The sequence below is a fragment of the Doryrhamphus excisus genome, chromosome 8, assembly GCF_030265055.1.
Source record: "Doryrhamphus excisus isolate RoL2022-K1 chromosome 8, RoL_Dexc_1.0, whole genome shotgun sequence".
Classification (NCBI taxonomy): domain Eukaryota; kingdom Metazoa; phylum Chordata; class Actinopteri; order Syngnathiformes; family Syngnathidae; genus Doryrhamphus; species Doryrhamphus excisus.
Genome location: NC_080473.1, coordinates 12,431,623 through 12,709,214, shown reverse-complemented (window position 1 = coordinate 12,709,214; position 277,592 = coordinate 12,431,623). Strand labels below are relative to the sequence as shown.

Here is a 277,592-nt window from a genome sequence, read left to right as displayed (position 1 = left end):
AAAGCATTATTATGAATGGATGTATTTATTTACTATGTATTATATGTATATGCATGTACAGTCAAGGGAGGCTTCACCTGTCATAATTTTAAATATGATAATGATATTAGTCCTTTGAACTTTGATGACATTGCCCAAAATAAACAATGCTGAATTTGCACATTTCCTGACAAAATACAGGACAGAAACCTAAGATGAAGCTGTAGTGCTTGCCAGTTTCTGTTTGTCAGCATGTTGCCAATAATACGATACCTCGAGATATGAAATTAATTTGTTCCGGAGGGGATTTTAGTATTAATTTTTACTCTATAAATGATGTAACTTGTTCCAGCCCAACAGTCATTGAAATTATACATACTGTCACCGCTTGTTCTGTAATGACAACATAATCTTTTACATGGTCACAAATGTTAAAAGCAATGAGAAAATAATACATGAAAAAATGAATATGAATGAAAAATAACACTTTACCTTTCAACGTGTGCTTGATGGCGGAGGAGGAGAACAGAATTTGACAGACGGCAGAAATCATACGTTTCATAAGTTTACATAACTTAACTTTTTTTTTTAATTGGCTTCACTTTTTTAGCACCGTGGTTATTTTCCCACAAAATTCACAAGACAATGAAGGAGAGCTTTCGGTACGCTATTTCAGAGCAACACTGAAGATTCCGGGAGATAGACAAACATTTTTTATAACTTTCTATAACTTGTGTAATATCTTTAATGTACGCGTGACAACAATATTCTGGATAATTGAACCAAAAAAAAACAGTACTTGCTACATCTTGAAAAGGTGGGGTGTGCTTGAGCGCGACGGTGCTTGTCACTGCCGTCCTTCCATAGACAACAACATCCAGTTATCATCAATGTACGTATGTGTGTATTCAACGTATGTATTGTACTGTAACTATTTATGTTTCACTTTTATATATATAAGACTAGAGCTGTCTAATTTTTGGAAATCCAAGCAAATACAGCTGGAATGGTTGCAGATTCTGGAAGAGCTAGATAGCTTTCTGTATGGGTTATTGTGTAGCTGCTGTATAGGAGTCCACAACTCAATACAAAGGGACGGAAAATGAACATAATAGATCCCCTTTAAATAATAAAGGCCAGCATCAACAAGTGGTGTGAAGTGAATAATGTTATTAGATTAGAGTAAATATAATCTGGACGCAACATGAAGTAAGCTCATCATGTGGTTAGACTGTGTCCCAATATTTTTGTCCAATGTGAGCATGCATGCTGTAGGTGGATACCCTATTTTTTTATGTTCATATGTTCCTTGTCTAGTGTTTCCTCTTGTTGCACTTTAAGACTTGTTTTAACTTCTGCCATGAACTCGCCAACTTGCAATTTCTGCTGACAAAGCAAAAAGCCCACCTATTACACAGCAATTGGTAAATTAATCATGCAGCACCTTTAAGGAATTAAAGCCACTTAGGGGATTGTATCATTTATTAATAGAGAGAGGAAATGAATTGAAATGAAACGTTGGTAGAGTACCCTGGAGGGATCCATTCACGCTTGCACCCCAAGATTACATGCATGAATCACACTAAACATGCATTTATTTGTCACATTGAACTTAATAGTGTCGATATTTAAATGTGAAACAACAAACTGCCGTCATGCTGACACTGGAATCTGTGAGTAACTATGTGACGCATGATGTACTATATATCTAAACTACACTACTTTTCACTGTCAGAATGCTTACTAATAAAGCTGATGATGTACGGTAGTGTGAAAAAGGGTTTTTCAATATTTTAAGCCTGAAATTGACATGGATTGATAAGAAGTTGCTATCTCTATTGTTTATTATGCAGCTATATTTGTACTGTGTATGAGTGTGTAAGTGATCCTTCAGACTTTATTATTACATTATTTTTGATGAGCTGTGCAAGTTTGGTGGTTCATGCAAACATGGCAAAAAGAGAAATATTAATTAATTCATTCATTCATTCATTTTCTACCACTTATCCGAGGGTCGCAGGGGGTGCTGGAGCCTATCCCAGCTGTCTTCGGGCTAGAGGCAGGGTACACGCATGTTTTTGGAATGTTGGAAAAAACCCACGCATGCATGGGGAGAACATGCAAACTTCACACAGAGATGGCCGAGGGTGGAATTGAACTCGGGTCTCCTAACTGTGAGGCCTGCGTGCTAACCACTCGTAAGCCGTGTAGCCCCCGATGAGAACTTGCTATCTGTATTGTTTATTATTCAGCTATATTTGTACTGTGTATGTGTGTTCAGACTTTTATTATAACATTATTTTTAATGAGTTGTGTGAATTTGTTGATTCATGCAAACATGGCAAAAAGGGAAATAATCTACCAAAAAAAAAAAAAAACACCGTCAGTGATTGATGACTGATACACAATCGTGTGTTTTAGTAGCACAATTAAAATGTTTAGCCTGAGAGTTCATTTTCATTTCGCTTTCATCAAAATAATGAGATTGCCAATTTTGTCTATTTTATTTGTGCATTTATTTTGCATTTTGTTAGCGTGTGTATGTGTTGAGATTAAAATATGTTCTAAGGGGACAACACATATCAGTCATAATAGAAGATAGAAAAACAGTGTTGTTGTCACTCGGGAAGGAGACCGACAACCTTCATGATTATTTACCATCACATCTTCGATGGCAAAGCAATGTCCAGTGTCCACCAGAGGCATGGTGTATATTGACATATTGGGACTTATATATCTATTACAAAATAGTAATGTTGATGCTTTAATTTTATTTGAACATGCATCAAGTTACAATGGAATACATCAAGTACTACTAATTGTAATACTAAGTAATTTTATGGACCAAGTGTGGACTGGACAGGCCAAAAGTTGTCCAGTCAAAGCTTTTTTAGCTCGAATACTTTTGTGTTTTTGCCACGTTTGCTTGTTTTATCTTCTTTTTTGTTGTGCCCCAGATGCCTGATCCCCTGCTTACCTCTTCATCCTTCCATCCTCAGGTTTGATGTCAGATGAAGAGGGATTAGCTCTGAATGATGCTGCAATGTGTACAGATGGGCAACAGTTTTAAAGGAAAGACATCAATGCACTCACCAACGACAACAGTACTCATAAAAGGTCCAGAAAGAAGACTGGTGTGAAATATTATCTTAACAAAAACAGCAAAGCTTGTTTCATTGACTTTGTCATTGCATCCTATTAGTATTGCATTGCCATTGGGGCTCCCTTATATTTCTACTACCTATTCTTAGGGGGTGATTATTTTCTGCTAAACAAAGAAACATTAAAATTATGTAAAAAGAGTAATTGTGTGCTTTTTTAAAACTCATTAAGATTCATGATGGGCAACAGCTGCTACGGCATAATCCAAGCAGATGCGGGGTTCATATATCACTTGAAAAAAGGCTTCCAGGTAGAATACCACAGTGCTCTTCCAGAACACTCCTCGACATTTTTGAACTGCATCTGCGGGATTAAAAGATACGCCAACCAGCTCCTGAGGGAATAACATTTTGAGTACCGAGCAGCATTACCGCGGAAAATATAATGACTGTGATAAGAACGAGTGGCATCTAAGCGTCTACATATTGCTTAAAAATATTGTATACATATACAATGCTGCTCTATAAGATGTTGTCCATGATTGGTGTTTGGGGGAGGATGAGGGGGGGTTGCAGGAAAATGCTCATGGTGCCGCTTGAGTAGCCACGCAGAGGAAGAAGAAGATGATCTCCTATTGTTAAGCCTTGGTGGGCTGCTGGAGGGCTGGCTCCATCTGCACTAGAAGACAAGGCGATGTTCCCCTGTAGGACACACGTATCTGTGTCTCACAGCGTGTGTAATGATGCTTGAAATTCATCCAAGGTGGGCTTCATGCGCTACATGTGAACGTGTGGTAGAAGACAGGCTAAGGTCTTTGTCTTAATCATGTGGAATGCAGTGGACAATGGAAATCAAATAATAATAATTCCTAAGCATACACTTATATACATATTTTAATCCAAATGAAGTGTGCATGCATGTACTGTATGTTTGGGCACCAATATCCGCTATTTAATTCCTATCTGGGCGTCCCCCCCAGAACAGTAACAGTACAGAGCTTGAAAGATCCCTGTGTGCGTGCACAAACCCCTGCAGTGATGCATGTCAAAACAATGTACGCTCCTGCCACAACACAATTCTCAAATTTTGTGCTGGAGAAAGACCGAATATGTCATGCTGTGTTATATTGCACAACAAAAGCATGATCATTTCCTACATTGACTGTTATATATCAGATTAAGAAGACAAATTCACCCAAAAAAAAACCTTTGTAAAGTAATTTAGATTAGAGAAGTTGCCATGAAGACATTGACAAATATAAAGAAAAGCATTTCTCGACACACACCTCAGCATAAGTCATACAAATCACACACAAATACAACATGCGAACACACTAATCGCTTCACGCACAAATAAGATCCTGACAGAGCTGATAAGACTTAACTGGCTTAGCTCCTTATTGTCAAACATACAGCAAAGTCACAGAATGTGAAATTAAATCCTTTATCTGCCACTTCAACAACATGAACACACACTTGGTTCATGCCAAGGCCTTTTATGCTATCATTAACAGGCAATGTATTTTATTAAGATGAATTGTTCCAAAAATGGTAGGGATGTCTGATTCTATCGGTCACCGATGGTTATCAGCCTAAAAAAAATCAGTATTGGGATTTTCCCTTTATGAGAAGCAATATAGAGCACGTAGCATTAGCATTGCATTTGCAGAGATTGCAACAAAATGCAGTTAACATGATGTTGCTGTGTTGTTTTCATTAAGTGGCTTTCTACAAAGAAATTTAAGGCAGAGTTTCATCCCGCTTACACCACATAAAGCCTTACGAAGAAAACTGGGACGCCAAGTATTTTTTGCGTGCGTGCAGAAAAAAAAACTCAGCTCATAGAGGTAAGGCAGGTATTACATTGGCAAAAATAGTGCCTCTAACTAAAAATACATTTAATCTTTCAATAAATCATGGCACAAGAAACAGAAATGTATTCTTATATAAAATAAAAATACATGAATTATCTACTCAGATTTGGGTGGAGGAGCCAAAACAACTGTACTCATTTAAGATTATTGTTACTTTACAATACTGCTTCTCAAATAGTTGGACGGGACCTACTAACATGTACTCATTATAGTACTCAATATTCTATTTGACTCCTGAATACGTTTGTATGAGCTCCATTTTGTTGCTTTTCCCTGCTTTCAGTTTCAAATTCAGTCTGTAAAGTACAGATAAATTAATAAATATTATCACTTTCTCTAGTACAGGGGTCTTAAACTCACGGCCCGCGGGCCAAATGCGGCCCGTGGGACGCTAGTTTGAGGCCCCCCATCTTGTTTAATTTGTTTAATTTGTTTTTTGATTTGCTTATTTATTTTTCCATCTTATTTTGTGTCAAAAAATAAAAATTAACATTAAACATTTATTTAATAATTTAATAATAAATAAAAATTAATTTGTTAATTTGTTTCACTTGTTTCATTTGTTTTTTGATTTGCTTATTTATTTTTCCATCTTATTTTGTGTCGAAAAATAAAAATTAACATTAAACATTTATTTAATAATTTATTAATAAATACAAAATTATTTATAATAATTTATAATAATTTATTATAATTTAATGTTTTATCAGACCTTTTGCAAAGAACCAAAGCACTGAAAAAGTGGAGGGTATAGCAGAAGCATTGAAGACTATTATATTCTATATATATTTATGAATAGTTAATATAATTAATATTTATTAATATTTTTATTATATTTTTATTTTTTTTTTCTTTTATATATATATATATTTTTTTTTATTTTTTATTTTTTATTTTTTATTTTTTATTTTTTATTTTTCATTTTTCATTTTTCATTTTTCATTTTTCATTTTTTATTTTTTATTTTTTATTTTTTATTTTTTATTTTTTATTTTTATTTTTTTCCTGATGCGGCCCAGCCTCACCCAGACCCTAGCTCCAGTGGCCCCCAGGTAAATTGAGTTTGAGACTCGGGGTGACGTTAAAAAATAAATGAGAAACACTGCTCAATAAAAATGTATGTGATGTTATTCATATCGGTATCGGTTAATGTCGGAATTTGAGTTTCACATTATCGGACATCCCTAAAAAATGGTAGTTGCCAATTCTGTAAAAAATATGCTGCAACAAAGGTATTGTTATTGCTTTCTCCCTTATTCAAAGAATAGTCATGTTTGGTTAAATACGATTGCATCAAAGTTGGTCTATACAGTATGCATCCAGTGATTGATTGGTGACTAGACCAGGGTATCCCCCAGCAGTCACTTTGAACTCCAGCTCAAGTAAATGAATAAATGGATGACTGATGTTGCTGTTGTAAAAAGTGGCCATCAATTGCTGAAGATTGAATTGTGATAAAATGGCCTCTTTTAATCACCACGGGACACGTCATTTAAACTCTAATGCCTGCCATTCTGCATGGAAGACAGTCATGAGCAAGACGGATGAAGAGATTGCACGTGTGACCTTTCAGGTTGGGTTCTAGCATGAGCTCATGCTATTATCATGATCCAAAATATGCTTAATATGCATGTTTCAAAAGGTGTAAATAACCGTCCCAGTGTCCTTCATTTAAATACATTCATTTTGTCTGCATGTCAGACAGATATTAAAGTTAATGTGGATGGATTTATGTGCTCGTTTACTATATATGTGTGTGTGTGTGTGCTCGTCCCTACAGAGGAAATAGGCCTCAAAAATGTCATGTGGCCTCTATTGGCCTATTAATCCTCACACTTAACTGGTTTTACTCTGCAGACATTTTTAGCATGTCACATGACATGCGAGCCTGGCACATTTTCTTTTTGTATGAAAAAAAGTAATAATAAATTAATTTTGTATTTGTATGGCAGTGAGGGACGTCTGTGTAGAGTTTGATGACGGTTCGAATTTCACTCTGTCACAGTTTTGTGGTTTGATACCATCTACTATTAGTCAAAATTATGCGTATGGAAGCAAATTTAACTTTTTTTTGCCTAAATTCAGTATTTTCAAGCATAAAAATTGCTTATTTATTGTTGTTAATTGCTTCCAGACTCAACTGAAGTAGGATTTCTTATTTATAAATTGAATATTTTCGTAATTATGGCATTGAAAACATGTTTACGATCTTCTAATTATGGTTTTAACATGATTGGAGCTCTTTAGACATGACATGATACTCATATAGTCACCTTTCGGGGAAAGGTAGTTCATAAGTGGTATGTTTGCATGATTCAACAAAGGGAGTGGAAATTGGTTTGATTTTGTGATGACTCTTGAAAAAAGAGGATACAGAGGAAATCCAGGTCATTGTCCATGATGTAGAACTTACATAGAACTTAAATTCCTACTAAAAACAATAATAATTTATTGTTTTTATTGAGACCTACTAAAGACCTGAAAATTAATTACAGATGAAGTGGAAGACTAGGACTTTTTGAATATTAAATTGTGATGACCAGAAGTGAAGAACAATTTTAATTATTCAAAAAGAAAACACTCATTATCCATTTTTTTCTTTGCATAGAAACAGGCCAGCGACCTAATTTGTATTCAGTTTAAAAGAAATGCAACACTGTTTTTTTGCTCCCATTTTTCACAAGCTGAACTCAAAGATCTAAAACACAAGGCCTATTTCTCTCAAATATTGTTAAAATTGCTAATATTTTATTCCGGTTATGATAGGGTTATTTGACTGCATGTAAACGTAGCCAAAAAGTACAGGTCATCCACCAGAACTGTTGATTTTTGATGTTAATTTCTTGACGATAAGCCGTTTCATAGTTTGGCTTACTAACAACAGACCCAAGATGGTCTAAGACTATTACCTGGACAGCTTCTGCAGCAATTGCTTTACATAACCAAAGCAATTCTGCACAGACTGTCGGAAACTATCTCAGGGAATCTCATCTGCATGCCCATCTTCCTTATCGGGGTCGCGGCCTGACTCCAATTTTTCATCTTAACTAACCTGAGTGGAGAGGCGTTCTCTTCACGGCTGAATCAGGGCAAAAGGTAGACAATGTGTAGGACAGAGGTCTCAAACATGTGGCCCGCGGGCCAAATGTGGCCCGCAGGATACTAGTTTGAGGCCCCCGCCTTGATATGAAAGTTGAATGTTAGTGCGGCCCGCGCAAGTTTGATATGGATGCTGTATGGTATCATGTACCCAGAAAAAAATATTACGTTTGATTAATGTTCATGTTAAAGGTTAAATAACTGTTAATAGTTATCCTCTCTATCCGTGTGGAAGTGGTACGTTTTTGGCTATTTAAGTTTAAAGGAAATAACTTGAAGGCTACCGTTTAGGTCGCTAGCTCTCTAGTTTGCGAGTTAGCATGTGTCTCAAGACCCTGCAGTTGCGCAATATGTTGTAAATAAAAAGAGTATAAATGTGACTATAGTCGTGTTTTGTCATGTCTACAGGGCTCTAATAATGCTTTGTTCATTTTAATCTGAAAAAAAATAATTTGTCTACCCACCAACTATATGTGCTTTCTTAAGTTTGTATTATTTGCCGTTTTATTATTATTATTGTATTTATTTATTTATTACTGATTGATTGATTTTCTTTATTCTTGATTTGTTTATTTATTTTTCATCTTATTTTGTGTAGAAAAATAAAAAGTAAGATATTTGAGAACAGTGGAATGTTTTATCAGAGCTTTTCTTGTAGAAAATTGGAACCAAAGCAAAGTTTTTTCAAAATTTTTGTTTTTAATAAATGCGTTTTTTTTTTTTTTTTTGGAAAACCTGATGCGGCCCAGTCTCACCCAGACCCGAGCTCCAGTGGCCCCCAGGTAAATTGAGTTTGAGACCCCTGGTGTAGGACGTATCTAGTGACTCATGATGGTTTTATGGTATGGGCAGGAATATGTTACGGACAACAAATACAGGGGCCTTTTATTGATGGTGTTTGAAGACAAGAGCTCGAGGCCCATTCTTGTGTCATTCACCCACGACCATCACCCCCCCTTTGCCCGATCGGGGGTTCATAGTCTTTTGTGATTCAGTGCTGCATAAATAAACTTGATTTGACTTGACTCATGTTGCAAAGATCTGTAGACAATTTCTAGTAAAAGTACATTTTTTGGGGTGGCCTTTTATTGTGTCCACCTTTGCAATAATCATGCTGTTTAATCGGTATCTTGAGAAGTGTTCACTAACACAATTTTAGACAGATTTGTGACCAATATTTGAGAGAAATATGGCTTTTCTGAACATGGAAAAAGTTCAAGACAAAAATGATACATTTATATTTATATAGTTCCCTTGAACCAATTGGAGTTGCCTCGCTTGTTTTGTTTTGTTTGTGTTCCTTTTGCCAAAATAAGGGATCAAACTGGTGATACGCTTCCCAAAACCTTGCCGTTCCCACAATTGGGTCACTGCTTAAACCAACAAGGAACTACAAACTCCACTAATATAAAGTAGATGATATTCCCACGTTCTTTAATTTTGAAAGTGTAAGTGAATGCTGACTTCATCTCCAAGAGGAGATGAGCCGTGTCTGAAGCAGCAGGGTACCTCAGGAGGAATACCCTTTGGGAAAACTAGTTGGAAAATCACAAGAACAGACCTGTGACAGCTCCTTGATCTCAACAGTTTCATGCAATGTTTACACAAACAACAGTGTGTTCTCTGAGGTGCTAATCTAACTATACCTGCAGAAATGCAGCGTACCGCTTTATCATAATAGATTCAGTCCTTCCTTTAGGATGTCTATATTGTACTTGCACATACAACAGAAACTATAAAGTTAAATAAATTCATTTCATTTTATAGAGTAAAGTATGGCTAATATGTCGGAAAAACTTCACAGCTCAAACGGTCAACATTTGTGATGTCACAAGTGATGTCATTTGTTTTGCTATTTTGTGACACATATCCCAAATTGAAGGTTTTCGAAGAGGAGAAACGGAGGATGACAACCAAGCTGTCCTCCATGATGGACATAAACTCCCCCCACTCCCCCCCCCCAAGGAGCTCTATTAGTGACAGGATGATACATCCAAAGTGTGTGAAGGAGCGCTATTGCAGGTATTTTTTTTTCTTCCTGCAGCTGTCACTTCATAACTAACAGCGCTTCAAATATCCTGTACAATAACCATACAATTAACCGTGCAATAACTGTGCAATAAACTTGATCAACACTGTAAAGCTGTAAATAATGTAACTTTATGATTTGTATCCCCTTGATTTTGTCCTTTACTATCTGCTGTTTTGGGATTTTGTAATGTACCCTCCATGTGTGTGTGTGTGTGGGGGGGGGGGGGGGGTGGTCTTCAGTGACTTGAGCCTCCTCCCAAATTCCAAAGACATGCATGTTTGGTTAATTGGTCATTCTCTATAGATGTTGTGACAACTTGACCATGGAATTGAGATTTTCTATTTTATTTCTATTTATTTTATATCATCTATTTATTTCATATCAAAATCCAAATAAATTGGACTCCAAGGTATTTTGGTGACGAAAGTATTGCTGTGAACTGATGGACCAAATGTGTCATGGCATAGCCAATTAACCCATGCAATTTATATGTATACTGCATATACTGCATAGCCCCTTTGAGAATTATTAACATAGTACACTAGCATCCTAAAATTACATTAAAGCCATAAAGATTCTATTTGAAGGATAATTTACATTTATTCAGATTATTGAAATGATAATAAGATGAGCTACAGTCAAAGTGTATCTAATATCTCTGCAGAGTGGAATAAGGGTGATAACTTCTAATTACCCTCATCTTTTATAAGACAATACGTCTTATTTGTCTTTAATAGTTTTAATAAATGGTTCCATGGTACGAATTTATATTACATTGTATTTACTTTAAAGACACGCCGTGTACGCCAAATGTAGATACATAAAGGTATTTGTGATTAGAATGCATTTGTTCGCCTAACAATGAGTCAAATGCTAATGCTTGTTTTTATTGGCTCCAGCATCCTGTTACTGCTTAATGGCTGAAAGAATGACTTTGTTCAATTTTGTTCTGAATGAAGTTCCACCATTTTTCATCAGCTAATTAAGCCACTAAATAAAAGTGTCAATACCAGCAGTCAATACCAGTGTATTTGTTGCAGTTTGACTCACTGAACAGGACCCACACCCACTGACATTCAGGTCATGTGTGTTACATTTCACGTTATCAAAGTTCTTTTTCTTCACTGTCGAGGTCTTGAAGTATAGAATTATGGGATACCTCTCAGGAGAATTCATATCTGGATGCACTTCTATGGATTCAAAAGGCTGAAGACTGGTATGTTCCATTGAGATACAAATGTGTCTGTGAGGATGGGGATCTAATACAAATCATGATACAAACTCCCATCATACGCATAGACATGTCTACATTTAACCAAAAGCCACTACTAAATCAGTAGGGGTGATTAAACATGAATTTGCACACATTTATGTCCTCTTCTATTGATATCTTCTTTTCATCAGTCAGAATATTCCAGGCTCATTCCTGTACATTTCCTAGCCAATTCCTCTTGCTAACGAGGGAAAAGTATGAACAATCCAACCCTCTGCAAGTTGTTGCCTTAAAATACAGTAGTTGTGTTCGTTAGTTACAACAAAGGCTCGTTCACAATACTTTGCTTGATGGGGGTATTTAAATTCATATAATATTATATATGTAGTTATGGATTTTGCCAATTAAATACAGTTGAAAAGCTGCACGGTGATCGAATGGTTAGCGCGCAGGCCTCACAGCTTGGAGACCCGAGTTCTATTCTACCCTCGGCCATTTCTGTGTGGAGTTTGCAAGTTCTCCCCGTGCTCCCCGGGTACTCCGGTTTCCTCCCACATTCCAAAAACATGCTCAGTTAATTGGCGACTCCAAATTGTCCATAGGTATGAATGTGAGTGTGAATGGTTGTTTGTCTATATGTGCCCTGTGATTGGCTGGCCACCAGTCCAGGGTGTACCCCGCCTCTCGCCAGAAGACAGCTGGGATAGGCTCCAGCACCCCCGGGACTCTCATGAGGATAAGCGGCAGAAAATGAATGAATGAATGAAAGGAGTTGAATTCTCATAACAGTTCCTAGAAAGTCATGCATTGTGTGTAAGTGGGACAAGAACCAAATTCCATCCATCCATCCATCCATCCATCCATTTTCCTCCGCTTATCCGGGTCCGGGTCGCGAAGGCAGGCAGTCTTAGTAGGGAAGCCCAGACTTCTCGGTCCCCAGCCACCTCCTCCAGCTCCACCGGGAGGACCCCAAGGCGTTCCCAGGCCAGCTGTGAGACATAATCCCTCCAGCGTGTCCTAGGTCTGCCCCGGGGCCTTTTCCCGGCTGGGCATGCCCGATACACCTCACCAGGGAGGAGTCCGGGAGGCATCCGGACTAGATGCCCGAGCCACCTCAACTGGCTCCTCTCTATGTGAAGAACCAAATTCCTTGTCCAGAAATCCACATATTTAAGACCACCTTCATTGCTGGGAGGTCTGATATATTTCATCTACAGGAAGTAGACATGGAACAAAATGGGTTTGGTTTGGTTCCCTTTTGCAGTTTGGTGATGCAAGATGTTGGAGTGTGTCACGTTTGTGAGAGGTCCGAAGTCACTGATGTTGTATCGAGTTCATTCCAAGTGTGTTTGATCGGCTTGAAGTCAGGGTTCTGTATATATTTTTTTCCGCAGTAAACTCATGCAAGTATTCTTTTACGGGCCTTTCTTGTGCACAGTTGGACGTATACAATTGTATGATAATTATGGCTAATACTTTTCCATCCCTGTAGTGAATTTTTAACATGTCTACATCCCTATCAGTTCTTTTTGACACATCCCTTCCTTCTTCCTCCCGTATGGTTCCCATCTGTCTCCTTAGCGTCCATTGCTCATCCTCCTTGACCTCCTCCCAGTGAATCACCGTTCCACTTCATCCTCAGTGTCTTCCATCCACCGCCCCTTGACTGATCTGCCATCTCCCACTAGTACTCTCTTCTCTCATCATCTCTGGCTTTTTTAATTTCCCTGACAGAAAGCCCCAGTGTCGGCCCATTTAGTCACAGACTTTTAATTAGGAGATTAGGCAGATTAGCAAGTTCACTCTCTTTCCTGCAAATGCGTACGCAATTGTGAATGATGTCTTTGCAAATGCCATTTTCTGGTTTCAAATATGTTTGGTTTCATGTGAGCAAACATGATCATGAATATGTATAGCCAGGCATTAATTATAGCGAGACATTAAGTACTATGTGGGCGCTTGAGAAAGTTAGACAATTATCAGGGGTTCGTTTTTGAAATAGTTGTTATTGTTTTGTGAATATCATTTTTTTTTAGATTCTGCTGCTATGGCAGATTCTGCCGTAGTTCTCCATTGAATGTACCCTGCGAAGAGCTGCCTGCATGAAAAGTGAGATGACCATCACCCCAAAGTCAAAGGCATCCAGTCACATCCGAATAAGGAAATCAAACATATGAGTAGTCCAGTAGGAGCAGCATAGTCAATACCTGGAATGTCAGTTGGCTCCACACCCGACAATGTCCGCGGGCCTATACCCAGTCTTCAATCACTCCCACATTTGCGTGGTGGGGGTCATCGAAAAAGGCCAGAAAGTTATGAAATTTCTCCATTGAGCCACGAAGCATGTAACTAATATTTTCCACTTTCAGGTTATTTAGCACATCCGTTACCCAGTGAGAAATTGTGGGTGGGCCAAAGTGTTGAAAAGGCGATTATCCTATGCCCTCCAACAATGCCGTCAAAGGCTCTGGGGTGATAGGTGTAGGCATTGCATCCACCAGCCTACACCTATCACATTTCGGGTGTACATCTGGTAATGGTAATGGTTTTATTTCATTTGAACATGCATCAGATTACAATTGAGTGCATCCCATAATCAGTTCACAGTTCCACATGTCCAAAAGGAGTAGGAAGAAGCAAAGCTGATTAAATCCTACCCCTCCATCTGGTACTTTTACAATCAGTAACTGATACATTTGTTCACTTCCTGCTTTCCTAATATAGTTTAAGTTATTTATTTGTTATTTATTTTAATTTTATCCTAACATAATTAAAATTTAAATGTATTTATTTATTTATTTAAATTTATTTAATACATTTGTTCACTTCCTGCTTTCCATAATACAGTTTAAGTGTTGTTTTTTTTTTAGTTTTTTTTTTTTAATCTGGGTATATCTTTGCCAGTCTGACTAATGATTGTATTTAATCATGAAACACTGACATGATTTCACGTGATTCCCGAGATGAGACGACACAAAGCACTTTGACACTATTAGCACTTCTAACTACTGATGATGCAGCATCGGGAGCAACCGGTGATACGAATAATTGAGCATCAATATAACAGATTGACGAGCACAAGAAGAAACCACTTCTTCCTGTTATTGTAACTTCTTCAAGTGGAGACTTCATGCAAAATCCTTTAATTATGTAAAAAGTGCAGTGAGGAGAGAAATGATTCATGGAATGTAGTGTATAACCGGTGTGTGGGAGGATTCTTCGGACAGTAAAAGCTGTTATAACCTCTACATTTAAATGTAAATGAGTGCTAATGCAAACCCAAGTCAGAGCCCCATGTGTCTCGAATGCGGAGCTGCGGATATTCAATTGAATTTCTCCGACTGAAAAGAAGATGTGACTGTGAGACGTTGAGTCACGCCGGCATCAAGCAGAACAGGGAATATATGAAAAGAAGGTTTCAATAAAGCCGATACGAGTGATTGCAAAATGGTTTCCAGGGGGGGCTTTTATTTCAACCTGTACCCTGGGAGGTTATCAAAGCTGAAAAGACAGCCCACTTTGCCCCATGCAGTCTGATTCAAAAGATAATGCAGCAACTGTGAATATGTGATCAAATCAGATTCGGATTGTATATGAAGTGTTGTGCCTCCGCCGCCATCATCTCGGTAAAGTGTATAACATCCACAGCTTGACAACAAACTTCCCTACAGACTGCAAGTGTTCAATTGACAATTTAATATACCCAATGAGATCAAATACAAGAGCTGGAGCTGCAGTTCTGCTTTTATAAACATCACTGGGTGGCACAGAAGTGGAGACCAAATTATAAAACTGGATTTATTTGAACACTTGACTAAATAATATATGAAATGTCTTTGAATGTGTTGAAAGGGATACAATTGTCAAGTCATTTTTGGTAGTATTTATTCATTTAGTTATTATAGAGCAGCCATTGCCAAATGTATTACTGGCTATATTAGGGTTATATATTAGGGTTTTTTTATTTTTTGTGTGACAACATTTTTGTAAAAGTAGTACTTATTTTCCCATCCATCCATCCATTTTCATATCCTCACTAGGGAATATGATCTCAGGGAAAAAATAAATTTGAAACACTTATATGCTAGGACAACGTTAAAAAGCCATAGCATTTCAGTATGTGGAATCAAACTATGGAATGGATTGAGTAAGACCCTCAAACAATGCACAACGATGAGCCAATTCAAGAAACAATACAAGCAGTTGATGTTTGCTAAATACAAGGATGAAGAGTCTTGAACCAGTCATGATGTGCTATATATATCACTATATTGACACTTACTATGGTACACATTATGTCATTGGATGCTCATATCACCTTGTAATCACCTAATAATCACCTCATGAGGTGCATTATTAAAAAAAACAACAACCAAAAACACAAAAAAAACCTTAAACTGTATTATGGAAAGCAGGAAGTGAACAAATGTAACAGTTACTGATTGTAAAAGTACCAGATGGAGGGGTAGGATTTAATAAGCTTTGCTTCTTCCTACTCCTTTTGGACATGTGGAACTGTGAACTGATTATGGGATGCACTCAATTGTAATCTGATGCATGTTCAAATGAAATAAAACCATTACCATTGGGTCGCGGATATGCTGGAGCCTATCCCAGCTGACTTTGGGCAATAGGAGGGGTACACCCTGGACTGGTCGCCAGCCAATCACAGGGCACATATAGGCAAACAACCATTCACATTCATACATATGGACAATTTGAAGTAGCCAGGTCTTCCCGATCTCCTGACTATGTGGCCTACATGCTAACCACTCGAACCCTAATACTCATGTTTTTAATAGATATTTTTGTATTTTATTTTACCTACTACAGGGTGCTCGAGGAGACAGAGGTGGCTGCAGAGGGTACGTGTGTCACATGTCATCCGTAGTCCAACGGAAGTTCCTCCTGCAATCAAAGTGCTACATAGTGTCTGCATGCTACCATATCCTTGTCCTTGGAACCGGGGCTTCAGCCAACACACAAAAAGTCATAACACGTTTATTTGCAGCACTGCAACATGCAAATGATTAAGGCTAAGGATCTGACGGATATCCGGGCAAAACAAAACATCCTTCACTGACTGAAGAGTTGTGAAGGAGTGCTCTGCTGCAGAGACCTTACCGAAAGGGAAACAAAAGAGGAAATGTGTGACATCTACCCATCCATTTTCTGTACCGCTTATCCTCACGAGGGTCGCGGACATGCTGGGGCCTATCCCAGCTGTCTTTGGGCGAGAGGCGGGGTACGCCAGCCAATCACAGGGAACTGTGTGACAAAATCAAGAAAATCCAAATGTCAGCTACAACAACAACAACCAGAAAATCCAATGAAAAACAATGAGAACCAGAACGTTTTCATCACTTTCTAAAAAAAAAAACATGTCCTGGTAAAACAGCATAAGTGGTAAGACAATGTTATTACAAATGCAGTAAATATACACATATACGTTTCTGCAGGATATGTAGAGCGAAACTATACTATACAGTAGTATTACAGTTCCGTTTAGTAACTTGATAGGACAAATATGTCTTCTTGCCCACTATTATTGTATCTGACCCACTTCCGCGTGAAGATGAAGTTTGTCTGCTTGCTAATATGCCCCAAGAAACCAATAAAAGAGCTATTAGCAAAAGTGGATAGACCTTCTTTACACAAGCACGCAAATTAAGTCAAATTCCTCAGGGTCGTTTTTTTTTTTCCTTGCATCATCTTCCAGGCTTTACTTTGACATAGTCTCTCATTTAGAGGCAGAAAGTGTGACTCAGACTAACACGTATTTAATACAGTGACAGTGATTTAGTGAAGGCTTTTCAGAGAGACCTTTCAGAGAGGAAGGCGGTGTAATTAATCTTTGGTCTAAACTTTGGTCAAAAAGTCTCCCTGTGTCTTTGCCGTCAAAAAATTCTGCATTGGGTTCGCTGTATCTTTTGTCAGTCGATGTCTTTCATCGTCTGTGGAACATGGACACGGCAATGACGGACGATAGGACGCTGTGATATGACGGGAGAGAAAGTAATGCAGAGACGCCAAACTCTTTACTTAAGTGGCCCCCACCAACTAACTGAAACTGTGTTCCTCATCACCGAAATCGAACAAATTCTAACAATCCCTTTAATGGTAATGGTAATAGTAATGGTTTTATTTCATTTGAACATGCATCAGATTACAATTGAGTGCATCCCATAATCAGTTCACAGTTCCACATGTCCAAAAGGAGTAGGAAGAAGCAAAGCTTATTAAATCCTACCCCTCCATCTGGTACTTTTACAATCAGTAACTGTTACATTTGTTCACTTCCTGCTTTCCATAATACCGTTTTTTTGTTTTTTTGTTTTTTTTAAATAATACATTTTAATAATAATACATTTTATTTGTATAGCGCTTTTCAAGATACTCAAAGACACTTTACAAAAGAATGAAGTTGAATAGAGCAAGTAAACAGAATAAAAGACACACCAAAATACAACATTCATTGGTTAGTACACAGTTAAAAAAGCGGGGGCGGGGCACAGCAGTCAGATATAGAAGGTTAGACATTAAAAACAGATTTAAAGAGGTGGGTTTTGAGTTGTTTTTTGAAGGTGGGAAGGTCAGGGCAAGCACGGAGTGAATGGGGCAAAGAGTTCCAGAGAGTGGGGGCAGCGATGGAGAAGGCTCTGTCTCCCCAGGTTCGGAGCTTGGTCTTACAGGGGAGTGCCAGGAGGTTGGAGTCTGAGGAGCGAAGGGGACGCGGGGGATTATGTGGATGGAGGAGGTCTGTGAGATATGGGGGGGTCAGATCGTGGAGGGCTTTGTAGGTGATGAGAAGAATTTTGAAGTGAATGCGTTGGGGGACGGGAAGCCAGTGGAGGTTTTGGAGGACAGGGGTAATGTGTTCACGGGAGCGGGTGGAGGTGAGGAGGCGGGCAGCGGAGTTCTGAATATATTGTAGTTTGTTGAGGGTTTTGGATGGTGTACCGTAGAGAATGCTGTTGCAGTAGTCGATTCTGGAGGTGATGAATGCATGGATTAGGGATTCAGCGGCAGAGAATGTAAGTGATGGACGGAGTCGGGCTATGTTCTTAAGATGAAAGAATGCAGTCCGGGTTAACTGTTTGATGTGGGGTTCAAATGAAAGGGTGGGGTCTAGGAGGATACCAAGGTTGCGGATGAGCGGGGATGGAGTGAGGGTGGCGCTGTCAAATTGAAGATGGAAATTATGGGTGGGCGCCGTGGTGTTTTTGGGACCGATGATGATAATATCTGTTTTGTCACTATTAAGTTTGAGAAAATTTTGTTCCATCCAAGTTTTGATATCAGCTAAGCAGTTGGTGAGGGTGGAGTAGATGTTGGAGTTGATGGAGGTGGTAGAAATGTATAGTTGAATATCATCAGCGTAGCTGTGGAAATTGAGGCCATGTCGACGGATGATATTGCCAAGTGGAAGGATGTAGAGGATGAAGAGAAGAGGACCAAGCACCGAACCTTGGGGAACACCTTGAGGTAAAGGGGCTATGGAGGAGGAGCAGCTATTTATGTGCACAAACTGTTGACGGTTGGTGAGGTATGATTGGAGCCAAGACAGAGCAGAATCGGTGATATTGAGGCTGGTTTTGAGGCGGGACAGGAGGATAGAGTGGCTAATGGTGTCAAAGGCTGCGGTGAGGTCTAGGAGGATGAGGATGGTAAGATGGCCGGAATCGGAGGAGAGAAGAAGATCATTGGTGATTTTAAGAAGAGCTGTTTCAGTGCTGTGTTTGGGACGGAAACCGGACTGGAAGGATTCAAACAGGCTGTTGGAGTTGAGGTGAGATTGAAGTTGAGCAGCTATGACACGTTCAAGGATTTTGGACACAAAGGGGAGGTTGGATATGGGACGGAAATTGGAGAGGTTATTGGGATCGAGACCAGACTTTTTGAGTGTGGGGGTGATTGCCGCCAGCTTGAGAGACTGTGGGACGGATCCAGTGATAAGGGAGGAGTTAATGATACTTGTGATCAGCGGGGAGATGATGTGGAGGCAGGGTTTGATGAATGAAGAAGGGATAGGATCCAGGGAGCATGTTGGAGTCTTCATACCGGTTAGTATTTTAGTGAGTTGCACGGGTGAGATAGGTGTAAATTTGGAGAGTCGTTGGGTGGTAAATAATGTACCTCGTACTGAAGTACGAGGTGATATGACCATACAATGACATAATGGGTACCATAGTAACTGTCAATATAGTGATATATATATAGCACATATAGTGATATATATAGCACATCATGACTGGTTCAAGACTCTTCATCCTTGTATTTAATGTTATGTTATTTTACATGATATATCACATCTATCACATCCCAAGATCATTTTGAAATGTTCAAAATTTGTGGCACAATTAATTTCCCTTAACTAGTCATGAATACAACAAACTCAATGCAACTTATGTGCAAAAACTGTAGGCGGTGAATGGATTAAACACCTACTGAAGCAATTCGGTCAAGGTAAACCTCATTATTATTTATTATTTATTGGGTAAAACGCGAATAAAGGTGATAATAGGGATGCTATTTCATCTCTGGGAGCTCTAATACTATCAGAAAACATATTTAGAATGTCATAAATAGGTTTTAAATGCTCTAACTTATTCCGTAAAGTTAAAATTATTAAAGCTAATTATAAAAATATAAAGTCCAAAGACTATTTACCAATGAAATTCTACAAGAAAATAGGATGGTGCAGTGAAGTAGTGTCAGGACGGTAAGAGGTTTATCAAGTGACATACTGTCGTAAGAATGTGAAGACTTTCATTTCTCAAGAAGGTCAGTGTTTTGTTTTGTTTTGATTATTTTATAAAGCCTTCATTTTTATCAAAGAATATGTCAGACATTTAGAAGTGCATTTTCCTGCACTTGCTGAAATGCAAAAATTAACATATACAGTTCAGTTGTGTGTTGGTAAGGATGACTGTATTTGGGGTGAAAGATCCAGACCAAATCTGGAGTTGAAGAAAAGCCATGGAGAATAAAACTAAAACTAATATTGACCCTCATATTTTGACGTTTGGATCATATTATTATCATATTTAACTTATATTGAATTATATGAATTGTGTTGATTACAATTAATAACCTACAACAGTCATTATATGACTAGGCTACATAGTGGGTGTGAATGTAATCGTCCCAGGCCCTGGTCTACTTCTTCTTCTTCTTCCAATCCTGGTTGTGTGGATCAGTGCACTGACACTCAGCAAGCGTGCTATGTTTGAAATGGGTTGTAGACCCAAGCACGGTACGATTGACCGAGTATGAGTCGTTTTGGAAAAAAAAAGACTGCTGCAGTGCAGACCAAAGTGAGTGGAGCAGAGTGGAAAAGTCACAAAAATAAAATCTGATATCATCTTATCACTATGTTTGAACTCTGAGCCAATAACCTAACCAACACTAATTAGCTTTCTTATTGGGAGAAAAAGATAAAAATCTATTTTACAGGTTTATTGTTTTGATTACTTTGTTCCATATGCTTTCCAATCTCTCATATTTTTCAGTCAAATAATATAATATAACATAATGTCCGGTGTTTATACCGCACTCACTTAATTTAGAGAAAAAAATGATTTGCATATTTTATTAAATGGAATGACATGGCATATTGTTGCATGCACCAATCAATGAGGACTAGGCAGCTCTTACAGGAGCAAATTATGAGCTATAAAAAAACTCATGACAAGCTTGTCAACTCATTGGAAATTGCAAGATGTCATTAATCAATATAAAAGTCTGATCATGTAGCGTAATTAATTATTGTCCAGTATATGTTTCTTTGTATGAGGCCAAGTTGAGAACAATAGCTGTTTCAGTATGTAATAAATGACATTTGCAATGCGTGAAACCTCCAACAAGGACTTGTATGACTTAAATGTAGCAGGCCAACACACAGAGTGGTGTTTGTTGAAATGTAATAAAAAAAAAAAGATGAAGTGAAATAATGGATGCGACAGGTATGAGAGTCAGCTCAGAAATTTCATGGGACCAAATCTAATCAACAATGTCACCTCTGCTGTGAGGAGCTGCTTGCACAAACTCAAGTCAGTTGAACTCAACATTGTAATGATGAGATGTGCGGAAACAATACCCAGAAGCCTAATTCTGGTGATAGTCGAATAAAGTGTTTAAAAATCTCCAAATCAGTGAGGAATTATTAATGAAAGCGATATGTTCCAGGTGGTTGATGGCGGTGTAATGATTGCAATGGACAATGATTAGCCTGGACAAAAACCGAGTCATTACATCTTTGAATTGAGATGGTCTGAAATTAAAAAAAAAACCTCAATGAAGTAGAATTTAATGGCAAGTACGGTATTCATTGCAACACTACCAGAAATACCTCAAGGTTAACATTAGCCTTCATATTAGCCTTGAGGTATGAATGTGAGTGTGAATGGTTGTTTGCCTATATGTGCCCTGTGATTGGCTGGCGACCAGTCCAGGGTGTACCCGCCTCTCCTCCTGGATTTTCTGGTTGTTGTTGTTGTCTTGATTTTGTCACACAGTTCCCTGTGATTGGCTGGCGTACCCCGCCTCTCTCCCAAAGACAGCTGGGATAAGCTCCAGCACCTCCCTCAACCCTTGTGAGGATAAGCGGTAGAAAATGAATGAATGAATGAATGTTGTTGTTGATCTGTTGTGATTGTGGATTGATAGATTGTGCTACAAAAAACAACTTTATGAATAAAGTTTTCAGAATGGAAATCTGACTCTAATCACTGACAAGACAATCCCGATTTTATATTAAATACATGAGAAATAATTACGTCCGTTAGCATTTTGAAAATAATGCTGTATAAGGCGGCGGTCAAGTGGTTAGCGCGCAGACCTCACAGCTAGGAGGACCAGGGTTCAATTCCACCCCCGGCCATCTCTGTGTGGAGTTTGCATGTTCTCCCCGTGCATGCGTGGGTTTTCTCCGGGTACTCCGGTTTCCTCCCACATTCCAAAAACATGCTAGGTTAATTGGCGACTCCAAATTGTGCATAGGTATGAATGTGAGTGTGAATGGTTGTTTGTCTCTTTGTGCCCTGTGATTGGCTGGCCACCAGTCCACGGTGTACCCCACCAAAATGAATGAATGAAAATAATTAAATTTTTCATGCTATTTTTGTGTTCCAAAACAATTCTACATTGCTCGAAAAGAAACACATTATCATCAGTAACTCTCAGTCAATCACACTTTTGGGGTATCAAACCATCCAGTTAGGAAGCAATCACCATCGTAAATCAAATTCCCCTGCTGTTGTGCAAATGAGAGACAACAGGTGGAAGGCAGAAACAATTAGCAAAACAACCGCTATTAAATAATGAGGTGGCAGCTACAGACCATTTCCCTCTCCACATCCTTTTCTGGTTGACTTCTGGCTAATTTAGCATTTTCTGCCCTCACGACTACCATGAGGCAATATTTGGCAGACGTTACTCATGTTAGTGCAGCTCCCCCAGGATAGCAATCACAATGTGACATGGGCAGAAGGTTTGTTATGTCTTCCAGAAGATACCAGGAAACAGAACACTACACTCTGACCTATAGACTATCAACCATTCACACATGGACATTGGGTCAAAATTCATAGACCTTAATTACTGTGAGTATATGTCACTATATAGATGCATGGTAGCTTTGTGTAAGTACACTCTGGTTGAATATGCATTAGATGGGGTTAACAGTCAATAGTTGTGTAATTGTCTTTGTGTGCACTCATTGTTTTATGTTGCTTGTTAGCTTGTAAATAAACAGTAAGTAGTAAGCAGCGGTACAACACAGTAATTGCTACAGTTGCTGGACAGAAGGCAACAATGTGCAGAGTAAAATATAAGAGCGATGATAAGAATGAAAGAATTAGTAGTTATTTTTTTCAGTTTAAGTTCCGCACCTTCACTTATCACGGTTTTTCAAAGATACAGTAAGTTTATTAATGAATCATGTAGTTTTGTGGTTGAATGTGGTGTATTATTTGCAAAAAAATATGCCTATTTCAGCAAATTGTATATATTTTTTTGCCCAAATTAACAATTTTCAAACATAAAAATTGCTAAATAAATTAAAATAAAAACAATGCATTTGACATTGGTCACTAGGTGTCGGTAATTGTTTGGTCAGACAAGGACCAGACTTAATTGCTGGAAAAACAGGCACCACAAGCACAATAAAAATAATATAATAATAATAGTAATCATCATAATAACAGGGACTACTATTGCGGCCTTACTGCACGGCAAGCTAACTCAACTCGGAAACTCGACTTCCAGCCCCCATTTGCTGCAACACACAAGCACTTTGTATTTATATTAAGTTAAATTGCTTATTATAGTTACTATATTAAGTAATGTAAATGTAAATGTAAATGTAAATGTAAATGTAAATGTAAATGTAAATAATAATAATAATAATAATAATAATAATAATAATAATAATAATAATAATAATAATAATAATAATAATAATAATAATAATAATAATAATAATAATAATAATAATGTATTCAAAAATATTCAATTCATAAAAAGGAATCCGACTACTATCATAATTATGAATGTGAGTGTGAATGGTTGTTTGTCTATATGTGCCCTGTGATTGGCTGGCGACCAGTCCAGGGTGTACCCCGCCTCTCCACCAAAGTCTGCTGGGATAGGCTCCAGCATAATAATAGTCAAATTCATTCATTCTGCACAGCATAAAAATATCTTTTATACATTTGACTTCCTGCAGTGCAGCTGACTTTTCCGCTCTATGGAAGGACAGCAATGACAAGCACCTTGCAGGAGGGTACTCCAGCACCTCTGACATTTGAATGTACTGTATTATATTGTCCGATTAGTCACTCTTACATTAAAGACACAGGCTGTGGAAAGTGATCGTGTATAATAAATGTCTACTATATGGTAGGTTGAGAAGACAACAGAAGAAAAAGATAAGTAAGAAAGTCTACCATGACAATAAGTGAGAAAATCTTTTCTTTTCCATTCTGCAAAACAAAAAGTCCCTATCACTCTCAAAAAGTTTTGACTATATCTAACACTATTTCCTGCTTCTCATCATTACTATTTTTTCCCAAATCTCCTAAACCTTGCCTGCCCCCCCACCCCCCCTCTCTACCTCTAATCTCACTCTCACAGTGTTTCTGGCAAACTCTCCATCCCATCTCTACTCTTAACCTTGCTCCTCCATGATGTTTTTAGATTTTTAATGAGCCTATATTTAGCGGGATAGGAGAAATGTTTCGAAAGCATTTTTACCTTGAGCAGCATTTCACCTGTCACCTTGGACATTTTCCCCCATCTGCTCTATGCAAGTGTTTGATGCATTAGCAGAACTACAATGAGCCGGATTTGCTGGTTTTAAAAAAAACACAATTTTTCCATTAGGCACCTCCACATTTAGATGTGATTTTGTACATGTGGAGAGAATATGCTAGTATCCATAACAACAATTTTACTCATCATATTTCAAAAGGCAGCCAAATACTGCATTGGGCACTGTGGTATACCTCGCCAGTGTATGATATTTCTTTGACTTTGGACATGTAAAAGTACTATAATCACAAAAGTAAGTACAGCCCTCACATTACATATATCTTCCCTAGGGACAATACTGTAGAAATAAAACATTAGCATGACTTAGAGGAGGCAGTATAGATTTATTGTTGTCACAAAATACGTCAGCTAGCCTCGCATTCCAGCCTAGCCTCGAACAAAGGTCTGCAGAATGCGAGTCAAGAGCACTCTACCACTGACATGCTTGACTGTAAGCAAAACACATGTTGGTACTATCTTGTGTTGCCACATATTTAGACAACAATGCTTCTCTGAGTTTATCTCCAAGACCTCTAACATGTGATGTCCCTCCTTCCTGATCCTATCCATCCTGGTCACTCCCATTGAGAACCACAGGATCTGCTAACTCCATTCCTGCTTCCTGTGGCATTGTCTCTAGAACAGGAGTGGGCAAATATTTTGACTTGTGGGCCGCTTTGAGTTAACAAAATTGTCCGGGGGGGGGGGCATTTATTTCCATAGGTATGAATGTGAGTGTGAATGGTTGTTTGTCTATATGTGCCCTGTGATTGGCTGGCGACCAGTCCAGGGTGTACCCCGCCTCTCATCCAAAGACAGCTGGGATAGGCTCCAGCACCCCCGCTGCATGTGGCCCCCGGGGCCGTACTTTGCCCACCACTGCTCTAGCCCAAACAACATCATGACTGATTCAGGAGACAATCAATTAAAATACAGTTTCCAACCACTTGGTGGCAGCAAAGTGCCAGTCAGTTGTTTAACAAGCCCTAATAAACAGAAGAAGCCAGATGAAGTTATGAAAAACACTTAAAAATCTTTCATGTCGAATCTGCAGCTGGCAACAGAATTTTAATGCTATTTTTAAACGACTTAACCAGCTGCATCACAAACAAACACCGCCATTTTACTCAAGGACACATGCTGCATTATTGTTGTCATGACGGCCAGGGCGAGTTGGCTGCATTCCACTCATTCTCCGATGCCACCAGTGACATTTATCATTCCTCAGCTCGTGGGGGGGGGGGGGGGGGCGATCACATTAATTAAATGACTAGTTTTTCTTCATTATGTGCATGAATTTACTGTTGAGCGAGTTTTATTCATATAAAAAAATCAGCTGTCCTTCTGGGACCTCCTATGAAGAAGAATAAAAGTCTGTTGGATAATTTCCTTAAATCAGAACAATGTCAATAATAAAACAATATTAAAACTTAATCACATGGATCTTCCTACACATATGAAATTGTGGTGACCACTTCCAAAACATATTGTACAGCATTCCTCATTATGTGTTTTATTCACTTTGTCTGCAACGTTTGAAGCCTCTTGCTGAGAAATGTTCTCTGAAAAGTCTCTGCAGAATTGTTTTCTGCAAAATTATTCACCACTGTCTTTATACATTATATAAACGCCCTTGTTAATTGCAAGCTCCTGCCAGCTGCTTTTAATTAGCAGAGGTAAAAACACCCTGGCTTGTCATAATAGGATGAGACTGGAGGAAAAAAGTGTACATTGGTATTGAACCCTATAGCGCATGCAAGGAGAAAGAAGAAAGATAAATAGGAGAGAAGCTGGTGGAAATGAAATTTGTGTGTAATATTTATTTTTGATATGAATTAAATGTTCACTACGAGTTGATGTTTGCTAAATACAAGGATGAAGAGTCTTGAACCAGCCATGATGTGCTATATATATCACTATATTGACACTTACTATGGTACCCATTATGTCATTGTATGGTCATATCACCTTGTACTTCGGTACAGTACAAAAAAATCAAAAATTTAAAAATTTAAAAATTTAAAAATTTAAAAATTTAAAAATTTAAAAATTTAAAAATTTAAAAATTTAAAAATTTAAAAATTTAAAAATTTAAAAATTTAAAAATTTAATTATTAGGAAAGCAGGAAGTGTACAAATGTAACAGTTACTGATTGTAAAAGTACCAGATGGAGGGGTAGGATTTAATAAGCTTTGCTTCTTCCTGCTCCTTTTGGACATGTGGAACTGTGAACTGATTATGGGATGCACTCCATTGTAATCTGATGCATGTTCAAATGAAATAAAACCATTACCATTACCACTACAAAGGGATTAAAATAATTAACTGATCAACCTTCTGAAAGGTTGATGGTTAATAAAAAACATATTACTTATTTTTATAAGTAATATATATAAGTAATATATAATATATAAGTAATATTACATATCACAACCATCATTGTTCATATTACTGTGCTGGCTAAAGTCAGTGTTTGAGACCCGCTCCCATTTGCTGATGGGGGATGCGGTTTCAGAGGCACCAAAGAGCTTGTGCCTTCATGCAGGATGATGCCGCGCCTCATGCAATCTGTGTTTGGTGATACTGTTGATGCATTCAGTGGAGCAGGAAGAGATGGAGCAGCTTTGCCTGCCATTCCTTTGGATGCAATTGACCTTTCTTGGAATAGATAATCACTTTTGGATTAGATCTTGGTAAGTTTTGTTGCATGAAACACTCCATCTTTACAAATCGGAGGTCAAGCAAGGCATAGTTGATCCATTTTTATGTGGAATCAAACTATGGAATGGATTGAGTAAGACCCTCAAACAATGCACAACGATGAGCCAATTCAAGAAACAATACAAGCAGTTGATGTTTGCTAAATACAAGGATGAAGAGTCTTGAACCAGTCATGATGTGCTATATATATCACTATATTGACACTTACTATGATACACATTATGTCATTGGATGGTCATATCACCTCGTACTTCGGTACGAGGTACATTATTTAAAAAAAATTAAAAATTTAAAAAAATTAAAAAATTAAAAAATTAAAAAATTAAAAAATTAAAAAATTAAAAAATTAAAAAATTAAAAAATTAAAAAATTAAAAAAATTAAAAAATTAAAAAATTAAAAAAATAAAAAATTAAAAAATTAAAAAATTAAAAAAATTAGAAAATTAAAAAATTGAAAATTTTTACATTTTTAAATGTTAAAATTTTAAAAATAAAATAAAATAAAATAACAAATAATTTTTTTTTTTTAAAAACCTTAAACTGTATTATGGAAAGCAGGAAGTGAACTAATGTAACAGATACTGATTGTAAAAGTACCAGATGGAGGGGTGTAGAACTGTGAACTGATTATGGGATGCACTCAATTGTAATCTGATGCATGTTCAAATGAAATAAGGTTGCAGCAAGTTGGAGCATATTCCAGCTAATTTGAGGTAAATAGTTGACTATACTCTAGACTGGTGTCAGGGCACATATCAGGCCCCCCGATCATCATATGTGTTTACAGAAAAATGGTTGGATCTGACTGTGAAAATCATTCTAAGGTCTTCTAGTGGACACACTAATGAGACTGACTCTTTGCTAAGATGGTCAGTTTATTGGCTAATGAATCCAAAAGAGGGTAGTTCAAGTCCAGGTGGGAAGTATTAGTCTCGCTCACTGCTAGAGTCATCAAAAATGTTTCCATCCCATGAGTAAATAACTAATTGGGGTTGGGGTTAATGTTTGTTATAATAAGGTAGGACTACTTGAGACAACTTAGACTGCTTCACCATTTAACCAAACGTATGCTTCTTTTAATACTGCCGTTATTATTGTTGTTAGTATTATTAATATTTGCTTTATATAATATGTGTACCTCATGCTAGCAAACAGTCAATTTATGGGTGATTTTTGCCTTCTATTTTCTACTTTCTATGGGAGGCAAATTATGAGGCTGCAGCAACCTGATTGTTTTGCCTACAAGGCTTTTGGAATCAATACTTTGTTTTGCTGACACAATAACTGTTTTTATACTTTTATATTGATTTTGGAAATAAGACAGACAGACTATTATTTGAGATAATGTCCTAAAAACAAAGAAAAACATGTCCTATAATAATTTTAAATTGTTTTAAACTGAAATGAACTGTCATGAGGGCGGCACGGCGGTCGAGTGGTTAGCGCGCAGACCAGGGTTCGATTCCACCCTCGGCCATCTCTGTGTGGAGTTTGCATGTTCTCCCCGTGCATGCGTGGGTTTTCTCCGTGTACTCTGTTTTCCTCCCACATTCCAAAAACATGCTAGGTTAATTGGCGACTCCAAATTGTCCATAGATATGAATTTGAGTGTGAATGGTTGTTTGTCTATATGTGCCCTGTGATTGGATGGCCACCAGTCCAGGGTGTAGCAGTCATCTGGGATAGGCTCCAGCATACCCACGACACAAGTGAGGATAAGCGGTAGAAAATGAAAAAAATAAAGAAAGGAAGTGTCAAAATATTAAGAATCTTCATCATCTTTATGAGACCCGAGTTCGATTCCACCCTCGGCCATCTCTGTGTGGAGTTTGTATGTTCTCCCTGTGCATGCGTGGGTTTTCTCCATGTACTCCGGTTTCCTCCCACATTCCAACATGCTAGGTTAATTGACGACTCCAAATTGTCCATAGGTATGAATGTGAGTGTGAATGGTTGTTTGACTATACGTATGTGCCCTGTGATTGGCTGGTGACCAGTCCATGGTGTGCCCCGCCTCTCGCCCGAAGATAGCTGGGATAGGCTCCAGCACCCCGCGACCCTCGTGAAGAAAAAGCGGTAGAAAATGTCGACTGGGATAGGCTCCAGCTCACCTCTGACCCCGAGCAGGATAAATGGTAGAAAATAAATGAATGAGTGTACTAGTGCAGTATTGTGTTCTATGCAGAGCTGCTATGTGTTATATTAATTTAAAATGACAACGTGTTTTTATGCTAACATAAACATGGAATTCAGTTCTCGCTTTACTCGAACAACAAGATCCCACTGAACATTTGTCAAAAACCCGCATTGACCCAGAAGAAAAAGTCTTGACCCAGTAATGGAAAGTATTTGCACCAAAGATAGGGACTGACATGCACACACAAGTGAGGTACAATGGCAGGAAACACACAGGCTGTGGAATGGAATGGTTGATGCATAACAAGCGTGAAGGGACCAAACTGCTGAGGTGGGGAACACAACAAACACGCACACAGACACACACACACTGTGTTTTTTTCCAGCTGGTAAAACAGTTACAAAGCGTTGTAAGGGGATTGGTAGATTAATTTTTTAAAGAGAGCATGCTGACAGGATACCATTCTTTTATCACCTTCACATATGAAAGTATCATCACATCCGTTGCATCTCCCAGCGTGACAGTTTTTCAATACAAATTGACTTTCTTCACACGTTTGATGACTCAGTCATTGTTTATGGGTCACAGATCCGACATGTTCATTCTTTCATTTTCTACCGCTTTTCCTGGAGCCTATCCCAGCTGTCTTAAGGCGAGAGGCGGGGTACACCCTGGACTGGTTGCCAGCCAATCACAGGGCACATATAGACAAACAACCATTCACACTCACATTCATACCTATGGACAATTTGGAGTCGCCAATTAACCTAGCATGTTTTTAGAATGCTAACCACTAGACAACTGTGCAGCCCGTCGGATATGTTTATTATGTAAAAAAATAAATAAACATTTTTAAACGCTACATTATATTACCCAACTCACCCCTTTTTGCTTACTTATAGGATTGATTCCATTGTAAGAAAGGAACACTGCACGAGCAATGATTGAACATACCAAAAATGAACCATATCAGGAAGTCCGCCCCTCTGTGACATCACAAAGGGCCAGTTTTTTATTAACCCAGCATTTTGAGCCATCCCAAATTTCTTTCAGGGCTCACTTCCAAATGCGCAAACCTCATTATCTGAAACTTTGGCATCGTTTGAAACCAGAATACAACATTCTAACTACATTTATATGTCAGAAAAGTGGAAAAATATCTATTTTCTATAGTAATTTAATCTCTGCCTTTTTTATTAGCTATCTCTAGAACATAAGACAGTGGTATTGTCTGCAAATAGTCCTAGTTTTGGGTCTTTTGTGACTTTAATGAATTAATGATCACAATTTTGTGGTTGTTTATGGTCTATTATTAGTTTTCGTGTTCTTGGTCTAAATTAAATATTTTCATGCATAAAAATGGAACAGAAATACAAAAAAGACATTCATTAAACGTGATAACCATGAAACATTGTTTTATATACAACATGTTTTATATAATGCACACTTTCCTGATTAATTATTTTGTTTGTAATTCACTCCTCATTGTCATCTGGGGTAAAAAAAAAAAGGTTGTTGTTCCTTGTTATTTAAAGCATTTAGCATAAAAATAAATTTTGCATTATGCATTTAGTTTTATTTTATTTTGGAATTTAGGGCCAAAAAAACTTGTTTAAATAAAAAATATAACTAAGACAAACTTATTTGAAGGCAAAGAATTCCTCAAGGGTGGTCCAAGGCCACCCAAGCGGAATATGATGAGTAAATTATTTTCCATTGAATACAAAATGTTCAATTGAATTGAAAGTTTTAGGTGATGAATACAGATAGCATTCACCCAAATGATAAGAAAACACAAACAGATAATAAACTAATGATAAATTATTACTAATGCAAACTACACAAGCAGCCTTTTTGCACATGCTGATTTTTTTTTTAAAGTTTTTAGCTCACTGTGCTGATATAAATCTAATCTTTCATATAATTAAATTATACTCAATAGCACTCATTACGATGCAGGCATGACCTACTTTTCTCTCCTCTGCTTAATTCTCCTAAGTCACATGTCTCATTTGCATGTTTTTCATAACCTCCTTTCCTGTTGGCTTAAAGGTGATCAAGGGTCATAAAGGACACAGCTGTGCACGCACACACACACACACACACACAACCAGGAAAGGGATGGTTTCCTTTAATAATATATCACTGCACAGCTGGTTGTGTATGTGTGTGTGTGTGTGTGAGGATGTTAACAAGTGTTGAGGATACTGGAACACCCTGTAGGTTCCTCAGGTCATGGGATACAGTAGAATTGTACAAAGAGTAAGGTAATAATTCACTGGATCATATTCCTAAACATTTTTCCTCCTGAAGTTTGCATTAATTTGAATTGAATTTTGTATTTTGCATTTTAACTTTTATGTTTCACTCTGTATTCATCACTATTGAACAAGAAGTTTCATTGTTTGAATGATGGTGAGAGAATTCTGACTTTTATTATTATTACTTTTATTATTATTATTATTATTATTATTTTGGAATGCAATTATTATTTTTTATGATTTAGATTTTTTATTTAAAAAAATATATCCTTATGTGCTATTTTTCTATCTATTATTACAATATAGACTATGTCAAATATGACATATCTCCTGTGGTGTAAAACACATATGTGTTGTATATAGCATTTTTTTATTTAGAAAAATCTGATACTGATATCAACTGATATCGCATTTTTATATTGATATGGGGTCGATAATTATCGGTACCGATATTTATCAGACAGACATCCCCATTGCCACAAAATATACAAAATAAATTGTAGGAATACTGATGCATGATATCATGGTCAGGACTGATGTATCGGAACACCAAAATATGGGCAGGTCGGAGCAGATGATACTAAGCAGGGGACGTAATGGTGCTGGTGAAAGGGTGCTAAATGCTATAAGAAAGTTAATAACAAGCATTGTGGAGAAAGCAGAGGACAGGAGAATGTTAGTGTAATACTGTAAAGATAAGAGATAAGATAAGATATGCCTTTATTAGTCCCACCACAAGAAAAGTACAGTAGCACAAATGTACTGCAATACTGTACTTGTGTGATGTGATAGACATGAGGAAATTGCTTGTGTGTTTTTTAGGTTGGCAGAAAGACAGGAAATATTTACCGGAAAGAAAAAAAAAATGACAATATTCCCAAAAGTCTTTTGGCTGTCACAACAGCTGATGAGAGTGAAGCCGTAAGAAGAACACAGACAGATAAGCTGAGATGCATGAGAAAATAAGTCCAAAAGGAATGCAATGTGATTTGTACAACGAGCCAAGGCACACAAAGTGTGTGTTTGTTAACTCCTTGTCAGCCTTCGCTAAGCAAGTGAGAGCGGCCAACGCTGAGGGAGGCAATTACTGGGAGGGAGTGAAAGATCGAAAGTGACACTAGGGAAGAGCAGAGGGTTTGAAAGTATAGAGCGGGGGTCCTCAATTACATTTGTCCATGGGGCAGAATTTTACTCTGCAGACATTGTGTGAGCTAGAGAGTATCGTTAAAAATAATATTAATATGGTAATGGTAATGGTTTTATTTCATTTGAACATGCATCAGATTACAATTGAGTGCATCCCATAATCAGTTCACAGTTCCACATGTCCAAAAGGAGTAGGAAGAAGCAAAGCTTATTAAATCCTACCCCTCCATCTGGTACTTTTACAATCAGTAACTGTTACATTTGTTCACCTCCTGCTTTCCTAATATAGTTTTAAATTTTTAAATTTTTAAATTTTTAAATTTTTAAATTTTTAAATTTTTAAATTTTTAAATTTTTAAATTTTTAAATTTTTACATTTTTACATTTTTACATTTTTACATTTTTACATTTTTACATTTTTACATTTTTACATTTTTACATTTTACAATCAGTAACTGTTACATTTGTTCACTTCCTGCTTTCCATAATACAGTTTAAGGTTTTTTTTTTTTTTTAATAATGGGTACCATAGTAAGTGTCAATATAGTGATATATATAGCACATCATGACTGGTTCAAGACTCTTCATCCTTGTATTTAGCAAACATCAACTGCTTGTATTGTTTCTTGAATTGGCTCATCGTTGTGCATTGTTTGAGGGTCTTACTCAATCCATTCCATAGTTTGATTCCACATACTGAAATGCTATGGCTTTTTAACGTAGTCCTAGCATATACGTGTTTCAAATGTACTTCTTCCCTGAGATCATATTTCTCCTCTCTTGTAGAGAAGTATTGGATGACATTTTTAGCTAATTGGTTGTTTTTAGCCTTATGTTTTATTTTAGCTGTTTGAAAATTAACTATATCAGCAAGTTGAAGTTTTTGTGATTTTAGAAATAATAAATTACAATTTTTTTAATTTTATATTATATATATAATATTATTTGGTGTTCTGTTGAATTGCACGACTTATCTCTTCAAGGCTCCAATGAACTGGTAACAGCTTTTGAAGTGCACTACATACGGCCATTCCATGTACTCCATCCTTTCCCCTTTTGTATGTGTTTATTTTTAAGACAACCCCTTTTCCCTCTTTTTCATGGCAAGTATGTGCCTTTGTCTCATTTTGCATGTGTGCCAAGAAGCTGCTCAATGGCTGCTCCGCTGCAATACTTGAGCCCTTCAGGGTTAATGTCTTAGAGAGAGGGAGCCACTGCAGGAGTTGCATAAAAGGATATTTAAAAAGAGTAGCTGCAATAGAAAGAGCTAAAGAGGGGGACAGGACATCATGCTCTGGAGATGAATAAAGTGGTGAGTCGCTTTTCAGGAGGCTGAGGCAAGACATTTAGCAAGGTTATACGCGATGAAAAATACTAAAAACATTTGAAAAACAGTATTTCTGTTTTAGGTTGAATTAAAATTCAATGAGCGGATGTAAAATGCATATTTTATAGTTAAATAAAGTCAAATACTGTCATGCAATGTAAAAAAACTGTGATGACAAAACAGGAAATGGAAGAGAAAGATGAAAATGCTGCAATAACATAGCCAATAACGAAGACACAGACATTAAAAGAGCTGTTTATTAGTTCAGCTTCAAACTGACATGAAGCAGTGTGATGGGGTCAAAAGGGCAGCGGCAGACCTGAGAGGGAACCAAAGAAAACAGCTGGCATGGTCATGTGGATGCATGCCACAGTCGTACGATGTTATTGGACCCCTCCACTCTAACTCAAATCTCCTGTGGATGTAGCATAATGTTCAACACAGCAGTGCTTTATCACTTGCCAGTAGAGTACAAGAACAGCATTAAGTGTTTTCCAAAGCAATGCATACTACTATACAGCTACCTGGATTGCTAACTGATGCTAAATGTGCACTTGCTTATCACTATGGTCATGTTTCAGAAGCCCAAACCACACAGACTTAATTGGTTGCATACCGACTGTAATGAGTGAATTTCTATGCATTACTTAAAAATCCAATATTTTCATAATTCAAGTATAGAAACTTGTTTATGCCAATCTAAATGCAGTATTCCCCGTGCATGCGTGGGTTTTCTCCGGGTACTCCGGTTTCCTCCCACATTCCAAAAACATGCTAGGTTAATTGGCCACTCCAAATTGTCCATAGGTATGAATGCGAGTGTGAATGGTTGTTTGTCTATATGTGCCCTGTGATTGGCTGGCGACCAGTCCAGGGTGTACCCCGCCTCTCGCCCGAAGACAGCTGGGATAGGCTCCAGCACCCCCCGCGACCCTCGTGAGAAAAAGCGGTAGAAAATGAATGAATGAATGAATAAATGCAGTATTTAACATTATTAGAGCCCTCAAGACATCCATCCATCCATTTTCTACCGCTTATCCTCACGAGGGTTGGGGGTGTCTTCGGGCGAGAGGCGGGGTACACCATGGACTGGTGGCCAGCCAATCGCAGGGCACATATAGTCAAACAACCATTCACACTCACATTCATACCTATGGACAATTTGGAGTGGCCAATTAACCTAGCATGTTTTTGGAATGTGGGAGGAAACCGGAGTACCCGGAGAAAACCCACGCATGCACGGGGAGAACATGCAAACTCCACACAGACATGCCCGAACCCAGGTCTCTTAGCTGTGTGGCCCGCACACAAACCACTCGTCCACCGTCCAATAATAAAAATAACACCTCATAATCATCTTTATACTCATATTACTCAATATTGCAGATACAATAACAGTGTTGGACATGTGTAGAGTACACATGTTGCTATTATGATGATTATTATAGTTGTATTATTACTGTACCTGTTGTGAGATAATTCAAATCTGCAATAAAAGCTTAGAGCGAAGTTTATCTTGCGTCTCACCGCTTCTGTCAATCGAGCATCAATACTGACACCTATTGACCAGTGCAAAATACTACATATCATCAGAATATAAATGAGTCTTAATAATGTTTACTTCATTTAGACTTCTTATGCTTGAAAATTATACATTTAGGAAAAATATATGTACAGTATAGAAACAGTATATATATATAAAAAAAAAACATTTACTTTTGCAGTATACCATTGTCGCCTGCTATGGCTTCCAAGTTATGTACCAAAAGTAATTTTTTAATGTACGGTATTTATGGAAGCACATTTATAACCAGAAAAAGTCATAATATGAAACATCGGAAAGCAAAAGAGCACCTGTCGTTATGATTGCGACCATCGTTCAAAACACAGTTATCATCAGGAAAGAATCATTCTGTTTCAATCTGCATGCTGCAGTAGAAGCCCATCAACATGTCTGGCAGGTACGTACCTGCCCTCCGGCTGAAAACACATTAAACTGCAGCGCCAGTGAAACAGTCTTTGTATTGCAGAGTAAACTATTTGCCTCTGACAATGACAAGGTAGAGATGGAAGATATTTTATATGTCATCCATGGGACAGCAAAATTACAATGTCAGTTTCAATTTCACCAGTATGACAGGCATAATTAATCTTATCCTTACAGACAATTTCCCCCACCAAAAAGCAGATATCTGGGCTGAGGCTAAAAAGTCAGAATCCCTCTGGCTGCTTGTATTGGACTTTGCTCTTGTGTTCCTCTGTAGAGATTAAATGTATACACTATATTCAATTTGGGGTAGATTATAGCAAGACTGCTTAGTAGGGGGGTAACGTTTTTTTTTTTTTGGTATGGTACATTTGGCTAAAAACTACTTAGAGACAGGAAGTGTGCATTTGGTGTTCGGATTTTCGTGGCCGAATTGAAAATTTTGCTTCCAAGTGGGAGAAGTCGGATATCGGTCACGGCAGCATAAGAACAAAACAAATCATATCACTTCCAAATTTGGATAAACATCAAGATATGGCGTATATAAACCAGATATCTGGCAAACTGAAGCGGCCAATAAGGAAAACAATTGCCGGAGTTGCCGGCAATTAAGTTAATGTAAAATACCACACCCATAGTCACCTTGACACTTGTATTACCCATTATAATAGACAAAATGACAGTAACTAAGGCATTTAAGACATAAATAAGACGTGTGTGTTGCTATAAATGTGTTCTTTAGGGGAGCCGAGTGGCAGCTGGACAGGAAGTGATATCAGGGGTTCTGCGATTTGGTGTGGATGACTGCAACAAGAGTAGCCCATGTTTTTTTTTTTTTGGGGGGGGGGGGGTTATTCTGAATTGTATTGTCTTTTGTGAGCCTGAAGACAGCTGGGATAGGCTCCAGCATGCCCACGACCCTCATGAGGATAAGCAGTATAGAAATTGGATGGATGGATGAATGGATGGATGGACGAATGGGTGGATTGATGGATGGACGGACGGATGGACGGATGGATGGATGGAGGGACGGACGGACGGGTGGATTGATGGATGGACGGACGGATGGACGGAGGGATGGATGGAGGGACGGACGGACTGACGAACGGATGGATGGATGGATGGACGGACGGATGGGTGGATGGACGGATGGATGGATTGATGGACGGATGGATGGAGAGACGGACGGATGGATGGATGAGAGACGGATGGACAGACGGATGGATGGACAGATGGATGCATGGATGGATGGATGGACGGACGGGCGGATGGACGATTGGACAGATGGATGGATGGATGGATGGATGGATGGACGGACAGATGGATGGATGGATGGATGGATGGATGGATGGACGGATGGATGGAGGGACGGACTGACGAACGAATGGATGGACGGATGGACGGATGGGTGGATGGATGGATGGATGGGTGGGTGGATGGACAGACAGATGGACAGATGGATAGACGGATGGATGGATGGATGGATGGACGGGTGGATTGATGGACGGACGGACGGATGGACGGACGGACAAATGGATGGACAGACGGATGGACGGATGGACAAACGGACGGACGGATGGACAGATGGATGGATGGACGGAGGGACGGACAGATGGATGGATGAATGGATGAATGGAGGGACAGACGGACAGACAGACGGATGGATGGACGGACGGATGAATGGATGGATGGACGGAGGTTGCACACACTTTAACATTAAAAGCAGACAATGCAACAATGCAATAGCACTAGTATAACATTGTCAAATGCTGTCCAATAGAGTATGTTGCATAGTGTTTAAATGCGGTTCTTGGCCACCAACTAGACGTTAAATCCCTTGGGAAATTTGACTTTCCATTCAGCTGAGATACCAAACAAGCCAAACTCCCTCAGCCACCAGTGTACTCAAATTCACTTTTTTACCCCAGGCCTAAAGCTAAAATGACAGCTTAGCTGAAAGCTTCTTCTCACGGCTCAGTGACTTGTTCACTACAAAAGACAGAAACAATGTCTGCATTGCTGCTAATACCTTACCAAAACAGATGTTGACCTTTTGCATCTGACCCTCACTTGGGAATAAAACTTCCCATGCACCATCCGCTGAAAATGGTTCCTCTTATATCCAGGGCGGGCCACATCTTGCCATGAGACATCTGATCGATGTCAATAAATCAGCACTAGTAAGAGGTGTGAAGTGAAGGTGTTGAAACAGTCACTGATGGCGCAGTGGTTGACGCACCTTACTTCAGTACAGACAGTGTGGGCTTAGTTCCTTATCAGTGATGGTCGACTGTCTATACCAGGGGTCTCAAACTCAATTTACCTGGGGGTCACTGGAGCTAGGGTCTGGGCAAGGTTGGGCCGCATCAGGTTTTCAAAAAAAAAAAAAACACATTTATTAAAAATAGAAAAATCTGCACAAAATAAGATGAAAAATAAATAAACAAATCAAGAATAAAGAAAATCAATCAATCAGTAATGAATAAATATAATAATAATAATAAAACGGCAAATAATAAAAACTTAAGAAACCACATATAGTTGGTGGGTAGACAAATTATTTTTTTCAGATTAAAATGAACAAAGCATTATTAGAGCCCTGTAGACATGACAAAACACGACTATAGTCACATTTATCCTCTTTTTATTTACAACATATTGCGCAACTGCAGGGTCTTGAGACACATGCTAACTCGCAAACTAGAGAGCTAGCGACCTAAATGGTAGCCTTCAAGTTATTTCCTTTAAACTTAAATAGCCAAAAACTTACCACTTCCACACGGATAGGGAGGATAACTATTAACAGTTATTTAACCTTTAACATGAACATTAATCAAACGTAATAATTTTTTCTGGGTACATGATACCATACAGCATCCATATCAAACTTGCACGGGCCGCACTAACATTAAACTTTCATATCAAAGCGGGGGCCTAAAACGGGGCCCGCGGGCCACGTGTTTGAGACCCCTGGTCTATACCGTACCAGGAGTGTCCATTGTGAAAATGCAATAATAACAGCAACATGGAAAAATCTGTAACAATAAAGTTAATAACTAAGAAAAAAGGTGTTGCAATTTTACGCCAATAACGTAAAGTTGGCTGTGATAGGCTCCAGCTTGCCTGGTGAATTTAAAAGAAATAGAATGTTTGGTCAGTGTGTGACACGGATGAACAAACAGTCATTGATGCCTGAAGAAGCTTGTCTATTCTATTCTATCTATTGATTAGAGCATCAAAAATGAGGGATTTTAGGATTAATAACTCCCCACACAGCTCGCCTCTGTAAATAACATACATACCATTTACTCAGTCACTTCTGTCACATTGATAATAACTGTAATCAAGCTCCCTGCAGTCGTGTGTGTGTGTGTGTGCGGTCATGTAGTACTGTGTGGTATTTGCCCGCAGACATTTTTTTTCCACAGATGATGGCGAAGCAAGGGATCCATACATTATAGAAAATAAGGGTCATGGCCAGTTGGAGCCTATCCCAGCTATTTTGGGGCAAAAGGCAAACGACACTCTGGATTGGTGGATTGGATAAATATGTTTCCCACTTCTATAAAATCTGATCTTTAAATTAATTCATACAAAACTATTGCTGTTGCAAAAGTGAAATATTCAATAATTCTTACATGATTAAATTGACTAAAGTAAGTCAAAAACTGTGTGGAAGTGGTTGGATGCTATAATGAAATATTTATGAATATTATATCACATATATTGCAATGCTCCATCCTAACTCCCACACAGTGAGTTTTAATAAAAAAACAGAAGATTATTAATACATTTTTTGTATACATGGCCACTCTCACACACTTCTATGTGCCCAGCGCGGCTTCTGAAAATGGGATTTCTGTGTTCGGGGTATTAGATGATTGAGTCTGCTTTACTGCTGACTGGATTAAATATGCAGGAATCACCTTGAAATACAAAGAACATGGTTAATGCATTAGTGTGCGTGTGTGCCAAACATATGACAAATTCTATGTTTAGCAGGCAAGAACGGGTATAGAACACAAACTCTCAAGACTAATGTTATTCTTTTCGGATCTCACTTAGCTCCGTTTTTAGTTTTTGATATAAATATTTCTCAGATCGTGATCGTGATTATCCATCATCATGGGGTGACGCTTTGAAAAGTTTTGGATTGGTGAGGCATTTGGGGGCGAGCACTTCTGTCCGGCAGCGGATATAAAGCCCCCGTCCCAACCAAGTGTGGGCAACATTTTGCGATGAGTACCGCCTCAGTAAGGATTTGGGATCATGTAGACACTATGTAGCACTTTTAGTGTTCGATTAATTTTCGTTGTGTGCTGGGCTGCGTCGGGCTATGGATGGCGTGCCCATTCCTTGGTGAGTGGACGTCACTCTTGGTACTTCCCTAGTTTGGCTGTCCAATGAACTCGCGTTGCTTGCATGATGACTGATTTCAGCTGTGGTGCCAAGCTGCCGGACGAGTGCCAGCATTTTGTCTCCTCTCTGGGCCCAGATGAGGTAGTTGGCTGCATCTGAGGTTCAGAAGGCAGCGGATGAGGCTGGAGGGGCCCAGCAGCTTCAGTAAATAATGTGAGAGGACTAGAAATAAATGCATTAATTAATTCATTAATTTTCTTCCGCTTTTTCCCGAGGGTCGCGGGGGTGCTGGCACCTATCCCAGCTGACTTTGAGCGAGAGGCGGGGTACACCCTGGACTGGTGGCCAGCCAATCACAGGGCACATATAGCCAAACAACCATTCACACTCACATTCATACCTATGGACAATTTGGAGTCGCTAATTAACCTAGCATGTTTTTGGAATGTGGGAGGAAACCGGAGTCCCCGGAGAAAACCCATGCATGCACTTGCTAACCACTTGTCCACCGTCCAGCCGGAATAACTGCATTGTGAAATACAAAACAAACATATTGGTAAAACAAGCATATTGGCTTTTTTAGTTTTCATTTTTAAAAGTAGCGCACACAAGAAAAAAACCTTTGTGATCCCTAATATAGCCAGTAGTACATTTAAACATTACAACCGCCAACGCTTTAGTTTCTGGATGGCCTTCTATACCTTCCAGCACTACATATCACATTTGATAAGGAAAGGAACCGGAGCAGATCAAGTCTACCACACACAGCAAACAGAAAGCATCCAGTTGCGAGTACAACGACGAGATTGGCAATTTAGCAAGCCATAGCAAAGCTCTTCACCAAACTAAATTCAAGGAGAACACCCCAGCGTATGAGCAAGTCTGCAACAGGCTGACGAATGTTCTTGGCATGTGCATAGTGATGAATTGCAGGCCCATAAGTGTAGTGGGGAGGTGTCCAATCACCCATCATACAAGTCGGCGTGTAGGACTAAAGTGTCCGCTTTTTCCTGATTATGGAATCGACACAGCAGATCTTTTAAATGACCAAAATCAGTACGACAGTGAAAATAAAAACTAATTTAAGATTTTGGTGGAGGATTTTCCCAACAGGGTTGCAAAAACCAGAGATGGCTGGACCTCACCAGGCAAACATAGCCATCTGGGTAACAGACACTTTATTGATTGTGATAAACAATGCTATTTTTGGTGTGCTAACTCACAGAACTGTGATTGATGAGTCTGTTTTATTCATTTTACATTGTCTGAAGCAGAGGAAAAGCAAAAAGTTTAGCATATAATTTTGCTCAGGAATGTGTTTTTACTGTTTTTCGATGTGTTAATTTAAAAAAATTTCATTTTTTTAATACCGTACAATACAGTACAATCTTTTGCCACAATAATTGTCATCATTTTTAATAGAAGTACCTCAAAATGAGGTGTTATCTTAGAAATACTTAGATGAGATTCAAATAGATTAATTTGACCAAGAAATTACAGATTATAATTAATTAATCTCTCATTTTTTTAACACTATTCGTTGTGTGTTGGCGTTAAATTGGCTATTTGTTGTTGCCATAATCGTACTGTCTAACTAGCATCTTCCTATGCCACACCTGTGAAGTATAACATGAAGAAAACTGGGATAGGCTCTAGCATGCCCACGACCCTTGTGAGGGTAAGTGTTATAGAAAATAGATGGATGGATGATTTAGTATATCAGATGAAAATGAGAAACGGGGGCGTAGGGGTGGGTGTATGGTTAAGATATGACAGTCTGGATATAAACAGGTGCAGATGCAAGTTAAGGGCAATCATTTATTATTTAAGACCTATGGGGATGTTGGCAACACGGTAAAGGGCAAAGTGACAGTGGTACAGATACAGTATACCTGCCTCAAATGGCTCAAATATAAAATATATTTGAAAGATATGGATGCAGGTATGGGAAGGGAAATTCAAGGCCGATTTTTTTAGCTGTACAAATAAAATAACTCTCAATCACACTTTAAAAATTACTATTTTTTTGCATAGTATATTGTATTTTATCATAGTATAGCAGGCTACTTGCAAAAAAACAAATTACAGTGGAACCTTCATTTGTCATTTATATGCATTAACAATTGTTTTTTTTTTCCAATCCAGACGTCCTTATATGGGCATGCCCAGATACCAGTAGGCAGTACTGTACTTACTCAGAATGATTTACCTTTATGATTACTGAATCCCTAAACACTTCTGAAACCTACTTATATTAACACACTCTAACACTTCTACTTCTATGAAACCCTCCATTATATCACATACTAATTATGTTGAAATATTCTCTTTAAATCTCACACTAATATTGTTATAATGAAGTTATGTTAAATTCTATTTATGAGAGCCCCTCTGCTGTCAAATCTATAACTGCATTATGCTAACTCAATTGGTGCATGCAACATCAGTAAAAGTAAGTAACAATGTATCAGTGTCCTAACTGTGTTTATTTTGTGGAAGTAATCAGACAAAATTAGCTCAGTAGCTTGTCCGAAGTCCTCTGGAGCGCTTTATAAATTAAACAGACCGTTTGGGCAAGAAGCTGGTGCGGACAGAGGTGTAGAATCTGGAAGATCTACAAAGCTTTCTGTGCTGGTTATTGTGGGTAGCTGCTCTATAGCAGTCCACAACTCACACAACAACACAAAGGGCCGAAAATTAGCATAAGGCCTCTTTAAGAACACAGTTGGACTCACAAAGTGAACAACACGACAAGATGCGCTTCATATTGTAAACTCACTGGAAAATGTCTGCAAACCAAGGCAAAATTATGGCAGAAAACAACACACTAACCAAGGTTCCGCTGTATCTCTTCTAATACAGTACACAGCCGATTAGACCTGACTTGGACTCTATAACGGTGTGTGTATTGGCAAAGTAAATAAATACTTCAGGTTGTGTAAACATGATCGGTATTGACAACCCATCGTTGTGAAGGAGCAATCCATATTGTTTTGTTCATTTGTTCTGCACAAAGTAATATAACATCACAACTTGTAATTGGTTATGGATAACAAGATGGCATCGGATTACAGTTGCTACAGTAAATATTATGAGCTTTCTGCAGCAATACTGCTTACTTTTTTGATGTGCAAAATACAGCTATTTGCTTTCATTGCAATCAGACAGATGCATAAATCCATTATTATTATCACTAGTTGTACTATCAAGATTTACTGTTTTGTTTCTAGTTTCTGCGTCAATTTGTTAAACAGCTGGATTACCAAAAAAGTGTTGATTTTGAATAAACGGTCACTTCACTTTTTGCTATTTGAGTCATTATGGCGGTTTTCTGGACGTCTATGCCTGTACATTTTGGAAAACTGTTTAGATCCTTTCTGAGCGACTATAGGTCATGAAAAACGTGTCAATGGTTGGATGTTATTTGGAGTAAAGTCTTTGTACTGTTGAGTCGTGGCTGTTTAAGCGTGCTTTGGGATGTTGGTATGTCCAACATGACTTCTTACTTTGTTATTCTTCTCCACCCTGTTTACAGTTTACAATAAATACATTTGAGGCAAAATAGTTAGTGTGGGAGCATGCTATGTTTCAAGCGACATCCATTTCTTGTGTCTCTGTAGTGATATTCACTTTATTTTTGAGGAAAATATTGTAAATAAAGAATAATATGCGTGTAAAGATGACTATAGGGGTGTTATTTCATTTCTGTGGTGCTCTAATAATGGTAAAAATCATATTTAGAAAGTCATAAACAGATTTGTATGCTCTAACTATGAAACTATTTAATTCTGGGCACAATTAACCAAGATAAACAAGGGATGACTGTATTGTGTTCTAAATATCTTATAATTATGTATTAAATAAACAATGGCAGAATTCCTCATAATTAATGAAATGTGTGTATCAGCACAGTCATTTCTGCCACTGTTCGGTCACGGTACACATTCATTTATTCAGAAAAAGGAAATGAACTCGTGATCCTTTAAAAAAAAACAACTTCTGTGTTTGTGTTCTGATTTTCCTCATTAATATTTCGCAGTATCTTTTTTTTCATACTTGTTTTCAAAATCACACTTGGTTGTTTTCAACAAGGCATTAATAGATTATGCTTTAAAACCTTGAAGTGAACTTTGAATGCCATTGTTTTTCCAGTTGCAGTCATCTTTGACTCGGAGGAGAACACACTCTTGTACCAGTTTTGGATAAACAACAATAGATTGTCAACTGACTCACTCAGATCTTACACAAAAACTAATGACCCCAATATTACATCTGTGAGTCAGGCCCTCTATTCCATAAATGGAACAACATGTCACCATGTTTTGCCATGATTTATGGTCATTATTTCATTTGAAAAATGCAAACTCACTAAATATATTACATGTTTGACTTCAATTTATGAATAATAGGAGCTGTGTAGTTTGTATACATGATTATTATTAGGCAATTATTCCAGTTTAATTTTGCATTGTACCAAATAATGTGCTCTCAGTTAATCGAAAATGCTTGATTTGAAACTTTGTGTTGGAAATACTATGCAGCAGCCACCAGCAAAGAGACCAGCTGAGCTAAATAATAACAAATAATGAATGATAATAACAAGGGCGGCATGGCGGCCTAGTGGTTAGTGCGCAGACCTCACAGCTAGGAGCATAATTCCACCCTCGGCCATCTCTGTGTGGAGTTTGCATGTTACCATGGAGTTACCAATTGCCATGGAGTTTGCAGGGTACTCCGGTTTCCTCCCACATTCCAAAAACATGCTAGGTTAATTGGCGACTCCAAATTGTCCATAGGTATGAATGTGAGTGTGAATGGTTGTTTGTCTATATGTGCCCTGTGATTGGCTGCCGACCAGGCCTCTCACCCGAAGACAGCTGGGATAGGCTCCAGCACCCCCGCGACCTTTGTGAGGAAAAAGCGGTAAAAAATGAATGAATGAATGATAACAAAAGTATAACCTGTCATGCTTAATTTAGGCAAAAGGTAAAATCAATATGCTTATTTTTTTGACCAATAAAAGCCTATATTGTCTCCCAAATCTGTCTTAGTGAGCATTCATAATTCATCCAAGTTCAGTCATTCATTCATTTTCTACCGCTTATCTTCGCGAGGGTCGCGGGGGAGCAGGAACCTATCCCAGCTGTCTTCGGGCATTCACACTCACATTCATACCTATGGACAATTTTGCAGTTGCCAATTAACCTAGCATGTTTTTGGAATGTGGGACAAAAACCCACACATGCACGAGGAGAACATGCAAACGCCACACAGAGATGGCCGAGAATTGAACTCGGGTCTCCTAGCTGTGAGGCCAGCGCTCTAACCACTCGTCCGTCATGCAGCCTTATCCAAGTCACAACTGTGGCATATCATGATGCGGCTTAAACAACATGTATATTACTCAGGTGGCTTAGGTTAGCCACAATAAAAGGCCACAGTTGCAGTTATATCGCGCAGTTAGTATATCAACTGCACATTTTTGACTAAATATTTTATATGAGTATATATGAGTATGACTATATATGAGTTTTGACGATTGCTTGCATTAGTAAACATTTGACAAATGATTTCTTAGTTGAGTCAGTGTTGTCTTGCTTTCGGGCCTGGACTAAAAAACACACTTCACACATGTGATATGTTTTTATTTGTATGATTTGTATGACAAACATACTTCAATAATACTACATTTGACATTACAGAGGAGGCTTTAGAAATATATAATCTTGGACACACGCATAGTCATGTTCACAGGAAACGAGAGAAAACCATCTCAGTCTTAATTGAAAGATGTAATCTTGCAAATGGAAGCTATGAAACATTCAGTGTGTGTGTGTGTGTGTGTGTGTGTGTTGCTCTCTGTTTAATCCTCAAGAGACTCACTCACTCATACTTGTGTCTGCATGGATACAAAAAAAAAATACTCTGATGACCTCCGCTTCCATCCTTTCATCCCTCTTCCTCAAATTCCCATAAGACACTCCCTCTTTACCGCCCATCCATGCATCCACTTCATCAGTTTGAGTCCTGACTTTTCTGATCACAGCCCCTCATAAACATCTTCATTCTTCTCTCCAGTGGGTCAAACCTTACTCTCTTTTATCCATCTCTCCATTGACGTACTCCACACTCGTCTACTCAATCACTAGAAATTCCACTCCTCCCACACGTGCTCCTTAATAGTTATCATGTCTCGCAGACCTTCCTTGTGTTGTTTTATCATTTATCCTACCATCTTTAATTCCAGTGGGTCACACACATGTCATCTTTCATACCTAAAGCATTTTAGCAGATAGTAATATCTTATTTTTAGGTGACTATGACATCATTGTAGTGCAAGTAACTAGAATCAATCAACAATTAATGAATACCTGAACTACCAAGAGTGGTGAAATACGCAGCTAGAATTATGCAACAAAGCAAGAAAAAGCGTTGAGGTAAACATTTCACCAAATATTACTGGAAGTTTTTGTATTTTTTCTATATGTATGCAAGTGCAAATTAGAGAATATTCATTCATTTTCTACCACTTTTCCTCACGAAAAGCCTATCCCAGGCGCCTATCCCAGCTGTCTTCGGGCAAGAGGCGGGGTACACCCTGGACTGGTCGCCAGCCAATCACAGGGCACATATAGACAAACAACCATTCACACTCACATTCATACCTATGGACAATTTGGAGTCACCAATTAACCTAGCATGTTTTTGGAATGTGGGAGGAAACCGGAGTACCCAGATGCACAGAGATGGCCGAGGGTGGAATTGAACCCTGGTCTCCTAGCTGTGAGGTCTGCGCGCTAACCACTCGACTGCCGTGCCGCCCAATTAGAGAATATACAAAATAAATTAAATCCTGATCATGAAATCATGATCTTTTGAGTGGCACTGATACTAACTGTAATTGCACCCTGTAAAATAATTAACTGTGGAAGTCATTACTGATGGGAACACCGTTTCTCCCACACAGATAATTGATGAAGAACAGCGACTCCAACAATGATGGTTACCTTTCGTGTCCTCCTCCGTCACGTGTGTTTAGCATGGGAAGCATTTTGAACACCTTCGGTTTTTGCTTATATAAACACTCCAGCTGCAACGCAAGAAACTAGGCTATAGATGGGAGTAAATTACTCCACATGACTAAAACAGTGAGTTAATTATGTATTGATTAAAAAAAATTTATGAGGTATCCAAACATCACCACTGTTATTACTGATATGAATAAAAAATGAATGTGGTGTCCAACCATCACCACTGTTATTACTGATATGAATAAAAAATGAATGTGGTGTCCAACCATCACCACTGTTATTACTGATATGAATAAAAAATGAATGTGGTGTCCAACCATCACCATTGTTATTACTGATATGAATAAGAAATTTAATGTGGTGTCCAACCATCACCATTGTTATTACTGATATGAATAAGAAAATGAATGTGGTGTCCAACCATCACCATTGTTATTACTGATATGAATTTAAAAAATGAATGTGGTGTCCAACCATCACCATTGTTATTACTGATATAAATAAAAAATGAATGTGGTGTCCAACCATCACCATTGTTATTACTGATATGAATACAAAAATTTAATGTGGTGTCCAACATCACCATTGTTATTACTAATATGAATAAGAAAATGAATGTGGTGTCCAACCATCACCATTGTTATTACTGATATGAATAAAAAATGAATGAGGTGTCCAACCATCACCATTGTTATTACTGATATAAATAAAAAATGAATGTGGTGTCCAACCATCACCATTGTTATTACTGATATGAATACAAAAATTAATGTAGTGTCCAACATCACCATTGTTATTACTAATATGAATAAAAAAATGAATGTGGTGTCCAACCATCACCATTGTTATTACTGATATGAATAAAAAATGAATGAGGTGTCAAATCCTCACCATTGTTATTATGATATGAATAAAAAAATGAATGTGGTTTTCCAACCATCGCCATTGTTATTACTGATATGAATTTAAAAAAATGAATGAGGTGTCCAACCATCGCCATTGTTATTACTGATATTAATCTTTTCTGAGTGAAAGGTTTTCTTTGGTACTATTTTTCCGAAATTGTACAGTTCTCATTTTATTAGGACTGTCAAATGATAAAAACATTAATTACATGAATCACTTGTAAAATGAATCCTCGTTAATCACATTAGCAACTATGTCTGAAATATGCAGATTTTTACCGGTTTGTATTATAATGCAATGTTATAATGCAAAATGTGATTTAGCACGAATGTACTTTACTATATGAATTATTATTATACAATACATATGTATCTCTGTCATGTTTCAATTTAATAGGAAAGGCCAAAAGGAGCTAACGTGTGTGTTAAACGATTTGTATGCTATCTGCCCTTACTCATATCGCTCTTTGTGGTCAAATTGCATTATGGTTTGTTGAGGCTTATGTTGGAGATTGGTGTCATAACCTCTTCAGCAGCGTGTGTTTCACATTGACAACATTCAAGGGGATGATTGAGGCAGGCTGTTCAGACATCCAATTGTTTCTTAATACACTTTCAGGTGTTATTTGAAATAGCAACCTGAATATTCTTATATCTGAAATGACACGAGGGACTCCATCTATGAGCCCATGCATCAAGATGGTATGGTATCTATTTTTATATACCAGCAAGGTGCCGAAATGTACGCACTAGAAAATGCTAATGAAAAGTAATGTAACATTATAATGAGATGCCTATCCACATTCATGAGGGTTAAATTGTCAGTCCATCTTTATGGGGGATTCAGAATTACAATTGGCACTCTGACTGATATGGTTCACAATGAAAATTAATTTGACACCCCTGCCCTTGTGAGTTCTCCAATGCAGCACACAAGTGCCAAGAGACAAGTCGGCTTGAGGGAAAGAAGAATTGTGATGGTCGTGCAGGTCTGCCCAGGGCATTCACAATCAGGAGTGGTGGTCTATGTCATTTTTTTTCATTGTGTATTTTTTTTAGGTGACACCAACATTTTTCATTCTTCTGATAGTTTGTTAGAGCTGTGGTTCCCAAAGTGGGGTACGTCAAGTGATTCAGATACTATTAAGAAGGGGGTAGTGGTTCTTTTGGAGTAAAGGCATCATGGAAAGACTCTAGTCAGATAATGGACACGTGATACTCAACAAGCAGGATGAAAATTGGACATATAAGACAATACGAGGACTTGAATTATTATTGACATAGTACTTTAGCAATCTCATAGCTGTTGCAGTTATGTTACTTAATGTGTTGGCGTTGCTCTCTTTTCTTATACCTGTGTGGTGTCTTAACAGTTGCTCTCCATGGCCAACTGTTGTTCGAAACCCTGCTATAGCAAATATTTGTATCATTATTTTTTTGTTGTTGTACTGGCAAAAACAAATTCTGACCGATCAAGTGAAGGTCCAGGTACCTAATGCACAACCCACCAGTGTTAAAATGTAATAAAAAATAATTTTAAAAAATAGTAAAAAAAAAAAAAATAATAACAAATAATAAAACATAATATAATATATATAATAAAAAAAAATAAATAATACAAAATAATAATAAATAATAATCATAATAAATAAAAATAATATATAATATATATAATAAAAAAAATAATAAAAAAAATAAATTATAATAACAAATAATAAAAAATTATATATAATAATATAATATATATAATACAAAAATAAATAATAAAAATAATAAAAAATAATAATTTAATCATGAGGCTTATGGTGATGGTTGTATTGAAAAAAATCCAGTTTGAATGTACTTTTTTTACTTGAAGCTCATAACTCTAAAACAACAGTTTTCATATACATACAATATAAAGCATATGTAGGGAAAGGGCAGAAATATAATCTTCAAAGGCAATAACGGAGGGGGAAGATTATTATTTTTTTTTGTACTGGCAAAAACAAATTCTGACCAATCAAGTGAAGGTCCAGGTACCTAATGCACAACCCACCAGTGTTAAAACGTAATAAAAAAAAATAATAAAAAAATAAATTATAATAACAAATAATAAAAAATTATATATAATAATATAATATATATAATACAAAAATAAATAATAAAAATAATAAAAAATAATAATTTAATCATGAGGCTTATGGTGATGGTTGTATTGAAAAAAATCCAGTTTGAATGTACTTTTTTTACATGAAGCTCATAACTCTAAAACAACAGTTTTCATATACATACAATATAAAGAATATGTAGGGAAAGTGCAGAAATATAATCTTCAAAGGCAATAACGGATGGGGAAGATTTTCAGCAGCTAAAAAGAATATGGACTAAATATGAATGGTCCACAAAAGAAGACGGAAAATTTTGATATTAATATTCCTTTGTGAGAAAAAGCAGAGATGGTGAACACTGTGTGACTGAAGGATGAAGAGGGCTTAAAGCTCAAAGTCGGGCGAGGAAACAATGAAGAAGAGCACTGATAGAGCAAATGGCGTGGAAGGAGCGGGGGCTGCGACAGGCTAAGACGATCTCAGAATGGGGGCTCATCTTCCGCTCAGCTGTGTGTCTTGGCCGGCTGTGAAAAGCCACTCTCTTCCTGTCAACACAGGAAGCTCACTGGGCGCAATTGTACTTGAGTGAGAGGGAGCGACATGGGCACAGAGAGCCAAGGACAGCGCTTTGAATAATTTAGTCAAATTATCGATGAATTTAAGATTCCGGTTTGTTGTTGACAGTCACATGGCTTTCTGCTGTGGTGTGTCCACATCGTCAAGTCCAATAAGAGGCACAGTCTTGTACAGCGGCGATATTTACTCAAGCTTGCTGTTTCACACTCAGTCCATTGTCCTGTTATTGGTCACACGTGGTTCTCAGGCCAAGACGAGATGGTCTTTGAATCGTCTACAGTGTTCTTGCTTTCAAGGAGTAGTGTCTTTCAAGCCTTTGTGAGCAAAACCTTCAGTTTTATGTCACTTGGCATTAACACACTAAGACACTAACTCCTTATTTCTAAAATCACAAATACTTCAACTTGCTGATATAGTTAATCTTCAAACAGCTAAAATAATGCATAAGGCTAAAAATAACCAATTAGCTAAAAATGTCATCCAATACTTCTCTACAAGAGAGGAGAAATATGATCTCAGGGAAGAACTACATTTGAAACACTTATATGCTAGGACTATGTTAAAAAAATTACATTTTTACATTTTTACATTTCTCAATTTCTCAATTTCTAAATTTTAATATATATATTTTAAATTTTTAAATTTTTAAATTTTTAAATTTTTAAATTTTTAAATTTTTAAATTTTTAAATTTTTAAATTTTTAAATTTTTAAATTTTTATTTTTATTTTATTTTATTATTTTTTTTTTTATTATTTTTAAAATGTAAACTATATTAGGAAAGCAGGAAGTGAACAAATGTCTTCCTACTCCTTTTGGACATGTGGAACTGTGAACTGATTATGTGATGCATTCAATTGTAATCTGATGCATGTTCAAATGAAATAAAACCATTACCATTACCATTACCACTACTTGATATTATCCAGTGTGTATCAAATATCTGTGAACAGCTGTTGGTGCACTGTTTCATGTGGAATCATCATCATCACCATTCCTGAATCATTTAAAATAGATTTTATCAGCGCACATTGGACATTATCATACAATAGGCTACATGTCTGATTTTTTTAAATGGTATAAAAAGGTAGAAAATTATGAGAAAAGTAAAATTTCCATACAAAATTCATTGATGTAATTTAGCAAATTTCCAAGTCTCTCTTCTTTCTTAAAGTCATTTTAAACTTCACAAAAGATCTTAAGGGTTATGTAACAAAAAAGAAACTTATAGACCCCCGAAATGTCAGAGGCACTGAGCATGAAGAGCAGTGTCTGTCAAGACACGGGACGATCCTTGGCCCAAATGAAGGTTCTTACCGCTGCCGAGTGCATTCCACTAACCATCAGATGGCATTTGAGAGAGAAGGTGGAAGAAAGTTTTATTCTCTGTTGAGAAAAAAAAATGTCACCTTGACATTCCTGGTGGCTTTCAGCATTACTGGCATGACAAAGAGATTCATCGTCAATGGAGCTTCGGGTCATGCAGGAGTGTCAAACGGCAGACGGCTAAGTAGAGATGTTGCATGGGGCATCATTCAAGACTGACCCAGCGCCTCTTGTGTTTTAATGACTGGCTGTTCAACAGGACAACACTGCGGTTCATCATGTCCGCCTTCACTTCTTGAGACCATCCTTACCTAAATCCAACTGACAACATTTAGGGATGAGTGGCAAGGTAGGTTTCCAAAAGCGGATGCTCTATTTGAAGCCATCTTTCCAATATTCCCACTAGCCGCTTGGAAACACTGGCATCAAACATGCGGAGAACCAATTTTTAAGGTGCATTCATTTTCTACCACTTTTCCTCACTAGGGTCGCGGGGGTGCTGGAGCCTATCCCAGCTGTCTTTGGGCGAGAGGCGGGGTACACCAATCAGCCAATCACAGGGCACATAGAGACAATACAAATGTGGTGCCAAGCTGACGGACGAGTGCCAGCATTTTGTTTCCTCTCCGGGCCCAGATGAGGTAGTTGGCTGCATCTGAGGTTCAGAAGGCAGCGGATGAGGCTTGAGGGGCCCAGCAGTTTCAGTAAATAATGGGAGAGGACTAGAAATAAATGCATTAATTAATTCATTCATTTTCTTCCTCTTTTTCCTCACGAGGATCACAGGGGTGCTGGCGCCTACCCCAGCTGTCTTCGAGCGAGAGGCAGGGTACACCCTGGACTGGTGGCCAGCCAATCACAGGGCACATAGAGACAAACAACCATTCACACTCACATTCATACCTATGGACAATTTGGAGTCGCTAATTAACCTAGCATGTTTTTGGAATGTGGGAGGAAACCGGAGTACTTGAAGACACGGGGAGAACATGCAAACTCCACACAGAGATGGCCGAGGGTGGAATTGAACCCTGGTCTCCTAGCTGTGAGGTCTGTGCGCTAACCACTCAACCATCGTGCAGCCCAAATTTTTTAGGTGATTAATTAAATATTGCTTTTTGAAGCGATATTTAGAACCTCCTTAAGATTTAACAAGGCAAGATATAAGTTGTTGGAATTTTTCAAAATGTTGTTCAGTAGCGTAATAAGAACATTATTGGGGGGAAAAGGATGAAAAGGAACAGCCTTTAAGCCCGAGAGCAACGTTGCAACCCGAATGAGATGTAAAGCAGGAGGGAGGAGGTGATGGAGTGGATTCATTAAATATAGGTGTGCAGTGAACACTCCTCACTAGTGAGGCTCAGAGATTGGAGGGGAATCTCAGTCATTTCTTTTCAGTCTTTCATTCCATCACCTTTGGCTCACTATCATTTCCTTTATGCTGTGACTAATCATATAGTCTTCGCCGTATGGAAAGTGTCCTCTCGTCTGTCATACAATCATTTCTCAACATGATGTTCTCATATATGACAAAAATACATGTGAAATAGATGTTATCTGATGACTAAGCGGCTACATTCAATAGTAACACTTGAATTGTTGCACGGACGCTATAAACATATACAGTACTGAAGCCCTTTCAAGCAATTGCTATATTTGTTTTGTCACATTAATTGCATTGCATAGGCTGCACGGCGGACGAGTGGTTAGCGCACAGGCTTCACAGCTAGGAGACCCGAGTTCAATTCCACTCTCAGCCATATCTGTGTGGAGATGCTAGGTTAATTGGCGACTCCACTCCTCCACTCCATCACCTCCTCCCTCCTGCTTTACATCTCATTTGGGTTGCAAGGTTGCTCTCGGGCTTAAAGGCTGTTCCTTTTTATCCTTGTTTCCACAATAATGTTCTTATTACGCTACTGAACAACATTTTGAAAAATTCCAACAACTTATATCTTGCCTTGTTAAATCTTAAGGAGGTTCTAAATATCGCTTCAAAAAGCGATATTTAATTAATCGCCTAAAAAAATTGGGGCTGCACGGTGGACGAGTGGTTAGCGTGCAGAGACCAGGGTTCAATTCCACCCTCAGCCATCTCTGTGTGGAGTTTGCATGCTCTCCCCGTGCATGCGTGGGTTTTCTCCGGGTACTCCGGTTTCCTCCCACATTCCAAAAACATGTTAGGTTAATTGGCGACTCCAAATTGTCCATAGGTATGAATGTGAGTGTGAATGGTTGTTTGTCTATATGTGCCCTGTGATTGGCTGGCGACCAGTCCAGGGTGTACCCTTGTAAGGATAAGCGGTAGAAAATGAATGAATGAATTGCATTGGATGTTAAAAAAAAACAACAACCTTCAGTCGAACAGCTAAACCCCACCAATTGCTGTTTAGACGTTGTCCCTGCAAGGATAATGAATGAGGTTATGGATACGATTGGTCCCAGCCTTGTTCTTTTCATAAACAGCTGCTTCAGCCTGGGTGTTTTGCCCACCGCACACCACTCCTCAAAAAGCTTAACCCATTCATTTCACATGTGTGAAAAACTGAGTTGTGAAGGTGCTTTTAGTCCTTACAGATGATTTTGATACTGTGAACCACTCCGTCCTCCTCCCCAGCCCTGGACACTGCGTTGGCCTATGCAACTTGGACCTTAAATGGTTCATGTTACATGTCTTTCGCAGGACTTTTCCAGTCATGATCAATGATTTTTTTTTTCCTCTACAGTCGCTCCCCTCTCCTCTGGCGTGCCCCAGGGTTCAATCCTTGGGCCTAACTTATTTTCACTCAACATGCTGCCATTAGGACCAATCGTCACCAAACACATGTCATTTTTTTTATGTTGATGATGTACAAGAACGCACCAGGCCCCCCCCCACCCCCACCCCTCTTTTTACTCCTGTTGTGAAGAACCTTTATGTGATTTTTTTTTCCTTCATCATTGCAGTCATCAGCTCGAGACTCGAATGCCCTTTATACTGGAGTAAATCAGTCCCTCCTCTGTAGGCTCCAGTTGGTGCAGAATGCAGCTGCTCGACTCCTCACTAATGCTCCAAAAACACGCCCAGATCCCTGCAGTTCTCCTTTTTCTCCACTGGCTCAAGATATATTCTAGATTCCATTTTAAAGTCCTCCTGTTTGTGTTCAAGACCATTAATGGTCTTGCTCTAGCATACTTGGCTGAACTTGTAACTGTCCGTCACGACTCCAGGGCTCTGGACTCTAACTGAACACACAGCATTAGTCCCTCGTCTGCTGCCTTTGCCCCCAAGCTGACTCCCCACCCGAGTTTTTAAATCTCATTCATGTTATAACATAATAATAAAATTGTAAAGTATGATATGACACTGTGCAAAAAAAGGGTGGAAATTTGACTTCTGACTACTGTTTCTTATGGACACAACCACCCCCATTCATTTCCATTGGTTGTATTCCCAAAAGGGAATCACCCAACTGACCTCCATTAAGCGTGACAATCTCCTCCCTTGAATGGATGGTGTGCTCATCATGTACTTTGACAGCGAGCTCGGAAAGAAAACATTTGGTGAGTGCTTCTCGTGTCCCTCGGTGTGAAACATCTTAGCCTTATAATGAACTTCAATGTTCTAATCAAATAAAGTGAAGCAGTCGGACATATAGTGATGAGTCGAACCCGGGTGTAACATCAACGGAGACCGACATCACATGCTACTTCATTACTGTAGTACACTTAAAGTGGATGGTACATTGATACTTTTGGATGTTTTACACTGCAAATATTTATGGAGTTGCAATGATTTGAAAGTTGCAGTACTTCCCCCTCTGAGTGTTCTCTGTCAGTGCATTCATTGATTGTGCCGTGTGAAATTCTAATTGTGTGTTACAGTAACAAGGCTGCGAATGTGTCAGTGTGGTGTTGGCGGCCATGTACCCGTGCACGCATACACTCACAAGCGTGTACGTGAATCCACGCAGCATTCATCCACACGCTACTCCCTGTCACCCTCCATTATCGGCATGATCATTTATTAAATGTGGCTTCCGCCAGAACGAGTGAGACTAAGAAAGAGTGAGCTCAGGGGAAGGAGGGAATGCTTTCTTAATTAAACGGGGAAAGAAAAAAGAGAAGCAACGTCGCCACAGGCTCAGCTCCTTTGAAGAAAAAAAACATTTATCTCATTCACCGCATTCCCATGCTCCTCCTCATCTCTCTCGCTCGGAGTTTGCACAGCTCCTGATGTCTCATTTACTTGTTTCAGGAAACAGGAGAATGAACACAAGCGCATTCAGTCGTTCAGCAAGCAATGCAGGTTAGACTTTTTTTTTGCAATGCAATGCAGCAGCAAGACTTGGCTGCATCGCTTCAATTTCCCAGCACACAAGCGATTACTTTCTCACTGAGTGTTTCCGTTTATAAAAAATATCTCAAACTAAAGCAACACTTGGCGGTACGAGCTATAAAGCAGGGGTCTCAAACTCAATTTACCTGGAGCAATTTACTGGAGCTAGGGTCTGGGCGAGGCTGGGTTCAAAAAACAACAACAAAAAAACGCATTTATTAAAAACAGAAAAATTAATCAACTTTGCTTTGGTTCCGATTTTCTACAAGAAAAGCTTTGATAAAACATTCCACTGTTCTCAAATATCTTAATTTTTATTTTTCTACACAAAATAAGATCAAGAATAAAAAAAATCAATCAATCAGTAATAAATAAATATAATAATAAAATGGCAAATAATTAAAAATTAAGAAACCACATATAGTTGGTGGGTAGACAAATTATTTTTTTTCAGATTAAAATGAACAAAGCATTATTAGAGCCCTGTAGACATGACAAAGCACGACTATAGTCACATTTATACTCTTTTTATTTACAACATATTGTGCAACTGCAGGGTCTTGAGACACATGCTAACTCGCAAACTGGAGAGCTAGCGACCTAAACGGTAGCCTCCAAGTTATTTCCTTTAAACTTAAAAAGCCAAAAACTTACCGCTTCCACACGGATAGGGAGGATAACTATTAACAGTTATTTAACCTTTAACATGAACATTAATCAAACGTAATAATTTTTTCTGGGTACATTTGCGCGGGCCGCACTAACATTAAACTTTCATACCAAGGCGGGGGCCTCGAACTAGTGTCCTGCGGGCCACATTCGGCCCGCGGGCCGCATGTTTGAGACCCCTGCTATAAAGGATGGATTAGAGTCAAAACCACACATGGAACAATTTGCATTGAATCGCCTCTCAAAGCACTGCAGGATAGCAGGACAAAATGAGGAGAAAAGTGCTACCTGTGTTTACTACACGTATTATCTTTTTCTACAAATTATTTTCAAGTTTCCGCTGTCTGAGGATGACGGTAACCTGGCCAAAGGGCACTTCACTTAAAGTTAATTAATGCCCTTAACGAGACCACACCATGTAAAAAAAAAAACACAAATGCACATGATTTCATTTACACAATCATGGCCACATAAGTTTACAAGGCCTACTTTCCATTGAACTTTTGAACTTTTCCACTGAATCAAGAATGAATCATTATGAACTCGATTTTTTTTTTTTTGTGGCCGCAGATTAAAATACAATTTAAAAGTGAATTGCAAAAATGTCACTTTGACTCCTCCTGATGTGCCGTAGCCTATTTCCAGAATATGCCTTCAGGCCAAATAATCTTTCTTTTCTGTTAAACATTTTCTGCCTTTATTCAAGGCCTTACCTTCTATTCACTCACTCAATGCAGAAGTAATCATTGGTGTTGCATGCAATGATTGATATGTAGACTGACCAATGCAGGGTTCAGTGGTGGAGCCACATATTTTTCATTCAGGTGGCCAAGGTGAGACTATTACTCCCATGGAGGGTGGGGGGGGGGGGGGGGGGGTGGGGAAGGGGGGGGGGGGGGGTTGATAACTGAAATGTCGAGATGCCCAGTGGGGTGGCTGGAGAGAGGCCAAGGGTGGCCGACCACCAATGGCAGAGTGAGACATTGCCTACAAATAGTGATATGTTATGATTGTTGTGTTATGGGGGAAATAATGATTATGTTTTTTTTATTATATTTATTTGGGCAAATACACAATCAAAATACAACTCTCCATTATTTACATTTGTATTCAACTATCTGATCACAAGCCCAAAAGGAGTAGGCTGAAGCAAAAGCTTATAAATGCCTACCCCTTTTTGCAAGATATAATCATGTTCATGCCACTGTCTTGTTTTCCCCTGTTATTATCATTGTAATATTATTATTGTTATTATCATTATCATTATTATTGTTATTGTTATCATCTTTATCATTATTACCATCATTATAATAATCATTAATATTACCTTTTTTATCATTATAGTTAACAATTTTTGATTTTTTTTAATTATTTAATTTTACAGACTTCATTGCTTCTCGTAGAGTGCTGTATCATTCCATCTCTCTGAAATCCGCAGTATTTGTGCTTTTATTGTCAATTTATTAGCCCACTTTTTGTGACATTTACATATCATTATCTGGATTGCATGTGTCTAATCTTGTGCATTAAAAAAACAAGAACTTGAGACTGTGTCTGAACAGGTGACCAACCCAAACATCAGTATCTTCTTGTTAAACCCTACCTGAGGTTTTTAGACGTGTTTATTAGTTTGTGTGTGTCTAGTCTTGTGCATTAAAAATCAAGGTTTTACCGATGACCGGCTCCAGGCCCCAGTCTTCACTTGCTGTGCCTAATCTGGGTTGTTTGTTTGCATTGTATTTTATTGTATTGTATTGTAATGGTTGTTGTATTTTGAGGTATGTATATAATATAATATATAATGTGAGCTCTTGAGCTTTTCTGTTTCACTCATTGAAAATTGAATTTAAAATTTAAAATTTAAAATTTAAAATTTAAAATTTAAAATTTAAAATTTAAAATTTAAAATTTAAAATTTAAAATTTAAAATTTAAAATTTAAAATTGAGAGCCACATCCCCACTGCTGCGTTCAAACTATGATAAACAATGCGGAATTTTGGTTTCATATTTGAGTATTTTAAGTCACCACCTGATAAGTCAGGGAATTTAATCAGGGTTATTGATCCTATGCTGATTTTTCCAAGTGAAAATGTTATTAATTCAAAAGAAAACATTCTTTGTATTTTTCATTTCCACTGGATTTCACTGGTTACAACAAGCTGATGGTTCTTAGTCAGGGAAAGACTACTCGTCAAATACTGTTAAATACAAAATGTGCTGAAATTTGTATCATCTGAAGTAACGTATGGGCACGAGCTGACAGAATCAGATCCACGCAAATTGTGTCAGACTCACAAACAATTTTTTCTCAGTGATAACTGCTATTAACACAGCAGGTACCGAATTTGACGGAACTGGGCAAAGATTACTGCTTAATCGTCACTTCGGTTACTTTTTCAAACTGTGCAGGTTACCTTTTTGTCTACGAGTGTGGTAGTAGTCGTGAAACAAGAGCATGTTTTTTGCTTAATTGACGATTAAATTAAAAAACAACTAAGGAGAACATGTTAAAGTCATCTGGGATAACCCCACAATGCCTCAAGAAGTCCACTGACTTCTCCAAACCCACTTAACACCCTTAAAAAAATGTAATCTTCCAGCAAGACATCTGGCCCATTTGTCTTTTCAGAAAATGCTCCCCAGAGCCGGGCCTGGAATTTTTGCCAGGGCAAAAGTGTCATTAGAGAAGCCGCTCTTGTCACATGGTTGCCCCTCACCAACTGCTCATCACCGATCCTTGCCAACAGGGGAGACATCAGATGTGGAAGGGCCAAAGGCGCCAAGATGGATTGTCCTATTAATTCCGAAGCAAACTTCAGAGGAAGACTGAGTCCTCAGCCGTGATGCAAATGGGGGCTGCTACCATCCAACTCTCGGGAAGCCAGGGTTTGAACAGAAAAGCATTTGTCTCGTGACAGCCCCAGCTGTGGTGTGCTGGGGTGGCAACATCAGTGCCAGCAGGATCAATAAACCAATCCACCGAGCCGGAACCACCCTCAGTCTTAATCTGGAGAATCAGTAAGAAATGGGAGCTCACTCAACAATATTTAACATTACAAACAGTACTTATTTAAGTCCGTTTAATATCTGCGCCATTTGTAGCTCATGTATGGATATTATGGTCAACACTTTGGAAAGTTCCTTCCATAAACATAATGTCAGCTTTATCCATTCTAAAATACGCGTGTTTGGGATTGTCCTGCTCCTTTATAATTCCATCCATTCTGTGGATTTGATCATTTATTTATGAGGATAAATCGCTGAATCATTCACACATATACGCCCACACACAGTGTTGTGGAAAAAGGTCAGTAAAGATTAGCCAATTCTCCCGCTGCTCAGTGTCAGCTCTAAATTTGAGGGATTGAGAAGCCGAGAGGACTCGGATGTGAGAAACGATGAAGAATGGACAACTGTGGAGATATGCAGACATTTGTAAGAAAATAAAAAAGGTGAAAAAGTGAAAAAGTGGAGTAAAGGAATGAAATATAGAAATAGAAATAATGAGAAGAGGGTGGCGATGGGCGGATCTGAAGATGTGAGGAAGTGGACCACTGACTGATGGTTGGCATTTAGCTCGCTGATACCTCTAATTAAGTACAGTCGAGTATGATTGCACTTGTACTTATTCGGCAGCAAGGTGAAATGCTTTACTGTATATAGTGACAGAATATAATCTTCTCACTTTTCATACTTGAGCTTTGATGATAATGTGACATCACCTTTTCTGTTTTACTCATTGAAAATTGAATTTTAAATTTTAAATTTTAAATTTTAAATTTTAAATTTTAAATTTTAAATTTTAAATTTTAAATTTTAAATTTTAAATTTTAAATTTTAAATTTTAAATTTTATTATTTTATTTTATTTTATTTTATTTTATTATTATGTCTCCACTTTAAATGTAAGTTTCTTCTTTAATTGATTTAAAGTAAAGTAAAGTAAAGTAAAGTAAGGTACTTACTTTTACTTTAAGTAAAGTAAAGTGCGTTATAAATTACAATTATTTTATTTTATTTTATTTTATTATTATGACTCCATTTTAATTGTAAGTTTCTTCTTTAATTGATTTGGCTCTATTGACCCATGGTGCCGTTGTATAGAATGATACAACTGAGTGGAAAAATTATAACAGTGGTAAACTGAAACTGAAAATAACGTTATTTTTGCGTGTGCAGAGAAAGGATGATTGTGTATTTTAAAAAAAACACACGTGGAGAACATACAAACTCCACACAGTCTGGAGTTCTGGAGCAACAGAAACTAATTTGACTATAAATAAGTTAATGAAAGGACAATAACTAGACAGATTTAGCACTGGTATATGTTTTACACATAATGTGTAAGACTTGTCAAGGTCCATGCCTGAGCAAGCACACCTTTATGTCCTTCCTTATGACAAGCGGATGCTTGCAAGCTATTCATTTTCCTTTCAGCTAGTAACAATAGGTAGCACGGCAAAACGTGTACCTTTTTTTATTGTCAATCATCTGCTCAAAACATTACGCTCATTACTCGAGGTTGTCAGTGCTTGGCTCATTAAAACAAAGTAACTATGATTATATTTTGTCTTGACAGTCTTTCCTCTCTTCGACAACAAAGTGAAAGAGAAAGGTGTGCTCCGAAGTGGAAATGTTGAAAAGAAAGCAGGGAATGGAGGGACTCATTAAAAAGGTGGTACTATTAGGTTTTCATTGAGTGTTACACATACTTAACAGTACCTGCAGGAGGAGGCCTAGGAATATCAGTGTGTACCTACTGAACCCTGAATGCATCTCAAGTTGTCTTTAACAAACTTCTTGTAAGTGAGTCAGTGTGGTGAACGGAATGACCCCCGCAGGCGAATAATGACTGAAGTTGGCTTGTCGCCAAAATGATTCAATGCCAGTCTGGGTCCCTGTTGGATAATGATTACACGCCTATCCGACAACACCTTGACTACTCAGGCTGGGTTCTAGCGATGCACATGCGGTTCTGACTGACTTGATGAATTGTAGACAGCAGCATCTCCACAGAGAAGCAGATGGCTGTCCAACAGCGCTGATAAACTGACGCTAATGGGCGCACACCCCTTACATAAAAGACGTCACAATACAAGGTATGTTTATTCTCACTCCAAGAAATAGGAATAGGAATAGGAATAGGAATAGGAATAGGAATAAAATAGAATAGAAAGAATAGGGGGTGGCACGGTGGTTGTGTGGTTAGCGCGCAGACCTCACAGCTAGGAGACCAGGGTTTAATTCCACCCTCGGGCATCTCTGTGTGGAGTTTGAATGTTCTCCCCGTGCATGCGTGGGTTTTCTCCGGGTACTCCGGTTTCCTCCCACATTCCAAAAACATGCTAGGTTAATTAGCGACTCCAAATTGTCCATAGGTATGAACGTGAGTGTGAATGGTTGTTTGTCTATATGTGCCCTGTGATTGGCTGGCCACCAGTCCAGGGTGTACCCCGCCTCTCCCCCAAAGACAGCTGGGATAGGCTCCAGCACCCCCTGCGACCCTCGTGAGGAAAAGCGGTAGAAAATGAATGAATGAATAGGAAATAAGATAAGAAAGATAAGAAAATACTCCCTGTTCTGTTTTTGGTATCGTTGGCTTCTCAGTAAGCCTACAAGGTTGAGAGTCCAACATCTGTGAGTTCAAATGTGTGTTAATGATAAGCTAATGGTTCTGGAGGGAGACAAGCACGGAGGCTAATGTAGATGTCACAAACCTATGCCTGAATCCATCTTTCTGTCTATGTCAGCCCTCTTTAATGTTCTAATGATCAACAATCATAGACGTTGCAACAATCTGGCAACGTGTGGCTTAAGAAGGGCCTGATCGGAATTGCTCCCAGGTGCATTCATGCAGGTTGGCGATGCCGGTAGGACCAGCAGTGGACTGCAACACATAACAGACAAGCAGCAGCAGAGCAGCTCCAGCAGAAGATAACAATTACCTCGCATTACTTTACCTTAACACTGCATGAAGTCAGCCATGGCATGTACGACAAGATGAAAAGTGAAAGTGAAAAAATGTTCTCCTGCAGGCTACTGGGAAGCGACTTAACAGAGTGAAATTAATGTTTATATGCTCCACCCCCATGGAAAGACAGCACAGAGAAACGATGGAGGATACATACAAGAATGTATTCATGTGGACTGATTTTGCGTAAGACCGCATATAGACATGTGCTATTTTCTGCTACATTTATGATATCTGATGTGGAAGAGAACCTTTCACTGCTGTTTGATTGCCTTGTTTTCAACTCTTTCATATCTTTATATTATATGGACACATATAGACAAACAACCATTCACACTCACATGACAAAGAGATTCATCGTCTATGGAGCTTCGGGTCGTGCAGGAGCGTCAAACGGCAGACGGCTAAGTAGAGATGTTGCATGGGTGATCATTCAAGACTGACCCGCCACCTCTTGTGTTTTAATGACTGGCTGTTCAACAGGGCAACACTGCGGTTCATCATGTCTGCCTTCACTTCTTGAGACCATCCTGACCTAAATCCAACTGACAACATTTAGGGATGAGTGGCAAGAGGAGTTCCCAAAATCAGATGCTCTCCTTGAAGCCATCTTTCCAACATTCCCACTAGCCGCTTGGAAACACTGGCATCAAACATGCAGAGAACCAATTTTTAAGGTTCATTCATATCCTCACAAGGGTCGCGGGCGTGCTGGAGCCTATCCCAGCTGTCTTCGGGCAAGATGCGGGATACAGCCTGGACTGGTCGCCAGCCAATCACAGGGCACATATAGACAAACAACCATTCACACTCACATTCATACCTATGGACAATTTGGAGTCACCAATTAACCTAGCATGTTTTTGGAATGTGGGAGGACACCGGAGTCCCCGGAGAAAACCCACCCACGCGCGGTGAGAACACGCAAACCCCACACAGAGATGGCCGAGCATGGAATTGAACTCAGGTCTCCTAGCTGTGTGGCCCGTGCGCTAAGCACTTGTCCACACTCAAAACAATTGGAGCAAATTATTTCAACAGCTCTCCCCGTACCCGGGGAGACCTCACAACTAGGAGACCAGGGTTCAATTCCACCCTCTGCCATCTCTGTGTGGAGTTTGCATTTTGATTTAATTCATAGCGGAGCGACGGCATTTTGGATCATGAACAACGTATTTTTATGCTTGTATCATGTAATTATTTTTTCAATAGCATCACTACCACTCCAGCATCTCACAAATGTACACCCCTCACATGTTATTATCTTCTGGAGGCACTAAACTATATAAATGATACATTTTGGGTAAAATGAGTTTTTACATATGTTCAAATAAAATGTAATAATATTATAGTCATCTCACATATGGCAGAGCGTGTGAAGTGGCTGAAGATGAAGCTGGATAAGATCATACAGTAGTTTGCCTGGTCCACATTGATACACAATGTAAAGAAGGCTGTCAAATAAATTAATAAACTAATAAATAAATGCAGCATAGAGATTATGCACATGTTGTGTTGATGTCACTGAGAATCTGTTCTCTGGGCATTATTTCCATGACATAAACCGTGACTATATTTGAATATGTGAGCCATTTTAATTATCTAGCCTTTTGTTACAGATAGCTGTGCATATTATGTTGCATCACCATGAAATTATATATTATCATTTGTTGCTAATGTGACTATTCACCTTTCACAGAAGCAAGGTTAATCATCCTTGCAGTTAGAGAAAACAAAGCGTTTTTTTCGCTGCCGCACTGTGGGACAGCATCACTTTATGTCAACATTGAAGCGCTTACCTTAGGGTATTTACATTTCATACCGCACATATGCTCTTGAAATAATGATGCAGGGGCTAACGCTTCACTCACTAATTACAGTTTCAAGGGACCATTTGTACATGTCTGTACACAACATCTGAAAATAATTGCACCCTTCATTGTAGCCTCCTTATTTAAAAAAAACAAACATCAATACTATTGTTAATATTAAGTTATTTTACATACAGTATAAATTCATATTTTCAACCAAAAATGCTTATATGAGTAATATGAGTATAATTCTAGAAAGCAGAATTCTATTTTGCTACTTTTCAGAAAATGTCCAAAGCTATTCATACTCTTCTTCAGTGCAGTTTGTTTTGTTAATTAGAACGATCTGTATTATGACTGTATTTACACTAATTCTTAAAGGGGACCTACCTACTATACGTACAATCCCTTTAAACTGAGTTGTGGACTCCTATAGAGCAGTTACGCACGCTAACTAGCACAGAAAGTGTTCTAGTACTTCCAGAATCTGCACCTATTCAGCTGTATTTCTTTGGTTTTCATAGTTCCTGTGAAAAAAGGTGTGTTATAATGTATTCCACCCATGCCCCGCCTCCACACACACCCACTCCGCTGTGGTTGGTCACACTGCTGAGTCTATAGAAACACTTCCGGTTTGTCCCGCTAACTGTTGCTGATAATAAATGGTGATTTCGCCCACTGCCAAGTGCATATAAAGACTTCCGGTTTGTGCCGCCAACTTTATAGGAGATGATAAACAGCGATTTATCGTTACCTTTTCCAACAGCCATGTGTTGGATCCCAAATCCGATCCGGAGGTGGAGACTGTACAGTCCGGAGTTTCTCAAGAAAAGAGGTAACTAGCATTTTAGCGTTAGATTTTCTATAGTATCTGTAACGTGTGCCCTGGGGACTAACAGTGTATAAAAAAAACTTTGGTAGAGCCACTAATTGTGGTGGGAAAAGGCTATTAGCAACCCTGCTTTCTCTTTGCTATAATGCTACACACACAAAAGAAAGTCCACCCCTCTGTGACATCACAAAGGAACGGTTTTACCACGCCTTTTCAAACGGAGCGTTTTGAGCTATCTCGAACTTTTTTCAGGGCTTACTTCAAAATGCTTAAACCTCTTTATCTGAAACTTTGGCATCGTTTAACACGAGAATAAAACATTCTAACTACGTTTATTGGTCAGAAAAGTGGATAAAGCATGATAGGTCCCCTTTAAGATTTTAACTCTAAATTTGGCTAGTGAATGAATAATTCTGCACTTAATTGTATACATTCCTGCTGTAGCGCTATGTTAGGAAGAAAGCAGGTGCTCATGAATATTCAGCTTTAGGGAGATGATCCAAGCGGCAGCTTTGCTACCCCATAAAAATTTGCACATGCGTGGATGGGAAGCAATGATAGGCAGTAAGGTTCATGGTGGGTAAGGGACTGACTCCGTTTTTTTTTTTTTAAACCTAATACAGGTTAATGCAAACAAAAAAAAATTAATAATTCATGTTAATTAAAAAAAACAATTCTAATACTTACATTTGTATATTTATTTTTTATTAACTGAAAAATTCTCCTTTTATTTCCTTATTTTTTACATGTTAACAAAATGTTATATGTCCAAAACAGTTCATCCTGTTTCTCAATACCATTCATCCTGCTAAGGGCTGCAGGGAGTTGGCGCTAATCCCAGCTGACTTTGGTCAAAAGGCGGGGTAGACCCTGAACTGATCGCCAGTCAATCACAAACAACCATCACCCAGTGAAGGCTGAACCCAGACTGCTTATACTTCAGGTGAGTCAACCACAAGATTCCAGTGGTTCTTCAACATTCTCCAGTGATGTATCCCCTGTGGAATGATTTTCTCAGCCAGTTCTAGAAGCATCCGTGCAGTCCAGCCAGCCAATGAAGAAACCAACCCAAAATCACCAGAGCTGAGCAACTGCTGCCACGTGTAATAAATGCACTTTTCACCATCTGCCATTGACTCACATTGATTCTTACCTTACTTAGAGTAATGCAATGAGTCCCGAGGTGCAACCTCACACGTTACACCATCAATTGATTTGTATCCACTAATGTGCTTTTTGTCTATTCCAGGTACCTGATAGCCTTTGGGTTTGCAAGGGGGTTGGGGGTGTGAAAAACTGATAAAAAATACACATTAACAAAAGGAAAAAAGAAGGGGGGCATAAGAGGGTAAAAATAGACGTAGTGTACCAGGAATAAGAGAACTGATGTCATTTCACTTGGCGCAGTACATCAAGTCGGAGGCTTTAAGGTGACAAAAGAGATGACAAGAAGAGAGAGGGTCGCTGGACACACTCATATTACCTAAATGATGGATTAGAAGAAACACGGGAAAAGGCTATGGGGAGGGATGGGGATACAGTTAAGCGAACAAGTCACAGGGCAGATGGCTCAAGTGGAGGATGAGGCATAGATGCAACGGAGAGGGGTGTAGAAAGAGGGTGGGGAAGATGGAGGACATTTAGATTGATGAGTCATCACGCAGACGGGAAAGAGATGCTAGAATGCAAAGATGGATGAGCAACTTCAGATGAAAGTAGAGGGTATGAGGGTTATTTTTGTCACCTTTCAAGCGGGAGAGGTAACCGGTTGGAGAGTTGCGAATCTATTTTCTTAGGATGTGAGTATATTTACGCTCTTTTAGGCAGAGCCGCTCAACAGAGACGCTGTAACATGTGATTTTCTTTTGCTTTTTTTTGCTTAATTGGACTACTTTATTATTTACTGTCGGCTGCGATTGGGCCCTTAGTAACCAATTTAGTTCAAAGTGTGTACCTGTTTTTATTGCAATAACAAATACACACCTTTCAGAATTTGACATAGACTACAATATCCTTAAAAGAATGCACACTGACATGGGAGTAGCACATAGCTACACCAAGAAGAATCTAAATGAAAGGTAACGCTTTTGACTTGACTCTCACAATCAATTTTCACTCAATATGGTTTGAGCCGCAGCACAAAGCAAACATCGGCATGTCAATTACCGCATGCCTGTAGACTGTGCTGACGGGTCTTTAATACTGCGGTGCTATATTGACTGTGAACTAAGGAATCATCTTGGGTCAATGTGGTTCTGCAGCAAGACAGAATTCAGGGGGAAACTTGGGCAACATGGAAACAGATATACATACCAGTGGAGTGCAGTCAGAGCCAGGGAGCCCTTCTCTTCTGGTAAGGCCTGGTCAGGCCCCATTACCAGAAGCACTGACCCACCTTTCAAACAGAAATTGTTGTATTTGTATTGTATTATGAAATTAGATTAATTTATCCCCAAAAGTCAATCAGACATCAGGCTTATATGACATCATCCATATTGATTCAATATGACAAAATATATACTACAATAATTTTTCATGTTTTTCCTACAATGAGATGACATTTTTTAACATGGGTTTAAATTTGGTAATGGTAATGGTTTTATTTCATTTGAACATGCATCAGACTACAATTGAGTGCATCCCATAATCAGTTCACAGTTCCACATGTCCAAAAGGAGTAGGAAGAAGCAAAGCTTATTAAATCCTACCCCTCCATCTTGTACTTTTACAAACAGTAACCGTTACATTTGTTCACTTCCTGCTTTCCGTAATACAGTTTAAGGGGTTTTTTTTTTTTTATTAAATTTTAAATTTTAAATTTTAAATTTTAAATTTTAAATTTTAAATTTTAAATTTTAAATTTTAAATTTTAAATTTTAAATTTTTAATTTTTAATTTTTAATTTTTAATTTTTAATTTTTAATTTTTAATTTTTAATTTTTAATTTAAATTTCTTTATTTTTAATATATGATATGACCATTCAATGACATAATGGGTACCATAGTAAGTGTCAATATAGTGATATATATAGCACATCATGACTGGTTCAAGACTCTTCATCCTTGTATTTAGCAAACATCAACTGCTTGTATTGTTTCTTGAATTGGCTCATCGTTGTGCATTGTTTGAGGGTCTTACTCACTCCATTCCATAGTTTGATTCCACATTCTGAAATGCTATGGCTTTTTAACGTAATCCTAGCATATAAGTGTTTCAAATTTGGCACCGGACTTAAAAACTTTGAAGTGATATCCCCCAATGGAAACTCCAAAAACACTTGTTCCTTAATAATGGCTGCTGGCATAAATAAAACTATTTTGCCCAAACATTTTAGAATTCAATGCATTAATAATGTGCCTCTGGGTCGTGATCCATTTGCAGCATTTGAGAAGCTATGAAAAATTGTCACCGTCCCATGAATAGAGATGCAGCTCTTGTATCCAAACAAACAGAATGAATGATAAATGCATGCTAAAAACCTGTGCTTGCTGGTTGATGGGTTCTATGTAGCTAAAGTGCTGTACGCCCATTCACCGTGACACTAACAAAACAACCATGGAGGCCGAATAAGCAGCTTATTCAGCTTCAGGAGACGTTTTTCAGTATATTTCAGTACTTGTGGACAAATGCTCTTGAAGGCGAGACATGGATCTGTATTAAATTAACTTCCTGTTTAGCATCTGATATACACACATACTGATCCATATACAAATAACATAAGTAAGGTTGACTTGGTATGGATTCCACATTGCAGCTCTTGAGTGCAGTCTTTTATTGAAATGATGCTCAAGCACCAGCAAAAACGAGGGAACAACGCTATAGAGGTAGGGTTACGGCAAAGGGGTAAGGTTGAGCTTGGGAAGCGGCACGGAATGAACAAGGAGATATATAACAAACTATCTCTTGGGGGCTGAGGTCAGGAGCTGTAGGAGACGGGAAACCAATACTGGAGTCAGGGGTTGACCAAGAACAATGAACCTGTCTTTCCCAGCATGCACTAGATGCGCCAAATAAAAGGGGAGGCTGATGATGAGAAACGGGGGTGTCCCATGGTACCGCCCCAAATCGGAACAAACAGGATGCACAGTAACAGTCCAGTGATTTGCTGGAGATACAGCGTACTAATTTCAGTGGAACCTCGGTTAGTGTTTTCTTCAGTTAATGTTGATTTTGTGTACATTCTCCAGTGCTGCACGGCGATCGAGTGGTTAGCGCGCAGACCTCACACCTAGGAGACCAGGGTTCAATTCCACCCTGGGCCATCTCTGTGTGGAGTCTGCATGTTCTCCCCGTGCATGCGTGGGTTTTCTCTGGGTACTCCGGTTTCCTCCCACATTCCAAAAACATGCTAGGTTAATTAGCGACTCCAAATTGTCCATAGGTATGAATGTGAGTGTAAATGGTTGTTTGTCTATATGTGCCCTGTGATTGGCTGGCGACCAGTCCAGGGTGTACCTTGCCTCTCGCCCGAAGACAACTGGGATAGGCTCCAGCAACCCCCGCGACCCTCGTGAGGAAAAGCGGTAGAAAATGAATGAATGAATGTTAGCATCCTATTAGCTCATCACTACATGGAAACAGGAACCATAAGTCATTTTAACACTAAACACGTTAATATATTTTTACAATTATACGTAGTTTTACATGCATAAAACACTTTTAAATGACACATGATAGGGATGAATTAACATTTAAGGTTACCGTTACCTTCATTGAAGATGTGAGTGCTCTTAAACTGAATCGTGTTTCTCAACTTTTTTATCAAATGTTGGCTCCATTTTGGGTTATTGAGGTGAGAAACACTGTTGAATTCAAGAAATACTTAATGTCAAAACAAGAAGGTGGCATCCATGTTCATCTCATTGCCACATTGTGTCTTTGGGAACAGAGAGTAAAATATGTGTAAATTAGCGCGTGTTCAACATTCCATGCAAGTCCGTAGCCTGCGTTATGCGGCACGTACAATACGGTGCCATCTTTGGAATCTTTATAATGAGACTCCACTAATTAGCACACAGACGTCCACTGGCTGGGAAATACCCACAGACTCTGATTCCAGTGACACTGTGAAGAGCAGTGGGGTGCCAGAACTCTTCTACATCCTGTGTTCTGCCTGCAGCACAGCTGGATTTCAGCACCATGGACAGTTTCTGTAAGTCTGGAAGTTGAAGAGGGCAGGGTTGCATCAGTGCTTCCCACTGACAAGTCAATCAAATATTCCTGTGTCAGAAGTCATAAGCCTTTACTAAGATGACAATGCTCACTTTTGACTGACAAATCTACAGATGTATTAATTTAATAATATTTTTGTATTATTATTTTTGCTGTGTTTTGCGGTGGTTCACCTTGCTGAGAACTGATTCTCACATTGGGTTGGCTACATCAAAGGGCCGACAGTTTTGACTATGGTGCACTGCAGTTCCACACCACTGAAACATATGAAATTAATACTATTATTATTTTCAAATATTTTCCTTATTACTGTGATTGGCTGGCTACCAGTCTAGGGTGTACCCCGCCTTACGCCCGAAGACAGCTGGGATAGGCTCCAGCACCCCCCGCGACCCTCGTGAGGAAAAAGCGGTAGAAAATGAATGAATGAATTTTCCTTATTATTCAGCCTGATCTGATTAGATTGTGCAGTAAATAGGTGGGTTATATTGCACTGCATATTTCAGTTGTGCTAAAATGTCCCGAACCAGCACCATGAACGGGGACACTGCAGATATACTCATATTTCTCATTTCCACGACATTTACATCACATTGCATGCTTGCACTCCCTTCCACGTATTGCCATTTCCTGTAGCCAGATGTTTGAGCTGGTCCCGTTGGAATAGCGATGCAGCTGCAGTCGGACGTGCAGCGAAACCTGCCGCGGTTCTATTGGGACACACTGAGCTTGGTTTGGATCGGGAGTGCACCAATGCGTCAGGATGAAATGAGTTTGACGCAAGAGGAATCCCCTGTTATTAAGACTCAAATGACTGATTTCACAGCGTGGTGCTTTTTTCTCGTGTTCCTTTTCACGCAATGACAATAAAGAACGAATGGAAAAAAATGAAAAGAGTAATTCGCTAAGTATGAGGTGCGTAAAGGTGACGAACGCAATCCACGCCTTTCTATATGAACACTGAATTCACAGTGAAAGTGCGTGTGTGGTGTGGATGGATGGATGGAAGGGTGTGTGGGAGACAGGAAGAGAGAGAGCGAGGAAGAGGGGGGTGGGGGGTGGGGGGAGTAGGAGGTGGGCGCGCATGTCCAGTTCCTCCATGCAGTCTGCTCTCAAAGCTCGCCAATCTTGCAACGACTTTCCCCACTCCTTCTTCTTCCCGCCTCTGCCCTTCCATGCGCACCGGACACGCATCTCTCTCTCCACAGCGGACGGTGCATGCAGGGGGGCAAGAACTACAAGAAGTCCACCATGGAATAGGAATACCACCTTGGACTATATACACTGTACACGGGAGGGAAAGATTTATCCTCTCTTTTTTTTCTAACGTCTTTTCCCCCTCTTCGTCCCTCTCAATGTCTCTCAACACTTTCTGAAGGGACCCAAGTAAAGAAAAATGAGGATTAATATTTTCTCTTGGCACTTTCTGGGCTTGTGTTCCGTCCTCTGGGGGTTGGCGACAGGAGCGTTCCCCAGCTCAGTACAGATCGGTGAGTTGGGGAGCTTTTTACGCACAAATGTCAATATTATACAAGCGCGCATGAACGGTTCTTTTTAATTAACTCACTCCCTCCATATCATTTTCACATGCGTGCTAAGTGTTTAATTGTGTGGGTGTTTGTTTAATAAGGTTTCCCTTCTTCAGCCTTGATGTGTTTAGACACTGCAGCATCCTTCCTCGCTCTCCCTCCCTTTCTCTGCATCCTTCCTCCCTTACCGTGTGCCTCCCCTCTTGAAAGAAAGACAAACCCTCGATTCCTTACAAAGTACAAACAAGTGATAAAGTTTGCCAAATGTGGCTGGTCCTTGCAAATAACATCCTTCCTCCTCAGTGGCGCGCACACGCACGCAGTGAAGTGTGCGATAATGAATGCACTGCATCACTCCTAGTGGGGGGCAGTTGGGAGGTCCTATAATGAGATTCAGCTCCTTGACTCTGTCTGCCTACAGATGCCATAAACTTAATGTGCTAAATATTTTTTTTTTCCTGTCTGGCATCCGCGAGCACATAGACATATTTGTACTGCTTTGTGAGCAGCAGGCACATATATGGATATGGAATATGCATTATGGTATTGAATGTGCTCACACAGTCAGTAGGTCTGGGAACTGATCCTTTACAATCACTAACATTAGATGGCTTATGCTGCTTCTTATGATGTGTTTTTATGCATGTGGAATATTCGCCCACACGAGTTCACATGTGGCGCTGCTGCTGGGAGTGAAGTGTCATGTTCACATGACCTTTTTGTTTGCTTCTCTGCTATAGTTCACGTAAGGAGACGTTTACATACATCAAACATGACTTTTATTTGAGGTCTGTAGCGGTACCGCTAAGGTCAACATCCAATTTTGTTCATTCATTCATTTATTCATTCAGGGAGCTGGAGTCTATCCCAGCTGACTGAGAGGCAATGTACACCCAAGAGTGGTTGCCAGTCAATCACAGGGCAATTGTAGACAAACAACCATTCACACTAACACCTGTACTTTTGGAGTGTAAAAGATAAGCGTTTTAACTGTGGTAAAATATAAAAAAAACAACATTAAACACTATCCCGGGCTACATGGTGTTCGAGTGGTTAGTGCACAGGCCTCACAGCTAGGAGATCTGAGTTCAATTCCACCCTCGGCCATCTCTGTGTGGAGTTTGCACGTTCTCCCCGTGCATGTGTGGGTTTTCTCCAGTTTCCTTCCACATTCCAAAAACATGCTAGGTTAATTGGCGACTCCAAATTGTCCATAGGTATGAATGTGAGTGTGAATGGTTGTTTGTCTATATGTGCCCTGTGATTGGCTGGCGACCAGTCCACGGTGTACCCTGCCTCTCGCCTGAAGACAGCTGGGATAGGCTCTAGCATGACCCGCGACCCTCGTGAGGATAAGCAGTAAAAAATGAATAAATGAATAAACTATCTCTTAACTTAGTGGACAAGAGGAGAAACATCCACTCTAAACATCTCTCATCTTCTTTCCTCACATTCTTCATCTTTTGATTGAAGTGAGTGTGACCCATCTTTTTTTTAATAGAATTCATAAAAAACCTGCAGAAACCAAATAAAAAGGACAATATAAGTGCACCCTCACGTGTGTGTCTATTGTGTCTGTGATATTCCGAGGATTTGTGTGATATCATACATGTCCAATGTGTCACAAAAAAATCAAAAAATGATATGCCTGTGAATATTGTCATTCATCCAGGTTATTATATTCTACGTGCATTCACTCCATCACAACAGGATTGTTCAGGTTGTGTTTTGCCTCTCATCTGAGCAGGCTTCATCAGTTGGTTCACACACCAGTCAGACTAGATAGGACAACTGTAGTCTGAGTGCCTGCTGCAAGATTCGATCTATTTATCCGCTAAAAGAGGAGGCAGGTCCAGACAGGAGTCGTTTGGGTGGTATCACAGATTGGACTTTTTTGTTTTGGTTTATCTCTGTTTCTGCCTTATGTCCTGTTCTGTGATTTTATTTTACAACACATGTTTCCTGTCTGGTGCCAAATGCATTATCTTATTCTTGTTAGAGGGAGCTGCGGAGCGCACTTGTTTATGATTATGATTAGTAACTATTGTTGTTTTTATTTCCTGTGACCAAGCCTTTATTAGCCTTTGTTTTCAAAATATATATTGTTTTTTATTCTGCGACTTTCCTCCATTTTTGAGGGCCATGCATAAACACTTTTTTTGCACAAATTTCACAAATTTTGCAAGATCAGATAAGTGATGGATATTAAATTTCGAAGCATTTCAGTCTGGTCCGTAAGATGTGGGCGGGGCATGGCAACAAACTTTGATGTTTTGCTTCTGGAGTTGCTGTTCGAACAAAATAAATGTGAATAATTCGGCTCCACAAGGTCAGATCTTCATTATAATTGGTACATATGATTAAAACAACACGCAATGCTTCTAACAATAATTGGTGATGTATATGACGCCCTGAAAAATCCATATGTCACTTCCTCCATCAGTAGCAGTGCCTCCTTGTGGTGACAGGAAGTGACAACTAAACCTATTAATTTAGTGAATCTCTTTCATAATTATACAGCGCACATTAAACAGATTAAACAGATGATTGATGTTTCATTACACGTAGTGGGTGGAGCTTGGTGGAAAACCATTAACTATCACAGAGTCATCACTTCTCATCAAATCTTCAAAAACTTGAAGATTAACGGTTGGGATCTTTTCATGACTACATTTTGCTATTGGCATTGTCCGATCCTTAGAGGTCACCCTCTAATACATGACCGTGTGTAGCAGATTTGCCACCATGTCCTTGCATCCTGGGGTCACCCACAGAATGTGACATCCACAGTCAAAAACATCTATGTTAAATTAGAGACTAAATTGTCCATAGGTGTGAATGAACTAAGACTGACTAGTAACGTCTAAGTCTAAGGTGGACCTCATTTCATTTCCTGGCTCTACCTTCTGTTAATATTACACTTGTGTAAAATGTGTACAATCTCAACATTATTTATCTGAGACACATCAAAAGTGAAGAAAATGAACTATTCTAGCATGACTAAGACACACACTTTACCGTATAATATGTCCTCGCTCTCAAATTCTCTCTCACCGCTCCCATCTTTTGACCTTTACCGTTAAATCACTTTGTATCATAACAGTTAAAACCAAGAAACACAAGTGAAGTGATCTCGGGAGTAAGTAATATATATACAGGGTCAGGCAAAATGATCTGACACATTTGTAGGTTAAATAAAAGGCAAATAAAGGAAAGAAACAATTTTTATTTTTTTAAGTACATATAATGCCATTCTGTAACACTGATTGTAAAAGTACCAGATGGAGGGTACCACTTACTATGGTACCCATTATGTCATTGTATGGTCATATCACCTCGTACTTTGGTACGTGACAAAAAAAAAAAAAAAAAAGTAAATTAAAAAAAAAACTTCAATTATATCAGGAAAGCAGGAAGTGAACAAATGTAACAGTTACTGATTGTAAAAGTACCAGATGGAGGGGTAGGATTTAATAAGCTTTGCTTCTTCCTACTCCTTTTGGACATGTGGAACTGTGAACTGATTATGGGATGCACTCAATTGTAATCTGATGCATGTTCAAATGAAATAAAACCATTACCATTACCAAAAAGCAGTAGCTCTGAAGTTGGGAACCCATAAAAAATGGCGTTTCGAGCTGGTACGGGATCACGTCTGCCAAGATTGAAGTGCAAATGGAACGCTTGTTGTGCGATGAAAGCGCGATGCTCACCAATCCAATTCAGGGCAGCAAATGAAAAAGAAACAAAAACAATGGCATTATATGAAAAAAATGCCACTGCATGTACTTTTAACTTTACGTTATTTGCCTTTTATTTAACCTAAAGATGTCTCAGATAAGTCTGCCTGACATAGTGTATGATAGTAATATAGTAATATGGAAGGTATTAGGACGCATATCTTTGAACAAAAAACCCTGGTTTCTCCCCAAATCTTCCTTCTTCGCCCACTAAGGTCTTTTGGACAAAATCCTTTAAACTTAGTCGGAACAGTTTAGGACATTTAAAAAAAAATTCCAGCATAATGCGCACCAGTACACAAATAACTTGCATAGAACCACCCTGATCTCAAGCCAATCAAGCAGTTTTTGGATGGATTCTTGGCAGGAAAAAACAAAAATCCTCCACCAAGCTGTTATTGGCGAAATGATGGGGATCAATTTACAAATATTATTAATTTTCTCCTCTTTGGCTGTTATTTGAACCCTCAAAATTGAACACCCTCAAATTGAATCCTTACAACTATGAGGTCTGATCTATAACAAGACCGGTTTAAACATGTTTTTGTGCACATGTGTTTATTTAGTCTGCCACTTAATGTCATATTTTATTCATTTTCAATTCATTAGCATAGTTGTTAGCGTTATATTACAATGTCTGCGGCTTAGTTAATAAAAGAAGCCTCTCTGGGACTCCTTGTGAATTTGTAAAAGCTTTTCTTTGCATGGATCTGAGGTGATGCTCTGCTCTTCACAGTCATTGATACTTCAATTGCCTGTCTCCCAGATCAATTGTTGCTCTCTTTTTTTTTTTTTTTAACTTTGCCGTCTTCTCGGTTTTGCCTTATCTCTTATCCTGTTTTCATTTTTTCAGACGGGATATGAGAGTCTCATTTTAAAAGGCCAACTGACACTTTGTATCCACATTGTCATCTTTTCTTTTGTGCGTAGCCTATGTTCTTCTCGTATGCGCTTGACATTTTTGTGATCTAGCCTTCCTCTGTTTTCTCAATCTCATTATCTTTTTGACTGCTGACCTCCGTCCGGCTGGGTCTTCCCGCCCCTTACATGGCGCTCTGTTCGTCTGATTTCATCGTGCAACAGTGCGGCGCTGGCATTCCATGGATTTTCTTTCATGATTATGTGTGTGTGTGCAGAAAGATGAATAATACGTTCCTGACAAATGGTAATAAAGATTTTAGTTTTATTCTCTGTCTTTCCCTCCCTTTTTTGTATTTCACCCAACCTCCTCATCAATCTTTCTTTGCTCACATTCCGCTTCATGTCCCCGTGCCACCCCACCCAACCTTTTTTTTCCTTCTCTCCCTCACCTTTCCCTTTGTCTCTCTTCCTATAGGCGGGCTGTTCATTAGGAATACTGATCAGGAGTACACAGCGTTTCGACTAGCTATCTTCCTTCACAACACCAGCCCTAATGCCACGGAGGCTCCCTTTAACCTGGTCCCACATGTGGACAACATAGAGACGGCCAACAGCTTCGCAGTCACTAATGCATGTAAGTATTTCAGCGTCTTCACTTTTGGAACAATAGTGTTATTTTAATTTGCATTTTATAATTAATACAGATTGGATATTCAGTTGAGAAACATAATGTTTATACTTAACTTTTTCATGCTGTTTTTGGAGCATTTTTGTCCATGTGCAAGGCTGGATATGTTCATATTAATGCTTCATATGTGCTTCAGGGCTCTCAAATTGCTAATAATTTGATTTAAATGTACATTGGATTAAACGGCGCCAATCTTAACAGCACACAAAGGGTTTAAAGTGTAAAAGAATGGCTTGATGCAGCAAGTTTCGTATCTTAATTGCAGCAATTTAAGCAGTTTTGAAATCAGGCTCCGCAGACAATGCTGCTGTGTGTGAGTATATCACTTCCTGTTCCTGTTGGCTCTGTGTGTGAAGGGCAAGACGCTATCAGACTCCGGTTTGCTATTCAATAGCGGCTATGATTGGCATGCAGAGGCTTTTTTTCATTGATTGTGTTTGACAAATTCTGCCTGTTCAAGTACAAGTGACCAGTGTCGAGTGTGACAACAAAAAAAAGATTCACTTGCTGTTTTATTTCAGTGTGGTTAGCACACTTCTGTGTCACAGCCAGGTGGTTCTAAGGTGGTTTTAAGTCTTAACTTGGCCCCCTCATTGTGTAGTCTGCACGTTCTCCCTATGCTTGCTTTGGTTTTTTCTGGGTATTGATATTTCCTAGCAAAGCCAGATTAATTGTACGCTGTTAATTGTCCGTTGCTGTGAATGTGAGTGTGAGTGATGGTTTCTTTCCCCAGTGAAAACTAAGCACCCCAGCACTTTTATCCAACAGCAGCCGAGAGCAACAACAACATCTGCTACTGTATTAACAAAGTAATGTCAGCATTGTGGCAATATTTGTCATCAAAATATGAAAAAGATGTTTCAGCCGAGTGCAATACGTGTCATGCACAGGTTTCCCATGGTGACACAGAACTGGGGAAGTTTCATACGAACAACCTCATCAAGTATAGTTGAAGTGACATCACACGAGAAACTCCAATGGGATTTAAAGATATGCCAGTTAGTTATACCATTAGATATACCAGTAAAGAACCAGCCCTGCCGCTGGTGAATAATATTGGGTTTAAACGTGTAAATTGAACACCTCAAGGGGTCTCAAACTCAATTTACTTGGGGGCCACTGGTGCTCGGGTCTGGGTGAGACTGGGCCGCATCAGGTTTTCCAAAAAAAACAAAAAACAAACGCATTTATTAAAAACAAAAATGTTTTAAAAACTTTGCTTTGGTTCCAATTTTCTACAATAAAAGCTCTGATAAAACATTCCACTGTTCTCAAATATCTTACTTTTTATTTTTCTACACAAAATAAGATGAAAATTTAATAAACAAATCAAGAATAAAGAAAATCAATCAATCAGTAATAAATAAATAAATATAATAAAAAAACGGTAAATAATAAAAAACTTAAGAAACCACATATAGTTGGTGGGTAGACAAATTTTTTTTTCAGATTAAAATTGACAAAGCATTATTAGAGGCCTGTAGACATGACAAAACACAACTATAGTCACATTTATACTTTTTTTATTTACAACATATTGCGCAACTGCAGGGTCTTGAGACACATGCTAACTCGCAAACTGGAGAGCCAGCGACCTAAACGGTAGCCTTCAAGTTATTTCCTTTAAACTTAAATAGCCAAAAACTTACCACTTCCACACGGATAGGGAGGATAACTATTAACAGTTATTTAACCTTTATTTAAGATGAACATTAATCAAACGTAATAATTTTTTCTGGGTACATGATACCATACAGCATCCATATCAAACTTGCGCGGGCCGCACTAACATTAAACTTTCCTATCAAGGCGGGGGCCTCAAACTAGTGTCCTGCGGGCCACATTTGGCCCGCGGGCCGCGTGTTTGAGACCCCTGTTCTAAACGACTGAAAAGTGTTGAGGTGTTTCTCATTATGTGCTTGTCTGAGAAAGTTGACTGTTCTTGTTTGCTCTTTGCTGTGGGATGGTTGCAGTTGAAAATAATTGAAAGGAGAATGCGATATTTTGCCGAATTATAGAAAGTATCATTGAATTTACATTCAGATCCAGGTACTAAGGGAGCCAATTGCATACCAGTGTGTGCTTGTAAATATTGCATATGTTGTCTTATCTGCTCAACTTTGCCGACGACACCATTTCGTCTAAGAAACCAAGATGGATGTTTTTGTTTGTTAAGTACTATTGATAGTATAGGGTCTCACAGAAAGTCACACTTGATTCAAAACTCATTACAAAGATGCATATTTTCCCCATTCGGGTGTGAAAAAAATGCTTGAGCAATACGAAGGGAGCCACAAGAAAGAGGCTGAAGAGCCACATGCAGCTTTGGAGCCGTGGGTTGCTGACCACTGCTCTAGGATGAAGATGTCCTTTATTATGATTTGTAATTATTTAATTATCGTTGTCCAAAAATGTTTGCTCATTGCATAAATCTGTGAATTGGAAAGTACTTTAGTATTTTAGTTTTTTTTTTTTTTTACAAAGCCTTGTGCACCACCATTGAACTAGCCAGTACCAGTTCCTGCCCAAGCTTGCTTTCTAATTCTTCTCTTGTTCAAATCCTCTAGTGGCCATCCATTCATGTTGCACAATCAAATGTTGATCAAACCTGCAGAAATGTTCTATTCTGTTCAAAGATAGACACCAAAGCAGAAAAGCAAGCATTACTAGGTGAATTTCAGGGGAATCGCATATAATAAAATAACATGCACAAAGCTGCAGCCGTGTAAATGTGTCTTCCTGAGTTGTCTTAGACAGTGTTTTGCATCATTCAGCTCCATTGAATATGTGTGAAAGATGACAATGAATAAAAACATGTGAGGTCAGATCATTTAAATATAGTCACAGAAGAGGATGACAGTTGCAGAATATTAATAATGTGGTCTAATTTCTTTCTGGATCTATGATTCATGTATCACATTTTAAAGAACAAGGATTTTTATACTTTTATGATAACAATGTTGCAATCAATCTTGTAATCATAGTGGGTGGGAACTGTCGCTGAAGTGGAATGACTGTCAACTGACGTGAAATACCACTTATCTTATGAATTAGTGCTTAAGTCCAGGATTACAAATTAGAGGCATTCTTGTGTAGATATGTTGTGGGTAAAACCATAAAATGGTGAATGAGCTTTCACTTGTATAGCGCTTTTCTACCTTCAAGGTACTCAAGCGCCTTGACACAGTTATCACGTTTACCTACTGATGACACAGCTTCAGGAGAAACTGGGCATTCAGTATCTTGCTCAAGCATGCTTTGACTCGTTTAGGAGAGGATGGAGGATCCAACCTGAAAAACCCTCAGGTTGGGAGATGACCACCATGCAGCCCCATCCTGATGCTTACAACTTTACAGTGCAATCAGACATAGACAACAAGATGAATCATGTAATGGTAATGGGTTAGGGTTAGAGTAGGGGTAGGGTCAGAGTTAGGGTTAGGGTAGGGGTAGGGGTAGGGGTAGGGTTAGGGCTAGGGTTAGGGTTAGGGTTAGGGTTAGGGTTAGGGCTAGGGTTAGGGCTAGGGTTAGGGCTAGCGTTAGGGGGTTAGTGCTAGGGCTAGGGTTAGGGGGTTAGGGTTAGGTTAGGGTTAGGGTTAGGGTTAGGGCTAGGGTTAGGGTTAGGGGGTTAGGGTTAGTGCTAGGGCTAGGGCTAGGGTTAGGGTTAGGGTTAGGGTTAGGGTTAGGGTTAAGGTTAGGGGTAGGGTAGGGTTAGGGGTAGGGTTAGTGCTAGGGCTAGGGTTAGGGCGTTAGGGTTAGGGGGTTAGGGTTAGGGTTAGGGCTAGGGGGTTAGGGTAGGGTTAGGGGGTTAGGGTTAGTGCTAGGGCTAGGGCTAGGGGGTTAGGGTTAGGGTTGGGGTAGGGTTAGGGTTAGGGTTAGGGTAGGGGTAGGGTTAGGGTTAGGGTTAGGGTTAGTGCTAGGGCTAGGGCTAGGGTTAGGGGGTTAGGGTTAGGGTAGGGTTAGGGTAGGGTTAGGGTTAGGGTTAGGGTTAGGGTTAGGGTTAGGGTTAGGGTTAGGGTTAGTAATAGTAATGGTTTTATTTCATTTGAACATGCATCAGATTACAATTGAGTGCATCCCATAATCAGTTCACAGTTCCACATGTCCAAAAGGAGTAGGAAGAAGCAAAGCTTATTAAATCCTACCCCTCCATCTGGTATTTTTACAATCAGTAACATTTGTTCACTTCCTGCTTTCCTAATATAATTTAATTATTTTTTTTGTCACGTATCGAAGTATGAGGTGATATGACCATCCAATGACATAATGGGTACCATAGTAACTGTCACTATAGTGATATAGTGATATATATAGCACATCATGACTGGTTAGCAAACATCAACTGCTTGTATTGTTTCTTGAATTCTCTCATTGTTGTGCATTGTTGATGTAATTGTTTTCTTTTTTTAATAAGTTTGTATCCCAAGACTTAAATGTCCTCAAAATTGGGTGTGTTCTTCCACGCTATTCTCTCTTTCTAACACACACACACATACATACACACATACACACACACACTGTTGCTCCTGGTGGCCCATAAGGGGAGGAGCGTCTGAAAAATGAAACTCTTCTATATGAACCGCCTCGCACTGAAGCAAGCAAAATCCCTTCTCCCTCTTTCACCTCCAGTATTTGTTGTCTCTTTGCTACCAACTCTCTCTCTCTCTCCATTGTCCTCCTCTTTTTCCATCTCATTGCTTTCCTTCTTTTTCTACTCTTTTAGTTTCATCACGTGGTGCTGCTCCCTCAGCACGGGCGTGGTGAATGGATCTCTAAATTAATCCATGGCTCTTGCTCCGGGTGGCGAGCAATGCTACTGAATTAGAATAGGGAATTCTTTCACTGACCTTGACCAGGCCTTCTCTTTTCTGGTATGCAGGGAGCGTGAAGGGATCATAAAAAAATATGTTCTGCTTCTATTGTCACGCATTCATTCTGCATATTCCCTGCTGTTATCTTATCTCCATCTTTACTGTGCACATATTCATATACTGTATATACAGTGTAGGTTTTTGTCGTGTTTTATTTGACTGACATATTGTGTCTTAATTCTCATAGGTGCACTAGAATCTATTTAGCTTTTTGCTCCTTGTTAATTCCGGAAATAGTGTTGTGGTTGCATCCCATATTGAAATGTATAGGGTGTGTTCAAACCGCTCAGTAATCAAGTGAGAGCGTGACTGTGCATGAGCAGTGGAGGAAAGAATCAGTCTGGACAGAAAGCGATGAGGTGAATTAGGGATAGAGAAGCAACAGACGAAGAGGAGAGGATTTGTAACAAAGAGGTGCTTACGCATGATTTGTGCTACCAATGATGCAGTAAAGGTTGGTAAGAAGCAGTCCTTGTTATGTTTGGGTGTTCCTCCATTTGAGATGATTTGTGGTCTAATACTAAAGATCATGGTTCTCTGAAGCCACAGCAGTCGTATGTTGTGGTTTGGGTGGTTAACCATTGCAGTGATCCATAGTCTCATTTGTCTTCTTTTCAGCTGCGCCATTGAGAATCATTCAAATCAATACTGTTTATGTATTATCGACTGACAGATTACATTACAGGCTTGATTGACACTCAACTGATTATGTTTACAACGTAAACAACAGCAGTGGAAGTCTCAGGGAGGTGTCCGTATGCTCAAAAGACACAATTAGCATTTAGATATGATTACACTTTTAAATTGTGTAGCAATACATATAGTATAATCAGTATCACAGTCACAATAAATGTTTCCAACTTGTCAATCATTATTACTTTATTATGATTTCGTGCTTCTCGTGAAAACGGTCTGTTTTATTGTAGTCCTGCTACGGTTGGGCGACAACCCTGAGTACTTATAAGAACTTGCGATTTGTTTCACTAGCTGCCGAACACAAATCGATAGAAGTTGATAAACGGTATTCCGAATCCGATACAGAAGTAGAGACTGGACAGGTGAGGTTTCTCAAGAAATAAGGTTACTTCAAGACATCTCTCAATGGTAAGTAGCTATAGCATTTTAGCATTTCTACAACATCGGTTATGTCCAATGTGTTTTGCGGGACTACGAGTGTTTAAAAAACCCAGGTAGAAGCGGCTATTAGCAAACCCACTTCCTGTATGCACACTCTATAATGCTACACAGACAAGCGCTTTTGTCACAGTCGGATCACTGATAAACTGTGACTTACTGCTTGCTCTTCTGGCTCTTCCACATGACTAAGTCATGTTGGAAAGGCATCGGGCTTCAGCAAGTTTGTTGGCTAGTCCAGCTGCATAATGGCCCAAAAACACATTTCTTTTGCTGGTAGGGAATCAGGAACTCCACCCACTTGTAATTGTAAACAAATGTGGCTTTCCCATACGAGCCATTGCTAGCAACGTAAACAAAGAAGGAAAGCTTGGGGAAGTGCAGGGGGAAGCAGAGCTTGGAGGAGGGCAGACATCTTATCTGGATTACAGCCACGCCCATATAAGGAAGTCTGCTCCTCTGTGACATCACAAAGGGACAGTTTTACCACGCCTTCTGAAACGGACCATTTTGATCCATCTCGAACTTTTTTCAGGGCTCACTTCCAAATGCGCAAACCTCATTATCTGAAATTTTGGCATCATTTAAAACAAGAACACAACATTATAACTACATTTATAGGTCAGAAAAGTGGAAAAAGCATAATAGGTCCCTTTGACTTTGAAGGCATATTTGTGACATTACACTTCTGTCATTAAAGACTGGATTTTAACTTATTTAATGTTAGTTTATTTAATCTTAATGGTCGGCTAGCATCCTAGAGTGTGTGCGACTTTAGAGGTTCCATCGGAGACCAAATCCCTCCAATCAAATAGGCCTCTCCAAGCCTCACCAAAGAATAGTGGTGGCTGTTCTGTTATCATAATTAGCAAGCACACACAAACACACACACACACGCACGCATACACAAACAGATGAAGGTAATAGCTTCAACTGAACATTGTAAATTGACTTTAATTGCATCTTTATAATTTGGTGTGAGTCAGTCTGCCTGATTTAGATGCAATCTGTAAGTTCTTGGGTGGGAGCAATCACAGAGAGATAACCGACATAATGTTCCCGCAAAACAGCCTGTCACATTTATCCTCCGAACGAGTCGACACAATCTATATTTCATAACTATTGTTGGTGGTGTACACTATAATGTACAGTACAGGTCAGGATTTTTTTAACCTCTGGGAGGGAAGTTAACATTATGTGTACAGTGTATGTGTAATGTGAAAGACAGTTATATATAACAAATATGAGTAATTTGCCTATGATGTACAGCACATATTCGTTCTCCTCTTTTGAAAAGGTGGAAAAGAACGGGGATCTTTGCTTCACGCATTTGTATTGAGTAACAAACTGTTTTTGTGAAAACAGTCAGGGGACACTACCAATAAAACAGCTGATGTAGTATTGATGTAGTGAAACACTAACAGTGAGACATTGAACAATCCGCCATTGCTCTAATAAAATGATGCAGTGCATTGTTATTTTTACCAAAATATACACCATATACCCTTTGAAAAAATTACTTCATGGGTCATAAGTGTGTCGGCCTTAAAGATTCAAAAAGGTGGTGTCCTGGTAAAGTGGAAACTGTAATATTTGAGGAATGATAACACTGGTCTACAACAAAACTTCCAAAACAAAATACATGCATGTAGAGAAATTTCACAACTGTTGCAGAAACTGAGTATTTTAGTATTCTTTTTAGAAGCTACATTACAAGGCAGATAATTATAAGCAGCTGGTGACAAATCTCGTGAAGTCCTACAAAGCAATGGTTGCAATATGTCACTGAAGACACATTCCCATCTAGATTTGTTGCCATTGAACTGTGGAGAATGGGTAAACTAAATTTAGTCACTTTTATCTGAGAAGCAGATCGAGTCCAAAAATGTGTAGCCCAGTGTAACAGATTTGTGTTGTTACATCATTGACCATCAGGAATTTTGCCAATCATTCACAATCCTTATGTGAAACATGAATGCATATTTCTTTCCCTTTTCTGTGCATTATAACAGAAAACAAATTAATATGAGCTAGCTAACAATGCATATCATTGGGGCACACCTATTTTGACTATGGAGCCCTCAAAAAAAAAATTGTTTGATATACATGCTGTGATCATGCAAGAACACGTACATAACATTGCGTACTTACAGTATCTTCCTGTATTTTGATGATTCAAAACATCACTGAAACTGTCGGGCAAAGCATCCCAGTCGTCATTTTGAATTTCTGAATTAAAAAAAAAAAAAATTGCAATTTGCTGAGCCTGCGGAGAACTATTCATAGCATCCATGTCTATAAGTCAAGCTTTAACCGTTCCCATATATTGGCAATACAACATCCCGCCACGGTTCTTTTCAACTCAGCCCTCCCATTTAATGGGTCAGTCATCGTGCAGATGATTTGAGTCGCTCTGCAAAGCCTGCAGTACGATCATCTTTATTGCTGACGTTTTGTATGGTTATATGTCTTCTTAATGGCTACACAGGGGAAATAGAGTGAAATAATATCTGAAAACCTGGCAAGGCGAGGAGATTTATTTTGCGGCAAGACCGCTTTTATTCATGTTACTTACATACAGAAATGGCAAATATCAAACTGGTCAGGTTGTGAGGTTGGCCACTACTTATTTGTTTAATTCCTCATATTTACAGTTTTTTAAAGACTCCACTAGTTTCATTCAAACCTGCAGTTTAAGGGTTGAGTACCGGTTGTATGGTTAAAATATGATGTGCTATACATTGATTGTGTAGAAATTCTTGGCTTTGTTTCATGCAGCCAGTTCAGGATTGTTTTTTGTTTAATATCTACGTATATGTCAGTCTGAGTGAGAGTCGTTTTTTTCTCTATATGTGCCTTGTGTGAAACAATACAGGGTCGGGTCTCACCCCTAAATCACGTGCTTCCCACAACCATTAACGATCTGTCAATATTATATACATATATATATATGATTGATCGTAATGGTAATGGTAATGGTTTTATTTCATTTGAACATGCATCAGATTACAATTGAGTGCATCCCATAATCAGTTCACAGTTCCACATGTCCAAAAGGAGTAGGAAGAAGCAAAGCTTATTAAATCCTACCCCTCCATCTGGTACTTTTACAATCAGTAACTGTTACATTTGTTCACTTCCTGCTTTCCTAATATAGTTTACGTTTTTTTTTTTGTTTTTTTATCACATACCGAAGTATGAAGTGTTATGAGCATCCAATGACATAATGGGTACCATAGTAAGTGTCAATATAGTGATATATATAGCACATCATGACTGGTTCAAGACTCTTCATCCTTGTATTTAGCAAACATCAACTGCTTGTATTGTTTCTTGAATTGGCTCATCGTTGTGCATTGTTTGAGGGTCTTACTCAATCCATTCCATAGTTTGATTCCACATACTGAAATGCTATGGCTTTTTAACGTAGTCCTAGCATAGAAGTGTTTCAAATGTACTTCTTCCCTGAGATCATATTTCTCCTCTCTTGTAGAGAAGTATTGGATGACATTTTTAGGTAATTGGTTGTTTTTATCTTTATGTTTGAAGATGAACTATATCAGCAAGTTGAAGTATTTGTGATTTTAGAAATAAGGAGTTATTTTAATATAAATCATAATAACAGAGCAGCACGGTGGTGAGTGGTTATTGTTTATTGTTTCTTTTAAATTAAATAATCCCTCTGCTATTTTACAACTGACACTCGTGCAGACAAATTCCTCAATTTATGCCTTTTTTTAAATGAAATAATTATTTCAAATGTTGCCATGATTCACTCTTTAATAACACTACTGCGGACATTACTTACATGCGTCAACATTCATGAGCTGCTGTGCATGGCAATTTGGTGGATGAATGTATTTTGTGTGTGTGTGTGTGTGTGTGTGTATCTAGAATGTGGGTTTTGAATCTGATCCACAAGCAAACCTTTCCGAGAATCAATGAAGTGGGCATAAAATTTGTCAATTTCATATGATTTTAAAATTTACATTCTATTTTTAAAACTACATTAGAACCTATCACATGAGAAACTATGCTATAGAACATTTTCGGATTGCATGTCAGTACCTCTACCAAGCATCCGTTTCAAATGTTTCCCTTCCTTTTCATTTGCGGTAACAACTACATGCTTAATGGTGTTCTTGTGTGAGTGTTCACATACTGGCCGAGTGTTAAGTGTTCCCCGAAGAATCACTTTGTCAAATCATGTTATTGTAGCCTCAGCACAAATGAGCACCCAGAAAGTAATATTATTAGACGGAGGCTTCTTGAAGCTGCGCGTTTGCTGTTGTTTATCTGATTTCATTTAGTGGTCCAATAAAAAAAAAAAAAAGAGACGGCTTCTTAGTTTGACTCGACGCTTTCATTAGAAGATCTGCCGGCAGACAACACAGCAATCAGTTCACTGTCAGAAGGGTTTTAAAACCACAAAATCACTTTTGTAGTCCAAAATGTAAGACTAAAAGTAGATTTTCTTTCATTTATTTTGTTGTCAGTTATGATTTAAAATGGTCAGAATTGAAATGCAGAAATGTCTTGAAATTTGGACTCGAGCTCAAATTTGTGTGAGAAATAAGACTCAAAAATCTCTAAATCTCATTATTATCCATAGGAATATGTAAATAAAATGATCAACAAATGCCAGCTGAAAAGACGCAGTGAGGTCAACTGATATTGTTAGCCGCTAATGTTAGTTGCTAAGTGATCACCTGTCAATCACAGCTCAACTCATATATAGAGACTGCCAACAGCAGGCAAGCGACTTCCTCACTGTGTTTTATTGACAGTTTTATAGCAGCTACCTTATTTATACACTTAAAAGACATGTTAATGCTAAATGGAGACTCTGCTGGGATAGGCTCCAGCACATATTATGCTTCTTTGAAAGACTATACACTAAGAATGCTGCTAAACCGGACTGTTTTGAAATGATATCATATTATACGTATACTTTGCAGCCATCAGGACACCTCTGTCTCAGTTCATCATGTGAGTCATCTGATGACAGGTGTTTGTTTTTCCACAGGTAGGCGTTTGTTCAGGATAAGAAGCTTTACTTAGACGCTCGCTCTTGACGCTGTTCTCAGTGTGAATTCGCCCACTGGTGAACTACTAGGAATAATTTCTCTGGTGGCTGGGAAATGCAAAATACTTGAACATTTCAGAAAACAAATTAAGCAAAGTTGAAATAAATGAGGGCACGGCGGTCTAGTGGTTAGCGCGCAGACCTCACAGCTAGGAGGCCAGGGTTCAATTCCACCCTTGGCCATCCCTGTGTGGAGTTTGCATGTTCTCCCTGTGCATGTGTGGGTTTTCTCCAGGTACTCCGGTTTCCTCCCACATTCCAAAAACATGCTAGGTTAATTGGCGACTCCAAATTGTCCATAGGTATGAATGTGAGTGTGAATGGTTGTTTGTCTATATGTGCCCTGTGATTGGCTGGCCACCAGTCCAGGGTGTACCCCGCCTCACGCCTGAAGACAACTGGGATAGGCTCCAGCACCCCCGTGACCCTCGTGAGGAAAAGCGGTAGAAAATGAACATTTCAAGAAACACACATGTCTTTATAACCTTTATCATAACTGGAATATTATGCATGTAAACACTAATGACCCTTTTGAAAAACCTGAATATTACCCCTTGGGTCATGTATACGCCTATCAGGATATCCCCATCGAAAAGGAATATCGATTTATGTTCTGCGCATGTGCTATTTGAAAGTAATCTCGGTTCTCTAACAGGAAGTATTGAATTTGAAAACATGATGTCACGCAAAATTGCTCATTTTTGGAACGAGGAGGAAACTAACTAACATGTCATTCATGTGGTGAAATGTCGCCTTGCTGATGTCTTTTTGTATGCAAATAAAGCGGAAATGATATTCTCCGTACCTCGAGATGCTGTCCGTGCATCGCTGTTTTGATTGGGATATTTGATTGTGACAATTACCATGTATACAGGAATAACCCTGTTTGCTCAGGCATGTAAACGGATCATTCCAAATGTTTCAGAAACCGGAATATTGACCTTAACCGGAATATTGACAAGGAGTGTGCTGGAGCCTAACCCAGCTTATTTTGGCGGGGTACACCCTGGACTGGTGGCCAGCCAATCACATGGCACATATAGACAAACAACCATTCACACTCACATTCATACCTATGGACAATTTGGAGTCGCCAATTAACCTAGCATGTTTTTGGAATGTGAGAGGAAACCGGAGTACCCGGAGAAAACACACACAAAAATATGGAGAAAATGGAGAAAATGCAAACTCCACACAGAGATGCCCGAGATTCAAACCTGGATCTTCCCGATCCAGTGACCAACATGCTAACCACTCGGACTCGAACATACTGTATGTACATTTCTTCTGTCTGAGTTACATTCTCCAGTTAGGGTTTCATTAAAGGCATGAATAATTTATGCTGATGAAATGAATAATTTGCTGGCATAATTATCTTATTCTGGTGAAAATTGTTTGCCTCTCATCACGTCTCATGCCTACACTCAAAATGACAGATCTGTTTGTCAACATGCATGTTGTGATGCTAATGAAAGCAGCAACGGTGTTATGAGAAGACTCAGCGAGGACTCAGCCCAGAGACAGAAAGTCATGATTGATGGCGTGATGATTGATTTAACATCGATATCACATATTGTTCGGAAGTTTGTAAGATGAAGTTATAATGACCCAAAAGCTTTGTCGCAGATTTGAGGAAATGGTTCTGGTGCTTACAGCTGCTCTGAAACTCATATTAATAATGAAATTCTTGTTTGTCAGTCTGCATTTCCTTGAGGCAAGAAGAGAAGCAGAATGACAATGAGTCTTAATGCAGCTTTTTACAGACGCCGAAGCCTGAAGCTGCTTTAGGAAATCCTCCCACAACACTCAGTAAAGATCTGTCTGGTTCAACCCAGTCTTTCCACATGAAGAATAAGTATTACATTAGCTTGTTGCAGTCAGCTAGGGGACATCCAGCAACAACATTGGGGTCTGATAGCGGAAGTGATGACAACCAGGTCAGTAATGCTGCTGTCCTGTCACTATATGTTAGTATTTTTCTGTGCTCTAACTACAAAAGTATTTCATTTATTAATATTGAATCCTGGTTAGCGCACAGGCCTCACAACTAGGGTTTAATTCCACATTCGGCCATCTCTGTGTGGAGTTTGCATGTTCTCCCCGTGCGTGCGTGGGTTTTCTCCGGGTACTCCGGTTTCCTCCCACATTCCAAAAACATGCTAGGTTAATTAGCGACTCCAAATTGTCCATAGGTATGAATGTGAGTGTGAATGGTTGTTTGTCTATATGTGCCCTGTGATTGGCTGGCCACCAGTCCAGGGTGTACCCCGCCTCTCGCCTGAAGACAGCTGGGATAGGCTCCAGCATGCCTGCGACCCTCGTGAGGATAAGCGGTAGAAAATGGATGGATGGATGTCTTGAGGGCTCTAATAATGTTAAAAACTGCATTTAGATTTGCATAAACAAGTTTCTATGCTTGAATTATGAAAAACAGTCATGATGTGCTATATATATATATATACACACTATATGGACAGTTACTATGGTACACATAATGTCATTGTATGGTCACATCACCTCGTACTTCAGTACGGGACAAAAAAATTAAAAACTAAAAATAATAAAAAAACTGTATTATTAACTTAAACTGTATTATGGAAAGCAGGAAGTGAACAAATGTAACAGTTACTGTACAAGCAGTTGATGTTTGCTAACCAGTCATGATGTGCTATATATATCACCATATTGACAGTTACTATGGTACCCATTATGTCATTGGATGGTCATATCACCTCGGACTTCGATACGTGACAAAATTATATTAGGAAAGCAGGAAGTGAACAAATGTAACAGTTACTGATTGTAAAAGTACCAGATGGAGGGGTAGGATTTAATAAGCTTTGCTTCTTCCTACTCCTTTTGGACATGTGGAACTATGAACTGATTATGGGATGCACTCAATTGTTATCTGATGCATGTTCAAATGAAATAAAACCATTACCATTACCCTGATTCCTTTCTTCGGTATTTCATACATACAGACAAAAGGATCTCTCGGAAGGAACGGCAATTACCATAGTTTCCCAAGTAATGATGAATTCAGGTCGGCACCATACTATATCTTGGCTGTTTGTCTAAGCTCTGGTTGTAATGAAGAGTGAATAATATCATTACAGCATGCACCCACTGAGTAGTTGCTCCCTCCAGGTAATCTGACTTCATTTGTATAAAAAGCAGACTGGGTAACTCTGAGTCACACACTCTGACCCATCCCCCTTTTACACACACACATACACATACACACAGAGATGTTTTCCCTGTGTCTTTCTAGTAAGTTTCATTAAGAACTCTATTTTCCCATGAGGCGAGATGGCTGCAACATAAACAGAATAATGTCTTTTGCAAGATGCAGAAGCTTGAGACAAGATGACAGTGAATTTTTGGTGTTACATGATGCCTCAGTCTAAACACAGGTTTAGCGGAATGGAGCCATGTTCGCTGTAATTGCCTGCAACATCTTTTTGTTGTCCTTCACACTCTTGGAGCTTAGCAGCTCTTGTTTTGGTGTTCTGATCAAAGCATTTGCATTTACTGACTTTCTTCTTGTCGCTTTTATTCTTCTCACTTCGTCTTGATGCTCCGAGGCATAAAAGTTGCACGCGCATGTAATCGCAAATACACATGTTGCATATTTCAACATTTTACTGCTTCTTTAAAACTTCAATATTCTATTGTTACGACTGCAGACTCGCTGTTTTATAAAAACATATTTCCGGTCTATGGAGAACTCTTAATGCAGTTACATTGAAAAACGCTATGGCTGCCTTTGCTGTAAAACGCCTGCTCAGAAGCATCGGTTCAGCGCTTTGTGTATTTCTCAAGGACAATGCAGCATGAGCTTTGGCCTTGAAACAAACACTGTATTTCCCCACTCTCACTTGATGTATTTATTCATTGCATTAAAATGGAGCTTCAAAAAATCACAATCCAACAAGATTTCAGTTCATAGTATACACTTTGTGGCAACTGCATTAGGTACACCTGCAACAGTCAAGTCAAGATGAAGATTATGTGTTAATGTTAATGTTTCTCTGAGCGTTTCTTCATCATACTATAGCTGTGTGCTCGGGGAAGTGAATGTAGATTCGATAAAACACATTGAAATATAAGTTATACGTAGCATTCTGGCCACTAGACATCAGTAATGACACTAAACACATGATGTGACATGACGTTATATGACATTATCTTAACACTGCATGGAGTCAACCATCATCATGAAGTTCTCCTCTCATTCGGTGTGAAAGTGGTATTGGTTTTGGCTGCTTCTTACTTTGTCCTTCTCCCCCGCTGTATTTGAAACACTTTCTTAGTTTACAATAAGTACATTAGAGAGGCTAACTAGTTAGCTCGGTAGGTGGTCATCCCTGGACTGATCTTGTAGCCTGCGTAATGTGGTACAAACAAATAATAATAGGAGTGTAAAGGTGACTGTATGGGTGTTATTGTATGTTTAATAATGTTTAAAAAACATCTTTAAATAGTTTTAATTATTATTTCACTTACTGTGATCGGGTCTGGAACCAATTAACTGTGAAATACGGGTGTGTTTGTTTTATGTACAACCCAAAAATAAATAGCCACCCATTTGTATTGAATTCGCGTGTATGCAATGACAAATCGGTGACCCTCAGGAACGTTATTCTACAACAATGACAATTATTTTGACTGCAAAATGATCAGAGGAAAAAACATCATGGACTCTTCCAATAACACACACATATATAATCTCAAAAGCAACCCCCAAAACCCCAGTGTGTGTTTGCGTCCATGGATTTATGATGTGGATGAAAGTAAGGGCATTAGTTAATATTGATGAGTGGCACACTGAGGCTCACTTAGAGATGAGAAGCGTGACCTTTACCACACACACACACACACACACACACACACTCACAACCTACATGTAGTAAATATAGCATTGATGATAAGGAAAAGAGTTGACTTTAGAGTCTTGAACCAGTCATGATGTGCTATATATATTACTATATTGACACTTACTATGGTACCCATTATGTCATTGTATGGTCATATCACCTTGTACTTCGGTATGTGACAAGAAATTCGAAAAAAATGTAAAAAAATGTTTTTTTTTTACTATATTAGGAAAGCAGGAAGTGAACAAATGTAACAGTTACTGATTGTAAGAGTACCAGATGGAGGGGTAGGATTTAATAAGCTTTGCTTCTTCCTACTCCTTTTCTCCTTTTGGACAAGTGGAACTGTGAACTGATTATGGGATGCACTCAATTGTAATCTGATGCATGTTCAAATGAAATAAAACCATTACTTTATATTTTGTTGCGTCATAATTGTTTTCCATCACAATCGTAATAAAGTTCCCGTTGCATTGTTAGTAGATGCACATGCACACGCAAAACTGCAACGTGTGCTCATTGACAACATGACAACACAACCCCTCACAAGCCAGAGTCAGCCTTTAAGCAATGCATCCCTAATGGCCCATTGCTATTCTGCAGCGGTAATAGATTCTTTGGTAACCACCAGGTAATTCATCATACTTACAAACAGAGAGAGACGGAGCAGGAAGCAAAAAGCTATTAAATCTATCAGAGAAGGGCCGGTGCTCTTATGAAGAGAGGAATGCTTTCATGGAAAAAGAAAGACAACTATTAATTATGCACCCTTTAGTGATTATCACACGGGGCAGACATGCCCAGAGAGGCGATGTGAGTGTGTGTTCACCTAAGCACAAATACACACAGTCTTCTGTTGTGTATGCAAGGCAGAGAGGCAGCTGCTTAGTAGATGTATGTACGTGTTTGTGTGTTTGCTCATAGGTCAGTGTCCATTAGACAGCGTTGGTATTTATCTCTTTAAACTTGCTGGTTCACCTGTCTCTGTTTATGTAATGTACGTGTTTGTATAGGTGTGTGTGTGTGTATGTCATTCATGCTCTAACCTCTTCTCTGTGTGGAAGTGAAGTATGGCAAAGAGCAACACACACACACACACACACACACACATGCAATAATCAATTGGGCCCTTCAGACAGTGATTGATGGACAATCCTTTGCTTCTATTTTTGCCTCCTTATCATTAAGACTATCCTTGTATCATTAAACAAACCACATTGCAACCTTGCCTGGCCTTCCTGCCTGCCTGCCTGGCTTGAGGATATTTATGATTGTATGCATTCTGATACATTTTAATAATTGATGACGAGTGTGTTTTTGCCTTGGTGGAAGCCCAGTGGACTTCCCTCATCTTCCTTGAAGCAGCAAGTCAGGAAAAGGAGCACATGTTACCAATGGCTCCAGAGCACTTTTCGCTCTCTAATCATTCTGAAACATGTCAAGTCAAAACAAGATCAAAGATGCACATTTAAGTAGTGGCACCTCCCTTGAATATGTCTCGATGGGCTTCTACTTGAGCTTGATTTGTTTTTCCAGCAGGGCCAAAAAAAAATGTGACAAACATGAATAGAGACAAGCAGCTGGTGAGCAGAAAACTCTCCTAATTGTAGACAGTAATATTGTAGCAGTATTGCTCGTTGCATCTGACCAGATTCCGAGCCACGTTGCCTGCCAGAAAATCCATACAACTGTGGTAACACACACTAATTGGACGGATTATGTGAATTATTTTATTTATTTATATATTTATAGAGATGAACAAAAAAAAGATGTTCAATATTATAACTTCCCATTTATACAGGGAGCCCAGTTTTATATGGCCATTCATTCATTTTTTACCGCTTATCCTCACGAGGGTCACAAGGGGTGCTGGAGCCTATCCCAGCTGTCTTCAGGCGAGAGGTGAGGTACACCCTGGACTGGTGGCCAGCCAATCACAGGGCACATAAAGACAAACAACCATTCACACTCACATTCATACCGATGGACAATATGGAGTCGGCAATTAACCTAGCATGTTTTTGGAATGTGGGAGGAAACCGGAGTACCCGGAGAAAACCCACGCATGCACAGGGAGAACATGCAAACTCCACACAGAGATGTGTGGAGGTCTGCACGCTAACGGCCTTAGGATTTGTTATTTGCTATTTGCGGATGTCCTCGTCTTGATGTCCTCGTCAAGATGTGACCTTCAAGTTTTTACTTGGACGGTTTGCAGCACCTCCAAATAGTGAGGCCATGTGTCTCGAGCGCAGGGTCTGCACTAATGTGGTCGCTGTACCGGGCCATCTTGGTGTATAAAGAGCTGAACCAGAAGGAAAAACTCTTGAGACCTAGTATGTATGTTGGCACCAAAAGCATTGAGTAGTGCTGCAAGATTATGGCTATAAACAGCTGAAATTAGTTTTCCAAGAGTAGAGCAGCATAATTCAGCCTTTACTGTTCATAGCTGCAGCTTTTACAGTCTATTTACATCTGCTTCGAAGTTACCCATATCTGATTTTACATTTATTGGATAGCAGTTTATTGAATATCACAGTTGTCATGTGCACAGGCCTAAAATGAAGAGTCTTGAACCAGTCATGATGTGCTATATATATCACTATATTGACACTTACTATGGTACCCATTAGGTCATTGGATGGTCATATCACCTGGTACGTCGGTACGAGGTACATTATTAAAAAAAAAAAAAAAAAAAAACCTTAAACTGTATTATGGAAAGCAGGAAGTGAACAAATGTAACAGTTACTGATTGTAAAAGTACCAGATGGAGGGGTAGGATTTAATAAGCTTTGTGAACTGATTATGTGATGCACTCAATTGTAATCTGATGCATGTTCAAATGAAATAAAACCATTACCATAACCATTACTATAAAATGCATGGAAACAATAAGATTCAACAACAAACATAAAGCAATGTAAAAATAAAATTGTGTTCAGTTTATGTTTGTGCTGTAAAGGAGTGGTCATCTCTGAGCCGTATCTCCAACATCGCCTGTATCAGTCTCCGTTTAGAGAGGATTTAAGTTGGTAAATGAAAACTAGCTGAGCATCCACATCACCTCTTGGCAGTGTGGAAAGAGTTCAAAACAAGGTCAAATTTCATCCCATCTGGGGCCCTTTTAGTTAGAAGAGTCACCAGAGGCTGCTCACTAAATGGGATCACCAACTGCCTAGGGCAGCCCACTGCTGTTGTTTTTCATGCAGCGTCTAATTTCCTCCAACTGACACAGAGGTCACTGATTGGGGTACTGTTTGTAAAAAATTATTTATTTTTTTGAAATCATATTTTTATTTTTAGCTTGTCTGTTTCCGTACGTCTGGCAGCACATGCTCCTCATAATGATATTGTATTTCAAGTATCCCTCCATTAGCATTAATTATGGAATGTTGATTGGGCACCTGGGGGGGCACTCAACCCCACCGAAACCCTTCTCTGCAAGTAGTTATAAATAAGATTGCTGTGCTTCATTAGATGCACCTGCTAATGAGATCCAGTGCGTGTTCTATATCAACTATTCTGCCTTTACAACGGTCCAATGTTTTGATCGACACTTCTGGATGTGGAGTAAATTAACACTATTTAATTATTTCAAGGCTGCACGGGGGAAAAGTGTTTAGCGCACAGGCCTCACAGCTAGGAGACCCGAGTTCAATTCCATCCTCTGTAATCTCTGTGTGGAGTTTGCATGTTCTCCCCGTGCATGCCCGGGTATTCCGGTTTCCTCCCACATTCCAAAACCATGCTAGATTAATTAGCGACTCCAAATTGTCCATAGGTATGAATGTGAGTGTGAATGGTTGTTTGTCTATATGTGCCCTGTGATTGGCTGGCCACCAGTCCAGGGTGTACCGCCTCTCACCCGAAGACAGCTGGGCAAACAACAGTTTTTTGTTTTAAGCGGCAGATTGGCGTATTGCGTAACAATGTCTGTACAGGGGACAGGGGACTGTGGTTTGAATCCCAGTCAGAACAAATGCCAAGTATGACAATATTCAGAGAAAAATATTCCTAGAGTGACGTGGGTACCTAGATTGCAAAATAACCATTGAGGATTTTTTTTCCGCCCTTTACCTATACTTACGTGCCAACATGCTTCCAATTGAAGGAACGGGAAGATTCAAGAGACAAAAAAAATAAAATAAAAAAATCATCAACCAACCAACCATATATCCTCACGAGGGTCGCGGCCGTGCTGGAGCTTATCCCAGCTATCTTCGGACGCAAGTCCAGGGTACACCCTGGACTGGTGGCCAGCCAATCACAGGGCACATATAGACAAACAACCATTCACACTCACATTCATACCTATGGACAATTTGGAGTCGCCAATTAACCTAGCATGTTTTTGGAATGTGGGAGGAAACCGGAGTACCCGGAGAAAACCCACGCATGCACGGGGAGAACATGCAAACTCCACACAGAGATGGCCGAGGGTGGAATTGAACTCAGGTAACCTGCGCGCTAACCACCCAGTAAATCAGTACAGCCTTGGTTGGATTCATATAGTACTTCATACAGTACAGTATCTATGTAACAACAATGCTCTGTTATGTAGTTCCAAGTAAGCAGCTGAGCAAACATCATTGTCCAAGACACGCGCCCACTAAGCATTGGTGGATAAATGCAGTTTTTTCCTATGCATGTGAATTTAAGACGTTTAACTGATGATTATACAAAAATGGAACCAATTGGTCATTTATTTATAATTGCTCTTTAACCAAGCAAAACTGTTTTATCCATTTAATCCAATTAGGGATTTTCAGTAGAATACCCGCATACTAAAATATTCAATAGCCCTTGATAGCATATATCATTATCATTGCTTTTCAAACAAGAGCTGCACGGCGGTCATGTGGTTAGCGCACAGACCTCACATCTAGGAGACCAGGGTTCAATTCCACCCTCGGACATCTCTGTGTGAAGTTTGCATGTTTTCTCCGGGTACTCCGGTTTCCTCCCACATTCCAAAAACATGCTAGGTTAATTGGCGACTCCAAATTGTCCATAGGTATGAATGTGAGTGAGAAAGGTTGTTTGTCTATATGTGACCTGTGATTGGCTGGCGACCAGTCCAGGGTGTACCCCGCCTCTTGCCTGAAGACAGCTGGGATAGGCTCCAGCATGACTGCGACCCTCGTGAGAATAACGGTAGAAAATGGATGGATGGATGTCTTGAGGGCTCTAATAATGTTAAAAACTGCATTTAGATTGGCATAAACAAGTTTCTATGCTTGAATTATGAAAACCAGTCATTGTATGGTCATATCACCTCGTACTTCGGTACAGGACAAAAAATTACAAAATAAAAAAAAAAATAAAAAAAAAACCTTAAACTGTATTATGGAAAGCAGGAAGTGAACAAATGTAACAGTTTTGGCGACTCCAAATTGTCCATAGGTATGAATGTGAGTGTGAATGGTTGTTTGTCTATATGTGCCCTGTGATTGGCTGACCACCAGTCCAGTGTGTACCCCGCCTCTCGCCCGAAGACAACTGGGATAGGCTCCAGCAAGCCCTGCGACCCTTGTGAGGAAAAGTGGTAGAAAACGATTGAATGAATGCTTTTTAAACAATATGGGCCCTCATCTGCAAACTAGTCCCTAATGAAGGCCCAGGTACCAAATGCATCGCCGTCCACCATGAAAGGCAGTGATTAAACAATGTATGTTGTTAAAGTTGTATAGTACACAGTTAAATGAGGACAGCTGCAACCAAAAAATTGAATGCAGTACTCTACAGACTGCAATTTGTATAAAAGTGCCACTTTTATTGAATCACATCTATCTATGCAGCTACTCGGTGAAAAGCTTCTTATTGCCGTGTGATATTGTGTTGTGTTGTCTAACAGGGCTGATTGTGTTGCTGAGAAAGTGATAACAGAGTCTCTTTGGAAGATCATTAGGCTGACTGATGAGAGGTTGGAGATTATTACAGTGCCCTGCCATAGCCGTATTACAGAGATTCGGAATTACACACACAGTTAAATTCTCCCTCGCTCAAACACTCAATCACACACCTATTGACACACACAGTCTTGTTCCCTCGCCCATTCTCCCACAGGCTCGCTCTCTCGCACACATACTCCCGCACACATGGTCAAACATGCTTGAGGGGATGATGGAATGATAGTACAGATGGCTTACTAGAGTAATATTCTCCATATGGGAAGGTAATATCATCAGAACATTCATCTGGGGGAAGAGAGAGTGGCTGATTTGATCTGGAACGATGCTACACGATTTCACCAGACTATGGTCGTATAAGGACTGGATTGTATTGTAGTTGGGACTTGAACAAAGACAGAAAAAAATACACATGGAAACACAGTATTTGCACACCATTATGAATAATTTATAATATTATAACATTGTTGTAATATTATAACAAAAACATGCTAGGTTAATTAGCGACTCCAAATTGTCCATAGGTATGAATGTGAGTGTGAATGGTTGTTTGTCTATATGTGCCCTGTGATTGGCTGGCCACCAGTCCAGAGTTTACCCCGCCATATAAGCTGGGATAGGCTCCAGCACACTCCTTGTCAATATTCCGGTTAAGGTCAATATTCCGGTTTCTGAAACATTTGGAATGACCCGTTTACATGCCTGAGCAAACAGGTTATTCCTGTATACATGATAATTGTAAACAATCGGGATATCCCAATCAAAACAGCGATGCACGGAGAGCATCTCAAAGAACGTAATTTCCGCTTCCGTACCCCGACTCTCGCCCAAAGACAGCTGGGATAGGCTCCAGCACACACTACAAACCCTTGTGAGGATAAGTGAGGATAAGGATAAATTCCAAAAACATGCTAGGTTAATTGGCGACTCCAAATTGTCCATAGGTATGAATGTGAGTGTGAATGGTTGTTTGTTTATATGTGCCCTGTGATTGGCTGGCCACCAGTACAGGGTGTAGCCCGCTTCTCGCCCAAAAAGCTGGGATAGGCTCCAGCACCCCCGCGACCCTCGTGAGGAAAAGCGGTAGAAAATGAATGAATGAATGAATAACATTGTGGGATTTGAGGTGGTCCTGGGTTCAAATCTGTCTCTGACCTTTGTGTGGAGGTTGCATGTTCACCCCATGCTTGTGTGGATTGACTGGATTTAATGTGAGTTGTTGTTTGTTTATACATGCCCTGTTATTGACCGGTGATGGGTCCAGGGTATACTCTTATATTATAAGCTGGGATAGGCTCCAGCTCAGCCATGACCCTGAAATGACAAGCGTTGGAAAATTGATGATTGAATGACCAAATTTGAGTACCCCACTGGTAGGTTTTATGATCTGCATTTTCATGAAACAGTTCCATAATGTACATATGTGAATATACTGTAACTGAGATAGCTTAAACATTGACAAAAAAACGTTAAAACATTGGTCAGCCAATATTATATTATAATCGGTTTGAACAGAAACAACATATTTGAGCACAAAGTAGGAAACAATATGGAAACTAAGGAAAAACAAATACTATATCACATTGGCTGCAAGCCAAATTAATAATGAAGTGCTGAACAATATTGGTAAGAAAGCCAATATGGCGCATATTTATTACTATACTATGTTTGTATGCATTAGATTGCATGTGCAGAATGAGATATTCAATTCAATTTATTTGTATAGTGACAAATCACAACAGCAGTTATCAAATGAAGGTCACAGAGGAAAACAGAGAACCAACTGAAACCGCACATGAGCAAGCGCTCACTCGGCGACGGAGGCAAAGAAAAACTCCCTAAGGGGAAGAAACCCAGGCTCTGTGGGGGGCTAATACGGGTGAGATGTGATCTCTTCTTCTGGTTCCGGTTAAGACTCGTGCAGCGGTATTTTGGACTAAGTGAAGGGTTTTTAAAAAATGTCCTTGGGCAACCTATTAGCAGAAAGAAATAATCCAACCTGGAGGTCACAAAAGCATGAACAACTTTTTCTGTGTCTGGTAGTGGCAGGAATTTTCAGATTTTCTTTACGTTTCAATAAAATGGAAAAATGCTGTTCTTGTCACTTATCATATTTGGGAACGAAAGGAAATATTTCTGACACTATCCAATATCATATAGGGCAGTAATATCACTTGCAATCTTGTCTCTGATGTGCTGGGAAACAAGGATTGTGATTTCAGTTGTACCTGAGTTTGGTAATGGAAATGGTTTTATTTCATTTGAACATGCATCAGATTACAATTGAGTGCATCCCATAATCAGTTCACAGTTCCACATGTCCAAAAGGAGTAGGAAGAAGCAAAGCTTATTAAATCCTACCCCTCCATCTGGTACTTTTACAATCAGTAACTGTTACATTTGTTCACTTCCTGCTTTCCATAATACAGTTTAAGGGTTTTTTTTTTTCTTTGTATATAATGTACCTCGTACCGAGGTATTGTTTCTTGAATTGGCTCATCGTTGTGCATTGTTTGAGTTCCTTACTCAATCCATTCCATAGTTTGATTCCACATACTGAAATGCTATGGCTAGCATAACGTAGTCCTAGCATATAAGTGTTTCAAATGTACTTCTTCCCTGAGATCATATTTCTCCTCTCTTGTTGAGAAGTATTGGATGACATTTTTAGGTAATTGGTTGTTTTTAGCCTTATGCATTATTTTAGCTGTTTGAAGATGAACTATATCAGCAAGTTGAAGTATTTGTGATTTTAGAAATAAGAAGTTAGTATGTTCTCTGAATTATCCTTACTGGCCTTTTTGCAGTACATTTAGCGAGTTTAAAAGTAAAAACTGCACGTCTGGATTTTAGACGGCTGATTAGCTTGTTTAGATTTCACTGACAGTACAGCTGCGTGTCATCTGCATAGCAGGTTACGTTATTATTATCTAATGATATAAGCTGAGGGGGACATATAAAGGCTGAACAACACATGCCCTAGCACAGAACCCTGTGGAATGCCATGACTGATCTTCATGTGTCTGGACTCTTTACTGGACTTAATGCCAGGTGCGTGTTCTAATGTCTGTATTACAATTTGGTGATCAATTGTGTCGAATGCGACTAAGTCTAATGAAACTAATACTGAAAAGGCGTCCATGAGGAGGTTGTTTACCATTTTTAAAGTGCTCTTTGTGTACTGTGGTGCATCCAAAATCCTGACTGAAACATCTCAAATAGGTGGTTGTTTTGGAGGAAATTGTGTAACTGATTGGCAATTACTTTCTCTTCAACCTTGGAGAAAAATAGAAGGTTAAAGATTGTGGTCTGTTAGTAGTAGTTAGCTAAGACATGTGGATCAAGGTCAGGTTTTTCTAAGAAGCGGTTTAATTCCTGCCACTTTGAATGATTGGGGCACGGAGTCTGTCACAAGTGACATTGATTATTTTGAGACGAGCGGTGTTGACTGGTGGAATAGTATCTTTGAAGTTGATGGAGTAATCCATTTCACAAAACCAAACCAATGAATGTCCAAAGGTATTTAAGCAATAGGATTTAACCTCTTAATTTTTAATTACTATTTATTGTACGTATCATTATTTCACATATCTGTGTATTTGTGGATGCTTTTCATCTGCTTTTCCATCTGTGAGAAAAAAGATTAATTAACCACACATTAAGCTTGTTTTTGTTTATGTTTTTTTTTTACAATTGTACTGTGATTGGCTGGCGACCAGTCCAGGTTGTACCGCGCCACTCCCCCGAAGACAGCTGGGATAGGCTCCAGCATGCCCGTGACCCTCGTGAGGATAAGCAGCATAGAAAATGAATGAATGAATATTTTTTAATGAGTATTTTCTCCCTATCCTATCCTCTCCTCCTCACATATTATTACATGCAGCAATTTCTGTGCATGATTATCTGCCCTGTTTGGTTGTGGCTGTATACACGCAGAAAGCTTAGCCTCAAGAACCAAATGCAATGCGTCACAATCGAGCCAAGCCTTTCCAATGTGGCCTCTACCGCTCTGAATGTGCATGTGATCTGTTTATTTATAAACTATTTGATAAACGCACCGACATTTGCATGTAGCATGTATGGTATTACAGAGCTCATATAACAGATATATATCTGCCCTCATCATCATGTACTGTTTGTTGTCTGCATCAGAAAAACGATGAGCGTTTTTAGATTCAAGTAGATGTAAATGTTGTTGAATGTTCTCATGTAGGTATGACTAAATGTGTTTTTTTGCACTATTTTACTCAAATGGTGTTAATTTCATAAGCATTTTACCATATCCTAACACCAATAGAGGGCATGACCCAACTGACTTGTTGTGCTCTATGCAGTATGAAGCATTGGATGGATAGTTTTAGTTAGCACTGAATTGAATAGTAAAAAATAAAATAATACTTAAAAAAAAATGATAACAAATATGTGCCGGTGCCATTTCTCCATTCAGTCGTTTTTTTCTGCACAGCCGTCTCTTTCTATATCTCTCATTTTTCCACTGGCCTGAGCACAGCAATAAAAGACTGAGTGCCTTGTTCAAGGGAATCTCAAAAGTGATTGTTGTAAAGAGAAGTTTGAGCACTACTCATCACCATCCCCAAACCCACGCTCGCACTAGCTGTCCTCTGTAGTCACTGTCTGGGCTATTCTTGCTCTTATTATGCATTGTTACCCTTTCTAATCTTGCTTTGACATTTAAATGTGCTGTGCAAGTTAGTGCGCTAGTAAAATAACTAGACATGACAACTATGTAGCAGCTGGTTACGTATCTGATGAGTCTTACTCAAATGTTTTGACTGAAATTCATAGTTTTAGTACATTTAAAGTGTCTTTTAAAAATAGTGTAAATTCTGTGTGGATAAGGAATAATATATGTTTTTGTTGGGATGAGGTTGGAATCTGGGGGGTTAGAGGGGTGGGACTAGATAAGTTTTGATTCTTCCCACTCCCTTTCGAACATGTGTACATTTATATATGTATTTTTATTTGTATTGATTTTGGTTAGTTTGTTGTGCTTTGGATGTTTTTTATGTCAGAACTAAACTAAACTAAACTAAACTAAAGTAAACTAAACTCCGTCTCTTGCCCGAAGACAGCTGGGATAGGCTCCAGCACCCCCCACAACCCTCGTGAGGATAAGCGGTAGAAAATGAATGAATGATTTTGGTTAGTTTGTTGTGCTTTGGATGTTTTTTATGTCCGAACTAAAGTAAACTAAAGTAAACTAAAGTAAACTAAACTCTAGAAAATGAATGCATGAATAAACTAAACTAAACTAAACTAAACTAAACTAAACTAAACTAAACTAAACTAAACTAAACTAAACTAAACTAAACTAAACTAAACTAAACTAAACTAAACTAAACTAAACTAAACTAGGACTGCATGGCAGTCGTTAGCTCCCAGACCTCACAGCGAGGAGAGCTGGCGATCAGTCCAGGGTGTACCCCATCTCTCGCCCAAAGACAGCTGTGATAGGCTCCAGCACCCCCACAACCCTCGTGAGGATAAGCGGTAGAAAATGAATGCATGAATAAACTAAACTAAACTCCATCTCTCGTCCAAAGACAGCTGGGATAGGCTCCAACACCACCCACAACCCTTGTGAAGATAAGTGGTAGAAAATGAATGCATGACTAAACTAAACTAAACTAAACTAAACTAAAATAAAATAAAATAAAATAAAATAAAATAAAATAAAATGAAATAAAATAAAATAAAATGAAATAAAATGAAATAAAATAAAATAAAATAAAATAAAATAAAATAAAATAAACTCTGATGAATTAAATATGACCTTGAGAGTCTGAATGACAGATATATCACTCCAATTGGATATTTAATAGAATCATTGTTAGAATTTCACACATGATCCTGCAGTCCAGTGATTTATAAACTTGCATTCATCCATCCTTTCATCTTCTAGGCCACTTTTTCTCAATCGGGTCACGGGTATACTGGAGCCTATCCCAGATCTCTTCGGCAATTAACCTAGCATGTTTTTGGAATGTGGGAGGAAACCATAGTACCCGGAGAAAACCCACGCATGCACGGGGAGAACCCACTAAAATGCTTAGGTCCAATGTGTCGTCATTTGTTCCACATTGAGAGGTCAGATGAGGTAAAATTAGCTTTCTTCTCATCGGGAGCAAATCAGGGCTTATGTCAAAATTGCTTCTTGCAGCAATGAGAGCTGTTTTCAGTCAGTATTTGTGCAATCAAGATCAGAAAAAGTTGTATTTTTTTTCTTAATCACAGCTTACCCAGACTTATAGGATTCTACTTTGTATGGAACTGTGCCTATAACTGCATTAGTGGGGGAAAATTAATTGGAATGTGATTAATATTCATCAGCAGTGGTTGACTCTTCGCTTGGGGACAAGTACTGACTGTTCAATGTGCTACTGCCCTGCAGTGTGTGTGTGTGTGTATGCATGTGTGTGTGTGCATGCATGTGTGTGTGTGTCTCTTCCCATGAGAGCAGAAAATGTAACTATCCTCCCAGGAGTGGAGAAGTGTGGACAAACTTTGATGAATAAGGATGTGGGAGAGCTCTGATCCATCCCAGTAGTTTGACTGTAAAAGTCCAATATTCGTGACCAGCGTGTATATTGGTTGTGTGGCTATGAAGAGATAGCCATTAACTTTTCTCCAGTCCAAAATGTACAAAATATTGGAGGTGATGATATCATAACATAACCTCAAAATGTCAGTGATGTCAGGAAAGTCAACAGAAAAAGCCTCCCTTGTTATGATGAAAAATAAAGAAAAAATAATAACATGATGTGAATATTTCCTTATCAAATGTAGGACAGAAACCTAAGATGAGGATGCCGCAAATATCTCTTCTCGGCTTAGTGTGCAACCCGTCTATGAGTTGGATCATGGAACGTTCCAGTTTCTGTTTGTTAGGATATTACCAATAATACAATGAGGCAAAAAAATATAAATAGCACAAGTCACAAACCAGCGTTTCTCAAAGACCCTTTTATACCTTGTTTTTGTATTTTTGAGACACAAAGAGGTGATGATACAACTCCACGATAGAAGAGAGCATGTTTGGTGCAGTTTTAAGCTGAAAAAAAACGGCCACAAGGTGGCAGAAGTGAAATAAGAAGCCAGCATTTTTGACAGCTGGATGGCAGCAAGTCAAATGCTAAATATCTGTATGCTATGTTAAATTAATGAATTTACGCTTCACTTTTTGGACTTATGGAAATGGTTTTATTTCATTTGAACATGCATCAGATTACAATTGAGTGCATCCCATAATCAGTTCACAGTTCTACATGTCCAAAAGGAGTAGGAAGAAGCAAAGCTTATTAAATCCTACCCCTCCATCTGGTACTTTTACAATCAGTAACTGTTACATTTGTTCACTTCCTGCTTTCCTAATATGGTTTAAGTTTTTTTAATTGAAAAAAAATATAAATTTATTTTATTTCTGTCACGTACCGAAATACGAGGTGATATGAGCATCCAATGGCATAATGGGTACCATAGTAACTGTTACATTTGTTCACTTCCTGCTTTCCATGATGCAGTTTAAGGATTTTTTTTCTTTAATAATGTACCTCGTACCGAAGTAGGAGGTGATATGAGCATCCAATGACATAATGGGTACCATAGTAAGTGTCAATATAGTGATATATATAGCACATCATGACTGGTTCAAGACTCTTCATCCTTGTATTTAGCAAACATCAACTGCTTGTATTGTTTCTTGAATTGGCTCATCGTTGTGCTTGCGTTATGGCAAAAAGATGGAATTTTGGAATATTTGGGGATAATTGAACACACAGATGTGAGTATTAGTGGTCAAACTCCTAAGTCACAGCAGCATGTCTTTATTGTCTTCTGTTGAGCTGAATAGAATTTGAGTTAAATCAAAACAAGTCAAATTGAATTGACGCGAATAGAGGGACAAGTACAGGGTCGAAAGGTCAAGGGAGAGTACACATGCTGTGCCGTGGGACAACGACATGAAGAGACTGATGGAAGAATTAGGAATGGATGGGTGTGGGGTTGCCATCTCTTCTTTAAATTAATTAGCTGTTTAGTGCATTCAATCACTGCGGATCAAGTCAGCTGAAAAGGGTTTGCACACAAACGCCAGCGTTTGTATAAGTCTAACACTCATGTATGTACAGTGAACATTGTTGGACATAGTCATGATACGATTAGGAAAATCCACTATGAAATATTCTTCCATTTCAGGGTAGGACACAGGCAGAGATTTCGGTTGTGATGTATCAGTGCATCCTCTCTTATAACTGACCATTTTTTGACAAAACATGACCGATTTCCAGAGGAATCGGAAGAACTGACCTTGAGTCTCTGATTTACGTCTTTGATTTGCAGTGAGCCACTTTGTTTTTTCCATGAAAGGGGGACCAGCTGCACCACTACCTTTGGCAACGGACGCTAATCCAAGCCCTCAGTGCTGCATTCACATTTGAAATTAGCTGAAAGGCAGCCAAATTTGCAGAACCTCTTTTTTTTTGCTTGTTTGTAATATATATACACAAGAATATCACAAGAATCCACATACTGTGTAGTCTCTATGTGACACTGATACAGTGTCCACACACTGTGATGATGTAAGACTCGTAAAAAACATACTTTTCTTTTGCATTATGTTTATGTCATGCATAATTACAAAGCAGCCACTTAAAAAAAAAGGCCTGCAGACAAATGAAGATGTTAAAAAGGCTTAATAGCCCTGAGGCTATCGACTGTGTGGAGTTGACAAGATGAGAATACTTCAAGGTTTATGCGGGATGACAAAACTGCAAGCTAAATGAAAAGCATGTCACAGGAGAAGCCTGCTTTCCGAGTCTACCAAGTGAACGTGAAGGTGTGATAGTTCCCTTGGAGGAAGATCAAATCAGACTACCTGCATACTGTATGAGACCGGTGGGCGACTCGCTCTCCTCCGTCCCCATCTACCTGTCGGTGGTGATGAATGGTTTTGATATCAGCAAAGCGTGTGTATGTGTGCGCGTGTGATGAATGGCTCTTCTTATACAGGAGAGAGGCCCGTTGGACTTGAGCTACTGTTAGTGGTGCTTCAAGTTGACTAGGGTACCGGGGTAATAGCTTCTGTGTCATATAACCGTCCCTACTGAGTCGAGAGCAGAAATAATCCTTTCCGAGCTCAAACTGTCACGTAACGTAAAAACCTTTATTAGTTTACGGTCAATTATCCAATCCATTTTCTATGCCGCTTATCCTATCAGAGTTGTCTTCGGGCGAGAGGCGGGGTACACCCTGGACTGGTCGCCAGCCAATCGCAGGGCACATATTGACTTGTGTAATCACACAAATATATACAGTAATTAACTAGGGGTGTGTATTGGCAAGAATCTGTCGATACGATACGTATCACGATACTAGGCTCACGATACGATATATCACGATATATCACGATACTGTTAACAAGGCGATATTTTTTTTGTTATTCTTGTAGTTCCTGGAAAAACTGAATTACACCAGCAATATGCACTTAATAAACACATTTTTATTCGATTAGAACAATATGTTATGCTGTATCAAAAACTTTCCTCTGTACAAAAATCTTAAAGTGTAGCATTTGGATGAATAAAGCTTTAACATCCAGCTTTAAATGTACAAAAAAAAACCCATAAAAAACAAATAAATTAAAATATGTCTCAAGATCTTGCTCAAATGTTCACTTTCTATTAGCTTGAAAAAATGCAGAGTACATTTGTTCACTTCCTGCTTTCCATAATACAGTTTAAGGGTTTTTTTTTGTGTTTTTTTTTAATAATGCACCTCGTACCAAAGTACTAGTAATATGACCATCCAATGACATAATGGGTACCATAGTAAGTGTCAATATAGTGATATATATAGCACATCATGACTGGTTCAAGACTCTTCATCCTTGTATTTAGCAAACATCAACTGCTTGTATTGTTTCTTGAATTGGCTCATCGTTGTGCATTGTTTGAGGTCCTTACTCAATCCATTCCATAGTTTGATTCCACATACTGAAATGCTATGGCTTTAAGTATTTTTGTGGAACAAAGTAACTAACATCAGTAAAAAGTCATTTTAGGATGCTTGAAATAACCATTATTTAACAAAATAGTGATATCAATTTGAAAAACAAAATACCTGCAATATCACAGTACTACTTTTGTAGTATACAAAAGGGCGGACTCGTGAATGTCGTTCAACGTCTTTGCCTAATTGACTACGTAAGCGCTGCCACATAACGATCGGAGGTTTAAATTAAAATCCGAAATGAACCTTTGTCGTGTCTGCACTTGAATAAATACCATATACAGTCTATGATAAATGCCTAAAAATATCGATATCATACTTTTTAATATCGATACAGTATCGTGGAACGAAGTATCGTGATATATCGCGGAAACGATATTTTCTTACACCCCTATAATTAACTATGTTTAATTGTAAAAACTAAATTTAAAATGGTATGACTTCAGGGGCGTTTTAGTTTAGGAGTTCCACTGTGCACTGAGAGTCTCTCTCTCAAACATACACCATGTTTAAGTAAAAGTGGCTTGAGGGTACAGCAATATAGACCTACTTCCCCCCCCCATGTCTGTCTTTTGTACACAGACATCCAGTAATAATAGCTGTTACGGAAGATCAGGCATTCAGCCAACTTTGATTTTTACACAAAACCCAGTGAAGGAGTGATCGGAAACTCGTTTGTTTTTTTTACCGATTTGAGTTCTTATGAGTCATTCATTGAAGTAAACTGGGTACTCTATTCACTAAAAGGCATGCATACAAAGTGCATGCATACTGTACCTCATACACAGATGCCTTAGTTTTTCTGTTTATATCTCAGAAGGCAAAAAATTGTTATAGTAACGTTACCCCCCCCCCCTTTTCTGTGTCACTAACATCTGTACAGAACAGCGACGTAAGAACAAGGTAGAAAAATCCTGCCTTTAGCAGGCACTTTGCAAAAGGGCTTCTGACCATACTGATGAGGTAAATTTCCTGCAGCACAATCAATAGTGGGGCTCAAAGCGAGTGTGTGCATATGTGTGTGAATATGTTATTATACTGCTATGTCATGCAGTTATCATATTGTACACAGAGGCTGTTTTATCTTCTTTTTTCAGACATATTATTACAAGATTTATAGCAGGCATCTATGAGAACATATTTATAATAGCATTAACTTGAAAACATGTAATGGTAATGGTAATGGTAATAGTAATGGTTTTATTTCAGATTACAATTGAATGCATCACATAATCAGTTCACAGTTCCACATGTCCAAAAGGAGTAGGAAGAAGCAAAGCTTATTAAATCCTACCCCTCCATCTGGTACTTTTACAATCAGTAACTGTTATATTTGTTCACTTCCTGCTTTCCATAATACAGTTTAAGGGTTTTTTTTTTTTTAATAACGTACCTCGTACCAAAGTAGGAGGTGATATGAGCATCCAATGACATAATGGGTACCATAGTAAGTGTCAATATAGTGATATATATAGCACATCATGACTGGTTCAAGACTCTTCATCCTTGTATTTAGCAAACATCAACTGCTTGTATTGTTTCTTGAATTGGCTCATCGTTGTGCATTGTTTGAGTTCCTTACTCAATCCATTCCATAGTTTGATTCCACATTCTATGTTTTATTCTTTATATGCATTCATCCATGCATTCATTTATTTAAACCACTTACACCAGTCAATCACTGTGTAAATACAGACAAACAAATATTGGAAGAAGCCGGAGGAGTCTGTTTTGAAATGTTCCACTTGAAATAAACACTGGTATGTCCAAAAAATGGATCAGATGCATTGATGACTACTCAAAATGTATTTGTTGTCTAATCATTCAAACATGCCCCCCAATACATCATACCGTCAACTGTTTTAAATGGCTGGTATTCAAATGTCTCAATTAGAATAACAATAAAAGAAGTAGAGAATTGCTGTCATATCCATGTTGAAAACACTCTTGCATAATTAACTTGTTGCTCAGTAACAGTACCACTTTCAGTCAAGATCCATGCTCAGGCTTATTTGCATGCTTTGCTTGTTATTCCTATTCCATATTCATTGTCCACTAATTACGATATCTCCCACCAAGTAACTAGAAAAAAGTAAAGATTGCCTTGCTTATATGCTGTGCATCACAGCATGACACAGCAAAATATTAAAAGTTTAAAAGAATATTAAAAGTGAATGATGGATTTTTGTGAAAGGTGAAATCTATGTGTTATTTTTGAAAGCAACCATATTTTTATATAATATATAAGACAGAGAGCTGCACGGTGAGTGAGTGGTTAGCACGCAGGCCTCACAGCTCGGAGACCCAAGTTCAATTCCACTCTTGGCCATCTCTGTGTGGAGTTTGCATGTTCACCCCATGCATACGTGGGGTTTTTTTCCGGGTACTCCGGTTTCCTCCCACATTCCAAAAACATGCTAGGTTAATTGGCAAAGAGATCTGGGATAGGCTCCAGCATACCAGTGACCCGATTGAGGAAAAGTGGCCTAGAAGATGGATGGATGAATGCAAGTTTATAAATCGCTGGACTGAATTACATAATTAACTAACAATAATTCTATTAAATATCCAATTGGAGTGATATGTCTGTCATTCAACTCTCAAGGTCATATTTACTTCATCAGAGTTTAGTTTACTTTACTTTACTTTTACCAAAATTCATTCATTCATTCATTTTCTACCGCTTTTCCTCACAAGGGTCGCGGGGGGTGCTGGAGCCTATCCCAGCTGTCTTCGGGTGAGAGGCGGGGTACACCCTGGACTGGTGGCCAGCCAATCACAGGGCACATATAGACAAACAACCATTCACACTCACATTCATACCTATGGACAATTTGGAGTCGCCAATTAACCTAGCATGTTTTTGGAATGTGGGAGGAAACCGGAGTAACCGGAGAAAACCTGCACGGGGAGAACATGCAAACTCCACACAGAGCTGGCCGAGGGTGGAATCGAACCCTGGTCTCCTAGCTGTGAGGTCTGCGCGCTAACCACTCAACCGCCGTGCTGCCACTTTTACCAAAATCAATACAAATATAAAATAAAAATTGTCCATAGGTATGAATGTGAGTGTGAAGGGTTGTTTGTTTATATGTGCCCTGTGATTGGCTGGCGACCAGTCCAGGGTGTACCCCGCCAAAATAAGCTGGGATAGGCTCCAGCACACTCCTTGTCAATATTCCGGTTAAGGTCAATATTCCGGTTTCTGAAACATTTGGAATGACCAGTTTACATGCCTGAACAAACAGGTTATTCCTGTATACATGATAATTGTAAACAATCAGGATATCCCAATCAAAACAGCAATGCACGGACAGCATCTCGAAGAACGTCATTTCTTGCCCGAAGACAGCTGGGATAGGCTCCAGCACCCCCTGTGAACCCTTGTGAGGATAAGCGGTAGAATATGAATGAATGAATATAAGACCGCTTATCAAAACAATATACTGTTGAAATGCATGCAAATTGAACACATAAATGCTAAGTATTGTCTGATTACTTTACATGCTTTTGTTATGACGTAAAGCATTGACCAGTGTGGTCAGGTTCATGTTCAAACTACAAGAATAATGCATTTATCATACCTGCTGCAAAGTTCTGAATAAAGAAAAAGAGGAAAAGGTATTTAAAAAGTGATTCATTTGTCTTGCATTTGGAATAAAAGAGCTATAATATGACTTCATTCCTGCTGCTGGTGGGAGTGCACCTGCAGCAGTGGTTTGCAATGACGGGAGCTGGCATGAACACGTGCAGGGGGGGGCGGAAAGATGTAATCAAAGCAAACAATGAAGTAAACTGTGGCACTTCTACCCAAGAGCTCTTTTTTTTTTTTTTTCAGCTGTCCCTCACCTATGACCGAACACTCAGCTGTGCATTTTGGGCACTCACACCAAAATAGAGACCAATTCAGAGTAGTCTTTGAGGCAGAAATTGTGGAAGTGAGTGCTTGCTTGTGTGTTCACCATGCTGTGAGAGCATTTAAGAATTCATCTCCCGTCATTTTACTCCCATAATTGGCTTCCTGGGCGGCATTTTGCCCTTTTTCATTAGTCTGCCGCAGTGTGTGGTAAAGACAGTCCTACTTGTGGGTTTACTGCAATAGTGGCAGGTTGAGAAAGATTAAAAGTCACCTTGAACGCATCACTGTCCAATAAAGTACAGACCACTAGGGAGTGCTGCTGCTATCTACTAGCTACTCTACTCCATCCTGTGACCGGGATAAGTTTTGCTACTTGAAAGACTGTATTCTAGATTATAGTAATCCTTACAGACAACTTTAAGGGCTGCATATCACCAGGAGAAGCAGAGTTCCTTCTATGTCTTATCTACCTCGTCAGTGATTGCAGTGGTGACTACCTCACAAGAGTGAGCCCATGCGTGCTATGATACTGAGCCACAGTTGCCACTTTCATTTCACCCCCAAAATACACACTGCTCAGTGTCAGAGCTCCTTTTTAGACGTTTTCTCTGATTTACTTCTCTTTTTTGTCACTGAGAACCAGTGTCCATAGGTATGAATGTGAGTGTGAATGGTTGTTTGTCTATATGTGCCCTGTGATTGGCTGGCCACCAGTCCAGGGTGTACCCCGCCTCTCGTATGAAGACAGCTGGGATAGGCTCCAGCACCCACCACGACCCTCGTGAGGAAAAAATGACTGAATAAGGAATCCTACTTGACAGGAATTCACATATCACGGTTGGGTCTGAGACCAATTGACCGTGATAAACGAGGGATTAATGTATTTTTTTTTAATAAGAATTGGTTATGTACTGGCTGCACAGTGTTCGAGTGGTTAGCGTGCAGACCTCACAGCTAGGAGACCAGGGTTCAATTCCACCCTCGGCCATCTCTGTGTGGAGTTTGCATGTTCTCCCCGTGCATGCGTGGGTTTTCTCCGGGTACTCCGGTTTCCTCCCACATTCCAAAAACATGCTAGGTTAATTGGCGAAGAGATTTGGGATAGGCTCCAGCATACCGGTGATGGATGGATGAATGGAAGTTTACAATGTGAAATTCTAACAATAATTCTATTAAATATCCAATTGAAGTGATATGTCTGTCATTCAGACTCTCAAGGTCATATTTAATTCATCAGAATTTAGTTTAGTTTAGCTTAGTTCGAACATAAAAAACATCAAAAGCACAACAAACTAGTAGTTGTTAGTAGTAGTAGTAGTAGTCTTTAGTAGTTGTATTTACTACCACTACCCGAGGGGGAGAGGCTGCACGGTGGTCATGTGGTTAGCGTGCAGACCTCACAATGTGGAGTTTGCATGTTCTCCCCGTGCATGCGTGGGTTTTCTCCGGGTACTCCGGTTTCCTCCCACATTCCAAAAACATGCTAGGTTAATTAGCGACTCCAAATTGTCCATAGGTATGAATGTGAGTGTGAATGGTTGTTTGTCTATATGTGCCCTGTGATTGGCTGGCAACCACACTGGCTAATCTGCGGTCAAAAGACAAATTTGTCATTTGACAGTTTATTTTTGAGAGAATTTTCCACAACAAACTCTTATTCACTCATTATGACGGAAGTGCACCTCATGTATCATATAACTGCGTTCCAAAGGAGAAGATTAATTATGAAATCCATAAGGTGGCTGAACTCCCCTGCCTGATTATTGATTGCCTCCGTTCATCTTGTCTGCACAGTGCCGCTGATGCGTATGGGCGCTCGAGTGACTGTTTTTATAAATGAACATTGCAGCAGTTGCTCCATCAAAATTAGCAAACACAACCAAAGTAGGTGATATTTACAAAATGTAAGCTCGTACAACAAAGACAATGTTACAAGACATCAATGTTGAACAAAGCATTGGACTGATACAGTTTTATCATAATTATTCAACTTCCCACTTCAATTTGCTATCAAATGAATATGCAGGTATATGCTTAGTTTTTTTAAGCATGGCTTCAGGACAAATGTACGAAGGGATACGTGACTGTAAAAACATTCTAAGCTATAGAGAGCACAACGCACCTATTAAAACAATATACACACAATAAACATCTAAAAGCTCTCCACCACTCAAATCTCAAAGAGGCACATCCTTCTTCATCATTAAATAGTAAAAGACCACCGCTAGCAAGAAAGAGGCAATGGATTAATTCCGAAAATGGCCGTGCCCAACTTTTATAGCAAGTTACTCTCACAATAATTCTGTCAAGAGATAAAGTGTGTGGGTGCTGAGTGCCAGATGCTTTAGCATAATCATTTTTAAGCTTCTATTACATCATGGCAGGACTCTAACCGAGCACAATTCAACTTCAAATGTTTTGATTCATCTACTGTTTTTACTGATAGGTACTGTACGTACATACATAATGTATATATATTTTTGGGGGTGGGGGGGGGGGTGGGCTGGGATGGCATGGTGTGGAGTGGTGAATAACATGTGAGGGCGATTATGTGAGAGTTGTCAGTCCAATTGGGAATATTATTCATTCATTCATTCATTATCTGTGTCATACTAGGTTCGTGGGTGGTATGCTGGAGCCTATCCCAGCTGACTATGACCGAGATGCAGGGTACATCTGGACTGGTCGCCAGCCTATCTCAGCAATTTGGGAAATTTAATGCCATGCCTTCTTTGGATGTGGATGCTGAGGTTCTCATTGGGAGTGACCAGGATGGATAGGATCAGGAACGAGTACATCGGAGGGACATTACATGTTAGAAGCCTTGAAGATAAAGTCAGAGAGGCCAGACTGAGATGGTTGGGACATGTCCAGAGGAGAGATAGTGAATATATTGGTAGAAGGATGCTGCCAGGTAGGAGGCATAGAAGAAGACCAAAGAGGAGGTTTATGGATGTAGTGAAGGAGGACATGAGGGTAGTTGGTGTGAGAGAAACAGATGCAGAAGACAGGGTTGGATGGAGGAAATTAATTTGCTGTGGCGACCCCTTTTTTATGCATACAATGGCTAAATTAACTAAAAATACAAATATAAGGCATTTGGAGAATGCATTCAAAAACGTGATGCTATGTAGTATTCTACACTGGTCTCAAGGTGTCAGTAATGTTCAGGGTTTTTATTGGACGATGAAACAAACCTTCAATTTAAGCCTCAGTTTATCTCCTCTGTCTGCAAGAGTTTTTTTTAAGGCACCTCTATTTACCCAAAATCCATGTGGCAGATTTCTTGCAAATTGGAAATATAGATTTTAAAAACTAGCCTAAATAATTGATGATCTGTTTTTTGATGAAAACTGTATTTTTTGGTATGCCCCTGACTTGATTCATATGCCGTTTTCCAGACTACCGCTTACACACATGAAAGCTAATGTACCACACGTTCCTTTATGATTTACAGTGTGCGGCGGTTTAGTTTTGATACTCTTGGAATTGGTTTTGCTATTGTGGCATTTCAGATGAGAATAACCGTGCACTTTTGTCCCGTGATATAATAACACTGTAGAAATACAGTACAAAAAAATCCTTTCGTTTATTTATGAGTTTTTTCTGTTAAAGAAAAAACAAATAGTTCTTTAATTATAAGTACGTTCTATACAGGACGGATTTGGCTTCCTGGATGGACAAAGACAGAAATTAATTTCACTGCAGCGAGACAGCTGCAAAGAGGGAGATACTGTAAGTTCAATTGCAAGCTCATATAATGTTAAAGTCCATGGAAATTGATTGAAATTGAAATTAATTTGACCAATTAAGAAGCAAAAAAGACATGTGCAAGTAAAAAAAAAAAAAAAAAAAAGTAAGATCCCACGGGAAGCATTGTGTTACCTGTGGTGATACTATACCTGCATGCCAACTGATCCTGTCAAGTCTTTAAAGCTTACGAAGCAGGTTTTGTACTGGTTTTATTGCAATGACGCTACTGCCTGGCATATTGCAGCCTTGCAGTGATTTATTTACACAGATGCACTGCAACAAACCAGTGGAGATGTGTAACATGGGGAAAAAAAAACAGGTACCGTCTGACACATACTGAGATGTCACTACATTCCCTGCGACTGCGCATATTAAAGTGTTATCTCGATTCCCGCACAAGCAGTATTGGGTTTTGCATCAAGGCAAACATCGTTCCATTTTGGCTGTCTTGATAGGAACCCATGAGAAGGGTGAAAAATAGAATTTAAAACTGCATCTAGGCCAGTAGCTTCACCAAAGTTTCCATAAAATGTCATAAACTGGCTTGGGAGCAACGGTGCAGTGAGAGACACGTTTTTTTTTTTTTTTGGTTCAAAATGTTTTGCCTCCAAAGTGACAAATTCATCTAAGAGCGGAGATGTTTTTTTTTTTTTCCTTCTGCAAAGCTGTCAAAAATTGCAGTTGTATGCGGACCCTTGTTTGCCCACAGAGAACGTGAGGATGTCATTACTTTACTCCCAGCCAACAAGCACCAGCCTTCATGAAAATAAATGACAGGCATCTTCCCTGCACGTGTCAGCCACATATGAACATGCAGTTTGGCTTTTCAAATAATAAATGATTAATTGAGCCCAAAAAAATGCATATTTGAGCATATGTTACACATTCTTGGCCTAAATGGGGCATTTTAAGCATACTAATATAATAATACACTATAATACAAATACAGTTTACGGCAGTTGTTCTCAAATAGTGGGGCTTGGGAGGCAGGGAGGACTTTAAATATACTCCAGACCTGCCAACAAGTACACATTTATTTTACTCAACATACTTTTTTATGCTTCACAGCTCTAAATTTTGTTGCATTTTCCTGGTTTCGGTTTCACGTTCAGCCTGTACAGCACAGATAAATAAATATTATCAGTTTCCCAGTAGGATTTAAAATCAAGGGGCCTGAAAACATTGGGTAGATTCAAGTTTTGATATACTTCAAACGCTTTTTTCCAACAGAAAAATTACGATTTTTGACTGAAATATTGCACTACATGCAGTTCTTCTAAACTTCATTATACGATTATGTAACAAGATATTCAAGATCCACCCATTCATTTTCTATACCGCTTATCCTCACAGGGGTCACAGTCATGCTGGAGCCAATCCCAGCAATCATTTACACCACAGTGATATTCATATCAAAAAATAAATAGTTCAATGTTTGCTTGACACCAATTGACAATCTCAGTTCACTTCTCATTTAAAAGCAATTTATCGATGAATTTGTTAATAAAATTCATTCTTTCATTCATTTTCTACCGCTTATCTTCACAAGAGTCACAGGCATGCTGGAGCCTATCCCAACAACCATTCACACCACAGTCACATTCATATTAAAAAAAATAAATACTTCAATGTTTGCTTGAATCCAATTCACAATCTCACTTCACTCCTCATTTAAAAGCAAATTATCTATGAATTTGTTAATAAAATGTGATAATGAAATCCGTGGCCAATTGTGTCATAATATCATGAGTTCATATTCATATTTATATTGTGTATTAACTGTGTATTAACAAATGAATGTTGTATTTTTATGTATTTTAATGTATCTTTTACTCTGTTTACTTGCTTTTATTCAACTCCATTCTTCTGTAAAGTGTCTTTGAGTATTTTGAAAAGTGCTATACATATAAAATGTATTATTATTATTATTATTATATTCACATATATTCACGTATTTTCTTATATTACGTACACGTATTCCAGGTTGATAGCTGTATACAGCCGTCCCTCGCCACTTCTCGTTTTGAATTTCATGCTCTCACGTTGTTTCAAAATGTATTAATGAATAAATCATTGCAGTTTCATAGTTAACTACAGCTTTTTATTAGTCATATATAATCATATTTAAGAAATGTAACTTCAATTTGGCCCAAATGAAGAATTCAATCCAAAAAGATATGGTAAATATGCTAAAATACAAATATAAGGCATTGACAAAACTTACTGAAAGACCTTTTGTGATATGCAGAATTCTACACTGGCCACTAGGGGTCAGTAATGTTACATTGATGATCTGACAAGAGCCGCCGCAGTAAGTACGACACCAGAAGTAAAAAGGTCTTTGAGAACAAATCCATCCATTTTCTCTGCCACTTACCCTCACGAGGGTCGTGGGCATGCTGGAGCCTATCACAGCTGTCTTAGTACACCCTGGACTGGTCATGTTTGTTCAAGTCGTCATGGCTTTATATAATACAGCTTGTGAGTTATTACCGTGAACTCTAAGACATATAATACCTGGAAATATATGAAAAAGATATATCATATAAAAATACTGTATATAAAGTATAAAAAGTACTGAGAGGTTTTGAGGACACCATGAGTCAGCTTGTGCTGAATGATTCATGCCAAGTGTGTTTTATACGAGTTCTCTGAATTAAAGACATTTAGCTCCTGTCATAATCAAAGACTAAATCCGAGCCTTATCGCCCGCCGGGTGCAGAGGTCTCAGCTTTGTCTAATTGCCACAAGGCGACACGTCAAAGCCGCGTGTCCCTCACTGTTTACCTCCACTGAGGCTTAGAGCTGATAATGGAATTACTCTGAGTCCCAGGAGGGAGCGAAGCAGGCGCAGAAAGAGGACTAAAGAGGAGGCACGTGTGGAGCGAAAGAGCAAGTGCACATTAATGGCACGCGCCGAGAAAGAGGATGGATGGAACATCTGACAGAAGTGAGAGAAAAAGATAGAAGATGAAGTATACCCAGTGATAGCCGCTCGTTGCCAGAAGCAAAGTCTGCAGACTCACTGTTTACTCCAAAGTGATGTATCGTAAGGTGGCGAGTGAGTTATGATGCTGGATGCAGCTCAGGTTCAAGAAAAGTGACTTTACTCTGCGATTGTGTGTTTTATCAGAAAGTACAACACTAACTCATCTTCAAACATCAAACACTCCTCTGTTGAAGCATTTTGTGAAATCCGCACAGAGTACAAACTGAAGGAGAGGAGTACTTTGAAGTAAAATACCAGTGGACAGCAACGCTTTTTGCTATGTTCTGTGAGGTTTGAAAGGTTTCTGAAGATGTGAATTGTACTGTTGTAGTAGTAGAAAATGGAGTACCATGTTAAAGTAAGCCGTAAGCCAGTTGCGTTCATTCATTTTCACGAAGGTCGCGAGCATGCTGGAGCCTATCCCAGCTGTCTGGTGGCCAGCCAATCACAGGGCACATAAAGACAAACAACCATTCACACTCACATTCATACCTATGGACAATTTGGAGTCGCCAATTAACCTAGCATGTTTTTGGAATGTGGGAGGAAGACGGATAACCCGGAGAAAACCCAGAGATGGCCAAGGGTGGAATTGAACTCGGGTCTCCTAGCTGTGAGGCATGAGTGCTAACCACTCTAATGCCGTGCAGCCTGTTTGCAAAAATTCATTAATTCGTTTATTTTCTACCGCTTATCCTCACGAGGGTCGCAGGGGGTGCTGGAGCCTATCCCAGCTGTCTTCAGGCGAGAGGCGGGGTACACCCTGGACTGGTGGCCAGCCAATCACAGGGCACATATAGACAAACAACCATTCACACTCACATTCATATCTATGGACAATTTGGAGTCGCCAATTAACCTAGCATGTTTTTGGAATTTATCCTCACTTATCCTCACAAGGGTTCGCAGGGGGTGCTGGAGCCTATTCCAGCTGTCTTCGGGCGAGAGTCAGGGTACGGAAGCGGAAATGATGTTCTTCGAGATGCTGTCCCTGCATCGCTGTTTTGATTGGGATATCCCGATTCTTTACAATTATCATGTATACAGGAATAACCTTGTTTGCTCAGGCATGTAAACGGGTCATTCCAAATGTTTCAAAAACCGGAATATTGATCTTAACTGGAATATTGACAAGGAGTGTACTGGAGCCTATCCCAGTTTATTTTGGCGGGGTAAACTTTGTACTGGTCGCCAGCCAATCACAGGGCACATAAAGACAAACAACCATTCACACTCACATTCATACCTATGGACAATTTGGAGTCGCCAATTAACCTAGCATGTTTTTGGAATGTGGGAGGAAACCGGAGTACCCGGAGAAAACGGAGAGTGGAAATAAATTGTCATGTTCGACAGGACAGGACAGGACAGGAAAGATGACTTCCTGTCCTGCACTCTTATTTCAGAGTGCTGGAATGATTACTTCCTGTCCTGCACTCTTATATCAGAGTTCTGCACTTCCTGCTGGGGGTAAGAGGTGGCTGTTTTTTGGCCTAAAACGACCCTTGTGAGGATAAACCGCACAGAAGATGTATGGATCATTTTTGATACAGCCCATTTTACTTATATTGAAAATCAGTATTCTTGAAAGAATATTTCCATAATTTATGTCTTACTAATAGAAAATACGTACAAGTATGCCTTTAAGCAAGTCAGGGTTGACTACATCAAGGCATCCTTTTTTTTTTGCAGCGTCTGTTTTTAGGAAGGTTACAGTTAAATAACCCCAGCGGCTTAGAGCTTCAAATCCTTTAGATGCATCCATAAATGTGCAACATAATACACACACACACACACGGAAATACACACTAACTGCAGGGCTTACTTCAAATTTGAAAGTAATTTTCTTCTAAAACACAAATCAATATAGCGGAAATGGAACAGTTGTTGAATAAGTATCTGTCTGACAGTGTCAATAAAAAAGTGAGCATTATTATCTTTGCAAAGATTGTTTTTTTGAACAGTTGGATTTTTTTAGATTGCTAGTAGGTATGTAAGATTGTCATATGCATGGTCATATTCTACAGTGTGAATGAAATATATACCAGATAAAAGTGTGAGATTTGTTTTTTGCGTAAGTTCACAAATGCTGTGAAGTAAGTGTTGTAATCTACGCTCCCTAATGTGTTTCTTCTCGCTCTTTCTTTCTCCATCTGGAACCTTCCATCCTTCATCTCCACTCTCCTCCCTTCATTTCACCACAATCTTCACACATCACATCAGTCTGCTCTCAGTATTCAAGGGGAGTCTTCGCCATTTTCGGCCTTTACGACAAACGCTCAGTCAACACACTGACATCATTCTGTGGGGCCCTGCACATCAGCCTAGTGACACCCAGCTTCCCCACGGAAGGAGAGGCCCAGTTCACCTTGCAGCTGCGGCCGTCCATCAGAGGGGCTTTGCTGTCGCTGTTGGACCACTACGACTGGAATCGATTTGTCTTTCTCTACGATACTGACAGAGGTAAAAGGACAAGTTGCGTACACATAACATGCATACAAACGCAGTACTGTACACCATTAGACTGATTGTTATAGCGATGCTATAAAAGATAAAAATAGAAAGTCACAAGAATGAAAGAGCTAATCTACACCACCTGCAAGGCAAGATGTGGACTGGACTAATACCAAAATGTTAATGATCTGATATGATGGTTTCAGATTTGTAGCATTTATCATATTCCATCGATATTCGTCAGGAAGGGCATCCGGAATCCATCTATCACAGGGGTGGGCAAACTTTGTGACTCGCGGGCCGCTTTGAGTTAACAAAATTGTCTCGGGGGGGCAGAATATATATTTAATACACACTATTTTACGCTTATAATTCTGACAGTCTGCATTGAATTATTAGTCTAATTTTATCTGTAAAAGTGTCGTACTATCAGTTGTATGTTCTCATGTCACTTTTTTCAGGAGCGCTTTAAAGATCAGACCACAGTAAACTACGAAATTGATTTTACAGTTTTGTTTTTTCTGAATCAAACATCCGACTTGACTTATGTTGCCAGCTGTTGTATGTTAAAATTTGAAATATTTAGAAGCAGTTGATGTTTGCTAAATAATCACTAATAAATACAATAAATCACTATATTGACAGTTACTATGGTACCCATTATGTCATTGTATGGTCATATCACCTCGTACTTCGGTACGTGACAAAAAAAAATAAAAACCTTTAACCATATTAGGAAAGCAGGAAGTGAACAAATGTAACAGTTACTGATTGTAAAAGTACCAGATGGAGGGGTAGGATTTAATAAGCTTTGCTTCTTTCTACTCCTTTTGGACATGTGGAACTGTGAACTGATTATGTGATGCATTCAATTGTAATCTGATGCATGTTCAAATGAAATTAAACCATTACCATTACCATATTGCAGGCTAACCTGAAAATGTACAAACACATGCAAAATTTTGATGTACATTTTCAATGTTAACCCAAAAACATGCTAACCAGGGCGTACGCTAACCGAAGTTCCACATGTAGTTAGATATATCGATATTTTTGTCACACTTAAAACTGCACTTTCTCTCATTCACCATTACCATTACCATAGAAAGCAACTGGCGGGCCGGATTCAAACGCTTAGTGGGCCACATGTGGCCCCCGGGCCGTAGTTTGCCCACCCCTGATCTATCACATTTTTCAAAATAAATGAACACATTGGTGCTGTTTTGTTATTATCTTATTAAATAATATGCACATTTCAGCAAATTTTACATATTCTTGACCAAAATTAAGCATGAAAATTGTGAAATTAATGAAAATACAAGTATCAGGCATTCAGAAGATGCATTTAAAAACACGATATGTAGTATTGTACACTGGTCACTCAGTATCAGTAATGTCACTGTAGTGACGGGTGTATAGATTTGCAGAATAAGAGAACTCGTAAGTGTTGAACTGTTCATGCCATGTTTTGAGCAGATACCTGTAAGATATAGTACCCTGTGTACGTATTTATTGTATATGTTTTTTAGTTTTTTTTTTTACAACCTGACTGCTCACTCCCAAAAACGTAAATATACGTCTTTTACGTTTTTTTGCACAAGGGGCACAAAAAGGTGATGATGCAACTCCACAATAGAAGAGAACATGTTTGGTGACAGAAGTGCATTTTATAAGAACTCAGCCTGCATCTCTCTTATTGAAATACATTCAATAGCTTAGCATAGCAATAGCATAGCATAGCATAGCAACCAGGAAGTGATTGTTGTTTGTTGGAAGTGATGTTTTTGATTTTACAACTAAAATCGTTGCTGTGCCAATCAGTGACTATTGCATCAGTAATAAAATAGTATTACTATAGTACTGCCCATCACTATTAGTTCACTAGCAGGATTACTTTTAAAGTCACAATTCTGTGTAGTCTAATTGTCAGACCCCAATGCAGACAAGGACAAAAAAAGTAGTTTACCAAAATGTATTTTAAAAAGGCACGCTTACTCGGAGACAAGGTCATGAAAAACAAAATGAGACAGTGGCAAAAGGTCACTGAACAAAGTAAAAAAGGAAACAGTCCAAAGCCACACTAAGCTAAGCTGACAGCAAAAGTACTTACAGCGGGGAGCACAAGGGCGAGGAACAGGAGAAGAGCATAGAACGTGGATTAGTTGGCAAGACCGAGAAAACAGTTTGGTGTTTGACTGATCATGACATACCAAACAGATTTCCATGAAATTGTCTAGATAGTCGGTGCTTGTAGCAAGGAGGATTTCTTTATTTTATCATTTTGGTGAATAACTGCATAAGAGTGAGGATAAAACCTGTCTGATGGGATTGTTGTCCCACATAGAAGTCCATGAGATGTAGTCAGTCGGAACCCGAGGACACAGTATGGCGGTTCGAGCCAACTAACATAATTTAAATAATTTGTACGCTGGGGTGTAGGTTGTTTCAATAATGTCGAAAATTCTTCCTGCTGATAAATAGCTTGCATACCATTGATTTGGCCACCGTGTGCCCACAGTGGCATGTATGCCAAGTTTGCTGACCTCACGTAAAACGTAATGGATTCTTTCTTGGCACATATGCCACATCTCCACATAGCTGTGCAGACACAGTGTTTGTATATTTTGCACTCTGCGATATGTTCAATGCAATGCAATGCAAAAAAAATGCAAAAAAAATTCCAACTTTGTGTGAGATGATATACTGTGGCATGTTTAAGTCCATTAGGATCGGTCAGCTCAATGCAATCATAAGCTCAGAAAAAACTCACGATGAGCTTTCCAACCCACTGGAAATTGCTGGAGGTCATTACTCAATATGACAGCGTGATCTTACACAGAACACTAAAATCATCACACAGCACCTTAACACTTTCAAAGAATAAAGCTACTGTTTCCTTTCCAACACGCTGGATAAGCCGCAGTATAGCGACTTATACACTGCAATTTACGGTACGCACCTCCGCTCACTTCAACTGTCCAAGTAACATGCATGCAAGTTGTAGTTTTCTGTCACAGAATTCTGCAGCAACCCCCAACCACAGAGAGGGAATACAGAAATGTTTATAGTGTTATTGCCTACGTGTGTGTTCCTCCCTCTGGTCGGGGCTGTCTGGGTTAGTACCCCTGGTGACAAAACATAAAACTGGAGAGAGAGGAAGAACACAAGAGTCAGTCAAGTTGGTGAAGCAGCAAGAAAGAGAAGAGAAGCAGGAAGGACAGGTGTTACACAAGGGAGGAAGGAGACAAACAAGGTGGTAGGGAAGAGACATGACGGAAATGGCGGTTGGGCTGGAAATAGAAAGGGGGATTATAGGGAGGGGAAGAATGTGGGGAAACAAATAGGATCACAAGCATCTGGGGATATCCTGTGGCATGTATCAGGATCAGGAGGAGATGGAGAGAATGAGGAGAAAAGCGAGGAGAAGTGCAGTGATGGATGGAAGTGTAGACTTTTGGCCGTGCTCACTTGGCCAAGGCAGGGCCCCCTCATTATAGGCTCCCATTAGGCCCTGCTGCTGGTAATGTACTGGAAAATGGGCAGTTCCACTCTGATCTGTTTTACACTCACAACCGGCCAACACGCACAAAGTCACAAATGCTACACAACAAGTGTTATAACCAGAAATGTATGGTCGAAAGAGGACAAGGAGTGTGCTGGAGCCTACCGTATTTTGGCAGGGTACACCCAGGACTGGTCGCCAGCCAATCACAGGGCACATATAGACAAACAACCATTCACACTCACATTCAGTCTCCAATTAACCTAGCATGTTTTTGGAATGTGGGAGGAAACCGGAGTACCCGGAGAAAACCCACGCATGCACGTGGAGAACATGCAAACTCCATACAGAGATGGCCGAGGGTGGAATTGAACCCTGGTCTCCTAGCTGTCAGGTCTGCACGCTAACCACTCGACCGCCGTGCAGCCCTACTGATATTTTATGCTTATGTTTTTTTTTATTTTTTAGTTTTCTTGCTAAATTATATTTTCAGAATGTACCTCCAGCTAATAAAAAAATAGCTGCAGGCCGCACTTTGGACACCCCTCCTCTAGTACATGTTTTAGCCTCCGCCTATAAAGACAAGCCATTAGGATATTGCTTTGGTCAAGGAGTTGTGCTGATGAGTCTTCTGTAATTTAATGCACACACCCGCAAGGACTTTGCTGCATACCTGTCAACATTTGCATTAGACAATAAGGGTAATTTGATTGAAAATAAGCGAAATCTTGGAGGGCAGTGGTGCCGCACTTTGGCAACACTGTGTGCATCAAGCATAGATTAATCACCATTGTCACCAACAGGATGAAAGTTAAAATACTGGAAATTTACAGAAATGTTTCTAAACTGCAAAGGAAGGGCAAAATACGGGAATTACTGGTGAAAACGGGATACCCACACGTGCAGACATGGTGGTAATTGTTATGAAATAATAACAAATTATGCATTTATAAGCATAATTTCTCCATGGCGGCTACATTATCTGTTCATTCTTCTTTTTCTCTTGTCTAGGTTATGCAATCCTGCAGGCAATCATGGAGCGAGCAGGGCAAAACGGCTGGCAAGTAAGCAAACACACACACACACAATCGCCCCCCATGGACACAGGTCAACATAAACACACAATATCATAACGCATGTATACAAAAAAATGGTTTGTAGAACCACACGCTCACGTACACTTTTGTCGCAAAGTGAATGTAATCTGGTTTGTAATGTGCATGCACAACCTTGTCTGCTTACTCATCTGTAATGACAACAATTTCAACTCAGGTGAGTGCAATCTGCGTGGAGAGTTTCAACGAGGCTGGATACCGCCGACTCTTAGAAGACCTGGATCGACGTCAAGAGAGGAAGTTTGTCATTGACCTGGAGCTGGAGAGGCTGCAGAGCATGTTAGAACAGGTATTTGTAAAGCTTCCGTCACGCTAAGCACGGCTCAACAGAAGCACAAGCAGAACCAGTCAAAATTCTAATTTGAAATTCGAATACTTAGATTATGTTTCTTGCACATTTGACTCAAATGTAGTTGGAAATGAAAAGAATATTAAGAATACTTTTAGAATGCAGTCAGATTACAATATTTATTATTATAGAGCCATTTGATTGAAGTCTGGTCGGAAGGTACACCATATTTGGAATATGATCAGAATGCAGTCAGAATTTTAAGAATGTACTTAGAATATCCAGGAATAAACTGTGACCAAGGTACATATAATGGACTGTGGAGTCCAAATAATGCTTTTGAATATATTTTTCTGTTTACTTTTTATTATAATATTCAATCTGTTGAAGATTATGCTAATTTAGGACTTCAAATATTAAAGTACACTGTCCCTGTCCGAGGACAACTTTGCAAATCCATGTTATGACAATTGTATAACTGTCCTGCTATCTTTTGCCGAATGTTATTTAAAATGTATACAATAATGTATAGAATAGGAATTTTGATTGCTGAACATGACAAAAATATTATATTATATTATATTAGAATAATATATATAATAATAATATAATATATACAATAAAATCAATATAATATAATAAATATAAATATAATAATATTTATAATATAATAATAAATAATAATTATTATATATAAAATAATATATATATTATTATAATATTTTCATTGACTGAAACATAATATGATGAATACCAGATGAATTAAAAATTAATAATTCATATTTAAATTTTATAATTAGTTCTAAAAGGGAGTAAATTGCTTTCCAACTTGGTACCATAAACCACAATCAAAACAGCAGACAATTGCAATTTAACACCAGAACATGAGCAGTCTGACCAATTACTGCTGTCCGCTTTCCAGACAATTTATGGCAAAATGAATAAAACTGATTAGCATATTTTTTCTGTTAAATGAATTGAAAAAAAAAACGAGCCACAACAGCAACTGAACATCATAGGTTCATTTTTAAAAAGAATAAAGCCCACCTAAACCGCTTGCTTTATTTATAAATAAATTATAAAATTATATAACAGTTCCTCGTGATCGTGAAAAACACTGACCATCCACTCATTGGGGACACTTTGATAGACACAAAAGAACAGCCAATAATATTAACAATATTTAACGTAGCATCCATTCTGAACATATGCTACATGCGTTAAGCAAATACAACAACGCCGGCTTTGAAATGCATGTACCTACTAAATGCACACACCAGTACCCCAAATGCCAGGCAGGAAAACTGCTACTTAATTGGCCTCTGTGGTGAGCGAACAGACAGACGGAGATACACACAAACACATATTAGTGTTTACAACTGACACAAACTGGTGTCACAATGGGGCCTATAATGCCTATGTTGCCTAGCACCCCTGCTCAGAGACATACACTGCTCCATTTGTCTGGCCCTACCAGCTGCACTGTGTGTGTGTGTGTGTGTGTGTGTGTGTCTGTGTGTGTGTGTGTGTGTGTGTAGACCAGCATCTCTCAAATAGAGGGGCAGGCCCACCATCCTGTTTCACAGTAAACTGTCACAGGGGGCGTGAGAGGTAGGGAGGACTCCATTGTGTCCCATTTGGCTGGTCAGTTTGTAAAGTACAGACAAATCAGTCAAAAATATTTTTGTGGGAGCATGACAGATACGTATATATAAGATAATTAGGAAACACAGGTCTAGATGTTGCAATATGTGGGTAAAAAAAAAGCCTTATTATTCATGACACATCAATAAGTTGTATAGTTTTTGAGGATTTTAGGAAATTGACAGAAATTACAGTGCACTGTCACAGTTTACCCCTGAGCCACACCACTGAGACAATTATTTATGTTTATTTATGGTAATGGTAATTGTTTTATTTCATTTTTCATTTAATTTAATTTCATTATTATTATTTATTCTAAATTATTTAAATTATTTGTACAAATTACTGTTTATGTTGTACATTGTCCATATTTGATGTCATCTATTTATTCTCCACATTATTATTTATTATTTATTATTATACGGGAGTCAGGCAATGACATTTCGTTGGCAATTTCACTGCTGTATTATTGTTCATCATCATTTGAACATGCATCAGATTACAATTGAGTGCATCACATAATCAGTTCACAGTTCCACATGTCCAAAAAGGAGTAGGAAGAAGCAAAGCTTATTAAATCCTACCCCTCCATCTGGTACTTTTACAATCAGTAACTGTTACATTTGTTCACTTCCTGCTTTCCTAATATAGTTTAAGTTTTTTTTGTAGTTTTTCTTTTCCACATATTGAAATACAAGGTGATATGACCATCCAATGACATAATGGGTGCCATAGTAAGTGTCAATATAGTGATATATATAGCACATCATGACTGGTTCAAGACTCTTCATTCTTGTATTTAGCAAACATCAACTGCTTGTATTGTTTCTTGAATTGGCTCATCGTTGTGCATTGTTTGAGTTCCTTACTCAATCCATTCCATAGTTTGATTCCACATACTGAAATGCTATGGCTTTTTAACGTAGTCCTAGCATATAAGTGTTTCAAATGTACTTCTTCCCTGAGATCATATTCATTGGATGACATTTTTAGGTAATTGGTTATTTTTAGCCTTATGCATTATTTTAGCATGAATTGCTGTTCAAAGTATGTATGTAATTTGTTGTGTTTAAGTGGGAAATTCAACTGTCAATTACTGGCCTTGCAGGCACTGTCAGCACTCAAAGGAAAAACGTTTACGCTGGATTTACAACAAAATGGTTTAGGTGACACATTAATCCCATTTGACACATTTTCAACATGGGTCAAGCATAAAGAGAAAATAACCAGCACAGAACCGATTGTCCTCAGATCCCAATTAGGCTTCCCCTTTCAAATGTGGATGAAATCTGATATGAATTGAATTTTATTGTCCTAAAATGTTGTACTTTGTTGTATTTTAACATGTTTTGTCTGATTTTCCTTTCAGGCAGTCAGTGTGGGAAAACATGTAAAAGGCTACCATTACATCGTAGCAAACTTGGTAAGGCCTATTATAAAAAAATATATATATAATAATAATAATAAAATTATAATATATATATATATATATATATATATATATATGTATATATATATATATATATATATATATATATATATATATATATATATATATATATATATATATATATATGTATATACACCGTATTTTCCGTTATAAGTCACACTTTTTTTCATAGGTTGGCTGTTCCTGCGACTTATACTCCAGAGTGACTTATAAATGAAAAAACTGTTTATGTTACATAAACACTGGACACCTTTTCTGTTCATGTTTATTTTTGTGTAGCTGAATAACCATTGTGTTAGCATATCTTACACCTATTCAGCCTGTTCTCTATTCTGTTATTGTTAGAATTTGCCTTCCAAGAGGACGTAATGTCTGTTTTGGTCAAGTAGTTTGTAAAATAAAAGACCCGCAAAAAATGCGACTTATACTCCAGTGCGACTTATGTGTGTTTTTTTCTACCTAATTATGCATTTTGGCCTTGTGCAACTTATACTCCGGAGCGAAATAATATAAGAACTCTACTGACATAGCATTGCTACCTTCTTATCTTCTTATCACACTATATTATCTGATTATTCCATGAGTGCTATTCCATATTTTATTATGCGATTCACGTCAGTTCAGCATTGGGCTAAGAAGAGTCAATTCAGCAATGTTTCATCTTTAATCTCTCAGACGTTCCCACTGGGATGATGAGGAAAAGGCCTAGAAGATGAGGTCAAGTAGCAAAAGAGCTCTCGGAGCTTTTAGCAATTACTTTTCATCAGTTCAGGATCAGACTCGCGTGTTTTTTACCTTGTACTCTGGCTCCTTTCCCACTGAATCACTCTGCATGACCAGTGCAGCGCCGTACAGAATTAACACTCTGCATGAAGGTGCGGCGTATTAATTAGAGATAAGTAGCATCAGTAATCTGCTAAACTCTGTGAGTATGATTAGTTCGTAAAAGATTGCATGAATACCTTTTTTTTTTATTGTTCTTTTAAAGGGATTTAAGGACATTTCTCTGGAAAGGTTCATGCACGGTGGAGCCAATGTGACTGGTTTCCAGTTGGTTGACTTCAGCAAGCCTATAGTCATTAAACTGATGCAGCGTTGGAACAAACTGGATCAGAGGGAATACCCTGGATCGGAAAGCCCACCGAAGGTAAGACCTTTATTCTATAGCATTAAAAAAAAATGATTGGACACCTGCATCAGAAAATATGGATTGGCAGTTAGAACAATTTGTATTCATTGTCTATGAGAAGCGGCACGGCGGTCGAGTGGTTAGCGCACAGACCTCACAGCTAGGAGACCAGGGTTCAATTCCACCCTCGGCCATCTCTGTGTGGAGTTTGCATGTTCTCCCCGTGCATGCGTGGGTTTTCTCCGGGTACTCCGGTTTCCTCCCACATTCCAAAAACATGCTAGGTTAATTGGTGACTCCAAATTGTCCATAGGTATGAATGTGAGTGTGAATGGTTGTTTGTCTATATGTGCCCTGTGAGGAAAAGCGGTAGAAAATGAATGAATGAATGAATGTCTATGAGAACTGGTTATATTAGAGATCACTGCTGTCTCACCATCTCTTCCCCGGTTCCAAAGGTGTAAGATTGTAAGATTGATTAATTGATTAATTGATTAATTAAGGATTTGAGCCAATCCATGCTTTCAGTCAACACTCACATTGGATGTTATGTCATGCTGTTTTGAAACTCACAAAGACTCTTCAAAGATTGTCTGTTTGTCTGAAAGTTCTTATAATAATAATAATTATAATAATAATAATAATAATAATAATAATAATAATAATACAATTTATTTGTATAGCGCTTTTAAAAATACTCAAAGACACTTTAAAGTAGAATGGAGTTGAAGCTAGTAATAAAAGCAAGTAAACAGAGTAAAAGATAACTGGCGACCAGTCCAGGGTGTACCCCGCCTCTCGCCCGAAGACAGCTGGGATAGGCTCCAGCACCGTCCGCGACCCTCGTGAAGAAAAAGCGGTAGAAAATGAATGAAAGTTGGGACTCTGATATGTAACAGCAGTCATATTGCGCAATCCCTCATGTATTTACTCTACAAAAAGCACTGCTTTCTTTTGTTTAAGTCTTTGTTGTATTTTTTTTTTGTTGTTGCACACATTCATTGATCAAATCAAACAGCAGCCAGCTCTGGTTTTTATTTGCATACATTAACCGGAAATGTGTCTACTTATCCATATTATGTATGATGTAAAAATCCGCCATAATGGAGCTATTTGTTCCACTGCATCCTGACTGCATCCAGACAGTCTCCAAATAAACACACAAACACACACACACACACAAAACAAACTCTAATGAGATGACACTGCACATTTGACATTCAGTACATATTGATGATGATATCCTTTATTATTGGCGGGTCATTGTTCACCCGAGGACCGGTGTTAATTGGCTAATCAGCATTTTTAGATTCAGCAGATGAATCCTGATTAGCTGCATTCATTTTCCTCGACAATTTACACAACATTTAGTATCTTAATGGCGCAATCATTACACACGTTTGTGACTAATAGACACAGTCAACATTTGTAGAGATACACAAAATAAACACATTCTGTCTAGACCAGGGGTGCTCACACTTTTTTAGCCTGTGAGCTATTTTTAAAACGCTCAATCCCCAAAGAGCTAACTCCTATTATAAACATAGTGAATATATATGCTTATATGCTTTATATATACAGTAAACCTCGGATATATCGGATTCAATTGTTCCCACTGGTTTTGTCTGATATAAGCGAAATCCATAAAATGCTTATACCGGAAAATGTCCGTTTTACGCATATATCGGATTTATATCCGGTATATGCGTAAATCGGATTTTATCCGTTATAAAAAGGCACTTCCTTGACTATGTTTCCAATGTACCTGGACGCGCAGGCAACGCTGCAAACGCTGCAAATGACGTCGTATAGCGGCCTGTCACGATTCGGCGAATTGGAGCGCCACGATGCGGCCATCCGATATATGCGAGGGAAATTTAATGGAAATGCATTGGAACGGGACTGGAGATTTTGTCCGAAATAGGCGAAATCCGTTATAAAAAATCCGATATATGCAATGAATTTTTATTGGAAATGCATTACAGAAAAATTGGTTCTTTTTTATCTGTCCGTTGTGAGCGAATTTCCGATATATCCGAGTCCGATATATCTGAGGTTTACTGTATATATTTAATATATTTAGGAGTATTTATGCTCTTCCTTGAGCTACAACCTTATCGTTATCAACCTTATGATCCTCGGAGCAAAGTTATGGGGGTCTTTTGGGGTCACCTTTGACAAACAGGTCCTTGGTGAGGGACCAGACAAAGAGTTGCTCCACAGACCCCAAGTCAGACCAAGTTGTTTGGGTTACCAGCCATGCAGTCATGTCATCAGACTTGCAACCATATGTTTTGGACACTCTGGTGAAAAGAGGGCCAGAGCTGTCAACCCATCACTACCTAATGGGGAGTTGGCTCCGATGGTGGGGAAGGATGCCAGTCTGGCAGAAGAGGTTTCAATTCCCACCTCCGGGAGAGCTTCGACCAATGTTCTGAGGGAGGCGTCAGACATTGAGTCCTAATTGGGTTGTGTTCCGTGTCTCCATTGTCGAAGCAGCTGATCAGAGCTGTGGCCAATAGATGGCCGATTCCTGTCATGGCCATAATCCCATAACCCGTTGGTGGACACCAGTAGTAAGGGATGCGGTCAAGCTGAAGCAGGAGGCAGCGGACAGGTAAAAAATGGTTAAAAAAAGTTGGGCCTTGCAAGCTAATAGTGAATTTTGCTGGCTGGTGAAGTAAGCTTCATTATCAACGCAATTAAGACAGACACAATTAACAGAACAATTGGGTAACGTGTCCTTCAAATCCTCTGTGAGCCACTTAAAGTTGATTTAAATGAGCCACTTGAGCACGAATGCCAGAGGAGAGAGGTGCCGCGAAGTGACAACATTATTAGCTATTGCAGTCAGTTGTGAGAAATGGAATGTGATAATGTGCTATATGATTGGTCAGTTTAGATACGTTGTTCTGTTCCCATTCAGAGAAAACTGCAAGGAAATAATAACACAATTAATTATAATTACTGCATAACATTAGTGGTATTTATAAGGGTGTTAAGATCATATTTTAGGTCTCCCACATAGCTCTGTTGCTCCTGGTAGTGTGGGCTAGCTTTTTTGCAGAGGTGTAAAAAAATGCATAGTAATAGCTACATCCAGACTGGAAAATGATGTAATACATAAACAGACACTCAGACAGAATCACCTGACACCAAAACTATAGAAGAAGAAAGACCGCGTGTGCAGACTACAAGTCATTTTGGCTAACGATACAATACCATTTCAACCTTAAAACATTCCCCTGAGTCTATAGTCGACTTACCCTAAGGCCAGTCCTACCCTGCCTGGACCCACTTTTTTTCGGAAAACCAAGTTGATAATAATTTAGAGATACCACCATATGTCGTATCTCTAAACCAAATGTTGTTTGGTCTAGAGACAAAGGAAAAGACAGGAAGCAGAACTGGAGGTAGCAGAAATGGGAATGTGAGGTTCTCATTGGGAGTGACCAGGATGGATAGGATCAGGAAGGAGTACATCAGAGGCATGTTTAGAGGCCTTGAATGGAGGAGATTGATTTGCTGTGGGGACAACTGAAGGGAAAAGCCGAAAGAGAAAGAAAAAAGTATGTGGTAAACTAAAACTAAAGACCTATGTGTTCATGTTGCAAATAAGGATTGTGCATGATGGACAAAATTCCAAAAAAAGTGCAGTTTTCCTTTAAGCTTGGATTGTTTGATTGTATGAGAAATTGCATTTAAAGAAGTGGGGAAGATTCACGTGGCTGAATCTAATCTAGTCATTGCCAATGTTGATCCAAAATTAAAGAAAGAGTCAACCTCATCTTGGAGGGGAGGGGAAACTCGGACTGTCAAAGGTAGACACTTTCATGAACGTCTCAATTACGCTGGTATTTTACTATTCGTGGGTGGTCTCTGAACGTAACCCCACAGGAGTCTACTGTAATGGAAATTGTCCTTTTTACATAGAGAGTGGCTTTTGGGCTAACTGCTTTAAGGCATCAATCAAAATGTCTTTTTCTTCTAATTCTCTGCTGGTTGCCCTGAAATGAGTTCTGATGCGCCTGGAAATTCTCCTGCAATGTAATGAAAATGATCAATGACCTGACAAAGAAATATATGGGCGTCAACTTGAATCATTTGGATCGCATATGCTTGTGCAAGTTAAGGCTTTTGGTTTTTAGGGGTTTTATTCTCACGTAATTTCCCTCTGAAATCCTCTTTGCATGATCAAAACATAATTAGATTTAGGTCATGGTTATTGTATAAGGCAGATAATGTAATGTTATTATTTTTTATTTTACATTTTTATGATCTTATTTGAGAGGATAGATTAAAGAACACGCTCTATATGTTGCCAATGTCTAATTAAATTACGTTCCAAATGGTAGACTCTTTTCAGAATAGAATTAGCATCACTTATTGCAAGATATCATAATAGATTTGTACAAATTGTTTCTTACAGAAGATCATATTTATTTGGCTTTATTTTTAATATATTAATGTGGCTGCTGCAACAGCCAGCTGCAGTATTTGCTTGCCATTAAGTCAGTATTTTTCAAGTATTACCTTGCTATGATTTAATAAAAGTATTTGTGGGACTGGTGTGAAGCATGCGTGCAGCCACTATATGTACTACATGAGTGCACCACATATATGTTTTATAGAGATTAGGTTCCATGGGAAAAGTGGCATATACTTCCTTGGTTTTGTGCATGATTTATAAGGTTGTTCTCCATTGGTATGAATATTAAAGCAAAATGAATGTTTTGCTTTCCACAGTTCAAATCAAGTAGAACAACCATTTATCGCCATATTTGACAGTCGAGGTTAACGTGATCATTTTCAGGTGCACAAGTAATAAATAAGGTAACTGGACAATATGATCGAAAGTGTACTATTGTTTGCGTCAAAAAACTTTATGTGGACTTCCTCCATACATTTAACATGAGCGTGGAGTATGGGGATAACGGATGTCTGTTTTTTTAATTTGTAAAAAGAATAAAACATGTTATACAGTAATCCTTTGTAAATCGTGATTAATTGGTTCCAGGCCAGACCTACTACGATAAACTAATTTCCGCGAAGTAGGATTCCTTATCCTGTTTACGACCTTCTAAATACAGTTTTTAACATTATTAGAGCCCTCTAGACATAAAATTACATTTCTATAGTCACATTTACTCTCATATTACCAATACAGTAGACATAATCACAGCAAATCCGCCATCTTAGACATAAACTACCATGTAGTCACACGTTAGCATTGGAATTCATCAATGTAACATTACTGACACCTAGTGACCAGTGTAGAATATTAATTTAGTGACACCGTTTGAGGATAAAAATACATTTACTAATACTAATTACTTTACTAATAAGTAAATATCACATACGCCGTGAAAATTCACACAAGAGGTGCTGTCGGCGACTGCTAAAACTCAGCTAAACAGTCAAGCTTAGCCAGCTGACATCACCCATGTCACTTCCCAGGCTCCGCCTCTTAAAGGCACACACACACAAGTCACTGAAAGCGACAAGGGACGACTGTATATAAATTTCAAGACAAATCTTTGTTCTATTATTTGGTATTAGAACAAATATGCAGAATGTGAATAGAAAAGGCTGAAATGATAATACTATTTATCAAAAATGGTGGGCAACAAATGGTCCGTGGGCCACACTTTGGACGGTAAAAAAATTATCAATACTGGACTGGTAGTGTCAGGGAGCACTAGACATACACAACATAAACTTATGTATTTCGGTTTTCGATACATGCCACATAAATTGTTGTTTATTTTGCTTGTCACATATAAGTCACACACGGAAAAGCATCTTCTGTCACACGCAGGTGGAATAAAAAATAAGACTTAGTTGCACTCCCCCTTACAGTGTTCGTCATTAAAGCATGTCAGCTAGAGAGAAGTCTACCTGAAAGCCGCGGAGAGCATCCGCCGACTTCCTCAGCTCACTTCCCTATTACCTCCCATCGTTGTGCCTCCAGTTGTTTCTGCTGCAAAGTGAAGGCTGCCTGCTGTGTGTTTGAGTGCCCCCGCCTGTGTTTCTGCATGCGAGCTGGCTGGGGGGTGCTGCAGCTTCATGAGTGCAATGATGTTCCCTGCTGAGGCATGTGTTACTTTTAATGAAATTGTCAAATGACCTGTCAGGACCACCGACACGTTCCCAAAATGTCCATCTCCCTTTAAAGAGAATTCAATGGCATATTGACTGAACCGGTTTGTACTGCTCATAGCAGTAGTGATATAACATTAACTTGAATTAATGGTAATGTTTATATTGTGTATATTTATGTTTTAGTAACATTTGCTATCTACAGTGCTATTACTATTACTATTTATTCTAACAGACATGCAGGGTGTAATGTAGAGTCAGTGTCCACAATGAACTCTAATTAATTATTTGGCCTCTTTTTTTTTCACCCATTTCCAGTATACCTCATCTCTAACATATGATGGTGTGTTAGTGATGGCCGAGGCCTTCCGCACTCTCCGCCGTCAGAAAATCGATATCAGCCGACGCGGAAACGCTGGAGACTGCTTGGCCAATCCCGCTGCACCCTGGAACCAAGGAATAGATATGGAGCGAGCACTTAAACAGGTGATTATTTTTTAGGCTGCTGGGATAACTTTTAATATGTTTTATTTATTCAGGTAAAAAAAAACTTGCTTTTTGTCATGAATTGGTTCTAAAAACCAGATGAAACCCGAAACATACAAAAACTGATGTTACCAAAATCGATGTCTGTGTCATTTTAATGTGTTTTAATGTAATGATATAACCCAAACACGACCACGGACTACTACTTTGGCCATATGTTACAGTGTGCACTTAGTTTTCTGGCACCTTCGTTTACTTTAGTCTGACATTACCTTGTTTCTTTATTTGTTGTATCTTCTTTGCACTTTCCCAACGACCTTTTGTTACTTTCGTGTTTTGTTCTTTCTTTCCAAGACTTTGTATCCACTTTGTGTGCGTCTTTTGTATATTAATTACAGTGGTATATTAATTCAGTTTTTGTTATTCATTTTTATGTGTGAAACAAAATTATATAACTGAAATAATTTGCCTCATAATAATAATAATAATAATAATAATAATACATTTTATTTGTATAGTACTTTTCAAAATATTCAAAGACACTTTACAGAAAAATGGACTATATCTTTTACTCTGTTTACTTGCTTTTATTCAAAGCAAGTAAACAGAGTAAAAGATACGTTAAAATACAACATTCATTCGTCTATACACAGTTAAAACATGAGTAAAAGCGGGGCGGGGCTCATGGAAAACAATGTATGTATATCCAGTGAATTCTTTCCAGACACCCTCATTTTATATAAAAAAATTATTGCTGTAACTGAGTTAGTTGGCAAAGAACTACAGTCAACTGGTGATGACATCATAGAGAGTTAACAGCGCTGTTGAAGAATGACTTCAAGTGGGAGTTGAGAGAAGCTAATAGGCATGCCGTCTTTTTTTGGGCACTGAAGTACACATAATTATACGTGGACAAATGGGCATACTCATTTGAGTTTCCCGCAGGCTGTCTCTCCACCGATTTGTTGACATTTGTTTTTGTAAGTACTGTGTTTGATTTTACCAAAACACATGTACGTATTGTCGGAAGTTGCTGCTAGACGTCGGCAGCAACTCTTTATGGACTTTAAAACACGAGGACACCAGGGAACTACAGTATAGAAGAAGCTAGGCATCCTCCATCTGCCCACTACTGCACTGAAACTGCAGAGAAACGCCGCAGGCGGTGTAAGAGGAAGCAGAGGCTAACAGTCTAGTGTGACCGCTAACCCGTGGAAGCCGACATTTCAATCAATCACCCTGGCCAATGTTCGCTCCCTGGACTATAAAATGACAATGTATGCCTTTTGAGATCCACCCAGCGGATGGTGAGAGAATGTTGTGTTTATGTGTTCCTAGACTCGGCCATTGAGCTATGATAGCTAACATGCTATTTTAGGGACAGACATGCTATGGCTGAGGCAGACTAGTGGTGACCGGTTCTAATATTAATGTTACAAAAGGAGTGAGCCTCTATCATGTTATTATTGAATTAGTAGTTTTGTGATGGTATACGGATTTAATCAACATAAAAGTACAATTTGTGTATTTAAAACAATACTAGTGGGGATTGAGACCAGAAGCATCCGCTCCAAAGTCTAGAACACTAACCACTACACCACAGCAGTCTCTTACTCTTATGGCATATATATGACTTTGTATTGTGCTATGTAAAATATAGATATATTTTGTTATGTTTTTTTCTGATTCCAGGTGCGCATTCAGGGACTGACTGGCAATATACAGTTTGATCACTTTGGACGGAGAGTTAACTATACCATGGACGTGTTTGAACTGAAGAGCAATGGACCACGCAAGGTATGGTTTTTTTATGGTTATTTGATATTAATTAATTAATTTCACAAATATACAGTATTGTGTATAAGCCACTAGTTGGTGACACAGTTAAACAGTAAACATGACACAATTAGAAGCATTTCTATCAGTTTCCACCAAACTTTGTGGAGGGTTGTGGAAGAATTTGACGATACATTAATTATCATTAAACTACACAACAGGGTGTCTCAAACTCAATTCACCTGGGGGCTGCTGGAGGTGAATAGTCTGGGTGATGGTTGGCCACAAAAGTACTTCACAAAAAAAGGGGGTTTGAAGTATCAACAAAAAGTACAAATGATTAATTAATCCCAGTTCAGAACATTAATGGGTTCTTGCACAATATTGCATTATTATTAACTGGAAACCTAGTCTGATAAAGAGGAGTGCATGTGGTGGTGGGTGCAAGTGGATCGAAACATTGACAAAAGTAACACAGGAGGATAGGAAGTCAAAGAAAAGTTGATGCATCCACAAATAAAAGTTAAATGCAAAAACTGGCAAGGAAACAACACATAAGGTCAAAATAGAAAACCTCCATGTCTACAAGTTCCGGGGATTTTTTTTTTAAGTTATTTTTCCGCACAGGATGTCAGCAAAATCTCTCTCTTACCAGAAGCCTGATGAAAGTCCAACAGTACTTATATTAGTGATTTTTATGAACTAATAAGATAATAAATATTGAAGGACTGGCACTCACTGGCGCCCGCCTCAGTCAAAGAGACTGAATGACTGACAGGAAGATTCACTCTCTCAGTCCATTCCACTATTGAACCAATGTACTAAGGTGTACAGATGCACAGAGTGAACTCTCACTGTCATCTAGCCTGTTTGGTATAGAGAAAGAAGGAATCAAACATGTCAATAAATCAAGGTTGGCAAAACGTGCGGTTAATTGATTTATTGATTATAGTGACAGGGTTAATAATGACCCAGAATACTGATTGCCTCGCCGTATGACATTTTAATATGCATGACAAATATTAATATGTATTTTATGTTATCATTATATGTTTTTTTTTGTTGTTTTCATCAACCATCCTTTGACTGCATTTTACTGACCTTGAAAGGCTGTGAAAAGAAACGTTCATCATGATGAGTTAAGACTCTCGCTATTAATATTTTCTGACTGGATGAAATATACACAACTCTCACAACAAGGGAAAAGCACAATGTTCCTGGCAGCTCTGTTCAGATCCTTCAAAAGCAGTGTGCTTTACTGAAAGTTCTTGGCTCATTATTCTCAGTTCCAAGGGGACATTTTGTGGTTGGACTTTTTAACTTTCTGTTCTATGCATTCTTATTAGTTTTATTACTGTTTGTGTCTCTTGTCTTTATTGTAATTGTTTTCTGGATGAGTTGCACTATAAAGCACACTAACTGAGTGTTTTCTTCTTTGTCACTCCTCTCAGATTGGTTACTGGAACGACATCGATAAACTTGTCTTGGTGCAAAATGAAAACTCCCTGTCCAATGACAGCTCAGCAATGGAGAACCGGACCGTAATTGTGACGACCATCATGGTAATGTTCCCTACTTTGTACCTAAATAATAGTATCCAAAGTACAACTTATTTTATGAAATGAATTTTAACGGAATACCTGCTACACAAGTTTTAAGAGGAATCAAATGCAGTCACGATTAGCCCGGGGCTGAATTTTATTTCTTTTATGGGTCTAATAAGGAGCCATGTGGGGAAGTGTCCCGTGGCAAAATTTGATTCATGGCTCAGAGAAAAAAAAAAAAATCTAAAAAAATTTAAGTGAGCCCTCAGAGCATGGCCACAAGGGAGAGACACTTGATTATACTAATATCTCATTAGTAGGCAAATCTTAAAGTGACCTCACATCACCGTTTAGATGCGACCTCATGTTAGTCTCCTCTAATGTATTTCACATGCCAACACACTGCCAATGAAATAATCATCTAATATTTCCAAACTATCCAAGACAAGAGGAGGGCCGATTGAATATGTTTGTGCACATCATCTGCATGTAAGTGATTTCACATCACCCATCTGTGGCCCATTTATGATGGCCGTCCCGTTCCTTTAAATGCATTCTGTTCAATTTGGCAGACAAACTGACGCAAGGGAAAGCAATTCCAAAGACTCTTATCTCCGATACCCTGTTTGCGCTGTGAATCACAATACTAAAGTCCTTAATAGGAAGAAACTTTCATAAATATTTTGCACATGCATTCAGGTGTGCAATTATACTGAAATGTACACTAAACAAAAGTACTTGTACACTCTTTTTGCTCTGATTTTTCATGAACTGAAGTCAAAGTACACAACAGGACTATCTCTCACAAATATTGTCTGCGTTAGTAAATATTGACAATCCATAACTCATCACAGGTGTGGCATATCAAAATGCTTAGGAGTGTAACTGAGCGTCCAAAGCATCCCAAACATGCTGAATGGCTGACATGTAAAGAACTGGGATGTTTCCAGGAATTGCGTACAGATCCTTGCAACATGAGGCTGTGCATTATCATACTGCAACATGACGTGATGGTCATGGATGCATGCCACAAGAATGGGCCACAGGATCTCGTTGCGGTATCTCATCAGTAAAATGCGCCTCAGGCTGTCTAATCACCATGTTGACATCCCACACCTGTGCGGTGGATGAATTATGAATGCTTATTAATACAGCAATATTTGTGGGAGATGTGCTTTTTGTGTACATAGAAATGCTCTTTACTGTGTCATGTTTACTCTGATGTGTGTGTTATGATGATCCACTCTGGTACAACTAGGTTTTTTATGAAGCCAATGTTTACTAAAAGACCAAATATGTATGCAGAAAACTATTTTTTGTGAATATAAAGTGTGCAAACTAATATTGCTGAGTTACGATTGGCACTGTGAGGAATAGCACTTTTACACTATAATTACTATTATTGTAGTTGCTAAAAGGTGGAGTTTATACTGATGACAATAATCCTATGTATTATTGTTACCATGTGTTGTTGTGTTTTGCTATTCGGTTGTAAAAGAAATGCAGAAACAAAACAAGACATACGTATCAGAGCATCACTGTACACGCCTTTTTCGATGTCTTCCTTCCCATTTTCTGTCCCCTTGCTCTCCTCTCACTCCATCAACCCCACTGTTCCACTCCTCACACGCCTCCTTCATATCTCCCTGTGGATGGTGACCTCAGCAGACCTTGGCTAACATTAGCTCAGCCACCTCCTCCTCTTTGCAGCCTCTGATGAAGAAGAAGCCTCTGCTGCGACACTGAAGACACAGCAGCACAACGCACCTCACCCCCGAGTCCCTGGCCTTATGGAGAAAGACACACAAAGACTGATAGACCGAGTGTCTCTAAAGCTCTGCATTTTATGTGAATTCTTGCTTTGGCCATAGGAGGTCTATACTCTACTGAATGGCATTCTAGTTATACGTATATGGTCATTATAGTGTCGCTAGAACATATCTTGTCTTTTTTGTGGTGTACAGTCGTCCCTCGCAACATTGCGGTTCCATCATCTCTCCCTCACTCTTTTTTTTTTTTGTCGTGGTTGAATACGGACTGTTTTTTTAAGCATATTGAAGCAAATTGAAGCATAAAAATGGCTAAATGAAGTAAAGTCCAAATATAAGGCGTTAAGACCCCATTGAAATTGTGAATGTTGTATTCTACATTGGTCATAAGGTGTAATTATTATAGTAATTGTTAGGTGAGACACTTGATCCCCGCAACAACAGGCTTTTATTGTAGGTTTAAATGATCTCACAACAGGGACAATAATAATATGGTCCACTACATAACTAGTGATTGGACACTCACTACACAATACCATAGGTAAGCTTACATTTAAGTATTTTGATTTATATGGGTTAAGGTTTGTAGCTGTCTATACAAGACTCCACTGATTTTAATTAAAAATATCATTATACATGTGAAGGTCCATATCGCCCAACCCTAATAATAATCTTCATAATTATAACAGGTTGTTGTATACTGTTATACTGCTGCAGTCACAGCCTTCAACAAGCTCTCAACTTCACTTCCTGTCCTCCACACAGAGCACAGTTACTGTGACGCACACAAGCACAGGTCATATTTATATCTTAAATTGATCGTTTTCATTTATTATATCTATGGTAATGGTAATGGTTTTTATTTCGTTTGAACATGCATCAGATTACAATTGAGTGCATCCCATAATCAGTTCACAGTTCCACATGTCCAAAAGGAGTAGGAAGAAGCAAAGCTTATTAAATCCTACCCCTCCATCTGGTACTTTTACAATCAGTAACTGTTACATTTGTTCACTTCCTGCTTTCCATAATACAGTTTAAGGTTTTTTTTTTTTTTTAATAATGTACCTCGTACCAAAGTACGAGGTGATATGACCATCCAATGACATAATGGGTACCATAGTAGGTGTCAATATAGTGATATATATAGCACATCATGACTGGTTCAAGACTCTTCATCCTTGTATTTAGCAAACATCAACTGCTTGTATTGTTTCTTGAATTGGCTCATCGTTGTGCATTGTTTGAAGGTCTTACTCAATCCATTCCATAGTTTGATTCCACATACTGAAATGCTATGGCTTTTTAACGTAGTCCTAGCATATAAGTGTTTCAAATGTAGTTCTTCCCTGAGATCATATTTCTCCTCTCTTGTAGAGAAGTATTGGATGACATTTTTAGCTAATTGGTTATTTTTAGCCTTATGCATTATTTTTGCTGTTTGAAGATGAACTATATCAGCAAGTTGAAGTATTTGTGATTTTAGAAATAAGGAGCTAGTATGTTCTCTGTAGGCGGCATTATGAATTATCCTTACTGGCCTTTTTTGCAGTTCATTTAGCGAGTGAAGATTGCTTTTGTAGTTATTGTTATCTACTATTTAATGTCATTCAATGTCTAGAAAGCTCTAGTAAAAACAAACAAAATCCTACTCTGCAAAAATTCACATTTTACAGTCGGGTCTAGAACTTATTAACCACAATAAACGAGGGATTACTGTACTGTATATCTATAAAAAGGGGGTCAGTATTCTGCCCCGAATGTCCCCATAGAGGAGGTATGCATCCCAAGCGTAACAAATGCAATGGGTCCACGAATGTATGGTTGGAGTAGTGAGGTTATACTCCTTCATCGCTGAAGAATGTGAATGAAGTACACTAAACTACTGTTAACTTGATGGGAAGCCTCATGTTACCACACGACCAGTCGTCCATCATTTTTTGTAAATCTACTCACCCAGTGGAGGAACTGTGAAGGTCTCAACATGAAGCCGAGGCCAAAATTTTAATGTACTGTTTTGCCAGGTGAACAAGTGACACAGTCAGAATTTAACCTTGAATATTAGGATCGACATTTTAAAATCTCACTCCCACCTCCAATTATGTGAAGTGACCTCTCGAGCTCATAGCCAGCAGCCACTGATGCGACACAGACAGCAGCATTATCACTTATACACAACTGACGGACTCAAAGTGACATATGGGCCCATTTACACACTCAGCCGGCTGCCTCCATGTAGATCATTCATGCATGCATGCCTTTACGCCTCCGCACAATAAATATCACAAACACTACCTGGAAGAGTAAAGTGCACTAATGGTGATCGATTGTTAAGTCGAGTGGTGTTTCATTTTGTGCTTCGCATGCAGTTGCTGTTTGTATTACAAACGCCAACGACATGGCAATGTCTTATTTATGTTGTTTTCTGGCTTTGGTTTTATGGCTCGTAAAAATGCTGTGTTTGGGATTTTATGTGCTTAATATTTAAATATTTGACAACAACGTTTGATTAAACAAGGACATTCGGTTTTATTGTGCAATCCAAGTCAGATATACCAAAATGACTTTTTCTGTTGTGAACACAGCCTAAAGGCTCCGTCCCACTGCGCCATTTAATAATTCTGTCTGAAAAACAAAGGAATATGTTTTTGGACTTTTTCATATTTAGATGTTGACAGATGTTGCTAGAGGTTCCAAACTTTGAAATATGTTCCAAATTTCCGACATCAACTACCGGTGACATAGACGAGCGATGTCGCTGACTTCTGGTTCCTGTTCCTGTGTAGTGACAAGCTAATAGGATTCTAACAAGGATGTTTTGTCATTAAAAATACATTAAGAGCACAGCTGGACTCATGCAGGATATTTACAACGTGACAAGTTGCGCACCATATTGTACACTAACCAAAAAACATGCTAAACGGGGTGGACACTAACTGAGGTTCAACCATATTTACATGTTTCACCTGCTAAGTCGCTTGCGGGACTTAGTAAATTCCTTGCTCAGGTATGATAGTACTCCAAAATAAACAGGAGATAAAAATGATCCAAATATAAATTCAAAACATAAATTGTGAATTGTCTACAATTTACTGTACAACTATTGTGATGAGGCGACAAATTGGGTGTAATTCAGACATTTTTCCGCCGTTTCGTTTGTTACGTGGCGTTGACTATTCCGTCATCTGAGCTCAATGAAAATATTCATACTTAAGCAGATGACTTTCAGACATATTTAGGAGGTAGACTACAATTTAGGCTACACAAGTGAAAGATTTAGACTACAACTTATTTCAGGACGCAGACAGAATTGTTCAACAGCAGCATGGGTCAGACTCTAAAATAACATGTTACAAGTGTAAGAAGAAGTTAACCACATATGTTCTTTGCTCCAGGGTTTCGCGACAAAGTACACACGTGTAATATTCCTGAAATGTTCGGTTTAGGCTGCACGGTGGGCGAGTGGTTAGCCTGCAGGCCACACAGCTAGGAAACCAGAGTTCAATTCCACCCTCGTCCATGTCTGTGTGGAGTTTGCATGTTCTGGGTTTTCTCCGGGTACTCCGGTTTCCCCCCACATTCCAAAAACATGCTAGGTTAATTAGCGACTCCATATTGTCCATAGGTATGAATGTGAGTGTGAATGGTTGTTTGTCTATATGTGCCCTGTGATTGTGATTGGCGACCAGTCCAAGGTGTACCCCAAATCTTGCCCGAAGTCAGCTGGGATAGGCTCCAGCAACCCCGTGACCCTCATGAGGAAAAGCGGTACAAAATGAATGAATGAATGAATGAATGTTCGGTCTAGACTGCACGGCGGTCTAGTGGTTAGCACGCAGGACACACAGCTAGGAAACCAGAGTTCAATTCCACCCTCGGCCATGTCTGTGTGGAGTTTGCATGTTCTCCCCGTGCATGCGTGGGTTTTCTCCGCGTACTCCGGTTTCCTCCCACATTCCAAAAACATGCTAGGTTAATTAGCGACTCCGTATTGTCCATAGGTATGAATGTGAGTGTGAATGGTTGTTTGTCTATATGTGATTGGCTGGCGACCAGTCCAAGGTGTACCCCAAATCTTTCCCGAAGACAGCTGTGATAGGCTCCAGCACCACCGCGACCCTCGTGAGGATAAGCGGTAGAAAATGAATGAATGTTTTAATTGATTTCATTTTAAATTGCTTGACATTTACTAAGCTAAAATATGGACACAATTCTGCTACACGGTCGATTTTTTGCTCATAAAAAAAATTGACTAAATATTCATGACAACTAGCTCCTCTAACAATTAAAAATAGGACAATGCTAACGAGGTCCTCTGTTGGAGAAGCTAAGTTGGGTTGACTCGACCGAACGATAAAACGACACAGTAGCTAAATTGTTGAAGTGTTTTGCTCTTTGTCTGTCTAAATAGCTCAGAGACAATCACCGACTCACTGGGCCGATACACCAGCGAGCGGACGGTTATGTGCTGTAATTTGACTAATTGAGGAATGAATAGACTTATTATCCAGCTGACAGACTGAAATAGGCTGTGACCGTTTGGCTCGACCCTCCGGCCATGGCAGTGGACGGCTCGTAGCGTGATTAATGTCTACGTCGTTGGCTAACTCATTACGTGACAGTCTGGCTTTTTTGGAATAGTGTTGACTGAATGACTGGACGCTTAGTGTGCATCTGTGCGCCCTGACAAGCTCACACACGGCGGGTCTTGTCTGCCTCTTTGGGAACCAATTGGGAACCTTTTATGTCTTATCAGCCCAAACCATTTGCTCCTACAAAGCTCAGCACACCAACTTTTTTATTTTTTACTTCATATCCGTTTGGTCCATTTGTTCTTACACATTATGTTACTCCCCCCTTCGCCGTCTCGCCTTTATCGTACTTTGTCTTTATCTCAGTTTCACACTGTTTCAAATTCACATTCTGCCCATGTCCGTCTCTGTTTGGATTCTGATCTGCCCCTTCATCTTATAATCTCTCATTCTATATGAACGCATTCTATATGTCACGTTCTCTTCAGTAGATTTCCATTTATAGAGTTTGATAATTACTCTCATTTTTGACCCCTTTTGCCTCTTCCTACTTGGCCTTCCATGACTCTTGACATGATATTAGTACACCAACAAGCGTGATGCTGTTCTCTCAGCAGCAAGCGCACACACACGCAGCATCAGCGTTACCTTCACACTGAGACAAAGGCATCTGGGGCAAACTGATAAGAAACCTTCAGGAGAATTTAAAGTGAAACTGGCAGTGTTCCCATTCATGTGTGTGTGTGTGTGTGTGTTGCTGATTTGGCTGATCAAATTTCAAGCACTTAACCTTCCAACAGGATGAACTTGAGGGGCAATTTGAAAGTGATTGTGTTTTCCTTGTTAGCACTAATTGATCAAATCATGACATGAATGGTGAATAAATGATTAAAAATGAAGGCAATATGAAGTTATTGCTATGAAGCAGTGGTTATTTAATACTTGTTTTTTGTATACGTATATACATGCCTAATTATGTACTGTTGGATCAACACTTTTGAGTAGTACAAAAAATATTTTGAGTGCAGGCGCTCTTGTCATGCCAGTAATGCTGGATGCCATCGGGATCGTCAAGGTTAGATTTTTTTCTAATCAGATAACATTTCCTCCACCTTTCGATGTCACATTTTTGGTGTGCTTCTGCAAATTCCAAATGAGCAATTTTGTGGCATTGAAGGAAATGAGACCCAATCTCATCAGATCTTGTGACCGAAGTTATTTTGTATAAAATAGTTCTAGAAATAACGTTACTTTGTATTTCATTGTATATGAAACCAGTCAGTGTTCTTCCGTCTAATCACGGCATCATTATTAAGGAGTAGTCCCAAACTGATCCCGTGCCGTATTAATCCTGTTATGCTATTGGGCAGGGGTGCTCATTAAGTCGATCACGATCTACCGGTCGATCGCGGAGGTGGTACTGGTCGATCGCTGGTCGATCGCGGCGTGACATTAAAAAAATATCATCCTAGCATCAATGCCGTCACTTGATTGATATACAGGGCAGCCATTCAGATGACAACTGAATGTTGCCCTTCGGGCGACCAATCAAATCAAACAACGTCTCTAAGTGCAGCAGAACTTACAATGTCAGCCTATCATCCATCCCCGTTACTTGATTGACATACAAGACAACCAGTCAGATGACAACTGAATTTTGACCTTTAGGTCACCGCTCATGCGTAAACAACGATGCAAAGTGCTAAGCTAGTCGGCGAATTGCGTCAGATTTTAAGCCCTCGCTAAAGTTTATGGTCACTAAAATGAGTGAAGGAGCTGGACCAAGTAAAAAAGGCAAAAACATATCACTTCCATACGGAATGGGAGGTGGACTTTTTTTTTCACAATGTCTTTTTCGAAGTGCGTTTGCCTCATATGCCATTCTACCATCGCAGTACCAAAGAAAGGAAATGTGGAGCGGCATTTTCGGACTGTTCATGGAAGATAAGATACGATTTGAGAATAAATAGATGTTTTGCATTTTTGTAGTGGGTAGATCATTTTGACTCGGTCATTTTAAAAGTAGCTCGCATGCTGAAAAAGTGTGAGCACCCCTGCTATTGGGAGTATAACACGAGTATCGTTTTTTGGCAGTTCTCTGCCAAAACACTAGGGGCAGTGTTTTTCTGACAGTGATCAAACACAGCTTCCTTTTTAGTACTAGTAAACAATGGCAAAGTTCAACGCCACATCCAGATTGTTGTTGGAAATTGAACTTTTTCTTCTTGAAACACTTTTATTGGACATATTGAGTTTAGATATTTTTGTTTGTGTATGTCGAGCTCTGCCAGAGTTTATAGAGGGGGAGGAACCAGAAGACGTTGCTTATGCCATGACGCTGTCTCGTTTCTTGATATTTTTAAAGAGACCAAATGAAATGTATTCACAATTAAGAATGTTAATTTGAATCAAACAGCATATGAGTTACACATTTAAATGATCTCCACCTCCGGTTGGGAATTCTCCGGGTGACATTCCCGGTCATTGAACATCTTATGAGGACGGCAGTGTTGATCTAGAGGACGCACGTCTGCTGTTCATTAATTTCATGATTCATGTTGAGTCAGTGAAATGAGTGCCCTGGGACCTGCTAATGTTTCTGATAATGTCATTAGTGGCGAAACGTTTCTATAATTTTTCTGACACAATAGGGCAATATAGTTATTTGTTGGTAAAATTAAAGTAGATCAAACTGCAAAATATATTAAAATCATAAATTTAGATCGTACGCACACGTGGCAAAACATACTTTGCTTGGGCTTACTTCACACCTAAAGTCCAGCATGTTTGGCTAGTGTGAATGCACACACACACACACGTACACACTCACACAATGTAGCCGACTCATAGAATGACTGTCATGCAATCACAAGGAGACTTCAAATAATCCAAAAGTCAAACTGTTACTACATTTGCATGCGTAATAAAGGCACTTAATTCGAAATAATCCACAAAGTCAGGGAAATTGCGGTACTAGAGCAGTACTTCATCACATTTGAAGTAAATACTTAGGCATAAATCTGAATTTCCTTGCATTGTTTCAAAGCTGGGTTGCACAGTTGTCTGGTGGTTAGCGTACAGACCTCACAGCTAGGAGACCTGAGTTCAATCCCACCCTCTGTCATTTTTGTGTGGAGTTTGCATGTTCTCCCCGTGCATGCGTGAGTTTTCTCCGGGTACTCCGGTTTCCTCCCATATTCCAAAAAAAAAACATGCTAGGTTAATTAGCGACTCCAAATTGTCCATAGGTATGAATGTGAGTGTGAATGGTTGTTTGTCTATATGTGCCCTGTGATTGGTTGGCGACCAGTCCAGGGTGTACCCCGCCTCTCGCCTGAAGACAGCTGGGATAGGCTCCAGCACCCCCCACTACCTGCTATATAAAAAACTTGTTTGCTATTTTCAATTAAATGTACTGTAAATGCAAAAAAAATATCTAATGATTATTGAAAATTATTGGTACAACTTTGGCAAGATTAAACCAATTGGTGAATAGAATTCATAGTTATCCTATGCTCTGATGTGTTACCCACATAGTTGAGGCTCGTTGGAGCTTGATATCTTGATAAATCAGAGATTTGTCTTTGATTAAAAGGGGTTCAATAGCCTTTTAATAGGCTTGCTTCGGTTGGATTACAAGGGCAGCAGCCTCAGGCATAATACAATATCTCACCACTGATGATGGATGTGCCATCACTCACAAGCGTGTGTGTGGGTGTATGAGGGAGCGTGCTTGATTTCTAATGTTTAATGCGCACCTACCAAACCATTAAGCTCACTTGTTACTTTCATCTTTAGAAACCGTACACTGACAAAAGTCATTTTGCCTCTCACAACGCATCTTCAAAGCAACGTTCCCCCCCCTTGAGAAAATCTCTCCCTCTCAGCATCAGCATCAGTGTAGCACTGAGTCAGGTTCACATCCCAGTGGAGGCAGATCAAGACTTGAAATAAGTCAGTGACACTTCACATAGAAGCCATCCAGCTAGAAGAACTGATGTAATATTTCATTTTGCATGGATTTTCTCTTTTAAAATAATAATAAAAAATGTGTTTTTCTACTAAGAACAAATATGTGTTCATGTCATTCTATTATTTTACCTGTACTATGTATGTATTGTAGTAAGAATTGTGTATTTAATGTGTATCTAACATTTCTTTGATGTTTATGAGATTAATGCTTACTTCATCACTCGGAAATAAATACAATATGAGTCTATTTGTGTCTCATTTGTTCTATCACTCTTGTTTATCAGTTATTTTAAAGTCATCAGTGCAATAATCCTCCTCCAAACAGTGTCTTTCTCGCCTTATGCTGCTTTTGCAGGAGGGTCCCTATGTGATGCTGAAGAAGAACTGGGAGTTATATGAAGGCAATGACCAATATGAGGGGTACTGCGTGGATCTGGCCTCGGAGATCGCCAAACACATCGGAATCAAATACAAGATCTCCATCGTGCCTGATGGGAAATACGGCGCCAGAGATCCCGAGACGAAGATATGGAACGGGATGGTGGGAGAGTTGGTTTATGGGGTAAGGATGAATGAATCGTATTTATGTCATACAGTAGAATATGCAAGTATATCGACATGGCCATGAACATGATGTTCTCCTCTGTTTGTGAACGACAGAACCTGACCATTATTTGCTTTTGTTGACCACACATCCAGCAACATACTCGGCAAGGTTAACTGAATATAATAAAATGAATAATAATAATGAATTGGATTTATATTGTGCATTTCAAGATACCTGAATCACACCCATTATTCAGTGGTGGTAATTGGGTACTATGTATACTAATGGAAACAGCCTCTCCGAACACAACCAAACCCATGCCCAGCACGGTACAAATGGTGACGTACTGTGAGTACTACCTAAAAATATTGTCATTTTCATCACCTTTGAAGTAAATACTTTGGCATAAATCCGAATTTCCTTACATTGCTTCATAGCTTGGCTGCACGGCGGTCTAGTGGTTTGCGTGCAGACCTCACAGCTAGGACACCGTGTTTCAATTCCACCCTCGGCCATCTCTGTGTGGAGTTTGCATGTTCTCCCCGTGCATGCGTGGGTTTTCTCCGGGTACTCTGGTTTCCTCCTACATTCCAAAAACATGCTAGGTTAATTGGCGACTCCAAATTGTCCATAGGTATGAATGTGAGTGTGAATGGTTGTTTGTCTATATGTGCCCTGTGATTGGCTGGCGACCAGTCCAGGGTGTACCCCGCCTCTCGCCTGAAGACAGCTGGGATAGGCTCCAGCAACCCCGCAAACCCTCGTGAGGGAAAAGCGGTAGAAAATGAATGCATAAACATCCAGTGGAGGTGGCACTGGAGATCCCAGTGACTAGGATACAGGAAACGGGATTTGAATCGCCAACCCTCCATTGTCATTTTACGACCTGCTTTGCTCTGAGCCACTGCCGCACCAATAGAGGTGATAATTTAGAAGATAGCAACTGCACATGGGACCAGGACTGCTCCATGGTGCCAACTCAACAAAAGTATAGCAATCTCCACAAAGTCAGCCAAGTAGTTATTGCAGCTGCAGTGACATTGGCATTCCACTGGTACACTAAGTCCTCATGCCATCGTGACCCCACCTCAGGCTTACACAGTCAAACCCACTCCAGTATGCGGTACATCGACTTATTCGAAGCTCTGTGTGCACATTTCTCCAGCAATAACAGGGCTCGCTAATTCCTGAAGAATTCGGCAAGGCAACCAATTATGCTATTGACATCACATGTAGCCTAAGATTTCGCATTGCTTGCTTTGCAACATTTCGAAGACAATGTCAGTCAGCACTTTGAGGAGGTGTGAAATTGAAGAGATTTTTGCAGAGCAGCGTCAGACATTAATTGGCCTGCGGAATTGCTAATGGAGGAAAGGTGACACTGAGGATGCAGCGCTAAGCAGGCTTGATTTGTTTCAAGTGCTCAATGTCCTCGCTGATGAGGCCACAAAGGGGAAAACATATTTATTACAGCTTTTGTCTCTAATTCACTTTTTATCTTTATGTTTTTGTATGTTTCCGCATGTCTGTGCCACTTCCTGTCTTGTTTCTGATATTGCCCTCTTAGGGCTCCACTTGTGATTGCACATTTTTTCTCTCACTAATATTGCATCTTCACTGCTGATTTGATATATAATTGCTGTTTCATCATCTATTCAGCAAAAGTTCCTCATCATGCTCACCTTTTCTCCTGATTTTTTTTCCACTTATCGCCCTCTTTTTGCCGCTTGTCTACTTGCCCCTTCAGTTGTCCTTGCACTCATTCTCCTCTTAATTTCGTCTTTAGCAGAAAATGGAGACGGCAGATAAAGACACTTGTATGCATATTAAGAACATGATCTATTTTCTTTGCAGAAAGCAGAAATTGCAGTGGCCCCGCTTACCATCACTCTCGTCAGGGAAGAGGTGATCGACTTCTCCAAGCCCTTCATGTCTCTGGGAATCTCCATCATGATTAAGAAGCCTCAAAAGTCCAAACCAGGTGTCTTCTCTTTCCTGGACCCGCTGGCATATGAGATTTGGATGTGCATCGTGTTTGCTTACATCGGAGTCAGCGTGGTGCTGTTTTTGGTGAGTGGTACGGATAGGCATTAACCACTTAACCGCCGTGCAGAAATGTGGGGTCATATATTTCTCTTTCATTTCAATTTTCTGCTTTAGTTCAGAAGTACGCGTCCCCTCCTACCTTAAATCAAATCAAAAATAACGCTATCCCATCATGTTATGTCATCCTCCTTCGTTCATGTGACTTACATTTCCATTTCCTGCCACGTTCTTGTCAAAGATGAGGCAGACAATAACTAATGTTTCATGGAATTGTAGTTTTTCTTTATGATGCACTATTAACATTAAATACATTGATTTCCTGTGCTGTCTCAGGTCAGTCGCTTCAGTCCATATGAGTGGCATGCTGAGGAACCAGAGGAGGGCACCACAGAGCCGGGCCCCGCCGACCAACCTCCAAATGAGTTTGGCATCTTCAACTCTCTCTGGTTTTCACTGGGAGCCTTCATGCAGCAGGGCTGTGACATCTCACCACGGTGAGTGCATGACATGTGGTGTGTGAGGCAGAGCATACCGTGTGTGTGTGTGTGTGTGTGTGTGCGCGCGTGTCTAAGGGAAACACCCCTGGTTGCTCCACAGCATGCTCTTCTAAAAATACAAGTCTATTCTATTTTTGACAGAAGCCGCATCTGGCTGCACATAGACGTTGCAGTTTTGCAGGGAGTTGGACAAACTTCCTATAATCCTACCATCATCCTACCCTCAACAAAAATATAAAAAAAATATATGTTGTTTTTTGCTCCTGATCTTTCATGAGCTGAACTGAAAGATCTAAAACCCTTTTATCTGCACACAAAAGACCTATTTCCCTCAAAATGTTGTTCACAAACCTTTCTAAATCTGTGTTGCCGAGACAATCCATCCACCTCAAAAGGTGTGACATGTCAAGATGCCGATTAGACAGCATGATGAGCGGCTACTAAAAAAGGTCCAGTTTTACTATGTTTGGGGGTTTCTGACTACCTTTTGCTTCACACAGTGAAGGACACAAACAGGATATTGGCCTGGCACTGGGACACTGTTGTTGATAGTTGTGGACTATCCCAAACATGCTCAATGGGTCACATGTATGTAATGCAATGATAGTAAGGGAATTGTGTACAGGTGCTTTCAACGTGGGGTCAAAGTCAACTTTATTGTCAAATATGCTATACATGCTCGACATACAGCATACATTACATTTTTCAGCATACATAAATTTTACATGAAAAATAGGTGTGTGTGCGTGGGCATAGTCAGGGGCCCAGAGTCAATGGTGGGGGCCAGTGGGGGGAATTGGTGGTGGCAAAGCAGGGAGGGAGTTAAGCATCCTGACTGCCTGGTGGAAGAAACTGTCTTTGAGCCTGCTGACAACAAGCCTTGGGATCTCGTCAAATGAATTCAAAATGCCATCAATAAAATGCACCTGTGTTTCTTTGCCTGTAACACACTCCTGCCCGTGCCATAAAATCACGATCACCACAGGCCACTCAACCCACGTTAACGTCAGGAAAGTGAAACCCAAGAAGACAACACCTCAGGCACCAACGACTGTGACCTATTGCCTACTCAAGTCGGTTAAGATGACAAACTGCAATCAGGTCGAGACCCCGATGAGGAAATGCAAAAATTATTTGGTTATGTTTATTGCAGCAGCTGTCCACGTGTCTGATTGACACGCCTTAAGAGACGCAAATTATGGTAGAGAAATGAACATTCAATTCACATGCAATAGCTCTGGTAGACATTGTAATGCTGCCTGTATGCTTATTGTATGCTCACTCAACACTTGCAATATAGCTGGAATTGTACTGTGGGATAAAAATGCACATTTTGGAGTGTCCAAAATAATAATAATTATGCTCTCTAATCATCATCATGATACACCACAACTGTGAGTTGGATGGATTATCTTGCTGGCATGGATTTAGACAATTTTGTGAACAATATTTAAGAGAATAGGCCTTCATTTTAGATATTTGAGTTCAACTAATGAACGATGTTTAGTGTTTTTATCATTTCGATGAGTGGATTCTTTTAATCATGTTTAATTTTACTCAAAAGGCTGAAATGAATCCATGTTCCACAAGTAACCCTTTAACAAAAGAAGACTACCTGTGGTATACAGAAAAGAGTAAAATATGACCATATTACAGAGCTGGCAAAAATATGCCCATTTATTATGGAATCGCAGCAGAACAGCTAAAGGTTGTCTGTGGAGGTATGTGTTTCTGTCATGGTGTCGCACTGTTTACAATGTGAAGCACTTTTCTCCCATTCGCATTGCTCTTTCACACAGTGTGAAACTCCAATTTTTGCACACACACACACACAGTAAATGTGAAAAATAGAAGTATAAAGGAAACACGGAAATGCAGTTTCTCAACCTTGTCCATATGGGTGCACAAGGGTGGGAGATTTCACAGTTTTCTAGGTGTCCATAAATGTTTAACGAAGCAACGACGACGCAGAGTCCAGCTGTATTTTTAGAATATTTATATGAATATGGCATTCTATTATTGATAACCTCAGAATGCAGTTTATTCAAATATTCATGGACGTCATCCTCAAGACCTTTAGAGAGCAAAACTGAGGAGAGGAGGAGCAACAGGGAGAGCTTGACAACAGAACAAATGATAGAAAAGAGTGAGAGACAGAGGTAACTTAACTGGTAAACGCCTTGATAAATTACGGGTTCCACTTTGATTATCGTCTGCTTTTTCAAATAACTCTTTTAGACATATACTTACAACATGGGGCCGTGCTTTATAACGCTGTAAGATCATGTGATGGCCGAGGTTGAATGACAAGATCTCGTCCATGACATCAATAAAATGCACCTTTGTTTCTTTGTCTATGACATTTTTCTGCCATAATCCCACCGAGTGGGTAGCGCGCAGGCCTCACAGCTAGGAGACCCAAGTTCCACCCTCGGGTATCTATGTGTGGAGTTTGCATGTTCTCCCCGTGCGTAATATATACATATACATATATACATATATACACACATATATATACATATATACATATATATATACATATATACATATATATACATATACACATATGTACATATATATACATATACACATATGTACATATACATATATACATATATACACATATACATATATATACATATATATACATATACATATATACACATATATATACATATATACATATACATATATACATATATACATATACATATATACACATATATACATATATATACATAACACAAACGTTATGTATATATATGTTGTATACATATACACAAACAACCATTCACACTCACATTCATATATATATATATATATATATATATATATATATATGGAATATATATATATTTTCCATGGTTTTCATCCATTTCCTTCAGATTTTTGGTCAGTATTTTCACTTTCACTAATTCTGTTAGTGCTGAAATTGTCAGACATTTTTACTACGCTTATTTAGACTAGTCTGTTTTATTTACATACACACCCAGAACATTTAACAGATGAATAAAAGCTTTTTACTGGTGCGTGTAGTGCCTGGAGGCAGAAACCTCCCTCACTCAACATCTGCACTAAAACAAACCTTAAAAAACAAACTACTGCTGAAGGGCTGTCAGTCTGTGCACACTTGTTTACCTAAAGGACTTTCAGTTGTTCTTCGCTTTCACACCTGCTTAACAACGACATTTCACATTTGGAGAAAGAACAAAAGTTGTCTCCATTGTGAACCCCCTGATTGTTTGGGGTTTGTTGATATTTTTGCTCTCATCTTCCATTTCATTTGTTGGTCGTCCTTCACCAGCACCATCATCACATCATCTCCACGTACTTCCCACTTTGTGCAAATAACACTCATACCATTTGCATGCATCTGCTCTCTCATACTCACACATAAATAAAGTGCACCTGACAACAAAGACTACACTACACATAGTTCAGCTTCATATACGCACACATGCAGACAATAGCAGTTGGGTAGTTACACAACAATATAGACACAGAAGCCCTCGTGTGCGTGTGTGTGTCCTTGTGATAATGTGATAGTTAATGTCACGCTGGCGTTCATCACTAAAATTGCCCGGCCTTTTCACCTCCAATATAGCCGGACTGCAATAAAGACCAGTATTGCTGCTGTTATAAATGCCAAATTAAAATCTTACAAAGAGAAAGTGATGCCAGATTTGTGATGATTTGTTACTTCCTTTTTCATCCACTATCTTTTTTTATTCATTCATTCATTTCCTACCGCTTATCCTCACGAGGGTTGCAGGCGTGCTGGAGCCTATCCCAGCTGTCTTCGGGCGAGAGGCGGGGTACACCCTGGACTGGTCGCCAGCCAATCACAGGGCACATATAGACAAACAACCATTCACACTCACATTCATACCTATGGATAATTTGGAGTCGCCAATTAACCTAGCATGTTTTTGGAATTTATCCTTATCATCACTTATCCTCACAAGGGTTAGCAGGGGGTGCTGGAGCCTATCCCAACTGTCTTCGGGCGAGAGTCGGGGTACGGAAGCGGAAATGACGTTCTTCAAGATGCTCTCCGTGCATCGCCGTTTTGATTGGGATATCCCAATTGTTTACAATTATCATGTATACAGGAATAACCTGTTTGCATGTAAACGGGTCATTCCAAATGTTTCAGAAACAAGAATTAATTGGAGTTCCCAATTAACCTAGCATGTATTTGGAATGTGGGAGGAAAACCGGAGTACCCAGAGAAGCAAGTCAAGTTACTTTTTTAAAGGGAACCTATTATGGTAATTTTTCAGCCCTTGTGTTGAGTTGTGGACTCCTATGCAACAGCTACACACAATAACCAGCACAGAAAGCTTTGTAGTTCTTCCAGAATCTGCACCTATTCATCGTTATTTCTTTGGATTTCGTGCTTCCCACGAAAACAGTCTGTTTAAATGTATTCCACCCACGGCCCGCCTTCGGCAAGTTTGTCGGCTAGTCCAGCTGCATACTAGCCCATGTGCACGAAACAGTCCAGTGTGAAATGCCGTTGACAGAATAAAATGCATTTATTTTGCTGGTAGAGAATCAGGAACACCAACCACTTGTGCCTGATGGTGGCGTTTTTAGGAATTGTAAACAAATGTGGCTTTCCCTTACGAGGCATTGCTAGCAACATAAACAGAGAAGGAGAGCTTGGGGAAGAGTGGGGGCAGCGGAGCTTGGGGGAGCGCCGAGAGCTTATCTGGCTAACAGCCATGCCCATATAAGGAAGTCCACTCCTCTGTGGCATCACAAAAGGACGGTTTTACCACACCTTTTGAAACGGAGCGTATTGAGCCATCCCAAACTTGTTTCAGGGCTCACTTTCAAATGCGCAAACCTCAATATCTGAAACTTGGGCATTGTTTAACACATAAATTCAACATTTTAACTGCATTTATAGGTCTGAAATGTGGGAAAGCACAATAGGTCGCCTTTAAAGTTAGGTCTGCCAATGTTCACTAGAATGAGACGATTACATTATTGCTGCATTATTGGTATTAAAGGCATTACAGTGAGACTTAAAGAGTGTCAGGAAAATAATCCAATTGTATTTTTAATTCCTTGAGAGGCAACGATAAAACCAAAACAAGACTGTATGTTATATCATAAACTGGTTTGGATCGGTGTTAAATTGGCATTCTAGATTTTTTTACTCTTTTACAAAAATGAGATAAAAAGTAGGTCAAAGTGTGAAGTTCTCACGAACCTTGAAAAACATTACATAAAATCTGTCAAACAAAATATGTATCGACTGTCCACTAGCTTTCATGGTTGCTAAGCGACTGGAGCAAGGCTGCAACCAGCAAGGCTGCGCCGGAATGTCTCAATTCATCAACACTTTCATTTAGTATGACTATGTGATAAACTTTCCAAATTAAACTCAGTGTTGTGGGGCTGCATGATTCTGCAAAAAATGTAAATCACAGTTTAATTGCTTGGAATTGAGATTGTGAATCTCAGAAACTTTCAACCGTCTTTCTGACATTCTTCGTGTGAACTTTTTTTAAATGGAAATTAACAGAAATTCAAACACATGGCAAGCTCACACACTCCACAATACATTCATGCACATTATGAAGTCAAGTCAAAAGATAAGTACTTTTACTTAGTGCGATCACTTCCCCCGTGAGGTGATGAATGACAGCTAGTGGAGCAAACTCGCTCTGGTTCGTGAGGCTCCTTGGGGGCCAGGGAGAGTGAGGAGGAGGTGTACCATGTGACCTTGTGTAAAATGACAGTGTTTTTGTATTCCTTGTCCATTAAGTAGTGGGAAGAGGCTTCAGATAGTTTTGCATTTACTAGAGTATTGCCAATAACAATGAATGGCACAGAATATCAAATCATTTGATGAAAGAGAAAGTGGAAATTAATCAAGCTCACTGGGTAGGCTTTCTGCCAAAAAAGCACAAGATGAATAAACCTCCAGGCAAGGTACAAAAATCTATAGAAACATTGTCTGCAGAAATAAGTGTTTTACAGATGTGAAAATGAGAAACCTTTTATGCCCACTTAGCTAGTGAATTGTATGATATGGATTTTGCTGAAACAGTATATTGCTATCAGATTTTCTTCCACCATCTCCACTCAAATGTGGGGGACAGACACCCCTTAGTCACACAAAACACACATGACGTCTGCAACAACTTTCACTGCAGAAACGGTTCCACTCTAGCCAGGCAGCTGGCTCTAATTCCAAATGCAAAATAAATGAAGGAGGAAAATATACACACCTGATCAAAATTTTAAGACTAGTTGAAAAGTTTTTGCACCGTTGGATTGTTGGATTTTAAGGAGGTTCTAAGCAGAGCTTCAAAAAGAAGCCATGGGAGTGAGATAAAACATTCCCATTAGCCTCCTGGTAACAACAATAACAAAAATAATAATAATCTCAATAATGAGCTCCTCATTACTGATTCCTATTTTGAACATTTTACTTTTATATTTTGAGGATTCTATTTTCGTAGACAATGGGGCAACAGGGTGTGGCCAGCGCATTTTGCAATTTTCGTGAGCAGCGCAGTCAGGCGCAGTGTGGCGCACCCACCCCTCCGTCCCTTCCACCGGCGCAAGTGGCAAAGAGGGAGGAGAGAAGGCGTTAGAGGGTTTAACACAGCTGAGTGAAATATTTACCAATCAAATGAACGCCTCTCATTGCCTTCAAATGCGCAGGGCCCACTGGACTGCACATCAGAGGCCACAATGGATGCCATGCACCAGGTACGCCACTTTGTGGGACACACCATCTGTTCCTGACACATTAAACACAGCATCTGGCTAATCCAGGCATCTTGTTTGTTTTCCACCAGCATATAAATCGGTGAATAGGAGAACCTTTAAACATATATTCTCGTATCTCCTGCTCATCATCCTTGAGGAAAAATGGAAGGTTTAAAAAATACATACTACGGACAGATTTTTATATTAATATTAATTTTTAGTTGTTGTTAATTATTAATGGGTCACTTTCTTTGTTTGTAGTCTGTACTGCCTATTGGCTAATTTGCATACTAACAGTGATTGGAGGTTTACTAAGGGCCACAGAGATGAGCGATGAGTGGATGTGTCTTAGGCTTTTTCTGACGGAGTTTTCACTTCTAAAATGTTGATTTTTGGGGGGGAAAGCCATTAATTTAGGGGGGCGGTAACGACTAACAATTTTTTTTCACTGGTCTTACTAATTTTTATCAGTTCTATATCTGGATCCAGATCAAAACTGGATGCCATCTCCAGTGTCCTATGAACCTGACATCTCCACAGAGTTTTGTTGAGTAGTTTCTGTGCTATGTTGTGAATACACACATACAAACCGAGACAGAGCAGTATTTACGGCTGTATGCAGTATATCCCATGATGGCAGCCAATGATGCAGTATATGTACATTGCAGCCCATGCATCCATCACCCACTGGCATCCAAACAGGTCAAAGGGAGTACAGAAGAAGTTTTTCCAAGTTAGGAACATCTGCCATGACCATGAGATTATCCTATTTTATCCTCTCCTTTACCCAATCTCCACCCTTATTTGGCATGTCGGGAGAGATCAACATATTGAGGATGACATTTACCGTAGTGTTTTGGGTTTATTCTCCTTATATAATTATTTCATCTTTATCTTATGTTTGCTGTGTATTTTCACCACTTGTCTTTGTTGTAACCTTCATGAATGCCTCTTGGGAAACGGCGTATGACACTTGCTGTTTGAATGTATACACAGCGTGTGTGTGTGAGTGCCAAAATCACCGTGTGTTGTGTATTGAGCTGCCATGATTGGTATGCCGTGTGCATCCCTTGCTCTCTGCTGCAGTCTGAGTATTACACTCACTTCTATTTAGCTCTTATGCCTCCATCTTCCCTCTCTCTTTATCTATCTTTTCAGATCAAGCTCTTCTTCTTTCCTTTTTTACATTCTACTGCATCCAATCTCTCCATCGGATTTTCTTATCTTCAGTCATCAGATCTTTTCAAGGCTATATACCAATGCTGAGTCTAATCCTTGGCTTAATGTATGTACTTTCCATGACAAGGAGCATGTGAGTACTTATGGGACACAAGCAACCAGGCATGTAAATCCTGCCTGGTTGTATTTACATAAAAATGAAGTGCCTGTCAGGAGACATGAAAGCATGACTGACCCCTATTGTCAGGCTGACCTTGACAAGACATTTCCATCCACCCACTCGTCATTTTTAAATACTGACCTCTGAAATGTTAATATCCCTGATTGGCAAGGTCATCGTAGAAAAGGTGGGAGGCGGGCCTGATGGACAGTTGGATGTTCGGACTGGAATTGTTAACATACAAGGCAGAAAAGTGATGATGAGGAGGACCAAGAAGCGGTGCATGAGAGGTAAACTGATCGCAAGAGAGCATCTCAGAGGAATTGGATGTGTAATCTGAAATTACAGCTCTCTTCTGTGCACACTACTGGCTGGGGTTACATGTATAGCGAGTGTGTGCGCGCGTGTGTGTGTGCGTGTGTGTGTGTGAGATGTATTGAGTAAATGGCCCCGGGTGGCCTGCATACTTAATGATTGCAACAGATCCATCTAATGGAATGACTAACAAACTACAGTGGTGCATTGAAGCTTACCAACTTAGATTGGTCACAAGGTCACCAATTAAAATCCACTTGTAAAGACGGAATATATCACTGCAATGCACGTTTAATAGTTAACTGCAACTAGCTTGGCTTCATCTATCTGAGGGAAAGAATGTGTGCAAGTCCATTTACATAAAACTAAAATGCACTACTTTGGAACTAAGGGATAAAACACACTGTACAGAATACATACAATAAATACCGACTCGCCATCGATTCAAGCCTGGAGTTTGTTTTCCAGACAGTAGATGACAATAGCATAGAGTGTTTTTTCCATCCAATCCAATGGGAAAAGCACATCTTCAATGCAATTGTGGAAGGTCTGGGTACTTCCATTTAACTTTAATCCAAAATAGTGGACAAAAAACCAAAAAACTTCTTGGAAAACCAAGTTGTTTGGCACACTAGCCTGGAAGTGATGTCATTATTTTGAATAGCTGCTGTCATAAATTCGGCTCAACTTTGCTTTCTTGTCTCCTCATTTTCCTTATTGGTTTGAGAAGTTACTTGGTGACCCCTATAATATTAGCCAATGATTGTTGACATGTTTTGGCTCACTTCCCGTGCCGGAAATATATCTGGCAGTCATCTGCTGTGAACGGAGTATAGTGTGATCCAAAATGGATGTACTGGTTTTAGAAGAAAATGCAGATACCGTTTATAAATATAGCATTACAAAATATATATTTGTGATTGTATGGCTACATACTGTCAACGGGACATTGGTAATGGTAATGGTAATGGTAATGGTTTTATTTCATTTGAACATGCATCAGATTACAATTGAGTGCATCCCATAATCAGTTTACAGTTCCACATGTCCAAAAGGAGTAGGAAGAAGAGAGGTAGGGAGGACTCCATTGTGTCCCATTTGGCTGGTCAGTTTGTAAAGTACAGACAAATCAGTCAAAAATATTTTTGTGGGAGCATGACAGATACGTATATATAAGATAATTAGGAAACACAGGTCTAGATGTTGCAATATGTGGGTAAAAAAAAGCCTTATTATTCATGACACATCAATAAGTTGTATAGTTTTTGAGGATTTTAGGAAATTGACAGAAATTACAGAATTGCACTGTCACAGTTTACCCCTGAGCCACACCACTGAGACAATTATTTATGTTTATTTATGGTAATGGTAATTGTTTTATTTCATTTTTCATTTAATTTAATTTCATTATTATTATTTATTCTAAATTATTTAAATTATTTGTACAAATTACTGTTTACGCTGTACATTGTCCATATTTGATGTCATCTATTTATTCTCCACATTAGTATTTATTATTTATTATTATACGGGAGTCAGGCAACTACATTTTGTTGGCAATTTCACTGCTGTATTATTGTTCATCATCATTTGAACATGCATCAGATTATAATTGAGTGCATCCCATAATCAGTTCACAGTTCCACATGTCCAAAAAGGAGTAGGAAGAAGCAAAGCTTATTAAATCCTACCCCTCCATCTGGTACTTTTACAATCAGTAACTGTTACATTTGTTCACTTCCTGCTTTCCATAATACAGTTTAAGGTTTTTTTTGGTTGTTGTTTTTTTTTTTAAATAATGTACCTCGTATCGAAGTAGGAGGTGATATGAGCATCCAATGACATAATGGGTACCATAGTAAGTGTCAATATAGTGATATATATAGCACATCATGACTGGTTCAAGACTCTTCATCCTTGTATTTAGCAAACATCAACTGCTTGTATTGTTTCTTGAATTGGCTCATCGTTGTGCATTGTTTGAGGGTCTTACTCAATCCATTCCATAGTTTGATTCCACATACTGAAATGCTATGGCTTTTTAACGTAGTCCTAGCATATAAGTGTTTCAAATGTACTTCTTCCCTGAGATCATATTTCTCCTCTCTTGTAGAGAAGTATTGGATGACATTTTTAGCTAATTGGTTATTTTTAACCTTATGCATTATTTTAGCTGTTTGAAGATGAACTATATCAGCAAGTTGAAGTATTTGTGATTTTAGAAATAAGGAGTTAGTATATTCTCTGTAGGCGGCATTATGAATTATCCTTACTGACCTTTTTTGCAGTACATTTAGCGAGTGAAGATTGCTTTTGTAGTTATTACCCCATATTTCCACACAATAAGTAAGATATGGTAGAACCGGAGAGTAATAAAGAATGTGGAGTGATTTCTGAGTGAGAACAAATTTTGCTTTGTTCAATCCTGAAATATTTCTGGCCACCTTATGTTGTATCTTTGTAATATGAGGTTTCCAGCTCATTGAGGAACAAAAAGATGCGTCTTATTTTGTATGTTCTCCCCATGCATGCGTGGTTTTTTTGGAAAGCCAATATCGGCCAGACCATCTTGGTCCTCATATTAACATAAAAAAAAAAGTTTCATTTTTACCGTCGCTTACATAACACTTTTCTTTTGGATGAGGTCAAGGGTCAAGTGTATAGGTCATTTTGACTGTCCCTCTGTTTGAGTGTCAGTTTTATCATTTTTTCTGTTTATTGGATGTTGAGCATGACAGCATGAATATGTGTCACGGCCATGGGTGATTTTAATTGCTTTCAATACGCGCATAAAGCAGTCAATCTTTAGAAATACATTAACAACCGCATAACAGAATGCACCTTTTCATACACCGGGAAAAAGACCAAGCTCTCATGTGCCACATATATTTTAATAGTTCACGTCTGCAGGGTGAGAAAAAGCTCGACGTGCTGCATGCAAACAATGTTCCTCAGAAAAGTGTGTTTGTGTGCAACAATGTGTGCGTGTGAAGGGGGAAAAAAATGAACAGTGCGCCATTAATCTTTCACACACACACAGAATTGGGGAGGCAATCTGTTGGCTATCATAGATGATACATGACCCGCCACAGAATCGAGTCGCCTGTTGCATACCAACACCCACATTCTCACTGCCAGACGAATGTGTTCAAAGTCGCATCACATGACGAATCAAGGATGTCACTAAGTATGCTTATCCAGCAACACACACACACACACACACACTTATACACATGCATGCAAGTGTACTCTCCATCACTGCCTTATCTGAATGAAAGCTCACTCCATCGACCTCCAGAAGGTAAACACCATCTCCAACTTGGGGCAAGGCCAAATGCTGCTTAATAACCACCTCTTTTTTCATGTTCTTCTCCTCTGTTAGTACACACAAAATAAGTCAAGGACAACTAACCGCTTTCCTGAAGGACATTTTTATTTGATGCCTTCTATGATAGAAATGTTAAATGTCATATCAAAGTTCTAATCCTCCATTTGAGATGTGATTCAAAAGTTTCTTCTCTTTCAAGGACTTAATGTTGACAACAAGTAAAGAGCGAGGACAGGTTTAAAATGGAGGTGCAGGCTTCCTGCAGGTCGGTGGTGGCTGAGTCATCTTAGATGACTGTAAAATGACGGACAGCATCCCACATAGATTCCTGAAGGTTCATTCACAGCCTGCCAGAGACAGTATGGCTGTGTCAAGTCATTGTGGAAAAGGAAAACTCATGACAAATGCCTACCTGAGGCAAAGTAATACAGACTTTTGGGGGAAAATGTGCCGGAAGTTGCACTTAACAGAACTTAACAGACCCATGGACCGGCTCCTGTTCCCACAAATATCCCCCAGACATAAGATTGTCACTGTTTGATGTGTGTGGAATATATACCGGCCCAATTCTTCTCATTTATTTTTTGTGCCTGAAGGTTTCGGCACCGCCCACGGACCAGCAGAGGCCCGCAGCGCAGTCATTGGTGACCCCTAACTTCGAACATTGCCTGTACAGTTTTAAAAAAGGAATCGGTTCGACTCTAAAACCAATTATTTTTCCTGCTCTGACTTTCTACGGGGAAAACTGTTTTTTTTTTAAGTAGCTACAAATTGGCGACTGACCGACGACCAGGAACAAATTGTATTTGACCTTGAGGTTTTATTGAATGACACCCTCCACAAACTAATGAATTTAGACAATTAGGTGACTCGGCATTGAGTGCACGGCAAACATACACAGTAATATTAGCTGCACTAATTGAAATTTATAAATTTTCCAATTTTACTCCTACAATAGTTCCTCATAAAAACACAGTCTACTTTTAAACCTGAAACACAACTCCTGACATCACTTCCTGCCAGGTCCGGTAGGGAAGACATTCATTGAAACACACACAAGCATGAGCCTTATTTGTGTCTTAAAGGGCTTATTTTAGGCTGCACGGCGGACTAGTGGTTAGCACACAGACCTCACAGCTAGGAGACCCGAGTTCAATTCCACATTCGATCATCTCTGTGTGGAGTTTGAATGTTCTCCCCGTGCATGCGTGGGTTTTCTCCGGGTACTCCGGTTTCCTCCCACATTCCAAAAACATGCTAGGTTAATTGGCGACTCCAAATTGTCCATAGGTATGAATGTGAGTGTGAATGGCTGTTTGTCTACATGTGCCCTGTGATTGGCTGGCCACCAGTCCAAGGTGTACCCTGCCTCTCGCCCGAACACACCTGGGATAGGCTCCAGCCCCCCCGCGCGACCCTTGTGAGGATCAGCGGTAGAAAATTAATGAATTTTCCAATTTTTGGGTTCTTTGAACAGTCTAATATTTCCACTTGAGTCATTTAACTTGTCTACTAAATTATACACCTGTAATTAAATAAAAATGTACAAGTGGTGTTACAAATTTTGCCAACAAAAGTTATGGAAGTGTGAAATATGACTTTAATATTTCAATGACTTTCTGGCAATGTCAAACTATTTTTTCCAGGAGAGAATTACCGCTAATAGTCACATAAGTCATGTGATGAAAAGTGTTAATGGAATAGAAAGAAAAATCTGTGCATGTTTCCTTATCATTAGCCGTTATGTCCTTGTCTAAGCTAACTATTCACGTTCCTCGAAGCTGGCAAAGGCATCCATGGCATGCATATTTTACCGAGGTGTTTTGTGCACTCAACATTTCAAAAGGGGTTTAAAAGACTGCATTTCCAGGAAGGACTTCACATTTTCCCTTGTTGTTGCCTCAGCAAAAAAAAAAACAAGTTCATGCAAACAAAGAGAACTGCCACTTAAGTTGATGTGCTTGCTCTGTCGTTGGATAAAGAGAGCAGACACAGAGGAAGAGAAAAACGAGGCTGTGAGGGCTGGAGGAGGGCCCAAATTACAATCTGTTTCATGACGTCTTTGTTATTGTTGAACTGGTTGAAGGGATGAAAGCGTTTAACTTGGCAGTAATGCTATGCCCACAGTCATGCAAGGTGGTGAAAATGTTTTGCAAAACTGATAATAATTAAGCTTGTTTGTCTGTTTTTTTCCTCTGCTAATCCCACATCTCTCTTATTCTTATGTATTTTTTTTATCCCCTTAACCTTCACACATCCCTGGTCCTTCATTGTCGACTTGCAAATATACATCTCAAATCCGCTGTTTGATCTCTTCCTTCTGTTGCACCCATCCTTCTCTCACGCTTCCCACTCACTTCCTCTTGCTCCTCGCTCCTTTTCTCTCCCTCCTCCGCCTCCATCTGTCTTCTCTCCAGGTCTCTGTCTGGACGTATAGTAGGAGGTGTATGGTGGTTCTTTACCCTTATCATCATCTCATCCTACACAGCCAACCTTGCTGCCTTCCTCACTGTGGAGAGAATGGTTTCCCCCATTGAGAGCGCAGAGGACTTGGCCAAACAGACAGAAATCGCCTACGGGACACTGGACTCAGGTTCTACAAAGGAGTTCTTCAGGGTACGGCATTTGTGCTTTTCATTATTTACATTTGAATTGTGCTTAGAAATAGACATGAAACATTTTTTAAAAGTATACAAAACTGTGGTGAGAACACCAGCGATGTTTGGTTTATAGACAGTGCCACTGAGGAAAAGACAGGAAGCAGAACTGGAGGTAGAACGGAGTGACCAGGATGGATAGGATCAGGAAGGAGTACATCAGAGGGACATTACATGTTAGAAAAGGTTAGCGATCCCAGACTGAGATGGTTGGGATGTCCAGAGGAGAGATAGTGAATATATTGGTAGAAGGATGCTGCGTTTAGAGCTGCCAGGTAGGAGGACTAGAGGAAGACCAAAGAGGAAGTTTATGGATGTAGTGAAGGAGGACATGAGGGTAGTTGATGTGAGAGAGGCAGATGCAGAAAAAAGGTTGAATGGAAGCGATTGATTTTGGTTTTGATTTTGACAATAAATGGTTTCCCCCTCTAAATCAGACCTGCACTTGTCTGCTGCATAAATAGCATGACTTCATAGCAGCACCACAGCATATAACTTGCCAGTGAATTAAACAAAGAAGATAAGCACGACAGGGTACAGTGGTGCATGCTGATAATTGGGTTTGTACATGAACGAGAAACAGCTTTGAATCCCCCTTCCTGTCATACTCCATTTTTAATTGGGGGTCTTTGTTTTCTTCACATTCAATTTCTTACATGCAATTGTAAACAAGTTATCTTGCAGCATGTTTAACTCCACATGACATTAGCAAACCATAGTGGAACATGACAAATAGTGCCACTACAAACTGCAGCTTCGATATTTTTGGCATGTGAAAAAATAAACATAAAAACAAACTATTGACAGCAGTACACTCTATAGTCAAGGAACTTGGCTTCAAACTTGAACAGAACAGTCTGACATAAAGCAGACCAGAAGAATGTAAATGTACATGTAAACTGGTTTACATAAGGTGGTGAAGAATACAGGTGGTCCTCGGGTTACAAACTAGTTCCGTTCCTCGACTCTGATATGAGTTTTAGTGTATGTCCGAACTTTTCCGAACTTATCAACCCAAATTAAATAACTAATGCATTCAGAGAGCATTTGTAACCACATAAAGACTGAAACTGAAACTTTGGAAACCGAGGACCACCTACATACCCTCACCAAAATTTTCAGTGCAGAAAAGGCTTTTTTTCCCCCCAAATAGCACTAAAATGTGGGTAGCTTTGACTGTAGAGCTAAAGTATTAATGGTTTGGGGGGGGGGGGGGATAAACCACTGTGACCTAATTTACTGCAGGTCTTATCTATAAACCCATATCCGCCCTGATTTATGGAGGGAAATGTGGAGCCAGGAAAGTAGGTAAGAAGGCAGGCAGGAAACTAAAAAGCTTTATTTTTTTTTCAAACTGAGATTACAAAAACTGACCATACAAACTATGATAACAATGACGTTTATTGCCTCTGTTGCAATTGGCTTGCTACAGCTTTAATTGCTATTTGCGTTTTTCCATTAGCGCGAGGTACTATACACAATATGGATTATGGACGTGGATGAATATCAAGCAGATATGTCATTGCTGCTGCATTGTATTATTTGAAGAGAAATGACAAAACAAACACACGTTATTTGCTGTAGTATCGTATTGTACACCATCGACACTTTCCTGAAGGTGTCCATTTTCTCCTTTAATCTTCAATTTAAACATGTTTCGTAATTCTTAAGGTTAATTATTGTTATTATTATACTCCATTTGTGTTGTTTGTGCGTTTGGGCTGTTGTGGTCACAATGACAGGAACCTTTGCCAGCGACAAGGATCTGAAAGGTAATCTAACAAGATGACTAAACACACTCAGGTTAATCACTGAGATGAGACATAAGATCGTGTGTGTCTTAAGTAACTAAAGGTGAAGCATCTTTTAATAATGATTTATCACAATGATAAATCCAAATGTATTAATATACACACACAATACAAAACTGTGGTGAGACCAACGATATTATTTGAGACTGTTACTAGAGACTGTGCCACTGAGAAAAAGACAGGAAGCAGAACTGGAGGTAGCAGAGATGAGGATTTTGAGGTTCTCATTGGGAGTGACCAGGATGGATAGGATCAGGAACGAGTACATGGGAGGGACATTACATGTTAGAGGCCTTGGAGATAAAGGGCCTCTAACATGTAATGTCAGAGGGACATGTTAGAGGCCCTTTATCTCCAAGGCCTCTAACATGTAATGTTAGACCAACCATCTCAGTCTGGCCTCTCTGGGAGTGACCAGGATGGATAGGATCAGGAACATGTAATGTCCCTCTAATGTACTCGTTCCTGATCCTGGCCTCAGTCTGGCCTCTCTGGGAGTGACCAGGATGGATAGGATCAGGAACATGTAATGTCCCTCTAATGTACTCGTTCCTGATCCTATCCATCCTGGTCACTCCCAGAGAGGCCAGACTGAGATGGTTAGGACATGTCCAGAGGAGAGATAGTGAATATATTGGTAGAAGGATGCTACCAGGTAGGAGGCGTAGAGGAAGACCAAAGAGGAGGTTTATGGATGTAGTGAAGGAGGACATGAGGGTAGTTGATGTGAGAGAGACAGATGCAGAAGACAGGGCTGGATGGAGGAGATTGATTTGCTGTGGCGACCCATAGAAATGAAATCGTGGACCCCAAGATGTTTTCCTCGGCCCATATCAGGTACCAAATGTAGTCAAAATCGGTTGGGTAATTTTTGATACTGCTAAAAACATACAGATGTATAACATACGTACTCCATGATGTTCTGTGCTTTATCTTAGCAGAGGTGACAAATGACAAGTGAAGTTAAATGACTGAGATACTTGGCTTCACAAATTCACAACGTCCATCCTAAGATGGTGATAATAACATCTGTAGACATGAAGAACAACACCAAAAGTGCTGTGTCACACTCTAGAAATATTCATAAGTGCTTATATAGTCCAAATAACAGATTTAAAAGACACAAGTGTGTTGGGTGGCAGCTTGGATGAGTGGGGTAGTGGTAGTGGTGGTGGTGGTGGTGGTGGTGGTGGCGGCTATCAGAGCAGACAGTTTTTGCTTCTGTGAACAGCTCTGGCATCATCAACATAACGAGCAGGCTAAAATCTGTGGAGGGTGAAAAAGCAATTTACTCCCCCACAGCTGAGGGGGATTCACCACCACCATTAATTATCTGTGTGTCTGTTTGTGTGACTGTGTGTGTGCACAAGCGTACATAAGCGTACTCAGACGCCTATGGATGCATGTGTGTGTGTGTGTGTGTGTGTGTGTCATCTCCTCCTCTGAGCAGATTTGTGTGTCGATGTATAATTAAATGTGTTTTTCAAAGTGCGGATGCTTGAAGGTGAATTCCGGCATCCATTTACTCCCTCACTGGATCATTCATTGTTCAAGAATCTGGAAAGAGTCACTTCATATTGTCACACATCTTCCGTCCATCCGAGGTGCAGTATATTTGCACAGTCATCATTGCTGCATTTCCCTTACACACACACACACACACACACCAATAGGTGCATTAGGCTGTCATTCAAGAACTGCATCAAAAACGTTACAATAACCTGATATATATTTATAGTCATAATATTAGTGTTGACTTATTGTTCATAATTGTGTAGTCGTTCACTCATCTGACTTCTGTACCACGACTGGATCTAGAAATAAATAATTTTTAATGAAACTGTGCAAGTACAGTACTACTTATTTACAGTACTTGGGCACACAGTTGGTTAACAAATGCAATATAAATGTGACTCAGCTTGAGGATGAGGATGGCTGAAGTAGTGTGGGCGTTAAGTAGTTGTTAGTGTGAAGGTTGTGTCTATGATGGACTTTGGAGGGCACACAAAGTCATAAAAAGGGAATGAGAGAGAGAGAAAGGTGAGTGGAGGCTTTTGCCGGGCGCTCTTGGATATGAGCGACATTATTATGGGATAGGTGTCCGTCACGCGTACACTGCAGACACAAACACACACCTCATTGGGTGCTGCTCTCAGTAGCGGAGCCACGTGGGTAATAACTATCGAAGGGAGGATGAGATGCTTGTGTAGCAGGGCAGTTTGATTCCTCTGCTTGCTTTTATCACTCTTGAGTACAGTCGGCTTGCAAACAATCCATGACAACAATCCATACATGCAATGAATAGTAGGCACATAATGTAAACACGCACCGTCTAATGAGACACAACACAAGAACTGCATCATTACAGATGGTACAAATCAATAGCATATTTTACTGTAAGACTGAACTGCATTAAACATAAATAAAACAATCACAGGGCACATATAGACAAACAACCATTCACACTCACATTCATAACTATGGACAATTTGGAGTCGCCAATTAACCTAGCATGTTTTTGGAATGTGGGAGGAAACCGGAGTACCCGGAGAAAACCCACGCATGCACGGGGAGAACATGCAAACTCCATACAGAAATGGCCGAGGGTGGAATTGAACTCCGGTTTTCTAGCTGTGAGGCCTGCGCGCTAACCACTCGATGGCTGTGCAGCCTGATTCAATACATACATGGTCTTTATGTGTTCTTTTTATTTTTATGACATTTTGCCATGATTATCAATACAATATACAGTACGGTATTTATGATGCAATATTATAATATAATTATCTATCACTATTTCCTTTGTATTTTCCCAACAATATGACTTTATATCCTTAATATATATACTTAATATATACTTTATAATGTATGAAAAGATATACACTATATTTAATTGTAAGAAACACTATATTTTGCTATGGGGATGCTATACATCAGGGGTCTCAAACACGCGGACACTAGTTTGAGGCCACCGCCTTGATATGAAAGTTTAATGTTAGTGCGGCCCGCGCAAGTTTGATATGGATGCTGTATGGTATCATGTACCCAGAAAAAATTATTATGTTTGATTAATGTTCATGTTAAAGGTTAAATAACTGTTAATATGTAGTTATCCTCTCTATCCGTGTGGAAGTGGTAAGTTTTTGGCTATTTAAGTTTAAAGGAAATAACTTGAAGGCTACCGTGCAAACATGCAAACTCCACACAGAGATAGCCGAAGGTGGAATTGAACTCTGTCTCCTAGCTGTGAGGTCTGAGTGCTAACCACTAATCCGCCGTGCAGCCCCAGTGTATAACTTTCTTTATGTTAATTCTTACAGTTGCCTGTATCTTTTCATGGGTCCTTGAATATGCTATGCGCTTTATTGAAGAACCCCGATTTTAAAAGTTTGTCCAGGGTGTGGAGGGAGCAACCATCAATTTTCTGGGCGGTTGTGACAACCCTCTGGAGCGTCCTCTTCTCAGCCGCTGTACAGCTGGCATAGCACACACACACGATGTATGTCGGCACACTCTCTATAGAGTACTTGTAAAAATAAAAAAAATAAATAATAAAAGACAGCAGCAGTTTTTGAGGTAGATAGTTCTTCCAGGGTAAGAAGTTTACTTCTCAGGAAGTAAACTGCTGCCATAGTGTTCCTGCTTCGAGGTAAGATTCTCCTTGATCTGAACTCCCAGGGAGCAGAAGTTGGAAACACTCTTCACATAGTCCCCATCAATCATCTACGACTGAACGTCTGTCTAATATCCTTCTGCAAATGATGATCAGCTACTTTGTATTGACAGTATTAATGACCAGGATGTTGTCCTTACACCACCTGCTCAGTCGTACCACTTCTTCTCTGTATGCAGACTCATCTCCCCCATAGTGCAAACTTGATCACAGTGTCTGGAGTGGGCGGGTGTACAGTAATGGGTGTAGAGGGTGTAAAAGTAGGGGGCTCAGCATGCAGCCAATTAATCTCTCAAAATGCTACTAAATGCCAACTACAAGCCGTTGTCACTACTTGAACGTCTTCTACATCGGATCAGTAGATGAGATGGTTGCTCAAAAGCTTTTTTCATTCTCATTATTGTGTTGGCATGAAACAAAACCAGCATGATCACTGTTGAAACAACAGATAACGGACATGAAAAGACAGTGTCCAATCTGAACCTATGACCAGTGTCATGTATGGTAATGGTAATGGTTTTATTTCATTTGAACATGCATCAGATTACAATTGAGTGCATCCCATAATTAGTTCACAGTTCCACATGTCCAAAAGGAGTAGGAAGAAGCAAAGCTTATTAAATCCTACCCCTCCATCTGGTACTTTTACAATCAGTAACTGTTACATTTGTTCACTTCCTGCTTTCCATAATACAGTTTAAGGTTTTTTTTGTTTTTTGTTTTTTTTTAATAATGTACCTCGTACCAAAGTACGAGGTGATATGACCATCCAATGACATAATGGCTACCATAGTAACTGTCAATATAGTGATATATATAGCACATCATGACTGGTTCAAGACTCTTCATCCTTGTATTTAGCAAACATCAACTGCTTGTATTGTTTCTTGAATTGGCTCATCGTTGTGCATTGTTTGAGGGTCTTACTCAATCCATTCAATAGTTTGATTCCACATACTGAAATGCTATGGCTTTTTAACGTAGTCCTAGCATATAAGTGTTTCAAATGTAGTTCTTCCCTGAGATCATATTTCTCCTCTCTTGTAGAGAAGTATTGGATGACATTTTTAGGTAATTGGTTATTTTTAGCCTTATGCATTATTTTAGCTGTTTGAAGATGAACTATATCAGCAAGTTGAAGTATTTGTGATTTTAGAAAAAAGGAGTTAGTATGTTCTCTGTAGGCGTATTGAAACTATGTTTGAAACGAAATTGAAGCCAAATGGCGCCATTAGATTTTTAAATAGAGTAATGTATATTTTTCATTTCAAAATAAAGAACGTCTCTCTCACATTAGTTCTACTAAAGAGTTTTTTAGGAGAAATAAATGAGAAACATTTTCAGGCAAAACAGAAATTGAAATGAGGCTGAGATGAGAATGGGACTGTTTATTTTATCGTTTTCAAGATTTTGCATTTTTTTAATAATAATAATACTGTGAATGAAAATTAACTAGATCATTATGTGTTTTCTTGTCTCTCGCCTCCAAACAAGCAGGAAGAGAGTTCAGTCTGTGCATTGGCTTCATCACTTTGCCACGTTTGTCCCATAGAACAATGGCATGAACGGAGTGATCCTGATGACTAATAGAACAGAGGGAACCAGAGTTATTGTTTAGCCTTTAGCCTGTCCATCAGGCTAGCATTACAGCTATACTTTATTTTGCTTCGCCACAGCCTCCATCTCCCTCTAAAGCAGCTAGTGGTAGTATGCAGCTCCGCATTTCGCCATGTTCAGTCAACACAGTCTACACTGCTTGCTTGTTCCAGTAACATAAGGGGAAAAAAATAATTTTCACATTAATTCATTTCTGCTTATTGTTCTCTTGCCCTTCATTTTATTCAGAGGTCCAAAATAGCTGTATATGAGAAGATGTGGTCATACATGAAGTCGGCCGAGCCAACTGTCTTCACCAAAACCACGGCCGAGGGCGTAGCAAGGGTGCGCAAGTCCAAGGGGAAGTACGCCTTCCTCCTGGAGTCCACCATGAACGAGTACACGGAGCAGCGCAAGCCTTGCGACACCATGAAAGTCGGCGGGAACCTGGACTCCAAAGGATATGGAATTGCCACACCCAAAGGCTCACAGTTAAGGTAGGTGGAGTAGTGTAACAATAGGAAACAGTAACAATGGTGATACTGTGCTATTGCTGCGATATTCCACCTTCCCTGCTGTGCCTTTTATATACTACTACTGCCATTGCTGTCCGGTGGAAACCTCTCATCATCATAATTTGACCTAACTCGACCCTTTTAACACACACACTGATACCAGGGTACGCTAGGGATGAGTTTACAACGAGTATCCGTTACAGAGAGGCCTGGCGCCGGAGCGCACCTTCTCAAACCAGTGTGTGTGTGTGCACCACTGTGGAAGCCTGCATCCAGCCTTTGCTGATAGCGGGAGTCATTTCGTGATAAACTCCTCCCTGTGAAACATGTAAACCGCGGATGCCCAAAGTGCAGCGCGGGGGCCATTTGTGGACTGCGATTTTTATGGTAATGGTAATGGTTTTATTTCATTTGAACATGCATCAGATTACAATTGAGTGCATCCCATAATCAGTTCACAGTTCCACATGTCCAAAAGGAGTAGGAACTTAGGAATCGTAGGAATCTGGTACTTTTACAATCAGTAACTGTTACATTTGTTCACTTCCTGCTTTCCATAATACAGTTTAAGGTTTCTTTTTTTTTTTTTTTAAATAATGTACCTCGTACCGAAGTATTATTTGCCTGAGATCGGCACATTGTAGAAACAAAATATCAAATAAAACTGGATTTCTTGTTGATATTATACTATAGTATATACTATAGTTGATATTAAAAACTAAGTACATAATAAGCAATAAATATAGCAACTTCTGATCAGTCCATGTCAATTTCAGACTTAAGATAATGTACCGATTTAAGCCGTAAAATGTTCCATAAAATCATGCAGTACCAGTTTATACCCCGCCTATTCCGAGTACCGATACAAATACAAATGATTTAACAGGACGAACAGATACGGATATGTCATCCCTAGCGTACATCCTCATCAGTGTCTGTCACAAGTCATCACAGGCTGACTATTTTGTGCTTAAAAACATTACAAGTTTCCACCCAGCAGCAGCCTTATTAATATTTGAAAGTGTGTAGACTCTCATCACCCCTCCTCTTGATCACCTTGACTCTTCCTGTCTCAGTGCTTCTTTTTTCCCCTTTTTTACGTTTTCCATCATCCTGTCCTGTGTCACGTTCGGTTGGTCAAACATTATTTCCTTCCACAGGGCCTCCTCTCAGGTAACACTGTCCACGTGTCTGCTGTCCTGTCTCTTGTGACCCCCCCCCCCCCCCTTCATGCTTAGAGATTACAATGATGACAAAGTAGATATAATATGTGAAGTAACTATGAGGAGAGGCAAAATTTGCTGCCGCTACGTCCGCAACCAACAGGGGGAAATTATAGAAGAACAGATATGACTGACTAGAGGGGCACGAGTAATGGGGGACATGAGCTGATTGCAAAGTTGGCTTGGTTGCCAACTCTCCAAAGCCAGACGGCTTTATGAAGTTTATTGAGATTGACTTAATAAAATCAAGACCAATTTTTTTTTTTTCCCTCAGCAGACATTTGTTTGGCAATAAAAAGGTGACATATCCTTGCAATACTTTCACAAAGTGTCTGATGAGGGAAAGAGAGGAGTTCGGACAATTTGTCTTCTCTCTCTTTATCATACTTTTTGCCTCATGAAAAAACAAAGCAACATGCCTGTCCTATAATTCCCCCTTGTGTTTATGTCATATATCTGGGTTTTATCACTTCAAAAAGTGATTTTTTTATGAGGGTAAGGTGACAGCCAGTGAGTGGGAGGTCTATTCTCCCAGGACAATCTTGTTCTTGTCTCGAGCTTCTCTCAATCAGCTTAAACATGAACTGGCAACACGGCCGGGAGCTAGGAGCGTGCACGTGAGACTGCCTCTGCTCATGGTGTCATCTTAGTCACAAGGAATATATACTCTGATGATTATAGTCATATGCAAGTAGAGATGATGGTGATATTGATATGTGACTGTTATTGTATGACTCATTTTTGAACTTTGTCTTTTTCATCCATTGCTCTGTCATCCAATCATAGTTTGTAGATTAGATCACCCCAGAGAACACTGTCTTGATTCATATCTCTTAACTCTATTATGAGTTAGTTTCCCTTCCAAAATAAACATTAATTCTAGTAAAATACAGTAAACCTCGGATATATCGGATTCAGTTGTTCCCACTGGTTTTGTCCGATATAAGCGAAATCCGTTATATGCGTGAACCGGAAAATGTCAGTTTTACGCATATATCGGATTTATATCCGGTATATGCGTAAATCGGATTTGATCCGTTATAAAAAGGCACTTCCTTGACTATGTTTCCAATGTACCTGTAAGGTACGTAAGGTAATGAGAATTTAACTTTATTGGACTCTGAGCATAACAAATTGTTAATTAAGCTAGGCCCTGGCAACGCTGCAAATGACGTCGTATAGCGGCCTGTCACGATTCGGCCATCCGATATATGCGAGGGAAATTTAATGGAAATGCATTGGAACGGGACTGGAGATTTTGTCCGAAATGGGCGAAAACCGTTATAAAAAATCCGATATATGCAATGAATTTTTATTGGAAATGCATTACAGAAAAATCGGTTCTTTTTTATCTGTCCGTTGTGAGCGAATTTCCGATATATCCGAGTCCGATATATCCGAGGTTTACTGTAGTTCCATCATGCATTGTCAATTTGCATACATTTTTGCTTAAATCAACAATTTTCAGCAATAAATATGGCTAAATAAACTAAAATACAAATACAGTATAAGAAATTCTGGTCATTAGGTGTCAGTCATGTTACTGTAATGTTTAGAAATGACACCCATGTGACAGACTAGATGGCCAATCGGCTTTTATTGCAGTTATCTCACAACAAGCACATTAATCCCCAATAAAAACAGGCTACTGTTGCAGCCGTAAACCACTCCAGACTAAAACTTAACTCTGACCCCCAACATCGCTTTCTGTCCGCCCCCCACTCTGCTCTCCTAGCCCTGGAACACACTCATAGCAACACAAGTCTTATTTATCTGAAATGGCTTATTTTGTGTTGCTATATTGGCTAATGAAAGTATAATTATGACAATAAGGGGGGCTCTAATACAAAACAGGTTGTCAGTGCTCTAACTATGGAAATGCTCCATTTATAAATAAAGAATCATACTTAACGGAATTTCACTTCCTTACATTTATGATAGGAATTCATACTTTTCAATTTTATGTTAAAACACTAAAGGGAACTGAAAATATGAACGCTTTGGGCAGAAATGTTCGATATTTAGCCTTTTGTCCCTGACTTCTGTTTGGAGGTGAATCACCTCAGGGGTGTGAGGAAACTGGAGACATACACACAAGCATACACACACACACACTCACACACACACACACTTTTCCACTAGTAGGAAGGTAGTAAAGCAGCAGGAGGGGACAAGAGCTCCATCAGCAGGATGCAGACCTGTTCAGTACACCGTACCGCAGCAATCTGACAACACGGATAGAGTACATCAAGATAAGAGCACAAAAAGTTTTTTCTGTAAAATATATTTCGATTCGATAGAGAGTCAAAGAGATAAAGTGAGAGAGTGTTGTCTGAGGCGCTTTACATCTTTGTACCCTCCAACCGCTCTTAGTTCCCGTCCCTTTGCTCCCTTGTCCCAACCCACACCTTCCTCTGCCTGGTTCTGGTCCCCATCCAGCTCGTCTGTCTGTCCTTTCATCCTTTGCTCTGACCAAATATCTTATCTGTACCCCCCCATTCCCCCCCTCCTCCTTTTTTTTACCTTAAGAAATGCGGTCAACCTGGCCGTGCTAAAGCTCAACGAGCAGGGCCTCTTGGACAAATTGAAAAACAAGTGGTGGTATGACAAAGGAGAATGTGGCAGCGGGGGAGGGGATTCCAAGGTTAGCCCTCTCTGTCTGCCCACCCCCATCCTGAAGGAACAGGGGCCAATCACCGGCTGGGGAGCCCGCGATGGCCCCTGTCCTGGGAGAGTAATGCAAGCATCTGCCCTGGTGAAGAGTGTAGGCAAAGGGCAAAAGTGATGCCCTGAAACCTCCTGAGACGCCATGCGTCTTCTCACAGACACTCAGTGTTGCAGCTGTTGTCAACGATGTGCACCTTTTTTTTCCACTTAAAAAGGTTCAGAGCCTTTGACAAGGGTACAACGCTTAAGCATACTGAAAGATAAATATTGGAGCAAAAATATGATGGCACCAACACATAGTTGGCAGTACTACGGTGCTACATTTCTAAAAGAGAGACGCGTGGTGCGAAGGAGGATCTGTGCTGGAATGGATTCAAGAAGACCATTTGCAATTACTGGAAAGGCAGGAATGTTCGCCTCCTAGTGGCAAATCCAGGGGAATATGAAAGTGGAAGGCGCATTAAGCACTGGATTGGATATCACAATCTGTTAAAATGGCCTTCAAAACAGCTTTTTTAATTCAATGCGTTTCTTATTTATGTATCATTTTTCATCAGTGAAATAATGCACTTTAACTGAAAGACCATTTATAGCAGGGGTCTCAAACTCAATTTACTTGGGGGCCACTGGAGCTCGGGTCTGGGTGAGACCAAAAAAAAAAAAAACGCATTTATTAAAAACAATTTTTTTTTAAACGTCGCTTTGATTCCAATTTTCTACAAGAAAAGCTCTGATAAAACATTCCACTGTTCTCATATATCTTACTTTTTATTTTTCTACACAAAATAAGATGAAAAATAAATAAACAAATTAAGAATAAAGAAAATCAATAAATCAGTAATAAATAAATACATATAATAATAATAATAATAATAATAAAAGGGCAAATAATAAAAACTTAAGAAACCACATATAGTTGGTGGGTAGACAAATTATTTTTTTCAGATTAAAATTAACAAAACATTATTAGAGCCCTGTAGACATGACAAAACACGAATATAGTCACATTTAAACTCTTTTTATTTACAACATATTGCGCAACTGCAGGGTCTTGAGACACATGCTAACTCGCAAACTAGAGAGCTAGCGACCTAAACGGTAGCCTTCAAGTTATTTCCTTTAAACTTAAATAGCCAAAAGCTTACCACTTCCACACGGATAGGGAGGATAACTATTAACAGTTATTTAACCTTTAACATGAACATTAAACTTTCATATCAAGGCGGGGGCCTCAAACTAGTGTCCTGTGGGCCACATTTGGCCCGCGGGCCACGTGTTTGAGAGCCCTGATGTATAGCATCCCCATAGCAAAATATAGTCTTTCTTACAATTAAATATAGTGTATATCTTTTCATAGAATATAAAGTATATATTAAGTATATATATTAAGGATATAAAGTCATATTGTTGGGAAAATACAAAGGAAATAGTGATAGATAATTATATTATAATATTGCATTATAAATACCGTACTGTATATAGTATTGATAATCATGGCAAAATGTCATGAAAATAAAAAGAACACATAAAGACAAAAAATATATATAAATTGAATCAGGCTGCACGGCGGACGAGTGGTTAGCGCGCAGGCCTCACAGCTAGAAAACCGGAGTTCAATGCCACCCGTCTCTATGTGGAGTTTGCATGTTCTCCCCGTGCATGAGTGGGTTTTACTCCGGTTTCCTCCCACATTCCAAAAACATGCTAGGTTAATTGGCGACTCCAAATTGTCCATAGGTATGAATGTGAGTGTGAATGGTTGTTTGTCTATATGTGCCCTGTGATTGGCTGGCGACCAGTCCAGGGTGTACCCCGCCTCTCGCCCGAAGACAGCTGGGATAGGCTCCAGCATGGCCGTGACCCTAGTGAGGATAAGCGGTAAAAAATGAATGAATGAATGTATTGAATCATTAATATTGATATTATAAGATAAATAGTATATAGTTACAGTATAACCATAAAGAGATGTTATATTGTATTCCAATAATTAGTTTCCATTTATTTGACTAAGTGCTCTATAAAGAGTCAAAATCAACCTTCATTTTTTAAAACGTATTTCTACATATAGGAATGAAGTAACGATATACTACGAAAGGTGATCAGAGCCTAAGCTGAATGTTTCTGCCTTGACAGTATTTGCGTGTGCTTTGCTAAAGTAGCAGCGAGGGTAGTATGGTTGCGTTACATAAAGTGACAAAGGTGGGTCCCACTCATATGTCTGTAGCTCGCTTAGCTCCTTCTCCCCCGCCCCAGACCCTCTTCAACGAGCATACACACATGTACTCAGTGGGAGCCAGGCTAGGTCACTTGGTATATATATGAGATGAAAGTACTTTTTTTTCCACTATGTGACTGAGCTGTACTATGCATATGTGAAAGAATTTACTGTAATAACATAAAATAACATGACCTATGATGTTATTTATGTTATTTTTACACGCAAAGAACCCCGGTAAACCTTGCCGTTTTGAAACTGAGCGAAGCAGGCGTCTTAGACAAACTGAAAAACAAATGGTGGTATGACAAGGGAGAATGTGGACCCAAGGACTCTGGAAGTAAGGTCAGTCTCACGCTGCTGAAGCATAGAATGCTAGCCTGAAACTCTCATTCTCAACATGCTCCAGATTAATGCAACTATACTGTCCCACCAACACCTTTTCACGTTGCTTTGCTAATGAAAAATGATTGTGCATATTCTGATGGTGGATGATATTCGGCTAAAACTTAAGTCTCTTGTTCGGTTTCTGTAGCAATCTGTGGCAAGCAAACTCATTTAATTGCAGCTAGCATGAGAATACAATCCAATTACACATCGCTGATTGTCATCAGAATATCGTCACATTCATGTCTCATTTTCAAACCCTCATTTGAAAAGCCAAAACTCATTTTTGCAACAATGAAAAGTGTCGTTTGCCTCTTTCCAATGTAATTAACATGGACTTTTTAATTTTAGATATGAACACAATATATTTATCATTATAAAGTAATGCAAATACAGTGGTACCTCACAATTCAAACACCAAAAAAATTGCCTTAAAACTCACTCAACAACTCAGAGGTGGAGGTCACATGACACACAACGTCATAGCAGTGTATTATTTTTCTATACAGACCAATACAAAATGGAGGGTAGTGAAGCATACAAATGTATTCAAAAGTCAAATCGCATGCTTAATACGACAAATTCATATAGAGATACTCGATATTAACTTTTTATCGATATCGCCCAGTACTTCAATCCAATATCAACAGATAAAGAGCTCCCTAAAATTAATGTCAGATCACATCTTGTGTATATGAAAACAAATTATTTCAATTAATTTCAATTTAATTGTGAGTTGAATTTACTTGAGCTAATTAGTTCGACTAAATTAAAAGTGAGTTGAGATGACTTGAGTTCTATTGTTGATACAACAAAAATATTTGTTTATTTAACCTAATAAAGAAAGTTTTCGAAACAAAGCAATAAGTTGCAGAAACTTTGTTGTGAGTTGAAATTACTTAAAATAATTTGCTAGATTTAATCAAAATTTTAAGGCAGCGAGGTTACAAATTATTTTAAGTTGAGTCAACATGGATTTTTTTTACAGTGCAGTGTCCTGGAATTGATTATGTTTGAATTTTTCTGAGGTTCCACTGTAAATGCAATCCGACAAATACATTGCATACATTATTGTAGTTTTCTTTTTGCTTCCAATAGTAACTGTCTTGAAATTAATTAATTATCTACAAATAATCAATACTAGTATTCCCTAATATTTAAATGAATTAAATTACTTGCTTTTTACAATTGCTCACTTATTGTAAAAAAAATATTTCATGGTTAATGTAATGTCATGAGCAGGATGACATTTTTAGTTTGCTAAAGCATAACATATGCAAGCTGCTTTTGGATGTTTTGAGTCAGTAAAGTTGAGTGACATGCTAAAGTGAACTTCATTGACACAATAATGCTAGACTATATACAGTGTGTAGTAGTAGCGGTAGAAACGTCATTGTAGGTGTAGAATGTAGTTTATTTATATGTTTATATGTAGTTTAATGTGTTTATTATGGAGCAAATGACAAATGCATGCCATATCTATGACATATTCATTGACTGTTTATTGATTACAATTGAACGTTTCTAACCCGTTTACCCTTTTTTCCCTTCGTTCCCCCCACCCCCCCTTTAAACTTGCTCTCCATCTCTCTCTCTCTGATTCTTCTTTCTCTCGTCCTTTCATTTTTTCTTTCCTTCTCGTTCTTTCCTAATACCCATGAACAACATCCTCCATCCTCGACCCCCCGACCCTCTTTGCCTGCTCTCCACAGGACAAGTCGTCCCAAGCCCTGAGCCTGTCTAACGTGGCCGGGGTCTTCTACATCCTTGTGGGCGGCCTGGGCCTCGCCATGCTTGTGGCGCTGGTCGAGTTCTGTTACAAGTCGCGAGCCGAGGCCAAGCGTATGAAGGTGGACCTTAGCCCCCCCCACTGCCCCAGCCCCTCCCCCAGCACCCAGAATCTAGCCACTTATAGGGAGGGGTACAACGTGTACGGCTCCGAGGGGGTCAAGATCTAGGGGTAGGATTTAGAGGCTGCCGTCTAGGTGGGCTCATGATGGTGGTCATCGTAGTGGTGCTGTCCATGTTTTTGTTCATGCCAGAGGCTGTCATCGCAGAACCATGTTGTTCTTCATCTGCTCATGAATACATGCAGCCAAGCATTGTGGAACCAATCACCTTATTTTGGACCATTTTGGCTTATTTTGGCTTATGTGTATCATATTTAATGGCATTTTTAATTTTTTTTTTGGTTCTGCTAGATTTGGTTCCATCGTCTTTGGCTGGAATTGATGATGATGTTGCTGAAAATGATGATGACGGTGATGCTCATCGCTAATAACATGACAAGGCAACTGCATTGTACTCTTAATAATGAACAAAACTATGGCATAGGGATGCACAACTTCATTACTGCATGCTGGCAATTTTATGAAAAAAAAATCACTCTTATGTTTCAAGCATATATTGTAAATGAGTACTCGATTCAGTATATTCTTTACACGAATATCCTGCCATCAATGTTTTATACATGGCTTTCCTCTCATTAAAACATGTCAGCTTCCAGCTACAAATTAATTAGCTTCTGTGAGTATGGCAGCTTCCATTAGTTCTAACTTCTCACTCCAACATTTTCAGCACTGATCCGATAGAAGCCTGTAAGATGTCTTGCTGGCTATTTTTACATTGGAGCCACTGGGTTCACTTCACAAGCATCAGCAATTACAATAGAACCATGTCAAGTAAAAAAAAAAACAAAAAAAACAGGAAAGGTTTTTCTTTGAAATATGTCATGTACAACAAACCCACTAAAACACTGCTGTATGCCAGCCAGAAATAATAATATTGTACTTTTGAGACCATTTTATAACTTGTTGTGATGTAAACCGGCTGCCAAAATAACACCGTTTTTTAAATTGCTTTTCATTTCTAAATTGTCTTGTGTAAACATGCCAGAGGGGAAATGCATTCCCACTAGAAAATCAAATGTAAGCCAAATACTCACTCACAAGGTGTGGGGAATTTGCAGTAAAACAGCATTGTATACTGAAGTCATGGCACATCAACATACCCTAATGCTGTGGTGCAGTGTGAGTGCAGGCCAGCAGGGGACAGGAGAGGGAGGCAGATATCACCGCAGCGGTATCGTTCAAATGGCCACATATATACAGAAGTGCTTTTATAAATTCATAGCAGTGGTCGCTTAAAGCCAGCATCGTTTGTCTCATTTTATGCGTTCATAAAGTGGAGTTGTGCATCCCTCACATAATTCAGCCCTGACATCTTGAAAACAGCCCCGTTACTTAGCATCGCTGCTGGAAAAAACTGATAAACACTTCATGTAGTACAGCTATTTAATGATGTTTCTTAGTAGTAGAGTGGCTAGTGCAAGTTCTTGAATGTAAATGTATCAAATCATTAGTCCACCAATAGCGCTGTAGTTTTAATACACTTTGAGTGGACAGTACTCACACTACGCCAACACAAAGTTCTGTATGTGTGGCAAGCGGGAGTGCACCAATCATTCATTCATTCATGCTGGAACCTATCCCAGCTATCCCTATCCCAGTTTTCGGGCAATCGGCGAAGCACACCCTTGACTGGTTGCCAGCCAATCACAGGGAAGTGCACCAATCCACGTTGACCCTGAGATTTTGCTTCTATTATTTGTTATTATTATTATTATTAGTTCTATTATTTGTTGTTTTTCACTTTTCCTGGCATGGCTCAGGTGGTAAAAGTTGCCGTCTGCCAACCTGAAGGTTGAGGGTTCAATCCTCAGACCTCCTGTGATCATGTCGAAGTACCCTTGGGCAAGATACTGAACCTTTTGAGTACCCTGGAGGTGGAAAAACGCTATACAAGAAAGACCATTTTAGTGTTAGCGTTGATAAAAGTAAATATCCCATGTTGGAATATTTCTTTTTGGTATATTTAATATTTCTACCCACTGGTTTTGGAAGGTCTAATCTATGAAGGAGTTGCACGTGGAGGCTGACAATTCAGACTGCCTTCACTCAGTTCGCAAACATCATAAAGTAGCATGTACATATGAAGTGTCCGCCCCCCCTACTGTGAGCAGTATAGTGACTGACTCCCTCTCTATAAATCCCAATCCCTGAAAAATAATTTTCTCCTTCCTGTTTTCTTTTGTCTTTCTCAAATCCTCACTTTTACCAATTTTGGAATCACTTCAAGTACAAATCCTCCACAGAATTGCATGGACGCTAATGAAATGCAGATGTCTACAATGCAAATCCTTCTGTCTACTTGTCTGTATTGCCTTGCAGTTTTGCATTTATTGAATATGTTTGCTTTGCAGTGTGACACCCCTTTTATGAGACCCATCGTTTGGGGGGGTGCAGTCACACCAGGAATTCTGCTTGATAAATCTATCATTGGTACAAATCAGTTTTGTGTTATGTTATGCATTAAATATGTAAATATGATATAATAATAATTAATGCCAAAATTAATCAAATTCTAAAATTCAAATTTAAACTTTTGTTTTTGTGTGGCTTACGTTACTTAAAACTGTGATGCCCCTTTTCCACTGCACGGTACCTACTAATCTACTCTCTACTGGCACTACTGGCAAATCCAAGTACTACAGCCAAACCAAAATCGCAGTTTTCGTACGAGTCGGTTTTCGTCTCAACCTTTTGCCCAAATTGTACGTAGGTTTTTTTGGACAATATTGCATGTATGACAAAACATACATGCCAAACAAAAAAATAACCCACCATGGGGCCAATTTGATAAAAAAGATTCAAAACACTATTATATTTCATTGATTATTTTACATTGTTTTCTGCATGTACAAAAGCAATTATTGAGTAGAAATGAGGCTGCATGGTGGTTGAGTGGTTACCGCGGAGACATATGTTTGATTCCCTGCTCGGGCATATCTGTGTGGAGTTTGCATGTTCTCCCCGTGTTTTCTCCGGGTACTTCGGTTTCCATCGGTATGAATGTGAGTGTGAATGGTTGTTTGTCTATATGTGCCCTGTGATTGGCTAGCGACCAGTCCAGGGTGTACCCCGCCTCTCGCCCGAAGACAGCTGGGATAGGCTCCAGCATGCCCGCGACCCTTATTAGGATAAGCGCTCCAGAAAATGGATGGATGACTAGAAAAGATATTAATAATAAACATATACGGTACTGTTAGTTTCGCCTGTTGTGTTTTAGCTTTGGTACTGTTTCAAAGTGGGAACCCACCCACACCAAAACGGGGCAAGCAGAGTTGAGTTGAACTGGTGTGACTGCACTTTTTCCCAACTTTATACTAGCTTACATGTGTAATATATGTGGAGACCCATGCATGCCTATTGAAATGAATGTTTACGTGTTGTTGTGTCTTTGATACAGGATTTACTAAGTACCCACTAAATTTTTAACAACCTAGTTTTATCTTTCCTCATTTAGCTGTCATTCTCTGAAGCCATGCGAAACAAGGCCCGTCTTTCCATCACAGGAAGCGTGGGGGAGAATGGCCGTGTTCTAACGCCAGACTGCCCCAAAGCCGTGCACACTGGCCACGCCTCCCTCCGCCACCCCGGCCTTGCAGTGGTCTCTTCCGGACTGCCCTAAAAACCAAAAAAACCCAGCGTGCCTTAGTGACACACAAACGTGCAGACTTTCACTGAAGGATCACTCACATATCCATGACTTTATCCTCAGATGCCATACATTTTGACATTTTTTCTTGTTGCCTCTGATTTATTTTACTTGAGAAAGTGAAATAGAACACAAACTGAAAAAAAACCTTAATGGCTACAGATGGCTGCACCAACCCTTTTTTTTTTTTTTTGGTTATTTTTAGAAGATTGGAACTAATAAGAAAGCCAGCATGTATTCAAACTCTGAGCTTTATCATCTTTATCATGATGCTGAAGAAAAACTCCCAACCAACCCAGTCTTCATTGGACAGTCTCGGCCAGTAAAACCACACATCTCAGCAACGCCTTACAAAGACTGATCTGTTCATCTACGTTATCATCATGCCTGCAAAAGACTCTCTACCAGGTATATCCTCCCCCTTAGAAGACCAGAAAACTGTAAGCTTGAACTTTTGGACTGTGCAAACTTTGCCATGGACTCAAAATGAAGGACAAAGCTTTCTTACTCTTCACGTAGAATGAACAGACAAAACCTCCAACATACTGTATGTATGTGGCCAATGTGGGCCATAGAATCCACAAGGGGTTTGTATCGGAAACACATCAGTAGTCTTTCATCAATAGCTTCATCGTCTAGAAATGCTAATTAGGTGAGTATTACTTTTTGCTGCAAGAAAACACTAAGAGTTCAGCTGTATGTACAAAGATGATAGGGAAACGAATGGGAAATGGCAAATTAGTTCTCAAGACTCGACACTGGGACCTCATGGAGGGTTTGGAAATAACCAAAGCAAGTTCAACTTTTTCCCCAGATTGTTGACCCTGTTCTGTTGAGACCAATACACCGTTTTGGTCTACAGTCTCTTAGGGCACAGTCACATTAGACAATTTATACTGCGCACACGGCTCCAGAATACATCCAATTCCCCACCAGTTTATGATAAGCACCTCCTTGCACAATAGAAATAAACAGAAACACACAAAAAATCAGCTACAAAGTCAGGAAATTGTATTATGAAGGCATACATATACTGGAAGTAGCAGCCCAGTGTGAGTGTGCCCTCAGTTCAAGTCTGAAGCTAATTGGTTTTATTACATTAGACTTTTTCTTGCCAGAGGTGGATGAAAGACAGCTGATCTGTAAACTCGAAAACAGTTGCATAGGTAGGACACAAGAGCCATGCAGGTTAAAAATGAAGAAATAATCTTTGCACATTTGCAAACACTGCGTGTCCCAATGTAGTCGACCGGGTTGCAAACCATGACTCTATAATGTGAAAGCATAAGAACATGTATTCTACTGTACATCCAATTTCTCTCGGGTAATAAAGAGAGTTTAGCGTTATGAAAAACATCATATCAGATAGCTTGCTTTTTAAAAAAACAGTTGTAAATAACGTGTAGTAAAACTCACATTGTCTTTTTTAAAACATCCTAGATAATAATCCATTGCAATAACAAGTACAAACTAAAAATGCCACTACTTGTAATTATAAAAAATCTTTTTTTTTATAAAACAACATAAATATATATATATATACAAATGAATATATATACACATCTATAGAGATCTATAGAGAACATGGATCAGATTGTCAGAGGCCATGGCATACATTCTGTTGTATGGCTGTTTTTCATAACTTGACAATATTAATATGCCACAGTCTTTATGAGTCCCACTCAACACTGAATGTCCATTTAACACCGAGCATCCCCCCCCACCCCACCCCACGCCCGGCCCTCTCCTCTCCACACACACACACACACATATTGTTGCAGACACAGGGTCAATAATTTCATCCAGCACAGCAAAAGGGGTGCTTATGGTTTCATCTACTTTACCGTTATTTCCTCATGGCTCCGCATTGTTTCCAGATGATTTTACACTGAAGTGAAATGCCGGTCGGCGCACACGTCCCTGAAGAATGAAAGCTTCAGCTGCTTCAACTGTGGGATCAATGAGAGCACAGAGAAAATGAGCCACAGTGTTTGGAGCGTGTCACATTTGTTGCATCTCATGTTGCCTCAAAGCGAAGTCCACTAAACATGTCAACCCTAGACAAGATCACGTTGAAGGATTTATTGGCTGTGCAGATGTATTGATCCATATTTTCCCTGAAGCGCCAATGTTTATCTGCTGATATGTGAAATAAATGTGTATTAAAGGTGGTTCCATAGAGTCACACGATTGAACTCATTCTCACTGATAAACATTGTGTTTTCCCTATACCACAGGGGAAATAAAGTTTCATCCCAGGATGATTCAAATGTTTCTGTGTGGAAAACACACAAGTATCACCACCCACGGTATCATATTTTGTAGATAAAAACTAGGGTTTCCATAATTGAGGTTTGCATGGATGAATGGCTGTAACTGATGTCATGTTGTCTATTTCAGACTGCAAAGTGACTCAACAGCGCCTCCGCTGGTTGCAGCCAATTAGTACACTCATTTCCTTGAAGCTAAATAAATCAACACTCAATTTCATTTTTAGAAAGCAATATAATATAAAAAATATATAAAATATATAAAATTGTACACATTTTTTAATTTAGATTAAAAAAATCTAGATTTTTTAGATCATTTTTTAATCTAGATTTTTAGATTAAACAATGTATGAAAAAAATCCCTGAGCATTACATTAAGAATAATTAAAAATGTGTTATTTGGCACTACAAGTTCAGCATGTACATGGAGTACATCTCATCCTCTAGCTCACCTTTGAACTTTTATCCCCCCCCCACCCTTGTCACTGTGTCCACAGTCTTGCTGCATCATTGTGACACACAACACTTCTTTAAAAAAAGACACACTACCCCATTACCACAAAAAAGGAGCGTATACGTGAATTGAAATTATAAGGCAGCAAATGACAATCTGAGTTCCTTCTGCCGTTGTGCTCTTGTCCCTGCCTTTCATCAGTCAGACATTTTTTTCCAAATGGTTTCAAGGGTAACTTATATGTCACACTCAAAACTGTCAAACACGCAAATAAAATTCTAAAACATCATCGTGATGAGAGGGTTTGGAATAGAATTGTGCGTATGTGAGAAATATACTTTGACAATAGCGACTTGATTGATGTATCGATTGATTTCATGCCTCAATCACAAAAAACGTGACTGCTGGGCTTTTACACACATTTACACGTCTTCTGTTTCTGTCTTTACATGTGGTCCCTTGTTTTCTTGTAAACATTAAAGCTGAACATCTTCTCTTTGTGTGTGTTTATTTATCCTATAAACATAAACATAATACACAGTACAGATGTTACTGAGCTCTGTGGATTGACACTTGCAACAATGCACGGTTCTTTAATCTAGATATTCCTTATAAAAAGGAACACAGGTGAGTCAAAATGCACCTCATCACCTCATCCAGCAGCATGGTGTCAACCACTGAAGAAAAATTTATAATAAATGACAAGGAGCAGCTAAAACTGGGTGATATTAAAAACATAAACATCTCAATAATTACTATGTTGACTACATGACTTGTGTAGGCAGGTAAAGGTAGGAAATGAGCTGATTGGCTGACATGAAAGGCAGGTTGACAAGCGGATGGAATACTAATTGATAGATTTACACCATCTGCCAATTACTGTCATGAAGCTAAATCTATTTATACAATACACATACACTTTTCCCTTGTATTCTATGTGTCATTTGCTGATAAAATCTCCAATCCAATGCCTCGACCTTGTTACTTGAATCAGATGACTTTGCTGATTACTTTGAAGACAATGTTCACAGAAGGCCATGGAAGGAATGTTGCTGTCTTTCGAAAGTTATTCATATAGTTACATTTTTTTTGCTTGCCTGTGAAGGCGTCATTGTTAGTTTCAATGTCTCCAGTCACTCCACGACCCCTACCAGAAACATGATCGGTTTTGCAAATTTTATAGTAATTCCGGGTCAAATATTTGTATTTTGGTGACATTAGGATAAAGTTTGACATGAGCACTGAAATAAAATTGATACGTTATCATCCTAAATATCTTTTATTCAACTGTTTGTTTAACTCTGATGAATGCATACAATAAACAATAAAGCCTCATTTTCGGGTGAATCGCCACTCACAGTGCCAGGTTTTCACAGCTGGGGCCACGCAGGGATTAATTGGATTACCAACATAAATGACATCTTTACTCTTAATGTAACTCTTAAAGTACAAAGTAATCATTCAGTCTTACTTGTTGATATGATGCACACAGAGCAATGAACAACTTGCTGCGTTGTCTTTTTCCTCTTTCTCATTTGAGGCATTCAGGTACACTCGTAATTTTGAGTGCTAAACGCTAATTGTTTTTCATTTTAGATGAATCCATCTTTGCACTCTGCTTATGGTGGGTCACATTCAAATAGCACTGTTTTATGTGTTGTTTTTTGTATATATTGTATATAAGTTGTATATATTTGTGCCGTACATGTTTCTTCACATGTTTCATCATTATAAAACATGATACATGACCGGATATGAAGGTTACGTCTGGAACAAAAGTTTTTATGTACCATTTTAGGAAACATAGAAACATCGGAATGCTGGCGAATTATTAAAATATTTTAATAAGAATCACTTGGAAACCCACCAATATATTACATATATGAAGGATGGTTTTGACTATTATCATAAACAAGAAAGCAAAAAGAAAAAAAACAGAAAGGCAAAATTTTACGAACAACGGAAGTGACGTTGTTCTCCCGCATGTGCAGAATTTATAGTTTTTGGTGCTGCTCGTGTAGTGACCTCCTATTGGTCAACCACCACAACGCCTGGCCGTGACGTCATCCAAATCTTCCTGTTCACTTCCGGACATATGTGGTGTACCGCTTTCAAATCCAAAATGTAAACAGTGTGTTTACCGTTTTACTCAGCAACCTTATACTATAAACAGCTACCCCGTGGACACCGTTGTGGATTATCTCGGTTTTACTGTCAGCCAGACCACAATTGGAACCTGCTAGAGCACAATGCTAACATCAACAAGGTGTCAACTTCTGACAACAACTGACTTGTAGTCGTCCAGATGACAGACGTCGGTGACGAGATGGCTTCTGTTCGCTGGGCTTTTCGCTGCGGCTCATGGACACCGAGCAGGTCCGAATGGTTGTTTGCCGCTCGTTGTGTTCAGCAGGAGGAGAAAGACCGAGTTGGAAAGTTTGTGTTCGCAAAAGATGCTAAGTCAGCCATGGTGAGGGCGTGTGATTACTACTTGTGCTAGTGTAATCAATCAATGTCCACTGTCTTTTGAAATCGAACGCATTGATGTGACAGGCTGGTAGATTGCTACTGAGGAGATTCGTGTGTGAGAGGATGCACATTCCATGGGCACAGATCCGCCTGGAAAGATCATCCAAAGGGAAGCCATACTTGGCTGCACCACACACAGTGAGTGATGATCTGCTCCTACCTCAATTTGCATCATTATTTCTGGTACATGGTGACAAATACCACAAAAATACTGCTTCATACAGAGAAAACTTGTCACAGAACTACAAGCTACACTCACAATTATAAGCAATGCACACATCTCTGTTAATGAGTAGAATTGGCTTTAAGTTGTGGTACCAAATGGCCAGTTAGTATATCACATACTGTAACTGTATCTATAAACATGTAAGAGGTCATTTTATAAGACAAACTAAAAGATTGAGCTGAAGGAATTAGGCCTACATCCTCATTTTATAGTCACAGGTAACTTCTATTATTGTTAGAAATTAGCACAAGTAAAGAATGCTGTTCACATATCATTGTAACTATTTGTCCAGGTCAGCCCAGATTCGGGCGTGGACCCTCTGACCTGGAGCTTCAACATCTCCCACCAAGGGGACTATGCAGTGCTCGCCGCTGAGAAGGGGATGCAAGTTGGGGTGGATATCATGAAGACATCCATGCCTGGTAAAGAAGTCAGCAACACAAGTTGAATTTCTGTTTTGACACTGCTGTTAGGATAATATATAATAATATCACAATAATAATATCACAATAATGCACTATATTTCTTTAACATGTCATCACAATTGACGTTTGTGACATGTATATTCTCACAGGAAATTCATACCGTCTGTCAAACGTTTGCAGCGTTTCTTGAAATGCTGGCTTTTCAGCTGTATCAAAAAACTGCATTTGCTTTGCCATTGTTTACTGTGAATGTTCATGACATGTTCAGGACAATCTGAATTTTGATGAACAAGGGCCATGTACTGTATGACAACCTACCGGCCGCAGCCAGATCACCGAAGATGGGATGTGGATGGGTCTTCCAGCAAGACAGTGATCTACAACATAGTCAAAAAAACAAGATTTGCCCGTCTTTGGGTCTAAAACAAAAATAATAATAAAAAAAAAAGATTATCATGAAAAAGTTCAACTTTACAGAAAGTCAAATACACATACTGAACGTCTATGTGTTCTCCGATTTGGCCACTGGGTGTCGCTGTTGTCCCATCTAAGAAAAGGTAGCCTTCAAGGCTGAGTGTATTTGTATGCTCTTGCAGTAATCATCCACCCATTGATATACCGCTAGAGCCTTTTACAGTAATATTTTCTTTGTTTTTCCTTTGGCGGTTACCTGTGACACAAAGCTGCCTTTGTTTCTGTTTTCATTTGTCCCTTTCCAGCTCCTACCTCCACCCAAACCAGCCTCACTCCTTTTGTTGTCTTTAGGTAGCAGCAGCGTACCAGAATTCTTCCGCATCATGACTCGTCAGTTTACGCCATATGAGTGGAGCGTCATCCTTTCGGCCGGCTCCGAGTACCAACAGCTCGCCATGTTCTACCGCCACTGGGTAACCATGGCAACTATACAACCTTGTTATCACATTGCATTGCTGCATGGTCCTGCAGGGGGTGTTTGTGTGTGCGTTTGTGGGAAAGAAGCATAACATTGCCACTGTTCTCTTTCTCGATCACACACACACACACAGATGGAGAAGGACAGCACTGTCAGGGCTAAGTAAAGCTGTGACATTGAGAGGGTGGCTTAGAGACGTCAAGCTCTGATATCATCATCACACCTTTGACTAATGGCAGAACTCAATGGTTGCCATAGCAATTAGTCCTGTAATACTGTTATTGTGTCTCATTGGCTATGGAACAGATTGGTTGTGGTTCAGCACGCTCTTAGACACCTACAGTGTAACATAAACATATAGTATGTGCATTGGTCCACAACACAACATTCATTCAGCAAGCTCCTGTAAGATATGATATTTTTAGCCAACATCTTACCTCAACGTTTGTCTCTCTTCTCAAGGCCTTGAAAGAAAGTTTCATCAAAGCCATTGGCACAGGACTGGCTTTTAATCTGCAGAGAGCGGAGTTTCACCTGTCTTCTGAACTGCTCACAGAGACCTCTGTACTCCGCCAGACCAGAATGCACCTGGATGAAGAGGAAGAAGAGGACTGGGTGTTTGAAGTAAGCATGTGTGTGTTGTGGAGTAAAAATGCTTTGAGTATCTCTTTAGTGAGTACCTGCCTGTTTAGAGTGTTTAGAAAAGCTGAACCTTGTATAATGTCTCAGTGAAGTGGGCCTTGGATAACAAAAGTAGTATATAATTGTCAGTTGTGACCTTTTTTTAAACTAATTACTATTAATGAATTATGGCAAACATTGTTTTTAAATTGCCCACACCAATTGAACTACCAGAGCACACGCAGTATTGCCTGGAGTTGGTTATTTGCTTGGTACTTAATACTGTAATGACACAGACATTAACTACAAGGCTTGAATTATAAGCAGAAATCATCCCAAATTGACAACAGTTTAAACGGGAACTGCAACATTGTCCCATGTATGAGCTGCTATGGATACATTGAGGCTGATGTTAGTCCAGTTTTTGGGCTTTATTTAGCGTTTACCTGAAAACATGTTGCGGAAAAGACCGGAAGCAGAACTGGAGGCAGCAGAAATGAGGATGCTGAGGTCACATTGGGAGTGACCAGGATGGATAGGATCAGGAAGAAGTACATCAGAGGGACATTACATGTTAGAGGCCTTGGAGATAAAGTCAGAGAGGCCAGACTGAGATGGTTCGGACATGTCCAAAGGAGTATACTGGTAGAAGGATGCTGCGTTTAAGAAGACCAAAGAGGGGGTTTATGGATGTAGTGAATGAGAACATGAGGGTAGTTGGTGCGAGAGAGACAGGTTTGGATGGAGTCGGTTGATTTGCTGTGGCGACCCCTGAAGAGTAAGACCGAAAGAGAAAGAAGAAGACCTGAGAACACGTTGGAGTGAGGAGTTTTTTTTACTTTGCATCAGCTTGTGCTTGTTAGCAACCTTCTCAGTGATTTACCACCACTGAGAAGGTCATGTGTGTGTCCTGTCAGATATATTTCAAAAACAGAACCAGCAGGCCGCTTATTACAAGTACTTTCAACCTGGAGCAGAGAAAGGAATGAATAAGGGTAAAGACAGTGTCCACTGAGTGAATCCCGGGTGGTTTTACAGTAGAACACAGTCAAGAGTGAGAGCAAGGTCAAGAGCAAGCAAAGAGAACGAACAAACATTAGCGACGATTATTTATCCCCCATCTTTTTTGCTCACGTCTCTTTTTGACGTCGTCCTTCCAATATTGCCGTCATTTTTATTTTCTGCCCTCGCGCTGACTTCATCCTGCTCTCGATCCTCGCCTACATGCATGCTGGCAGAAGGTTTCAGCTAAAAGGTTACAAGTGGTCTAAAAAGAGCAGCGCATCTTTTTCCTCACATCCTACCCTGGAGAGGTAACCGAGGCCTAATGCAGTTCTAGTGTCAGGGTTTTCTCACAGGGGAGTGACAGCTCACTGGTATGGATCGATAATGGTATATAGTGTCTTTTTTTTTTTGAACCAGTGGTATAATACGCTATATATACATAAAAAAAATATTAGCAGGTGGTCACTGCAGTGATACAAGTAGTGAATATAGGATTATTTGGACTATTCAAAGGCTGGTTTCTTAATGCACTGTGATTAGACCTATGTGAATAGCAACCTCTGAAGATGAAATGAGCAAAATGGGATAAGACGCTTAAAGCAGCATGCACTGACAGGAGGAGAAATGAGCAGCTGTCAGATTAACGGTACGGCGGCCATACACACAAACAGGGACGAGATAAACTCAACACGTGGAGACACAATAAACAGCAAATTCACCAATGTATCATATGTTGAGGTTTAATGTAGTGATTGGTCAAGTTAGCCTATCAGGAAATGATGTAAACATTGAATACAATAAACTTAATACTGCGGCTTGTATCGGTCCACCAAATAAATGTTCTGTGTATGCAGGAGTGTTTATTGGACTTGGAGCATCACGTTGCCGTAGCACTTGGACCAATAAAGACACCACCCTCCATGGTTAGTGACCTGAAAAATAGAATTTCTGATTATTAGTTGCAACACCAAAGTCTTCCCATACATATTTAATGACTTTTTTTTCCCCAACAGCATTCTACCTCATCTCTTCCCACTCCCGTTGCGTTCACACAGCTGTCCTTTACTGACCTCATCGCCTCCGCCTCACCTTTGACTGAAGAAGACCCCGCCTACTGGGTGAGCTTCCAAATGAAGACCGAAGCACCCTTGAGACAGAGAGACGCAAAATAATGGTAATGGTTTTATTTCATTTGAACATGCATCACATTACAATTGAATGCATCACATAATCAGTTCACAGTTCCACATGTCCAAAAGGAGTAGGAAGAAGCAAAGCTTATTAAATCCTACCCCTCCATCTGGTACTTTTACAATCAGTAAACATTTGTTCACTTCCTGCTTTCCATAATGCTGTTTTTTATGTAATAAACTGTAATAATGTAGCAATAATGACCAAAATCACAGTGTTGTCTCAGATCCCGGTGTACTATATTCCCCATGGGCAGTGTACCGCATCACCGGTGACTTACCCCCACACTGAGGCGTTCCGGTTGGATTCTCGTGATGAGGAATGTAGTTCTGATTAGTCGGTGGGCCACAGCTTCCTGACAGACGTAACAAAATCTCGGCATTACTATCTCTCCCGTCGTATCACTGCATGCTAGCATTGCCTAGCTGTTGTTCTCTATGTGTTCCATAGTGTTGACATGCAGGGAAGAAGACCATTGCCTCGCAGGGGTCTTCATCGGCTGTGGAACACATACACAACTATGGAAAGGCCACAGCGCAATGTTCATTTCACTTATATCAGAATCATTGTGATGTTTTGTTCAAATTCCAACCTTTGGCCCTTATGAACCCCTTCTCATATTGCATTTATATACTGTACTTTTTATATCAGCTTTTGGCTCATATTCCCGTTCTCATCATTAATCTATTTTTGGCAGGGACATTCAGTTGGCCGTCTCCGTCAGCTTTAGATTTTCTCAGACTTTTGGAAAAAGTGATTAGATGGTGCGTTTCTAAGGGCAACCTCCTCTGCTGAATGATGTGCATTGCAAGGCTAATGCAAATAGCAAAACAACTTGACCTCCAAACCCTGCTCTCAAGAAAGCGTAGGATCGATTCATGTACCCCTGAAGGAAAAAAAATATAGTGTTTGAACTGCACCGACCTCACACACTGGAACCCTGACTTTGACCTGTTCTGTGTGCCACATCGCAACATTGTGTCGTGTTAGAAGGACATAGGATTCAAGGTGTTTATCATTCCAGGTTTTTTTGGTCGCCAGCCAATCACAGGGCACATATAGACAAACAACCATTCACACTCACATTCATACCTATGGACAATTTGGAGTCGCCAATTAACCTAGCATGTTTTTGGAATGTGGGAGGAAACCCATGCATGCACGGGGAGAACATGCAAACTCCAAACAACCAAACGGAGATTCGAACCCAGATCTTTCAGATCCAAGCGTTGCCATGGTAAATGTTCAGTTTTCTGCATCACTTCACTTATAGGAAGAGCAGCAAATGGTCAAAGAATTAGAAATGGTTCATCATTTTTTGCGGCTCAGCGCTTATGTGTGGTGAAGTATAAACAGCTCTTAAACTACTTCCTTAACCACAGCAAAGTTAGCCAAGTACATCTATTTCCCAGTTTTCCGGCTTTAAGCCACAAAATTCAAAGCGCGACATAAACCGAGGATTTACTTGTAGATGATTTGTTTTTCAGCTCAGCAAAATAAAACTCGGGTCTGTAGATAGAAAATAAGACATTTACTTATTATGTAAGTATCGGTCTATAAATATGTTAATGCACTCCTTTTTATTGCGATGAAAGAAATAGAGCTTGAAGACACATACTTGCAGTCATTGCCTCCAGCTGGCCTGAATTAGTTTGCCTCCTCACCATCTTAAATCTTACATGGAGGTCAGTCTGGAGTCACACATCTTTAGTAGACCCTGATTTAATAGCTTTTGGACACAATACCGCGTGAATCAGGAACGAGAGTCCGCCATCGGGCAATGTGGTTCAGGATTACAGAAAGAGACCTGTTACAGATATGACGCTTACTGATCAATGTTTGTGTCAAGTTTCTTATGAAGTAAATCCATAGAAACAAGCAACAGACATAGGTGTAAGAATTAGGGGTGCTCTGATCGGTATCACAGTTATAAAGCAACTTATCCTTCATCTTTACTTCAATTCCATTTAGTATCCTACAACCATTCAGTGGGTCCGTGTGCACTAAACCAGTGGCATACTCAACGAAACAGAACGCGGCCGTTAATCGAGATATTCATTTCAGCAGTGTTTACCCCACAAAGGCATCGTCTATTGATTTACTGCGGTGTCAACAGTAGATTTTGTTACACCGGTTTAGTCGGAAAACACATTCAAATGGTTTATTTCCTCATGGAAACGTGATACAACTTTTAAAAATACACCTTTGTCGTGCAATAAATTCCACATGGCAATTCTATGTTGCTCACCTTATTTAGGCTTTCATGTTTATTTTACACTCATCCTCAATGTTCCTTTATATCATTTTCCATCCTCAATAATGTTCCCATCATTACATAAATAGACCGCACTCCTAAATCTGCCCTCCAAACCTACTGTATGTGTACGTGCAGCCATCACTTTTGTTTATTTTTCCCCAGCTCCTGAACATGCTCGGTGCAGCGCAACTTGTGATTAGAAAGTAACCGCACATTTGGACCTTATTCTTACATATACAACAATTCTACTTATATCAGAAGTTAAATGTGTTTTTAATCGATGTATCCAATAATTCCATTATCCAGTGCCAAAATAAAAAATAGCAAGTAAAAAGTCTCCGGTGGGATTAAGCATATCTTCCCAGCGCCTCATCATCATTACATTTTTTTAGTAGTTAAGTTAGAAACAAGATGTTCTAAATCAAGCCAACCTGACCTCTATAACCTCGTGTATACAAACAAAGCAGACTGTAAGATAATAGCTTGAACAGAGCAGGGTTCATAAAGTCAGGACTGGAAGGGGTTTGCTGTGGAAGAGCTCATCAAACACTGGCGTGGATAGAATTATTCAGGTGTATCTGTAATATTGTAACCGTACATTGTGAATAAATGATTTGAATGGTAGACAGTGACATGTCATTAAGTGTGTAATGCATGTATGAATCATAAAAGGTGATGTTAGAGGTTACAAGACAACCTGCTTATATGCAGTGTACTGTTTGCACAAAATCCTACTAAATTCTTGTTCATTGGCTACACACACACACAATGCTTTACCCTCCCGGTGTCAATACGAGCTGATCCATTATTAAACAAGCACCACAGATACACACTTAAACATAAATATTGATTTGTACAGTGTCCCGAGAGTGTGGCAAGAGTGAAGCATTCAATTAAGCAAAGAGGGGAAACCGTAACTTCAAGGATTCAGTACGCTAAAAACAATAAACATGACAACATCCATCCATTTGCTTTAGCACTTCAGTCAGCTGGAGCCTATTCCAACTGACTGGAAACACCACCGACTGGTCAACGGTCAAACGGTCAATCACAGGACACGTGTAGTAGTGGTGTGTCGGTCATGAACGAATGGGTCAAAAGAACTAGTTCTTTTTTGTGAACGGAATGAACGAGGTCACCGCCTCTAAAATACCCGTTCAGTCTGTTCAGTTGCAAATGCTTTTTTTTTTTGATTGGCTGGAGAGTCAGTACACCATTCCTTTTGCAGAGCGGGGCGTGAGTGGGGTTTGCTGACTGAAAGACCGAGACTGAGACATTGACCGACAGATGAGTCGAAACGAATGTGAACATGAGTGAACGGACTGACTCAACACAGCTGGCCAGGTCTATGCCCAGGGGGAGATCACAGGCTACCGAAAAATTGACCGAAATGAACGGATCTTTTTACTGAATGAACCGGCATCATCTGGTTCACTGAAATGAACGGTTTTGCCCATCACTAACATTTACACACTTAATCCTCACTAGGGTCGCAAGGGTATGCTGGAGCCTATCCCAGCTGACTTCGGGCGACAGGCGGGGTACGCGCTGGATTGGTCGCTAGCCAATCACAGGACACATGTTCACATTCTTCAATCAATCAATGAATCTAACGATACATGATAATAATCCACCATGGTGTTATTAGTATTCAAAAATGGACGCTGAGGTCAACTTTGTTGACATAACGTTCCAATAATGTTGTCACCTAAGTCAACATACAACAAGATTACCACAATTGTTAGATAATATGATGTATGAATTATTGTAATATTAGCAAAATAACTATGATGGACAACATAATGTGCATAAATCAGCCTTTTATTGGTGCCTACAAAACAGCACCACCTGGAAACAAGTCAACTCCTCAGTAAGAAAAGTAGTCATTGGCTGCCCGAAAAGTTGCCAGACGCTAAATTACACAATTGTCTAATTTGCAGAATTAGCAATTTCCTGTTTGTGTACTCACTTATTAGCGTTAAATCCTCCAATTTCGGATCAACATTTCATCAAACGTAACAGTAAGGTCATAACCCATCCTGCTGGAGCCTATCCCAGCTGACTTCACCACTTGACAACATCAAGAGGCATCAAGTACTGTAAAACGCCTTGCTTTTATTTGGGTATTTAATCAATTTCACTATTGTTTTGTCTGTTGCTTCTAATCAGGAAGTTTATCCATTAGTTGGGAGCTCGTTTCTCACCGTATCAACGACAGGCAAAGGCTTGTAAAAACATGGACAGGATGACACAGTGTCTCCGTGTCGACGTTATGCAGCCTGCATACACACAAAGTACATTCCTCGCTCTCTTCCGACCACCAAAGGTTGAAAAATTATCAAAACAGCGATATATTCCCATCGTTTTCTTCTCAAGGCATGTGCTTGGATGTGCATAGATATGCACACACACACACACACACACACAAGCAAAGAGGTCGCTGCTGGATTGTTGTTGCAGCTGAAAGAAAGAAGACGAATACAGCGTGTTCGCAAAGGTCAAAAGTCAACCAGGCCAGAGGAATGTTTACTGCCGGAACATATTTAAATTTGAACTTTAAAGGCTTGTGTTGTACAAAGGATTTGAATCCTCAATTTTTTCACTTCAATCTGCAAATTATTTATTCATTTTTTTGTTGTTTCTTTGTTGTTAATTGGCTTTGCAATAATAATAATACTGACAGTCAAGGCCAGCAAAGCCTTCTCTGATGGCCTAAGCACTAGCAGACGCACTGACCTATGTGTACGACTTCCATTGAAATTCATTCATTCATTTTCTATAGCTTATCCTCACAAGGGTCGCGGGGGTGCTGGAGCCTATCCCAGCTGTCTTCGAGCGAGAGGCGGGGTACACCCTGGACTGGTGGCCAGCCAATCACAGGGCACATATAGACAAACAACCATTCACACTCACATTCATACCTATGGACAATTTGGAGTCGCTAATTAACCTAACATGTTTTTGGAATGTGGGAGGAAACCGGAGTACCCGGAGAAAACCCACGCATGCACGGGGAGAACATGCAAACTCCACACAGAGATAGCCGAGGGGGGAATTGAACTCGGATCTCCTAGCTGTGAGGTCTCCGCGCCAACCCCAAAGCTACCGAGCTAGTCTCGGTCTCAGACCAGTGCTTACAAGTGGTACTGTATAATTCCCTTATGTCCACTGGGCCGCCACCAGTTGGTGCCAGATAATGTGATTGGCACGTAGTGGCTCGCTGTGGCGCCAAATTAATGTTCACTCTGCATTTTGCCGTTATTCGGCTCCACAGCGAGCCACTACGCGCCAAAGATTATGTGATTGGCACCAACAGTGGACTCTTAGCATCATTGGCGCAACTTGCCTCGCGCCATTACATTCCAGTGGATTCCAATAGGTGGATTGTTTGTGACATTTGGTTCCACTTGGTGGACACTTCACGCCAAATGGCACGACAAAGATTTCAAATTTTTTTGAAATTTTCTTGCAGACAAACTCAATTTTACGGGCCACCACAAACCATTTGGGAGGCAGTTTGAGCCACTGCACGCCACTAGGCACCTTATTGGCGACACCAGGCGCCACAGCAAATTGCATTGGCACCAACTGGCACCAGCCCAGTGGATTATTAGCATTACTCTAGTGAGTTTTTACGTTTTTAGTACAACTCTCATGTCATAATGGTATAAATCATCGTTAATATTTAAAAAAATACACTCGATAACATGGTATGGAGTTAACGAGCGAGGTTTCTGCACATTGAGGATGAATATTGTAACAATCTGTCTGGACACTGCAAGGCCTTTGTCGAAGATTTCACCGTGTTAGCACAGTTTGTTCGGTTGTGAGGGAAAGCTAACTCACCTAAAGAGGCAAGCATCAGGGAGAAGTGGTTGGAGTGGCTCGGACCTTTAATTGGAGACTCTATATGTGAATGCCAGGGTGTATCCAGTCAGCCGGAATAGGCTCCAGCTCACCCGTGATCCCGACCAGAGAAGAAGATGAACTCCTGATTTGACAGTTAATGTCAATATTATGCACCGATACAAAAGTGAACACATCACATGCACACTGTTTGCACTAATAATACATTCAGTCCATAATTAATGCCCAATGATTTGATTACACAGCAATGTGATTCTTAATGAGAATCTAATGGGAGTGCTGTAATGAAGTTAAAGGATGTTCCAGGAAGTGAGAAGACATACACAAACACTGCTTCTTCACTGCTATGATTACACAAAACGATGGCGGGAGCCCATGTTTACTCCGGCTAACATTTACACAGCAAAGCAGAGACCAGCAGATGCAAAGTCGGAGCTCTCACACGTACTGTAACAAATCTGTCACAAAATACGTCTGCTGTAGATCACCCAGGACAGATTATGAAGTCAAACCCAAATGTTGTTGCCTGCTGTGTCTTTCTAGTAATCCTGCACTGGATAGTATTATATGCTGATCTGAGATTAATCAGGATTTTGCCATGTGAGACTTCTCGGAAACTGAAGTGATGGTTCACTATAGAGCAGGGGTCTCAAACATGCGGCGTGGCCCCCGCCTTGATATGAAAGTTTAATGTTAGTGCGGCCCGCGCAAGTTTGATATGGATGCTGTATGGTATCATGTACCCAGAAAAAATTATTACATTTAATTAATGTTCATGTTAAAGGTTAAATAACTGTTAATAGTTATCCTCCCTATCCGTGTGGAAGTGGTAAGTTTTTGGCTATTTAAGTTTAAAGGAAATAACTTGTAGGCTACCGTTTAGGTCGCTAGCTCTCTAGTTTGCGAGTTAGCATGTGTCTCAAGACCCTGCAGTTGTGCAATATGTTGTAAATAAAAAGAGTATAAATGTGACTATAGTCGTGTTTTGTCATGTCTACAGGGCTCTAATAATGCTTTGTTCATTTTAATCTGAAAAAAATAATTTGTCTACCCACCAACTATATGTGGTTTCTTGAGTTTTTATTATTTGCCGTTTTATTATTATTATTATTATTATATTTATTTATTACTGATTGATTGATTTTCTTTATTCTTGATTTGTTTATTTATTTTTCATCTTATTTTGTGCAGAAAAATACAAATTAAGATATTTGAGAACAGTGGAATGTTTTATCAGAGCTTTCATTGTAGAAAATCGGAACCAAAGCACTGAAAAAGTTTGTATATTTTTCTGTTTTTAGTAAATGCGTTTTTTTTTTGGGGGGGGGCCTGATGCGGCCCAGCCTTGCCCACACCCTAGCTCCAGTGGCCCGCAGGTAAATTGAGTTTGAGACCCCTCTATAGAGAGTAAAACTTTGACTGCATGCATTTAGATTTTCAAAGGAGTTGTGTAGCCCTTGGACACACGCAACTCTGCAAGGTTTCCCCCTTGGAGCTTTTAATATGCATGGATCAACTCTAATCCTCAATCCCACTCATCTTTTTTTCACCCTGGTGACCCTGATTGAAAATATCAAGGGGAGGCCATGCGGATTAGCGCTCGGCTCGTCTACAGTAACGGTTTGGGCCTTGGCGTTTTCACACTTTCACACCACAAGATAAAGAGTGGGCCTTTTCAAGTGGGGGCAATGTTGACAGAACCCCAAGCCGATGTTTTCCCAACCTTTACTGAGACAAGGCACATATTTTACATCGGAAAAATCTCACGGCGCACCAACAAACAAAAATGTTGGATGAATGGCAACTGGACACGCAGGTTAATGATGCAGTGGAAGGAAATAGGATGTCTTTGTTCTGCCTGTCACTGTACATTGCCGTCATATATTCATGAACAAAGATACGTTATTTCTAGTAAATAAAGAATCATTTACGGACCATTTCTTGAAATAGAAATGATATTCTTAAAATTCGAACATCATTTGGCCCGACAGTCTTGCAGTTCAGCACAACACCATAGCTCACTCTGCAAACTGAAAATAACCAGTGCCACCAAACGCATCGTCCCTTTGGAATTGTGTATTTTGTCCAGTTCTTCATTCGCAATGGTTACCGTGCTCAGTTTTTTGCCTAGAGGTCAAACAACTTAAAAAAATGGATTGTACATTGCACGATGGAAAAGTGGTTAGCATGTACGCCACACAGCTAGGAGACCCGGGTTCGATCCCCCACTCTGTATGGAGTTTGCATACATATTAGGTTAATTAGCGACTCCAAATTGTCCATAGGTATGAATGTGAGTGTGAATGGTTGTTTGTCTATATGTGCCCTGTGATTGGCTGTCTCCCAGCCAAACAGCTAGGAGACCCAGGTTCGATTCCCCACTCTGTGTGAAGTTTGCATACATATTAGGTTAATTGACGACTCCAAATTGTCCATAGGTATGAATGTGAGTGTGAATGGTTGTTTGTCTATATGTGCCCTGTGATTGGCTGTCCGGGTTCGAGTCCCCACTCTCTGTGAAGTTTGCATACATATTAGGGTTAATTGGCGACTCCAAATTGTCCATAGGTATGAATGTGAGTGTGAATGGTTGTTTGTCTATATGTGCCCTGTGATTGGCTGGCCACCAGTCCAGGGTGTACCCCGCCTATACCCCGTATACCCCGGTATAGAAAATGAATGAATGGGTGATTTTGAGCTGCTGCAGGACAATGGTCGGGAATTACTGTCCCAGGCAACATGAACGCAACACGGCCTTGTTGTGGGTGAATAAATAAATAAGACAATGGTCTGAGCGATAGGCGTGATAAATGAGAGGACATTGAGGAAGACTGATTTATGAGTGTGTGTGTGTGCGAGGAGACACGCCCTGACAGCATGAACATATGAACCCCAACAAAGATGGAGGATTTACCATATATACAGTATATCTTCGGCTTTTTTAACCTGCACCCATACTATTTTATTATCATATATTAACATAAAGGAAAGAGTAAACATTTTCACAAGTTCTTGTGCTTGACGTGAATTTATTTAAAAGTCAGGCGAGTCAACCGTAAAGACTAAATGATAGCATGAAAAGGAATATTTCAGTGCCATGTTAAGCCAGCAGGTCCGTAATAACACAATGTTGTATAAATCCTTCCAGTGTGGAGTCAAACAGAAAGACAAACACAGCCAGCATTCTTCAATGCTCACACATCACACTCAAGAGATCACAGAGTGTCTCCTTTACACATGCAGCCATGAACGAGCTCTGCATAATTCATGATCATGCAGAGTGGTTAGCCCCCCCACCCCCCCACCCCCCACCCACTACACACACACACACTAACACCGGGTCAAGATGTTTCAACTGTCGGCACCACCATTACTTAACTATTATGATGGACACCGTGTGTACACAACATGACCTTTGTCCGTCCATTCATACCTGTGTGTGCATGTGTGTGTGTGTTTATGTGTGTGTGTAATTAGATGTGCAATGTTATGCCACAACCCATAGACATTAGTGTAATCACAACGTATTAGCATACAAGGGATGGAGGGTAAAAACGAACAACGGTATCACACCGGGGGCCTGCGATACCAAACCACTTTAACTAATCCAGGGTCTCTGATTGGACAGTGGGCGGTGCTTATATCAGCTCTTATCCACAAATCAGGTCCTCCGTATCAGTTACCATGGTGATGTATCCTGCTACAGCATTTATAGAGCATAAAAAAAACAATTTACGACCTTTTATATACAGTTATTAGAGCCCTGTAGACATGAAATAACACCCCTATAGTCAGCTTTATACTTGTATTACCCAATATAATAGACTGTGTCATCAATGTAACAGTACTGACACTATGAGACCAGTGTAGAATACTACTGGTGGGGTAATAGTAATATCAAAACTGAATATTTATTTGAATAAAATTTAATACCAAATTACATACCAATATATAATATACTAATACCAATATACCATATATATATATATATATATATATATATATATATGGTGTTGGTAATACCATAGCAATATATCATTGATCTTTCTATTCATGAAATTCAGTTAAAAAATAGGCATATTTCATAGATGCGAGTGTGATTAATCATGATTAATTAGTTACAAATTTTAATCTTTTGACGGCGGTAATTTTTTCCCTTCGACTAAGAAGTGTTTGTTTAAGAAAAGTCTCCAGTTTCCTGAGCAAGCAGAAGTCTCAATGTACTCACTTCTTTGTGATGAAAAGTGTCAGCTTCCTCTCTAAAACTACTGCATCCTGGGTTGACATTCACAGTAGCGGTGTAGCTGTCCTCGTTTGTTTACGTTGCGGCGACTGTGACCCAGGTTGACACCTTCGGTAGTTTTGACAAAATCTGTTTGTTTTCCTCTCGGCTTCTTCCATCCACTGGGGGAAACTCTGTGGGGACAAGTTTGTTTTTACTGTCATCTGTAAGTATTTCCTGACACTTTACACGGCACAATTAAAGTTGCACAACACATACATAGGACTGACTTTCTCGAACGGCACGGTAACTGCTCTACTCCTTATTTCTAAAATCACAAATACTTCTACTTGCTGATATAGTTCATCTTAAATTTTTACATTTTTACATTTTTAAGTTTAAAAATGTTTAATGTGATTAATCATGATTAAGAAGTGTTTTTACATTTTTAAATTTGTAAATTTTTAAGTTTAAAAATGTTTAATGTGATTAATCATGATTAAGAAGTGTTTTTAAATTTGTAAATTTAAAAATGTTTTACATTAAAAAATTAAAAATCTAAAAATTTTAAAATGTAAAAATGTAAAAAACTTAAACTATATTAGGAAAGCAGGAAGTGAACAAATGTAACAGTTACTGATTGTAAAAGTACCAGATGGAGGGGTAGGATTTAATAAGCTTTGCTTCTTCCTACTCCTTTTGGACATGTGGAACTGTGAACTGATTATGGGATGCACTCAATTGTAATCTGATGCATGTTCAAATGAAATAAAACCATTACCATTTCGTACTGGGCTTCCTCTGATAGTCAAACCTCGTCCAAAGTAAATGTCAACGATGGCCTTCACGAGATCAAACAGGACAACCACAACCGTGTTTCTCCTTGTTAAACACACTCGGTGTTTTTATTTACATGATGTTAAGACAAATGTGCCCTTCATGTCAAGTCAAACAACGTTCATTGACCATTTTCCAGGTACACATCACCTTCTTAACACTCACAGGTCATGCTCAGCCTCGGTACTAAACATTGGGAGAATTAGCATACATTGTAATACAGTACATCCACACATCCATCAAACTAACGGAACCTGGATATGCTGCGGCATAAATGGGAATTCTAAAAAAAAAATAATAATAATAATAAAATGGAAATCTTTCAAAGGCATGAATTAATTAGGAATGAGATATTAATGAAATAGTGCTTTGGTGTTAGTACGGCATTCTGCTTAATTTAAATGGGAATACACTGACTCACTCCTGGTCATTTCAAGCATTATGTAGTTTTTTTTCAGGATTAATCCAAGAGATCTAACACATTTTAGCATTAATTAATCCATTAATAATATCCTTGATCAACTCCAATACAAATACAAAAGCCTGGCCTTCATTAATTGACGCTGATAACGATGATGATGTGCACAATGCAGGCTAGGTAGCTAAGAATAAAACCCGCAGAGGACCGCTATCCTTTCTAGTGTGTACCACCAAACATCTAACGACCAATCCGATCACGCCAAGACAACCCAGACTTGGACGTGCAGGCGTTGGACACAAGTTGTGTGGGCGCAGCAGTGTAGCGGCGTTTCTTTATTTATAGCCGAGATGCTGAAAGCAGGCGCTGCACAAGTTGAGTGGGATCGCTCCTTCTTCCAATGCACTTATTTGTTTATAGAAGACCACATTAAAGCTAAGCTAAGTCCATCATTCTTTTGTGTTAGAACCATTAGCCTATTAATTGTTATTAAACTCTATGAAGACATATTCCATGTTAAATATGCATATCTATGCTATGTGTTTATTCCAAGAGTGGACGAATTCTCATCATGATGCATCTTTTTTTTCTGCCAAGAGTGTACAACATTATAGTGATTAATCGAACAGATATGACAAAATGATCATAATAATGAAAATAAAGCAATAAAATAGTCTGCAATTTTACCTTTCATCTGCATTGACTAATGTATTCAATATCTTACATTGTCATTTTAAACACATAAGTAAATATGATATTACTATTTAACAATTCCACCTGTGAAGTAGTTAGAACTTTGATGATGAAAGTTGCAGACTCTAGTACAGTCCACCCTTGTTTCTTCAGTTTCTTGTTCGTTTGAATGCCTGGTACCGCTAAAAGGTACGCGATAACAAAAAGTGATCATAAGAGTTGAATTGTTTGGCATTATATTTGTGGAAACAAATGGACAGTAATCCATCATCCAAATAAACTGCTCCAAAAATCCTGTGCAATAAACGTGCAATAAACGTGCAATAAACCTGCGGCTTGATTTGTATTACTTTGATTTTGTACTTTGTGTGCTTTTGCTGCTGTTACACAGTGACTGTGATAAGTGAATTTCTGTGAAGTGGGAGTCCTTCTTTATGAATCAAATATTTTCATAGTTTGACCATAGAAAAAATGTTTATGATTTTCTACATACAGTTATTAGTTTTATTAGAGTCCTGTAGACATGAAAGAACACCCTTATAAAGTCATGTTTACAATTCAATTCCCCAATATTGTAGACATAATCAGAGGGAATAAGCCATGTATCACATAACTGCTCCAAAAATCCTGTGCAATAAACGTGCAATAAAACTGCGGCTTGATTTGTATTACCTCGATTTTGTACTTTTTCGCTCTTGTGTGCTTTTCATGCTGTAAATGTCTTATCTGATTTATCACAGTGACTGTGATAAGTGAATTTCTGTGAAGTGGGAGTCCTTTTTTATGAATCAAATATTTTCATAGTTTGACCATAGAAAACTGATTTTCTAAATAGTTATTAGTATTATTAGAGCCCTGTAAACATGAAAGAACACCCTTATAAAGTCATATTTACGATTCAATTCCTCAATATTGTCGACATAATAAGAGGGAGTAAGCCATGTATCACATAATTAAGTTACAATAAATGTATTCTGTATGTGTGGAGAACTGGTAGTCGGCTGAGTTTTACCTTGGAGTGGATTATAATTTCAAAATTATTATGATCATTATTATGTTATTATTGTACATGTTGTGAGATCATTCAATCCACAAAATTTTAACTTCAATGTAGCAAAGGACGACCGAAAATTTAGTTGTACCGGGCATTAAAATGAACAATAAACAAGGGTGGTGGAAATAATTCATATGTGCGATGGCCATACATTTAACAAATATGGCACGTTTGTGTAAATGCTGGTGTCTACAAGATAGCATCTTGTTTGAATGCTGAGTGACACAGACACACACACAAGAATGCTGGTGCGCATACATAAACTGACTCGATAGTAAACACGTTTATGACAATGGAACCTCCAAAGTCTTCCACCATCTGAAATCAAACCAAATTTGGGGAAAAAATATCAGTGAAATAACAACAGCTAGTGCAGTAAAAAAACAAAAATGTGTGTGAGTGACAAGAAGAAAAGCTAGCGCCACTCGTAGATTTACTTGAATAAATCTCTATCCGGTTCCATGAAACGGGAAATGGGACAGACTGGGTCAGTTTATTAGGCACAGTTAACCAATCTGTACCTAGCTTTTTACTATTTTGAAGTAAAAAAAAAAATGCTTCTTGTACCTTTCGGATGGAGATTTTGATGGATCAAACTGTTCTTATACACATCCGGAACCTTAGAACCTTAGAAGACTTTTTACATCTTGAATGCTACAAAATGACTCCAAACATTATTTGTATGGTTAATACAACTTTTATTATAGTGACCGCTTATTTCTAGTTCCATTATTTAACATAAGACATGTTTGTTCTATGTATGAACATCCTAACCATTGTGTTCAATCTTTGGAGGTTCCACCGTAAAAACTGAGTTAACTACATCGTTTTTTGGCACATTTTATGTAATTTGCTAAGCTTGGCATGAAGAAAGGATGGAAATAGAAAATACTCAGAGGAACCCCGAATTAAGTCCATGGCGATTTTATCTGTCCCAAAGTCTGGTGACACTCAAAATGAAACATTTGGATGTGTTGGTGTTGGAACAGTCCATTTAGAGTCGAAACTCTCTGTGATCCGCCTGTGAGAGAATCGGATGGGAATCTGATTTCCTAGAACGATGCAGAAAATGGACAATTAGCTAATCAATACATTTTTTTTGTTTACTATTGTCAATTACATGGAACTTCTCTAGAGATATTGGCAAACGATGATATCATTAGGTTCATCTTTCGACCACAAGTCAGTTGAAAGTGAATAGATAGCGCCTCTGTTGGTTGCAGTTAAGTACTGCGGTTCATCTAGCTTCAGATTCCATCCAATCACAGTCATTTTCAATACCTGTTAATCAATTAATAATCAATTATCTATCACATCTTTATAGTCAAACTGTATTGTGAGTTTCTTATGCAAGCTTCAAACATTATAATGATGTCACCCTCACAGATTCATGACCGTCTCCAATTATTTCAGCGTGTCTCGGTTATTGAGCTACACCAACATAATTGGAATGCCTGAGATTTCAAGTATGTAGCAGGAAAATGAAGAGAGAAGATTAAAATCAGAAATAGTACTGTAATATCGGGAAAAGAAAACATAAGTATGCATGTAGTACTGGTACATCTGGGTATAATCGATAAATGCAGTGTCAAATACTGGGAACCTATGAAGTGCACTTTTATTATTTTTTTGAAATAACAGACAGCACTACTACCTCGTCCCTCCCTTGCATGGGCTACGGTGGCGACTTTCGTTGCTAATGTGGCTCATTCACTGACAGATTCACAGGGAAGAAATAGAATATCTGAAAACAAGCGTTAAAAGACAAAATAAGATAAATGTGCTGCTTTTTTTTAATGAAATATTTGAAATAATCCTGTTTTGTGTCCTGATTTGAATGGTTAAAAAGGCACTGAGCTGAGAATCACACTTGTTATGAAATGGTTCTTAAACCTGTCCAACTGCTCCGCCGGGCAGGTGTTGTTGTAATGCACATTAATTTTGATGGAAAGCAGGACATGGGGAGGGGGGGGTACTGTCGCGGTTCTTCCTGTCCATACAGGCAGTTCAACAGAGCAACGTCATCCGATCTTGTAGAAGCGTCACAGCTTTTAAGGACGGTCTTTTGACACAAAGAGCTGCTGAAGAGAGCGTGTTCTCATGTGTGGGCCAGAAGAACCCTGCAAGAACTTAAAGCTATGTTCAGGTTTCTCTTGCTAATTCAATGAGTCCATCTGGGGAGTCACCTGCAGGCAATCCCAAACCTGTGATCCCAAGTTGTCGTTTGCATATCCGCAGATGTGTGTTATTGCTGTCCTGCTTGTTTCACGGCTTCGGTTGTTGGCTCCCGTATCCTCAGTAGCCACATTAGCTTGTTTTTGTGCGACACCTACAAACTAGTTTCTCTTAGAAACATGGTCCCGATGCTGTAGGACACTTTCCTCATAGAGGACGGGGGAGCGGAGCGAGAGCTGGTCAATGATGCATGGCTGTGGGACGTTCCTGCCTCCAGGAAATAACACGTTCCTGGAATCTCTTTGGGAAAATTCTCAGGGAGCTCCAGACGCGAACGAGGGACGAAGGAAAAGGATCGGTCATCTTTCAGCAACCTGATGGAGGAAATGGAGCATCATAATTTAGCACCGAACATTTCTTCATTTATGATGTCAGAGGATGCGTTTAGTGAAATTCTATCTTGGGTTTGGATAATTGGTTTTATGAAGTTGGTTTCATTATGCAACTTCGTACACTCTGGACTGGTGGCCAGCCAATCACAGGGCACATATAGACAAACAACCATTCACACTCACATTCATACCTATGGACAATTTGGAGTCGCTTATTAACCTAGCATGTTTTTGGAATGTGGGAGAAAACCGGAGTACCCGGAGAAAACCCACACATGCACGGGGAGAACATGCAAACTCCACACAGAGATGGCCGAGGGTGAACTTGAACCCTGGTCTCCTAGCTGTGAGGTCTGCGTGCTAACCACTCGACCGCCATGCCGCAAAGTTAATGATAATAATATTTTCTTTGTTTTACAGTCCATTTTTGTTTTAAAAAAGAAAATAAACTTACAGTTTCACTTCGACACTGAACATCCAGCAGCAACACAACATTTTGGCATGACTACTACTATGTGGCAAGAACAGGATAAACCTTGCTATTGTGTGCTATGTGAGTGTTATGTGAGTGCTGTAATCTGTGTAAATGTCTGATGAGATAAAGTACATAAATATACAGTACACAGAAAAGGGGTACAGAGCAGAAAAAGTATACATTCAATGCATACAGCCAAAAGCAGGGGTATCAAACATGCGGCCTAGTTTGAGGCCCCCGCCTTGATATGAAAGTTTAATGTCAGTGCGGCCCGCGCAAGTTTGATATGGATGCTGTATGGTATCATGTACCCAGAAAAAATTATTACGTTTGATTAATGTTCATGTTAAAGGTTAAATAACTGTTAATAGTTATCCTCCCTATCCGTGTGGAAGTGGTAAGTTTTTGGCTATTTAAGTTTAAAGGAAATAACTTGAAGGCTACCATTTAGGTCGCTAGCTCTCTAGTTTGCGAGTTAGCATGTGTCTCAAGACCCTGCAGTTGCGCAATATGTTGTAAATAAAAAGAGTATAAATGTGACTATAGTTGTGTTTTGTCATGTCTACGGGGCTCTAATAATGCTTTGTTCATTTTAATCTGAATTTTAATCCAACTATATGCGGTTTCTTAAGTTTTTATTATTATATTTATTTATTACTGATTGATTGATTTTCTTTATTCTTGATTTGTTTATTTATCTTTCATCTTATTTTGTGCAGAAAAAAAATATTAAGATATTTGAGAACAGTGGAATGTTTTATCAGAGCTTTTATTGTAGAAAATCGGAACCAAAGCACTGAAAAAGTTTGTATATTTTTCTGTTTTTAATAAATTTTTTTTTTTTTTTTTGAAAACCTGCGGCCCAGCCTTGCCCAGACCCTAGCTCCAGTGGCCCCCAGGTAAATTGAGTTTGAGACCCCTGGCCTAAAGCGTGACACTTACTGGTAAGTTGTAGGACTGACATTGATACACCTGGGATGGCTCCCCGATTCAAACTTGCTGGCCAGAGTCACGTTGTTCCCAAAGAGACAATATCGTGGCATTTTAACACCGACAACACCGGCCAGGACTGAACCTGTGTGGATGCCGATCCTCAGCTGCAGACAAAGACGGAAGACAACAAGTGTGTTTTATTAAGGTGAAACAGTGCCATGTGTATATCTCCTGACCAATGAATATTCTCCTGAATATTCTTAATTATTGAAGAATCAATTTGCGTTAACTCATTTCTGGGGTAATAGAAATAGTACCTGGTAGTACCTGCCTTTGCCAATGAAAACGTGTCAATGTCAGGTAGTCGTGTGAGTTCAATGCAGTATAAAAATGGCAAAAACAATAAAAAAAAAAAAAATCACCCAAAATAATGTGCAGCTTCCGAAAACATGTAATTTACAGCTCACTCAAGACATATTGAATATTTGTCATGAGGACCCACACATGCGGTGAGCAGATGTGCAGGACCGTGAAGCCCAGTAGATTCCTAATGAACTACTAGAAGAGCATCACATCACCTTGGTAACTCACGCAACTGTGTGCATGCCAACACACAGCAAGGTAGTCATGGCAACAGCAGGGGACGGGAGGGGTGGGGGGGGTAGTGAGGCGGAGAGAACAGAAAGAGAGAGAGAGAAACCAAGAGCCAGTATCGGTAGAGAAAACAGAAATATAGCGATCATTACATGGGTAGGACGCCAAAAGCACATCAATGAGGTTGATTTCCTGCTGTACTACATGTCGTACAGTAAATGTATCTGGATTCTGGACTATTATCATATTCTAAATATACATAGTACACACCTAATTTCAGTTTTTCAGATGCTTTAGTGAAATAAACACATGTGAATGCATACTAAAAAAGAGCAGGTTATACATGATTCAAAATGGTAATGGATTTATTTCATTTGAACATGCATCAGATTACAATTGAATGCATCCCATAATCAGTTCACAGTTCCACATATCCAAAAGGAGTAGGAAGAAGCAAAGCATATTAAATCCTACCCCTCCATCTGGTACTTTTACAATCAGTAACTGTTACATTTGTTCACTTCCTGCTTTCCATAATACAGTTTAAGTTTTTTTTTTTTTTTTTTTTCTTAAGCGTTTGATGCTGACGCTCTACTGAGAACCTACTGAAGGTCCAACAGTGCAAAATGTAAATTTTTGCAATTTTTCAACTGGTCTTTGATTTTATTGTATTCAGGCATGTAATAGGGCAGAAGGAAAGGAAATGGCAGTTACAATCAGTAACTGTTACATTTATTCACTTCCTGCTTTCCATAATACAGTTTAAGGTTTTTTTGTTTGTTTGTTTTTTGAAATAATGTACCTCATACCGAAGTACGAGGTGATATGACCATACAATGACATAGTATAAACATAGTATAAACATCAACTGCTTGTATTGTTTCTTGAATTGGCTCATCGTTGTGCATTGTTTGAGTTCCTTACTCAATCCATCCCATCCATTTGAATCCATCCCTGATGCCGATGCCTCAGCTATGCATCGACTCACAGCACACACATTGGCATCTAAAGTAGTAAACCGACGTTAAAACTCAATGTGTAAATTCCCTGCTAGTTATATTTCTCTGCGAGTCTGGATCTCAACCTCTCCCAACACTCACCCTTTTTTTTTTTTTCTCCCTCTCAGCTCTCATGCTAGTTTGCATAACTGTGCAACACCGGCTAGCGTTGAGTGCACTCAGTGAACAGCATTTATCAAGTGTCAATTATGGCCATAACGCTCCTTTGGACCAACAGGAAGGGAATTGCACAGGCAAGGGCGTAGCAAACACGTACTATAAGCTGTGAGGCAATAAGCACGACAGGTGAAGAATGGGAAGAGAGTGACATGTACGATGAGGAAAAGACCGAGACGGAAAATGGAAGAGCAAGCGTGCCGGCCAAAAGCGCTTGGCAAGGCTCTTCTATTTTGAGACAAATGGAAAGCACAGAGAACCTCTGTGTTGTCTGTTAATCAGCAATTATGGCCGTGCTTCTCTCGCACACACATATTGTTTCTGTGTAATCCTTTTCATGTATTTTGTATACATGGGTTAAAACCAGAGAGCATAACAATCACAAGTAGATATACTCCATATTGTCTTTCTTATTATGATATCTGCTATTGTCTAGCACTTCATTACGACGACCGACTGGCAGCAGCTCTTATCTTAAACTAATGCCGTGTAATGAACACATTGTGCTTTCTTCTGCGTTTTCGCAAATTAACAGTGAATATGACAAATATTGCAATATGTAATACAAGTTAACAACAAAGTGCCGAGTGTTACTTCCTGAGGTGTGATATTAGATTAGACGTATTGAAGAAAAACACCTACACACAGGAAGAAAAATCATTCTTTGTCACAGTAAATGTTACTTTAGTTCAGCATTTCTGAAATAGTGGGGCGAGGGAAACTGTCGGGGGGGCGAAAGAGGCTTTCATTTTAATGCAGACCTACCAACATATACAAATTTATAGTACTCAATATGCAATACACTCGGATGTGCTCCATTTTCCTTGGTTTCAGTTTCAAGCTCAATCTGTACAGCACAGATAAATGAATAAATATTATCAGTTCCTCTATTATTTCAAATCAGAGGAGCACGAAAACAATTCGGTCCCTTAGGGGGGCATGACAGAAAGTAATTGAGAAGCACTGCTTTAGTGATACATGGAAACCATGTAAGAAAACTGTTGTTAATATAAATCAATCCATCCATTTTCTACGCCGCTTATTCCGCACTAGAGTGGAGGTATGCTGGAGCCTACCCCAGTTGACTTTTTGTGCCAAGGGGTGTGGCACACTCTGGACTGGTCGCCAGCTAATTGCACATATAAACAAACAACCATAAATATTCATACCTGTGGACAATTTAGAGTCGCCAATTAACCTATGTAGCATAGAATGTTTTGGAATGTGGTAAAAAGCCGGAGTAAGTCTTCCACATCTCCTGACTGTGTGACGCTAACCACTATTTACTTATGAATACCAATTAAAATCTACTAGAAAGTTCATGTCCATGCCTGGCAGGCATGGCTGCTGGGCATTGTGGGTAAAAGCTAAAATATAGCTGTTTGTTGTCTTAAAACTGTATTTGGTACTTGTCTTATTATTTTGAGTGTCAATGTGCTGTGTGATGTGCTTAGCGTTCTTTATAAGATGATACTGTTCGTCAGACTGTTATATTGAGTAATTACCTCCTGAGATTTCCGATGGTTTCACAAGCTCCTCGAGAGCGCTACTAATAAGATGGATCCACATTACACACAAAGAGCAAAACGTAACATTTGACAATCATTGCAAATTGCAAGGCAACATACTGAGCATGTAGTATTGCCTTCAGAACAAACTCATTTTATGTATTCAATTTACAACACTGAGCCATAAACTTTGAGCTATGATCTTAGTAATGGTAATGGTAATGGTTTTATTTCATTTGAACATGCATCAGATTACAATTGAGTGCATCCCATAATCAGTTCACAGTTCACACATGTCCAAAAGGAGTAGGAAGAAGCAAAACTTATTAAATCCTACCCCTCCACCTGGTACTTTTACAATCAGTAACTGTTACATTTGTTCACTTCCTGCTTTCCATAATACAGTTTAAGTTTTTTGGGTTTTTTTTCTTAAGCGTTTGATGCTGATGCTCTACTGAGAACCTTCTGAAGGTCCAACAGTGCAAAATGTAAATTTTTGCAATTTTTCAACTGGTCTTTGATTTTATTGTATTCAGGCATGTAATAGGGCAGAAGGAAAGGAAATGGTGGCACATCACACCTGCATCTCATTATCATCAGAATCATTTGAACTCATGTATGCTTAAGCAATGCTGGACTTTCCATTGTTTGTATATTTTATAATCGCATTTTTTTAAGGTAATATGACAAAGAACGAGAACAGGAAATGACTCCTTTGACAATGTAGGACAGGCCTACCTACGAGGTTACTATGTACACATTCACACACATCCATGGACATTTGGCCATCTAATCACAGATTGGAAACAAGATTAAATGAATGAAATATAATCACATTCAATCCACTCACATGTTGTGCATTGCGCTGCTGTTCGTCTCATTGTGTTTTTAAATGAAAAGTCTCAGGCGGTGAAGCTTGTATGCGTAAAATACATGACAGCATTTAAGATGCATCGTGTCTCCTGCCTTTTCCATTAATATTCCCTGAACCATTTGCATAGAAAATGTAATCCAACAAACGTTCTGCACTCTTAATAAGAATTACTGTATGATTCATGGGTTGCAATGCATTGACAATATTTCCTCATGTTTACACGTACAAGCACAGCAACTAAGATTACGGGGTGTTTATACAAAATAGTTTCCGCATAATAACACGATACATTTTGCCGCCATAATGCCGCCTACAGAGAACATATTAACTCCTTATTTCTAAAATCACAAATACTTAAACTTGAAATATGATCTCAGGGAAGAACTACATTTGAAACACTTAAATACTAGGACTACGTTAAAAAGCCATAGCATTTCAGTATGGGGAATCAAACTATGGAATGGATTGAGTAAGACCCTCAAACAATGCACAACGATGAGCCAATTCAAGAAACAATACAAGCAGTTGATGTTTGCTAAATACAAGGATGAAGAGTCTTGAACCAGTCATGATGTGCTATATATATCACTATATTGACACTTACTATGGTACCCATTATGTCATTGGATGGTCATATCACCTCGTACTTCGGCACGAGGTACATTATTTTATATAAAAAAAAAAAACCTTAAACTGTATTATGGAAAGCAGGAAGTGAACAAATGTAGACCAGTTGAAAAATTGCAAAAATTTAGTTTCAGTAGGTTCTCAGTAGAGCACCAGCATCAAACGCTTAAGAAAAAAAACAAAAAAAAACTTAAACTGTATTATGGAAAGCAGGAAGTGAACAAATGTAGCAGTTACTGATTGTAAAAGTACCAGATGGAGGGGTAGGATTTAATAAGCTTTGCTTCTTCCTACTCCTTTTGGACATGTGGAACTGTGAACTGATTATGGGATGCACTCAATTGTAATCTGATGCATGTTCAAATGAAATAAAACCATTACCATTACATTTTGGAGAAGGACAGGATGGTCGTTACTGTGTACCGTTTTCTAATATTGTCTTTATGACGGAAAAGATATTTTGAAAGTTGGATGGGTAAGCCAAAAAACAGCTCTTGACACTTATTGATGTCAACCTCGAGGAAACAGAAGTCGGACAGCTTGCAGTACTATGGTGAAATAGATACTTCTCTCTGTACTTCAACTACACTCACCTTGATAGGCTTCCCATCAGGCGTCAACACTTCCTCAGAAAGTTCCATCATCTTCAGAGCCATGTGTGCAATGGGCCTTGCATGACTCTCAACCTTCTTGTGAAGACCTCCCGCCACACAGTAGGCGTCACCTATGGTCTCTATCTGTGGGAAAAATCAAGGTTGTTTTTTTTATTGTAATTAATACATTTTAAAACAACGGGCTTGATTAACCTATATGATCGTAAGAATTGTCTTCATTTTGTTCTTAGATAGGTTCTTCTTGTCAATAAGCTGCAGGTGTCCACGTTGTCACATGGGATATTTGCATAGAAACACACACTATAAACCTTGCAATCCTACACTTGATGTTCGCAGCATCACTCTTTAAGTTTTTTCAGGAGTTGCTATGGTCCAAGAAATACGTACAGTATATGATGTTGGAATTGCACTGCTGCGGTTTTGTTCATGTCACACACTGTGGAGATGCTATACTGTGACTCTGTCTGCTGTCATAAGCGACAGGTGTGGCTTGCCATATTTAGTTACCGCAGTTAACACATTATTGTTGACAGCCCTGAAAGTTATAATTTATAACTGTACAGTTGTAGGAAATCTACTCGAAATTATTTTTGTTCAATTTGAGAAAACAAATTGATTATTCTAGCACTCCATTTTGCCCCAATTTCTTCAAAACATGATTAATCACTACTGTGACTTGTTGCAGAATGATTTCCTTCAGTCAAACTAGTATGCGTCTTAAACAAACAGGCCCTTATAGAAGGGAAAAGAGCAGACACAAGGCTAGAGAAAAAAAAATGAGGTGAAAAAGAAACACAGGGGGGAAAAAAAACTGCTCTCATTGAGCGTTCCAGTGGCTAAGTCATTTAGACAGTAACCATGACGATGTCATCACACGGGTGCCTCAATTTCCTCACTGTGTCCACCTGTGTTTGTGTTATATTTTACACACATACATTCTTCTTTCCCACATGCGTACTGTACATTTACTCACAGTAGATAAATCTGCTCGGAGATTGAGAAAGAATTTAGTTTTAAGGCCAAAACGCTGCCATATTGTATACACACAGACATAAGAACACTAAAGGCTGAGTTTGCAAATGCAACACGGCCAAGTGTGCTATTTTAAGTCATCAAACTGTGTTTTTGTCATACCCATCAGTCCACGGGTGTCCAAAACCTTTCCCAAGAGGGCCTCATGTAGAAAAACGTAAGGATGAAGGAGTCACTATGAAACATTTGGGGCTTAAAGATGCTAAAACCAAGCCAATGTAGATCAATCTCTGAACAAAACATCAATGCCATATTTGTGTTATAGGTGACAAAGCAAATTAATGTAATATGTGTCACTAATAATGAATTAGTTTTATTTTTTAAAAAGTTGATAAAAGTTGAAGTTTAAAAAGTTGGCCAAAAATGACACCCCTTAGTGTTTTATGGGAGTGATGCATCGATCATTTTTGTCTACTGACCTTATAAACATCCAGAATGCCACACTGGTAGTCGAAACGAGTGTACAGCTCATTCAACATGGAGATGACCTGCATAGGCGTGCACTGTGCACACACAGCAGTGAAACCCACGATGTCTGAGAACAGCATGGTGACGTCATCAAACTTTCGAGCGGGCACCGGTTGACCCTGCCACAGCTTCTGGGCCACATCACCTGGAAATATGGAATAAAGGAGGTCCACGGTTCTTCTCTTTTCCTCCTCCAGCGCCTGGTGGGTACGCTCTAATGTAGCCTAAAAGAGGAGGATGAGCAGGAAGGAGTACAGATAGAGAGATGAAGAGGTTTTATTTGGGGTGCTTTGCTTTGATGAAGGCACTGATGACAATGATACTGGGATGTGGGAGTTATTGCACCAGATTAAAACCGCTGCTGCATGAAAATGTATCTGCGTGTTAATATGATTTTTTTTTCAGTGTGTGTGTGTTTGTGTCTGCATGCGATTATTTGTGTCTGTGGGCGGGCTCCTCTGAGTCTGTCTGATGTAGTGCTCTACTACCGTTCATCCAGGCAAGTTGAGAGAAATACATCTATTTATGAGAGCGGCCTGGGGGAGTAGTAACAGAGAGATGATGCACAGAGCAGGGTCATGGGATTGGGTCAGGACCTAGTGACTTGCTCACGGATGCTTTGAAAGCAAATTAAACGAGCAAGTCCCAGGAGCTTCGCTTTATGCAGTCTGTCTGGCAATGGTGAGATTTGACTCATCAGTAGAAGTGATGCAACAGATTTACCAGAGTTGCTTGACAGAAATGTACATGATGGGGACCACGCCACATATCAATAACTCCATACTTATATACACTCTCGGTATGGATTAAAAAATTCAAAATTTGTCTCAATATTTGCACAAAAACTAAGCTGCCATGAGCGATAAGATTTACTGACGTCTCGTATCAGTATCGTATTTTTGTACTCTCATCAAAGAATGATACGAAGCATTGCTAACAGGAGAAAAAAGATGATAGCTGACAAACAATATGTAACATGTAGCCTCCTAAAGGGCAAGCAGTAATCCCTCTGCACATCTGTCATGGTTACGTGTCAATTTATTGTTGATGTCCGATGAAACTGTGTCTGCCTTGGTTGGGTACTGCATGGTGCGCTAACTCTTAAAAACTGAATATTCCGCCCACTTCCTGCTCCGAAGCTGCAAATCACGCCCAATACCAGACGGCGATGAGTGAACGGCTTGCAATACATTTTTAAACTGATATAATTACTTGTTCAATATGTTCTTTTAAACCATTATTGGTAACATCTTCAAGGTTAGAGAGAGCACCTTTAACTTCTGCAACAGTAGCGTCTGCAGTGAGGGTATACATGTAAATATTGCAATGGATTTTCATGACTCTCCTATTTATCTCACAACGGCTAGCAAGATATACTTCTACAAAGCTAATTTATTAAAGCAATTTGTTTTTGCATTTGTTTGTTGTATGTCATCACTCACCTTCAATAAAGTGAATGGAGGAGGCAGACATGCTTGTTTTGAAGACAGTTGCAATTTTTTCACGATTTCACAATATCCCCATTCAGAAGACGCATTCAAATTGTGGTGTAGTAAAATATAGTATTCTACCCTGGGTACTGGGTACATTTACTGGGTAAATGTCAGTAATGTTACTTCAATGTTCGGTGAGACAAGCACCTGACTTGATTGGATTTATTGCAGGTTTGGAATATCTCACAACAAGAATAATAATAATAACATTCATTCATTCATTCATTTTCTACCGCTTTTTCCTCACGAGGGTCGCGGGGGTGCTGGAGCCTATCCCAGCTGTCTTCGGGCGTGAGGCGGGGTACACCCTGGACTGGTCGCCAGCCAATCACAGGGCACATATAGACAAACAACCATTCGCACTCACATTCATACCTATGGACAATTTGGAGTCGCCAATTAACCTAGCATGTTTTTGGAATGTGGGAGGAAACCGGATAATAATAACATAATAATTGTAATAATTACTGAACCCCAGATGTTACTTCCTGTCGTCACATCACACCTGAGCACAGGTTTTATTTATGACTTAAATGGCTTGTTGGTTGTATCTGCTATTTTTGGTACTATGAGTGTAAAGGTGACTAATATTGGTGGTATTCATTTCTAGAGGGCTATAATAGTGTTAAAAACCATATTTAGAGATCCACATAAGGATTATCATGAGACAGTTTTCAGAGTTCTAATTCTAAACTGTATTCTAAACCTGAACAAATCAAACATGCAGCAGCGGGTTGTGTTCAAAACTTGAGATTCCATTCTAATCAAATTCTAATTTAAAAAAAAAAGTAAAGACCGATCATGATTCTACCTTTAGTTTGTCCATTCTCTTTTTGAGGCCATCCTGAGCTTTGGCCTGCTCCCCCACCAAGATAACGTCCCGTGTGGCATCATGGATGGGAATGTCTGACAGGTGAAGGCCCCGGCCCATGAGTTCCTCCAATTTGTCAACACGTGGTGAGCCCAGAAACATCAGGGAGGAGGACTCGGGCACATGGATCATCTGACCCTTCAACTCCATGACCTGGCCATTAAATGACATGAAGACATAAATGAATGGCATGATCAATGACAACCAATTCTTCATTTTGATTTATGTCTAATCATTTCTTGATTTATGTTGAGATACTTAGAAGTAACACCTATGGAAAGGCAAGTTTATTGCAGCAACATTGGTGGTTTAGATACTATGACAAATGCCTTCAAGCAAGGCTTAATGTATAATGCATGTTGGCTGTAGTGGAGGGAAAGCTTTTAAAAGCGGGTGTCCTACTTAGGTCGGACATATGTCCATCTAAATATCTAATATCTGAATCACACAAACGTCTCAGTTGAATGTTGCTATATGGTTGCTTTGCCTAAGCCTCCTGACAAAGTCAAGCACATCTCATTCCAAAGACATTTCATCCCAAGAGATGGGGAAAAACATTCCAACCCTATGGAATAGGAATACTCACAAAATGAAGTTGCAAACTAGATTAGACTACAAATTCTGTTAACCAGCCTCAGCCTCCGTTTCTTCCTTCTGTTTACTTGATCTCATTCTATCTTCACCTGCTTTCCACACACAAACTTGCTCTCTCTCTCGCTCTCTCTCTGTCTCCTCCATCCGCTCTATATCTTTCTCCGTAGTGTCAGCTAGATTATTCCGCCGGTGAGCACACTGCAGCCCTGTTTTATTTATAGCACAAGGCTCTCCTCGGTCTGCATAAAACATACAGGCTGCATTACACACACAAAGACATATTTTTGCTAAACAGAAGCCCACAAACACCAGAGAGATGTAAATTTTCCAAGAAACACCAACATGAAAAAAAACACAAACATATGCACACATGGAGTCTGGACCGCACAGCATTGACGTTCCAAGTGGACACCCTAAAAGGCATTAAATGATTAGTGGGATGTACTCTTTGAAAGACATGTCCACACGTACATACACAGATGAAGGCACACACTGTGAACTCTATTAGGAGCATACATACATATTGCTGCATACATTGTCAGATAAATGCAAGCAGTCATGGTTTCGTGGAATTTAACCTCACAAAATACAGTATATAATCAGTGAGAATGACAGCAATATGGGATAACGTTTTCTGAGGTTGTGTCAGGTCAAGTGGGAGGGCTACCCTCATACGTGATGATGATCATCTCCATGGAGACAGTAAAATCAGGAAAGTGAGATATAAGTGAAACAGTCATGTTGCCATGTCTATCTTCCTTGTAACCGCCTCCATCTCTTCACTGTGTTTTTATTCGCAAGGATTTCACCGAGTACAGGAGTTACTGGAAAACATGGTGGACACAGATGTTTACCTGAACTAGCTCTCCTTTCGGTGTGCCCTTCATATTCATATTTGTACAAGTAACAAAGTTAATAAAAGGGAATAGTCGTCCAGATGTGCTAGGTTACTCCTTTATATTTGGCTTAGCAAATAAGGACAACATAGCAGATATTGACATTACATCACATTAAGGCTTCTTTAACATGTGCTTGACTGATGTTAATGTTTTTATTGACTGAATGGCTCAATGGGAGTCTGAAATGTTATGTATAGATATTGCATCATCTATATGTTCCAAATCTTCCTGAACTAGCTACCTAAAAATGAATTACATTCATTATGAACATAGTTTACACAAACAAAACTAAAACAAACCTGTATAACACAACAAAAACCATCCTAAAAACATATTTAGATACAGTTTGAGTCGTCAAAATAAATAATTATGTAAAACTGTAGATGACAGCAGAAAATTGTCAATGTAAAATTTTGATTCAATATACCTTAAAAAGTTTGAACATAAAAATTGAACGATGTGCCCTGTGATTGGGTGGCGATCAGCCCAGGGTGTACCCCGCCTCTCGCCCCAAGACAGCTGGGATAGGCTCCAGCACCCTGACCCTCGTGAGGATAAGCGGTAGAAAATGAATGAATGAATAAAAATGGAACGTTCATTCTATACGAATACAAAACGAACGTAATCGACCTAAACAAACACAGGCAGAGAACTAAAGCACAAAACATGAGTGATAACTTTGTCGTGAAAGTATATTTCAAGGTGAACATGAGTGGGATAACACAAAACATTGTAAGCTGAGGACAGTATGTCATCTTCTACTCCAGTATGCAACAAAGTGGATACACTAAACACTTCAAGGTCAGGATTTTGTTAACTTCAGTGCAGCTTCAGGATGTAGTGAAGTGGACACATTAATATCACATTATGAAGTCTTATGACGCAATTGTGTTTTGATCCGATCTGACAATTATGGATCAAGTATAGAATTAGAGCTTCTGCTTGGACTGTCAATTTAAAAGCTAAGTTGATTGGTCATAGAAAGTGGGGAGCATTGATGAAGGCCACTGTGTAACGCTATGCCCACATGTTGTGTTGACCAGACAGAGCCAGCATGCCCACTCCAAAAGAGTGTGAGTTTTTGTCTCATGAAGGAGTGACTAGTTGTCCTACACCACACAATCACCAAAGGGTTTCGGCAATGAAGAGGACAACTCAAGCTAATGTGCCTCGAGACGAAAGTCACTCAGAACGACAACAAAAGGGATCGAGAAGAAGGAATTATGAAGCTGGTCAACTGTGAAGAAGAGGACGACTTTAGTGATTGTAGTTACCAGAAGAAGGATGAGGACAGCGATTAATGGCTTTAGATTATTATTTTCATTCATTCATTTTCTACCGCTTATCCTCACGAGCGTCGCGGAAGTGCTGGAGCCTATCCCAGCCGTCTTCGGGCGAGAGGCGGGGTATACCTTGGACTGGTGGCCAGCCAATCACAGGGTACATATAGACAAACAACCATTCACACTCACATTCATACCTATGGACAATTTGGAGTCGCCAATTAACCTAGCATGTTTTTGGAATGTGGGAGGAAACCGGAGTACCCGGAAAAAACCCACGCATGCACGGGGAGAACATGCAAACTCCACACAGAGATGGCCGATGGTGGAATTGAACCCTGGTCTCCTGTGAGATCTGCGCGCAAACCGCACATCCACCGTGCAGCCCCAGATTATAATTTAACTAGGCATATTAGCCGCACTGTTGTTTCAAAGTCAACTCATTCTGTATATATATATAAATATAATAATATAACAATATAATTATGGGAAATTATAAAGAGTGGGACAAAATATTTGCAAGTTAGAGAGAGTTAGTTAGTTGGGGGTTATGGATAGTATTTTGTAAGCAACAGACTCATTTGCATGAACAAGCACTGGGCAGCAAATAGTCAATGAGTCAGCCTCTCTAGCATTACGGGCGTGCATGCACACACGCACACACACACACACACACACACACACACACACACAAAAAGCTAATGCCTTGTCAGACCAGGAGTATACAGTGGATCCCCGCATATTCGCGATTCAGCATTCACGAAGCCAAAAATTACGTATACGTATCTGAGGAGTTGAATGACACTTCAAAATGATTTAAACATACAAATGTATATTTTTTGTTTCTGATGATTATTGATAATTATCATAGGAGGTCATTTTTTTCTGGAGCGGAGAGATGCTCATCTTGTTGAAGCACGCTCTTCTCTAGCAGATATAAAGGTTATCTCGGAGTGTGTTGAACTAACGGCACATTCCACTTTTGAACATCACCATACCTATGTCATTCTGGTATACTGTATATCATCGCTCCGCTAGTATTATATTATGTACATGGGAAAATTGACTGCAAAGCATGAGATAATGCAGTAGATTGAAGAGACACAACATGACTCCAGTGCCCTCCTTGTGTTTACTGGTACACAAAAAGCAGGGGCATAGCGAGGTGGGATTTGACCTTTTCTGTCAGGCTTTGGATGTCTCTTGTACAGCCAATGTCCCTGGGTGACAAAAGGAAACAAGAACACACACACACACACACACTGTAGCCTACAGCATTGGGGGAGTGTCGCACTATTTACTTTGGCCTGTCACCTTCTCTTGCTGCTCTTTCTAGTGAAAATGTCAGCCCATCCCTCTTTTTCGCTCTGTGTTCTCTCTATATTTCTTGCTTCCTTGCAGAATCCATGTGGTACATGGAGGAGAGAAGACCCCTAGCTTTGGTCTGGGGAAGATGTGGGCCGCAACACCTAATGTGTACCGCACTGTGACCTTTTTAAAGTACAAAGCATATGAAAAACACCCCAATATAAAAAAAAAATACATTTTATAGAAAATAGTTATAGTTTGACATGCAGAAAACAATACAAAACAATTATAAATGATAAACTAAATAGATAAATGAAAATTTAACATCACTTTGAGTTAGCCAAACAAATGAGCATTAAGTGGGGTTTACACTTAAACGAATTATGCCTCCCAATGATACGCATCATTTAGATGGTACACCCAAAAAGTTGATGCAAAAGTTCGGCACTTGGAACATAATTTGTGACCGTAAATGGTGCACATTGGCATGAAATGCCATGCTCTTGCATAACTTAGTTTCACCTAAGTCAAGAATTATGGAGTGTACTATACAGTACACCCAACGCATATTATTCCCGCATGGGTATGCATTGACACCACTGCTTCCATTATTTGGTGGCGTGTGACACCACTCTATAGCAGGCATCAACCATAGCTTCATTGATCACTGTATTTGCAACTCCAGAGAAGAAGCTCTCATTGCAGAGAAGAAAAGTTATGTCGATATTAGCTCACAGCTGCAGAAAGGTAATGCTGAACGAGTAGGAAGAAGGTATAAGCCTAACTAGAAAGAAGAAAGCACGGACAATGTGGGTGAGGAAATGATTTCGAACATTGTGGTCGGTTATTAACAGAAATGGGAAATATGAAATGATCCCCATATTCCCACATCCAGCACAACACCAATAAATCGCCATGTTAGTTCTCGTAGCCATGTAAATATTCATTCAGACTGTTTCAATCAATAAAGAACCAGATATAGAATACAACACAAATTGATTCATTTATGGATCATTTGAGCCAGTCCTCCAACAACAGTCTGGGGATGTAACACGTAATGGAATGACGCCCATTAATCACATTAATCTTTTTGTGATGTGAAACAAAGACTGCAAAATCAATACATTTATTTGAAGCAATCAATAATCATATAGTTATCCTACCTTCTCCTTGGTCCCGGCTTGTGTGGTGTCCGGCTTGGTACGGATGGTAAAAGGAGATGCTAGCCTCAGTAGGATACGCTGGAATGAAGGCTCCATCTTGGGTGAGACGATCTCAAAACAGTCCTTAAATAAAAGACTCCGATGAGGTTCGATGCGAGCCTGCTTCCGCAGTCCCTCTCCAAGCTGAAGAAGTTCCATACGAGGGCCCAGAACAAGGTGAAACGGAAAGGCACGGCAAAATGTAGCCAGGCTAATACGCAGATCACTGGGGTTGGTGGAAAGCGAAAGAGGGGCCTTTTTGGAACACACTGGGGCAGCGTTTGGAAGGAAGTGTGAAGGACATGTTTCATGAATTTGGAAAGACAGACAAACCGTGGGTGCAGAGGTTGGGAAAGTTGAGGGAGGAGACGGAGAGGAGGAGGGTGAAGCAGATGGGGATGCAGATGGTGTGGGTGTGGTGGAATCACCATCACTGTGTTGTGCATCTTCACTGGGCAGTAAGGGAGTCAGCGGTGACACTTCTTCTACTTCCACTTCTGAATGAAAGATGCGTTTGGAAACAGCTCTTATCAGCCCAGGCATGACCAGTCCCACCACGGGGGCAGGATTGAAACAATGAAGAAGCAGTGACTTCCCCCTGCCATCTTGTGCACCGTGCTCTCTTGCTTTGTCCAATTTCCTACGACCTTTCTCTTCCTCGCAGGGATCCTTACACTGAAAGGTAGGGCTCTCAGATGAGGCACGGCGACCTGTGGAGGTTCGAATGTGTTCCAAAATGGCATCAAAGCCATTAAAAAAGTCCTGAAGGTTGCTGCCTACAGCCCTGAGCACGCGTTCGTTTTCTTCAAAGCACAGGCCAAAGAACTCCTCACCAAAATGCTCACGCAGCTCAAAGAACGGTACTCCTGAGACGGGGGGACACAAAAGAAAATGATATAAGCGGCGTTTTTTGGAAAGTGAATTAAATACACTCTATAAATGAAAGTATTGCGACACTTGGTCACAAAATTGTAACATGTCTCACATGTGGATACTGCATGCAATCCTTCAAAATACACACACACGTACATCTTACCCAATATAGTGGCCATATACTGTAGGATTTGAAGAACGCCTTCTTCTGAACCACAATTTTCTAAAAACGGGCACTTCTCCTCCTTACTTTCGCATTGCTGGTCCCCTCTACCAGAATCTGGACACCTGTGGATAACCCAAGCAGAAACTATTAAATGGCTGTAGACAAGCAACAACATACGACGTTATTATAAATATTATTTTATCTATTATTTTATCATAAAGACAGATGATAACCTCAAAGAATCCTACCTGATCTCTCGTTGTCGGTAAAACTTCATAGTTCTCTGCAGAGCCTCTTGAACAGTCTGTGTCTGTAAGAAGTTAAAACATGATGCATTTGCTGCACAGAAATCGCGTACAAAATATAACCTGCTTATCAATCAATATGTATTATCGACAACATAATCAACAGCATCTCTGTGTGGAGTTTGCATGTTCTCCCCATGTACTCTGGTTTCCTCCCACATTCCAAAAACATGCTAGGTTAATTGGCCACTCCAAATTGTCCATAGGTATGAATGTGAGTGTGAATGGTTGTTTGTCTATATGTGCTCTGTGATTGGCTGGCCACCAGTCCAGGGTGTACCCCACCTCTCGCCTGAAGACAGCTGGGATAGGCTCCAGCATTCCCCACAACCCCTTGTGAGCTTGGATAGGCATGCCCGCGACCCTCATAAGGATAAGCGGTACAGAAAATTGACTGATGGATGAATGGATGGAAAACACCACACTAGCATGCTAAAGGAAGCTTCCATTCACTCTCCGAGGTGCCGCCACCCTTCATGGGTGTTTGTCACCATTTCAACCTTTAGTGTTTATAGTGAGAACGGTCCGCCATGTAAATACTTCCCCACATGAACCTCTACTAACGAACTACTAATCACTGCTGGCTAGTGTGTGTGTGTGTGTGTACTTGTGTGTCAGCACAGCTGGTATATTTTGCACATCTGACAGAATAGGCCCAAGAAGGCGGGTCCAATGAGATTATGTGTGATGTAGCTCAAATGCGAGGCTATAGTGACAATACTAGAACACAGTGTGCCAGCTGGAGAGGTCATTCCGAGGCCTCCACCCACTACGGACATTTACAGGAGCAATTCGAGAGCGCATGTGTGAGCCGGAGTGAATGTGTGTGTTTACAGAAACAGTGGAGGCAAGACAGAAAGAGACAAGTGAGAAACGGACTAGTTGAGGAAAAATTATAGGAAGCAGAAATGAACAACAGCGTGGATGTAAAGATGTAATTTCATTCAAATGCTGCACTGAATTTTCACAAGGCTGGATACACAGAAGATACACTTATTGCAGGGCCTGAGAGCTAAAAACACAGTATTAGACTTTCAGCTCCCCTCCCCGACTTGTGCACACGAACAAAACTGAAATGTACTTTCTCATGCCTTTGACTGTGTCCTTGACTCAGCAAGTAATTTAGCACAGAGCATGCGCAGGTTTGTGTGTTTGTCACAGGAACCGACTGTTATCTGCTGCATACACGTGTGCAAACATGCACATACATCATCAATCAGTCTTACAAACCCAAGGCATATTTACTCACATACAATGTGGTAGATTGGCCTTGCTCGGTTTCACACGTGTGTGTATAGATAGTAGCAGAGCAATAAGGGCCCCAACTGAGACAGTTGAGAAAGTGCACACATTTATAGAACAAGGCCAATGATGACAAGTGTGTAGAATGAAGAAGTGTGACAAGGATAAGTACAATTTAAAATTAAAAAAAGACATCTTGTCCTCCTGACACAATGGTGTCCAGCCTATTTTTTTATTTGCTCTGTTTATTCTCTGTACTTCACAATTTGTTGGATCATAAGAAAACTGACCAAAATTTTACTGAAAATTTCCCAGACAAAGACCGTTTCTGCGTTTTGTGGCTGAAGGGTGACAGCGATGGCAACAAAAGTGGTACACATGTGTCTGTCCTGGCTACTCAGCGCAATATAGCTAAAGCAACCATAAGCTGACATCTCTAAGAAAGCATTTACGCCGCAGAGTCAGCTGTGTTTATGGTTAATGTGAAGAAGTAGGGTTGGCATCAACAAACGTTCATTTCATTTTTGAAAACTTTAATTCCTATGTTCGAAGATTGACCAGGCCACCAGAAAAAATAATACAGAATACCAACGAAGAAGTGGCCAATGAACACCAACACAAATTAAGCGTGTTCAACCATTTCAACCGGACCAAATACATTTCCGTGATACAGGATTCAATGTTAATAAATTGAATATTTTTCATAATTAGAGCATAGAAAACCTGTTTATGACGTTCTAAATACGTTTTTTCACATTATTAGAGTCCTATAGACATTAAATAACACATCTATAGTCGTCTTTGAACTCTTATTATTCATTGTTTACATCACATTGCGCAATTCTTGTCCTGCAAGTACACGAGACGGCCACTAGCTAGCGGGTTAGCGAACTAACCAGTTTTACAAACTTAAGAAGCCAAAAAATTACCACTTCCACACCAAATGGGAGAAGAACTTTCACTGTATCGGGCATGCCTTGGCTGACTACATGTAGTGTTAAGGTAATGTAATGTAAGATAATGTTTCAGAGTTTTTGTTTCAACTCAGTTCGATATATATCGTATATTGATATTCAACCTAAATATATTGGGATATAAGTTTTGGTACATATTGTCCAGCCCTGCCCACGACCTTAGTGCCGCTAAGCGGCATCGAAAATGGATGGGGTTACAGCTAAAGCTTCATGAGGGAGACAGTTTTACTCTGAAATTGATTATTTTGAAGAATGCTTCAAAAGTTGAACAAACCAGACCCATGTGAGGGTCTTTCTTCTTCATGGTTGCAAAACCAAGTGATCTGTTTAGTCAATCGGAACAACTGTTTCGAACAATCGGGTCTAAGAACTGAGGTAATTGCAGTTACAACTTGTTATTTTCCTGAATGTAAAAGGTAGGCAATCAATTGAGGTATTTATTTGTCTTAAGTGGTGATGCACCCGGTGACTCATTGGGACTCAACCCTATTATTAAACACACTTGCTTCACACTTTTTTAGCTTTTGTGGAACACGCTGAAGCTTTGATCAATGTCATGGATCACTAAGCTGATGAAACAAAGAGGGGGTTACAGAAAAAAAGAATGTTTGCTCACATGTAAATATGTGTGTGTGTGGGGGGGGGGTGTCATTGCTTCTAGGTCAGCATGGTCAGGGAGTGAAGACAGCCGCAGAGAGCATGCTCTGTTCTCTCTGTCACGGTCCATTGCAGTCAACAACAGGCACCGCCGCTGCACGCAGCCACTGACTATACAAGCGGCAATGGTGTGTGGGAGAACAAAACGATAATAAACAGATACAGGAGTAGGTGAGTGAGTGAGTGAGTGAGTGAGTGAGTGAGTATACACTAAAATATCAAACGATGTCTTCCTGTCCTGATAAGAACTCAAGTATTTAGTACAAAACGTGTCAACATTAACATTTTTGAGATTGCTTGAAAAAGATTCTTTATCTACTTTAAAATAGTGGTAGTAGTTTTTACTGTGGTAGTTTTTATCTACAATTATTATCACAGAATGTGAATATGTGCATATAGTAGTTACATTGTATTAATTGGCCTTTATAGAGTTTTTTTATGATGAGAAAATTGGATTTTTGAAAACAAACAACAAAAAAAGTGGAACTTTTTCAAAACATTATGGTCTAACATTTTGGTCTAAAAGCTAAAATGCGTTCAATTACATGCCATAAGTCTTCTGGCCATGATTCATTCATTCATTTTCTACCGCTTTTCCTCACAAGGAGCCTATCCCAGCTGTCTTTGGGCGAGAGGCGGGGTACACCCTGGACTGGTCGCCAGCCAATCACAGGGCACATATAGACAAACAATTAACCTAGCAATTTTGGAATGTGGGAGGAAACCGGGAGTACCCGGAGAAAACCCACGCATGCACGAGGAGAACATGCAAACTCCACACAGATGGCCGAGGGTGGAATTGAACCCTGGTCTCCTAGCTGTGAGGTCTGCATGCTAACCACTAGACCGCCATGCCGCCCTTTCTGGCCATGATAGGGAGACAAATTTTATTAGGGTTAAAACTTGACAGCAGCAAGAAAACAGAGCGCTGTGGAAAAGTGGACACTATGGACTATTAAAAACCAGCATCCAGAGCTGATCCAGACAGGGTAATGTTTGGTCATTTTTGGCCATATGTCATGAAGACTTCTGAATACCAAGTATGGCCATAATATCACAAATCTGCCCAGCCAATGAACAACCTATCATGGTTAAATTGCTTGGAACCTCAAATGATCATCCATCCATATTCTATGCCGCTTGTAATCACTATAAGGTACGGTGGAGCCTCAGCTGACTTTGGCCTAGACTGGTCGCCAATTGCTGGAATCCTCTTCCACTCCTCCATGACAACATCATGGAGATGGTGGATGTTAGAAAAAAATCTATTTGAGGATGTCCCACAGATTCTCAGCAGGTCTGTTTCACACTGTTTCTGTTTTATTATTCTAGAATTCCGCCCTGTGGCCCAGTTTTCAAATGCTTCAGAATGTCACTGTATGTTGGTATGTTTGTTTCCCCTCGCTAAACCGTAGCTCCCCAGTGCCAGCAGCACTCATGCAGCGCCATACCATGACACTCCCAACCAAGTTTATCTTGGTTTTATCAGACCACAGGACATGCATCCAGCAACCTATGTACTTAGTCTGCTTGTCTTCAATAAGATGTTTGAGGGCTTTCGTGTGCATCATTTGAATAGGCTTCCTATTCTTTTGGGAGGCGGCCATGCAGACCAATAGGATGCAGTGTACGATGTACGGACTCAGCACTGACAGGCTGACCCGCCACCCTTCCAACCTAAGTAGCAATGCTGGCAGCACTCATACGCGAGTGCCACCTGTCCTGTTACAGTGCTGTGGTTGTGTTTTACAGTGTTGGCAATCTTCGTATATAGCCCATCACAACTTAATGGAGAGAAATGTTATGTTTGTTGACTTAATGTATATTCCAAGCTTATCTCTTGTCAGCTGTACCTTGCATGCTTGATATACATTTGACAACGTTATATAGACTACAATTAATTTTAATGATGCCTTTAAGTGTTGTCTTGAACTTTGGAAACAGGTGATTTAAGGCTTCATAGCCTATTTGGACTATAAATAATATAGCTGACTTTAATGTCTATTCAGCGTTCATTACCTAACATGTCTATACGTTAACAACACGTGTACGCATTAAAAAAAAAACACACACACAAGGCCTACCGTGGGTGAGGTCAGCCGCCTTAGGCTTTCTCCAAGCGAATCCAAGTTCACCCTCCTCCTTCTGGTCACCCTTTTGTGGGACACGCCGACTCCCGGCTTCTCCTCGCCCCCAGGACAAGCCAGCCTGTCGGCGGGGCTACGGCCGTTCCAGAGAAGCGATCTGTGGGAGGAGAAGGGGCATCCTCGGATCTCCTCGGCCGGTTCCAGGAGCCCACCGTCCCCCGCGTCTCCTACGGGGCTTTCTAGCCCGCAATCGGAGCCCACCGAGCTGCTGAAGGACTCCGAGGAGATCTTGCGCGACGACGAAGACATGGTGGCCAGGAAGACGACGTTGAAGATTGTGGTGGTGATGAGGTGATGAGGAGGATGCTACAGCCAGGTCCTTGCCACGTCCACCTATATAATAAGGATTCATCAGATGGGGGGGGGGGGGGGGGGTGAGGTGTGTGTGCGCGCGTGTTAGGTCTGTCTGTACAATTATGTATGCATAGTGTGTGCGCGCGTGTGCGCGCGCTCAGGTGAGTCTGTCTGTGTATTCAGCTGGGGAGGGAATAGGGTTGGGGGGGTTCGACCGAAAACCGGAGCACTAACGGCACGCAAACATTTATGTAAGGAGGTCGAGGGAGTCGCTCTCTTAAAAAAAATGTCCTCTTTTACCTCCTTAAAATACGCCAAAGAGACGCTGGTGCTGTGTAAAAAAAATACCCTTTAGCATATTTTGCTAAGCAGTTCAAGCTAGCTTAAATATGGTGGAGTCGACACTATTAAAAAGCAAATGTCATCATATCTAGGGGAAAAAATGTCGATAAATCCATCACATGTATACTCTAACTATATAATTCCGATATATTTTTGGTTTGGTTATGAAAAAGGAGAAATGTGATGGTGTAAAAAAAAAAAAAAATCCCAGATGCGCGGGCTTTCCGCGCGACTCGTCTCTGCGTCAGCAGCGCTCCTATATGCGTCCTTTTAAATCACATGTTCCACTTATGTAGCTCCGTGCGCTGTGTCGACTCGTCACCCGGCCGTCCTTGCTCGGAATGCGGCTGTCCGAGTGGCGAAGGCGCGAGGTGGATGGAGAGAGAGAGAGATAGTGCCGGCAGAGAGAGCGCAAGCAAGCAAGCAAGCAGGGAGGGGGCAAATGGACGCGTAAGCTCCGCGCGCACGGCGCGCTGCACTCCAACGACCAATCAGAACGAAGACGCACACGTCTTCCCATACAACACCTGCAGATGTGCGCTCTGGTGCATGTTGTTTTACTAGATTAGTTTTTAATCAATGGGGTGGAATGGGGTGGGTCACTGTTCCAAACCAGAGAAATGCACCTTTGGATGAAAGGCTGTCTCCATCACATGCATGTTTTAAACATGGGGGACTACAGAAAACCTGCACAAGGAAGAGGACGACATGCAAACTATTATTGTGATAATTGTGAGTCTGATATTGTACTTGAGTACAAAGCATTATATTGGAACATCAATAGTCTCATAGTTTAAGTGGAAGTCAGTAATGGCAATAGCTTGGTTTATCCACTTTCCACTGTCTCTGTTATCGTACGGCCAAACATTGTGTCTAACAAACTAGTCTTCGTTCCGACTATAGGATGACAGGTCTCGAATGCCCAAACAAAGCAAACACACGTTTGTGACTGTTTGTCTCTGTAAAGGATTGATAGTGGTTCTGGGACACCATAGACAGATTCCTGCCATGAGTAAATTTTTTGTAGTTAGAAGTCTTTGTCTTTCGGCATTCTCTTCTGGTCTTCAGCAAGTAGTAATAGAACAAGATCATATAGAAATGTTTTCTTTGCAATGAGATCTTCTTCTCTGGAGCTAAACATCATGTAGGTCCCCTGAAAATAGATGAATTCAAAGGAAATTGGAGTGTACCATCCATGTATTACCACAGCAAACTGCAGAACAATGCAGTTGTTGAAGGTGGCATTAGTCCTAACTAGGACTTAAGTGCCCAAACAAAGCATCTACATTTTGGCAGCTGAATCTCTGTCAAGAATAAATAGCAGTTGGGACACTACAGACAGATTCTGGCCAGTGAATTCTTTAATCATCTTCAGTTATTTTTAACTCAGTGTGTGTTACTTTTCTTCCTGTTGGAGTAGGATCTATCCAGGTATGTACTCCCAGTGCAGTGCAACACCAAGAGCTAGAATTTGTTTTCTGATAAGTGTCTGTGTTTTTTTTTGTTTTTTTTTTACTGTGCATGGTTGCTAAATAATCATGAAGCCAAAGAAAGTTGGAAATTGTACTGCTGTGGAGCTACGGAATCCCGACAGTGTACGTGTGATTGCAGCAGCAGAAACTTGTGTGAGCAGAAAAGCATTGCCTGTGCATTTTTAGATATATTTTTTTTTAGGTATTGCAAGAATTAATTAATGTTAGCCTAATTGAGGCCCGACACCAATAGACATACAGTGTAACACTGTATGCATTTGGTAAGGGACACTTTTATATTAGAAATAAGGATGACAGAAAGCTTCATCTAAACTACAACGTTAATTTAGGATGCAACGGGAGCCACCCCTGAGACTGTATACAAGAATCAAATTCTATAAATGTTATGGCTGAAATTATTCCAGCTCCAGAGCTCATATGTAATCAGATCCATCACCATGACAACTGGGCAGACTCCATCTGCTGATGAAGCTTAAGGAATACAGTTAAATGGGAATTGAAGTCTTGCTTTGAGATGATGTGAGATGCATTGTAGCAACACTGCTTCTCCACGCTAAGAGGAGCCAGATGAGATAGTTTGGGCATTTGGTCAGCATATCTTCTGGCCACTTTGGACCTCATGCGACCAGTAAGCGGGGAAGACCCTGGACATGTTGGAGAGACTTTGCCAATCTGGGAACGCTTCCACTGGGAAAAGCCAGACAAAGAAGCAGGAAATCTGGGCTTCTCAACCTCGGATTAGCAGAAGAAGATGAGTGGATGGGAAAAGATGGATGTGTTTCTGCTAGTGTCCCCAGTGTGACTCTTGCTTGGATATTCAATCGGAACCGTGAGGCGTTTGGGAACATACAAACCCATAAGACCCAGAATGAGTTGGCCAAATTTAAACAAGAGACTTAGATCAAGTAATAATGAGTCTTTAGTTTTCAAAAAAACACGTCATAAATAATGACGGAATGCGGATGATTCCGATGACTTAATCCCCGTTGATGCATTCAACATGGGTGTGCAAGGGCTAATATGGCTCTACGGGCTGATAACAGATAAGCTGGCAGTCATCATGCACGCTTGTTTGCCTCCCATCAGAGAACAGGGTGATGCTCATGTTTGGCACTAATCACAACCATGACCTTGACCTCCGCTGGCAGAGCATGTCTGTTCATTACGAGCCCCCAAAGGGACGAGCAGGCGCAGAGGAGCTGGAACGAGATGTGATGCATCATGCACACACACACACACACACACACACAAACACAACTCGCTGTAATTTCCTGGAGGTACTAATTCATTTGACTTTCTGGAGCGGCATGAACTCAACACATTGCATACTATGTCACCTCCTTCTCTCTCTCTCTCTCTCTTTCCCGCTCCAAAACACACTCGGTCTTTTCTATTTCCTTATCTGGTCGCTTGCTCTTTGCAATCAAGGCGCCATCCATCAGTAATAACATGGGCATTTAATAAAGCCAACGCTACAATAGCATAAATAATGTTTCACAGAAGATAAGCCGACTAGCTGCCTTGAGCTGGCAGTCGGCCATTTATAGCCGCGTGCAGACAGAGCAATAGCTCAGTAACTGTGCTATCATGGAATTAGAGAGGAAGGGCACCTCTGGGCATTGTGGTATCATTCGATACGGACATCTGACATGGATGACATTAGATTTTAATAATATTATGTATGGAAGGAATGCACCGTTATGAGAACCTGAGAATGCATTAAACTAGTTGGCGGCATGTTGGCCACACAGTCAGGCGATGGGGAAGACCTGGGTTCGAATCCTTGCTTGGCCATTTGCATGTTCTCTATGTGGACGCACAGGTCAAGGCAGCCATCAAATTGTGCATCACATGCACAATTCAATTTTTTCTATTAAGCGGCAAGGTATATGTTTATTGGTTTTAGAACGTTCATAATGTATTTATAAAATTTTTAAAATTGTGGCTGCAGCAGAATAATGTTTTTGTTTTCATGGAGAAATCTGCTTTGGTTAGAGTTCGTTTTGGTTTGAGTCTGGCCTTCTGGAATGAATTTATGACGTTAATAATAAATTCATTCATTTTCTACCGCTTTTTCCTCACGAGGGTCGCGGGGGTGCTGGAGCCTATCCCAGCTGTCTTCGGGCGAGAGGCAGGGTACACCCTGGACTGGTCGCCAGCCAATCACAGGGCACTTATAGACAAACAACCATTCACACTCACATTCATACCTATGGACAATTTGGAGTCGCCAATTAACCTAGCATGTTTTTGGAATGTGGGAGGAAACCGGAGTACCCGGAGAAAACCCACACATGCACGGGGAGAACATGCAAACTCAACACAGAGATGCCCGAGGGTGAATTGAACCCTGGTCTTGTTAGACAATATATTTTCATAATAATGATTCGATCCGTATCATGATTTGTGGTTGACAATACAATTCAAGGATGATATTGGCTCATTTAGAACGATATGATCTGAAATGGTTCAGTGTGCTTGTGAAATAAATACCTCGATACTGGACAGTAAAGGAGAAATTTCCTAGATTCCTGTTTTTTTTTGTAAGGGTATAAATGAATTATGGATATAAACAAACAAGTAAACAACAATTCATGTATCAAATGCATTCATATTTAATTTGAATTTAAAAAAAATTCAGGTTGAATCCTGAAGAAAATCTTGAAAATTATCAAGGGTGCCCAAACTTTTTCCTACCTCCATATCACACAACAAGACAAGATTGGTCGTGCACGCCTAATAAAAAGAATGTCAAAGCAGTGTGGGCGTTCCTAAAATAACACCAGAGATGTGTGTGCACGATGAGGAGACAGCAGAGAGCGAGTCATATTGCGGTCTCAAGTTATAAATCAAATCCCAGCCAGCCTAATTGGCCATAACCACACATCACTCCACGCCACTCTGCTACTATGATCCATAAATCCTCACGGGCACTTGTGCAGCATAAATAACCTGCTGTACAGTCCCGGGAGACATCTTACAAAAGGGAAACCAGTTAAAGACCGGACCGCTTAGATGGTGTGATGGCGCTGCAGAAACAGACTGACGTTCATAAAGTAACCGAAAAGAAAGTTGCGAGTTTTCTTAAAGCATGAATTTTATCAGCCTATACAACACCTATGTTTGTTGTGCTCTTTGTTTTAATGCATGTTTATGATGTATGTATATGGAATATTGTGTCACTAAAAATTATGGTGTGGATAAATTATCAGTACTGGACATGGTGAAGGGGTCAAATGAAATTATTACACGTTAGAAACAAATAAACCTACAATACCAGTATGTCAGTTTCACAGTAAAACAGGATGCAACGCCTCCTCTGGGAAATTTGTTTTCCGTTCCTTTTTGTATCCTTGCTAACTTCACCTCTCAAAGGAAATGTACTTATAACGAAAAAGGTTAACTTACCGTTATTGATGTGCGTAATTAATCAAATGAACAGAACCTAGCATTTCAACTGACATTTAGCACTCTTTCAAGGGAATTCATCAACACAATGGTCGCTTTTTCAGCATGTGAGGAAGAAACTCCAAAATCTAGACCAGGGGTCTCAAACTCACGGCCCGCGGGCCGCATTTGGCCTAGTTTGAGGACCCCGCCTTGATATGAAAGTTTAATTTTTTCCATCTTATTTTGTGTTGAAAAATAAAAATTAACATTAAACATTTATTTAATAATTTAAATAAAAATTAATTTGTTAATTTGTTTCACTTGTTTCATTTGTTTTTTGATTTGCTTATTTATTTTTCCATCTTATTGTGTTGAAAAATAAAAATTAACATTAAACATTCATTTAATAATTTAATATATACAATTTAATTTATAATAAATAATTTAGAGCTTTTGCAAAGAACCAAAGCACTGAAAAAGTGGAGGGTATAGCAGAAGCATTGAAGACTATGATATTACATATATATATTAATATTTAATATAATTAATATGTTTTATTATATATAGTTATATATATATATATATATATTTTTTTTTTTTCTTTTTTTTTTTTTTTTTTACCTGATGCGGCCCAGCCTCACCCAGTGGCCCCCAGGTAAATTGAGTTTGAGACCCCTGATCTAGACAATGCAAACGTGTTGCCAGATTGTCTTATTATTAAGGAATTCTATGATCTATGAAAATTTACCTGCCAGACAGGTACTGTACATTATTATGGCCACTAATGGTAGACACAGTCTGTTTTTCTCCACATTCATTAACTACCCTGCAACAATTTAGATCGCTGAAGTAGCGAGTCGGCGCTGTGGAGGAATTTTGGCCCACTCAGCTTTGCAGAACTGTTGTAATTCAGCCACATTGGGGGGTTTTCCAGCATGAACTGCCTTTTTAAGGTCATGCCTCAGCATCTCAATAGGATTCGGGTCAGGACTTGGCTAGGCCACCCTAAAGTCTTCATTTAGTTTTTCTTCAGCCATTCAAAAATGGACTTGCTGGTGTGTTTTGGATCATTGTCCTGCTGCAGAACCCAAGTTCGTTTCAATTTGAGGTCGGCCGGCCGTTCTCTTTCAGGATGTTTTGGAAGACAGCAGAATTTATGATTCCATTTATCACAGCAAGTCATCAAAACAGCTCCAGACCATCACACTACCACCGTCATATTTTACTGTTGTTATGACTTTCTTTTCTTAAAATTAATGAGGTGGGTTTCATGTTGTCAATTTTTGTTTTTTCAGGTCTGCATAGCTGTCCCAAAATTGCATTTTTTTTCAAGTTGCTCTTAAAATTTCAGGATCAGGATGATGAGTTTGAACACTGGGTCAAGGTGGCTGATTGCTTAATAGTGGAGTTAATGTGTGTCAGAGGTTTGGGATTCTGTGGCGTGCTTCTACACTTGCCACAACCGTTTGGATTTTAGTGACAGCTGCCCATGATCATAAAGCCAGAGGCACAGATTAAATCCTGAGAAACTAGATTTGACAAAAGGAGGGTCCAATCTGTGTTGTCATCAAAATCCGTTAAAGTTATTCTTAGACCAATAAGAATACTGCATATACACTGCAAAATAATGCAAAATTAATACAGTTGGTTCGGGTTGACTTTGTGATGTAACATTTCTGCTTACCATCAATGGGAAGATTACGTGTATCTGGTGGAGAGGACATCACTCCACAAGACTGCGTCACAGTGAACAAATAATTATTAGTGGCAACAAACAATTCAGCGGCACAAATATTTTTCCACCTACCCAAAATCAAGTAGAAAGGACGCTCCAGTCCAGCTGGACCAGAAAAAAGGGAACAGAAAAAGGACAGACGTGTTGTTGTCTCCCACAAGGCTTGTGGAAGATGGTCAAATTATTTTTTTAAGTTCAGTTTTCCTTGACTCTTTCATTCATTCATTCATTAAAAAATATATTTTGAATTGTTTTCCAACATCAAAAACTATAATTGTAAAACTACAAACACGTGTTTTATTGTTAACATATTTGGCTTTCTGGAACGGATTAAATGGATTTACACAATTTCTCATGGGATTTGACCCAATTTGGTTAGAGTGGGACCTTCTGGAACGGATTAATGACACTAACCAAGGTTTCAGTGTAGTTGTTTATGAATTTGGCTGATTTGGTTAGTTGACTTGGTCCGCATTACTGGTAATAAGTTGGTCATTACTTTTATGGACAGAATTTCTAGGTGCATCCAGGGTGTTGAGGGGATCTAGTTTGGTGTCTGCAGGACTGGGTCTCTGCAGACCTTCAGCTCTCACTGGATGGGTTTGCAGCACAGTGCGAAACGGCTGAGTCGGAGTCCATGGATTTTGCCCAGAAAGGGGTAGCATCCCATCTCCGACCCTGGCCCAAGTGGAGGAGTTTAGTACCCCAGTGTCTCGTTCACAAGTGAGGGAAGGATGGAACGAGAGATCAACAGGTGGACTGGTGCGGCGTCTGCAGTGATGCAGACTCTGCACCAGTCTTTTGTGGTTAAGAGGGAGCAGAGCCAAAAGCTCAGGTCGATCTACGTTCCTACCCCCCTCCCCACCTCTGACTGAAAGGACAAGATTGTGGGTGCAAAGCGGACACAATGAGTTTTCTCCGTCAGGCGACTGGGCTCTCCCTTACAGATAAGGTGAGGAGCTCTGTCATCCGGGAGGGACTCGAAGTCGAACCACTGCTCCTCTGTATTAAGAGAAGCTAGATGAGGGGGCTTGGGCATGTGTTCCATGACTGCATTGACACAAACACAATACTTTTTTGGAGCTACTATTTCCATAAGGTGTTGTGAAAAGGTCAATAAAAACAAAGAAAAACATCCCAGTGTGGATTCCTTTTCACTTTTATGTTTTTTTTTTCCTCTCCTCAATAGTTTCCTTGGTTTCACGAATAATGCACAAAATTCAGGCATATGCAGGAGGTGGATAAGGATCATAGTGTGCAGCTTGTTGGTCTAACTATAACATGCATGCATGCCATTCACTAGAAAAACAGGTAAACTGTCAACAGTGCTTGTTTGCAATGTTAATAAAAGTAGAAAAAAACATGAATCCCCACCGTTTTAAGGAATACATACATTATACACTTTCATATACTCACATCTTGAATATATCAATATTCTCACACTAACTGACAAAATGAGGAAAATGCCATATATTGCAATGCAATGCAATCCCTATTTGTGTGTCCTGTTGATAATAAATTGGTATTTCATCCATTCATAATGAAGTAAAATGTTTTCATATCGTAGCTTAAAAAAAGATGCAATATTGTACGTACATTATCTACCAATATGGTCTGCTTGTGTGTCCTGCTAAGCCTCACTCTTGGTGCAGTCATACGGTTTCCACCACTGTGCAAACTGCAGAACCTTTTTCCTCTGATCATCAAAGTTCTCACGAATCATCTTCCTCCAAAGCCTTGGCTCTAAGTCCATCATACCGCCAACAATTTCCTGTGACAGCAAGGCACATCAATACAATTAAAACAGGTTTTTTTTAATTATTAAAGCAAGGAACAGTAACAACATCCTCAAGTGTGTTCTAGTTTCTTATTTGGAACTGTAACGAAAAATGGTGTCTGCAGATTAGCGAAACTGATACTAATGACTTGGTAACTAATAAGTAGAAAAAGAGCAGGTGCTGTGTGAAAGTGTTAATGCATAAACTGACCTTGCCGAAGTAATGTGGGAACTTCTGTTCATTTTCAATTACATGAGCAAACCCTCCCTGGAGTCCAAAGTCTACAGCAAAGTAGGGCAGCCCTCGGGGAACCTGCAGCACACAAACAATTAACCAGGCGTAAAGCATTTCATGACAGCGGACAATGAATAAAGAGGATGGGCGGGAGGGAGGAAAATATTACAGAACTAAAAAGGACAAGGGAAACAAATTGGTATTGGTAGGAACAAATGACGCAAGAGTTCAAGTTAGACCGAGGTAGCGTGAAACTTACAGCTTTGCGGATGTCCTTTGAAGAGAGGTCAACAACCTTCTTGTTCATGGCCCATTCCTCGTCACACTCCATGATGGCTTTCTGTGAACAGAAGCATCAGAACTACTGGCCAAAATAACATAAATGCAAATACACACACCTTAAAGTATATCGGTGCCATGTCTCCCAGTTCCCGAGGTAATGGAATACACTCCAGGACCATGTGCTGTCTCCTGCGTGGGTTCAGGTGTGTTTCCATGAACACGCAGTCCAAGTCCTGCGACTCGAACATATGTACCAAGCTGCGTCGGAACAGCTGTGCAAAACAAAGCATGCAATTAAGTAGCAGCATTTGGTTTGATTTCCATTGAACTGAAGTCTGATTGGTCCACCTGCATTTCCGACCAGATATCTTCATCCAAAACGGTGGCGGCGGAGTGATGCTGGAGAGGACAGATGAGACAATGGCCCTCCGTCATGGACACACCTGCAGGGAGACTCAGGTATACCTGGACAGAAGTCGGCAAAGCACATTTATTACAGTTTATTACAGTTCACAGTGTGGTTTTAGGAAGGCGACACAGTTAAAGGACAATAACAGTGGCCATAATGGTCCATCCTTTGTGTCGCCAAAAAGGCGGCCATTAACCTGTTGTGGTCTTGCTTTTCTATGGGCGACACAATAAACAGACTAGAGCAGAGGTAGGGAACCTATGGCTCGGGAGCCAGGTAGGGCTCTTTTGATGACTGTATCTGGCTCTCAAGCGTTTCTTACCACAATAAAAATGTATGTTTGCTAACATTTTAAAGTAAACATCACAGAAATCATTGTTAAAAATATTAAAAATCAACAACTTTCTTCTGCATTTTAATCCGTCCATCTATTTTCTACTGCAATACGGCCGACCATATCTATCTTTCCTGATGATATTTTCCAGGTCAAACACCAAAACTCGATTATTACTGGGTAATGCGGTAGTGTACCTCGGCCATTAAGATGTAAATGTAAACTTTCCTCCTTTAGTCAAATAGTCACCTAGCTAAAGCTGCAGAACCAAGCCTTCTGACGAAGATGGCCAAAAGAATGAAATATACTGAGTACGGTGCAAAACCATGCAGCAGCAGAAGTTGTATTAATGGCAGCAAGTATTAGATTTATTATTAGACACTGTGCTGCTCACAAACGTGTGCTGGCCACACCCCATTGGCGTGGGGTAGTGTGCCTGGTCTACGTAATTAGAGCCCATTATATCTAAAACTGTTGGTCTTACATAAAAATGCACACATTTTATTGCATTCAATGTTTAAAAAAATGTATATGGCTCTCACGGATACACATTTTAAAATATCTGGCCTTCATGGCTCTCTTAGCCAAAAAGGTTCCCGACCCCTGGACTAGAGTGTCTCTCTGCCATTTATGCACAAAAAGGTAAAGTGAAATCTCAAAAATTAAGGACTATTAAGCATCAAATGCAGGGATCCAGAGCATCCTGAACATGCTCAATGGGTGACATGTCTGGAGAATATGCTGGCCATGCAGGAACTCGGATGTTTTCAGCTTCCAGGAATTGTTTACCAATCTTTACAACACGGGAACGTGCATTATCACGCTGAAACTACATTGATTACCTTACTCCCGATAGCTATTATGAGGTGCTTCTGGAGCTCCTGGCTGTCGAAACAATGACGGCATTTCTCCATGGTGGTAGCCAGCCTCCTGCTCTCCTCAGCGGCTCTGTTCCTCAGCCTTTCCTCCTCCCTCCCTTCGCCTTCCCTCTTCGCCGCACTTGACACAAACATGTCGTCGAGCGTGTAGTTGTCGCCATCAGTCTTTCCCATCATCTGGAGAGTGGATTGGAGTACAGGTGGTGGAGAACAGGCAGGAGGATGGGTGTGGCAGAAGAGACAAAACAGTTGTTACTGAGACTGTTCATTGTTGAACAGCAGGATATTTCAGCAACTTCTGGATCCTTTTGCAAAAGGAGGATCTACTAAATATTGATGTTATTTTTTTGTTGGGGAGCTCAAATTTATGCACCTGACTACTTTTAATTTTTGCGCAATTTCTGTAAATCCGATAAACTTTATTTCACTTATTTATTGCCGTGTTCTTCTGGTGTATGATATATTTCACTGAAATTGCTGATCCCAACAACTAGTGATTTATAAAAGGAAAATCATGAAAATTATCAGGGATGCCCAAACCTTTTCATACCACTGTATATATAATATTCAGTTTTTTGTTGTTCCATCTTCACTTGCATAGATATTGTGATAAAATTCCTCCAACGTACTAATTATCGCAATCCCGCCATCATATGACAGCACGAGTTACACTGTAATTCTCATCTTGTGTGTATGTGGCTTTAACCGCTCGGTATGAACAAGAAGTGGGTCTCCGTGCAGGACACCAAGTAGCAACTTAGTCTGTACGTCTCAGTCTTGTCACCATGGTAACACTGTAACAGATTGAAGTGTGTGTGTGTGTGTGTATGTGTGTGTGTGTGTGTGTGTGACAGTGAGAGTGGGAGGGGCAAGCACAGTTGAAGTGTGTGTCCATGACTAAGCGTGGGAGTGAGAGTGAAAATTGGATTTAGCAATACAGAAGGGAGTGTGTGCATGTGTGTGTTGTTCAAGAGCAGTACTCACACTACCTTTTGTAGATAATGTACTCACTCACATTTTATATGCACCCTCACGTCGATTATCCAATGATGAACAGACCTCAAATATAGAGTTGGATGTGAGGGGTTGATTTTAACAATACGTTATTATTGATAATTAAACAAACTGAACTCTGCATATCTAGGGCAAGTAGAATAAATTAACAGTGCAAATAGCAGTGTAAATTTGCTAGTCGCCGGCCAATAATACACAGGCTTCATCCCCGGTCTGAACCAATGGCAACAAAAGTGACAACACTGACTACTCTACATTGGTTCACTGATGTTCAATGAAAATATCCAGTATAATAACCTATTTATTGAAATGTGAAGGGGTGTACTCACGTCTGTGAGGTACTGTAACTCAGTTTGTCCTGATTGCTTTCCAGAGTTGTTTACTTTTTTTTATTTTCTGCCAGCATTACAGCATTCAATAACCATATCTGACATTATTTAAATCAATTCCAAATTGTTCATAACTGCATTATGTGAATTTACATGCCAAACACAAAGACGCCGTGTATATTATTGTAGTGTGCTGCAAAGTTTGTCGGTGCACTAATCCTGATTCTCGACAGTAACATACACACAAGAGGATTTTGTGAAAGACCGCTGCTATTATAAACCACTAAAGTAGTGTTGCCATGGCAATCACAGAGCTACTACTCTCCTCATTATATGCCAGTGTACCATCATAATGGTTTTGAAATTGTTCTTTTTGGGATGACATGACAAGCAATGGTACACAAAATGCAGATTTTTATGTTGTATACTATATTTATATATACAGTACATGTCTGTTGTCAACTTGTCCTTTATTACCAGTTGCCTTTTCATGGGCTTTCATAATTTCACTTGGTGAGATTGGTTCATTAATTCCAAATGAGTGAGTGGGAAAAGTGCAAAAGGAGAGAGTCTGACGGGGAATAAATGACAAAGAATATACAGCTAATTAAAGAAAAACATTGTGTGGAACAAATGATATGGTGTACGGTGTGATAGAGAGATGGGACGTAGCCAGTGGAGCAAAACCCGGTTGTCTCTCAGAAATCTATACCTGTGATTGTAAGTGGTATTTATAGAAGCCCTGCCATGGTAACTGTGGAAATATTTTTAGTGTAACTCTAAGTAGGTGCAGAATGGGTGTATATATAAATATACACACCAAGCATGCCGGTGTGTGTGCATGTGTATGTAAACAAATACGGACAGCTACTCTGTATTTACAAGAACACACACACACACATAGTAGTTTCCCTCCTTTAAGAGTACGTCTGCCTTGATTGTAACTTCATTGAAAATCTGTGCAAAACAGACTAGACTGACAGTCATCAAACATATTGACGATGAGAACCAAAAAAGAGACAGCACATCACGTAAGCACACAACAATCATGAACGGCCATTCTATGTGGATTACAAAGACAACAACAAAAAAAAGCATAACTTTTACTATTATTTAGAAAGGGCCCGCAGAGTGTCTAGCAAAATATTTATAAATTGCCAATGCAATTATATCATGACAAATTACGCAAATTAGACATCAGCATACAAATACATTGATGAGTTAATAATATGTCACAAAAAATGTCTTAACCATTTATTTACTAGTGTTATATTCAAACAATGAAATTCATATTTAATTGTTCCAATGATTAGCTATAGGTAAACTGCATATTTAATGGTAATTTTTAGTGTATGTATTTATCTTATAAATGGAATTATAACAGCATAAATTACCTCCCACTTGCTGTTGCCTCATTTTAAAGAAATGCTGGCTGCTGACTTTCATGAGCATGAACATTTTAATACTCTTCTAAATTCCCCAGGCCGGGAAATATAGCCAACCTTATCTTCTACAAGCCAGGCTGTTTTTTTTGCATGGTCAGTGTTGACCAAATACCTTTAGGTCGCTATTTAAGTGTTTAACTTTGTTGAACACTGCACTGCACAGTTTGTGATAAAAGCCCCTTCTTACCTTGGCAGCCATTCGAGAGTAGAGGGCATTCTGATCCTGTGCGGAGCTCATCTTCTCCCTCCTGACCATCTCCTGCAGACCCACACTGTCGTCATCCTGAAAGTAGCGCACGCGCTGCCCGTCAACATGGGTCTCGATCTGGACAGAGAAAGAAGAGCATCATTATTAGTAATAGTATTAATAAGCGTGCGGAACACAGTTAACATCATTTAATAGATTTCCGAATGGGCTACAAATGGTGTCTGCGTTTTGGTGCATCTGTGACATTAGCTAAATGCACATGAATGCTGTTTGGCAGCAGTTCAGTATTCATCACTTACCGACTTCTTTTTCCGTCGTCCTCCGTGGGGCTCCTGCGGTCCTGACAGGGGTTTGACCGGCCAGGCCTGACCGGACTGGTCTGTTCTGAACAGCACGACCTCCCGGTCCTCACTCGATCTGCCAGCCGTCTGAGATCACCAAAACAGATTATAAATTCCTCTGACTGACAAGAATCCCCCAAAATGCTCAGATATTTTATAAACATTATTACAGTTGAATATTTCTCTAAAACCGAATAAAACCAGGTAGTTGTTACATTATAATGCCATTTCAGTAGTTACCGTATTACTAGGAAATAATGGTTTAAAACATTGAAAGTATCTTGTGAGTTGGTATTATGTCCGTTAGACCTAGCCTTGCTCATCGTAGATCATTCATCTGTTAGATACAATGGAAGCACACTAATTACACTAACAAGGAACTCGACGACTCGTGATTAGACAAGTCTCAGCAAAGGAGACACATGCTGGACAAGAGCCTATAAAAACGCTTGTAGAGTGTGTGTAAGTGAGGGGAGTGTATGAATGGTGTGCTGAAGTCAATTGGGCATTGCAAGGCTGCACACAATCAGGCGAGAAAGTAAATACGAAGCAGCGAGTGATGAACCCTCCCTAAACAAGACCGACTCGAAGGACCTCTTCAAGCACCAGTCAAGGGCGCTCCATCACTTGAAGAGCCTCTCCCTAATAGAAGCGTAAAGTTTTAGTGCACTTAATCTTTTTCGAGAAGCCGTACAGTGGAATTCATCGAGGTATGAGTAATATGCCGTAAATGGCATACCTTTGCTCACAACTTGTACTATTCAGAAAGTGGTCCATGGCACACATATAGGAACATCTGAGGAGGTCAGAGCGATTTCATAACTCTCTGTTGATGACCTGAATTACCCACATGTGTATAAATTCCCCTAGATAGGTATAGACAAAAATCTACAAAAATAGAAACATAACAGCTTTGCTCTAATTTTGGAAACTGGAATTTGTGGTGTGGTTTGGCAACAGTTGTTTCATGTATTTTAATACCAGTAGCAAAAAGTACAAAAAAAGTACAAAACTGCACCATTCATTCATTTTCTACTGCTTATCCTCATAAGGGTCGTGGGGGGTGCTGGAGCCTATCCCAGCTGTCTTCAGGCGAGAGGCGGGGTACACCCTGGACTGGTCGCCAGCCAATCACAGGGCACATATAGACAAACAACCATTCACACTCACATTCATACCTATGGACAATTTGGAGTCGCCAATTAACCTAGCATGTTTTTGGATTGTGAGAGGAAACCGGAGTACCCGGAGAAAACCCACACACGCACGGGGAGAACATGCAAACTCCACACAGAGATGGCCGAGGGTGGAATTGAACTCGGGTCTAGCAGCCATTTTGAAATATTTTGAAGAAAAAAAAAAAACAGTCGAAATGTGAAAACGAATGCATAGTGAGTGCAGCAAAGTGGTAATGAATGCAATATTTTCATACCTGGTTTGATTTCGCCGTTTGGTGGATCTTCATTTGTGCGGCGTGGTTCTCTTTGGCCTTACGAGCTGCCTCCAACTGGCATTTCAGCTTCTCAACCATGGCCTGAAATACAGAGATAGAACTATTAGTGGCCAAAATTGCTAAAAAAAAAAAATAAAAAAAGATTTAAGAAAAAAAATGCACATTTCATTTCACAAACTAAAGAATCAAGTTCAAGATTTAGTGAAATTGTATTGCAGGGACCTCAGCGAGAACACACCTATTACAGACATGACAAATATAGGTACCTTTAGGTGCACAAAATCAATACCTTTATGTACAAAACACTTAAACGTGCACTAGGAGGCCTGGGAATCTCGGTTTGATTGCCGTGTCTGGGACGGAGATGTCTTCGCTTTGTGTGTTAAGAGACACTTCTTTATTGCTCTACAATAGATCCTGACACTGATCTGTGCAGTGTTTGTGTGAGAACACACTGGGAGGGAGTAAAAAGTAAAGATCAATAATGCGATCAAGTGAATAGACTGATATACTTTCCAATCAGCACTAGGAAAAAAAAAATGCATGCACATGGGCATTGCAGTGAAGATATGGTCTACACTTAATATGTGGAATATATTTGGGGGTTATTTTTTTGTGACTATTATTTGTCAGCATGTTGTCTTATGACATAAAAACTTAAGCACGTCTATGCCCCCCCCCCCATCACTTCATTGCACTATTGTACATATTACTGTTATATCTTGTTGCATTCATAGATCATACTGTTTATAATTTATATAATCTGCAATAGCCATACTCTAGTCACTTCACTGCAATACTGTACATATTACTGTTATTATATATTGTCACATCCATACTGTGCATACTGTTTATAATCTGTATAATCTGCAATAGCCATATTCATTAGTATTCATTCCATATTCATTCATAGTCAGTTATATCCATGTACATATCCTTACTGTATTATAGTCATAGCCTGTTATAGTTTGTACATAGATCTGTCCATTTTTCTACATTTACTTACTACTAAGGTACTTATAAAATTGCACTTCTGGTTGGATGCTAACTGCATTTTGTTGCCCTGTACCAGTGACATGAGCAATAACAATAAAGTTGAATCTAATCTAATCTAAAAATAGATCCACGGATGGCGTAGATTACACATGAATAACAAAACATAGGCCGACCGGATGTAGATGCCTTCTGCATTGTCACTACGCAATCCGTACCGGAAATGCAGACATTGCCCTTTGTTTACAGCGATACAACTCATTTATGGCTAAAAAAAATACATTTCCCATGTTGCTTAAAGTGCAGATTCAGGAAGTAGTGACATGGACGCTTGTAGTGGAAGACAATATCATTACATTGACAATTTATTAGAAGTATCAACTCACCGTGTTTCCCATAATCTCCGCCTTCACCAGCTTGGCACCCAGTTTGTTCATCTCTTCTTCTGAGAGGATTGGAACTGCCTCCTCCTCCTCCTCCTCTTCTTCTTGACTGTCGCTGTCACTTGAAACAGCAACACAAAGAGTATGACTTTAAGGCATCTTGTGTGAACCGTTTACTGTAATTGTTTTTTTCCCCGCCCAAAAAAAAACTCTCACTATGTCTGTTCTGACTCATTAACATCAGGGAAGCCTTGTTCTGGGCTATTACACTTCTCATTGCTAAATGTAATGAGGCAATGACACTGTAGACTCCCTTTTCATGCTGCAGGGCTTCTGTGTGAGCGCCGGTTTCAGCAAACAACTTAGACTAACAAGGCAAAACAAAGAAAGACTTAAAAAGGCTACTCAAAGTGTTGATAATCTTGCCTAAGGCAGTATGACATTACAATGGGGATCTGTAAGAGCACTTGAGTCAGTGTCTACCTTGGTAAAGCTATTCACAAAGTACCGCAACCTCTTCTAAAGGAGGATGGCGAGATCATAGCTAACAAAAACCTACATATATTAGAATAAGAATAAGAATGGGGCTTTAAACAATATGACTTTAGGGTACACATGACCAAGTACACATAATAGTCTGTTGGTTTCAGGCAAAATAGTTTCATGAAATATAATAGATGCACAAACAGAACTAGATGCCTTCAAACAGAATACAAGTCGCACAGAAGAATTTATAAACAAAATTATTAATGAGGTTGTCTGTTAAGGCAGTAATGTGTATATATGCACGCTAACGATGGATCTGCGCGATCAATCGACAGCGCTGCGCCCGAGATGGATCCATCGTTAGCGCAGAAATCGATCGATTTGTGCCCTCACGATCGATGGTATATTACTGTGCCCCGGATGGATGTGTGTAGTTTGTTTAGATGACAACAGATGGCAGCGCTGAGCGTTGTTACCTACAAGAATCAACAAGAAGTCGATGCATGCAAATTTAAAATCTTTGATGAATTGTCAAGCAGTTCACTTTGTTACCGTTCTCGGCAAGGGGGGAGTGTGAACCCTAACCCCCAACCCCTAACCCTAACCCTGTCATTGTATGCAATTAGCAGATCAACGATTGTCATTATATCATCAGCGCAGTGTCAAAGCATCGTTCTCCAGCGCAAGGCAGTTATATCCATCGCTAACGATGGATCCATCTCGGGCGCAGCGCTATCGATCCATCGTTAGCGTGTAATTCATACACTTTCATTTTTGCAGGTTAGGTTTTTGTCTGTATGTTTTGATTCCGAATTTTGTCGAAAGCTTGCGTTGAAGTAGTTGGTACTGTCAAAAAAGTCAATCTGCTTCAACAGGAATCCTCATTCATCACATTCTTGTTTCTCTTTAAAACAACTGACCTTGATTTTGTCACTTTGCCATCACACTGAGGAGTTATTAGCTTCACAGCGCCTCGCTCTTCTTCTTTCTTTAAAGAATCAGGTTGATGGCTCAGACTGTCACTCTTTTTCACGGTCGGTAAATTGCGGGTCTGTGGACCAGAGTGGTCGTCAGCGTCTAAGCTGGGCTTCAGAAATGACCGAGATGTGGGAGGAGGGCGCTCTGCAATAGTAGAGGTATTAAAAAGCATACAGAGATAAGAAGTCCGGTAAAAAAGGGTGATATTAACTCACCTCTGATGTCATCATCTTCTGAGGGCTTAAGAAAGCGGCCTTTCAGAGATCCAAGAGAAGAAGAACGGTGACACCAATTTTGTTCTGATGATGATGATGATGATGCAATACTGGACCTTTCCCGATCTCTGCTTGTCTCTCTTTCTTCATCTTTCTTCATTTGATTCTCTCTATCTCTTTGTCTGTCTCTGTCCTTGTTTGAGTTTCTTTCACTATCTCTGTGTCTCGGTTTATCTCTCTCTCCTTCTCGATATCTGCCTCTCTCTGAATATCTGTCCCGTGCTGAGGGTGATGAATCTCTTTCACTTCTTCTCCACTGATCTCTCTCTGGGTTTTTCCTCCTCCAAGTCTCCCTGCGCTCCTCCTTTCCCTCCAACCACCTGCCTCTCGCACCACTGTCCCCTTCTCCTCTGCTTCTTTGTCCATACACAGCCTTTTCTGCCTCAGCAAGTCGCTGCTGGAATTCCTCCATTGACTGCAAAATAAAGGTTAATGTTACGTAAAATCTATCTACTGGCTTTTTCCAAGCATGGGTGATTGCTAATGTGTGTAGTTGGATAATTGTGCCGCGTGTTCTTACTCCATATCTGTCTGCCACCACGTCATCCAGGCTGCGCTGCTCTCTCTCGGCCTGCTCCTTCATCCTCTGGTAGCTCTTCCTCAGCCAGCTCAAGCCACCATCATTCACTACTGGACCTTCTGAAATATTTAGAAGGATATTGTAAATATTGGTATTCGTGTTTCTCAAGGCCTTTCTTAGCGAGAGAATGTCAATTAGCCAAACATGTGGAAGAAAAATAACCATGACAAAAGGAAAAACTGACAAATTCACAGAGAAGAAGCGAAGATATTTGCATTCAGTGCTTAAAACATTACCCAATCAAGGAACACTTTGATACCGTGAGACAATAGAATATTATCAATATTTGAAAAATCCAGGTTGGAAACTGTAATGTTACCTTTTTTTGCAACAGTACCAGCTCTCTCCTCTGGAGGCAGACCAGATCCGCCATCCTTCCAGTAGGGATTCAACTCTAATTTGTGCAGACCTGCCTACAAATACACACAAATAGTTAGTCACTTGCAGTCTGAAAATTAACATTCAGAAATGTCAGGTTTGAAAGCTAACACTGGTCTGAAAAAAAAAATTGTTTCGAATGTTATCTACCTGTTCAATGGCTTGAGCCTTTGCCCGCTCCTCCTCTTTCTGTCTGTCTTTTTCAGCTCTCCTCTCGGCTGTGGATGTGGTTTTCATGGCCAAAAAGTCAAAGGTCATCCATTCATCTCGCTAGAGAAAAGAAATACATACAACATATTTTCAAATATCCATATTGCATTGGCTTTGGAGTTCCACCAAATGTATAAATCAACATATTTGGGAACAGAATGGTACCTGAACACTCTGTACACTCTGAGTCGAGTCGCCATTGTTCTCCAAAGGGTTGGACTTCTCTGAAACTTTCCAGGCTTTTGCAGGTTGTGACTGAGATACTGACTGAGCTTCAACCCACTCCTCGGCTGAGTCCTGACAAGAAGGGAAGAGAAAACAAGAAAACAAGAAGATTATTGTGACAATTCCTTTGGAATACAGGTTACTTAAAAACAAAAGTAAAAAAGTATATCAAACCAATGTGCTGTGAATAAGATAAAGGTAAGGATGCTTTGATGATTTAACTCACAGCTGAGCTGTCACTTGAGCCATTAGATGCATCTGTTGCCCTTTTTTCCTTCTTGGCCTTCTTCTTCTCCTTCTTCTTTTTAGATTTCTTATCTTTCTTCTTTTTGTTTTTCACAGAGGCATCCTGTAAAGAAAATAGGAATTGTCTGCTACATAATCAAGATATGATATATCATAGTTATTCAATTGATTTCAAGTCTGTGGAGCATCAATACTGTTGCATTGGTCAACTTCCTGTTCCAGCCAGCCAATTTGTAAAAGTTGCGTGTTTCAAATAAAACTGGTTTGTGCCGAGCTATGAATTATGAATCCAATGTATCCAATTGAGGTATAGTAAAGCAAGTCATTGTATTAAAAAAATAGAACAATTATCAATTACTAAACATTGTGTGGAAAATGTGGACCTTACATCTTCTATTTCTTTCAGCCTGTCAGTGACTTCAGGAAGCATCCAAGTGTCTTCCCCTCTCTGTCTCTTCAGTTCCTTCCTCCTCTCCTCCTTCTCATACTGATGCTTGGCCTAAAAAAGTGCAAAACAATGTAAGTGGTAGAGGATAAATTACAAGATGGCTTCATTGTAATAGTACATATATACAGTATATTCATGTTACACGTAGGCTTTTTACTGCAAATTACCATAGCGCAAGCACATGTGAGCGAGGTTGATAACGTGATTACGTCCCTTAATGCAAGCAGAAACATCATCTGCTCTGTCAACACAGCTTGAAAGCAAAAAGATAACATAAGCTGTTGTACCAAAGACATAAAGCATCAGGCAAACACACCTGGGAGTCCTATCTCCAATGTTTGCCTAGTTATGTCTTGCCTGTAATTTAACAGGGACACACCAGTCCAGGCACATACGCTGCTAATATGTGCAGTCGAGCTCATTCAAAATGTGGGACTAATAAAAGAACATTGCTATTAATACAAAATAATAGATTACAGTAATGCTAGCCTACTTGGCATGCTAATCAGTATGGTGGCTCGAACGGGTACGTTAAGACGCAAGTGAAACGCAGATTCGGTTGAATAAAGATTTGATTCTCCTTGAGGTTTATTAACGTACCTTCTCGAGCGCTTCTTGACGTGCCTGTCGTTTACTTTCCTTCCGATTTGCAATGTTTGTTGCACTCTCAAAACCAACACCGTGCGCAGCCATGACAGTGTCGTAAATGTGTTCTGTGTCGTAAAGCCTTTACGACAGGACGGGAGTTGTGCGTTGCCTCGACGTCGAGGCCATATTGGTTGGGGCAAGGCTGGGCTGTAAATTAATCCAAATAAATGTACTTACTTTCATAAAGCACCTTCATATAAATAAATTTAAGTTAATTCCTCTAGTGTATACATTCACACACGCACTTACAGTTAGGCACCTAAACGAATCACAATCACAGCAAACGTCAGCAATGTGAAATATTAATTTGGCCAATGTTATCAGTATATGTAACAGAAGTTCTTGTGTGAGTACTCAGTCTTTTTCTATTAAATTTTATGGAGGAATAAGCACTATCCAGCAACAGCAACAAAACTGTCCACAGAACATGTCAACACTGCCATCTTCTGGTCAACACGAGATATTGCATTCTGTTATTCTGCAGTAAAATATATATATAAAAAAACAACATACATGACATGAAGATGAAAAAAGTTGTTGCTCCAGTTTATTTTTTAAATGGATAAGGTTTAACACTAAGGTTGTTTATATGTCCTTCAATACAATGCCATATAAATATGCAATATAAAATCCAATCATTATCTGGATAAGGTAAGATATCCCTTTAGTATTCCCACAAGGGGACATTTCAGATTACGTGTCGTATACATAAGTATCATTCAACTCTTGTGAGATTAATTTTTAAATGCTGTGTATTCGACTGCATCAATAAGAAGTACCTGGGGAAGACCCATTTAAAATTCTAATCTATCTCCAAATGTCAATAAAGACAATGTGCATGCTCACATACCGTGAATCCACACGCACAAAGGGTAATCCATCTCTCTTCAATCAATAACAGTCAGTCAAAGTCAACCCACCGTGTCCACGGCTGCACTGTAATGTGGGTGCCAGGGTAGCCTTAAAAGTCACAGGGGTAATTTACTGAGTCAGTGACTAATTGCATCGTGTAACCAGCACAATCATGATTCAAGAGGCTTATTGTTATACTGTGCAGTATACTGTGTAGCCGCTGTGTTTTGTGGTGTACTATAGCAGAAATACAGTGGCTACACAGAGCACACTTACAATTTGGAGTAGTAATCTAATGATAAAATTAAAAGTGGTTCAAATATAAAGGTGCAAGTGGTATGATAAAATAATAGCGTCTCATTATCTCACAATGAATTTTATATTTACGGCACAATGTTAACTGAATATCTTTTTGACTCAACTAAATTGTTTAGTCTGCCCCCCCAAGTAAAAAAAATCGTATGATCCATTCATCTTCCTATCTTCAGTAGTCATCCTATGGAAGTAGCCTCATAGCATACTCCCCATGGCTAAATAAATCATCTTTGACTGCTTCGATGGTCATGAATTGTGTTCCCCAGAGTGCTTCTCTAAAATGACGCACCAGTTGCCCTGGTCATGGTAACTACTCAGCACCCTCGCTCCCTCCACCAGCCCACACAGCCTCTCTAGCTCTCCCTGCTGGAACACATGGTAATAACGGTGGAAGACAGGCGCAGGGCCGCTCTGATGCTCTGACTCATGATTACTATCAAGGACACTGTGCGAAGACTTCTTGGAGTCGGTACTGTTCAGACAAGGGTCTTTGGAAACCTTTTTGCATTTTCCTTTCACCTCTTTCAGATGCCACGGAACCAGAAGGTCCTGAGAGTTGAAGGCTGTGCGATTGGTGTGAACACTAAGTTTGTCGTCTGCAGGTCTTTTGTTGCGGCGGTCTTTGACGTTGTTTTCAACATGGGTGCTGGGTGACCCGTGCGGCTGGTGTCTTTCCTCAGATATGTTGTCGCCGGCGCTGGAGTTGTGGCCTTTGAGGTACTTGGACTTCTGCCGGTTGTACTCTTGTTCAAAAGCCCAGACGTAAATTAGAGCATGACCACCAGGCTTCAAAAGTCTCACCAATTCCTTCACAGCCGCCAACCGACGCTCCTACAACACAATCGATGACAGTACCCTTAAAACCCGTTCAAACGCCTCATGCAAAACAGCCATGTCAGTAGCGGTCTACTCCACAGGGAAAGACGGGAATGTCTATAATAGTACATACCGGTGTGGAAAAGTGGTGTATGACAGCAATGGAGATGCAGGCATCACAGGTGGCCGTTCGTAGCGGGACACACAGGGCGTCAGACACCAATGCCTGGAAACCTCGGTCGGCGCAAATTTGGACAAGAGTGCTGCTACGGTCACAGCCCACCTAAAATATAAGAAAGAAAACAAACATCACACGTTTTATTCCAATCAAAACAGCAATACAAATATATGAGAACTAGTAGTATTCATCCAGATAGATTCACTAGCAACAACAAGCTGATGCTCCAATGCTCCACTGGGATCAATAAAGTGACAATTACAGTCACCAAAACACCATAAATTGGCACTCACACTAATGACCTCTGGGTTGACAGCCAGATACTTCCCGTTTCCACAGCCAACATCAGCCACCATGCTTCCAGGCGACAGCGAGGACAGGAAGTGGCAAACGCGAGGCCAGGGCGAGTGTCGGGTGCTGCTAAAGTGGGAGGCGATGGCGTTGTACACACGGTGCACATACTCCTCCTCCAGGCAGGCCGCATCACCGTGGCATCGAGGAAGTGAAGGGGGAGGAGGTGGAGAGGGATCTCCTTGACTGTCGCAGGCAGAGGGGAAAGCTACAAAAGTAAAACAGACAAGAATCAGTGGGAGGAAAATGGCAACGAGTGGAGCACTGACAAAAATATCCATTCACCAATATGACTTGTAATAAATTAGTGAGGATTGAACTATCATCAGGCTGCATGGCGGATGAGTGGTGAGCACGCAGACCTCACAACTAGGACACCTGAGTTCAATTCCACCCACGGCCATCTCTGTGTGGAGTTTGCATGTTCTCCCCGTGCATGTGTGGGTTTTCTCCCACATTCCAAAAACATGCTAGGTTAATTAGCGACTCCAAATTGTCCATGAATGTGAGTGTGAATGGTTGTTTGTCTAGCCAACAGAACATACGTAATCTCTTATAGAGATTATTGTGATAACATACTGATGGACAAACCAACAGAAACCATCTTAATCTTAATGTCAATGCTTGTGATGCAAACTGTACCAATGAACGACTGTGGTCTCACACTTTTATATTTTATACTTTTTTGTGTATCAAAACATTGCAAAAAAAAGAACAGTGTAATGTGATTGCAGGCATACACAAAGCTCACCACAGCAGCAGGGTTCACGTCGGATTTTACGAAAAGTGAAAGACGTGCGGGTGCCCCTCTTGCTCAAGGTGAGCTGGTCAAGCGCACCAAGGTCACATGTTGTAGGAGCGGCACATAGCGGGTCAAAAGCCGGCACCGTGTCGAACTTCCGAGGAGTGATTCTATAAAAGAAAAAGGATTCACTATGAGAAATGTCATTATAGATTTAGCATCCCTACGAATCCCCACAAGCACAGACGTAGCGAGAAATATATTGTCACCTCTGTGAGGCTCACATCAAGATAAAATTTCCTAAACTGGAAAGACACAGCTCACCCGTGCGTCCAGAGGTATCGGCTCTCTCCTTGCATCACCAAGAGGCTCCGTCCTGGCAAAAACACGTTCACGACGCGACCATCCGGGTGACGAAACTCCATTATTGTCTGCAGGAATACAAAAGTCATAAAAAAAGCCACCTCATCTCTATAAAATCATGTTGGTAGCATTTAAAAAAGCCATTACCAAAAAATGGCTGAACCCAAGACCCCCGATATTGGAGGACTGGCTTTGTGTGATGAACACAGTACATGACATGGAACTGTTAACACATAGATTGAGGACTGAAGAAGACATGTGTGGAGAAAAATGGGTGAAATGGACACTGTTCATGGACAAAAATCAAGGAAATTTCTCAAAGTGCACCATGACAGGGAATGTGGGATAACCAAATTGTGTGCTGTGTATGTCCAGTGCCCCCTTTTTGTTTTGTTTGTATTACTGTTGACGTTTTGTTTAGAAAAATCTAAAAATAAATAAAAATAAAGTATAAAAAAAAAAAAAGAAGCCACCTCAACAACAGCAAACTCTTTCCCGATTCAAGACCTCAAAGTCCAAATTACTCCCTTTCACTCAAATGTTTAAACGTCCCCCACAAAGGCAAGATGGACAACAATGCTGACTTTGTCATTAACAAACATCAAAAGCATACCCGTGAATGCATCAATGTTTCCTTTCCCTTGTGGAGCAGAACAGTGTTATCTCTTGTGGGAAATTACACCGATACTACTTCCAACGCCATCTTGCACAACTTCTGACAGCCGGTAAATTGGATTTTGCCAAGACGAGACCTGTGTGTGTGTGTGTGTGTGTGTAAATTGTGCTTTCATGTAACGCTTTGAGAGAATCTGTGCTGATGGAACAGCAAATGAATCGATTTTTTTCCCCCAGCTGAACACACACTCCTACAAAGTCAGAAACGTACACACACATGCACGACAAGGAGAATATGAATGAGAGAAAAATATCAATACAGTTTGATTCATAAAATCTTCAAACTGTTATATACAAAGTAACTTGGTACCTTTGCCCCCAGGCTGAGTGACAGGATGGTGTCCTCGAAGGCTGAGTGGGTGTCCACATGAGGAGGAATACCTATGAATATGACAAATTAGATATACTATTTCATTTAGTGGCCCACTATTCTAAAGTACGTGTCCGTGCTGTCACCTTGTAGTATATAAAGAATGCAGAAATAACTTAAATTACTTCAATTGTTTATTTCAAGTACCGAATATGTATTAACAAGTGCATGTTTAATTACATTTCACAAATGTGCTGCATGTGGGAAGGTTAGATAGCAATGACAGACAGACCAAATGTGAAAATACAAACCCTGTCCGGACTCATACTGGTTTACAGTCAGCTGGTCGGGCATCCATTTGATATGTCCCTTCTGCAGACACCTTTCCAGTACAGGTAGACATTCCACAGGAAGATCTGGATGCACATATATACATGCTTTACTATTCAATTTGTAAGTATGACTAAATGTTACTGTCGTGTTACTACCTCAAACATATTTATTTATTTAACAACCCAATACACAATATACAATACACTCATATGTGACTTTACTCATCTGTATACACCAGTCATTATTTGCACTAAGACCCATTTATCATTGCACTAAAATTAATATATCTGTATGAGTACATTTTGGATATCTTGTATATACCTAGTATATATCTTGTTAAATTGTCGTTTTTTTTACTCTACTTTTTTTCTAACTTGACTACTGCACTGAAAGGAGAAGCTCTCCAATCTCGTTGTACATCTTGTATAATGACAATAAAGGCCATTCCATTCCATGTCACGATAATGACAAATAAATTAACCACACAATAAATAACGTATTAAGAATAATAATGTTTATCTGTAATAATTTGTAGGATAATTATCATCCAGCAAAATTTGTTATCGTGATCGGCCTAATACAAATCACAAGTATATTTGGGAGGAAAAAAAGCTCACCTGCGGCTAATGGCTTGTCTTTGTCCACGTTGTTGTTGTCATAGCGAAATTCATAGCCATAATGTTTGACTCTTCTGTGCTTCAGAGCTTTTTGAGCTACAGTAAAGGACATCACATATGACTTGGCAAAACATTAGAATTATATTGCTTAGTGACATATAACAAGATAATAAATATAGTTATTATAGAAAGTATTGTGTCACCAACATTGATGAAGTGCATTGTTGTGGTTTTTATGTGTTTGTTTTTCTGTTACTTAGTTAGCAGGCTACTTCCTGTAATCAAGAAGAATATCATTCCTCACTTAAAAGGGATATTTGAATTGGCTGTTGTGGCCATTTTGTACTGTGAACTCCAGTAAGTGTCAAAGAAGAACCACGTATACGTCTCCTTACCGGTGACATCATCATGAGTGGACGACCAGTCGATGGCAGCAAGCAGCAGAGCTTCTTCCTCTGCAGAAACAAAGTCTTCCACTAACACTAACCCCGCTGGCAAGGTAACACATGCCTGTTGCTCGCATGGTACTGTAAACAGACACACAAATGCAGTACGTGTTGAAAATCGCCAATATGACATCCTTTGCAGGGACAGCTTATTGAGTGACAAGCCTCTTTATAAGTAAATATACCTGAGTCAACATAGCTGAGATACATCGTCACACTATTCTCTCCACATTGTAGTTTTTGGCCATTCAAGCTGATGTGAGCTTTCCAAGAATCCTCCTCAGATCTGTGAAGAGAGCAATAGTATCAGGAAGTAGATATTATGAAGCTGTTTAACATGTGATATTAGTAATGTAAGTATATTTATATGCACCATAGTACCTGTATGTGACAAAAGCATAGGGCTTGTGAGGGGGCATAAGTAAGGTCTCAACTTCTCCCATCTCTGTGAGCACAGCAGACAGCTCCTCTCTGCTGACACCATTCCCCAAGCCGCCATTGGCCACTACTAAACTCTGGAGATCATACAGAGGTTAACGTCCATTAAACTCAATCTTAAAATGTAGCTTCTTTATACTATCCAACACAGACGAATGATCTTGACATTTCTAAGGTTTTTTTTTTTTACATATGACGATTTTTATAGTATGTTTATGAGTTTAATACAACAAAAACACACGCACTGAATGAAGCGAACTGCGACACTTTCAACTTCCTGTTTGAAATATCTGCTTCTACGTTACCTTAGAAGGCTGCGACGTAGTACTGATTCCTTCGTGTTTCAACAATGTGTGACTTGATTTTATTTGTTTACGGAGAAGTTTCTTGTCAATTTTACTCCTCCTGTCAGCCTTCGATTTGTTTTCCACGTTTACGTCCATTGTGCGTCATTGCAGTTTGGTTCGTGTGAAACGTGGAGACGAGAATGAAGGTTCCTAGTATTGGCTTCATTTTAACCGAAAAATATCTATAATACTCTAATTTACATGCTATATATTTATTCTCTAGTTATTTATTACGAAAGTGTTTACTACTTTGTAAATTTGTGTATTTATTAATTTGTACATTCTTTATTATTGAATAAATTAACTAGATTTCCCTTACTGTTACATATCTATACACATGTTGATATGTGTAACTATAAACATGTTATGTATGTTTAAAAAATATTATTTATACAAAATAAGACATGTAGGAGCCTATCCCAGCTGTTTTTGGGCAAGAAGCGAGGTACACCGTGGGCTGGTCGCTATAAAACACAACCAAAACAATAAACCCCTGGTAAATTAATATCTTGATGGTGTCAATTAAAAGCTCTTGCATGTCATTGTGCAAGGCATGCTTGCTGTGTTCTAACCAGATTGACATCCATTGTTTTCACTTGTGGCCACTTTATATAGGACCCAAACCATGATGGCAATGCCATGCTGCATGCCGGCCTTAATCTCCCACCAAAAGGCAAACAAAAATGCACCGGGGATCATTCTCTGATCCTCGCTAACTTGATACTAAGGGATAAAATGTAACTATATGAGGCGACTATCCAGGGGAGCCTTTGGCAAAGAGATGCCATTCACAGTTTAGTATGCTCTAAGTCAGGAGTATTAAAAACCGAGGGACACATTTATATTTGATGTTTTGTAACTAATTGTGCATTTTTAAACATTTATGTTATACATTTTTTATTGTTCTCCCGTAGTCTAAATTCCTCTTTAAACTGTCTCCAGTCATGAATCTGTTAGTTTGCATGAGTCATTTGTAAATGTTGAACCAGCATGCACTTTTAGATGTGTGTGTTGTGTAATAGAGGAATCACCTGTCCTTAGCCATCTCTGTAATTACAGCACCAGGCTGGCCTTGCCAATGGGAGCCCTTTCTTGTCAGTTTATCTAGTCTACAAAACAACAGCTGGTCAGAAAGGAAAGCACATGGCTTATCCTTCCTACAGGATAACAACACAACACAAGCCCATCTATTTTTCCAACATTTTTTATGAACCCAGGATGACCTGAATTCAATCTGCAGTCAGTCAGTCACATGACTTTAGGGGTGACATTCTTTTAACTGTCACACATGTCAAAGGAAGGTAACCACTGTTAATCTGGGCATCTCTGTGTGGCGTTTGCATGTTCTTTTCGTGCGTTTTCTTCGGGTACTCCGGATTCCTCCCACATTCCAAAAACATGCATTCATTCATTCATTTTCTACCGCTTTTTCCTCATGAGGGTCGCGGGGGTGCTGGAGCCTATCCCAGCTGTCTTTGGGCGAGAGGCGGGGTACACCCTGGACTGGTCGCCAGCCAATCACAGGGCACATTTAGACAAACAACCATTCACACTCACATTCATACCTATGGACAATTTGGAGTGGCCAATTAACCTAGCATGTTTTTGGAATGTGGGAGGAAACCGGAGTACCCGGAGAAAACCCACGCATGCACGGGGAGAACATGCAAACTCCACACAGAGATGGCCGAGGGTGGAACTGAACCCTGGTCTCCTGGCTGTGAGGTCTGCGCGCTAACCACTAGACCGCCGTGCCGCCCCCAAAAACATGCATTTTCAGTTAATTGGTGAGTGTGAAGCGGCACGGCGGTCAAGTGGTTAGCACGCAGACCTCACAGCTAGGAGACCAGGGTTCAATTCCACCCTCGGCCATCTCTGTGTGGAGTTTGCATGTTCTCCCCATGCATGCGTGGGTTTTCCAAAAACATGCTAGGTTAATTAGCGACTCCAAATTGTCCATAGGTATGAATGTGAGTGTGAATGGTTGTTTGTCTATATGTGCCCTGTGATTGGCTGCCGACCAGTCCAGGTTGTACCCCGCCTCTCACCAGAAGAAAGCTAGGATAGGCTCCAGCATACCCGCGACTAGAAAGATAAGATTCAGTGACTGTTTGGCCTTCAAAACAGAGTCGTGAAACATCGAGACCTTTAGTGGGACTACATGTTTTCCCTGAGGTGCACCATCATCACCCTTTCAAATGCTGGGCAAGTAGCCAGACTCCAAACACTCACCCAAGGCATCTTTGTATTGTAATTAACAGGGGACTGCAGCATAGAGATGGGCAAATGGAGAAACCGGATCTGGGTTTTTAAAATAGCGCGTCTGTTCTCTACGGATCCAAAGATTGTATGTTAACTGATTGGTCTGAACTTGGAGGAAGATGAATCATATCAAAACCAAGGTGATGTAAAACAACAAGGTACAAGGTGAAATATTGAACCTGCAGTGTTTACTTCTGTGGAGGAGAATATAAAGAATAAATAAAATATATGTATCTAAGTGGGAAGAGGGAACAATACTTTTTTATCAAACTTGCACTTGTTTTTTTTAGCGTTTCAGATGCAATTCAAGGATGCATGATCTTTGTCAGAATGGCCTTGAGCTGAATTCCTTTCTCTTGTCCGATCCCAGCTGCCGTTGTCGAAACATTTAAGCCCCTTTAAATGTGGAAAGCTGTCGGCTCAATAAACGTTTTACGAGTAATTCATTGGCATGTATGCTTGGCAATTAGCATTTACTAAAATAAATACTAATGCCGTATCCAGTCATGTGTTTTTCATTTGTTTGCTATCATTTATTTATTTATTTATGTGATAATGTATTGTGGATGTCCTTAAGTGTTGTGATTGATTGTGTATAAAAATTCAACAGTGTTGTCGCTGTAAATGTATAATTCTACTTCCTCAGGAAGACGTGTCAATGGGATTGAGGAGGTCTTCGAAATGTTATTTCCAACAGTCCACAACATCTCAAGTCAAGGTCAAAACCACACCATCCCCACTAGCCAGTGTTCGGTAATATTCATTCATTCGGTCATTTTCTACCACTTACCAGCTGTCTTTGGGCAAGAGGCGGGGTACACCCTGGACTGGTCGCCGGCCAATCACAGGGCACATATAGACAAACAACCATTCACACTCACATTCATACCTATGGACAATTTGGAGTCGCCAATTAACCTAGCATGTTTTTGGAATGTGGGAGGAAACCGGAGTACCCGGAGAAAACCCACGCGTGCACGGGGAGAACATGCAAACTCCACACAGAGATGGCCTAGGGTGGAATTGAACTCAGGTCTCCTTGCTGTGAGGCCTGCGCAATAACCACTTGAACGCTGTGCAGCCCTGTTCAATAATATTCATTCATTCATTTTCTACCGCTTTTCCTCATGAGGGCCGCGGGGGTGCTGGAGCCTATCCCAGCTGTCTTCGGGCGAGAGGCGGGGTACACCCTGGACTGGTCGCCGGCCAATCACAGGGCACATATAGACAAACAACCATTCACACTCACATTCATACCTATGGACAATTTGGAGTCGCTAATTAACCTAGCATGTTTTTGGAATGTGGGAGGAAACCGGAGTACCCGGAGAAAACCCACGCATGCACGGGGAGAACATACAAACTCCACACAGAGATGGCCTAGGGTGGAATTGAACTCGGGTCTCCTTGCTGTGAGGCCTGCGCAATAACCACTCGAACGCTGTGCCGCCCCTGTTCAATAATATATAAGTACAAAATGTAGGATAATTAATTAATTAGTAATTCATTACATCTATTTAGATTTATGTAGAGTCTATTTCCACATAATTTACTATACATTCATTTTCCTTGACTCCCGTATGAAGTGTTCAAGTTGTAAACATTATTCCATTCTAAATCATTTAAATCTTTTTATTTATTGTCTGAACTGGAGAAAGAAGAAGACACTGAATAAAAATGTAAAACTTGTAAAATATCAAGTTTAGAATGACAAAATAAATAAAGTTCTATATATGTACAGTGTACATGTATGTATAGTGTACAGTATATACAGTGTGCTTTTGCTCCACACACACACACACACACACACACGTCCCAGAATGTATGGAATGGTGTCTGTGAGGAGCTGTGGACAGTTCTCTGTCTCACCTGCTCTAGCCCTGCTTTAACCCTGCCAGCACAACACACACACACACACACACACACACACACACACACACACACACACACACACGCATACACAGCTGTCAGGATGTTCTGTGGTCCATCCTGTCTCCGCATATTGAATCACATCAGCACTGGATCTCCTGACAATGGGAATCCCTGGGTCAAATAGCGATTTGTCTGCCCATTGGCAGGACACAATGGCAGCCGTTTTGATCTGCTCGATCCTCCGGGAATGCCCTGCGATAGAAAGGTTCAAGATAGACACTTTGTCCTGCCTTGACCCCCGGGTGGGCGCACAGGAGAAGGTGTGCGTGTCACACGGTTTATCACCAGCTGGGAGCTAATGCTAGTCTAAGCAGCTGTCAAGTGTGAGATGAGCGGAGAGGTTTGCTGGCCGGCTGTCAGACTCTTTCTTGGTACAAGTACAACACAGGAGAGGAATGCAGATAGGGAAAACAAATAACTAGTCAAGTGCCACGGTCTAGTACTGGATATTGACACAAATATAAGAAGTGGGGTATTAGTAGTAGTAGTATTTTTATACACGGATTGCACAAAATAACCCACCCCAACCCCCTCATTGAAATACTATGACAACTGATCATATTTATTCATTTGTACAAATCAGAGCCTATCCCACCTGTGTTGGGTACACCCTGGACTGGTCGCCAGCCAATCACAGGGCACATATAGACAAACAACCATTCACACTCACATTCATACCTATGGACAATTTGGAGTCGCCAATTAACCTAGCATGTTTTTGGAATGTGGGAGGAAACCGGAGTACCTGCGCACCGAAAACCCACGCATGCACGGGGAGAACATGCAAACTCCACACAGAGATGGCCGAGTGTGGAATTGAACCCTGGTCTCCTAGCTGTGAGGTCTGTGCGCTAACCACTAGACCGCCGTGCCGCCCCATTATTTATTATTTATAAGCAATTCCCATCAATTAATATTCATTCATTCTGTACCGCTTTTCCTCACAAGGTTCGCGGGGGTGCTGGAGCCTATCCCACCTGTCTTGGGTACACCCTGGACTGGTCCCCAGCCAATCACAGGGCACATATAGACAAACAACCATTCACACTCACATTCATACCTATGGACAATTTGGAGTCGCTAATTAACCTAGCATGTTTTTGGAATGTGGGAGGAAATCGGAGTACCCGGAGAAAACCCACGCATGCACGGGGAGAACATGCAAACTCCACACAGAGATGGCCGAAGGTGGAATTGAACCCTGGTCTCCAAGATGTGAGGTCTGCGCAGTAACCACTCGTTCACCATGCAGCACCCTTTGCCATTTATGCCTACTATATTGGGTCATATGAGTGTAAATATGACTATAGGGGTGTTAGTTGATGTCTACAGGGCTCTAATGTTAGAAAAACATATTTAGGATGTAAACGGGTATTTATGCTCCAAGTAAGGTATTTTGTGGAATTTTACTTAATGACGGTCAGGTCTGGAATCAATTAACCACAGTAAAATGAATTATATTATATACTCCACTATGTCAGGGCGGCACGGTGGTCAAGTGGTTAGCATGCAGACCTCACAGCTAGGAGACCGGGTTCAATTCCACCCTCGGCCATCTCTGTGTGGAGTTTGCATGTTCTCCCCGTGCATGCGTGGGTTTTCTCCGGGTACTCCGGTTTCCTCCCACATTCCAAAAACATGCTCGGTTAATTAGCGACTCCAAATTGTCCATAAGTATGAATGTGAGTGTGAATGGTTGTTTGTCTATATGTGCCCTGTGATTGGCTGGCGACCAGTTCAGGGTGTAAGACAGCTGGGATAGGCTCCAGCACCCCCGCGACCCTCGTGAGGAAAAAGCGGTAGAAAATGAATGAATGAATGAATGACTCCACTATGTCACTGGTTGCATTTATGTATTTATTCTCAATTCAACTATATGAATTGTTTAACATTTAACATTTAACATTTAAGCTCAAACATCCAATGAAATACAAGCATGTTTTTCAAAATGTGAGGCAGGAATTCACAAGAAGCACAGCAGCTTGAGAAAAATCAAAACAAACCTTTTAACACCTCATTAACGTCAAAGACAAAATCAAGAAAATTTCATTCCAGCAGCTAATAATCGATTACTGTGTGAAGAAAAGCAAAATATGCTGCAGAAGATCAGCTTTTCAGGAAGTAAGCGAGGTCCCATCAGTTCCACAGTGGAGTGAAAGTGGGGTTTAGTGTCCAGACAGGATGGCAACACAATGAATGGTATAGTATCAGCTGAACTTCAACCTACAAGCTTCCTGTGTTGACTGCATTATTCATCTTGTGCATAGCTTCACTGCCCTGATACTGTTACACATTCCGTTATCCATGAGATGATGTGGCTATTGTATTTGAAGCAACTGTAATCCTCACTGTATCTGTAGCAATAATGATTTATAAATAAACCGACTGTGTATGGTTATGTGCTGCAGGAGAGACTCCAGTGGACCAGATTGGAGACAATAACACACTTGATTGGTTGTTCACTGAAAAGTGTGTGTGACATCATTATGTTTGTGTGTTAACCATGGGCGGTCCACTGAGGCTGGCTACTTTAGGACTGAGTCCTGGACCCGGTGAGGACAGAAAGCTGGATAACGTTGGCCGCAAATAGACACGCAGAGAAAACCAGTGCAGACGCTGTGGTTTTTTTTTTGTTTTTTGGGGGGAAAATCAAGACACACAACTGTCCTACCGGAGCATTTAACTAGCATCCTGTTTGTAGTGACTACACTAAAAAAGGTAACAGCTCTTTTTTTCACGTCAAGTAAATTATAACTGCAGTTATAATTGGCTTGATTATTATTATTATTATTATTATTATTATTATTATTATTATTATTATTATTATTATTATTATTATTATTATTATTATTATTATTATTATTATTATATTATTTTTATATTATTGATAATGGGCTTGATTTTCCTACCATTCACACTCAATACTTCCCTCGCTTTATATTTCTTCTTTTCCAATCTCAGGTATTGGAAACCTTGAAATTCCATCTTCAACTCCAGCACACTTCCATAAAAAGCTGCTGCTTCCTCGCCAGTGTCTGCATCCCGGGCCCGTGTGGAAGACAGCCATGGACCGCTCGGTGCAGGAACTCTTCCTGAACTTCATGATCGTCTTAATCACCGTTCTGCTGATGTGGCTGCTGGTTAAAACATATCAGGACTAATGAATTCCCTGTGGATGACAAGATGGGGGATATTGTATGCCGTCTGCATGGTTTCTGCTGCTCTGGAGACCCTGTGATTGTGATGCAGTTACGGTATCAAAGATTTTAGGGTTATTATGTGCCTTTCAGTGCTACTTTTTGCACTGAAAATGTCTTTCTCTGGCATGAGAACAACAAAGGGGAGCCCCAGAAAAAAGAGGAGGGTAAACTACAGGAATCAAACCAGCATTTTGAGTTATTTCTAAACATTGTGCAGCTCATTTTGTGCCTGTTACTGTCATAAGTAAGAATATGACATCCAAGTAAGATACACCCTTAAATTGATTTGGGTGTCAAATTGGAATGGGAATGTTTATACTGACAATAAAGTCACAATTTGGTTGACCCTTTTTGTTTTCATTCATTCATTTTCTACCGTTTATCCTCACGAGTGTCGCGGGGGTGCTGGACCCTATCCCAGCTGTCTTTGTGCGAGAGGCTGGGTACACCCTGGACTGGTCGCCAGCCAATCACAAGGCAAATATAGACAAACAACCATTCACACTCACATTCATACCTATGGACAATTTGTTAGTCACTTACTGTATTTACCGTGTATTAGTTGCTTTGGTATTCAGCCCAATTGTTTTATCTAAGGCAGGTGTCTCAAACACACGGCCCGCGGGCCAAATGTGGCCCGCAGGACACTAGTTTGTGGCCCCTGCCTTGATATGAAAGTTTAATGTTAGTGCGGCCCGCGCAAGTTTGATATGGATGCTGTATGGTATCATGTACCCAGAAAAAATTATTACGTTTGATTAATGTTCATGTTAAAGGTTAAATAACTGTTAATAGTTATCCTCCCTATCTGTGTGGAAGTGGTAAGTTTTTGGCTATTTAAGTTTAAAGGAAATAACTTTAAGACTACCGTTTAGGTCACTAGCTCTCTAGTTTGCGAGTTAGCATGTGTCTCAAGACCCTGCAGTTGCGCAATATGTTGTAAATAAAAAAAGTAGAAATGTGAGCCTATCCCAGCTGTCTTTGTGTGAGAGGCGGGGTACAGCAAATCACAAGGCAAATATAGACAAACAACCATTCACACTCACATTCATACCTATGGACAATTTGGAGTCGCCAATTAACCTAGCATGTTTTTGGAATGTGGGAGGAAACCGGAGTACCCGGAGAAAACCCAAGCATGCACAGGGGAGAACATGCAAACTCCACACAGAGATAGCCGAGGGTGGAATTGAACTCTGGTCTCCTACCTGTGAGGTCTGCACGCTAACCACATGACCGTCAAGCAGCCCCCCTTTTTGTTTTATTCACATAAAATGAATATGCGACCTAACACCTGAGACCTAAACAAGCAAACAAAATCTGAAATATGAATAACATTTTTATTTTTTTTAACACTTTTTCTGTCAGTTAGAGTGCTTCTGTCTCTTTGCGCATGTCACCCCATGGGTCTCTGTGCCTGTTGAAGCTGATGAGCTGGCAGTGGAATTCAGTCAGTGCTCTCGGCATGGGCGACACTTCCTCCCATTGACTCCTGTCACTGTGGTATACCTATGGAAACAAAAAAATTTTAGTTAACACCAAAATGCTGGCCACATTGTATGCGATTGGTTGGCAACCAACCCAAATTGTACCCCAGTCCTACCTGGACTTCATCTGTAATCTCGTCAGGGGAATAGTCTCCACCGAGGATGTATATTTTGTCTTTTGTACCAACTGCTCCGGCATTGAACCCTGCACACTCAAATGATCCCTCACCCTTCCACACGCATGTCTGTGGGCAGAAACTGTACACCTGGATGAAAAACACATGCATATTACAGGACAACAAACTTTAATTTTAAAAATCAGTACAAATCGTAGTCCCACCTTATAAGTGGACAGGTCACATAGGTGCAGCGTGTTATGAATCGATACAGCCTTGACGAGCATTGCATGGAAGAACTGACCAAATTCTGCCACCAGGCGGCTCCACTGGTCTTGCCGGGCGTCATAGCTGAAGAAGCAGTCCAGTGAGGGGTTGAAAGACTCAGTTATCTCTACCTCTGATCCCAGTGTGTAGATAATGCTGCCGCAAGCACTGGACTCGGGGTAGAAGACTGCAGTAGGTAGAGGACTGACTGAAAACCAGCTCCTTGCCTTTGGATCATAATACTCCACCTAAACGCATAAGAACACGAGTAGCTTCATTCATTCATTCATTCATTTTCTCAAGAGGGTCACGGGGGTGCTGAAGCCTATCCCTGGACTGGTTGCCAGCCAATCACATGGCACATATAGAAAAACAACCATTCACACTCACATTCATACCTTCATTCATTCATTCATTTTCTACCATTTTTTTTTCCTTACGAGGGTCGCGGGGGGTGCTGGAGCCTATCCCAGCTGTCTTCGGGCGAGAGGCGGGGTACACCCTGGACTGGTCGCCAGCCAATCACATGGCACATATAGACAGACAACCATTCACACTCATATTCATACCTTTCATTCATTCATTCATTTTCTGCCGCTTTTCCTCACAAGGGTCGCGGGGGTGCTGGAGCCTATCCCAGCTGTCTTCGGGCGAGAGGCGGGGTACACCCTGGACTGGTCGCCAGCCAATCACAGGGCACATATAGACAAACAACCATTCACACTCACATTCATACCTATGGTTGGCAATTAACCTAGCATGTTTTTGGAATGTGGGAGGAAACCGGAGTCCCCGGAGAAAACCCATGCATGCACGGGGAGAACATGCAAACTCCACAAAGAGATGGCCGAGGGTGGAATTGAACTCGGGTCTCCTAGCTGCGAGGCCTGCATGCTAACCACTCATCCACCGTGCAGCCACAAGTAGCTTCATGTTGGTAATAATGAGCATCAAAGGCATATTCCACAAAAAAAAGTACCTCTAGCAGACTGGAAGTATCCTCTCTAGATCCATGAGTCCGCCCCCCAATGACATACACACGGTCAAGACAGACCACAGCTGTGTGCATGGTTCGGGGGTTTAGCATGGCAGGAACGGGCGTGCAGGTCCTTGACACTGGACAGAAGCACCACACCTCATTGGTAGCATCATGGAAAGGCTCTGCCACATGGAGACGTACTGCTCGACGACAGTTTCCACGGCAACCACCTGTGACAAACATCTTGGAAGCAATAAAGTAGTTAGGGAGGAATATGTTGAATGAAATGAAAAACCTGCACAATCTATGACGTTGTTAGATTTTACATGAGTATCTTATGTTACGGCTATGTGATCACATACCTTCTCAGCATAGCTAGTCAGGTGGGAGCCCGGTGGGTCTGGCATTGCTGTCACCCCCTCCCTGTCGTTCATTGCAGGCTCTTTCCACCGGTCTGTTGCTACACAGTAGCAGAAAGAGAAGGAGATCTCTCCGTTCTCTTCTGTCTTGTGTATGTAAATGTAGCTCTTTGTGGTGGCAGGCCTGGCGTCTGTGAACAGCCCACTGTGCTGAGTCTGTCTGCCCTGAGCCTCTGAGAGGAGGACCGTACAGGACTCATCGCTTCTCATTAGAGTATCTGATTCAAGAAGAGTCTGACAGACAAGAGGAAGAATTAAGATGATGAACAAGTTGTGCAGGACAATGTGGCCTCGAGTGTGTGACTACCTTAAGTGAACGTGGAGGTAGATGGTGAGGCCTGGTGAGAGATAACAGTCTCGGTAGCATCTTCTGTCGAACAGGAATATCGTGGCGTATCCACCTGAGAAGTGACATCACCACAGCCTCCTCACTGGGCACACCGAGGGCATCTGACCTAAGGCATTCCTCCAACACATTCACCTACAATAGTGCTCAGTTACACAAAATGTACATGGACAAAGAAAAATGTCCTAACTTGACAAAGTGAACCTGCATATCCAGAAAGTCTTGTGTGATGGAAAGGTTGTAGAAGTTGTGAACCACAAAGTCGGTGGCAGTTTGATAGAGGGTGACTGAGCCATACGCCTCAGCAAGGGATAAGAGTGACAAGCAGTTACCAAGATCCAATGTTCCCAGCAAGAAGTCACTACACGCTCTGGACAGAACTGATACCTGAGGACACAACAAGAAAAATGCATATACGTATGTACTGTATATATATTTTTGATGAAATATACAGCCAGTAAAGCAGGGGTCTCAAACACGCGGCCCGCGGGCCAGATGTGACCCGCAGGACACTACTTTGAGGCCCCCGCCTTGATATGAAAGTTTAATGTTAGTGCGGCCCGCGCAAGTTTGATATGGATGCTGTATGGTATCATGTACCCAGAAAAAATTATTACGTTTGATTAATGTTCATGTTAAAGGTTAAATAACTGTTAATAGTTATCCTCCCTATCAGTGTGGAAGTGGTAAGTTTTTGGCTTTTTTAAGTT

At 39.7% G+C, this 277,592-nt stretch overlaps 7 protein-coding genes and 1 long non-coding RNA gene across 23 annotated transcripts in view; 3 read left to right on the top strand and 5 right to left on the bottom strand.

Moving 5' to 3' along the window:
• Window positions 1-72,367: 72,367 nt before the first annotated feature.
• gria4a (glutamate receptor, ionotropic, AMPA 4a) lies at window positions 72,368-192,658 on the top strand. Of its 9 annotated transcripts, none has more exons than XR_009131498.1 (18): window positions 72,368-72,740; window positions 77,856-78,014; window positions 122,799-123,038; window positions 127,543-127,595; window positions 127,804-127,935; window positions 130,949-131,002; window positions 132,018-132,176; window positions 138,576-138,743; window positions 140,436-140,540; window positions 141,971-142,081; window positions 152,692-152,898; window positions 154,738-154,953; window positions 155,263-155,423; window positions 169,558-169,756; window positions 177,127-177,374; window positions 181,145-181,259; window positions 183,728-185,734; window positions 189,249-189,265. XR_009131498.1 is itself a non-coding variant. In XM_058080676.1 (18 exons), the coding sequence occupies exons 1-18, from the start codon at window positions 72,647-72,649 to the stop codon at window positions 189,411-189,413; spliced, it is 2,724 nt and encodes a 907-aa protein (XP_057936659.1). In that variant the 5' UTR covers window positions 72,368-72,646; the 3' UTR covers window positions 189,414-192,658. The 9 variants fall into 9 exon arrangements, 7 of the variants coding, with proteins under 7 accessions (XP_057936659.1, XP_057936658.1, XP_057936660.1 ...); XM_058080676.1 differs by lacking the exon at window positions 181,145-181,259 and having other exon boundaries at window positions 183,728-183,842; window positions 185,597-185,734; window positions 189,249-192,658; XM_058080675.1 differs by having other exon boundaries at window positions 185,597-185,734; window positions 189,249-192,658.
• Window positions 134,034-193,745, bottom strand: LOC131134948 (uncharacterized). Of its 2 annotated transcripts, none has more exons than XR_009131499.1 (3): window positions 193,636-193,745; window positions 191,285-191,389; window positions 134,034-134,752 (listed from the first exon to the last, which is right to left on the bottom strand). It is a non-coding gene; the product is annotated as an uncharacterized LOC131134948 (long non-coding RNA). The 2 variants fall into 2 exon arrangements; XR_009131500.1 differs by lacking the exon at window positions 134,034-134,752 and adding an exon at window positions 185,473-189,409.
• A 475-nt stretch (window positions 193,746-194,220) lies between these two features.
• Window positions 194,221-209,841, top strand: aasdhppt (aminoadipate-semialdehyde dehydrogenase-phosphopantetheinyl transferase). The gene is made up of 7 exons (XM_058080347.1): window positions 194,221-194,634; window positions 194,718-194,831; window positions 195,212-195,341; window positions 196,110-196,231; window positions 196,699-196,860; window positions 198,717-198,785; window positions 198,876-209,841. The coding sequence occupies exons 1-7, from the start codon at window positions 194,470-194,472 to the stop codon at window positions 199,032-199,034; spliced, it is 921 nt and encodes a 306-aa protein (XP_057936330.1). The 5' UTR covers window positions 194,221-194,469; the 3' UTR covers window positions 199,035-209,841.
• Window positions 209,842-210,196: 355 nt separating this feature from the next.
• On the bottom strand, window positions 210,197-238,271 carry gucy1a2 (guanylate cyclase 1, soluble, alpha 2). Its single transcript, XM_058079316.1, has 9 exons — window positions 237,220-238,271; window positions 232,206-232,267; window positions 231,955-232,079; window positions 230,880-231,784; window positions 225,573-225,785; window positions 223,220-223,492; window positions 221,748-221,891; window positions 216,386-216,540; window positions 210,197-214,950 (listed from the first exon to the last, which is right to left on the bottom strand). The coding sequence occupies exons 1-9, from the start codon at window positions 237,529-237,531 to the stop codon at window positions 214,731-214,733; spliced, it is 2,409 nt and encodes an 802-aa protein (XP_057935299.1). The 5' UTR covers window positions 237,532-238,271; the 3' UTR covers window positions 210,197-214,730.
• Window positions 238,272-243,445: 5,174 nt separating this feature from the next.
• On the bottom strand, window positions 243,446-259,199 carry cwf19l2 (CWF19 like cell cycle control factor 2). 4 transcript variants are annotated; one of them, XR_009131368.1, is made up of 20 exons: window positions 259,044-259,199; window positions 258,384-258,494; window positions 257,976-258,098; window positions 257,690-257,821; window positions 257,465-257,584; window positions 257,256-257,349; window positions 256,877-256,995; window positions 256,297-256,771; window positions 256,024-256,225; window positions 254,621-254,738; window positions 253,221-253,322; window positions 251,747-251,875; window positions 251,427-251,564; window positions 248,416-248,628; window positions 247,179-247,295; window positions 246,947-247,102; window positions 246,808-246,888; window positions 246,525-246,626; window positions 244,609-246,307; window positions 243,446-244,537 (listed from the first exon to the last, which is right to left on the bottom strand). XR_009131368.1 is itself a non-coding variant. In XM_058079313.1 (19 exons), the coding sequence occupies exons 1-19, from the start codon at window positions 259,134-259,136 to the stop codon at window positions 246,167-246,169; spliced, it is 2,766 nt and encodes a 921-aa protein (XP_057935296.1). In that variant the 5' UTR covers window positions 259,137-259,199; the 3' UTR covers window positions 243,446-246,166. The 4 variants fall into 4 exon arrangements, 3 of the variants coding, with proteins under 3 accessions (XP_057935296.1, XP_057935298.1, XP_057935297.1); XM_058079313.1 differs by having other exon boundaries at window positions 243,446-246,307; XM_058079315.1 differs by lacking the exon at window positions 259,044-259,199 and adding an exon at window positions 258,937-258,964 and having other exon boundaries at window positions 243,446-246,307.
• A 338-nt stretch (window positions 259,200-259,537) lies between these two features.
• On the bottom strand, window positions 259,538-266,000 carry alkbh8 (alkB homolog 8, tRNA methyltransferase). The gene is made up of 12 exons (XM_058079317.1): window positions 265,833-266,000; window positions 265,471-265,604; window positions 265,275-265,375; window positions 265,039-265,170; window positions 264,644-264,739; window positions 264,005-264,109; window positions 263,694-263,764; window positions 262,670-262,776; window positions 262,355-262,515; window positions 261,546-261,811; window positions 261,208-261,357; window positions 259,538-261,089 (listed from the first exon to the last, which is right to left on the bottom strand). Exons 1-12 carry the CDS (start codon window positions 265,968-265,970, stop codon window positions 260,505-260,507), a joined length of 2,046 nt encoding a protein of 681 aa, XP_057935300.1. The 5' UTR covers window positions 265,971-266,000; the 3' UTR covers window positions 259,538-260,504.
• A 6,580-nt stretch (window positions 266,001-272,580) lies between these two features.
• Window positions 272,581-273,613, top strand: LOC131134716 (sarcolipin). Its single transcript, XM_058080279.1, has 2 exons — window positions 272,581-272,786; window positions 273,030-273,613. Exon 2 carries the CDS (start codon window positions 273,134-273,136, stop codon window positions 273,227-273,229), a length of 96 nt encoding a protein of 31 aa, XP_057936262.1. The 5' UTR covers window positions 272,581-272,786; window positions 273,030-273,133; the 3' UTR covers window positions 273,230-273,613.
• A 976-nt stretch (window positions 273,614-274,589) lies between these two features.
• Window positions 274,590-277,592, bottom strand: part of kbtbd3 (kelch repeat and BTB (POZ) domain containing 3) — a 7,373-nt gene continuing 4,370 nt past the window's right edge. For 3 of the 4 annotated variants that reach the window (XM_058079938.1, XM_058079940.1, XM_058079939.1), the window contains exons 4-10: window positions 277,087-277,269; window positions 276,844-277,017; window positions 276,480-276,770; window positions 276,118-276,360; window positions 275,096-275,386; window positions 274,872-275,021; window positions 274,590-274,777 (exon numbers count right to left, since the gene is read on the bottom strand). In XM_058079938.1, coding sequence (XP_057935921.1) covers window positions 274,637-274,777; window positions 274,872-275,021; window positions 275,096-275,386; window positions 276,118-276,360; window positions 276,480-276,770; window positions 276,844-277,017; window positions 277,087-277,269 — 1,473 coding nt within the window. In that variant the 3' untranslated portion in view covers window positions 274,590-274,636. The remainder of the gene's footprint in view (window positions 274,778-274,871; window positions 275,022-275,095; window positions 275,387-276,117; window positions 276,361-276,479; window positions 276,771-276,843; window positions 277,018-277,086; window positions 277,270-277,592) is intronic. The other variant, XM_058079941.1, reaches the window with a different exon arrangement.

Bases quoted from the DNA above. Each gene is read 5' to 3' on its own strand.
- gria4a (XM_058080676.1), top strand. From the start codon at position 72,647: ATGAGGATTAATATTTTCTCTTGGCACTTTCTGGGCTTGTGTTCCGTC. The intron at 154,954-155,262 runs GTGAGTGGTACG...GTGCTGTCTCAG, and splicing joins TCAGCGTGGTGCTGTTTTTG to GTCAGTCGCTTCAGTCCATA. The intron at 177,375-183,727 runs GTAGGTGGAGTA...TTACACGCAAAG, and splicing joins CCCAAAGGCTCACAGTTAAG to AACCCCGGTAAACCTTGCCG.
- aasdhppt (XM_058080347.1), top strand. From the start codon at position 194,470: ATGACAGACGTCGGTGACGAGATGGCTTCTGTTCGCTGGGCTTTTCGC. The intron at 196,861-198,716 runs GTAAGCATGTGT...CTGTGTATGCAG, and splicing joins AAGAGGACTGGGTGTTTGAA to GAGTGTTTATTGGACTTGGA. The intron at 198,786-198,875 runs GTTAGTGACCTG...TTTCCCCAACAG, and splicing joins TAAAGACACCACCCTCCATG to CATTCTACCTCATCTCTTCC.
- gucy1a2 (XM_058079316.1), bottom strand. From the start codon at position 237,531: ATGTCTTCGTCGTCGCGCAAGATCTCCTCGGAGTCCTTCAGCAGCTCG. The intron at 232,268-237,219 runs GTAGGCCTTGTG...AACTTCTTACAG, and splicing joins GGCGGCTGACCTCACCCACG to ACACAGACTGTTCAAGAGGC. The intron at 225,786-230,879 runs GTAGGATAACTA...TTTAATGGCCAG, and splicing joins AAGCCGGGACCAAGGAGAAG to GTCATGGAGTTGAAGGGTCA.
- cwf19l2 (XM_058079313.1), bottom strand. From the start codon at position 259,136: ATGGCTGCGCACGGTGTTGGTTTTGAGAGTGCAACAAACATTGCAAAT. The intron at 257,585-257,689 runs GTACCATTCTGT...TCTTTTCTCTAG, and splicing joins AGAGTGTACAGAGTGTTCAG to CGAGATGAATGGATGACCTT. The intron at 256,996-257,255 runs GTAACATTACAG...TAAATATTTCAG, and splicing joins TGGTACTGTTGCAAAAAAAG to AAGGTCCAGTAGTGAATGAT.
- alkbh8 (XM_058079317.1), bottom strand. From the start codon at position 265,970: ATGGACGTAAACGTGGAAAACAAATCGAAGGCTGACAGGAGGAGTAAA. The intron at 265,605-265,832 runs GTAACGTAGAAG...TATGATCTCCAG, and splicing joins CTACGTCGCAGCCTTCTAAG to AGTTTAGTAGTGGCCAATGG. The intron at 261,090-261,207 runs GTATGTACTATT...ATTGTGTTGTAG, and splicing joins TACACCACTTTTCCACACCG to GAGCGTCGGTTGGCGGCTGT.
- LOC131134716 (XM_058080279.1), top strand. From the start codon at position 273,134: ATGGACCGCTCGGTGCAGGAACTCTTCCTGAACTTCATGATCGTCTTA.